Here is a 217,671-nt window from a genome sequence, read left to right as displayed (position 1 = left end):
TTCTGTTATTTCAACGCTTAATATCACAAGTAGAAGGTAAAAAAAACTTAATTTTCTAAAGAGTAGGTCGTTTATATTTTTTTATTTGGTCTTTTGGAAGGGACCACATACATAAATTCTCTTTTAAAATGTCCAAATGAAGCTAGACTTAATTTTTAAAAAATATGTTTCTTTTACCTCCTATTATCATCACATCCACGTCAAATTACAAGATAAAACATTGTACATGAAGACCAGGATATCCCTCTCGCTTCACACGTCTTACTCCTTAGATTTTTCTTATATATCCTCTTCATTAATTTTTTCTTGCAGCCCGTATTTCACCTTTATACTTTATTCTCATTCTCTATGCACACTCTTGATATTAAAAGAGATCAAGCTGTCAGATTGAACGAGGATAAACAGAGTCAAAAGCCAAAAGCAACGACATAAGGTTTTGTATGTAGTTTTGACAACATAAACAAAATATTGTAAAAAGAGCTTTATTTTTAAAAGTGGAACAAATTCTTTTATTCGACACAATTGGTTGGAGTTGATCTACTGAGCTCGTGCCAATACCACCGAGTCAAGTTGTGTTTGGTCCTATTGTGAACCACAATTTCGAGTGAACAGTACAATTATCCCATTCCCTTTCCATTGGTTTCATTAGAGGAATTTGGAGCCTATTTTTCGTTAGGGATGCATGACCTAAATTCCTCACCTCTCGCTTATTCTGTCCCTCGATCCTTTGCCCATCACCTATCATCTAAACTAAATAGAAAAACCGCAAAAAAATCAATCTTGGCTCCGGTCAGTTCCCCGTTTCAATCGCATTCATCCTTCAGTTTTATTAATTATTCGAAAAATTCAAGATGACGATCGCTTGATATCGTTTTTTTCTGTAGATCCAAGGGGGCAGGATTCCGATCCGATCTTCATAAGCGTATGTAAATGTATAGCTATGAGCATTTATGTTTTTCATGATCGTAATTTTCTGGTTCCGTTGCTTAGAATCGATGATTTTGTTTTCTATCTTCTAGAGAATCTTTATTTCTGAAAGTAGTTCTACGCTTGTGTTTTTGAAGGCTGGGGGCGAAGGTTAAAGATCGTCTTTTCCTGTTTGCCTTCCTCGTCTGTGTATTCCTCAACTTGATGATGCAGGGAAAGGAGGGGGTTGATCGCAGCGTCTTGTGAGTCCTGTCCTTTCCTAACATTGCAGAATTACTGCATTAGAAGACTGATCTAGGCAACTGCTAGACCTTGGACATTGGAATAAGGTTCTTGCTCAGACACCCAAACTACTGCTATTTGTTGCCCGGTTCTCTGCCTTTTAATTTTTTTGATTAGGTTGATTAGAATCCTGGAGGACAATTCTTGTTTATTATATAGCTGAATCTTTAGGTCAGTCTTCATATGTTCGGGCAATTGCCATATTATTTTGAGTAAATTTACAATGAAGGGTTTTTCTTTATAGGAATCAATGACTGCATTGATGTGATTAAATTACAAAAGGGGTTCCTATCAGTGGATTACAAAAGATTTCCCAATTGGTCTTTAGTTAAACTGTAGTTACAAAAAGGGGTGATCAATTTACACCAACTAAGAGATAAGAGAGTTACAGAAGCGATAGAAGCAATTCTAGTCTTGTTCCTTATCTGTAAAGACAGAGTTCTGCTCAAGCCAAGTAGACCAAAGGAAAACTCAAATCAAATTTACAAATGAAGTTTGAAATATACTTTCTACTTTAGTTATTTTTCATGATATTGAAGTATCATAATTCATAAATCAGTCATCTGTGTGCGCACCAATGATAATACTGATAATTGAAGGTCCTGAAGCATATCTAAATTATGTTGATAAGTTTTACTGCTCTTATTTCCTTGGCCCTTTATTTTGGTTAATTGATGTAAGCACTTCATCTGTTTGAACATTTTCCTTTTTGTTCGACACTCATCTGTTTCAGGCACGGTACACTCTTTGATGTGTTCAAGTAACCTATGAAAAACATAATTGAAATTAACTAAATTTTGAGCGAGAAGTTATCTACAGGCCGGAGATCACCTTGGGCGATTTCTAAACATGGACGCCAAAGAGGCTGCTCTTACTGAAAACCCACGGCGTCCTTCTAACTGTTGCAATCCTGTCAAACAGCTTGGACCTATCTCCCTAGAACATGTGCTCCTAGCATTGCGTGAGTCCAAGGAGGAGAGGGATCTTCGGATCCGTAGTCTTTTTAGTTTCTTTGATGCTGCCAACCTTGGACATCTTGACTATGCTCAGATAGAAGCTGGATTATTGGCTCTACAAATACCTGCTGAGTACAAGTATGCTAAGGATCTGTTGAAGGTCTGTGATGCCAATAGAGATGGCAGGGTAGACTACAATGAATTTCGCCGCTACATGGATGATAAGGAACTAGAGCTCTACCGAATTTTTCAAGCGATTGATGTTGAACACAATGGATGTATTCTTCCAGAAGAGTTATGGGATGCTCTTGTTAAGGCTGGTATACTATACCCTTCCCTGCCTCATTTCTATTTCAGCCAGTCCTTTGTGTTCAATCACATTTGATTTAGAATACTCATTACTGCAGTTTCATATTATTTTATCAACACATTTTATACGACTTAAAATTAGTTTGTATACTTTTGAATTTTCCGTGAATAGTTTCATTAAACAATATTTTTTCTGAGAATTAGAACACCAAAATCAGTCTTCAGACACTGCAGTATGTTGCTAGCTATTTGCTTCTTATGTTGTATGCCATTCGTAAGAATTCGTCAATGTCTGTTATAGCACATTGCAATTTCAGTTTGAATTCCAATTCTTTGTGGAGTTTTAGTTTTTGATAATGACTGGTCGATTGATTCTTAATATGTAACCACACTTATTTTTGATATTTACCTTGGTTAATGAAACACAATACATGAACTATTTTATTTTAAATGATGGGCAGTACGGTGCATGAATTGAACCGTATCTCCACTAATACTTTGTTTAGTTATTAGTAAATTCGATTTCTTGATCTATTTAGAATTAATTTCATTATTTAATTCACACCATTTAAATTTATTTTCTATCCATTTTATTTGGTTCATTATGTCACACATCTTGTCGTCTTATGTGCCTGGCAGTTTTAATTTTTTAGGTATAGAAATTGACGACGAGGAACTTGCACGTTTTGTGGAGCATGTTGATAAAGATAATAATGGAATCATAACTTTTGAAGAGTGGAGGGACTTTCTTCTATTTTATCCACATGAAGCTACCATTGAAAACATATATCATCACTGGGAAAGGGTATGCCTTGTAGATATTGGAGAACAGGCTGTAATTCCAGAAGGCATCAGCAAGTATGTCCATCCTTTCAGGTACTTCATTGCTGGAGGTATAGCAGGAGCGGCTTCTCGTACTGCAACAGCTCCTCTAGATCGACTTAAAGTGGCTTTGCAAGTACAGACAACTCGAGCATGGGTTATACCAGCTATAAAGAAGATATGGAAGGAAGATCGTCTTTTGGGATTTTTCCGAGGTAACGGGCTAAATGTTGTAAAGGTTGCACCTGAAAGTGCCATCAAATTCTATACTTATGAGATGTTAAAGGGCATGATTGCGAATGGTGAAGACAAGCATGACATTGGAACTGCTGGGAGACTATTTTCTGGTGGTATTGCTGGTGCGGTTGCTCAAACCGCTATCTATCCTTTGGATCTCCTGAAAACTCGGCTGCAGACTTTTTCTTGTGAAGGCGAAAAGGTTCCGAGGCTAGGAAAACTTACAAAAGACATATGGGTTCACGAGGGACCTCGGGTCTTCTATAAAGGTCTTGTACCTTCCCTTCTTGGCATTATCCCTTATGCTGGCATTGACCTTGCTGCCTATGAGACCTTGAAAGATGTATCAAAAACATATATTCTTCACGACTCTGGTGCGTGATTTATTCATTTCTTCTTTTGTTTTTATATTCTTCAATCATAAACATATTGTTCTTAGCTCGATTTTTCACTTACCTGTTTCTCATTATTGTAAGATCCTGGACCTCTCACTCAACTGGCATGTGGAACAATCTCCGGAGCTCTTGGAGCCACATGTGTTTACCCATTGCAAGTTATTCGGACGAGGTATGGATGGACGGACGGGGCTGGTCTGCCTTTGATTTTACCTATTTCTTTGTCTAGTGAAATCAAGGTAAATAGTATTTGTGATCCTTGTTTTGATCGAGATAAATTGGCATTGTTTTTCAGAATGCAAGCCCAAAGTTCAAACAGAGGAGCTGCTTATCAGGGAATGTCAGATGTATTTAGGCAGACACTGAAGCATGAAGGATATGGTGGTTTCTACAAAGGTTTATTGCCCAACTTACTTAAAGTTGTGCCTGCTGCAAGTATTACATATTTAGTTTACGAAAGGATGAAAAAATGGCTGGAACTTGATTAGGCAAGTCGGTGTATACATGAAATGGTATTATGGTTAGAGGATATTGACGAAAAAGATTAGTACCCAAAAAAGGAAAAAGAAAAAAAGGAAAAAAAAAGGAAACAAAAAGAGAGAGAGAGAGAGAGAAGAAATCATAGTTGGCAGATGCCAATTTGCTGATTGAGAATTCGAGGTACATTATTTGTGGTCAGGAGATGTAACCTCCAGAATTTTTTAAACTACGAGTAATAATGGGAAGTGATTGGTGCTACGATTGTTGTAGCTTGCAAACGACTAATAGTTCATATATTGGCAAAATAATTTTCCACCCCTCTGTTCACTTGTGATTGAAAAATACTTACTACTGATGCTTCGTTCATTTTTGTGCCATCTCACTAGATTGTTCAATATAGTGTGACTTGATGCAAAATTCATCTTCGTCTATCTCACTAAATTGTTCAATAGCAAAATTACATTCTTCTTGTATATTTCTTTAAATTATTATGTTGCACGTCCAATTAGAGTGAGATGCATGGATGTATTTGAGTACTGTTTTTTTTTTTTTTTGGGATTTGGAGATCATTGATGTACTCTCGACTAATAGTCATACAATTAGAATTAGGGTTTATTCATCTTCAAGGGAATTCAAGATAACAATCAGCCACAAGACTGATTTCTTTGAGTTGTTCTAAAGGGCGATTCAATAAGTTTGAGTTTATTAGTGTTGTAATTTTCTAATGATTTCAGTTACATAAACTTACTATGTCAACTAAAATAAAATAAAACGTATATTACTAATTTAAAAGATTGATGGGAGGTTTAAATATACTCACGCACGTTTGAATGAAACATGGATCACAACCTAGGAATTGCTCTTAAGAGGTTTTGAAATCAATTTTTAAGTACGAAAATTGTGATGGTGGAAGATTAAAATTCATACCTTACATGTCAATTACTATTGTCAAGTTCTCCGTCGACAATCTTTTTGGGGAGTTGTCTTTGCCTTTTAAGTTCTTGTCTTTTTCCTTTTTAGTGAAATATATCCATTCGTTTTATATAAAAACTATTGAACTAAGAGCACATGTACTGTCCGTGATCATTGATCACATATCAAAATGTATTGGTATTGTTGGAATACAGTGTATGCCTTCTTCAATTGGGCAAAACAAAAATGTATTGAATTTCGATTTTATGGTTCTGGTTGAACTAGCGAAAGGAAAAATGACATTTGTGGGACTTTAATGACTGCCTTGAATTGGTTATTATAGTCAATGATTATCATTTAATCTTGAAAGCGCCAGACCAGTTATTATAGTCAGGAGATCTAATAGTTCATGCAATATGAGTTATAAAATACGTGTTTGGGTATAATGATCCATTATTGCTAAAATACTAAACCAATTACCTAAGTATTGTCATTGTTCTCGTTCGAATGAGAAAAAAAAAAACAATAATAACAAAATTATATCTTTCAAGAACTACACATCCAATGGGACTCAAACTCATGGTCGCTCATTTAGAAGTTAAACACCTTATCCGTTAAGCCATGGGCACTATTTGTTGATAGACAACTTTAATACATTATTTAAATTTTTATTTACCTCATTGCAATAGAAGGTGAATTGAATATGTAAACTCACAAAGTGACGCTCCATCAAGACTAGATTAGGGATGGGAGTAAGTTACATTACTTTTGTGATATTTAGCTTGTAATGAGTTTTTTCCTTCGACCCCTTCGAACTCATCCTCTTATTCTCCTATGTCCCATTTTTTTTCTACTAATCGAATGTATCTTTGAATTTGAATTGTCCATTTCTTAACATCTTGAACTTACACTTTGCAAACTTAACTATCTATATAAATCCAAATAAAGTGGAAGATAGAAAGGTTATTAGTCATAACATATAGCATTATGTAATATCAATTATGGAATATGGAAAAGTTACATTATGACGCTAATAACATAGAGCATTACTAATATCAGTCATGGAATTAAAACCCTATTTTTAATAAGGAGATTAAAAGTTAATTAAGTGTAACTTCTAACTTGCGTGAAAATGACTACAAACATTAAATTTACGTGAATAACAAAATTGTCACTAAACCAAAACTAAAAAATAACTATAATGAAATGAAAAACGGGACTAAAAAGTTTATCTACTCCCATCCTTCTATACATACGTTGTAGATTATAGATTATGTAAGTCTGGATATCGAGTTTTATGATTTTGGATAAATTTGATTTTGGATCTTAGTTTTTAACTACCCCACTTTGAAGTGTTTTTAAATATTTTCCAAAAATGAAAAAAAAAAAAAAAACTATACAATAATAATCAATTTTGAATAAATTAGAAGTAAAAAGAGCTGATGGCCGGTTGGTTGTATAAATACAAGAAAACGAATGGATAAGAAAGAAAGAGGGCGCTAAGACTCTCTCTCTCTTCTTCTTCTTCTTCTTCTTCTCTCTGCCATAGCAATGTCAGTCACAGCTCTAACTCCTTCAACTTCAATCCCTCACCTCCGATCTTCTCTTCTTCCTTTTTCCAGATTCCGTCCTCTTCTCATCTTTTCCTCTCCCCCCTTCTCCTCAAAACCCCATCTCTCTCGCAGAATTCGCCATTGCATTCGCGCTTCTTCAAATGGAGCTGTAGCTGCCGCTGACCAGCCAGAAACAGCTTCCTATGGTCGACAGTACTTCCCTCTTGCTGCAGTTGTTGGCCAAGTAATACAATCGATATATTCCCTTCGAATAGTTTAATTGTTTGGATTTGTAGCATTGCTGTTTGTTTTCGTTGTGATTGATTGATTGTTGTGGCTATCGTGGATTATTCTATAGGATGCTATTAAAACTGCTCTTTTGCTTGGAGCTATTGACCGGGAAATTGGCGGCATTGCCATTTCGGGAAAGAGAGGAACGGCCAAGACAGTTATGGCTCGTGGATTACACGCGGTCTTGCCACCTATTGAAGTGGTTGTTGGGTCAATTTCGAATGCTGATCCATCATGTCCAGAAGAGTAAGATTCTTGAGTGTTCAGTAGTGATCAGTTCACATTACCTTTTCGGTTGAGAATTTTTGTTCCGCACCCGATAGGCAATACCGTAGATGTTAGTGAGGGTGGAATGACATGGGATATGAAATTTAAAAGATTCATTAATTTTCATGGCGATCCCATTTCACCTTTTTTCGCTTTTTCGACCTTGGAATTCTCTATCTTGTGAACCCAAGTTTCGGCTTCTTTCTCCTAGCTTTCTGTTGAGATCAATAGAGCAGGTATGAATGCCGTTATACCGAGAGCGTGAGACTGGACAATCATGTGGGTGTTCATTGTCTTCTAAACATGGACATAATCTGCTAATTCATGAGTTCTCTTGCGAAGAGTTAGCCGACGATTTTAAAGAGATATAACATCCTAATATGCTTTTGGTCTTTATTTCTTGAATGAAAGAAGTCTGCCTATAATTCAATTTTAATTTAATTTATTATAACGACGATTTTTCCACTGAAAAAAAAATTATAGATGGGAGGACGGGCTTGCTGATCGTGTTGAATATGACTCTGCTGGTAACATCAAAACCCAGATTGTTAAGACCCCTTTTATTCAGGTACGTACCAAGACGCTTGGTATCTCATATAGAGCTAATTTTTCATTGCTTAATGAAGCAAGTTTGATATGGCTGCAGATTCCACTTGGGGTTACAGAGGACAGGCTCATTGGATCCGTTGATGTTGAAGAATCCGTAAAGACTGGAACGACTGTGTTCCAGCCTGGTCTTCTTGCCGAAGCTCATAGAGGAGTTTTGTACGTTGATGAAATCAATCTTTTGGACGAGGGTATTAGTAACTTGCTGCTTAATGTATTGACCGAAGGTGTCAATATTGTTGAAAGAGAAGGAATCAGTTTTAGGCATCCATGCAAACCACTTTTAATTGCTACCTATAACCCAGAAGAGGGCGCTGTTCGTGAACACTTGCTTGACAGAATTGCACTTAATTTGAGGTATAGTCGATATTTTTCCAGTGAAGCGAATCATATATTCATTTCTCCTTCTCATTCGACTATGACAAACTTCTTATGCAGTGCAGATCTACCTATGAGTTTTGAAGATCGTGTTGCAGCTGTAGGAATTGCTACACAATTTCAAGAACAGAGTAAGGAAGTTCTGAAAATGGTCGAGGATGAAATAGAGTTCGCGAAAACTCAGGTAATGTGCCATGGCATAGATGGTTAAATTAAAGGATATGCTCCCTAATGATTAACTCTTGCAAGATATAGTTCACTAACTTCCTGGATATTAAAGGTGAAATCTCTCGAGTTCTCTATTTTCTGCCTTTGTCACTGTCTTGGATTCATATTGATACAGAGGAAGGATGAACCCCCCGAATCTTTAACTACAAACCTTGTTTTGGAAAATGGCGTTGCTTAGTTAATATTAAATATATACTCAAACTCATAAGCTTGACAGTCGATGGTTCTTTTATCGTAAAAAAAAGCACAATTGTTATAACGTCTTTACATTTATTTATTTTTATTTTTTATGAATTAAATATTGTGCAAAACAGTTATTTAATCTTTAACAATAATAGGTAAAGATTGAAACGCCTTTATATGCAGATAATTTTGTCAAGAGAATATTTGAAAGATGTTACAATCGGCCGGGAGCAATTAAAGTACCTTGTCTTGGAAGCTATTCGAGGTGGTTGCCAGGTTCTTACCAATTCTTGCCTCTAGATTTCAAGTCTCAACGGGCTTCGTACTCATTATTGACTCTGTATTTCATCATCTGTTGATTACACCCGTGCATTTGAAGATTTTAGTAAGGATTTTCTTTGATGGGAGACAACTATCTTTCTCAGCTATTCCCATTTAGGCTTTAGATTGGAAACAAGATGGGGTTGGAATGAGCTATTTGCTCTGTTTTCATATTCAGTGCAATATTCTTCGACTACTTTTTTCTGCTGCTTGTGTTGTTCACGAGGAAACACTGAGGAAACAAAATAAAACGCAAAATATATAGTGGTAGTTGAGTAATTTAGACAGAAGGTCGTGGCTTTACAGTTTACTTGCTTCACATCTTGATTATCCAATATATGACTTGTGGAATCAGGGACACAGAGCTGAGCTATATGCAGCACGTGTTGCAAAGTGCCTGGCTGCTCTTGAGGGGAGGGAAAAAGTCTACGCCGATGACCTGAAAAAAGCTGTAAGCTGATATATTGTCGTCTTTACTTCATTGCTACTTTCTTACCACGTTGGCTGCATGACTGGAAAGATACGTTTTTCTTACCATGGTCGTGATTTACAAATTCTAGAGTGTTATTCATGATTGAAAATTGTTTTCCTTTATTTTCGCTAAAAATTCATAGGTTGTTCTCTGCTGGCTTCTTTGAGGGGGAATTTTGTCAGGTATAGGATTTAGTTAATTGTTCCAAAGAAACAATGGTACTGATTGTCTCATATCATTATCCAGTACAATTTTTTTTAAATGGTTAACCAATTATAAATGTTCTGTTTTTCTATGTGCTGTTAAGTACATTAGGTGAAAAAACTTCTTTTTCTCAATTATTGTGGTATTATGTATTACGCTATATTTCAGTTTGGCAGCACCATATATGCTTTCCGTTCTGACATATTACACACCATAGGTTGAACTAGTCATTCTACCTCGTTCAACAATCAATGAAAATCCACCAGATCAGCAAAATCAACAGCCTCCGCCACCTCCACCACCTCCACAAAATCAAGAATCTGGGGAAGAGGAGAATGAAGAGGAAGAAGAACAAGAGGTTTTGTACATCCATCAGAATTCCACTTTGATGTAGAATGATTGTCAATGTTTTTCTTCCCGCATTTAGCTGATTCAGATGTTTCCCCTGGAACTTTTCAATTGTTGCATCGTGTTTCACTTTTGAATTGCTTTGTTTCCTTATTCAACAATAACTCAAAAATTCATTTCATAATCAGGAAGACGATGATAAAGAGAATGAACAGCAGGAGCAATTACCTGAAGAATTCATTTTTGATGCTGAAGGAGGTTTGGTAGATGAGAAACTTCTTTTCTTTGCTCAACAAGCACAAAGACGCAGAGGCAAGGCTGGGCGGGCAAAAAATGTTATCTTTTCGGAGGACAGAGGACGTTATATTAAACCAATGCTTCCAAAGGTTAGCCAACTTCCTTACCCTTTCATTCGAGATATGTGAATTTAATTTTGGCGTTGAAGCATACTTCTCTATTGAGCATCGTTTTGCAGGGGCCTGTTAAGAGGCTAGCAGTTGATGCAACCCTTAGAGCAGCTGCTCCATATCAAAAGTTGCGAAAGGCAAAAGATGTTCAAAATAACAGGAAAGTTTTTGTCGAGAAGAGTGACATGAGAGCAAAGCGAATGGCTAGGAAAGCAGGAGCATTGGTAAACAAACTTCAGTTTTTTAATCACTTTGTTAAATAGATTTTAAAATAAGTATCATATAAGAAATTTGAGACATAGAATGAGTGGAAATGAAATGATAGTTGCAGTTTGTTCTTTGCTCATCATTGGAATGCTAATAACGTCTAGCATATCTTGATTTGGCTGTACTCGGAAGTTTTCTACTTTAATTTTAATCCTTAATGGAGGTACTGAATTTCAGAACCTTGAGAGTTGTAGACCTAACTCAAAATATTTGGTCATGTTTGATAAGCATTTGAGTTCTAAAATCTAGGCTTATTAACACTACTACTAAATTTCTTTGTTTTGTTATTCACTTTCTACCCATGTTTTAAAATCTTCAGCAATTTTGAAAATTAAAAAAAAGTAGTTTTATGAAGCTATAAGAAAGGGGAAAACCATAGGAAATGAAATTGGGAGGAAACAAGAATGAATTTCAAAAGCAAAATACAAAAAGTAGAATTTTCATCAAACGAAGTTTTAGGTTCTTTATTTTTATTTTGTTCACCGAACTACTTCCCAATTTTATTATTTTAAATTTATTTAAGTGTCCCAGTCGATTTTAAATTATGATTGTGGCTATTTGGTTACCTGTGGCAGGTAATATTTGTAGTTGATGCCAGTGGGAGCATGGCATTGAATCGTATGCAAAATGCAAAAGGTGCAGCACTCAAGTTACTGGCAGAAAGCTATACAAGCAGGGATCAGGTAACATAAAGATCACAACATTATGCACTCTCAAGGTTTACATGGCTCCAGATATTTGCATTGACACAACATCAAAGTTTTTCCTTGCGAAGATTGTAGCTGCAATAGCATGGTTGTTGTCTAGACTTTGCCATAAAGTGTGCCTAAGATTTAGTATGGAAAAAATAATTTAGTCTATCATTCATCCTATATCTAGAAGTGTGCTTATTAGAATACAATTTCATATTTTGATTCTATTATGGTGGGGAGGTTGCATTGGGAAAATTAGTGCCTAACTTGTTTAACAGTTGATCATAATTGGAAGTAAGGATTTGAACTGTAATATTGGGGAAGAAAGTTAACTGATCATCAAGAAGCGTGAGAACCCCTGTTTTCTTTTCTTTACTTAGTGAGATGAAAATCCATAAAGAGATACTTTATATTTAAATTTTGTAAGGACCTTCTGCCAATGTACTTATGACATTTAAAGGAAAAAAATGTGGCAGTTAAAGCGTCTCTGAGTGGCTGGGAGACTTTCTTATTCCATATCTAGTGAATGCTTCCTTTTATACAATTACGAATCGTCAGGTGATTTATCTTATACTACATCAAATATCTCCAAAATGCTCGAGTGATTCCTGTGGAGAAAATGGGGAAAATTGTTTACCATGTACTTGGTAGAGATGATTAGTTTCTTCCACATTTCCTTCCCCAAATTACTATTGTTCGTACTACTTTACCATATGTTTATTTATATATTTCTCATAGGAGTCTCTAATTTCACCCTATACTTAATAGAAACCTGAATTCCATTTTTGTAATTGTTTAAGCAACTATGGTCGAGACTTTTAGTTGGTTGTTGTTCTTGTTTTTTGATTATTTTTTATTTTTAACTTTAATTGTTATTTGGCTTTGTAGTAATTTGTGCTTTTATATCTAAAAATCACAGGTTTCTATCATTCCTTTCCGTGGAGATTGTGCCGAAGTTCTTCTGCCTCCTTCGAGATCTATTGCAATGGCGAGAAAACGCCTCGAAAGACTTCCTTGTGGTGGAGGATCTCCCCTGGCTCATGGTCTTACCACAGTCAGTATTCTTTACTATCTCAAAGATTTTCATCCTCAAAACAATGCTATTACTGCATTCATCCCCCGGGCGAGATCTAGTATTCAAATTTTCAACCATCTTAAAAGTTAGACATTAGGCCGGTCCCCCTTCGCCTGAAGATGATATTACTGATCTCTATGTGGACTAAAAAACTGGGACTCTGAAAAGGAAACGATAGTAGAAGTAAAGTATTATAGGTCTTCTCCTTTCTAAAACGTTCAGGGCTGTATTAACTCTTTTTCACTTGCAAGCACGAGACCCATTTACTGCGCCAAATTCCCTGCTGTGATTGTAATGGTAGCAAATTAAATACATCTGTCCTAAATTGGTTTTTGATCCACTTTTCAGGCTGTCAGGGTTGGATTAAATGCTGAGAAAAGTGGCGATGTAGGAAGAGTGATGATTGTCGCAATTACTGATGGCAGAGCCAACATATCACTAAAAAAATCCACTGATCCTGAAGCGGCAGCTGCTGCTGATGCTCCTAAACCTTCAGCACAAGAATTGAAGGTAAATACAAGTGCTTTACCCTCTTACATTTTTCTTCTGACACACTTCGTCTGCTGCAGATTTATGTGAAGTTAAAAATCCTTACATTATCCATTTCTAAGTGCATATTCGGAAGTGATTTTAAAACCTTACATTATTCATCTCTAAGCACACGTTGGAGAGTGATTTCAAAAGGGTTAAAACCACTTTTGCCATATTCAAGATCACTTCGAAACATGTATTTAGTTACTAAAATTAATTTTCATTATCATAAAAGATGATTTTGAATCAATCCTCTTAACGTGAAATGGTCATTCTTGTGTAGGATGAGATTCTTGAAGTGGCTGGGAAAATATACAAATCAGGAATGTCTCTCCTCGTCATTGATACCGAAAATAAGTTCGTGTCAACTGGTTTCGCCAAGGAGATTGCTAGAGTAGCTCAAGGTTTGTTCCATTTTCATATATAAGGTTGTTCATACTTTAGAGCTAAGCTACAATTGTCAGAACATCTTACACAACATTCCATTCTTTGCAGGAAAATACTATTACTTACCTAATGCCTCAGATGCTGTCATCTCTGCTGCGACAAAGGACGCCCTTTCGGCATTAAAGAGCTCCTAAAATGACTGCATTGGTTGGTTTCTTGTTCACTAATTTTGTTGACACGAAAACAGGTTTCTCCCTGCAGTGTAAAAAATACTTATTTTTTGGCAATGTTGTAAAAGGGCAGATCTTTTTGTTAGGGAATCCACTCCATTTAAATGTTGTATTTCAAGGGTTATTTCAATCAATGAGTGAAAGAGCCACCTGCTTCTTCTAATGATAGCTTTTATATATTTGATAAATGAACACAATTAAATGACGCGAATTGTAAATATAATAATCAAATTTAAAATATTATCTTATATAAAATAGTGCAAGAAGTACTATATAGCACAATAATTTTTTTCTTCAGATATAGCAAAGTTTAAATCAAGTTTTCTCGTAGATCGTATTACTAGTTGGAGTTTATTACTAGTAGAGTTTATTCATTAATAGATGTTTATTAGTAATAAAATTTACCATCAATAGGTTTTGCTATGCTTACATATATTTTAAAATGTTTTACACATTTTAGTGTTTGTTACCTAAAAAAGGTAGAAGGCAATGTTATTGTTACTATCCATTTCTAGCAATAGGGCATTTTGCCTATTAAGTTTCAAAATTTATTTTTAAGTTCTTGCATTTTTTTAAAAAAACCTAAACAAGATACTAACTTCAAACCCGATAATACAAGCTCTTAACTGTACTTAAATAATTAGATTTGTATTCAAACTCTTCGCAACTTTTAAAATATAACATAATAAACTAAAATATTTACGAAAAAAAAATAGAACAAAGTTTTAGAAGCCTATCAATATGTATTATATATATATATATATATATATATATATATATTTCACAGCTTTGTCAATTTACGGTAATTCATTAAAAAAAAAAAAGTTAATATTGACCAAAAAAAAGGGACGAATTTAATTTTAGATTATTTGGTATTATTATTATCATTATTATTTTAAGTTTAGGTTCCGCCGAGAGCTCACTACCGAAGGACGCGCCAAGCAGCAACAAAATATATTAACAACTTCTTTCTTAAAAAAAAAAAAAGAAAAAGAATTTTATCCAATTTCTCCAACGTTTCTCTTTTCGATTTTCAAATTCTACTTCCCGCGTTTTCGCCTTGCAATTCCAAAGATTGAACGAAATTCCTGGTAAATTTGGTTCATACAAGCTTTCTAAATTGATAATGTTTTCATTTCCTTTCAGATTTCGCCGATTGGAGTTCGATAACCTTTCTCAAACTAAAATTTCTACTCGTTTTGCAGCTTTTGGGATCGCAAACACTTGTTCCTTGCAGTTTCTTCGTTCTCAGATTTCCCTGGGAAGCCAAATCAACTCGTAAGTAATTATTGTTTTCATCTGAATTTTGAAATTTAGGGTTTCCCAGAATGCCATTTTTGCTACTGACTGTATTTGTTGATTTGGATTTCATTTAAGTGATTCTGATTTATTTTTTTTAATGAAACAACTTGTTGGCAGATGGAGGCTCTTTATAAGAAGCTCTACGACAAGTACACTAAACTTAAGGTGTGTGGTCGTTTTTATTTTATTGATTGATTGAGTTTCAGCAGATTGTGAAGGATTTTCCTTGCTTCTTGTTTTGTATGGATTTGTAATGGTTTTTATGTAGAATGGAATGATATTGTTCTTATCCGTAAGGTAAGTATAATATTCAATTGGTTGAAGTTGGATCTGATTTAGGGGACTTAATTTCTTCATTTTAAAGTGTTTTACTCGTGAATCTGTAAAATTATCTTCTTGTTGGTCCTCAAAACTTCCATTACCGTTCTTGATTATTTAATATTTATTGTGGTTGCATATCTTTTACAGACAAAAAAAATGTCAGACTTTGATCAGCTCAATAAAGATCAAGAAGCAAAATTTTTGAATTATGTATCTGGTATGGGCAATTACCATTTCCTTTCCCTATTAATTTATCATTTTCCTTTGCACCATGTGTGATGCCAGAGGTTTAAGATGAAAGGATTGTGCTTTGGTTTATATTATTTAGTTGTTTACCTTCTTGGCTTACGCCTCAGTCGGTATTTTCTTGCTCCTTTCAGCTGCAGAGGAGTTGATTCAACATTTAAAAAGTGAAAATGATAAATTGCGTCTCCAGGTTAATGAATTGAGAGATGAAATGGCTTCGACTAGGTATGCCTTTGAAAATACCGGTAACTTGTTCTTGAGTCTTTATCATTATCTTTTGTGTTCCTTTGTTCCTGAAATATTTTTAGTTGAACCGATCTGGGAACTTATATTGCCTGCTTGACTTGATGGTCATGGGCTAATTCGGTGTGCTAGTGTGGTTGCAGGTCCAGCATGGATGCAAAATGTGCTGATTATCAAAAGCTATTAATGGAAGAGAATCAAAGAAGTACGAATCTCAAATTTTCTCTAACTCAGATTGATCTACATGTCTGCGTCTTTAGATTCAGCCCATTTTAGTGAAAAAAGTTCATCTTGAACAGTCCACAAAGCTGGCTTTCCAGCAGGAGAAAATCCAAAATTTCCATGCCTTGGGTCTTGGGTTTGCATGCAGATAATAACTTTAAAGTTGAAACTAGTACTTTGGTTCTAAATTATTGCAACATTGTAAAATGAAATTTTTTTGTTTCCAAGACACTAGAGTCTGAATTTTGTTTTTATTAGTGAAAGGGAATATTCAAATTCTTGTTGAGTATTCACTTAGTTCACTATTTATGTTTTGTAATTGGTGGCATTGGCCAAGGGTTTAGTTGGGTGGTTTAACATCTGTAAGCTATAACCAGACTTCACAAAAAGTTAAATTACAAATCATCTTGTTTAAAATAAAAAATTTGAGATCTATTTCATGAATTGTCGAGGGTTTAGATGTCTTCCATTATGATTGAAACTCATGTGAATTCCATCTTCCAATTCATCTTCCTTAAATACTGTTGCTGGGGTCCCACTAGAGCTTGATATCCTGGATCACTAACAATAAGTCTATACTCTATCTGACAAGCATCCATGTGCCGATTGCCCTAATCAATTCTTCATATGGGTTTGATCCAATCCAGATAGTACTCTTTCTGAAGAAGTTGAGAAGCTTCAGAAACTTCAGCAGGAGGGAAATTTTGGTGGTTTTACCAACGGAATAAGCAAGGAACTACACACGCCTAGTGGCTCCCAATCTGTATTTGGAGTAGTTTCAAAAGGCACATCTGGAGGAACTACAAGAAGAAAGCGTTCCAGAGATACTACTCAAGTCACCGATGATGCTACTCAAGTCACCGATGAAGTCAGAGTAGTTAATGCAAGTGCTCAAGCTGAGCCCACGCAAAGGCAATCAACAAGTGAACTACCTGAGAAAGCTGCATTCAGCGAGGTTGGTAACATGCAGCTGTTATATCTTATAAATGATTATATTTTTTTAGTAAATACTTTTGGTTTTCTTCTATCTGATATTTTCAACGCAATGCTACAGGGTTGCTCCGGAAGCAAAGGTTGGTATTTGTATATATGTAAAGATAGCATTATGTTGGCATGATGGTGTTGCTGTAGTCTAATCCTCGAATTGTTTATAGATGGCAGATTAAATGACTGTGTTTCTACCAACTGCCCCTACCAATGCCTTGTAGAGCACATGATGGGCATGGAAGTATCAACCACCAATGGAAATGAAGGAATATGTATATCAGCATTTCATAAATCAAGTGGTAACTTGAAAACTAGATATGTCGTTTTATAGTTTTAGATTATACCATTTGGAATCTTTTAGTTGCATCTATCTGTTTGATTAATCAATTATTTCCATTGCTAATCTTTGCCGTTAAAGTTCAAGTAAATGTTTTGCTTTATTTATTTTCGTAGAAAGATTCATTATTTTGTGGGGTCTGGTTGCCATCTTGTCATCTTCCTTTGTCAGCATCCAAATAGGAATTAGAGGTTCTATTGTTTCTATCTCTTAGATTGTTATGAGAATTGAATTTTGAAGAATATTTAAATTTGTGATGTCACTTTATATTAAGCATGACCGAGACTTCGGCCAGTGTAGCTCTTACGTTTAGGAAATTTGGGAACAAACTATTAGGAAATATTGGTGACAGTTTACTCATTATTCTTTATGGTCATATCAGGTTACTCATTCAGCCTTACGTGGGTAAATAAATTAGCTGGAGAAACAGAAATCCTGTATCGCGTCTTATCTCTGGGTACGTTCGAGAGGGTAGCACCAGAATGGATGAAGGAGGAGGCCATTATATTCAGCACGAGTATGTGCCCGACTTTCTTTGAGAAGGTAACAAGAGTCATCAAGCTGCACTGCTGATAAAAAAAGCATGTCTAGTGCTTTCTAATCCCAATTAGGCTTTCAAGTTAGTTTTCTCATTGCTAAATGAACTCGAACAGTGAGCAAGCTATCAAAAACTGCTTGCTTGATTATTTTGCAAATTCATGTACAAAATGCCTCCGGAAATACCCCTTTGGTAACTTAATATCTTTGGCCTCTTTTCTACTTCTATTTTCTAGAATGGAATTGTGAGGTTGAATTGTGTGGGTATTTAGCAATGAGTGATGTAAATGGTTCAGGTTGTCAATGCATTAACCAAGAAGAAGAAGAAAGACTCTTAAATTTTCAATTGACCCAAAAGCTCAAGTTTAAGTCGATGGGCAAAAGTAAATATAATATTATATCATTTAACACTCCTCTTCACTTATGAGTTTGAGATATAAAAAAGTTTCAACAACTGAAAATTAATATTTATTGGGGAGAAAATAGTGAATACTAGAACGCCTAGACCATCTATTCCGATATCATGTTTAATCACCAATTGACTAAAAAACTTAAACTTAAACCAATAGATGAAGGTAAATTTAATATTCTATCGCCTCACAGATAGAACAAATGGTTTCTCTTATATTCTATTACCTTATAGATATGACAAGCGATTTCTATTCAATTTTTCTTATCGTAGAGATTTGTCCTTTAACCATTTTAAATTTTGAAGTTTTGAGTTTACTATAAAAGAAGAAAGTGAAGAACCTTGGAGGGAGAGTCCAACAATAATAATAATATGTTAGATTGATATCTTTGGTAGGGCTCTCTGCCTCTAAAGGAGAGGAAAACAAAAGCATCTTTGATGATTTCACTGTTAAAACAGAATGATTATGAAGGTGGTGGCTTTGCTTTGCTTTGCTTCCCCTTTTTATGTGCTTTTCACTCTACAACTACAACTAAACTCTTATTTTCATGAATTCTTCTTTTTACAAGAGGGTTTTTTTCTAAATTAATTTTAATATTTTGTTTCCTTATTCTTTTTCGGTGAAACAAACTTAGTAGACAATTTGAGTATACTCAATTGGTTAAAACATTATCGTTTAGTTTGTAAAACACTATCCCGTGTTGATAAAAAGAAAATAACCATAATAGAGTAGTATTTTGTAATTGTTATACATAAAGCTTCGTTTAGTAATATTTTGATTTTTTCTTTTTCGAAAATTAAGGATAACACTTATTCAATCACTAAATTTCTTACTTTATTATTATCTACTTTCAACTAATATTTTCTAAAACGTCAAAGTTGAAAAACTAAGAAAAAAATCTCTTTATTTAAGAAAAAAAAAAGAGAAAACCATGCACAAAATTGTAAAAAAAAAAATAATTTTCTAAAAATGAAAAAAAAATTATGAAAAAGAAGTCAAATGTCTATCCTATAAAACTTAAATTGTTACTTGTCTTCTTAACTTTGATTATATAACATCCACGCTACTTGTTAATACTTGTTAGCTTCGTTATAGTTCGTCCAACTAATCAAGATATATATCATCATCAACTAATTAAAATATAAGATTTTTGAAGCTCTACTACACAAAATAAATCATTACTTCTTTTAAAAAGGATACTTATGAAAACTCATAGAGTGTTTATAGTCTACATATATAAGCAAATCAAGTGTTCACTTCATAGAGAAACACTATGTACATTACAAATCTAAGTGAAATATAATATCCTGAAAAATATTAAATAATATATTAAAAAAAGCGTCTAAAAAGAATAATTAATAAGAAAATTACTATCAATAACAGAAAATAAAAATAAAAATATATACAAAAATATAACAAAATTTTTTAGATTCAACCCAACACTAATAAACTTTTATCATTTTCTATCGATAGACATGATCGTTGAATTTGAAAATTTTTATATTTTATAAATATTTTGGCGAAAAAAATATCAACAATCAATAGTTTTTAGTGTCAATTTATTATTATTATTATTTGGTTGAAAAAAGGGGTGGCGTTAAAGCAATGACCAAAAGTAGCCGTTGGGAATTCAAAAAGCAAACCTAATTGGAATCTTCGCCTTCTCCGTAACGTTCACTAAAATTTTTGAATATTTATCCTTTCATATCAAATCCCTAATTTCTTCATCTCTTTCCTTCGCTTCAATTCCCCAAATTTCCTCTCTCCCCTCTCTAACAACATCTCTTTGATTCTTCTTTGGGGGGAGAATTGCTTCCATCTTCTTCAACAATCTTCGTATCTACTTCGGATCAAAGAGATAATGGCGGCCATCAACCGGTACACAGACAACACAGCCCCGGCTAACCCGGTTGTTTCTCCAGCCAAGCAATCCTTGCCGCCTGCCAAAACCGCCGACTCTCAATCTGTTCTCAAGAGGTATGAACCTCTCCCCATCTTCTCTATCGCTGCGGATCCACCGCTTATCGCATCTGATTTCTGCTTTATGTGGTCTTGGGGCTTTGTTGAACTTTAAGCTGGATGAGGTTGTTCTAGAGTTCCGGATCTTGTGATCTTTTACAATCTGAACTGATTTTTTATATTGATTGTTTGATGGTTTTTCTTAATGATCTTTTTAGGGTTTTAGCGGTAATTTGAAGAAAATAGTAAAGAATCAATCTTACTGGGAACTCTGTTTGTTTTCGACCAACTAACAATTTTCTTGTTATTTTCGTTGTATTTTCTTCTTGCTCAGGTTGCAGTCTGAATTAATGGCATTAATGGTAAGACTTGCTTCCATCTGATTTGTCGGACTGGTAATTCTTGAAGTAGTTGGAAATGTGATTATTTAAAACTCCATTTTTTACAATATTGCAGATGAGTGGAGACTCTGGGATCTCAGCTTTTCCCGAGGAAGATAACATTTTTTGTTGGAAAGGGACAATAACTGGAAGCAAAGAGACAGTGTTTGAAGGAACAGAGTACAGGTTATCATTTTCATTCCCTAATGATTACCCTTTTAAGCCTCCAAAGGTCAAGTTTGAGACTGGCTGCTTTCACCCAAATGTGGATGTTTATGGCAATATTTGCTTGGATATACTTCAGGTAATCTTCAGCTCCGGATGAAATCTTCAATATTGAAATGTAACTTCTCTGATTTTCTTAGCATTACAGCAACCTAAAGTGAGAAATGTATTATTTCTTGTAGGATAAATGGTCATCAGCATATGATGTGAGAACTATACTTCTATCAATTCAGAGTCTGCTCGGAGGTAATAGTTCTTTTATGAATTCATCTTTAAAGCACAAGTTTTTCCCCCATAAAAGTACTTGGTCTTTGAATTATGAAAGTTCTCCAACTATTTATGGGATAACTCTGGCAAAACAAACTTGGTAGAGAACTTGAATATATAACTTTGTTGATTAAAACATTATCTATCTTTTAAAGTTTAGAAACAATAGTTCCATCTATTGCGACTTGGATGGTCATATTTCGACCTGAATCCTTTTTTATATGGAGTTGAATATAGAATGTGCAATAATAAGCCTTTGCCATTTATTTGCAGAACCGAACATAAGTTCACCTCTAAACACTCAGGCAGCCCAATTGTGGAGTAATCAAGAAGGTGGGGTTTCTATTATTTTTCTTTCCTCATTAAATTTGTGTTTCTATGTTATGAAAGTTGGCTCACTCCATATATCTATGTTTGTTTGTAGAATACCGGAAAATGGTGGAGAAATTGTACAAGCCTCCAACAGCAGCTTAGCTTTGTTTTTTTAGACTGACTAGGATTTGTATCTCTCTTTTTGCGCTAGAGAGAGAGAGAGAGAGGAGACTTTCTACTGATTTTTTCTTTCTTCTTTCTTTCAGTTTATGATATTCCATTTCTTTTACTCAGCTTGTGATGTGTTGCAAGATATATGTTGTGTCTACTGTTATATGTGGAAATTTCAAGTCAAAAGCTGTAATATTTGTTTGGTTCTCATTTCAAAGTTTCCTCTTACCCTCCCATGCGCTCTTTATGAAGTTACTTGAAACAAAAATGATGCTAAAAGTTCACAATCATTTTTCTCCCATTTGTTGTGTAAAAGGATTATTATTGCAATTTATTGCCCAGGGCTCAATTTCCATGAAATTCACCCATTAATTTAACAAATGAGGAGTTTTTATGTTCAACTTCCCACTGTTCAGAAACCCACGTTAAAAAGATCGTGAATAATCCCATAAAATAGATGAATAACTTCTTACGTTATATAGATAGGATCAAATTAACAAAAATTGACATAGGATCGTTGCACTTAAAATATGAATGTTGTAATTTTTAGCTTTTAACTCATGGTGTAAGATCAATCATTTTAGTGGAAAATCAATTTTAAACCTAAACTTAATGCACTAAGATTATTGACAAATTCCAACCAAAAACCAGATCTAAATGTAGTTTTTCCACCATAAATTTCACTTTTTAAGAGCTTGGATAATAATTTCAACCCAAAATGTGCTTAACTCGATTAGTATAAAATGTTTATTTACAAAGAGATCTATGAATCAAATCATACACTACTAACACATCCACCCTTAATGTCCAAAAACAAACTACCCTTAGACTTTAATGTACTAAAAATGTGTGTTTGTTGGAAAATACTACATCTCTTAAGTTAGGACTCAAAAGGCCGTTTCTTAATTTCAAGCACAACATAAACCAAAATATAGCAAAATATTACAATCTATTTATAATAGAATGCAATAGATTAAGAAATTTTCGTTTATGACACAAATAGACATATATAATCGTGAACTTGAAAGATGGTAATATTTTACCATATTTATAAATATTTTTAAAGGTTCGAAAGCAAATCTCTTACCTTAGTTTCTAACGATGACATGATCGCATGCACAACTAGAAAGGGGAAAAAGACCACTCATCTATTTTATGGTATCTTTGCATTATTATTCTAGTAGCTGATAATTGAGAGAAGCTTAGAGGAAAAGTAATTGTTTACAAGACCTTGAACTTACTTATTGATTGTACTGTGGACCGACCAACGTCTTTGCCAACTATGAAAATATTCTCTGCTGATGCAACAATAGAAGGGAAAAAAAGTTAAATATATATGATATGATTAAGTTAAGACTCACATCATAAATGGTGAGATGTATCCAGAATACCAACTCCTTCAATTCCAAAAGCTGACCATGAAGTTGCCCATTTAGCTTACAAATAATAGCAAGAACAAGAAGATATTGACAATTCCAAGTATCAAATAATACAAACCCCTTTCACTTCTCTTTTCTTTTTCTTTTCTTTTCTTTTCTTTTCTTTTATACAGAGAGGAGACATCACATTCACATTCTGAGGGAAATGAATTTCTCTAACTTTACAGGATCTCTATATGTATATATATAATATATAATTATATATATATATATATATATATATATATATATATATATATATTCATATATAATTGGATGAATGTGATGCAGCTACAAGTGCTGCTCCAATGCCAGATCCATCTTCAGTTACCTTTAGAATTACATTTTTGGCAATTTCTTCTCCCAATATCTCAACCATAGCTTCATGCAAGTACTCTCTGAACATTGTGTAATTCGTATATAATCCTCCCTCGACAGCCACCACTGTTCTTTTCATATTCACATCACTTCTACTTCTTGTTCCGGTAACTCCTCCTGTTCCATCTCTTCCCATCTTTTTTAGGATACCCAGAATCCCAGCAGCCACCAACCGAGCAGCTCGACGTGTCACCACATCACATATTCTTACGACAAGTTTTCGAGTTTTTAGAGAGACTTCGGGGATCTGAAAGACCAGATGATGCACAAGGAGAGAAGTGTTAGTTGTGGTCTAAATTTTTTATCAAGTTGGAAAAGAAATGAGGAATGTTAATGAATAGGAATTGTCTAATTTTATAGATTTTCTACCCCGAGGGTGTCCTTCAAGATCCTTGCTACATCTCTTAAGTCGAGAGACCCGTCTTCGTGCATCTCAGCCATTAGAGGTGTTCTGAACACATAAATGTAGTCAGTAACTAGTATAGATTAAACCTGTTTTGAATCAAATTGTAAATGGAATGATTCACATGTAATTGAAATTCACTGCCAATTGATTATTTTCCAGAAAGGACAAAGACATAGATTCAATAAATAGACACGAGAGAAAGAGAACATACGTCAACACAAATGGCATTGACAACCTGGATGAACCTAACCCAAAAATATCAGATTCTTGCGACATTCGAAGAATCACTCTTCTCACAATGTCACCCAAGTACATTCCCGATATCATCTTCTCAAAACCCTGCACAAGACTCGCACAAAGGTACAAATTAGTAGCCGTAAACCGTAAGGTTACAAAATGCTGGAAAAAGGGAAAACTAAGAGGTACCTGATCATTCGGATTGGAGCTGTCACAATCCAAATCAATATCATAGGAAGTTCTAGGTAAGTGGGAGGACCAAAAATTTCCCCACTCCATGTTCACAACCTGATCAAGAAAATACCTTAGACAATTATATAAAATTAAAAAGATGACTAAAGATGACAGCCTCCTACCATGAATCCAGAAGTTGTAAGAAGTCCTTGACACTTGATAATAGCATCTGTTCGCTCCAAATAACAGGCATTGGTACCGGTTCCAATTATCACTGCAGCAACAGTGTCAGCATCGTGATAATGTCCAAGAGCTAACGTTCCCACAGTGTCATTTATCTGCTTCAAAATTAAACTCACTCATAGTTTTCAACATATGTAATGTTACTACATTAACAAACCAACTTACAATCCAAAATGAAAAGGAGTCGCATGCTAACATGGTTTATGGCCTAACATGCCCGTGGATACATGTGTCTGTGAAAACGAGCTCACCTATTAAATCTGAAATATAAACCACTATATCAATTCCCGGTCTACTATCAACAAATTCGTAGAATTCCTCTTAGTTTTCAGTTCCTTGTGTTATTGTATCATCTGTGTCCCTGTGATATAGTGCATGTGATAAAGAAAAAAGATAGTAAAGCACGTGGTACACAACTGAGAACCTAGAAACCTAAGCCATGAGATTGAAGCCATAAAGATCTTAGGAACTACATCTTATTGTGGCTGTCGTGCTTCTTCAGTCAATCCTACACACAACACAATCATACCAGCAAAACATACAAAATGTGAAAAATTTGCAAACCAATATCAGCACGCAATTAAGTTTCTGCAGTATGCTTCAAGAAAAACTAACGGAACTAAAAAATGAAGACAGTTCTAGCTCATAACTACCTTCCATTAGTACAATTTTTTTGATTGTGATGACTAAAAATGAAAACTTACAAGTGCCGTGACTCTTATATTGAGACCTTTGCTTGTCATTGCTTGTTCCAAGCACTCAGCAACATCTTTCCCAACCTGAGAAATATAGCACGTTTAGTAAATCACATAACTAAACAGATTTCCTAATTTATAAACAAATCACACCTCTCACTATTTTTTGAAAACATAGAATATGATTGAGAATTTAGTACAAAGCCATTACACTGAACACGAATCAGATTCAATTGATTGATGTGAAGATCCTAAGAAAAAATGCAATGCATGCTTAAACATCAATAACACAAACAATAGCGCTAACACCCCATCAGCCCACCCTGCCCAACGGACAATTTTTACTAGAACTCCCACTCCTCACTGGCTTCCCAGAGCCTAGAACTACGTAGACATCATCCAACTAACCATGTCTCCAATGGAAAATCCTTTCGTCCACTTAATTAACACGCCAGATGAAATGGAATTTTGTTTAGTGGGAAAAGAGAATGTAAAACCAAGGTCCCTTTTCCCACCTAGAAGAACCTCAGAATCATTTCCTTTATCAATAAATTCCTTCAACGACGAAGCAATAAAATCAAATAGATCCTGCAATAAAGTAAAGTTTGGTGTTAATGATATAGACAAACTTAACAGAGCTTAAATAAACCACACGCTGGTACAACATCAAGGGAAAATAGTTACATTGCCTGTGCTGGTCATTAAATGTTGGGGAACAGGAAGCCGCTCGACATCATGCTCAAGGATCGACGATCTATTACCTTGTAATTGAATACTCAATACCCTGAAATTTGTACCCCCTAGATCAAGGGCATAGTGGGTCCCCATTTCATTCCTAATGTGAAGAGTATCATCAACATAAGTGCTTATACAATCGTCAAAAACACTCATTTCATGAGAACTACAGTCTACAGGTTCAGCTTCAAGTCATATACCGTGAAAACATAAATGCATAGACCAAAATTTAAAATAGTTAAAACAAAGCCAAAAAGGGAACTGTAGCTCAATAGTAACAGTGCTATGACCAAGCTGCAAAATAGGCATTCTAAACTAAATGCAAAATCGTTTTAGCGAGTGTTTAGAGAGTAGATGAGAAAACCATTTAACAAGCACATGTTTAAATGATACCTAACAAGACAAAATTGTGCACACATCATAAAATCGAATGGACAGAAACGAAATATGACCCACAGGGGGCGAAGTAACAGTGAACAGGAAAACCAATTTGGTGAAGTCCAACATTTACAGAGAGATGCCGAAACTTTAGATGATCATGTGATGACACAAACGGGGAAAAATTGGAAGTTAACGAGAGCCCGGAGGAGCAAGGAGAAAATGCTGAAGATTTGATAGAGATTGAGAAAGAAACAGAAAACCTATCAGCCAAGCCACAAGGACTCCTACGTAACAATGAGGAAATGAAATTAGGGAAATTTCATGGTATCTATCGCATGGAATCGATTAATAAATCATCACCAAAGAACCATAAACTAAAAGACTTAACTACTCTTGAACAATATTCTGACGATAACAGTAGACTGGCCTCACCGATCAATAACAAGCAATCCAAAACACTATAAAACCGACGGAATAGAAGATTACCCGTCAGGGAGATTATCAACGTAGGTAAGAAGCATTTTGAGCTTGGAACCTCCTTCCGAAGCCAAACCAGCGTGCATCTCCACAGCCATAGCGTCGACCACCTGCTTCAGCCTCCCCACAGAAGTTTCACAAGCTTCCTCCAGCTCTTTCAAAACCCTAACTACTCTCCTCCATTTCCCTCTATTCTGCACTCTCCGACCAACCACCCCCGCCGCTACTATACACGCCACCACTGCGACACTCACAGCCACTCCCACCACTACTCTCCCCATTTCCCTCTTCGATCACTAACTCCGTACAAGAACTTCACCACAACATCTTCTCCTATTACTCATTCCAACGAAGCAACACCGTCGAAACATGCACTCCGTTTTCGATTCACTCACTCCACCCTCCAGTAAACTCCTCGCCGCAATAACCTCTTTAAAATCACGTCTCAACGCTTTTCCAACTCCGGCGCCCGCAAGAGGACCTCTCCCAGTACCTCCGACCGCCGACGGCCACCGACGTGAAAACAAACGGAGAAGGTTGTTTTGTTTAACGAAACTCCGACAACAAGACCGGAGGAGAGGACTTTGCAAATTGCAAGAAGAAAAAGTATGGGAAAGCGAATGGTCAAATTACTTATAGACTGATAGCGAAAGGACCAATTTGACCCTCAAAATCTCTTCAAATTAATACTAATTTTGCATTTTACAACAAAATTCCGCGGCGATTTTTCACCGTGCCCTTTCTTTTCTTTTTCTTTTTTCTTTTTTAAAAATATATATATTGTTTTGTTTTATATTTTTTGCCGACTTTTTTCTTTTTTTGCATTTTTCATTTTTCCTTTCTTATCTTTCTTCCCATCCATTTTGAGCCTTTCCACTCAAAATGCCCCTATTTTTCAATTTAATTGCAACTCTGCCACTCGTCCTTCTGGAATGTTGCTGGCCCCTTTATTATTTCAATTTCACAATTCCACACCTACCTTTTATTTCGATTTTTTTTTTAAATTAAGTAAATATTATTAAGACCTAAAATTCAATTTTCCAATAAGAAAAAGATAAGACCTCTTCTCTCTCCTTTCTTCCATCACAACCCAAAAGAGATGTGGTTGAATAGTTCGACCATTACTTCAATCCATTGATACAACTCTTAAGGAAGACAAAGGCAATAGAAAAAGTTCAAATAAGATTGTTTCGTTCGGATTAAAGAGGTCTAAAGGATCTGTTCGGAGGAGTTTTCATATTCGATTTGATTCACTAAAGAAAAGATTCCACTAGGTGCCAAGGGTATGAATGATATGAATTATCGATTTTGTATGCAGGATTTTTCGTAAATTTTTAGTTATTTTCTTATTATAGGTCTACAGTAGGTTAGTCATTATACAATCTAGTAACAAGTATTTATCTTCTAATTATGAAATGGTAAATTTAGGAAATTTTATCAAAGTATAATATTTGACAAAATATTTAGAAAAATCAAGTGTAATAAAATTTGTTTTTTAATAATTTTGTTATATGAAATTTAACGACCTCTATATTTATTGTATTATTAATATTTAAAAATCATTTGAATAAAGCATAATAACTACTTCCCTTATTAATAATTAACCGTTGATAATTACCCTCTTAATTTTTCAATTAAATTTATGTAAGCTTTATAATTTGAGCTTGTTGAAATTTTTACGACTAAAGTAAGTTTGAGGATGGAGTTAATGAGAATCTAATTTTAACACTATGTAAAAGTTTGAGGACATGGTTTTTATCATTAAAAAATTGATAATGTGATTGTAACGTGCCGTTTTTATAATTTGATTAAAATATTTTAGATGCGTTTAAATTTCTATTTATGTTTTAGACAAATTCTATATACTTTAAAAAATAATTGGTTCTACTATATAAAATTTTGTGAGATTTTATATTTTTATTATGTTTTTCTATTTCTTCATATATTATGATATATATATATATATATATATATAATAACATTTCATAAAAATTACAAATATAGTAAAATCTATGATTGATATATTCTCATGGTTTGACAGTGATTAGCTATAATTGCCAATGTTTACAATAATTACTATACATTCTCTTTTAAAACTATGGATTAAAATACAAGAATAAAATCAATACTCAATTTATAACACACTACAACGGTTTAATATAAACTATTAACTGCTATCTATCATGATACATATCATAATCTATTTTGATATTTCATGAATAGATTGTGATATTTTATGATATTTGTAAATATTTTAAGAAATTTTTGCTTATTTAAAATAAATTTTCCAAAAACTAACCTAACAAAATAAAAATGAAAATATAGATGAAAGATGGTAGCAAATAATAATAATGAAGATATAATTGAGGGATTAATAAAGAAAAGTCAAAGGACGAAATTTGACGTAAAGTGGAAAAAGGGTAGGGGGAGGGGCAAAAAGGGAAAGAGCTGTTGGGAGGGGAGGAAAATGGGAATAGAGAAAGTAGAGGGGAGGAAAATGGGAAAAGAGGAGGATGATGATGATGTGATGAGCGGCGACGGTAGCTGCGTATTTGGAGGATACGACGCCGTACCGCCAGCTGTTTCACGCTAATGACCAGCTGTGCGTGGCAGAAAAAGCAACCAATTCTGTACTGCGCTCTAACCCTTCTTCCCTTTTCCAACTCCAAGATTTCCCATTTTAATTTCTTTGTTTTTTTTCTTTTTTCTTTTCTTCTGACAAAATAATAATAATAATAATAATAATAATAATAATACATTTGTAAATTAAATATAGTATTAATTATTATTATTTATTCCATAATTATTATATTAATATTCCACGTTCCCTCTAATTTACGTGACTCGCTCCGCTGTCTTGCACTCACAACCAATTGAATGTAACGAAGCTCAAGTTGATATTTTTTTTAATCACGTTTAAAATTACTAATCTTTCGCATTTACTATTGCTTTTTACTTTTTTTTTTTTAACTCTAACAGTAAATATAGCAATAAAGAAAAGAATGAAAAAAAAACTACATTTTTAGTCTCTAAGTTTTGATGAATATGTGTTTTTTGTCGATATAAACCCATTTAATCCTCGATTTTTCTAGATGTATCTTTTTAATCCATAAGTTTTAAAAATAGGTTTATAAATAACTTAAATATTTTAAAATAATTATATGATATTTAAAATTTAAAAAAAAATAGTTTGAGAGTGAATATGGGTTTTTAGAAGTTATTTTTCTAATATAAAATGTTGTGTAATTATTTAAACTAAAAAGATAAAGTTATTTGAGGAACTTTTTAAATTTATTTTAAAAAATCTATGGACTAAAAATGTATGTTTTGAATATTTGATGAACAAATGAGTTTATTTTTATAAATTTTGGGAGTAAAAGGGTATATTTTTAAAATTTAGGGACCAAACGCATATATTCATCAAAACGTATAGACTAAAAAGGTAGTTTTCTCTAAAGAAAATAGTAAATGTGATAGATTCTTAATTTGTACTATTTTATTGTCGAAAATTTTCATTTGTTATAGTTTTTACTATTTTATATTTGTTGTTTTTTTTTATTCTTTGTTACAATGTTTACTATTTTCTTCTTAAACCAAAATAATTCATACCTCGAACACATACTACTATAATACAAACTAAAGTAATTTACAACGAAAAAAACTATTGCAATCTAATTATAACAATTCAAAACTATAATAACACATTATTTATCTTTTTATTTTTTCAATTAGTATTTTCACTATAAATATTAAAAATAAACTCACGTATTATGTTTCTTTATATAAAAAAAAATATTATAATTATTTAATCAAATTCAATAAAAAAATATACATAAATTTACTAAATTTAAAATTTATTAAACATACAATAACTAAAATTAAACATAAAAAAAAACGATCATGAACAAGTTTCTAGATATAAATAAAATCAACACCTTCTCCACCTATTTTTTTCTCCCTCTCCTCCCTAAATTAATTGATATATATATATATATATATATAACAAAAATTTGAGGTGGCATTCGCTACCCCACAATTGCATGTTTAAATTTAAAATTTCTACCTAATTTCTTCTAATTATTTTATTTTGATATATAAGAAGATGCTTTCTATTAATATTTTTATTTTTATTTTATGTATTTTTTTCATTGGAAAAACTGCAATTATTTTGCCTTTTTTTGTTGCTTTTTCTTTTTACTTAAATTTTCTACTATAGTATAGTTTTATTTTTGTTTACTATTCATAACAATTTTTATGTTAACTAATAATGAGTTGTTTGTTTTTATAATTAAGTTTTGTATTGAAAATATTTCTCCAATGGTGCAAGACAAGACAAATAAATAGATAAATAAGAGGAAAATTACCGTAAGTGATAAAACGATTCAAAATATTTAAAATTGTAACAAAATATAGATAGAATTGTAACAAAATATAGATAGAAAGTAAAATTGTGTAACAAAATATAGATAGAAAGTAAACCCTAAACCCTAAACCCTAAACCCTAAAATTGTAACAAAATATAGATAGAAAGTAAAATTTTGTTATATTTGTAAATAAGTTAACTCATTTTGTTACACCTCAAGACATCTTAAATAAATAAAAAAAATTATAATTTTCCTTTGAAAAATATAATAAAAAAATCAATTAAATTAAGTCAACCGTAATCTCAATAACAACTTAAAATAATCATATTTTCGTTTAAAATAGTATAATATTGCGACTTTAATTATAGCTATGTTAACAACCTAACAAAATTCTATCCACCAAAATTAATATAGTTTAACTAAGATAAAATTTGTCCTGTCACCTTTGAATAACAATAGTTATAATTATATTGTAAACGTTTATTATACGTATGTGTACTGAATCTTATATTTCTACTTTTAAATCGAGGGATGAGGATCGAACATTCAATATCTAGAGACAAACATCATATGACTTTGTAGACTCGAGAAAATCTAAAAATACATATATCTATAATTTATAAAAAAAAATGCAAAACAAATGTGATATATGAGAATTTGAAATGAAAGAAGAAAATATTGAGTTGGCAAACGAATCCCAGCCGTCCATATTTGAGAATAAAGGATCGTACGGTGGGCTTTTGGAGCTGATTAGTTTTGGTTGAGTTGACTGTCTCCCAACTAAAATTATGATTTTAAAATGTAACCGTTTTAGGAAAACGTTTTTTTGTTTTTGTTTTTTGTTTTCTTCCCCATTTTACTATTCAATTGCTAAATAAATAAGTCAAACTATTATGTAAATAATAACAACAACAATTATGGGTTTTTTTTAAAAAAATAAGTTTGAAAATCTCTCAAATAATTTTGTAACTTTATTTTAAATAATTAATGATATTTTAAATTAAAAAAATAATTTTGAAAATCACATTATCTCTAATTTTAATCAAATAAAAGTGCTTCTAAATTTATTTTTAAATACTCGGGACTAAAAATATACATTTGGAAAACTCTTAGGCCAAATGAGTTCGTTATTGTAAATCGAACTAAGAAGGAAAATTCTTGTAATTGATAAAAGTTATTTTCAAATGTATAGCAAAATGAATAAAAATATTTATTAATATAGCAAAATATTATCGATAAATACCGATTATCATCTATCTTTTATTGATAAACTGTAAAATTTTGTTATGTTTGTTAATACTTTTCATTAATTTTGACATTTAAAATAATACTTTTTTAATCTCATTCCATATTTTTCATTGAAGTTTCACATATTTCGCTCTCGAGCTTGACCTAATGTGAATTTTACTTATTTTCTACCATAAAAACTATCGTTTTTCTAAAATATATAATAAAGAAGAAAGAACGAACGTTTAGAGATAGCAAAAAGAATCATATTGTTGCTTCTAAAGTGACGATGACTCTACGTAATAATAAATATTTTAAACTTTATATCCACATAAACAATTTTAATCTTACCATACAATTAAAATATATCATTAACATAGGAAACCATAACGGAAACTTCTATAATTAATTACTACATTATTTAGAGCATCCTCATTTAGGTATTGAAACACGATTTAAACTAAGATATATATTCTTCCTTGATATCATTTGGCCGGACACTGATACTCATACCATTGTACATGACACACTTTGAAGTTTTGAACATACTATGATTTGTGAGCAAATGTCACTGTCAAATAAACCACTATGATATATGTATGTGTATTTATATATTAGCTAATTTTACATGTTTTATGATATTGTCATTATAATTATTATTATTATCTTCCATAGTAGTTTGATATATATATTTTTTTAAATAATGGAGCAAGTGAACATTTGATTCTATACTTCAATTGAGATACACCGTTGACCAAACAAAGATACTCGATGCAATATCCAATAACCACTAATGATTTTCTATTAGTTGTAATTAATGATTTTTGGGAACATAATTCCAATAATATTAATATCGCAATTATGAAAATAAACATTCATTTTTAAAAAATCTAAAAAGTAACAAACAAGATAGTTTGTACTCATCAAATATGTTATAAGATGCAAACTCACTTTTTCGAATGTGATTAAACGAGATGAAAAAGATAAAACTATAAACTTTTTTTTTTTCCCTTTTTACTAATACATAATAATTTACTATACGATAGTTTAGACTTTTAACTTCTCAATCAATGATGCGTATGTTTCAACAAACTCAATTATGGTCTTACAACGTAGAAAAACAAAAAGGAGTTTGAAAGGAGATTATTTTTCGATTGATATATATATATATATATATATAATTTATAAAGGAGCATCTCTCACCAATCAAAGTGCTAAAACCTTTGGTCAAAAGAGAGAGAGATGTGTGTGGCTGCTTTTTTATTCTAATAATATGCTTTTGTGTTTTCTTCTTTTTTTTTTTTTGTTTCCTCACAAAGCTTGTGGTCGGTGGCTAATTCCCATCCTTCACATAAATCTTTTTACTTTTTTGGTCTCTAATGTGGTAGCCTAAATCAACGTTTTTACGCTTGGTCGGGGAGCTGTTTAGTTTGCTTGCTAGTGTTGTAAGGACAATGAACTCTCTAAATATCTCTGTATTGAAAACACACTATCATGACTTTGTTTTTTGTTTCACTTTTTCAAAATGTCACATATCAATGAAGATAGTTGTCCTTACTTAATATACGTGTGGCCATGTTCTTAGCTAACTAATGTGAGACTTTGATTGCAATGTTTCTAATAAGTGTAACATTTTGTGGCCAATTGCTTGTGTTGTTGTTTATAAAGGCTTATCTAGGGGTACGTCTTATTTGATTTTTTTCGATTGAAATGTGATGCTTTTTGGGATGCAAAGTAGTTGGATATGGTGATATGCTATTGGACAATGTTTTATGAATATAAAAGTAATTGAGAATTGTTATGAACAACTTTGAAAATAAAACTATTTACAAAATATATCAAAATTTTCAAATGGACTATGGAATGTTTGATGACTTTTACTATATTTTATAAATAGTTTTAATATATTTCTATCGATAAAAACACTCTTATAATAATTTAGAATTTTTCTGTTTTAAAATTATTAAACTTATAAACATCAATTTTTCATCCACCAATTTCATTTTTCAATATTTAATATATAAAATAGTTTTTTCTGGATTATTGAGAGCATGAAAATTATAATTATAAAAGATACATAAACAAAAATTGCAAAATTTTAGAAACCTAAAAGACAAAAAGTTAGTTAGAATGGGAATATTTGATTTGGGAAAAAAAGAGCAAATATTTCTATTGAATAATTTTCTTTCAACATATAAATCAAAAGATAAAATCTTCCCTCATTATCTCCTTAAACTTTTTAGTTAACAAACCGATACACATGAAATCAAGAGATATAATACGTTTAAACGATAGAATTACAAACAAACTAACTCAAATTTATATCTTTTTGTAATATTGTTTTTTTTCTTCTCAAAGTGGACAGACCAATTGTATAATTTCGAAGATTGATAATACAAAACTCGATACTTGTTGAACTATTGTTTATTTTATAATAAACAAATATTAGTTATGAGAAAACCAACGATCTTCCTAAATTTTGTTTGTGATTATAGACATTTGGGTATTTGTAAGGATGGGAGAAATGACTAAAATGTAGATAATAAGAGTTTTTTTTATAAAAAAATAAAAAATAATATAAATTCATTAATACGAGGTGGATTGAGTCAAATCGAGGAGACTAGTTTTTATTAGAACAAACCTTTTCTTTGGAGTAGGAGTTGCATTGGTTGGTCGGAGTTGAATTTTTTAATAAACTATCACTGAACTTGTTGATTTAGTAAATGTTCCAATCGACTCTAACCATGAAAGAGTTCAAACTGATCGTTGTTATTCCAGTGATTAGTCGAATTAAGCATTTGAAAATATTTAAACATATTGTTTGTTTAAAAAAATTATAACAAACTGTCAAAATGGAAAAAGCCCACAAGTCAATAATAAAAAAATATGTTTAGATTTAACTGCACAATCATTTATATTCAACTAGATCGTTTATGTCTTGCTACCTAATTCTAAATTTGTACATGACCGTTTAATTTGGCTTGTGTTTTGAACTCCAACAATTTTTTTTCAACATCTTTTATATTTGTGGTACATAATTTTGAAGCAAATAACACCTTGAAAAAAAAAAGCAATACAATTTACTATTGATTTTAAAAAAAAATTATTTCAAAAAAAGTATAAAAGAAAAATGACAGAAGAAGGAAATAAAGACGAGAAGAAAGACGATGAAAAAAAGGACAAATATGAAATATTTTTTTAAAAAATTGCCAATTTCACGGCTTTTTGATTTTGTTACACGTGTCGTAAATATTTGATATTTATGAAAATTTATCTTATAAAATCTCTTTATTTTCAATCGATCACCTAAAATTTGGTCAGTTAACTTAGTTTTTCGATTTATTTCGGAGAAATAAAAGAAACGTGTCATTGAAATTTAAAAAGAAATTAAAAAAAAAATAAAAAGGAAAAATAAAATAAAAGGGGGTTATAATAATTAAGCCACTTTTGGACAGTCAATAGGGACCCCACACAAACATAGAGGGTGAATCTTACCAAATTCTATTCCTTTGTGACTTCAATTAAATGGTTTTGTTTGAAATTTTATTTGACCTCTTTTTTTTTTCTCTTTCCCCCCTTCACTTCACCCAAAAGTCCAGCTGTCACCTTGTGGGTTTGTGATCTTTCCCACGTGACAATTCACACTTCTTCCCCCTTCGGTACACGTCGGATATTTTTTTGTTGCTTTCACCAATCAATATATTAATTACATTAATATCAATGTTGATTTTTCCTAATCATCTTCATATATATATATATACACAAAAGTTGTGTTGTTTTCTTATTTTATTAAGTAGGATTCAATTATGTAAAATTGGAGTAACATGGAGTTTGATTTTCTTGGGTTTAGCCCTTAAATATTGTATTTAATTTTATAAACGTCACTTTGGAATTTTAAAGATTAAATATAGATTATAATTTAATATTTAAGAGGAGAGATTTGCTTTCAAAACATATGTATTAAATTGAAGATAGTTATTTCATATATTTAATAGTAAATACGATTGTTTTTGGTTTTGAAAATTGAGTTTATAAATATTAATTTAGTTGTTTTGCTATCTTTTTCTTTTTTAAGCATTTTAAAAAAACAAAGTTAAAGTAAAAAAAAAAAACCAATAAAAAAAGTTGTTAACTACCTCCTTTGAATTATTGGTTATTTTAGTACAAGTTGGTTTGAGAGATTTGAATGTGAACCCTTCTCAGTACTGAGAGTGAGCATAATAGATCGAAAAATCGAGTCGATCGACACAAACTAAAGTTGGTCAGTTGAAAAACGAGAGGGTCAGTCGGGATCGATTCTGGAAAGTTTCAAGTCATGCAAGAATTTCCAAAAAGTATTTTTAAGCGTTAAACCGACCTGACATAAACCGCTCGACCCTTACTTTATCGATGTAGAGGTTGGTTTGACACTTTACTAAACCGACTATAATGGATTCGAGAAAAAATTGACTTCGATCGACTGATAATTACCCCTACTCAATACATGTTAATCGAGCTAAACTTTCTACCCCTATTTAAAAATAAAGTCGGTCTTTAAGTATAAAAAAAAATAAAAAACTCAAAACTTTGTTTTAAAATTTGGCCAAAAATTGAATTACTTTTACTATAGAAAAATGAAAATCATAAAAAGGGATAGAGAACAAAAATAATTTTTTTATTTAAAAAATCATAGAGTAAAATAGTGTGTATTTATTTTCCAAATTAAAATCAATTGGTAACAAAACTTCATTGGTTGAAATAAACACGAAAGTAAACTTATGGTCAATTTGTTGCCACGTCATCATCAACGATAAAACTGATAATGGGATTAGAGATAACTTTGTCTGAAGCAAAGGACTCGCCGGTGCAGAGAGACACAGCGGCAAATAATGGCGGGAGCTTTCTTCCGTTTGAAAACCCTCTCTCCCATGGCCATGGCCAACGCCGACATTCAACTCCCGCTTCAACTCCCTCAGAATGTTCGCAATTCGAGGGTTTTGGTACTCGGAGGCACCGGCCGGGTCGGAGCATCCACTGCCATTGCTCTCTCAAAATTCTGTCCAGACCTTCAGATCGTGATCGGTGGTCGTAACAGGTGATTCTTACTTTTTTTTTTTTTTTTTTTTTTTTGAATACGGCTAGTTTTACTTCTTCGTAGACATGTTTGGATAATGAATTTGAAGTCGAAACTATCCGGTATTTCCTCGTGTAGAACTTTGTTTTTACAAACCGAAACTGTTTTTTTACTGATTTTTGGTGGATAACGAAGAGATTTTTTCTAATCTGACATTCAGAATGATTTAAGATGCGTACTGTGATAGGGAAAAGGGTGAAGCTATGGTCGGGACACTCGGGAGAAATTCTCGGTTTGTGGAAGTTGATGTTGGTAATGTAGATATGTTGGAGGCTGCTTTGAGTGGTATACTGATTCTTTTGATTAATATACGATTTCAGCGTTAGTCTTTTGGATCAATTTCGTTTCGTATGTGAAATATTTCCATGTTTTAGAATCTTTTTTGTGTCCTTTTCATTTTCCTCATTTCGATGAAGATTCAAATTAGAAACTTAAGCAGTCAAATTACGATCAATTTAATGGTTTAATTTTCTCAAAGATAAAGTTGAATTCAACCCACAAGGAAATAATATCATACATAAAGTTTACCTTCAAGGCTACGAAAAGAGTAGTGTGAAATACAAGATATCGCGGTTCAAGGATTTTTTCTTTCTTTCAAATTTTGAATAGCGCTATCTTTGCCTTTTTTTTATCATTATTATTATGAATACTCTCTTAATTCAGTTGCCTATTTATGGAAGTTCCAACACACATGGACAGTCCTGCACCTGTTGACGGCCTTCTATTTTTTTTGTTTACACTACACAGTTAATGCCTTTTTTTAAAGTTTCAGCTCTGAATCTCTGACAAATAACATGGTATTTGTCTCTTGATGTCGTGTATTATTAATTTCACGACCTTTTTTTTACTGCAAAGACTGTCAAGTGTCAACCGATCTTTGGTGGTTCTGACTTCTGATGTGCCTTTGAAAATATTTTGGTTTATTTACAACAGGATTGGTAAAATGGCATACCCATCAATTCATCATCCCTTTACTTATTTTTTATTTTCTTAATAAATGATCTTTTTATGGTCTAAGAATATTAAGAATGAAGGTATTCTTTAGTTGCAGATACCTTGATTTATGATGTCTGCCTGGATCAAAACACGTGAAAACCTTGCACCTTAAACCAAAGGTGTTTTAATGTCTAACATTTTTGCTACCAAGGGAGCTTAACTGAAATCTGTAACTGTCATTACAGACGTGGATCTTGTAGTTCATACGGCTGGACCTTTCCAGCAGACAGAGAAGTGCACTGTACTTGAAGCTTCCATAAATACCAAGGAAAGAGCTGCATTTGCATTAAAGATCTCTCTTATATATGACCGTATATTGACGAGTCTCTTTGTCTCCTCTGCAGACAGCCTATGTTGATGTCTGTGACGATACAAAGTATTCACAAAAAGCAAAATCTTTCAAGAATAAAGCTATCGATGCAAACATTCCAGCTATTACAACTGCTGGCATTTACCCTGGAGTGAGCAATGGTACATAATATCCATGTTCTTATCATGCACTCCGCACTCGGATGTGGATAGTTCCTATTAGTGATGATGCTTAATCCCTTAAATGTAATACAGTGTTTATCTATTTCTTTGGCCCTGAAAGTTATGTAGCACAGATATTTTGTAAACAATGGGCCAGTGGTTATAGGTTGAAGTTTAAGGTTCAATGGGAAGTAAAGGCAATATATTCAAGTCAATATTTTCGTCTAACTGATAAGTCTTTTCTGTTGTACCATGCCAGTAATGGCATCAGAGCTTGTACGTGCTGTGAGAGATGAAAGCAAGGGTGAGCCCGAGAGGCTAAGGTGAAATCCCTTATACCACGTGACTGATCAATAAGCCTCATGACTAAGCATAAAGCATACTTTTTCTCATCAATTATAATTCAATATTGTATTGGTGCATAAAATGGTAAACCAATTCCCAGTGCCGACGAGGGAATAAGAAATTTATAATCTTTATTCACAGATCTACGGATTTCTTTTGAGGAGTTTCCTTAGCTTCAAGATTTTGTGTGAAAATGGAAGAGAACCATATCAAAAGATCCCGGATTTGAATGCCTTCAGATGTTTTATATTATTATCATTATCAGATACCTGTTTCATTTTAAACTTGTTATGGAGGCAGGGAAGGATATACTTTATATCCATTTTGGTCCATTTCAATTCTGTAGTATTTTTGAAGCAGAACCGTGCCATACATACTGTTTTGCATGATTTGTTTTGGAGATGTTGTAATTAATGTTTACATTTACACTCTTAATGTCATCTTTCTTTGCAAGTTCATTTCAGAAAAGGTTTCAGTTAAAACTAGAGAACTTTGAAGTTGTTCATATAACTAAATATAAAAATTGACGCGGTGCTCTTTCTTCTGCAACTAAATGTAAATTCTTGTCTCAGATTCTACTACTACACTGCAGGCACTGGTGGTGCTGGCCCAACTATATTAGCTACCAGTTTCTTACTTCTGGGAGAGGAGGTGGTCGCTTATAATAAAGGTCAGTATCAACTGAAACTTGTGTGTCTGTTTGTGTAATACGTCAATTCTGCATCGTTTCTGAGTGGCGACTGATGCACTGCACATGACCTTGGAATCAGGGGAAAAGCTCAAACTAAAACCTTATAGCGGAATGCTCAACATTGACTTTGGAAAAGGAATTGGGAAAAGAGATGTATTTCTGCTGTAAGTTCATTCTATGTAGCAAAGCTATTGATCATGCAATACTTCACAAGTATGTAGTGATTTACTTTTAACCAATCATAGGAAAGCTCTTGGACAGACCTACGTGCTTTTACAGTTCAAACTGTGTATATCATACAACAATCATAGGAATCCATTATCTAAAGTTCTAAACTAAGCTGATGGTTTCAAGTTGTGGTTAAGAGAATATTTTGATATCCCTCCATTCCTTTCATCAACTTTAAGGATTGCAGTTTTTGCTCTCGTTTGGTGATAACATGCAATTGACGCCACTTGTGGGAAAATTTTGACTTCTTTGCTTTGAAAGGTGTAAGCTGCATCTTGAGTAAATGTATGTTTATTTCAGGAACTTGCCAGAAGTAAGAACTGCTCATGAAATCCTGGGAGTGCCAACAGTCAGTGCTCGTTTTGGAACTGCACCATTTTTTTGGAATTGGGGAATGTTGGCCTTGACCAATCTTCTTCCGTTGGTGCGAGTTGAATGCTATGTTTTTATCATTAACTAGTCAAATTAGCTCTTACAAATTTTATGTCAAGGGAACTCTTTCCTGAAACCATATAATGGCCGCTAAATAACTTTATTTAACTTACTTTGCGTTTAGATGTGATTTTCTATCAACACTGATTTTGAAGAAACTTCTTACTCTGCCTTGCAGTTGATGGATACCATCGTGCAAGATATTGGAAAGTTTTCTATATAAAATTATCAAGAACCAAAATAACATACAACTTACCTCTCCAATCAAACATCACGTACAATGAACAAGGGCTCCTATACCAATAGAAGATTGACTGATTGATGCAGGAATATTTTAGAGATAGAAGCAAAGTTCAAAATTTGGTTCAACTATTCGATCCTTTTGTTCGAGCATTTGATGGTCTTGCTGGAGAACGTGTATCCATGAGGGTGAGACACAAAATTTCTTATGAAGTTTGAATCTGTATAAAAAGTTTCCTAATGCTTGCTTTCTTATGTAGGTTGATTTGGAATGTTCTAATGGGCGAAACACTGTGGGTATTTTCAGTCATCGGAGGCTCTCCCAGTAAGAGTTCTCCCTCTCCTCCCTTCTTAAGAGCTGTTCTCAATCAACTTCCAGTTATATATTATGCAATATTAACTCCTTATGTTCTTCAAATCTTGAGTCATATTTGAATTCTTTCAGATCAGTGGGATATTCAACTGCTGCATTTGCACTTGCTGTTCTTGAGGGAAACACACAACCTGGAGTTTGGTTCCCCGAAGAGGTATTGTATCTGAAATATTTACCCCGAAAGTTTGTCATTGGCTTTAAATTTAATCGCATCTCTATATAGCCCGAAGGAATAGCAATTGAGGCGAGGGAAGTTCTTCTAAGCCGTGCTGCCCAAGGGACGATCAATTTTGTAATGAACAAGTACGATGATCTAACCGATTCCAATGAGTATACATGTACATATTGATTAGTACTTCCGCTTTTCGGATTATCATAATCATCTATTTTAATCTCAACAGGCCTCCATGGATGGTTGAAACAGAGCCTAAAGAACTTGGTTTAGGAATATATGTCTGACATTCCCCCACAACACCGAATCTTTCATTTGTCGACTTCCTGGTGTTGTTGCACCCAATTGATGGTGTCATCTCTACCTAAAAGTGAGTTTGCGACAGCATTTTACTATGGTACAAAGTTGAGCACTTTCCAAAATTCTCAAAGTGTTTGGCATAAAAGGTTTTTTTAAGTTAAAATAAATTGAAAATAAATATGGAGTGCTTAAAAGATTTAACCAATGGGTCGTTAAGTACATTTTTTTCAAAAGTCCTTTCAAATTCTTTAATGGGTCAACTTGGCTTCATCGATTCGATGATTTGGTTTTATTTTACCAGGTACTGGAAGTAGCTTTTTGTCTGATTTTGACTAGATCAGGCTACTTTGTGGATAGCTGATGACGAGGAGGAAATTCATGTAATTTATTTAAGTGTATAATTTCCGTGGGACAACAAACTAGAAATTGAATGAAACTTTTGCGATACATTGTATGCTTTGTTTTAGAAATTAAAGCGAATCTCCATTTTTTCCTTTCTTCTAAGAATGTGGAACTTTGTTTCAAGAAAATGAGGAGTGAAGCTTCATTTTTATATGTTATGAAAGCATGTTTGAGAAAAGAGATAACGTTATAAAGCTATAAGTAATAAGGGACAACAATAATATTATATCTTATAACTCGGTATAAAAGTATGATGATAAGTCTTACCCCCATATAGTACATTTTGAACAAAAAGGGTACTGGTAGACTTGCAAATGCTAACGTGCGAGATGACCATATTTAATAAAAATATTTGAAAAGATAAAAAGACAATGTAAGGTGTCGGAGCAGTCATGCGGCCATGGACAACACATACAAACATGACTGTGACACACCACATCTCGACTCAAAACACACAAAGTTATTATATATTTATATATCTATCTATTAAAAAATAAATCCAACATAACCTAACCGAGAAATATAATATAAAAAATTACAATAATATTATCAAATATTTTGTAGCATCTGTGAGAGCTCTTTCAAGGGACTTACAAAAATAGATAGAACTGCAGTTAAAAGCTCAACGTGGAACTAACTATTTAAAAAGCTCTTTCTGGATGGGGAAAATAAAACTTGCACTTACTGATAATACAACATCAATAACCTTAAACAATGAGTCAATATCTAAATTATGTTTCAAAAGTCATAATTACCTTTGTAACCTATGTTTCCGAACTTAATCAAACACACAAAATCTAAATTGGCATTCATAAAACTTCATTCCAAAAAGCCATTTACAAAATGAAGTATTCATGTCCAAATGTGTTCACAGTCAGGCTATATGTTCTATTTTTCTATTTTTTTGTTCCATAATACATCACTCTTTAAAAAAGAATAAAATAAGAACCACATACACTCCTTCATCAACATGAAGATATGGAGTGTGTACTTTGTTACCCACAGATCGAAATTCGATAACGAGAGTAAAAAAAAGAAGAGAGTACATCAAAACACTCGAAAACGGTATGCAGAAATGGTAATTACCACATTGTTGAAGGTCTATCAGTCATTCTTCTTTCATGTGTTAGCATCTTGTTAGAGACTCAGGCGGCTGCCATTAGTAGATGTTGTAAGTTGTAACACAGTTGATAATTCATCTCTTCTGTATGTACATGGCACAATGAACTTGAACAACTACACACTTCTCTCTCATGAGATCCCCAAAAAAGATGGGGAGAAAATATTGTTCAAAGGAAAAGGAAAAACTTTGAAAAACTTCAAATTATCATCATTCTTTTTGTTTTGTTTTAAAATGTTGCGTTCCCTCATGTTCTTTTTGTCTTCCTTTTTCTTTTTTCACTCTATAATCAAATCTATGACTCTCTGTCTCAATCATATGAACAAGCTACAAGGATGGAAATGAAGAACTGGAACACATTCATTTTACTTCCTTTTATGGCATTAAGGTTGGTGAGTTTAAGGATCAGACCTCCACCTCTTTTGCAAGATTTAGCCCTCAGGATTCCTCAGGAACCAATTGTCAACTTTTGGTCAGTTTCACTATGAGGAGTCAAACTGCTGCTGGATTTCTTGATTGAATGATTAATTAATTGATGAGCCCATAGCGTAAGACCTCATTTGAATGCTTGAATTTGATCATGACGTGTTGGTATAGAGTTCTTACGAATACCTAGTTGATCGAGGAAATTCTGATCCTCGAGCACCATACGATCTCCATAGATCTCGCCACTGAGGCCGAACACTATTTCGTTCAAATTGATGACTTTGATGAACATCTGTATGTGATCGGGGGGTGCTGCTTCCATTGCGTTTCTTCTGAGCAGTCCTCATCTCTTCTTCTGCATCGTATCGTGAGCGCTGAAAAAAACATATTATTTTAACCTATAAGGTAATTATCTATAAGCAGCAACATTCTAAACTGGCAAAGCATTGGTCGAATGCCGAGACGCTCCAAATGCAGCTGGGGTGTCCGTTACTTTATTATTATTTCTTTTCTTTCCAACACATCAGGACACTCCCAAGACACACCTAGGACACGACAGCGACATACCAAGACACTCCATATGCAAATTTCTCTTTTTAAAAAAGTAGTGAAACACGATCCACTAACGAAAACCCATTTAAGGGGAATTTTAAGCCGATTAAAATTAACTATTCGACCCAATCTTTTCAAAATTCTAGAGTTTTTGCACACTTTCTCCACACAAACACACTTTAGCCTCAAGAGTTAACCCACAATCTGCCTTCCTAAAAAGAACCAGTATGCTACCCAATTCTTTCTAACTCCATTGACGACTGGAACTTCAACTTCAACCCACGACCACCGACGACTTATATGACTTCTCTTACTGTTTTTCTTTCCCTTCTCATTTCTATCTATTTCCTTCTGCTTTTGTCGTTCTTTTTTTTTTTTTCCATTCATGCTTTTTTCTTACTTTGGTTAAATATGCGTGTGTATTTCACAATATGTCAAATTATTCACATATATATTTATTTTTGTAAAAAAAAGTAAAATAACATGTTCCCACGTGATGTGTTCTATTGTTTTGGAAATTGCTACATGTTGGTGTCATGTCGTATTCGTGTCGATGTCCATGCTTCTTAGGTTATAATCATATAATAAATATATTGAGCTATTAAACTAGAACTTAAAAAGAGAAGAAGAAAAAAAATCATTGACGTATGAAATTTCGATTCAAAAGTTGGAGAACTCTTCCAATTGACCAGAAGATATGAAAGGATTCTTTAAGGTACCTTGAGAGGATCTGAGAGTACTGCATATGCCTCTCCAATCATTTTAAAAAGTTTATCAGCATCCTTGTGGACTCCTCCAGCTATATCCTTCCATAGCACATTATCTCCATTGTCTGCTCTAGCCAAGGACTGACCGGCCTAAACAAATGAATAACCAATACTAAGTATACCTACAAAACAAATAAGCATATCAACAAAGCATAAAAAAAATCAAACCTTGTCTGGATGGTATCTGAGAGCAGCTTTCCTGTATGCCTTCTTAATTTCAGCTGAAGATGCAGATGGATCAACTCCCCTGCCATCAAAGTTAAATTACTAGTGATTCTCATAACCTGAAATGCCTCTCTCAAATTTCTCATCCTACCAAAAAACTTCATGGCCAAACCTTTGGTATCAATAAAACTAATACTTTTGTGGAGGTTGGTAGGTGGACATCCCTTTTAAATGGGGAAATGAAATAGCCTAAACCACCCACAAACAACAATTAAGGTTCCTCTAACGTTTTGAGCAGAACCATTGTCCTGAACGAATGAAGTTGTCAATTACAAACTGCATAGAGCAGGCAACTAAACAAATAAAGGATATTGAACTAGTGCTAGTTCGTCCATGGAAGTTCACAATGTGGGTTCTTCTTAGACTCTTCGTGTCATGACATAATCACTGGGAGATTATACATTCTAGTTGACACTTGGAATGACTTGAATGACACTAGAATTCTAATCCGGAAAGAGGGGAAAGGAAAAACATGAATAGGTACTTATAAGAAGCATGATCTTCATCACAACATCAATCAAAAACTCCGATGGAAGGGGAAAGGGGTCTCTTTGTTTCATTAGTATTTGAATATTTGTATTGAGTTATAAATTTACAACCATTGCATCGATCGAATAAATAAATTATTAACACTAGAAATTTGTTTAAAAATCTAATAGATGGTATATCATTCCACATACTAAAAAACTAGATCACTATTTACTGCCAAATGCAACATCTCAAAGAAAGGCAGCTATATTACTTAACAGATTTTTTAAATGATGGGTGATACTTACAGAATAAGGTACATGTCCAATGGAATTTCCTTTCTTGATTCTTCTTCAACTTCTGCAAGCCGGAGACGAGTTTGTCTTAAATCATTTGTACTGGTACTTGATCTATCAGAAGTAGCATATTGATAGGTCTTCTCTAATTCCTTTGAGAAAAGTGATACAAGCTTTTGGAGATCATTAGCTGCTTGACCATAGTCTCTAATCATTTCATACAAAGTGGCCCGTCTAGAAATTGCCTGTGAATATAAAAGCTAAATTAGAACATGTTAAGATTTATGTTAGTGTTCATCTATAGTGCCACTCTAATTTTTCTTTGAGAAACAGAAGAAGAACTAGAGGATTTTTTTTCTCAAAATTATATTTAGATATTTCTAAAATAATGTGATATTGCCTTTAATGTTAAATTTGAAAACAGTAGGAATTCTGTTTTTATACAGAAGGTAACCATATCACTAAACACAAGAATGTAATGATAGCCAGCCAGATAATATATCCAACATTGAACATTCTTAAGAAAAAAAAAGAAAGTACAGACTAAATTCGAACATTTTTTTAGTTTAGTTTGGTATTTATGAATCCTTGCCATTCCAAGGACTATTGTCAAACTAAATTCAACCCGTTCTAAATACCAAGCAGAATTTTATTTCAATCAAACATCTTTACGCACCACCTAGATAAGTTTTGACAGTGCGGCTCCTAGTATTTTTAAAAACCAACAATGAAAGAAAGAAATGATTACTTTGAAATACTCTTCATCAAGGGCTATGGCAAGACTACAATCGGCAATGGCATCAATAACTTGGCCCTGAGCTTTGTATGCAGCAGCCCGATTGCAGAAACAAACAGCTGTGAAAGGACGTGACTCGACGTTGCATGACAAAGCAGCTGTATAATGCTCAACAGCTTCGGCATACCTCCCCTGCTGAAATGCTTCATTCCCAGCAGCCTGTAGTCATTTAAGGGGAAAGAAAGACCATGGAGATAAGGTGTCCCCTCAACTAAATTGAAATGGAATATTTACAGTGATTAGTTGTAATATTAACCCAAAAGCCTAAGCTAATGAGTGAAGGAAAATTTAGTACTAAATCACTAACCCCTCACTCACCTGTGAGCTTGAAATACGTAGAAAACCCAACAAGTAAAGGTCAATATTAATTGGGAAGAAAATAACATCGAAGGAGTTTAAACGTAAGACCTCTTAGATTACCTACTCTGATAACATGTTAAATCACTTCTTGACCTAAAAACTTAAGTTGATGGGTGAAAACAAATTTAATATTATATCATCTTAGATATTTGATTCTGCCTAGTAAAACTTCAAATTCACCATAATCATCTCCTCTTTTTACATGCATTTCCAATTAGACACGATAGTAAACATACAATTTGTAATTCACAAATGGTGAAGAGTTTAAATTTCAATAGAATATGGCCCTCTAAAAATTCGAAGGATCAATGAGATGAAAAAATGATAAATGAATATGATCAAGTTATGGCCGATAGAATAGAGGAGCCTCCAAGCCACAGACAAAGATTTGAAAGAGTAAAGCACATATAGAAAACCCTAAGGTTACCTTGTGACGAAGAAGCTCCTTCATGGTAGTGGCTAGTGGTATTGATGACTCCAAAAACTTTCTTCCAGTCCTGGAACTTAAAATTGTCAAACTGAGGAAGTCCCACAATTCTACTTTTTGAAAGGGAAAAAAATCTTTTTCCTCTCTAATTTGTCATCTTGTAAATTTACATTTTTATCCATTTCCCAGCTGAAAAGAAGAGATTTGAATTCTAGTATAGTAATATGATGAAGCATAACAAATTACCCGATCATCGCAGATGCTCTCGCCTCTTGCATTTCTAAAGAAGCCAGACCCTCCTCAAGTTTTCCCAGAAGGAAGTAGGACTTGAGTGTCAAGCGGCATCGCCAAATCCTAAAGTAAAACTTCTTTGAGATTTCAGAATCATCCAGATTAGAGGTCTGACTGCCAATATCTTCTGAAGGAGAATTTTTTTCAGCAGAATCTAAAGTCTGCTCACAAAACTGAATCACCTCCTCATATCTTCGAAGCTGCATTTTTTTTAGTTTGGGATAAAAAAACAAAAAAGAGTCATGCTGCATGAAGATTAGAGCCTCTCGGATGAAAATGAAAGTTGGGTTTACTTGGAGTAAAATCTCATATAATCTACCAAAAGAGAACACAGGGGAAAGGAAAAAGAGAGAGAGAACAACAACAATAACAATAGGGGAGTGCAACAAACCACAAAAAGTGCCTCTGCTTTCATTTCATGTAATTTTTCTGAGCATGAGCTTATCACCAAGGCCTCAGAAATTAATTCCAGAGCACTTTGCATATCACCGGATGTGCTTCTTAGCTGAAGTTCAGCTAAACGTTTCATGAATTCAGACACTTTCTGCAAGCCAGAAGAAACAATAAGTCTTGGACATACAGAAACCTTAGGTCACACCCATTAAAAGTGAATAATCAACTAAAACTAAAACCTAATTTAATTTTTTTGAAAAAAACCATATGCATCTACCTCAACAAGCTTGTCTCTTATCATAAGTAACAAAAAGATTGAAAATATTGTGGACATTCAAGTTAATTCATGGTTCCGATGAAAAGTAGGAAAATTTGGGTGTAACAATGCATGAACTTTTTTCAAGAAATGAACTAGTACTCAAATGTTTCAACGTCTAAATGATTGAAGGAAAAAGTAACGACAAAGCCCACCAAACCAATATTCGTTAGCTAAAGAGTATTGGCACAAGAGTAGGGTATATGTAAATTTATGAATAAGAAGTAAAATATTCATTGTTTTTTTTATATAAGAAACTGTAGACTGTGTTGAGAGAGACCATGCAAAAAAATAAGAAGATGAGATATTCCAATAAGACCTAATAGTGACAAAAGGGAAGCCCAATTGGTCACAATATGTATAAGGTCACAGTTTCCAAAAATAAGGGACTGAGAGGACTGAGAACACAAGGCAATTTCCCCAGATTGCTAGTTCAAAATTAGTGCTTTTGTAGTTTTGACAGGCTTTAATATGTATTTCTACCGTTAAGTTTTTACTTTTCGTCTTTGCTTCTATCTTACGTAGGTAAATTATATTGTTATTTTGGGTGTTTACTTTGGTCTTTTTATGACCTTAGTATTGTTCTTGTTTTTTGGATATGATGAGGGTGCTATGGAGATGTCAACCTAGTTGAGATGTTCGAGTGCACCTACTGATCCTCTCTCCCCCCCATTTCTAGACTTCTCTATTATTCTCATTGTATATCTCTCTTGTAGTTTGAGTTTATTATTAATAATATAGAAGCTTGTCTCCTTAAAAGAAAAAAAAAAGAGTAAATTTGAGTTCCAATACTCTTCATGGCTAGAATATTCATTGCTTTTATAATCATTGTACAAACTATAACTTCCAATAAACATGTATATACACGTCAGGAGGAACAGAATGCCAAAAAGATATCATATCCTAGAAAGAACTTTGTTACCTGAGCATTTTGCAAACCGTCAGATGCTTCAACTACAATTTTTCGGTCCACACAGATATCATTTCCAGGCTGCAGGCATCTCTTGAAATATTGTATTGCATTGTCAACTTCCCCAAGGCCAAGGTAACAGCTAATTTATGAGATAGTACTTTAGTGATACGTTATAACATAATTTTCAAGATCTACTTCAATTCATAGTTCCAATCATAAGATCTACTATAGAGAATGTGTACGCCAACCAAGCACAACCAGAATATGCTATTATAAAAGGTTCTGATATTTACAAAGAGAATCACTAACAAATCATTCCTGGTACGACCCTAACATATGACAATAGGAGAAACAAAATTATTCTTTTTATATGCTAATATTTGCAAGTATGTGTAGCTTCCTATGTCGTTCTAATGGTAAAAAAGGCAAACTGTAAACTCAAACGCATTTTAAGGTTAAGTGTTAAAATCTTAAGGCCACCTACTCATGATGTTAAATAAAAGTTCTCCGATGCTAAATATTATAAGCTCTGACAATTCACTTTTATCTTTTGGAGATGAAAACCCAACCATTGAAAAAATGAAAGAATATACAAAGACATCCAAAAACACTAAGTCCAAAAAAGGGTACAACCCTGGTCCTAACACACTTTCTTTAAGATTCTATCATGATATCACCACAAAAAGGCACTAATCAAGCAAAATATAATCTAATAAATAATTAGAAAAAGTGTTTGCCACCGACCCCCAAAGAAAAACATATTAACACACTTTCTTTAAGATTCTACATACATGCATCGGACATACAGTTAAAAAAATGCTTAAGCAACTAACTACCGAGAATGAAAACATTTCTTTAACGTCAGACAAAGAAGCCTTAAAGAGTTATGGATGTGCGTATGTGTGTATCAAACTCAGAATAAGACAGAAAGACAATAAAGAAACAGCGAGGCCTTACTTTGCAGCTCTAAGGTACACTTTATAAAAGCCAGGATCTATAGCAGCAGCCATTGTACAGTCACTGATTGCGTCTCTCAATCTTCCAAGAGACATTCTAGTTGCTGCACGATTGCTATAGCAAAGCATCAAAGCCCTGAGACAGCTTCTAGACGATTCATCTCTTGAAATACAATTCACCCCTTGAGTGTAATGATCCTCGGCTTTGGATAAATCACCACTTGCATATGCCTGGTTGCCTCTGCAACATGTTAGGCAAATAAAAGAGAGAAAAATTTGAAGCTGGCGATGCCAAAGTAAAAGACAACACCTAATTGAACTGAAAATTCCAAGGACACACCTATTATGATACCTACGACAAGAAAAAATTATAAGCACCAAAACACTAACCTCAATCTCCACTTTTCACAAGCCTCCTGGGCAGCAACTGTTGCTGCCATAGTAGAAACAGGCTCTTGCTTCATCTCCGGGCCTTTGTTCACCCAAGAGCCAACTCCATATTTTTGCTGAGCCATAGATGAATCTCCTTTCTGACTTTTCTGAGACGATATCGGTGATGAATTCCCAGAAAATGTTACGAATTGCGCAGAAGAAGATGACAATGGAACCTCAATGCCAATTGTTGGCGACATATGAGAATCTTGACCAACTTTTCCCCAACTTTTCTTTTTAAATTGGCGTTTGGATGCAGATGATTGACCTTGAGCAGCAGAAGAGGCAGCAAATATAAAGTTCGACCTGGATGCATCCTCTGAATTTGAAGCAAAACTGAATTGCTTCCTGCCATCGCTATCCTGCCTCTCCAATTTCAAACTTGAACTGGCTTCTGTTTCTTCTGAAATAGCAGCTAGATCACCACTTAAATCCAACTCCTCATTTGCAGATTTGTAGCTTTCAGTATCTGCACCTGAAACAGATTCGTCCACAGGCCCTTCAGCACCCAGGTTTGTATTAGAATGGTAAAGGGAGCCATCATCTCCCTCTACTTCAGTTGCACTCAAACCAGGTTCACTTATATTTAAGCTTTCTGTAGCGTTAAGCAGATCTTCATCTATAACATCATTTAAAACCTCAGGTACTGACTCATCAAATTCAACGGAGTTGTGGTCAAGAACCAGTGATTCATTGGATGTCACAGAATTTTCAGGAGAGATTGGATCACTAGCTAAAGTTTCCTGATATGGCGAAGCATCCATTGGTGAATATGGTTCAGACGCTTTGTCTCTCTCCAGAGGATCCCTGTCCCTTGAAACAAAGTCCCGAGTCTCCTGATCAATGTGCAACTGTACCGTGGTCGGATTATATCTTCCACTCCTACTCTTTGGTCCAAATTCTCTAGTTGGATCCCGCTGTGCATTGAATTGAAATTTTTGAGTCATACCAGCAGAAAAAATGTATGGATTGACATCTGATGTTTCACATTCTACAAAAGATGATCCAGGATTTTCTTGTTTAGTTGTAGAGCGAAAGTAATATGTTTCTTTGTTTCTATTTGTATCTGTCGCTTGAAATGTACTACCAACAGCATTAAATTGTTTATCACTATGAAAAATTGAAGAAGGCATAGCCACATTATTTTGATCATTACCATCCTTTTGTGCATACGTGGGAAACTGATTAACTCCCATGTTCTTACACTCTTGCAACTTCTGAGTTTTCATGTCTGTAGCCAATGGTTGATTAGGATTTCGATCTAAATAACTAAAATTTTGCATTTCTGTCGTCTCTGTAATTCCTCCAGATGAAGGTGTCCTTTTATCTAGTTTCATCTCCTCCATCTTTCTTGACAGGAAAATATCCTTTTGCTCAACAAAATTACCACTAGTCTGAGTTCTTTCAGAGACAAATTTTTCCTTGTGGGTGTTGATATTTGTTGAGTTCGATGTGTCCTTTATGTTCAAACCTTTTATCTTCTCAGGAAGAGAATCTGCTGAGCTTCCAATAGCAAAGTTTGTAACACCCTTACCCTTGTCCAATCCAAACATATCCACACCATCAGCTTTAAATGCAGCACTACCAATACCACGATGGCCACTATCTTCAATGTTCAAATGCTCCAACTTGTTGGGGAGTTCAGAAACTATAGGATTATCAATATTACTGTTCCACAAACCAACTTTAGCCTGTTCATTTGATCTCAACCTCGAACTTTCATTTCTAGTTTTCTCAACTGGTACAGCATTACCTTGCCCTTCTTCAATGTTCAATTTCCTCATGTCATCCGGAAGCTTAGATTCAATGGCTTCTTTGCCTCCTTTATCAAAAACATCGGTTTTACTCGTCCTCCTATTACCTCCCTTAAAGACGAATTTCCCATCTCTAGCAATCCCAACCTCATCCACACTTTCGATGTTCAGTTTCTTCATTCCATCAAAAACTTCTCTCTCTGACATCTCTAAATTCGAGCTGGTGGTGCTCCTATTTTCTCCAAATACAAATGGCTGATTCCCAATCCCACCCGATTTACCGGAGACAGAATCCTGGCCAAACGGGACTGCAAATGAATATCCGGCAAACGGACGAAATGTTTCCGGCACCGTCGCAGACCTCAAATCCTGAGAACTCGTTTGTCTCCTCACCTTCGTCATCCTCGGCCTCGTAAGACCAGACTTCGATCGAGGACCCGATGGGGTAACGTAATTAAGTTTGGAATACCCATCAAAAGAATTCGAAGACCCAGAAGCATTATCGTGAAAACTTGATGAATTCATGTCGTCTGGGGCAGCAAGGTTTTGAGAAACTCAAAGAAATTGAAGAATCATAAATCTGGGAAGTCGGAAATGGGTCTGAGGATTTAGAAGCTCAAGAACATGGGTTTTCGTTTAAAAGCTTGTGGCCGCCCATCAATGGCAGACCGATTGAAACCCAATGCAGAAAGAAGAAGGATCATATCGAAATCAGGCAAAGTATATAAATGGAAAGTGGGAAGAGCAATTTGAGGTGGGAGTTATTTCCTTGGGTTGGAAGGCAAAAATCAAAAGGAAAAGAGATTTGTTTGGATTTTCAACAGTTTAATCACAGGTATGAATTTCATAAAGCCAAAAGGAAAAATGAAAAACAAAAAAAGTTGATTGCTTTATTTTTCTTTGCCTCTGTTTTTGATCTTCTAATGGTGCTTTCAATATCATGTGTTGTGTTTGTAGCTTCTTCTTCTTCAATCCCTTCATTTGGGTTTTTCTTTTTCTTTTTTCTTTTTTCTTTCTTTCTTTTTTTATAAATTAATTAATCTATTTTGAAAATTTTATTTTTCATATTATTGGGTTTGGGAGTTGGGTCCATCTTCTTCCTTTGCTCTTATCACAATTATCAATTCAAGAAGAAGAAGAAGAAGAAAAAAAAGTTTTCTTTGGGTTTCTTAAAATACTTCCTACAACATGACAAGTTGACTCTCTACCTTATACTATTTCAAATTTTTATTCTTTTAAATCTTTCATATACTATACTTCGAACGTAGTTTTCGACCAGATTTTATATTGAATAATATATGGATAAGAGAATCGAACCTTTGACTTTGTATTTAATACTACAAATACTGTGTTAGTTAAGCTAATTTCATTTGATATTGTCATCAAAAACATATTAGCATATGTATATACTGAGAATCGAGAGGTTCTAAGTTCAAATTCATTCATTTCTAACTTGTACTTCAAATTCTTTACGTATTTATTTCATTTTTAATAAATGAAATCATAATTAACATTTAACATGTCTACTTGATTAGGAGTTAATTAGAAGGAAAAGAAAAACATTGTCTTGGTGCAATCTCTTAATATGTGCCATAGTATTATTATCTCGTGATAATTATGTTTGGATGTTAACTAACAAAAATAAACAAATACAAACTCATAATACTTGAAATCCAAAAGGTATTTATTTGTAATAAATGAAGTTTGTCTATTGAGTAAATAATATAACGACCTCAACTATACAAACAAGAACAACTAAGTTTAACGGTAAACTATCTCTTAAGTGAATCTAGAACAACGTTAATATAAACGTAAAACATTTATAGGATCGTTATTTGTCCTTCTTCTTGATATAATCTTTATAATTATATTATAAAGTTGAATTTTAAAGTCCAATTTAATGATTGAGGGTGGTGAAAAGTCCATGGTTGGTGACTAGTGCATATACATATATGTAATTAATATGAAATGAGTTTACATCACATATATACAATATACAATAATACATATATAGTATGTATAATATAAGATAAGAAAACCCCATATGGTCAAGATATGATTGAAAAGGAATAACCATATGGAGTATTAAATAGTATTGAAAAGCACAATATTGTTCTTATTGTAGTGTGTGGGGGCCAAAAAAGGTTCAATTTTTAAACACAAAAACCATTTGGTATATAAACTTTAATTGATATTATTAAGAGTTTGGGACATTTTGTTGTCCTAAAAAAATGTTTTGGTAAGAAAAAACATTCACCCCAAGACAAATATGTTGTTGTGTGGTTAGTTGGTATAATTTTAAATGGTAATTGAAAAAAAAAAAAAGCAAGTAGAAAGATATTGTCTAAAAAAATAAAAGGTTAGTGAAGAAAATGAGAAAATGAAATTAGTTTATTATAAAATAAGTCGTCACAAATTTGAGAGTACAGAGACTAAATTATTATTAACTAAAACTTAAGGACTAAATTGTTATTTTCGTGAAAGTTTTAAAGATCAAAAATATTTTTTTAACCTAGTTTTAGTTTGAAATATTTAATCAATTCTCGAAGAATTTGTTTATGAATTAGTAAATAACTTTTCTTAAAATACTAATCATTCTGCTGGAAAAAAAAAAACCAGCTAAGCTAAAACATATTTAAACTTAATTACAATATTTAAATTAACATAACGACAACAAAATTCACTTACATTTTAGTTATGAACTATTAACACTTATTCCTAATTCTAACTCACTCCAACACGGACAAAAAATGCACGGGAAAAGGCATAAATTTAGCAAATTCAACATAAGATTTTTACCATTTATTCAAAATTAAAATTGGGTTTAACTAAAATTTGCTTACCTAAATCTAAAATGTTTTTTTTATATAAAAAGTAATTATATTTTGATATACATATTTGAAAATTACACTGCTATAAATACTAATTTAGAAAACTCCAAATCAACCTTATTTTATCTCATACCCAAATTTAGTAGTGAGCATAATAAATCAAAAAACCCAAAATCGTCTTAACTGAAGATAGTCGATTGAAGATAAAGAAAATTTTGGTTGGAGTTAGGTTTGGAAAAAATCCAAACTGACAACATTTTTTAAAAAACTCAAAGACTCAAACCTATGTAAACCAACTAATCAATTAACCAATAGTCGTTTTTACTTTTTCAGGATCAGAATCAGTTCGTTGTTCTTCCTATATTATTGCAAGGAAATAAAGAGACATGAATAAATTAATTTAGATTTTTATTAATAATTAAAATAACATGTGGTAGAGACATTCAAGTCTTTGGTCATTAATTACACAATTCCTAGGATTCCCTTGTCTGTTTCTCCAATGTTTCATTGTATTCCTTTCTCAAGCTCTTGTATTTTCCACATAACCCCTTAAAAACTTCCATTCCTTTCTTTGAAAACTTCCCATCATCCTTCTTCTTCTCTAAACAAACCTTTTTACCTTCGATCTTCCTCTTCATTTCTTCCATCTTCTTCGTCTTCTCCTCGAGCTCCCTTTCTAGAGTTCTCAATTCCGAAGGTGTGGCCTCGAACTCTATGTACACAAATATTTCAATCATTCGCTAACGATGATGGATCAACCTAAAAGTTCATTAAAAAAAAATCGAACGAACCTGATGGATCAATTTTTGAATTGTGTGGATCCATTCCTAAGTGGAAAAATAAGTAAACTTTAGATAGCATAATTGTTAGAATAAATTAGGCAGTATTGGTGTTAAAGTATATAATTAGGAATGAAAAACTATATTATATATCATATCAATGAATAAAATAGAGTAATAATATTATTGGGCTCGGCCCATAATGTTTCTTATGGGACTAAATAGGAACGGCCCAATTTGATTCCTGAGGGGACCCAATATCGGTCGGGTCACATGACATGTCTCGCACGTGTCAGATTTTTATTACTACAAGCAATAATCATACACTTGGACAAAGAAAATTAAAGGCATCGTCTACGTCAATTATCGTCGAGTTGATAAAATTAAGTGTTCGTTAATTTATTTGATAAATTATAAAGGTGTGTGAACCACTTAATCTATAAATTGATGTCAAACAAAATTCATTTTAACGGTAACTGTTCTTTAAGTTTGCACATTTATCGAAAAACTTTGTCTTCTCCTCATATTTACTGTATTTACTTTTGTCGAGTAATTTTACTTCCAACTCTAAACATAAACTTCCTAATTTTCAACATACTAACTCAACTTAGTGCCTAAACACCTCCTAAGTTTCAGTCATAAACAAACCTCACTCGATCCAATACCAATTTCTAAACATAGACTATTTCCTTAAACTTGCACTTTGAGTTTAAAGCTAATACTTCTTAAACACACATAAACGTTTCTCTAGCAATGATTGTACATTTATCGAATAATTTAAGTATCTTACAAACTCTCGACCTCAAACATAAACTTCACAACTCAACTTAGCGTCTAACCATCCCTTAAATTTCAATCATACATACAACAAATCTCACTCAACGATCTTTCACCAAATTTTAAACTTAAAACGTTTCCTCTTACTATTTACTATTTACTGCAAACACCCCCTAAATTTTAATGGTATAGTAAAAGAAGTCACTAACATAAAGATAGATTGATAGTAATAAAAAGTATACAATTAATGGGACAACAAGATTAACTAAATTGAGAGGTTAATAACCCAAACTCACCTTTTGATTTTTTTTTTGTTCTCACCTTCACCCTCCCAAGCAAGCAAAGGGAGGAGGAGGAGGAGGAGGAGGAGAAGGGAGAGAGTGTGTGTTTGATCTCTTGGGGTTTGTTGAGTGTGAGAATAAGGGTATTAGAGAAGATGGGGGGTTTTTATGAATTAAAGAGAGAGGGTTTTCCTGATGAGGAAATGAAAATGAAGGGCTAAGATTTAAAGGAATGGAAATGTTTGGGGGTAATGAAGGGTTTATGATGGGAATCATGACTGTCTCAGTTTGTCTCATAGGGGGTTGAGAAATGTAGCATTGAATCATTCCCACTGCCATCTCTATATGTTTTTACTCTCTTGACTTTGTTAGTTTTTTGGGCATGTAAGGCATCTGGAAATACTCCATTATTATTACTGTCCACTTCCCTCCCCCCCCCCCCCCCCCATTCTTGGCCAAATTTCAATATCAAACCGTAACGTACGACGAGTCGTTGTAATTACATCCTTAAACTTTTAATAACGGTTGGACTCTCGAACTTGTAAACATGTTAAAATTGGACTCACAGACGATAAAAAAATAATTTTGAATTATCAAACTTCTATAATCGCTATAGTTTATATAATTATATAAGTTTGATAGTCTAATTTTAAAATTTGGATAAATTTAAGGGGTTGGTTTTTAATTTTAAAAGTTTAAAGGTATAATTGTAACTACTACTATGTTTCAGGGTTTGTTTTGTTATTATTATTATTTTTAATATCATTTTATTCATTTATTTGATTTTAGTCTTTATATTTTCTGCTCAATTTTAGTTTTAGTGCTTTTTTTTAATAAATTTTAAATTTTATTCAATAATAAAAGTATTTTTCACGTGTGGTTTGAAAAAAAAAATCATTGTGACTATTTTCTTATTTAAAAAAATTATATTAAAAAGATTTTAATAGATAGTAACTTTTTCTAAAAAAAAAGTCAATGTAGTATGAACAAATTTAGAATCTATCAAAACTACATATTCTAAAATTATATATAAATATATAATTTATTAATTCTTAGCTTTGAGATTTCGAGAAATATATGTATCTCGTTCGTATAATTTTAAAATATAACTTTCTACCTTTAATGTATTTTTAAAAGTTCAGCATTTAACTATCAAATCGAACATAATGAACGTAACTCAAGAGATATGATTTTTAATATACTTTTAAATCATAAAAATTGAAAAAAAAGAGAGAGAATATATTCGGTTTATCTCTACATTTTGGATATAATTATTGTTTGATATTTAGATTTCAAAATGTTTCAATTTTAGGAAACATTTGGATCGAGAAGAATTATGTAAAATTATAACAATCATATCTTACTGTAGTAAATACTACTTAGATTTTTCCTACAATAAACATTATTTTACAACCGACAATTTGTTACAGTAATTTGTCATTTTTATAATTTTATATCCACAAATTTCCTTTTATCATTTGCTAGACTATTCCTGTTTTCTTCTCAAACTAAAATAGTTTACATTCCGCACACTTATTATTATAATTCAAATTAAAATAATTTATACTTCAAATACAAATTATTATAATATATGACTATAATAACTCGTTCCTTATTCGAAACTAACCAAAAAGTTTATTTTTTTCACAAAAAGTATATTTAGTTAAGCACATTGTTAGAATATAATTGTAATCTTTTCTTATGTTGAGAACATATTCTTGGAAGACAGGTGCTGAATCAAAGCCCATGGGCCCAACAAATTTCCCAAAAGCACTTTAGGATAGATTCCTTTTTGTCATATTGGGAACATCGTCCAAATTTATTGATTCAACTCTTATATGAAAATGTTTACTACACCAAAATTTGTTTTGAATATGTTTTATAATCATTTATAAAAAAAAAAGGGATAAAAATAATTTTAACGAATCGATGTCTAGAGTGATACATGTAAAGAGCATAAAGTTGAGGAGACTTGATTTTTCCGGAATCTATACTAAATATAATTGTCGTTGTGAAATATTTACGTTAGTTTTTTTATATTACTTGTCAGTTTAATTACTATTTTTATTTCAATCACATGATAATAAGTCGGAGAACATTTTAAGATGCAATCATATATTGGTAAATAGCAAATAACATGCATTTTCTTTTAAGTTATAATGAAAAACTTGGCTATTAGATTATACCTAGGTCTAGCTTTTATTTAGTCTCGAATTTTTCAAACGTTTATCGTTGTTTTTTTAGTTTAGTTTATAAATTTCAAAATATTAAAATTTTGTTGTGAGAATATGAGTTTTGTTTCAATTTTAGTCACTAGATTTCAAATTTTTACACTTAACTTTGATTTTTTCACCAAATATTATTAGTTATGATACTCGATGATAATGCTTATTAGTTAACTTAAAAGATGTATAATTAATTTTCATTATTTTTCTTAATTATTAAAATCAAGTATTTAAAAGTGAATATTTAGTAAAAAAAATCGAGGTCGAAAGTCTAAATCTTGATATATTGAAACAAAACTTAAATTTTAAACGATTAAATTAGAATACTTAACTATTAAGAGTTTAACTAATGTCTTTGTCTTTATAAATACAAATTTCATTTTTACGAGTTCCATTCATTTAAAACATGTAGGGAAAATGTCAAAGGTGTTTTAAACTTAGGCAAAATACACGCGTTTTCAAATATAGCAAAAAAAAAAAAAAAGTCGAAACTATTTGCAAAATATAGCAAAATCACTAAATTCTCTTTTCTTGCTATATTGCGTAAATAATTTAAATTTGGCTATTTATAACAATTCTTTTGTCCATTATTTTAAAAAATATTAAGTACCATGTCAAATAAAAACGATATATATGTATATTCTATTGGAGATCAACCTTCGTATATCTCACCGAACGGTTTTTAAGAGAATAAGAATTTGAACCTCCAATCTATAAAAAGTTAAAATAAACATAAATCGACCTGTTACGATAACGTTATAAAATTTATTCATTATTGAGGTTTTTCTATTTATATATATATATATATATATATATATATATATATATATATATATATATATATATATATATATATATATATATATATATATGAAATGTAGTGATAAAATAAGAAGAATGTGGAAAATTACTCTAACGGGGAATCCGACGTAACCATAGTGCTATATCAAATCAAATCATAAAACAACGCAGGACTTTCCAAAGTTTTGGGAACCCCGTCCTAATGTTGTCCACTTGAATTCAAATTCATAGTCCTATCTTTTTTTTTTTTTTGTCTTCTTTTTCCAAATTTTTAATATATATACTTTTTTAATTTAGTTGAAATCATATGATAAATATCTTTCATATTGGAGTAGTTAAAAAGACTTAATTCACAAAAATTAAAATAAAAGATTCAAACGGTATTAAGCATTCCACTGTTGAGTTGTGCTACATAGCCATTTTGATAATCAAGATGACTTTGTTTTAAAATGATAGAAAAAACACATTGAAATTGAGGACTCTTAGGCTTATGGTAAAATTGTCCTTATTTGAGAGTTAGTTCAAATATTCAGATTTAGTCTGATAAAACTTAAATTTGGTTCTTGTTGCAAGTTTGGTTGTTAAAAAATATTACAAGAATGCTAATTGATATTTAGAAGAAAAATGGTTTTGTGTTGGGAGACCAATTAATGATTTGGAATGTAAGATTATCCTTACTGAAGTTATCGCTTGTAGGTGCTTCTTTGAAGGTCCTCATTGTTAAGTCTTATTCTCTATTTTCCTTTTATCATTGAATATGATTTTCTAAACGACATCCATGAGTTCAACTTCAAAATCTTTGATCTATCAAACATAAAAAATACAGTGGAAACAATACTCAAACCACAAGGTGAGTTAGGGAGTTTCTTTGAAATGATACAAAGTCACTAATCGTTCGACTCATCTTCTTGCTAGGGTAGTGATTGCTTTCCCTTTTGACCAACTTTTGAGGAATAAACAGTATGTCAAAATTGTAATCATTATTGAGGAAAGGTATGAAAATGTCGAACTAATGAATTGTTGTGAAGAGGAGCGTGAGAGACGGAACTATCATGCACATTGAGGAGGATCAAATTGTGGTGACAAATTTGTACTATCACCGCCAACATATTTTATTTCCCACTTTCATTTCTTTGGCATTCTAAAATTATCAAAATGGGACGAGAAAAGTTAACTTTACTTATGCTCTAAAACGCACATGTCATTTTTAACAATTATTTAAACGATTCTTTTCTTTTCGATGAATAAACTAGAGGAAGAAACAATTTTAATACAATAATTATAAGAACGAAAAATGTAATTGGTAGGAACCATTTTGGTAACTTAAGAAACATTCTCGTTTTTCTTGTAACTTCAGCACATGAAAAGCAAAGGGTTGGGTGCAGCGGTGAAACCTAACACTTTCTCTCGTTGTTTTTAATACCGATTTTCAAGACTTTGACTGTCCTTAAAGCGCGTAAATGACACGGACGAATTGCGCGCGTGAAAATATAAATATATATTTTTTTAATAAGAAAATAATAATAAATAAAAAAAAATATATAAAAAGGTCAGTTTTATATTTAAAAGAAAAACCCAAATGGCTTCTTCTGCGGCTCTGCCATTTGAGTTCTAAAGTTCTAAGTTCCGCCGCCCACCTACTCCGCTTTACCGTTTGGAACTAAAACCTCCGCTGCCGCCGATCGCCGTGAAGATTGAGATTGAGAGAGAGAGAGATTGATCGCGATGGCTTTTGCTGCTTTCACTAACCTGTCTTCTTTCTCTCTCTCTAACTTCAATCAGAATCGTTCATTTCAGTCATCGCCATCACATTTGCTTCAATTGCGAATCTCCGCTTCTCCAGTTTTCAACTCATCTTCCACCAGTATCAAGGCCAATGGTCTTTCTCTCACTTGTCGAAATGACCGTCGCGATCTCAGTAACCGTCGAGAGCTGTTTTTAGTGTCTTCATTTGGTGGTGGTGGTGGTGGTGGAGCTGATGGCGGTGACTTTTCTTCGCGTGGTGGAGGAGGTGGCGGCGGAGATGATCATGGTGATCAAGGGGATTCTGGTAATGCTGGTGATAAGAATAAGGCGGAGGCGCTTTTGGTGTTGGCTGAGGCTGGCTGGTCACTGGAATGTCTACCGAAGGATTTGGCAGTGGCGATCGAGGCCGGTCGAATCCCTGGATCGGTGGTTACGAAGTTCTTGGAGCTTCAGAAGTCTGCTCTTATGCGATGGCTGATGCAGTTTGGTGGATTCAAGGAGCGCTTGTTGGCGGATGATTTGTTTCTGGCGAAGGTTGCGATGGAATGCGGCGTTGGAGTCTTCACTAAGGTTTTCTTTTCACTCACTTTCATTTCCGGATCAGTAAATATGCCTTGTATTATCTCTAGGGATCTCCTGGTTTCTTTTATTGCATTTCTTTTGTTCTTCGCCTTTACTGATTACTAAAGAAAAATTTCCCCAACTTTTTTCAATTACTTTCCCACTCATCTGCCCATTTTCCAATTTGAATTGCAAGATAATTTACTTATCACTGTGATCTGTGATTTGAAATGATATTTTTGTTGGGGATTTCTAATTTTTAGCGAAATTTCGTCAGTATTACTGCCGTTTCTCTGTTTTGCATGCATACTTGCATTAATCGATATCATCGAAGGACACGAGCCCTTTTCTTTTGTCTGATCATTTCCTTGCATGCGTTTTGTTTTTAGCTTATTGTCAATATTTCCCCACCTTCTGCTTCCCTGTCCCTTGCATATTGATTGTCGTAATTTATTGTGCAGACTGCTGCAGAGTATGAACGCCGAAGAGAAAAGTTCTTTGACGAGCTCGAGATTGTTTTTGCTGATGTGGTATAATTCTGTTGTTCTTCCATTCTCATCAGATTTTTATACGTTCCACTTGTCTATGTCTGAGTGATAGCACTAGAGTACTCGCTTTTGAGATATACGTTTGTCTTCTATAAGATCATATCATCCTTTTCCCCTTAAAAGAAATTATGAAGATTCATCGAACATTTCGTAATGGTTAGCTGCTCAATAATTCATTAAAGGGAAAATAATACATTTTTCCTTCCCACATGCACCTAACCATTTAAAAGTGGAAGTCTCCCTGTGCTAGACACGGTATTGAATGATTGTTGGCGTCAAGGAGTTGAGGATCCAATAACTAGAACTGTGTTCTTCATATGTCCGGGCTAAAAATTTGTGTTGGCATTCCAAACAGTTTGACGAGCTATCACTGCCTAGTATCTGTCTATTGTGGTTGGGTGAAGATGGTAAGGTGACGCACGAGATTGAAATAATAAAGCAATCAATCTGATGCGTTGATTAAATTCATAGATTATGTATAAGCTGGTAAAGGCAGAGACGCTTTCATAGAGATCGGAAAATGAATGTGTGCTGATGTCTTGTTAAATACTCTGAATAAAATGCTCGATCGGGTATTTGGCTTAGACAAGTGTGACTAGTTAATACTTGTGGTATTTGCAGTTTTCATTTGTCCGTTAGCAGTGGTATTCTCTTTCAGAACTATTGAATATGCTCATTCTTTTTTTGACGAGAAAGATGGCATTTTAATATATATTAACCGGTACATATTTTTTTAGGTTATGGCCATCATTGCAGATTTCATGCTTGTTTATCTTCCTGCTCCGACTGTTTCTCTCCGACCACCACTTTCAGTGAATGCCGGAGCAATTACAAAGTTCTTCCATGGATGTCCTGATAATGCTTTCCAGGTCTGTCATTCTTATGGAATACTTAGATTTTTGCTGAACATTTCTTTTTAGGATCAAGGACTAAATAACTCTTCTGTTTTAGGTTGCTCTCTCTGGAACTTCGTACTCATTATTACAGAGATTTGGTTCAATAGCGGTATGCGAACTTTTAATCAAATTTGTGTTCTTTTATATACTTTAAGACGAATGCAAAATCAACTTATTTATGTTTTTGGTGGATAATTTTGCAGCGTAATGGAGCTAAGCTTTTTGCAGTGGGCACCACTTCATCACTGGTATGTTCTCATATACTTCCCCTGGAAATTCTGAAATTCTTACCGTCTTTTGTATGACATTTAAGTCATCTTTTGTGACCTCTTTTGCTTCTGAGAGCCATCTGTCACTAGAAAAAAAAATGATGCAGTTGGCACCACTTCATCACTGGTATGTTGTCAAAAATGTTCCATTGTCTTGCCACCTGTCACCATCAAAATTCTAAAATTTGGTTCAGTGTCTTTGATTTAGACGATAGGCTCGGGGGCCCACTTCTCCCGCTCCTAAGATATTTTATTCTTGTTATTATTAGTAGTATTATTATTTTGCATTACACTTGTAAGGCAGTTCTATGAAGATTGGGTGTGGACACTCTAACAAAATTTTGAACGGTGAACCATTGGGTCTTATCGTAGTGACACTCGAAATCAATCCCGTCAACTGAGTCCTATGTTAGCTCATGTACAGAAAAAGTTAAAGTATCGCTTTATAGCCCTAACATTAACCTCCAGATCTCTTTTGAGATTCTTGTTTCTATAGCTGCGACGTACTAAGGTGTTTGACTTTCGAAAACAAATTGCACAAACTAATTTATCATGCCTCTGTTTAGGTTGGTACAGCTGTTACAAACGCATTAATCAATGCAAGGAAGGCTATTGACAAGAATGGTGCAGCTGAAGTCGAAAATGTGCCCATACTTTCCACCAGTGTTGGCTATGGTGTCTACATGGCTGTCTCCAGCAATCTCAGGTATCGGTTTCCTCCAGTTATAAACTTGTTGTCTGTCTTAGCCCAACTCTGCCTTGCATATTCTTTTGAAATTTCACGTCTTGATTCTTTTCTAAATTTTGTGTTATGGCGTTATTTTTCTTGTATACCCTAAAAAGTATGCTAGCTTTCTGCATCATGATTGTTATCATTTGATATAGTGGGGATTGGGTTCTAAAGGACAGCTGGAAAAAATATGTTCATTGGACTTGAATTTAGATAGTGATGTGGGTCGCTAGTTCTGTCTGGGAGAGGTATGATAATAGAAACTGACCTATCTATTGAGATTTTCAAGACTTGTCGAAAGGGGAATTTCAGTTTTTAATCAGAGTGGCTATGAATCTCTACGTCCTCCAATAAACTAAAGAACCTTTTTTATTGGGCATGTAAATGTAAGGATCATGCTGTGTGGAACAAGCAGTCTGAGTGCTTGGTGCCTAATAAACTGCACAAATATTATACTCTAATGTTTTCCAGAAGTAAAGACTTATTGCAGTCTTGGACGTGTTTGGTATTCATTTAACTTTGAAATAGCAGGTTTTATGCTTGGTCTTGAAAGCTTTTGAAAAATAGGTTACCGTGTACAATATTGTCAATTTATTAAATGGTTTGAAGTATGATGGCAGTGATGCGCGCCTGCTTGGATCTGATTCCATTTCAGAGCTTTTCTTTTAACAAAGATATGTTTCGTTATGTGTAGGTATCAAGTTCTGGCTGGTGTTATTGAACAACGTATTTTGGAACCCATGTTACACCAACACAAGCTCTTGCTGAGTGCAATCTGCTTTGCTGTTAGGACAGGCAACACATTCCTTGGCTCACTCTTGTAAGATTTTCGCCCCTTCTTACAAACCATCATCTTTCGCTTTTCCCCTTTTCTACGCAAAGTTGGTTCCTTTATTTTTGTTTTGAAAAACATGATCACTTGCTTAACTTTCTCTATCACAACTCACTGACATTGTACAAACAAACTTGGTTTGGCAGGTGGGTGGACTATGCCCGTTTGATAGGAGTTCAGTAGTGAATGCTAATATTCCGTAGGTTTGGTTTTAATCATCAAGTTCAAATGAACGTGAGGAAGGTTCCATTTTACAATTTATGTTCAATTGGCGTTTTCTTTAATCTCTTCTTTTGGTTTAATTATATTTCACTCTCTGGCATTTTTATTTTTGGTTTTCCTTTCTTCTCTTCCACTATTTGATGTGTTGTGTAATGTAGGGTAGCCGGACAGAGATAGGAATAACAAAGGAAATGCAGTTTACTTTGTTTGAGTTTAAAGATAATTTTGATAAAGCTTCAATGAATATATATGGAGCTATGAAAGTAAATTATCAAATAAAATTTGTTTGTTTTGTTTGCTTTTATAATATGATTATTTGAGTTTGAGTTTGGTTTTTTTTTTTCCTTCTAGAAAAATGTAGTATTGGAAGCAATAACTAACAACTAACAAGTAGTTTTCTCTTTCCTTTCTTTTGTCCTATTGCCAAAAGGTGTTTTTTCTGTTTATTTGTTTTACCTTGCATGGAAATGCACTTGAAAAAAAATTCCTTCCATCACATATTAAAAATCAAAATATTTACAAAATATAACAAAATTTTAGATTAACTTTTATCGGTCTGTAGGTTGATAAAAGTTCATTCGCATATCTAAGGCACTGTTTGGTTTCTTATCCATATTTGGTTTTATGTTTTAAAAAACAAAGAATAGAATAAAAATAATGAATATTTGTTTGGTAGTTGAAAAAGGAAATATGTTTTGAAAACAAAACCCAAATTCGATTGAGTAATATTATTGAAAGGTACTTTTCAGTATGTTGGTATATATTGATTCACTTCTGTTGCTGTCAAAATTTAACATATAAACAATGCCAAAATGAAGGAAAAAAAAATATTTGCTTATCAATAGCGGTATTTGAAATTGAAAATTGGAGCATTTTCAAATATAGCAAAAATGAAATAAAATATTTACAAAATATAGTAAATATAAGATATACTATTGATAGTTTGATTAATAGATAGAATTTGAAATGTTGCTATATAAAATTTTTTAATTATGAACGACAAGAGTGAAAATTATAATAAATAATTTCATAAATACAGCAATTTAAAATAGATGACAGTCTCTATTTGTCGTTTGAGTTGTAATAACAACAATGAACAAAACAACAGTTTTTATCGCCATCTCTCTGTATTTGTATTTTTTCCCTTTCCTATCAATTGGGTAATTTAAACTCCTTCAATGCTACTATAGTATGAAAGAAAGTTGTCATCCCACTCACTTCAATTGATTGGGGAATTGAGACCTTCTTGAGAAGACAATGAATAAAGAGGTTGATGATGTCTCTTGGAAGGGAACTGTGGGACTTTAGATTTTCTAATAGCCAAGGATGGCTTACCGATACGTCGTAAAGTTTGCTTCGTGTAGAGTGTTTGAAGAAAAGGTGAGATTTTCTCCTTCAATTTGAGTATGACAATAAAGAGGAACCTGCTAGTGACTAGAATGATTAACACAGCTCCTAAATCCAACCACTTGGAGTGATGAGCTTGATATCCTAGCAACATTTCAAGGATCACTTCTCCTTTTATTTTTAGACCTCCTTGTAGACCCGAATCGATTTCCAACCCTATCAAATCGTTCTTGTATGCGCCCTGCATTCGAATCAAACACAAACCCTGAATCTTATGTTTAGACATTATTTTCTCCCAACAAATAACTTTTTTCAATCCTATTTATGGAAAGAATCTACATCATCAAGTTGGTCTTTTTCTTTTTTTCCAAACTAAAAGTACCTGTAGACCCCAGGCGCCAAAGTTAATATATGACATTGGGTAACGCCAAAACACCTTAGGAAGATCTGGTACAAACCTAAAGTAACCAGAAGTCATCATCATGATTCCCTGCAAAACTCACTTTGTATTAAATCTCTGTTAAAAGATATTTGATGTCCTAAGTCCCCTATCAAGTTATGTCTTTAAGAAAGAATAGAAAGGTAAGTTTGAGTTGTTAGCATGGAGGTTTAAGAAATTTTGTTTCAAGTGTTTATGGAAAAGGGGAAGGGTAAAAGTACAATTATTGATCTTACAATGTAACCAGCTCCAATGATGACACCCATCAAAAAGTTGGGAACTAATGAAGCAATGATCATCATGATGCTTTCTACAACTGCGATGGAGCTCAGAAGGTCAAGGGAGATGAAAACGTAACGAGAGAACTCGCTTTCGAATTTGACCATGTAGAATACTATAGTTGCGGAAGCAACAGACATGAAAGCTAAGAATGGGAATGAAGATAGAAAATGTGATAACGTGTATACAGCAATCCCATAGTGCCCGTTTAGCCTTTCCTTGTGAAACACCTGTTTTACAAGGGATATATTCAAATATCATAACAATGAAATCTAGAACCATTTCTATAAAACATTCCTTCAGTTTGCATCAGTATCCAATTTAAAAGTTCTCACAAATTCAATATGCACGGGTGGGCCAATTGAGCCTATCAGTTATTCACTATTTTATATTAAGCTTTGAGAGGCTAACATGCTCTATGTTATTCATGTGACTTAAAGATGGGGCAGTTGGTTATTAAATGGGTTCAATAAGATGTACCTCTCAAGAGACTTGAGCAAATTTGGGAACTACTTTACATGCAAGTTAAAATCTAATCGAAAGGCTGTTAAGTTTTGGTTGGAGTAATCTACCTTCATTTCTTCAATGAACGATGGAAAGCCTCCAATCGCCATGAAAGTCATAAATCCAGATATAAATGCTGCACAAGATGCCCTTGCAAAGACATCGGAATAGCTTGTACCGACATTTGTGAATATCGTGCCCACACATATGGATAAGAGTATGTAGATAATAATTCTTATCCAGTAATAGCCTAAATCTCTGGACATGTTCACCGTTGATCTTCTAGTCAAAGTTGAGAGTTGCTTCCACCATGTAGTTTGGTTTCCACATTTCTTAGTTGGTATAGAAAATCCTTTCTGCACAAAAACTGTTACTAGTAAGTTCAATGTTGAAATAATATCAGTCCTTCCTGGATCTAAACTGTTTACCTAGCATTACGTTCATGAAAAGTTAATATAGTGCAGGCTTACCATTTCTGATATCTCTCTCATCCTAATTTTCACTTTGGCCTCATGCTCTGAGCATTTGTATTTCCCTACTAGTCTTGCTTTCATCTCTGCTGTTGAAAACTTCGATAAAGGGTCTATAGGTTTTTGGTTTTCCTTAAGTAATAGAAACAGAAAATGGTAAACACGAAAGCTTAACAATATGACAACAGAAAGCATCGAGTATTATTAGTGGGCAGTGGGATTTTACGAGAGTTAGATTTGAGGATCTAATTTTTATGCTGCTGTAGGAAGTATACAGGTTCATCAACCTATGAAAGTAAAACTGTTTATAAGTAGTTAGTAGTTTGGCTGCACTTACTCTTTGAGAACTCATTAAAGTCATATTGACTTCATCAAAGTCTGAATTAATGCAGCGAAGGAAGTGATCGGAAGGATTTCTTTGCCTTGGACATGGAAATCCTGCTTCTGCAAAGAACTGCAAAATCAGAAATAAATCTTCACATGAGATCGATTTCCCACTTGAATTCTGCTCTAAAGTAAGATGAAAGGGATCTTGAAATTTGGAAAAGAAAAAAAAAACTCAGATATAGAAGCATACTTGTGGAAACACACATCTCCATCAAGTTAATTTTATCTTTACCTCAGCTGCCATTTTTGATTCTCCAAAGTAAACAGCTTGGCCTCCTGAAAGTAGAAAAAGATCATCAAACAGAGCAAAAACCTCGCTACTCGGCTGGTGAATCGAAGAGATAACAGTTCTTCCATCATGAGCAATACTCCGAAGTGCTTGAATAACAAAGAAAGCAGCAGCACTGTCAAGGCCACTAGTTGGTTCATCAAGGAACAAGAGGCTTGGTCTGGTCAGGATTTCCATTGCAATGCCCAATCTTTTCTTCTCTCCCCCACTAATGCCTCTTAAATGCCAGTTTCCAACAATCCCATCAGCACACTCTTGTAGACCCATTTCCAATAATGCTCCTTCCACAATATCATTTACTTCTTCTTTGGTCATAGAACTTGGAAGCCTCAAGTTGGCTGAATACGCTATAGTTTCTCTCACTGTTAGAGTCCCCAACATTGTATCCTCTTGGGTCACATAGGCCTGAAATTTTGGAGGAAATTAGAAGAGAAATTAACTATAAGAGTGGAGTGTGATGTCTTAACATAGTAATCATTGAGATAAGAAAAATCAGGAGTTGAGACAATGAACATTCTCTGTTTGAAATCCGTTTCAAGTAAATATAGCAATCAAAAGGCTAATATTGGTTGATGATCTACATGCTAAAACTGACCACGATGCCGTAATCTAGCCTTCTCTTCTTCCCATTAAGAAGAATATTTCCCGTCAAGACTGCATTTTGTGCCAGCCGACCTGCAGAAGCAAACTCAAAGAGAATGATCAGCAGTATGTCTCTAAGCTTAAGCTTTTACTGCCAATCTTAATATCTAGCAGAAAACCATAAATAAAATCGCCATGGCCTGAATAATAACAATTATAAGTACCCGTTTGTGAAAATGTAAGAGACTTAATTAGAGGTATAATAGAAGTATTAGTAGAGTATTAGTACGATTATTAGAAGAGGCATATTAGTAATTAGACTGTTCGTTGGTTAGGATTTTAGTTATAAATGGAGGAAGAGCGTGAAGAATTATGAGAGACTCAAACCCTCTCAAAATGCTAATGATTAACTAGTTACTTGTTCTTATGATATTATTACATATTTTCAATATATTTATGTATAGTTCTATCTTTTAGTGCTCTTTGTGTGTTCTTGTGTTCTTGGGTATTTCCTGATCAGGTGGTATCCTATCAGAAAATTATAATCAAATTTCCATATAATATCTTATGGGTAAAGTATCACATAGATCTCCTTTCGTTACACCTTAAAGGATCGGACTGAATCATTGTTGCGAATATGAAAAAATTTTCTTGTACAATCTCTACATTATTGTTTGCTATAAAAAAAACAAAAGAATAATGTGAGGCCATAAAATAAATCTTTCATTTAATGAAATGAAAGGAAAGGAACATGTATTATGATAGTACTAGAAATTTTCTCAAGAGGTATGAGTTGGACCACCCACGACACCGATTGGTAGGTGTCAAGTTTGGTTCAACCATGCGAGATTGAAAAAATTTCTAGTATTATAGTAGTATGAAATCTTTTCATACTACCTCAATTTATTACTTGACATAAAAGAAGCATTTGAAAATAGTGTAGGACCTATGAAATAAAATAATATATAGTCTAACGTGTCAAATACTTGATGTATATGTATTACTATAGTACTAGAAAATTTTCGATTAGAGTGCATTGGTTTTTTCTAAGCATTTAATGTCTGAAGATAATCAGGCACATTTATTTCATTACCGAAATGAGCCACAGTGCATTGAATAAATTACTCAAATTATGGAAAAGGTAGGCACATAAGTGAATGTAGCTTTGGGCTAAAGAAACAAAAGGGTGGCCAAATATTAAATATTCTTGTAATGCCACGCGTTGAAGCTTTAACTACCCTTGGGGCCCTGGGTTCAAATGACTTTGTTGATTAACAATTTCTTTGCTTTGTAATCAATGGTTTAAAAACATTCTAGATTCTTGTCAAAAGGTTAAGATTTTTTCTTAAAAATGCGTCGTTTTTTTTTTAAAAAAAAGAATTGGTTAAAATGCATATGAAACAGAAAGCAAAAGTAGGAAAAGAAAAGTTTTTAGCAACCAGTTAATTTTAACTTTTTTCTTCTAACACACAAATGAAAACAAAATAGTTATTAAATGGGATTTATGTTTTCTAGATTGCAGAGGGATTGTTTTGGTTGAACAAATCAAAACTTTATAAATGGCCGTTCTTATTTCTAAATCATGATATAAATTTCAAAGGTAGTCAGATTGATTTCTGAGAAAAACAGCCAAGCCGGGTGGCTCCACAAGCAGCGTAAGCAGAAGGGGAAGAACATGAAAAAACAGAAAACATAGAGAAAGAAAGAAAGAGACAGAGAGTGAGGATGAGAAAGAACCTGCTAATGAGTCAAGAAGAGTTGATTTCCCAGAACCAGAAGGACCCATAATGGCCATGATTCTACCAGGTTCAGCATAGCCATTGAGACCATCAAGCAGGAGCCTTTTACTTTGTCCATTCCAAAGATTTGGAACCATAACACTCAGATTTTCCCAAACCAAATACATAGAATCAGCAATGGCAGCCTGCCCATACTTACTTGTTCTTTCTTCTGATCTCTCTGTAACCTCCACTGAGCTTCTCCCATTTGCCCTCTCCTCCTCAATCTCCATGAATCTCTGTCACACTTGCCACACCCTCCTTATCTCCAGCCAACAGCCTTTCTGTTTCTCTCTTAATATTTATCACAACCAGCAGCATTTATAGTGTGTTGTGTTGTTCTTCTTGATCTTTAGCTATGTGTGTGCTCACTGCAACTGAAGATCTTAGAAGCAGTTGAAAACAATTTAAAGTATTTATGAAGGGCTCTTAATTAGCCCCTCCCTTACTGAAAAGGAACGTTGGCAAATTTTACTGTGTTTGGTCACATCACAAGAAGTACTAGATGAAATACTCAATATTATTTACAAGCACTTCACTCAAGAACATTACTCTTAAATATCATCAAATGCTAAACACAACATTAGTATACAAAATCTTTTATTTAGAAACAGAAATATCAGAAAAACCCTCAAACTTATTGTCGCTCAGTCTATTATTGTAAAACCGTAGATTTGTTATACAAGTATGGAGAACATATCAGGAAAGGAAAGTCCAAACTGTAAGAGACATAAATGCGCATGTGCTTCAACATTGAATTCTCTTGGAATACTTAAGTACAACTTCATTCAATCAGGACTGTTAATTGTTCTAAAATATCATTACAGTATATTTAAGAACACATAATCAAATATGCTTTATTCAGTGTATATGCACTAATTGTCTACCTAACTGCATATATAGTTATGGTAATAAAGAGTTCGATATGACCAAGTAATATTTCAAGTTTTAAATGTTACATATCCATCTTTCTTTTTGCTTCCTCTGCTATCAATTTTGATACAACCTGTAGAAGGAAGACAGATGGAGAAAACATCAAAATGAGATGTCAAATGTCACAAGGAAGGCCTGTGTGTGTGTTCTATATTTATTTTTCCTTTCTTTTGTTCATGCAAATCGTGGAACCTAATCTAGTATATTCGAGATGTTATCTACTCTCTCTAACTGACAAAGTGGTAAAGTGGGTGAGAGTTAATAGCAAGGGACATGTATTTAAAGAGTTAAAATTTCATTGGACAGATAAGCTATGGGAGGAAAATTTCTAATATTACAGTATACTCCTTTTCTTGAATTTTGTTTTCTTACACACTTTTTTTTAATGGTAGTAGACCCACACTATTTCTAAAAGCATGTTGGCAAACAATAAACTGAGGTAATATGAAAAGTTTTTCATACAGATGATACTAGATATTTTCTGAGAGTTAGGAGTACAAGTTGAAAAAGGAAGAGAGTTGAGTAAATATCCCACCAAACCTAACCAGAAATGCAGATTTAGGAAAGCTTGAATAGTGAAAGAGTTTCTAACATTTACGAGACAATTATGCAATTGGACAAAAGTTCTTCAACTATAAGTCTATTTGGAGACGTGAATTTAGAGTTCAAATCACAACTCATTTATGTACTGCCAACTGCATATCTACCATTTCTAATGTTCCATTTATCTAATTTCATAAACATAATGACAAACAATTGTTAAACAGGAAGATTCGAACCCATTCCTTCTCTGTAAGAAAAAGTTCCATTTACTTTTAGGGCATTAGGAAACAGAAGGTTTAGCTAGTTCACAGTTGGAGGCCTCGATCTATTCCTTCCATCTTCATGGTGTTGCTATTTTGTGAAAAACTTGCAATAAGTCGGCAAAACGATGAAGAAAAACACAAGAACGCAACACACAGCAGGGCTTCTCAGATTAGGAAAACACTGGAGTCAATGTATCAAGGAGAAAAATCCCGTGGTTATTGACACACCTATATCTCAATTGAACTGTGCTCAGTTTGGTTTTTTTTCTCGCTTTAAGTGCGTGCTTGCTTTGGTTGAATTGGGTCCTAAAGAATTTGGCAGGCTGATGTCAAAAGTACTGGTTTATGGAGGGCTTTATTTTTTCTTAAAAAGTTAGCCCACAAAGGAAGGTGCAGTTTCGTAGATAAAAATACGAACGTAAGACAACAGAAACAGAAAGGTGTGTACCTAACAATCATAAAGCTTATTTATAGTACGTGAAATTCTGATAGTTCTCCAAATCTCCTTTCTTTAGATGAGCCCGATGCAAATTTCAATTCTACACACCAGTTAAATTGTTATACAGATTGTCAGAGGCAAGCTTAGGCATTCAAAGCTGAAGAAAAAAATGGATTATATAAGTTCAACCAATAAAAAAAAATTATTACAAAGTGTGGGCAATGTAAATTGTATTGTATGTAATCAACCTCAACGAAGAAAAATGTCTAAACAAAACTTCTCAACATTTGAAGAAATTCAATTGAAATATTTACCATCTATATCCTTTTTTTCCCCTTTCCTTGACACATGGATCTGCAGCTACCTACATACCTCTTATAAGTTACATTGTTATAGGTACAAGTTGTCCAAGTTATTGTTCTTGGCTCTTCTAGTTGAGAGGAGAGTTGAGGCCCTCTTGTGAAGAAAGTGAGTGAAGAGGTTGGTGCCTCTTAGAGGAAATAGAAGGTATTGTTCGGAAGGAAGGCCTTCTCTGGAGATGTTGCAGAGTTTTCTTTGCAAAGATTGTCTGCAGCATTGGTGAAGCTCTTTCTTTGAGTTTCAAGACAAGAAAGAAGAGAACTCGATACAGAAGAATGAGGAGCATGACAGCCGCTAAGTCCCACCACTTGGAATGGTTTATTGGAATCCCATACATGTTAGTGATTACATACTCGCCACTCAACCTTGGCATTCCAGGTATCATTGGGTCGAACTCGAGCCCGATCAAGTCATTTTTGTATGCACCCTGCATAATGAATATTAATAGTCCATTAAATAATAATTGAACCATCCGATTTTCATCATGACACGGAAGCTACGAGTGGCTGGACATATAAAATTTCCAAGTATTTCAGTTGTACATTCTTTTCTATATCAATGAGGTCAAAAGTATCCTCCAATGGATATGGATTTGAAAAGCATTGCAAGATGATACCTGTAGTGCCCAAGAGCCATAACTGAGATATGAGATTGGATACCGCCAAAATGGCTTTGGAAGGTCAGGCAACAATCTGAAGAAGCCAGAGGTCATCATCATTATGCCCTGGAGGAAAAGGGGAAACATGCAAGTTATACATTGGAAATGCAAAACATAAAATATGAAAAAGATACACAGGTTTTGGCCTCTGATCAACAAGGTTTATTGAGTTCTTACAATGATTCCAGCGCCTGTTATAATTCCCATTAGGAAGTTTGGAACCAATGAAGCCACAACCATCATCAACCCTTCTATTACAGAAATGCAGCCAAAGATATTGAGGCAGAAGAATAGGTAGCGGGAGAACTCCGGCCGATATTTCACCATGTAGAAGGTGATGGTGCCAGAAACAACTGAGATCGAAACCAAGAACGGGAAAGAAGAGATAAAGTTTGATAATATAAACACTGTAACTCCATAGTAACCATTGAGCCTTTCTCTGTAAAACATCTGCAGAAAAACAAAAAATCGTCAAGGCCAAGCTTGAGGGAACTCTTGAAAGAAAAGCTTTCTTTTCCAGTGTCAGATGTTTTACCTTCATTTCCTCAATGAAAGATGGAAAGCCACCAATAGTCATAAATGTCATGAAGCCAGTTATAAATGCACCACAGGCTCCTCGGGCAAAGATTGCAGTGTAACTTGTTCCAACATTAAAGTAGATGGTACCAACACATAAGGAGACTATCACATAGATAATTATCCTTAGCCAATAATACCCCACGTCCCTACACATATTCACGAATGATCGACGGGTCAATGTCGAGAGCTGCTTGAACCAACTAGCTTTGTCTCCTTTTTCATTCTCAACTTCAAGTCCCTCCTGGAAAACATGAAACTGTTCATACAATTTGTTCCAAAATTGCTTGTTCATACAATTCATGCAACTTCAAACGCCTACAACTTCTAATAAGGTGATATTATTATGTGCCGTAAATAGCTTGAGAACTTAAGGCAACGGAATCATGCTTACAATGGTGGATATTTCTCGAATTCTTGCCTTCACCCTACTTGCATACTTTGAGCTCCTATATTTTTCAACAAGCATCGACTTGATTTGAGCTGTTGCCAAATTTATGAAAGGGTCTGATGATTCTGGGATGTCCTGCAAATTCAATGTCGTAAATAGAGGCACATATGAAAGAACCATACAACAGAAAATGGAAATTCGATCCACCAGTACCCCATTGGACTCATTTACAATTCAAAACTTCTTCTTACTCGAATTCTTAGAGACCCTTTGAGTGTCGCCGTAACGATATCGAAATCCGAATTTATACAACGAAGAAAGTGATCAGATGGATTCCTTCTACTTGGACACGGAAAATTAGCTTCAGCAAAAAACTACAGAAACAGATAAACCAACCCAAAATTACAAGTGAGCAAAAGATCAAATAGTTGGAAGGCAAAAACCCTGCAAGTTTGCATACCTGTACAGCCATTTTGGCTTCCCCAAAATAAACAGCCTCACCACCAGAGAGCAAAAAAAGATCATCAAAGAGAGCAAAAACCTCACTACTCGGTTGGTGAATTGAAGAAACAACGGTCCGCCCATCACGAGCAACATTCCTAAGAGTTTGAATCACAAAGAAAGCCGAAGCACTATCAAGACCACTGGTGGGTTCATCAAGAAAAAGCAAACGAGGGCGTGTAAGGATTTCAACTGCAACACTCAATCTCTTCTTTTCCCCACCACTAATTCCTCGAAGATGCCAGTTCCCAATCAACCGATCGGCGCAATCTTGAAGACCCATTTCCAAAATCGTTGCATCAACAATGCTGTCAAGTTCATCCTTGGTCATAGAATTCGGAAGCCGCAGTTGAGCTGAGTAGCTTATGGTTTCTCTTACCGTTAGAGTTCCCAATAGAATATCTTCTTGGGTTACGTAGGCCTGCAAATTTGGAAGCAAAATTTCAGCTCATACATACAAATATGTAATAGTTTGATCTTCAAGATCAGAAAATTTGAAAGAGAGAAAGAGTACTTACAACATCGCCATACCCGAGCTTCCTCTTCTTCCCATTGAATAAGATAGTTCCAGTCATTACCACATTCTTGGAGAGTCTCCCTGTTTCGACATGCATTCAAAATTCCCATCATTGATCATAGTTAATTCTTTGTTTACGAAATCTTCAATGGCCATTAGTAAGAAAGATATTCATTCATGTTGGAAGAACACCTTCTTCTAAATTTCCCAATGTTCTATTATTGGTTGCATGGCTAAATAAAGCTCAAAACTTTCATTTTGCTAACGTTAAAGAGAGACTCTTGCAAAAGGGACATCTCCCCTATTACAAAATAATTACAACCTCAACACCATATTCATAGTTACCATTTCTTTAATCAACAATCATCCGATCAGTGATTGAAAATAGTGCATTCTAGGCGATAGAGTAGCTTATACTTAAAATTAGTTTGTATTGATCTTTTAAAATTGGATTACGGCTAGTATTAGGTCATTTGGATTGGAATCTCTAAAGGTAAGAAATTTGACCTTCTAATCTTATTGAAAGTATATATCTCATCGGTTAAGATATATTCATATTGGTAAGTAAAAGTTTCGTATTTTTAAGTACAATGAAGGTTTAAGGATTTGAACCTAAATCCTATGGAAATGAGTACTATAGATTCAAATTATCTTTGAGTTGTCTTCTTTGGAAGACAAAGTGTTTTTTCGATTAGATTCTATCTTCAAGCCGGTTTCTTTCATTACGAAGGAGGGATCTATCTTGTAATTTCTAAAAGATGGTAATTGGAGAATGGAATCGTCGGGTTGATAATACTATAGTATAATTAGATCATGTTTAAGAAAGGATTTTCACTATATAAAATTTCAAGATAAATACATTAGCTAACATGAAATCTTAATTGCCAAAATGAGCTCAACAAAACAATAACCGACATGACATAAACATTAAACTAAAAAAACAAAGAGAACGGTTAATTTATAAATATTTTCTTTTTACAATTACACAATAAACATTAAATTAAATCTTCTTAAATAACAAATATACAAATTTAAACAAAGATTCATTTACTCTAACAACATTCCTGATTAACTAATATTCTAATCAATAATAATAAAAATATCCATCAAAACCGATTAAATAATATGTCCAAAACCTATATTAAAAATTAATCGACATCTCTTACATTTTTTTTTTCTCAAGTTCTTAATTTTTTTAATCTACAAAAAAGATCCATCAACATAAATCTACAAAAGGATATATAATTATAAATCCAACAACTCTATTATAGGAAATAATTACGAGACCAAATAAATAGAAGTAAATGTCAAAAGATCAAAATGGTATATATATTATTATTATTATTTTGTAAAAATCTCGTAAAACTAAAAATAATAATAATAATAATAATAATAATAAAAATCATTAAATTTTGAAGAAAAAAAATACATTTAATGGTTATTGTTGAAATCATTTAATAATAGTCGGCGGGGACCTCCTCAACCCATATTGTTAATATTAATACTTCAATACAATACATTAAAAAAGAAATACAACAAATTTAATTTTGCAAAAAGGAAAATAAAATAAAAAGAAAAATATTTAATGAAACTGAGAAGAACAATAAATATTTCCAACAAAGAAGTAGAGGATGAAAAAGAAAGAATTGCCAATCTCAAAAACAGGGAAAGTACAATCCAATCCCCGCTTAGAATATCTTATTATCATATCCAAACAAACTTTGAAAAACAGAAACATTTCTTTATATAATAAGAAAAATACTTAATTATATGTTTTTCTTCTTCTTCTTCTTCTTCTTCTTCTTTTTTCTTCTCATGCTTAAGCATGTAATGAGAATGTGATGTTGTTTGTGTTTTCATAAACATTCTAAGTTGGATTTCATACCCTTGCATATTGTAAAAATGATCAAATGATCAGAATATATCTGAGAAAAAAAGGAAGGTTGGTGGTTGGAATATTTTACAAGGCAAAAAAAAAATGAGGTGAGAAAGAAAGAGAGAGACCTGCGAGAGTATCAAGAAGGGTGGATTTTCCGGAGCCGGAAGGGCCCATGATGGCCATAATCCGGCCGGGTTCGGCGTAGCCACGGAGGCCGTTAAGGAGCCTTTTAGTGGGGCCGTCGGTAAAGTTAGGAAGCACCACTGTGAGATCCTCCCACACGAGGTAAGTGCCTCGCTCTTCGCCGCGTCGCAACCCGTCAGTACCACCGCCGGCATGAGTATGGCTTCCTCCGGCGGGCTCAATTTCCATGGAGGACAGTAATGGCAAAAGTGGTAGAAGAAGTAGGAGAATAGGAATGGAGGGTTGAGGTTTTGGGGAGAGAGAGAAAAGAGAGGGAACATATAGAAAAGGGAAAATATTGTGGAGATGGAGAAGATTATTATCAAATGGGTTATTAAGAAATATTATTGTTGATATGTAATATAGATTGGGGAGTTGTTTTTGATTTTGATTTATTGATTTTTATGATTGGATATTCAAAATGAAGGTGGCACAACCAACTTAAGAAACTATAAATGCTGCCACAAATGGAGGTGCATACCAAATTAATGAAGAAAGAGAGGGGGGTTGAGTTTGATTGTCATGTGAGAATGGGTGGTGAGTTGGGATATTTAATGAAGGTTTTTCTTTTCTTTTCTTTTTCTTCTTTTAAATTTCTTATGTTTACATTTTGAATGAATTGTTTTGGTCAAAAATAGTGTGTGTTGTGTGTTATGTGTGTGGGAGGTGAGATGACTTTCAAATGTCACACTAAAACCAAAACAAAGAAAAGAAATAATAACACACTTGCACACACTTCTTGCCCCCCAAAGGACAAAATTGGTTTACGTTACATATTTGTTTTTTCAGTACAACAATTATGGAATGAAAGATGGAGCCTTTCACTTAGACGTGAGTTTAATAGATTGAAAAGACAAGTTGACGAATATTAGAGAATAAGAGGGATCGGTCGGTATCGGTTTAGAAAAAATCTAAATTGGTAATTGTTTACGGGTATTTTAAAGAATAAAATTGCCTGACAGATTGACAAAAACCAACCGACCGGTTGAAACTTCTACTCCTCCACAATCGAGGCCAATTAAAATATTTACTAAACAAACTATAGTAGGTTTAGTGATTGTTCGGTCAGAAAACAGATTCTGACTGACTATTGCACAACTCTACTTCCACCTTTAGAAATATAAGTTATGCTAATTATAACCACTTAGTTTAGCTTACGTTGGCTATCGAGAAATATAGAGTTTAATCTTTATGAATTTAAAAGTTAGGTTAAATTTGAAAGTAAGAATTTATTGTTTATGATTTGATTAAAAAAAATTAGTTATATAGTTTAAAGAAAGTTAGAATTTACTGTTTATTCATGATTAGTCTCTACGTAGATATCATCTTTTAGAATCTTATAAAACCATATGGACCGTAAGGTTTTATCAAAACCATATAAACTAAAATTTAATTTTTTTTTTCTAAATCATAGGAATGAAATTTGTGATTTAACTATATAGATTAATTAGTTCTAACATGGTTTCGTAAAACCTCATAATTAAGTAGTCTATGTTGACTTGATCATATCTTTGGTAACATATCCTTTGAAGGTCTTACGAAATTATAAACACTAAATTTTAATTAATTATAAACTATGAACTAAAATTTAGCTTTCTATGCAATCTAACAAAAAAAAAAAAAAGTTTAAATATTTTAAGTTTAGTTCATAAACTATGGAAAAGGTGGGATAACATGTTTTTTTTTTATACATAAAAATCAAGAAAAATCGTAAAAAATGACAAAGTAGACAAAATATTTACACTTTAGGGTGAAAAAGTGTAATGTGATTTTGTTCTTTACTAGTTGTTTGTGTGTAGATAGTATTTCTTTTATTATTATTTTTAAAAAATTCCACAAGTCGAAGTAAATTTTTAAATTTAAGAGGTCTTTGGAAAGTTACAAGATACACCAGAAAGGTTAGAGATCTATTAGATATTATTAATAATCTATCAGACACAAATTACTTAGAGCTCGCAGATTTAATTTGTAGTTTAACTAACATTCCTACTAAAAAAAATTGTAAAACCTTACCCCTAATTAATCGCGATCAAGTTAAAATGGATATAGCTTAATTATTATAACATTCATATTACAAATCTTAAAGTTAAATGTTCGATTTTTCTACCTCATATATTATCTAAAAAGAAAATCAAACATCAAATTCTTCTAAACATCGACGGATTTAGTATACAAACCACTCTCAAATTTATGCTATTTATAATATGTATATATATAAGATATGGATTAGATTAATCTTTATATTATTGCATTTCCTTTTTGTTTTTTTGGGTATGCATATGGATTGAAAATTGCAAGTCATTTTCATATTGTTGGTTATGTTTAAAAACCATTCTACCAAGTGAAACTTTAGTACCCAAAATAATTGTGTTGTTTTTATCATCATCATTATTGCAATAGTAATTGTTGGGATCTACATATTTTTCATGTAGTCTACAAACATATTTGACCACAAAATAAGAGTTTGAAAGACTTGAAATAGCTTATTGTTCAATCCAAGGAATTCTTAAATTCACTAGAGGCCCTACAAGCTACTGTTTTGAAAGATAAAAATAGCAAAACCTTATATCATGATCCCATGACTAAAACAATTCATTAGATCATCGAATAATTCATCAAACCTATACGATATTAAGAGGAGACATGTAGGAAAAGACAAGTCTCAAAATGAAAATGTCAACGTTTTTGGATATGGATTGTCTAATCGATCTAGTGAATATATATCAACTGGAGAATAATTGAGCTAGATTCAGATTGTCGCTCTGTAACCTTAAGTGTCAAAAGTAACATTCCTAACATTACATAGGAGGTGTTTGAGGATCAATTGATAGATAGTTTTATTCAACCACACCCTAAATAAAAAAAAAAAGTAATTTCCAAAAGAAAGACGATACGACTTTACTTCTCATGTTTTTTTTAGCTAAATTAGTTGTATACTATACTAACTTAAGTATTCGTGAGCAATAACTTCGACATCAAAATAATGTGAAAATTTTAGCTTAAAGTATCTCAAGCCTACAATAAAGAAAAACGAGATCAAACCCACACGAGATCCACAATGAAGTCAAACATCACGATCGAGTGCAACCCTATCGAAAATGTTAAGAAACAAACATAACCTTAATCTTTAATTTAGGGGAAAAAAGAGTTTTTTTTTTTTTTTGTCTTAATAAACTAAAACAATAAATTATTTATTGGAGGAAAAATCATTCAATTATTATTATTATTATTATTATTATTATTATTATTTTGCAATAATTATCCTTCAACATCAAAAAAGGTTTTTCTTTTCCCTAATTCTTTACATCATACAATTATGATTAATGTGAGTGGTTACTAGTTGAGCCATCTAAACATTTCCCAATACTCTTAGTTGAATTATTATTTGTCCCACCTATTTTATTTTACAATATGAAATTAGTTAGGGATTAGAATCTTATTTAATTAATAATAGTTTTGCTACCAATCATATACTCACAAAATATAAGAAATTTAATCAAAATTTTTAAATATAGAGTTTTTTTTTTAATAAAAAAATTTGTATTCATTTTTCTAATTTTAAAATTATATAAATAAAAGTATTACCTAATTTATTTATTTATTTTCAAGAAAGAGACCCAAAAATTAAATTCTATCAATACAATTTTCCTATGGTGTGTTGTTTTCTTATGTATCATATTCTCATTTCCCATCTCTTTTGCTTTCTTAACTTTTTGGGAAAACATAAATGTTTGAATGCTACTAATCTCTTTTCCATTTCATATATTTCAAGCAAACGTTTCTATCATTGTTTCCCTGTATCCAATCTTTCTAGTGTATAATTTAAAATATATTTTACATATACTTTTTATTTACATAAGGCATGATCCATATTTTATGGTAAATTATAGGGAAACTTACATAAATTTAACAAAACATCAAACTATTTACGGTTCGTATAACAAACTCTATAAAGTTAGTCATTTTTAAAATATTTCAGGTTTCCCCTTCTATCTTTCTTTTGCAATTCGTTTTTCTCCTCCTCCTATTTCTATGATCGTCTTCCTCTTGCGATTTCGTCTTACTTTTTCTTTTTTTTGCAATTTCTTTCCATCATCTTTCTTATTTTTCAATTCTTTATTTATGTCGTTTAATCTTTTCATCGCTTTTCTTCTTTTTTTCTTTTTTTTTTTCACTTTTCCATGTCTTTCTAAATAGTGTATAAAGAATCTTGAAAAAAAATAATTTAGATTGCAGTAGCCAAATGTAAAATATCGTATAAAAAAAATAAACAATCGTGTAAAAAAATAAAAGATCGTGTAGAAAAAAATTTATTTAAATTGGAGTAGCTAAATGTAAACAAATCGTGCAAAAAAGTAAACGATCGTGTAAAAAAAATAAAAGATTGTGTATAAAGAATCTTAAAAAAAATTATTTAGATTGAAGTAGTCAAATGTAAACGATCGTTTAAAAAAAAAAGTAAACTATCGTGTAAAAAATTAAAAGATCGTGTATAAAGAATCTTGAAAAAAATCATTTGAATTAGAGTAGTCAAATGTAACGATCGTGTAAAAAAAGTAAATGATCATGTAAAAAATTCTAAACGATCATGTACCAAATTTTGAAAAATAAAATCATTTAGATTTGGGTCCCCAAATCTACCAAACTTAAACGTAACCAAATTAAACGATCCTGTAACAAAATTAAACGATGAAATTGAAAAGATAAATTGTAGTCATATCTAAACGACGCGTATAAATTGTAGCAATATCTAAACGATTGCGTATCAAACAATAACCAAATCTAAACGATCGCAAATATATTACGTGCACGTTATTGACGGTGTGGTTGTTGAGACATTTTTGGTATTTTACACGATGGACCTCTATGCTTTTTTCGTTTTTAGAATTGTTTTATCGAATGTAAATATTTTGTCGTTTTTTTATATTTTTGAAAAGATCCTAAATTATAATATATTTTTTAAAGAGAAATTATTAAATATATAGTTTGAATAAGTCATCAATTGCTTCTTTTAAGTACATAACATATTTTTCCTTTAATGAATGTGATTATCATTTATTAATTAAGTCATTATAACAAACTAAGATGTTAATGCCAAAAATAAACATAACTTAACTCATAAGTATAAAATTTGTACAATCAACCCTTAATGTCAGATATTCGACTCCTTCCTTTTATATAGTGATACAGTGATAGTTGCAGATATAACAATTATATTCAAAATAATCAAGTATAAAGCATCATTTTAAAAAGAATTTGCAAATATAGCAAAATCTGTCAAAATCTATTAATGATAAGAGTATATCACTAATAAACCATGTAACAAATGTTGGTATATCACAACTGATAAAATTATAAGAGTCTATCAGCAGTAGAAGTCTATCATTGATAAATTTTGTTATATTTGAATTTTTTTAAAATCTTGTTACATATTTAATAATTATTATAAAAATTGCTACTCTTGTAATTATTCTTTTATACATCATTAGTAAAAATTAAACTAATTGAATGATACAATTTCGACAATATGTTAACAAACGTCACTCTCGTAGCAAAGGGTTAGACATTAAGAGGGATGGAGCGTATGATATAATATATAACATATAGATAAAATTAGTGTGACAATAGAGGATGGAAGTATTAATGTGGTTGACAATAATTTAAACTTTCCAACCATATCAACATTTATTATTCATAAGAAAAAAGAAGCCAAATGAAAATCCTCAAACTTAGGGATGTGGCCAATGTTTGGAAAATGTGGAAGCCACGTAGCTAAATTGGAAAAGAAAAAATTGAGTTAAGTGGGTCCATTTTTAGGCACTATATATATACACATACATATATATATATATATATATATATATATATATATATATATATAGATACATATATATATATATATAGATACATATATATATATATATATATATATAGATACATATATATATATATATATAGATAGATACATATATATATATATATATACATACATATATATATATATATGAATATGACCTACTAATTGTACCCTTTCTTTTAAGTTCTAATAATATAATGGGTTCTTCAACACCTTTGTCTTTGTTTGTTATATGAATAATATCATTGAGAAATAAATATATATATATAGAGAGAGAGAATTTGGTATATCGAATATGATAGAAATTTTGAGTCCAAAACGAATTTACGTTATCTTTTTAAGACAATTTTATTCATTCTAGTGCCTGAATTTCACTAACAATTGTTTTCGGCCTTCTCAAGAAAGCAGTACCTTATCCGCTAGATCCAACGAACTATATTTTGTGAAAATAAATCAAATTTGATCAAATTTACAAAAAATAGAGAAATGTTTTGCGAGAAGAAAATGATTTTTAAAAAAATTTCTCTAAAGTAATTTGAAAAATATGCATGGTCGTTTGAATAGTTGTTTATGAAACAATGCAACTTTACCTGAATAATCACGTACTATTTACTTTCAATAATTTTTTCTTTTGGAATTTTCTTTGATTTGAAAAGATGTTTTTCTTTTAACGTATGAGTTTGAACTCTCGTTCGTGATATATATATAGTTTAAAATTTTCCGTGTCTCCCTTTTTTTTTTTTTATTACTAGCTTGAAAATTATTTGTTATTATAAGAAAGTTAAAAGATATTTTTAGTATAAACTAATAATTTAATCTACAAACTGTAGCGGGTAATGATTTAGTTCACATACTTTTAAATTTATAACAATTTAATCATTATACTTTACAATTTATAATGATTTAGTATCTATCGTGAAATATTATATGATCTAATAAAAAAAATTACACTTATAGAGTCTAGAAAATCAAATTTATTGCAAAATTTTAATACTAAGTGGTTAGGCGTTAGTAATAAAAGCTAAACTTAATTTTTCATGAAATCCATTAGATTAAATCACAACAAATCCTAAGATGAAAAAACTAAGTCGTTACAAATTTAAAAATACAAGACTAAATCATTATCGACTAATAAAATCATATGTCTTTTGTAAAAAATCAACAATCGACATCGAACACAACTAGCAAAAATTGTGAACCAAATTTACGATAAAATGTTTGATGTTCGAATCTCTTAAGCTTGGATGAGTTTGGTATAAACTTAATAATATCGGCGGGTCATTCTTAACCATATTCCTAGTTAACTTTAGTCACACCATGTTTTAATTAAGTTAGTTCCAAAATTTTGAAACGTAATTTTAAATTCGTGATTTGACTTTTAATTCATTTTTAAAAAATCAGTAATCGTTTTATAAATTGTTGGGAACCAATTACGATGATTTTAATTATGTTTTTGACTTTATGAAATAAAGTAAATACTATTTTTTTTGCTCATTTTTGCTATATTTAAAAATTGTCTCTTCATAATCAACATACGATTGTTTTTTAAAAAATAATTTTATAAAATAAAATGAGTAATAAATAGGTAAAACTTTCCTTCAAGGTATAAAGATCAATTCCCCTCGACCTATTAAACAAACCAACAACAACCAACCCAAAAACTAGACCAAAATCACCTCTTCCTCGGTCACCAATAAAAAAAACCATCATCATAGTAACTTAATAATTTTGTAGCTTGCATCATTTATATCCATGAACTATACCTATCCAAAATGATGAGTTTTCTTCCTAGACATGAAATTCTCGAGCAATCTTGAGACCTAGTCCAACTGAGATTTTCTGAGATTAGAAGAAAAAAAAGGAAGTATTGAGGGATCTCGAGCATCTCGGTGCCGAGTTTGGCTGAGATTGAAGGTAGAGAAGTAAAGTAAGGGTTCTCGGGGCTATCGAGCAATCTCGAGACCTAGTCTGATCGAGATTGGAAGAAAAGGAAGTATTGAGAGATCTCAAGCAATCCTAGAGCCGAGTTTGATTGAGATTGAAAGCAAAGAAGGAAAGTAAAGGATTCTCGAGACTATCTTGGACTGTATTTGGTCGAGACTGAAGAGTTTTCATGATTAATTTTACAAATAAGATACAAAAACAATTTATTCCCATATACATTTCCATACACAACCAAATAGAGTCATCCTTAATTATCGGTAATCTTATTCTCTAACTTATCATTTCGATGCATCTCTAATTTCCGACGATCTTATTACCATCTCGATTCTCTCCCATCAAAGAAAGCCCAGCAAGAGTGAAAATCAAACCATACGTTATTTGGGCTTTTAAAACATTCTCTTAGTTGGCCTAATGGGCCGTAAGGGGCCCATTATCTGCTCGTTCTTCTTTCTCCTTCAACTCTGAGATTATTGTATCCATTGGGTAAGTTTTAAGAGATGAGTTCGATCAGATCGTTGATTCCCAGAGAAGAAGCAGTTGGTCGGCGGCAAGGGTTTTTCTTCGTCGTTCTCAGCTTCTCATTCCTTCTAATATTTCTCTATGCTGCCGTTATTTCCAAGCTTCTTCCACCTTCAAACAACGCCTTCTTATCTGCTATTCAGAACGACTGGTAAAAATTGTTTTGGTATACCCGTGTTTCTTTTAATTGATTTCTTTGTTGTGTCTAGTCTAGTCCATAATTAGGGTTCTTTGTGTTGTTATTCTGGAAAAATAGAAGATTGTATTTAAGTGTTAGTGTTAGTTTCTGTTTTTTTACTTGAATTCTGGATTTGATCTTGATTTGGAGAGGGGAAAAGAATTGGGTGCCGAATTAAGATCAAAGCAAATCTGATTAGTTGATCAATGTGAAGGATGAGAAAAAACAGGGTCGAATAGAATAAAAATCGTTCTGTTTTCTCACCATTTCTGCTCATGGTTTTCACAATTCCTCTGTTCGACATTTGAATTTTTATCTAATTTCCAAAAACAAAAGCAAGTTTTTGTAGGCAACAAAACATGGAAACCAATATAGTTTCAGAAACCAAAAACCAAATACAAAATGGTTGTAAAATGGGACCTAGTAATCAGTTTCTCTTAGAGATGCTGTGGTGGTTAATGGAAATAACTCATGACTCAACTGTTTTGATATTCAAACAGCCATAATAATATATATGGATGACAAAAGGCTGCCATCCATACTAGAGAATGAACGAGAATGAGTATGTATACGTCTGAATACTAGCTTGCCTATGAAGCAAACCAAATTCTCGTTCCACATTTTTATGAAAACTGGTTTAGTGTTGGTGCCTTTGATCTCTTGAAAAGATCAAGTCTAAGTAAACTAATATGGTAACTTGTTTCTTACACTAGTATTAATCAACAATGACCTTTATTTGTAATGCGTTTCTTCTTTCTTATTAGGTATTACTGTCTCCTTGTGCCCTTGACATTACCTATCCTTTACGTTGCCGTTTATTTCCATTGGTTGAGTATGAAACTATTCAAGCATGCTTGATCATATCGTCGTATGAAGATGAAGGTTTCGAGCTAGTTGAGCATCTAAATCTTGGGAAGATTCAACCACCTTCCATGTCTGGTTGAACAACGATGTGATGCGTTTGGAATTTTCAGTACCTAAGGCAATAGAGGATGTACAGGTGAATTACCGGAGACATATGATGATCATGCCGAGCGAATTCCACATCGGCAGAGTGTCTTGGGGTGATTTTTGTAGAGGCTTTTGTTATGAAATATTCATCCATAGTGGTTGAATGGTATGGATATATCATTAACTAAGGTCAGTGTCTTCGAAGCCAATCTAGGGAAAACGAAAACCAGCTTGGCTTATACATATGCACAATTCTTGAGTCTTGAGAATTGCTTGATTCTACTTTCAGTAGTTGTTTGATCAAAAGTGGCGTGGGGGAGAATTGTTGCACGAGTCTACCTTTGCCAAATTCTAAATTTACAATATTAATGTCAATTTTATTGTTTTTAATTTATAAAAAAATCAATTTTATTGTTTTTAATTTATAAAAAAGTCACCCACAGGTATTGCACTTTATTGTTTTTACACGTGCAATGCACGGGTATTTTTTTTAAAGTTATTGATAAACTACTTGCTATTATTACTTTTAAGAAAATGTTAGTTTAAAATTATTATCTATTGAATTTACAATTGCATTATACGAAAAGATCGCATATTCGATTTGAGATTTTCATTATATCCATTTACAATGGTCAAATCAATGTTAATAAAGCATGTTAGAAAATTGTATTTAATTTAGTGAAGGTTTAGTTTAATTAATTTCACTATTTTCACTTAATTTGAAATAGAAATGATACTCAATTGTAATTGAAGAGTGCAATTGAAGAGTTGCACTCTTCGATGAAGACATCCTATATAATTTTTCATGATTAAAGTATAAGCCATCTCTCTTGACTATAATGTTATGTTTAAATTTTTTAAAATAAAATTTGAAATAATTATTTAATTTAAATGATCAAAGTAATATTTAGGAAAATTTTCATAAATGTAACGAACTACTAAAATATTTACCGTCCGTCAAATAAAACTTAAAATTAGTCATTTTTTAAATATTTCAAGTTTCTCTTCCATCATTCTTCTTCACTCTGATTTTTTTTTTTATATCTTTCCGTTGTGATTTTTTTTCATCTTTCTTTTGCGATTTTTTTCATCTTTCTTCTTTTCCTTTTTTACGTTGTTTAGATTTGGTATTTCTTTCCATTGTCTTTCTTCTTTTTCTCTTTTTTATTTTTTTTTCTTTCGCTGCATGACTCGTCTTTTTTAAGTTGTTTAGATTAGGGTAACCAAATCTAAAAGATTGTATAAAAAAATTTTTTTAAAAAAAATAGTTTAAACGATCGTGTAACCAAATTAAACAATATAATTGAAAAAAATAAATCGTTTAGATTTGGATCAAATCTAAACGATCGTCTATCAAATATATTACTACGCGCGTTACCAAATATATTACGCGCGTTGTTAACATGACATTTTTGGTATTTTCCATAGTGTGAGATTTTTTCATTTTTAAAATTGTTCTATACAATGTAAATATTTTGCCACTTTGTCATATTTTTGAAAAGACACCTAACATTTACATTAATATTTATTAAATTTTAGAATAAATCTAAGAAATAGTACCTTATATAAATTATATCTAAGGAAAATCGTTATGAATCATAAAAAGATGAAACAATTTACAAAGTATATCAAAAAAATCTAAATGGTACAATGAGTTTGATAAATTTTGTTATATTTGGTAAATAGTTTCAATATTTTGCTGTTTTTTGAAAATGTCTTATTATTCAAACCTTTATGTATTAGAAAAAAAACGGTACACGTGCATCATCACACGTGGTAAAAGCAATAAGTTAACTTAAAATGTATGGCTTGTTGTTTGCAATTGCAATATTAATGAGGGAATTAAACTCTAAACTAACATAAATGTAAAGATTAAGTTAATTAACTATAGAAATTAAAAGTAATATATATATATATATATATATATATATATATATATATATATATATATATATATATATATATTCAATCAAAGGTTTCATCTATATTGGTGTGTTGCTTAATTTTAAGGGTGAAGAACTATTCATGTTTGTGTGAGAATTTTTTTTTAACAAATGAAGTTTGTTAAAGGGAGTGTGAGAGAATGGATCCTCCAATATTTAAGCCATGAAAAGCTAATCACAATACATGTGCTTTTAACTTCAACCGTTGACTCATTTTTCATAAATTTAGTTAATTAATAATATTTGAGAGAGAATTTCAATTACAATAATTTTCACCTTTATAAATAGAGTTTGATGAATCAAAATTTAAAACACACCAATCATTCCTAAGCAAGGAATTTGATAAGAAAACAAAGTAGAAAAGAGGAAAACAAATGGGATTGATATCAAATTTTGTGGCATTATTGCCAGTGTTGTTATTGTTGGTGTCTAATTCTAAAGCTCAATCCGCTGCTGGTGTTTTTGATATCACAAAATACGGTGCCAAACCTAATGCAGATATAACTGCGGTACGAGTACTTGCATTAGTTGGATGAGCGATTTTAATTTATACGAATTAATATATTTTAGTTATCAAATGAAATGACTTAATTTACAGGCTTTGGCAAGTGCATGGAAGGAGGCATGTGCATCGACCACACCAAGTAAAGTTTTGATTCCAAAAGGAACTTATGGATTAAGTCAATCCAACCTTAAAGGCCCTTGTAAAAGTTCTATTGAACTCCAACTCGAAGGGACAGTACAAGCTTCGGCTGACGTAAAAGGAGATGGGTTACTCCTTTTGGAATATGTCGATCAATTGACAGTGTCAGGTACTGGAGTTGTGGATGGTCAAGGAAAAACAGCTTGGGGAAAGAATGATTGTCATTTAAAGAAAATATGCACCAAGCTTCCCATGGTAATTACATGTTTTAATCACAACATGTTTATGTTATTAGCCTAATATCTTATGTATAATTTAACCAATACATATTTTCTCGATCATCAAACACGTTTTAACTCAAGGATTTTTTTTTGTTTGTTTAAAATGATCAGAATTTGAAGTTCAATTTCGTCACGAATTCAATAGTGAAGGACATAACGTCATTGGATAGCAAGAATTATCATTTTAATCTTTTGGCTTGCAAGAATCTTACCTTTGACCATGTGACAATTACTGCACCGGGGAATAGTCCCAACACTGATGGAATTCACGTGGGTGATTCAGAACAAATTAACATTCTCAATACCAATATCGCAACCGGAGATGATTGTATATCTGTGGGATCTTCCAACAAACAAATAGTTATTAGTGATGTTACTTGCGGACCAGGACATGGAATTAGCATAGGAAGTTTGGGAAAATATACCAACGAAAAAGAACTAGTGGGAGTGACGGTGAAAAAATGCAAATTGACCGGTACTACAAACGGTGTTAGGATCAAAACATGGCCAGATTCTGCCGTCGCATTCCCAGCCTCTGACATGCATTTTGAAGATATAGAAATGGTTAATGTCAGCAATCCTGTCCTCATAGACCAAGAATATTGTCCATGGAACCAATGCAACCGAAAGGTATGTACTAAAATTAGGTCTTCTTATTTTTGAACTTATTACTTAACTCAAAAGACATTACTTTTTAAGAGTGCAATAATAATATTGTTGAGTTACGTATTTTTATTGTGTTTTCTTTGTTGTTCAGGTTCCATCTAAAATTAAGATCAGCAAAGTAAGCTTCAAGAATATAAGAGGCACATCTGCGACTCCAGTTGCAGTTAAACTTGTTTGCAGTCAAAGTAATCCATGTGAGGGAGTGGAAGTTGCTGATATTGACCTCACTTATAGTGGAAGTGAAGGTCCAATTAAGTCTCAGTGTGCAAATGTGAAACCCGTCATTTCAGGGAAACAAAATCCTCCAATCTGTGCTGAACCCGCACCGGCTGGTGGTCCATCTTCCGATTGAAGTTTTGTCGATGTGACAAATGTTTCAAACCATTTGAACTATCCTTTAATTTTAATAGGATATTTTTGTTCTGCCCTGAAAAAATTCATTGGGACAAGTTTGATTACATACATTTTGTGATTATAGGCATGCTCTCAATAATTGTATTATTACGATTGTTTGAAGAGAAATAATAATTGTATTTTCTTAAGTACAAAGCACCAATGCAATTTCTCTACAAAATTTTATTTGTATTTTCCTTTTTTCGCTACCACAACTATATAAACAGACATACATGTAGAGTTATTGTAAATGACAAAATGGTTGAAAATAACTACATAAGATAGCAGATTTCAGATTCTATTAATGATATGATTGGTAGAAGTGATCACTATCAATCAATATTATTGATAGATTTAAAATTTTGCTATATATATAATTTCTTCACAACCCTCTATAGTATAACCTAATTAAAAGTAAAAGAGAGAAATTAAAAAAGATCGTTTTGCTTTGGTTAAAATCATATATTTGTTTTCTTGAGCTATTTACAATTATATATTATGTTTTGATTTTTATACTTCCAAGTTTTGTATTTTTAGACTTGGAATTTTCATACATAGAGGGTGTTTCGGGGAAGAAAAGGAATAAGAGGAGAAAAGATTATACAAAAGGGAGGATTACGAAAAGAAAACGATTTTGTTAATCTTTGTTTGGGCGAAGTAATAAGTGGGAGGATCGTAAGAGGATTATAATAATTCTCTCTAAAAAATTTTATTATTATTTTTTAAATTTGTACAAATGTATTTTTTTGAAGAAAAATTGTATTGTTAACACAATACACAAATATTCATTTTTTTACTGAAATTTGGAATTTTTATCGGAACACATGTTCCATTAGATTTCATAAATACGATGTCAATTTTGAACGTTTCGTATGCAAGCTTTCTCTGCCAAAAAATTAATTGTACGTGTGAAAGAAATTACATCTATTTTCTTTAAATTGATGTTGTAAGTGCATCGAGAAATTGCGTATCGTTAACAATCTATTAAAAAAAATTACGAACAATACAATAGCATTGAAACGGAATGAAATATGTGAAATAAATGTTTTTTTCGAATGCAATTAAACGGTGAACTCTATTTTAAATAATAATAATAATAATAATAATAATAATAATAAATTTATTAATTTAAAATTATTTTAAATATTAGCTAAAATAAATTTCTGACCATAAATCCTCCGTCTTTACTTCAAACAATTCCCACGGTACAAAATTTCCATAGAAAATCTTTTTTCATCTCTCAGTCTTTGCTCATTTTAATAAATCTCTTGTGTGTGGGAAAGTTTATTTTGAAGCTTTTAATCAATTCCAATGGCAGATGATGAAACACCATCTTCCTCAATAAGCACTTCGAAGAGTGTGAAAGATTTTTTTGGTGAAATACCCGATGAGGCCGAAGGGGTATCGTTAACACAATCGATGAAGAAGATGGAGATTTAGTAAGGGTTGGGAGGGAGTGCATGAGGGGAAATCGGAGAGTGGGGAATGGTTGTAGAGATTTGAAGGGAAATTGAGAGGTAAGAAGGAGATAGCACACGAATTGAGAGGAAAGAGAGGGATTGAGAGGAAATAAGAGAAGGATTGAGATGAAGAAAGAGAAGGTTTAAGAAGGAATGAGGGAGGATTAAATGCTATTCATTTAAAATTACATTAATTACTTTTAAGAAAATGTTAATTTAATTACTATCTTCTCTCGTTTACAATATAATTTACGTTGGTATTATACAAAAAGAAATGTCTTTGATTTGAGGTTTTCATTATACCCATTTACATTAATTATAATCGTCTAATCGATGCTGATAAATAAAGTGATCATAAATTGAGGTTGTTACAAAATTGTATTTAATTTAACGAATGTTTAATTTAAACAACTTCACTATTTTCACTTCATTTGAAATAGAAACGTAACTAAATTGTAATTGAAGTGGTACACTCTCGAGCGAAGACATCCTATATAATTTTTCATGACTAAAGTATAAGCCATCTCTCTTGACTATAATGTTATCTCTAATTTTTATAAAATAATTATTTAATTTAAATTTATCAAAATAATATTTACATTAATCTTTATTAAATTTTAGAATAAATCTAACGAAAAGTATCTTATCTAAACTATGCAACGAAAATTGTTCGAGAGACATTTAGAATATATATATATATATATATATATATATATATATATATATATATATAAAGTTAAATGGTGTCGTCACGTACCTGAGACGATGCGGAGCGGCCAACGTCCTTGAAAAGGGTTTAATTTTAAAAATGAAAAAAGGGGAGTCGCCACAAATCCTTTTGTACGGTGTGATTGGACACCGAAATAAAGTAAATCATTTTAAATAAAGTAAAAACACTACGAAAAAATTAAAGTTGAGTTTAGGAGTCATTTATGTACGAGGAAGGTGTTAGCACCTGTTCTAGAAAACGGTGGTCAAATTTAATGTCTTGAATAAAATTCATTTTTTTTAAAGAACTATGTCTTATTTCATTACTCACCACTCCAATATTTGGAGCAATGATCCCATAAAATGAGTGAGATACACCATTAATTAGACTATATCGAGAAATTATTACTATTTCTCAAATTGTATCATAGGCTAGTCTTCGGATAAAGTTTTTTTTTAAACATTAGTTAAATTTATTTTCTCTTGGGATCAAATCTTAGACTCCCAAAGATATTAATCCCTCATCTCAAAAATCTAAAAATAACGGACTCCTGGAAATTTCTAGATTCCATTGTAGGATTTTTTTTACGAAAGTCGGCGTGGGTTATTATAAAAAAAAAAGTAGATTAGGAAACCTTATGAAATATATATTTAATTTTGAGTTTAAAAGAAATAACTTTAAAGCAACAAAAAATTCTAAATGGTTTAGAGAGAAAATTTTAAAAAAGATTTCAAAATTATATGCAATTATGGTTAAAAGTATTTTAAGACTTTCAAGAAATTTTTAATGAAAGTCAAATAGAAATAACAAATATACCACACAATAAATTAGACAAATAATTTAGGATATCAATGCATGCATATTCTAAATATAACGATAGTAAATGAAAATAGGTTAAAAGAAAAGGAAAAGAAAAATACATAATAATGGTAAATAAAATATGAGAAAAAAGAAGAAAGAAAAAAAAAGAAAAAATAAATAAATAATGAATAATAATAATAATAATTAAAAATAAAATAAAACTGAATAAACAAATAAATAGAAATTAAATATAACAATAATAATAATACACACTTTTTCCTTATATCTTTTTCTTTCTCCCTATTTTTAGAGAGAAGAAGAAAAGGTTATATATATATATATATAAAGGAAATTTTACTTATACATTTTTATTTTTCTTTCTCTATACATTTGAATAAGAGAAAAAGAAAAAAAAAAAAAACAATCCTTAATGAAATTGCTTAATGTATGAGGTGCGGATGATTGAGAGTAAATCCCTACCTCAGCCTCCAACTAAGTCTTTCTTTGGGATTAGGTTTATGATAAAAAAAAGACATAATTAAATAAAAATAAAATAAAAACAATAAAATGAAAAAGACTTAACAACCCACATTTTATAGAGAAATAGGTTTCGTCAAAAAATTTGAGATTCTTTCTAAACACTTTTTTTTCCTAGAGAATTTCTCTAAAACAATTTTTTCTCCGTTTTTCCAAATGAAAAGGACCCTATTTATAGACAGGAAGTGTGCCACAAATTAGGAAATTTTAATAGAAAAATTTAATAAGTATAAAATCAAATTAGATATTATGTAATTTTATTAATTTTTTTCTAAAATAGTAAAAATATGATATTGAAAGATTTTGTTCAAAATAAATTTATTTTCTTTTTTCTTAAAGTGATAAAGATAAATCAAAATATAGTATTAAATTTTTTTTGTATAAAATAAATTACTTTGTTTTTCCTAATATGATAAATTGAAAGAGATTTTGTATAAATAAATTAATTTTTTTTTCCTAAATTGATAAAAATAAGTCAAAATTGATTTGATTGTTTTTTTTAATAATAGATATTCTCATTAATGGTTTTATTTTCCCTTTTAATAAACAATTTAAAAAAACATAAGGTTTTATATTATTAAAAAAAGATTTTACCCTTTTTTTTTTCTTTGAAAAAAAACACAAATGAAATCTTAGCCAAAATTACAATTACTGTATATTTTAAAGAATAAAATGTATGATTAAATTAGATGGCTACAAATGGTACAATGAGTTTATTGATTTTGCTATATTATATTTGGTAAATAGTTTCATTATTTTGCTATTGTTTTAAAAATGTCTTATTACTCAAACTTTTATATATTTAAAAAATAAAAGACGTTGCACGTAAAACACTAGTTAACTTAAAATGTATGACATGATGTTCAATCGCAATATAAATGAGAGAATTAAACTCTAAACTAACGTACATTTTTTTCAATCAAAGATTTCATCTATCTTTCGAATATTTGTGTTGATGTATGTTGCTTACACTATACCTAATTTTACAGGATGAAGAACTATTGATGTTAGTGTGAGAAAAAAATTTAAGGAATGAATTTTGTTAAAATGAGTGTGAGAGAATGGGTCGTCCAATGTTTAAGCCATGGAAAGCTAATCATAGCACACATGCATTAGACTTCAACCACTCACTCATTTTTGACACATTTAGTTAATTTATAACATTTGAGAGAGAATTTCAATTCCAATAATTTTCTCCTTTATAAATAGAGGTCAATGAATCAAAATTTAAAACATTCCAATCATTTCTAAGCTAGGAATTTGATCCAAAAAAAAGTAGAAAGACGAAAAAGAATGGGATTGATATCAAATTTTGTGGCATTATTGCCGATGTTGTTATTGTTGGTGTCTAATTCTAAAGCTCAATCCGCTGCTGGTGTTTTTGATATCACAAAATACGGTGCCAAACCTAATGCAGATATAACTGCGGTACGAGTACTTGCATTAGTTGGATGAGCGATTTTAATTTATACGAATTAATATATTTTAGTTATCAAATGAAATGACTTAATTTACAGGCTTTGGCAAGTGCATGGAAGGAGGCATGTGCATCGACCACACCAAGTAAAGTTTTGATTCCAAAAGGAACTTACGGATTAAGTCAATCCAACCTTAAAGGTCCTTGTAAAAGTTCTATTGAACTCCAACTCGAAGGGACAGTACAAGCTTCGGCTGACGTAAAAGGAGATGGGTTACTCCTTTTGGAATATGTCGATCAATTGACAGTGTCAGGTACTGGAGTTGTGGATGGTCAAGGAAAAACAGCTTGGGGAAAGAATGATTGTCATTTAAAGAAAATATGCACCAAGCTTCCCATGGTAATTGCATGTTTTAATCACAACATGTTTATGTTTTTAGCCTAATATCTTATGTATAATTTAACCAATAGATATTTTCTCGATCATCAAACACGTTTTAACTCAAGGATTTTTTTTTGTTTGTGTAAAATGATCAGAATTTGAAGTTCAATTTCGTCACGAATTCAATAGTGAAGGACATAACGTCATTGGATAGCAAGAATTATCATTTTAATCTTTTGGCTTGCAAGAATCTTACCTTTGACCATGTGACAATTACTGCACCGGGGAATAGTCCCAACACTGATGGAATTCACGTGGGTGATTCAGAACAAATTAACATTCTCAATACCAATATCGCAACCGGAGATGATTGTATATCTGTGGGATCATCCAACAAACAAATAGTTATTAGTGAGGTTACTTGCGGACCAGGACATGGAATTAGCATAGGAAGTTTGGGAAAATATACCAACGAAAAAGAACTCATGGGAGTGACGGTGAAAAAATGCAAATTGACCGGTACTACAAATGGTGTTAGGATCAAAACATGGCCAGATTCTGCCGTCGCATTCCCAGCCTCTGACATGCATTTTGAAGATATAGAAATGGTTAATGTCAGCAACCCTGTCCTCATAGACCAAGAATACTGTCCATGGAACCAATGCAATCGAAAGGTATGTACTAAAGTTTGACCTCCTTATTTTTGAACTTATTACTTAACTCAAAAGACATTAATTTTTAAGAGTGCAATAATAATATTGTTGAGTTACGTATTTTTATTGTGTTTTCTTTGTTATTCAGGTTCCATCAAAAATTAAGATCAGCAAAGTAAGCTTCAAGAATATAAGAGGCACATCTGCGACTCCGGTTGCAGTTAAACTTGTTTGCAGTCAAAGTAATCCATGTGAGGGAGTGGAAGTTGCTGATATTGATCTCACTTATAGTGGAAGTGAAGGTCCAATTAAGTCTCAGTGTGCAAATGTGAAACCCGTCATTTCAGGGAAACAAAATCCTCCAATCTGTGCTGAACTCGCACCAGCTGGTGGTCCATCTTCCGATTGAAGTTTTGTCGATGTGACAAATGTTTCAGACCATTTGAACTATCCTTTAATTTTAATAGCATATTTTTGTTCTACCCTGAAAAAATTCATTGGACAAGTTTGATTACATACATTTTGAGATTATAGGCATGCTCTCAGTAATTGTATTATTACGATTATTTGAAGAGAAATAATAATTGTATTTTCTTAAGTACAAAGCACCAATGTAATTTTTCTACATAATTTTATTTGTATTTTCTTTCTTTTGCTACCACAATTATATATACACACATACATATAGAATTATTATATAGAATTATTGTATATAATAAAACTGTTGAAAATAACTACATAAGATGACAAATAGGATAGATATTGATATAAATAATCACTGTTATCAGTGTTATATATATATATATATATATATATATATAATTTCTTCACATCCTGCCACAGTATAACCTAACTAAAAGTAAAAAAGAAAAAAATTGTTTTGCATTGGTTTAAATCTTATATTTGTTTTCTTGAGCTATTTACAATTATATATTCAGTTTTGATTTGAGTAATTATAATATGTAGCAATTTTTAGAATAATTATTAAGTATGTAGCAATATTTTAAAAAAAATTGCAAATATAGCAAAGTTTATCAGTGATAGACTTCTATCGTTGATGGACTATTATGGTTTATCAATGATAGACTAACATTTGCTACATGGTCTATCAGTGATAGACTCCTATCATTGATAGATTTTGACATATTTTGCTATATTTGCAATTTTTTTAAAATGTTGCTACTACTACTAGACTTAAAATTGAACTTTGAATTTATATGTGATTGAACTTTGAATTTATATGTGATTGATTGTACAATCTCTAACTCTCTAAATATCCGGTCAAAGTAAATTTATCTTGAGAACATTGTAGCTTGTTCTAAATATTTGACTTGTATTACAAAGGTTACTAGATCATAATTTCTTTGTATTAGAGAAATCTTCACTAACAAAAAGAAAAGAAAAAGAAATGCTAATGTACTAATAGACTTTTATCAACCTAGACCTGTATCAGTTTTTATCATTGATTAATAGTATCAATGATAAACTTCTATTAGTTTTGACTACCAGCCTCTATCAATAATAGATACCGATAAGACATCTACCTTATCCATGTATTAGAGTTGTATCAATTTCTACCGGTGTTTATTTGGACGTTAAGAAACGTAAACTTTTTTGCTATATTTTGTAAATAGTTTGTCTATTTTTTTTTAATATATATTTAAAAGATTCCCTTTGTATTAAGCCATGAGAACTTAATATATTAAGCCATGAGAACTTAATATATTAAGCCATGATAAAACTAAAAGCAAGAAAGCAGTACAGAATACTTTTTTCGAGTTGATAGAGGGCCTTCTAAAGAAAAATGAAAATAGAGGGCAATATGACATGAAGAATTTTATTACACTTAACTAATAGAAAATCATAGAAGTCATCGAGTAAAGCTTCAATTCCAAGGCCTCACACAAAGCACTTACTTTTTTACCTAAATCATTTTCTGTCAGAAAATTCAAACAATTTCATGGCTCTCAAGATACCTAAAAGTTTAGAAGTTGATAAAATTCTTTTCCTTCAAGCTCTCAACAGTTTCCTTCAGGCTTTCTACTAAGGGAATGAATTGAATGCCCAAGTTCTTTGCTTTCTCAACTGAGACTTGATACACGGGTGTAAACGGTTTGTCATCGGCACACCTACAGTCGAAAATATTATACTGATTAGCTTCAAATCAAGAATCGATACATGGAGTTTCTTCAAGTTGAAATCATGAAGTTGCCTGTGGAATTGTTTGTGCAAAATAATTGTAGATTGAAGGTTTATAATTTCCAAAACGTTTCATTCTGTCCTAAGTTTAAAAAAACAATCTACAACAGACTTATAAACGACTAAGGGCGATTTTTTATGCTTTTTCATGCAAGAAGAAACAGTTGACAACATTCATACAGTTTTTAAAACATCCATGAAATTTCAAAGCCTCCCTCCATTATATACTTCATTCAATCAAGAGTGCGATATGCCTTCTCTAACTATTACGAATAACCAAAGTAGTTGTGAACCTACTGTTGTGATGTGACATTGTTGGGTCTGCCGATAATGTTAAATTGATTCTTTCTGTAAAGAAACTTAAGAATAAATGCTATGGTAGGAATCAAAACCAAAGCGAAGGAAGCTATAAAGAAATGAAGTTTACAAATTAAATAAGATCAAGAAACATTGACATGGAAGGAGGGCTTATATAGTTTTAAAAGATCATCGTCAAGAAAAGATCATGGTCGAGTAAGACTTACTTGTCTGGAAGTTGAAGTGAAGGGTAGAGATCATGCAATATCTTGACAATTCCTGAATAGTGAATCACGCTTTCAACCAGACAGTATCTTCCATTGGCTGATGGAACCTCATAAGCTAGAATGTGTGCATTAGCAACATCTTTGACATTAACCCATCCAAATGTGGAATTTGGAAATGTTTGTGCTCCTGCATAATCCATTGTTCTAAATTAAATATCAAGCATTAAGCACCAAGAAGAATTAATTTTAAATTCTATGACAAGTTGCGAGCATATACTTCAAAATAACTAAACAAATACCGGATATTAAGTTCAAAATAGCTTCGGCACTAGTATTCAGTGTTGGCTGCAATAATGGACCAATAACCATAGCCGGGTTTATTGTAACCATATCTATTCCCTTTTCTCTTACAAAATTCCAGGCTGCCTCCTCGGCTAAAGTTTTGGAGAGCACATACCAAAGCTGAAATCCAGAGAAATGGAGGATAAAGTTTATTTCTTTGATATCATAACTGAACAAGCTCTAGGGGATTGAGAATGCATATTGTAGCTTGAAGTCGATTATGGGGATACTTGTTATCTATGTACATGATCTAAAAATTGAATATGCATATCCAACCATCTTAAAATACTTTTTCATGTTTCATTGTCTTCAATCCATACCATTTTATTAGTTTGTGAAACATATCATTCATCAAATTTCCTGAAAATGACCCCGGCTCTTTTTATTCATCAAGGAGATAATCCTAAGACTAAAAGACACTCAAAATTCCACACTTTACCATCTACTTTACGATCTAGACAGTTACAAGAAAACAGTAAATTAGATGGTAATGAATGTAATTTTTTCATTGCTCAAATTAGATGATTTTCAAATGACATCACAGTAGAAGATGAGGGTCACTGCACAAGAAAGGCGACAGTTTTCGAATTTTATTAGCAAGTCTATTTATGTCGCTATGTTCAGTCCTACTCTCATTTAAAATGAAATAAATGGATACCTTCAGTTCCTTACAAATCTCAGGGTTAGAAAACCAAGTTTCATCAATTACTGTATCAGGATTGCGAGGCTGTCCATTATAAGCAACAGCAGCCATAGAAGATGTCAAGACAACTCGCTTGACAGATGACGATTTTGCTACTGACTTTAGAACGTTCAGTGTCCCTTTCAATGCAGGATCAATAAGTTCAGCCTGAAAAGAATATCTTATCAAAAGACTAAAATGAAATTTTCATCATGGAACATCTCATGATAACAAATGAGCAGCAAAACTAAAATATAATTTTAACTTGAGCACGCTAAAGCGAGTGGTCCCATGAACTAAAAATGAGTTAAATAAGATAGCTCCCAGAACCAGAAATCAACCAGAGTAACAGAATAATACATTGACATTATACCACCGAACACTAACAGGAATCAAGATCCGAAATATATTGAAATATATTGATAACCCAAGCCAAGCACTAAATCATTCAAGAACTGTCTGGCCATCCCTTTATTTATTACCAAATATACAAACTAACTCCCTAACTAATTAGCCTTATGCACTTACTAATGCCATACGAGTATTCCCAATATAACCCTTACTAGTACTCTGACATGCATCCAAGCTTTCTTGCTACTATAATGAATAATACATCCAAGATATCTTGCTTTTTAATATATGATCAATCCACCACAAGAGGTTTCATCAACGAACCTGAGGATCTGAAACATTATGGAAAAAGGGAGAAGCAGTATGAAAAACCCCTTGACAACCCTCAATAGCAGAATCAAAGGAACCTTCTTCTAGGAGATTGGCTTTAAAGAGATGAAGTCTCTCAGCAGCTCCATCCAGTGAAAGCAAATGGGCAGTTTTGATTGGATCAGCTATGGGAAAAAAGACAAACCGATCAAGAAACTAATCGCCAAAGAGAAGGAAAATTTTGCTACAAAACTAAATACTCCCAATTGGGGTTGTCAATTTTCATATGCATTCATTTCGGAAGAGGAATATTTGATTAAAGAAACTAAAATGAAGAGAAATTAAAGAAGCCGATCAAGAAAGTAATCGCCAAAGAGAAGGAAATTTTGCTATAAAATTCAACATTGCCTAGTGGGGTTGTCTATTTTCACAAGCATTCATTTGGGAAGAGGAATATTTTGATTGAAAGAAGTAAAATTAAACAAACCTGGATTTCGAACACTGGCTTTGACGATGTAACCTCGTTGGAGAAGGAATTTAACAATCCAAGAAGCTATGTATCCAGAGCCACCAGTGACGCACACAGTCTTCGCTGCTTCGCCGCTCATTTTCTTCGACCTCCCTTGATTGATTTGGTTTCACAATTTCTCTGTGTTTACAAATTTATAAGAATGGTGGAGTCATGATTTTAGTTTTCTTCTAATTTTATCACAAAATTCCAATTCTAGGTGTTCGTTCCAATTTTCGACCTATTCAAACCAGTGAAACAAAATATTTACGAAATATTATTAAAATATTATGAATAGATTATAGTAAATTTTTTTAAAATATTCAAATGATTAGAGTAGGTTAAGATAGACCATTATTATTATTTCCCAATAATCGGTACGTTAGGCAAGACTGGATAGTTATCTATTTTAGTCTTATAAAATTTTATTATATTTATAAATATTGTAATTTAAAATAATTTATACTTGTTTAAAGCTTAATTGTTAGATTTTCGATTTGTTTCATTTAAGAATGATAGTAAGAAAACAAAATATTTACCTGAATCAAAAATCCATTCATGCAATTTTTCATTTTTTATCGTTCTCATTTTTTAAGGAAAAGTGCAGCCATGGTAGTCTTTTGGGAATATGATATAGCAAATAAAACATTATTTTATAATTTTGCATAATATGAAAATTTTATCTTTAAAATATAATTCAACTTAAATTTATTATTATTTCTAAACTACCATTCAATAGTTTATTTCTTTTCTCTTTGATTATCTTTTATGTTTTTTCGTATTTTTTAAGACGGAAAAACAATTTGTTTCTTCGCTAACATACGTATTTCTTCTCCCAGTTTTAAAGTTTTAATAATCCTTTTTTATCAGGGTAAAAAGATTTGTTTTCCCTAGTTCTTCTTCATTGATACATTACAATAGGGATTTGAAATTAGTAAGGAAGTTTTCATCATCTTCTTTTTTTTTGTACTTCTTCTTTGTAAATTGCTCCTATGAAGATTTTTTAAGTTCTATTTATTGTTTTGTTTTTTTTTCCTTGGTTTTATAGTTGGTGTAATAGATTATGCATCCATGAATTTTTCTCTATAATCTTGATTTTAGGATATTAATAATACATTAATTGCAAGATGAAATATAATGATTCTCGATCAGAGTAATTTAACTTCGACGTGTATGTTTGAGCTGAATCTAATTTCAAATGATTTTGTTTTATTTTTCTACATTGGTTCTGTTCTTGTTTTACTTTGTATATCAGTGTTGTGATGTACTTATTTTATATGTAATATAGTTGGCTGATATACTTACTATATGTTTTTCATTTTTCCAAAATTTTTGCACTTTATTGTAGTTATGGTTAAGCTTGCAATAATTGCTTTTCATAGTAGTCCACGGGATGAGCAACAATGTTCTGTGGATTAGAAAATAAATTGTGTTTTGGTTGATCGAGTGATGTCGTTTGATTCTTTTGTGAACTTGATACGTACTACAATTCACATTGGCATTTGAATCTATTATTATCAACTTAATGTAGAAATGGACTTTATTTCCAAGGTTCTCTACAGCATTAACCCATTTAAGTAAATTGAAAACGATTCATTCAATCAAGTTGATCATGTATCCAAATCAATGCATCATCAACATGATATCAAATGTATTAAACAAATAATATATGTTGAAGTGTACAAGCGAAGTATAGTAAGTGTATCAACAGAATCTCAAGTGTATTTAATCAATCAAGTATATCAGCAAAGCATAATAAGTATATAAAAAAAACACATCAAGTGTATCAACAACATATCAAGTAACGGATGAAAAAATTTAGAATTTTAAAGGGAAGATTTTAAATATAGCAAAATAATCAAAATATTTATAAATATAACAAAATATCACCCTTTATTTGCGATAGATCTATATCACAATAAGCACATATAATAATTCATGTGATCTTTAGAAAATAGATGACATCACAATAAGCACATATAATAATTCATGTGATCTTTAGAAAATAGATGACGATCTTTTCATATATTTGTAAATATTTTCAATAATTTGTCATTTAAAATAATTTATCTTAATGTGTATATATATATATATATATATATATATAATCATACTATGACTTATGTGAAATTGATTAAGTTTAATTAAATTTTAATTAGTCCAAATGGGATCAATCTCTTTGGATTAAAATATTGGAATATATAGTAAAGACAAGAAATCAAAAAGATGACCCGGCGGCTTCGTTAAGTTCTTAATTAGCAATAAATTATTTGTTTTCACAAACAACCAATTTTAGAAATGAAAAAGTTTCTTGTGTGCCCCAGTGAGTTATGCCACTTGTGATGATAGTAAGGGGGAAAGATATAAACGAAAAATGTTCAACACCAAACATTGTCCAATTTGTCATTGTTAATCAAATTGTTTTCCTATATTATTAATTAGACAAACTTTTGATTTTTTGATGGAGTAATTTTCAATTCTTAATTATAGGAGTTTAACGTTGGAGTTTTTTTCAAAAATAGAACAAAGTTCGAAAATATTTATACTTGTATAGAATAATTTTGAAAAATGAAAAACTCATAAGCTCACAACGTGAAATAATAAAAATACTCTCACAATTAATAGGTCACACATGGGTGAAAAAAACGATTTTGTATTTAATCTAAACGATCTTGTACCAAAGATAAATGATCTATTAGTGATAGTGGTCTATCTCTATCTATCTGTGATAGACAACTGATCATTTAGATATTAGTATACGATCGTTTAGATCATGTACCAATAACGTTTAGATCTTCGACTAAGAAAAAAAAAAAAGAAAATGAGAGATAAAGAATAAGGAAGAAATTATGGTCGAGTAAATGAAGAAATTGATAAATATTTACATAAATAATCATAATATTGTAAAACGAAGAAGAACTAATAATATGAAGAAATTAGGGGCATTATTCAATGACAAACTTTAAATTTATGAAAATATCGTGGGTTCTTTTATGTTGTTACTGAAGCCATAAATATTCTACTGTTTTATTATATTTATAAAAATTAACATTTTAACATTTTTAACCGCCCCTTAATTCTTGGATTTCATTTTTTATATTTATGTAAAATTATTGTACAAGTATTAAAATATTTACTAATATAACAAAAATTTTAGATGATATCAATAACAGTAAATATTGTATACTTCTATTAATTACATTTAATTGCATTGATAGAAATTTATTGCGATTGATTTTAAAATTTTATTATATTTTATGAATATTTTAGTAGCTCATTCAAGAGCATACCGATCCAAAAAGAAAGACAGAAGAAAGACAGGGTCGATCCCTGGAGCATATGCATACCGATCCGGCTTACCTTTGACAATGTAATGTCTCACTAATGGAATTTCTGGGTAAAGAGAAAAGACAAATTGCTTTTATTTTTTTTATTTTTTTTCACTTTTCTATAACTATATAAAAAGATCATTGACAAAAATGATTCTTTTTTTTTTAAGATTATGGTTTATTCTCATTGTTAATTGTATGTTTACACACTAATGAATTTTAATTCTATCAATCATAATGCATTAGCAAAAACACCATAAATAACGATAATACTCTAATTATATCAATTAGGTTCAATCATGAAGCTTCAATTCATATATCAGAAGTTCAAATGCTCATGTAATTAAGTACTTATGACAACATTTACCGTAAAAGAAACTTTAAAGACTTTGCATAAAGCATTTTCTTTTCCACAATGAAAAGATCGAGTAGTCCTTCTTTCACACATTAAAGATAAAATAGCTTATGATCACAATATTAAGATCGAGTAACGATTGATCGGCGAAATTTTATGAGAGACTGTTGAGGCTTAAAAACTTATAAAGTTCTTTTCTTTCAAACTCTCAACTGTTTCCTTCAAACTATCCTCTAGAGGAATGAAATCAATGCCTAAGCTCTTTGCTTTCTCTGTTGAGACTTGATATGCCAATACAAATAGCTTCTCATCAGCAGCCCTGCATAAAGTTTTTTTTTTTTTTTTTTTGGTCCAATTTAGAATAATGCTTTTATCTTGTTGGTAAAAGGATAGATGAGATCAGGAAGGAATACTTACTTTTGTGGAAGTTGAATTGAAGGGTAGAGTTGATGTAAAATTTTAACCATTTCTGAATAGTGAAGAGCTCTCTCAACCAAACAATATCTTCCATTGGCTGTTGGAATCTCATATGCTTCAATGTGTGCATTTGCAACATCTTTCACATTAACCCAACCAAATGCTGAATTTGGAAATGTTTCTCCTCCTGCATCATATATATATATATATATATATATATATATTATAACCCTCATCATTTCATTTCATTTCGTTTCGTAATTACCTATATATTTTATAAACTTTTTTGTAAATCAATTCCAAACTCACTCTACTAAGTTTATGTAACAAAAACTAAATGGTTTTACCAGAAATTAAGTTGAGAATGGCTTGAGCACTGGTATTTAGTGTTGGTTGCAATAATGGACCAATAACCATGGCAGGGTTTATAGTAACCAAATCGATTCCCTTTTCTTTCACAAAATTCCATGCAGCTTCCTCAGCTAAAGTCTTGGAGAGGCTATACCAAATCTGATATTAAATAAAAACAATAATTATTTATTTAGTAGAGATCGAACATTTTAGTGTTGAACTAAGCTAGCTCGTTTGGAAGATATATGAATACCTCTTGGTCTCTGCACATATCAGGATCAGAAAACCAAGATTCATCAACAATTGTTTGGGGAGTTTGAGGCTTTGTATTATAAGAAACAGCAGCCATGGAAGATGTTAACACAACCCTCTTCACGGATGAAGCTTTTGCAACTGAATTTAGAACATTTAATGTTCCCTTCAATGCTGGTTCGATAAGTTCAGCCTGAAAAGAAAACACAGATCAGACTAAATTCTAACTTTTAGAATCATAATTATTATTAGAACTGATAAAATTATAGCTTTCTATATATCCGTCCAGAATTTAGAGTAATTGGAAATGATTAAACCTGAGGATCTGAAACAGAATGAAAAAAGGGAGAAGCAGTATGAAAAACTCCTTGGCAACCCTCAATGGCAGAATCAAATGAACCTTCCTCAAGCAAATTTGCTTTGAACAAATGAAGTCTCTCATCAGCTCCATCCAATGCTACCAAATGGGCAGCTTTTATTGGATCATCTAATACCAACAAAATCCAAACACCGTTAGAAAACTAAGCTCGTAAACATTACGATCCTTCAATTGAATAAAAGAAAATATTGAATCCAAAAATTGATAAAACTGCTCTCAAACTTATAGAATATCTACCATTTCTACAATCCATTGTTTTAATGAAAATAACCACTTCCATTAAGAAAAAAAAAATGAAACAATATACAAACATACAAAAAAAACCAAAAGGGACTCCACGATAGTTTAGAGGTGGTTTTAACTAAAAAGAAAAAACATTATTTTAACCTAAGAAAACAAGAAATAGAAACGTTGTCAAACGGGATTTAAGTAAATCGATGAGAAACGAGCTGATACGAACCGGGATCTCGAACACTGGCTCTAACAGTGTAGCCTCGTTGGAGAAGGAATTTAACAATCCAAGAGGCTATGTATCCTGAGCCACCAGTAACACACACTGTCTTGGCTGCTAATTCGCTCATTATTCTCTCTTCTCTTCTATTCTTCTTCAATTATAATTACTTGAGCTGCTGCTAATTTTTATACTAAACTCTAGTCCCATTTTTTATTAAAAAAAAATTAAAAGAACCTATTTAATTATTTTAACATTATTGTTAGTTCATATTAAATTCAGTTGGCCAAAAGTTTTTTCACTTAATTTTTAAATCTTTGCATGATTGATCATCTGCTATAATTTGATTCTTGATCAATAATCTCTTATACTACATACGTTTTTTTTTTTTTATAGTAAACACAACAAATGAAAAGAGGGCCCGGCGGCTTTGTTAAGTTCTTTAATTAGCAATAAATTATTTGTTTTCACCAACAACCTATTTTAAAATTGAAAAAGTTTCTTGTGCCCACAACTTGTAATGATAGTAAGGGGGAAAGATATATATATACATATATGAAAAGAGATGCTCAATACCTAACATGTTCCATTTATCGTTAAGAAAATCACTAGCAACTTCTCCGCTATGTCTTTGTTTGAATTAACTTGCATAATCAATTACGCTTGTGAATCAAATCTTCCAAATCCTCGTAATATCTCATTTTATATAATAAACAATCTAAGGGAAAAAGAAGAGTTAGAAAAGTTGCGAATGTGAAGATTCTGTTGACGAGAGCTCTATAACTCAATAAAAATATTAGAAAAATGAGATTTAAACCTAAGTCTAGAGAGACTTGGGAGACCAATTTCCTACTCGATCAATTAATGATATTGATGTGCAAAGTGAGTTAAAGGGAGGATTTGAGTTCTCCTGAGTTTACACTAAATCCGTCGGTGAGTTAAATATGTCAATACATAGAATTTACCTTGGCTGGTAAAATTAAGATAATGATAAAAAAAATGAATGATTATAATGGGATTTTGCCCTATTCCTAACTTATTCTTTGATGGGGTTAAATTTCTACGGATGTAGCCTAAATATATAGGTTAAATTATATATATATATATATATATATATATATCTTCTTTTTTTCTAATTTTATGAGATTCAATTTGTTGAATGTGAGATGGTACATATTTATTTTTAATGGTAAATATTTGGTTTGTTTTTTTCTTTTTCATATAAATTTCTGTTTATTTTTATTTGTTATTGTCATTGTTATATGATTTTTTACATGATTTATGTCTCTCTTCTTTTTCATTCTTATGTTTTTATATTGTTCGAGTTTTGAAATATAATTACGGTGTTTATATGAAATATAATTATAACATTTATTAAGTTACATAATATGTACATCATGTCATGATATATGTTTTGTGTACTTTCTCATACAATAATGTTTTGAATAAAACTTGGTATATTATGAAGATCCAATAACATACTAGGTAATAAAATCAATTGTTAACGAATGTAATATATTTGTTCTACATACTGTATATGGGGTGGGAGGTTTGAACTCAAGACCTTTTGTCTTTAAGAAGATACAGATGTCAGAGCTTAACTCATATTGCATGTACAAGCAATTCTTTTTAACTATGCTTGGATTGATAGTTATTATGATTTTCGAAACACAATTACTCTTTGGAAAACTAGGCGTGTTCAAATAACCCGAACAACTCGAACTATCCAACCCAAATTGTAAGGATTGGATTGGGTCGGGTTGAATATTTTAAGTGTTTTCTCTTATTAACTTAAAATACTCAAATTTGTCTACATATTTATTACAAATTTCATAATAATATGCATGAATTTTAATATTTATAAGTTATATATATTATATATTGCAAATTTACATGTCATAATGAATGGGTTAAATGGGTTGGAAAGACCTCCACCAAATAAAAACACTATGTACTAGGAAAAAAAATAACAAGATGAAATTCGATATAATCATACAAAACAATTTCTCTCTTTCAAATCTTATAGTGAGTTTGGATTGATTTCTAAAGTGTTTAATTTTTAAAATAATTCATTTTAAGATAAATTGAGGTATTTGACATTAATTTAAAATAATTTTAAGAAAAATGAGATTATAAAATAAATCATTATAGAGAAAACATATTAATCAAATTTTAGAATAAATGTTTTTTTTATGTTTAACCAGGAATTCCTTCCAAATATATATTTTTCTTCTTTTTTTATTCTTTTTAGTATCTATTTTTCACTCCGTCATTCTTTTTGTTTTTTTAATATTTTGAATATTTTTTAATGTGTGTTCATATACATACAAATATAGAGATTTACAAATGTTTCTCTCTCAACCAAATCTACTTCACCTTAACTTTTGTGAAAGATATCATGAGAACGTCAATGAAGAACATGATCGTTCGATTCGTGAAACGAAGATGAATGAAGATCGTGATCGAATTGCACATCTTCTTGTCTAGTTGATATTATATTGTCTGGAAAAAATTATTTATCTTATTTATATTTTATTGTTGGAAATCAATTGTTTTTCTTTGTGGTTATGTATTTACATTTCAAGATATTTGTGTTTTTAAAATTGAATTTTTGAAAAAAAATTAATACAAAAAAATGAAATTAATGTTTAGTTTCAAGTAACTAAAATATTAATAAATTCAAGATAACGTGCGATTAATTTTAAAAATATATTTCTGAAAAAAAAAAAGATTCAAAATATGTATATTTCTTTATGAAATTAATTCATAATGTTTACTAGTCTTTTATGGCAATTTGATCTAAGCATAAACATTGTTAGTATAAGATAAATCAAACAAAATATAAACATTTACAAAGTAGTCAAATCGAACATGTAAGTGTTTAGATGTTAAACTCATTTTATAAAATATATATATATATATATATATATATATATATATATATATATATATATATATATATATATATATATATATATATATATATATATATTTTTTAAAATAAATATTTTTTTCAATAGTCAATCCAAACAGACCCTTAATTTCTTAATAATAAAGAAAATTTACAGAGTTAGCACATCCAAACTTAAAATATCTAACTAAAAGACAATCTGAAACCATAAAGGCATACTCTTTTGTAGTGCTTATTTCATTATTTTCTTCAAGCCCATGCATGTGGAGCAAGGAGTGACTTATTGCAATCTTGGTTTATTATAATTGAGTTATAATAGTTTGTATTTAAAGCGTAAATTATTTTAGCTAAAGTTATAATTATACATATTTTGAGGTGTAAACTATTTTAATTTAAAAACGATAAACACTATAGCAAAGAATAAAAAATGAGAATTTTTCATGAATAATAAAAAAAATACAAACTATTTACACTTCAAAGCAAAAAAAAAATAACTAAAGAACAAAAACTCATTACATTTGGTTTTACGAAAAAAAATTATAGAAGTAAAACAGTAAAAACCAGAGCAAAATGAGTATTTTGCAATAATGTTTATTATAACTGATTTGTAACTTTTAAATAGTATTTACCACGTCAAAGAATTATTATTATAATCTTAGATAATTCTTACTCGAAGCACAGTATTAGAGTCGATTACTGTCTATTGACTATTGATATTGATAAAATCTAAAATTTTATTGTATTTTGTAAATATTTGAACCGTTTTATCAGTTAAAATAAATTTCTTATTTAGTTTAGAAATAATAAAATTTTTTGAATTTTGGTCATATTAAAAAATGGAGGGAGTAACCGTTGGAGTACATACAATGTAAGTTGGAGTAAAGATATGGATATTTCCGTTATTTGCCCTATCTATAAATACCTATTTTAACTTAAAATATTAGGTTTCCTTAAACAGCCTCATCAACGTATATTTACAAATTCGGGAAAACAAACAAACCAAAATGCATCCAAAAAAAGTAAAAGAAGAACACTTCAAATTCACTTATGAAGATGGTTCCCGATTTCTCGAAAAGGTAATCGCTGAATTTTCTCAATCGTTTTGATTTGCGTATGAAGTTTTTGTTGTTGTTGTTGTTGTTCTTGTTGTAATTCATCAATGGAGATCTCTCTCCGTCTGCTTCGAACATCCCTTGCATGGAGAACTAGATTATGATTCTTCTTCTCCTTCACTCGGCAAATCAACACATGCTTCTCCATTTCATCTGGTGGTGAAACTGAACCTTGTCCCTTCTTCTTCACTTTGCTTTCATGCGCCATTGCCTTCTCTTTCCATTCTTCAACCTACCACCACAATCGTGATTTTGAATTCAATCGTCAATTAGATGCTAAGGTAACTGAAATTGAACTTTTGAATATTAGGTTTAAGATTGATTATGGTAATGTAGTTTTATAGAAGAAATTTTATGTTCTTACGGAGGATTGAAGAGATTGGATTTGTGATTCGGATTCTAGGGCTTGATCTTTCCAAAACTCACGAGAAACCTGTAATTCTTCCATTTCTTCCCTTACTTGATTCAACATCTCTTGCATTTGTGACCATTGATCTTTTTCAGCTTTAACTTGCTCTGTGATTCTTCGAATAATCGCCTTGCAATGCCCTGAGCATTGATTTTGTTCTTGTAATGTTGAGTCCTGAACGATTAAAGAACGCAATGATTAAAGATTAGAGATTTTAATTCAATTCAAATTAGGTTAATTTAGATCACTCGAGAAGAGAAATTTTACCAGATTCGCTAGAGTGGCGGTGCGGACGGAGCTGGTGGCTGGAGTGGAAAGCATAGACCTACATTCCTCCCTCATTCTCTCTAACAAAGTTCCCTTAGACAGATCCTCCATTTTTCTCTTCAAAACATCCACCTGAACATTCTTCAAAGTTTTAAACAATAGTTGATTAGATTGATACCATTAACAATTAGGATCACAAAACAGATAATTAGATTAAACCATTCTCCTCACATTGAATTTGCCATTTGATATGAAGCTTTCTTGATCTCTACAAGTCTTCTTCGTTTCTATAACTTTCAGTTCATCAGTATCCTCTCCAATTTTCTCAAGCTTTTTCTGTAGCAATGACGCTTGTTTGTCAAAATTACTACTCTTCTTAAGTTCTATTTGTTTATCTCTCGATCCTCTTCGCAACCTCTCGAGTTTCTGAGCCAAATGGTTGATCTCATCCTCCAATACCATCTTCGTGTCCTTGCCTTCATATATCTTGTTTCTCCCCTGCAACAGACTAGTTTTCAGAATATGATTCTGTCTCACAAAATCCCAATACCCAAGTACAAAAACATTACTTCCTATGTTAGAGTTCAAATTAATCGTTTTCCCTTTGAGAATTTTTGAGTTCCATTAAAAACAGAGAACTGAAATTGAGGGAAAAAAAAGATAAATACTCACAGAAACAAGAGCTTGAACAGCCGATTTCAGAGTCCTTTCCATTCGACTCTTCATCTTCTCCAATTTCTTGTTAGTAATCTCTCTTTCCATCCTCAACAGATTACACTCCGCCCTCAACATTTCCGCCTGAAACCGCCACTTCTCTTCCGCGGCCGCAGCACCTACCCCATAACCTCCCCTCTCTCTCTCACCATCCATCAAAACAACCGGAAAACCCTCCTTCAAAAACTCCCGTTCCTGACCAAACAACGCCTCGAGCTTCCCTCTCCCATCTGAAGTGGGTTTTGTTGGTAAACTCTTGGACGGCCGCCGCCGCATCCTTGGCCTCCTTGGAAAGTGGAGAATCCTCGGAGTCGGCGGCGCCGGTTGTGGGTACTGCCATTTAGGCCTTCTAGTAGCCATCACTGTCGCCAATGATGACATTGGAATCAAATGAAAATGAAAAAGAAATGGACCTAAAAACCAAAAAAAAACCCTCTTTGGATTTTGAAAACGAAAAACCAGAGAGAGAAATAAGAAGAACAAAACTAGAAAAAAGACAGAGAGAAAGCTGGAGAAAAATCGAATTGGGAGAGAAGCTAAGCTTAGGCGTGCAACCTCGTGAAATGTAAGAGTCCAGAGATTTCAAATGAAAGCTGTTGTGAATTGTAATGTGTGTTTCTTTCTCTTTCTTTTTTTTTTTTCTTCTTCTTTTTTTTGTGCATGAGCTTAATTTATTTCCTTGGAGAATGAGTTAAGATTTAAAGAATGAGACCTTGATTTCTCCATTAATGGAGGATAGAGATGAAGAAAGAAGGATTCGGATTTTGGGTAAAATGTTTGCAAAAACCAAATACCAATAACTAATAAATAATAAAGTCAGCACAAACCACAACACACACACCTTTGCTTCAATTTAAACTTAAACAAACAATAATGTGTGTGTTTTATTTAAATTATTTTAATGCACAACGGTCAAATCCTTACTAATTAATTAATTGTTTTATTGAACTTCCCCTGCTTTATTTTTAGTTCTTCAAGTCCCAACATGCCACTTTTAAATGTTGTTATGTTTCAAGTCCTATAATTTACTCGAGAAACCACTCTTTTTCTTAATGCTTACTTTTTTCTTTATTATTTACTATTTAAACATAACCCAAGTATATTTCAAAACTTAACCATCTATCTTATTTTGTGTGCATTTGTTTATATAAATGATTATTAATCAACTAGTTTATGCTTTTAATATTGTGCTAATTTGAACACGATTTTAAATACATATTTTTGATTGAGTGAAAAGTTTGAATCTCTTCATTCATTCTCATAGATTGAAATGGTATCACAATCATACTAAAGTTTGAAAATAACTTCGGTTTGTGTCTATCCTATCAAAACTTATGAATGAAATAAATTATCCAAAAATATACATTCACGTCAAAAATTTTAATTATTAAAAAAATAGTTCTAAGAATGGAATAAATAAACAATGGTATAAAGTAGGGTAAGTAAATAAGTATTTGAATGTTTGAACTAATAAACTAGGGATTTTTTTTTTATAAAAAAATAAAATAGGATTTTGAAAAGAAAAGGAAATATTAAAAATATTTAAAATGTTAGGGAAAGGGAAACAATAGTGAGAACAGTCACAGTTAACAAGGTATTTGTGTCAGCCAAAATTCATATAATTATATATGATTGGTGGTGGATATTTACACAATAAAAATATTGGTACGTGCCGTTTAAGGGAATTGTTTGTTGGAGCTTTTGGACTTTCTCTTCTAAGAAAATAGATTCCTTAATTTTTTTTTAAAAAAAATTATTCAAATTCCCTTTTTTATGGGGTTTAAACTTCAACTGACAAAATGAACAAATCTCACAAATATATTTACATTATTCTTCTTGACAGAGTGTGACACAATATTAGATTTGATTTGCATGAAAAAGAAAAATTAGAATTAGACACTTCTAACTATTTCATTTCATTATATACTTAAATCATGCTTTGTCCCTATTCTATTTAAAAACTTCATTTTTTTTCTTGTGTCAAAACTCCTAACAATAAGTATCAAGGTTTATTTTTTAAAAATATTTTCAAATATAATTAAAAAAAATTGAAACTATTTTAAAAAATAATAGAAGCTATCAAATTTGCTGTAGTCTATTTAAGTATATTTTTTTTCTATAGCTAAAAATAGTTCCAATTTTTTGCTATTTATAACAATTATTTTTTCTTTAATAAATGAAGTATAAAATATCGAAAATTATTGTAAATAACAAAATTATTAAAAGTATTTCACATTTTATTGATGATAGACACTAACAAATATTTATATTTCGTAAACATTAGGTGTCTATTAATAACATTAATAAACAAGGAGTCTCTATCATTATCACTTGTTGTTTAGTAGTGTTTATCATTATCATTGATAGACATTGATATTTTTTAAATATGTTGGTTCATTTTGAGTGTCTAATCAATATCACTAATAGACATTGATAAATTGAGAGAAGTTTATCATTAATAGGCATTGATAAATTATTGATAAGTTGAGAGAAGTTTATCACTAATAGGCATTGATAGATTATTGATAAATTGAGAGAAGCTTATCACTAATAGGCATTGATAAATTGAGAGAAGTTTATCACTAATATATATGAAATTTTGCTATATTTTAATCTATTTTGTTATATTTGAAAATCCCTGTGTTTTTTTCTTTGTTGCTGCTTTTTGAAATTGCTTAAAGATTAAGGATTATTGAGGTTAATAATCAACGTGTAGACTATACTATACATAATATCAATACGATTTTGAACTTTGGTTTTTTAATCTTTTATAAAATTGTAAGTGGCTCTAATTTAATATTTACTTGGACTTGCAATTTGGTCACGCAATTTCATGTATTTTTACCGTTGTAAAATGTACCATGCATTATTATTATTATTAGGATTGTTTCAAAAGGAACAACTATACTACATATTATCTTAATTTAATTTACATCTAAAACTCAACTCCCTTTGCAAGGACATTTCTCGACTTGCCCCAAGACCAAGTAATTGTTATTTGAGAAATGGGCTAAATCTTTGTTTATATATTTCTTAAACTTATACATGTTGTTTTTTAATTAAATCAAAAGATTCGGGGCACAAGACCTATATCTTATTACATTATGATATTGGTTTGATATTGTTATTTTGAACCATAAATAATAGAATATATATATATATGTGTGTGTAGTTTTTATTAGTCAAGTTCAAATGCAATTTAAAACAAAATAAGAAAAGTTAAACTTGGGCTATATTTGAACCAAAAAAAAAAAAAAACTAATTTCTGTCAGTACTTTTTAAAATTACGTATTCAATTATTCTTTGGAGTGAAATTTCTTTGAATGATTTGAATTCCATTCAAAACACCCAACGCCAGTAGTTAAAATGTTATCTTTATTTTTTTATACTTCAATTTATTTATTTGTTGTCATGTAATTACATTCGCTAATCACTACCCTAAATTAAAATGTCTATTTTGATTTACATCTATTTTCAATTAAAGTCTTATATAATAAAATTGACTACTTCTAGAAAAATACATGTATTTTTTTAAAAAAAATACATGCATTTAGTTTGAGTTTGATGAATAAGATTTTAAAATAGTTAGTGTAATTTATTTATTTTTTAAAATAATGATATGATATTTAGAATTAAAGACAATTCTACATAGAACATACAATAATTTAATTTTTAAAAACTAAAATCATTAAAAGAGAAAAGAAGAAGAAAAGAAACAGAACTCTTTAAACTATATTTAAAAATTGTAAGGACTAAAAGGAAAAAAAAAATAGCTTTTATAAATAAAATACACATAATCCTAAAAATTCGAAGGTAAAAAATTTATCCAATAAAATTGAAAAAAATTGAAAAGAGAGTTGAATGAAAAAGGGTGTGAAAAGTAGTAAATAGTGGAGTGGCAGTGTAGACAGTGTAGACTGAGTAGAGAGCGCTTCAAACCAACAAACTCACACGAATGATGTGACCGCTCTTCAACTTCATCTCCAATTGTCCACGTCACCCTCCCCCCTCTCTAACTCACACCATCACTTTCCTCGCATTATCTTAGTGTCCTGTCTATTGTAGTTCCATCCCTAAATTAGTATAAACCATATGAATAATTTGGTGTGACGAATCTCTCGTTTGAAGATCATTTATTTTCTCCGTTTTTATGATTGAATGATCACTTATTTCTCCGTTTTTATGATTGAATGAAGTGATTTTTTAACTTATCATGTCTCTAGTTATTTATAACATTAACAATATCGCAAATATTTTTTTTAGATTTGATTTAAACTAGATTTAAGATTTATGGTAAACATATAAACTAAAATTGGACTCATTAAAGTAACATTTTAACAATGAATATACAAATCATTAGGTTAGATTTAAGACATATATGAATTTATGCCTTGAAACTCTAAATTTATATATATATATAATTATTGTATAATTATTGTGTGATCAACTTATATTTTTATCAATTAAATTTAAAATTTTGATAGGTGAATCAATTTAAACCTATCAATTAGGTTTTCTTTTGTAAATCATCTTTACATTAATTATAATCATTCATTTTATTAATACACTTAAAAAGAAGTCTACGCATAGGAAATTGATGTGTGTATGATTTTAAAAGGTAATATTAAGATATGAAATAAATTGATTCACTTATGACAATTTTAAAATTTAATTATTATTGATTATAATATTTTGAATTTAAATCGATATAACTCCTCATTGCTTTAATTGATATGCATATTTAAACAGTAGGGAATAAATGTATTTTCCCTTTAGATTGAATTTCTACCATCTCATCTCCCTTCACGAGTAATTTCACTATTACTTTAATTTTGTCTTATCCACATACATACATACATACATATATATATATATATATATTTCAAAATTTCAATGCTCAACCACTCGTAGTTTTGTATTTGACTTGTTTTGTCCCAATCTTAATAATGTTATAATAGTACCTGCAATGCAAGAAGTCAGCTCCCCCTTACAAAAGTTAAAACAGTAACAATAAAAAATAAATAAGTTGATTTGTTTGGCTTTATTATCTTTTTGTTTCTTTAGAGAGAAATAAAATAAAAAAGCTATTGAAAAGATTTAAAAAATATAGTAGAATTTCAAATTCTATTCGTGATAAACACTACAACTTCTATTCATGTTATCACTATTATTGATAGATTTAAAATTTTGTCACATCTTTATTAGAAAATGTCCTCTAAATAAACGATAAATAAGTTAGTCAAGGAGGTTCAAATCGTCCCCTCACTTTCATTATAAAATTGTAAAAGTACTATCTTTATGTTGGTGAATCCAATTATTCATATTAATTTTTAAGAGATTATTTTAAATAACAAAACTTCTTAAAATATTTACAAATATAACAAAATATCAAATTTTATGTATGTTATCTTGGTCTATCGTGAATTATCATGGATAGATTGTAAAATTTTGTTACATTTTGTAAATATTTTTATTCATTTTTATTATATTTGAAAATTGTATTTTAGAACAAAAATAAAAGAGAATTGTTGTAAATGAAAAAAACTATTGGAAATATTTACGAAATATAGCAAAATTTCAAATTCTATCAATAATAAATACCGATATTTCTATCTATGTATGTTAATATCACTAATAGATTGATAGATCTAAAATTTTGCTATACTTTTATTTGAAAAGACGCCAAAAATAAGTCATAGTAAGTTAGTCGGGAGGTTTAAATAGTCCACTTGGTTTCATTAAAAAGTTGTGAAAGTACTATCTTTATGTTAGCGTGTATGTATTAACTGTTTAATCCAATTTTTCATATTAATTTTTTTAGAGATTATTTTAAATAACAAAACTTCTTAAGATTTTTATAAATATAGTAAAATATCTCAATATATCTGTGTCAATCATGATGATATGTTATCTTGGTCTATTGTGAATTATCATAGATTTTTGTTCATTTTCGTTATATTTGAAAATGGTTCTTAATTTTTTTGGTATGGTGAAGTCATTTCTAAGTAAAATAATTTTATTAAGAAATGTTTAGATTCTTCCAAATAAAATGAAGCGAAAACAAAACTAAATCACCAACAAATGGTTTAGGTTAAGGGAATGGGATATTGCCCCTCTTCTTAGACACGGCCTAGGACTTGCTATGGTCGACCAATCCAAGCGGAACATATCGTGAGGTGGGAAGTTTGGCTCGGGTAGCCCATTTATTAAAAGATAATGCAAATTTCCTAAAATGTAAAGCGAGTAGTTGTAATTGGTAACATTTTTAAAGTTAATAGTCTAACGTAGAGTAACATTTTGAAAAGAATAACTAATATTATCTTATTAGTAGTAGACTCATATAATTGATATTGTTCATCCTCGATATGTTTTCGAAGCCCTATCTAAATTTAGCTACGTTTGTATTTCTTTTATATCGTATTATATTTGCTAATACTTTCCATTTGGGTGCTGTATTTTTAACTACAATTGATTTTTTTTTTTTTTTTTTTGAAATAAAATAGGATATTAAAAAGTTAGAATAATAAATAGAGGGGGAACAGTGAGGAAAGGAGTGCATGAAATGTGATTGGTTAGTGGAGCATCAGGCCCAAGTTAAGTGGCTCGGAAATCAAGGCCCAAAATAAGGGGATTTGAGGCCCAATTGAATTTGGATATCACAATTTCAAAATTTGAAAATATTTGGATAAATTGGTAATTGTGAAAGCACAACCAAGTCCCTGCCACCAATCAGAACATATAAACAGTCTTTATACTACAAAGTACATTACCCTTTTTCTTAATCATAATATTTAATTTTAAATAACATAAAGATTTAAAATATCATTTCATATTTCTTTAATAATAATAATAATAATAATAATAATAATAATTAAATAAAAAAAAAAAGCACAAAAGAACTAACCCTTTGGACTATATTTAATTTAAGACTTACCGTTCATGAATTAGGGTTGAATATTTGAAGTTAAGATTAATGCATACTCATTTGATTCAACATTTTTAGCATAACTAAACGAAAAATTAATTGATTTCAATATATAGTATGAAACTATAAAACTAAATACTTTCCGTTACAAAAAAGGGTCATTATATATATAACAACCATGTCCAAAATATTAGCAAATATAGGACAATAAAAGAATTCACAGATATAACAAAATTTAGATATAATTACCAAAACCTATCAATGATAATCTATATTGTTAGTAAAAGTCTATGAGTGATAAAATCTATCGATAATAGATTTTGCTATTTTGCAATTTTTTTAAAATATTGTCAAAATAGTAATTTAAACCCTAAATTTGGGGTTGTATCGATTTAAACCTCAAACTAATAGTTATATCAAATTAGTCCGTGAACTTTGATAAGTGTATCAATCTAAACTCTCCAATTAAGAGAGTGGAAGAAGAACAAGGAAAACCCGAAGAAAAAGCAAAGAAAAAAAAAAGTAAACCCTCATTTATTTTTATTTGGATACATTTATGAGAATTAAAGATTTAAATTGTTATATTTATGAAAGTTTAAGGTTTAAATCGATACAATTTTCAAGGTCTAATTTGATATAACTATTAATTTAAGGTTTAAGTTGAGACGACCCAAAGTTTGGAGTTTGAAATGATATAATTATTAGTTTTGGATTTAAATTGATATGAAAAGTTAAAGTTCAGGGTTGAAGCTGATTTTTACCCAAAACTTTACTATTATCCTAAAACTCTTAGGCGTGTTTGGCCCTTAGGCTTAGAGGAATGGAGTGAGCACGTGTCATGGATTAAGCAAAAGGGAGATTATGGTCATTTCACTCCCTACCACACAGTGTACCACTTCCTGCCACATACTGTTCCATTCTCTTGATCGATGCATCTCAGGACAATTGAAAATTTTAGGAAGAATCTCAAGGTTGATCTCAATCGAGATTGACCCTGACAAAAACAAAATTTTTAGTGGTCCCGAAATGCACTCAACCAAGAGAATGAAACAGTGTGTGACACGGAGTAAAATAACCCTAATCCTCTTTTGCTTGATCCATGCCCCAAACGTGGAGCGGCAAGTCTGCACCCCAAACACATACTATAATAGTCTCTCAAAGACATTATTATAATATCTAGACTATTATGAATCATTTTTCGTCCCATATGCCCCGATATCAAGTGTAATTATTCTTTCATACATTTAGATTGTGTTTTGTGAATGTGATGTAAAGGAAAAGTTTGTAAAGGCATAGAGATAAAGCAAGAAGACGTGGCAAGAAAATAGTGGTTAGAAAAGATGTGTTGAGATAAGGAAATGGATGATGTCTTCAATGGAAAGAATCAACATGAACCTTCAATCACTTCACTTCCTCCCACACTCCCAAACATAAACTACATCCTATTTCTCCTTCACCCAATTCCTCAACTTATCAACAATCTCTCTAACCCCAATTTCTCAAATTTCCTAAATATGGCTTCCATGGCTATGACAGCTTCCTTCCTCCCCACCACCGCCACCAAACAACCCTCCGCCACCCCCCGTAGAGCCCTTATTGTTGCCAAAGCATCCACCTCTAACGAAACCTCCAATGTCAACTTGGAGGTCAAGAATGTGAAGGTAGAGAGCAGGCAAGGGCGGCGGGAGTTGGTGGCGGCTGCTGTCACAGTAGCTGCGGCAACCTTGGCGAAGGCGGCGATGGCGGATGAGCCGGCACGTGGGTCTCCTGAAGCCAAGCAGAAGTATGCTCCAATCTGTGTCACAATGCCTACTGCCCGTATTTGCCGCAAGTGATTTTGAAGAGATGTATTTTTTTTCTCTGTTGTCTTTCTTCTTCTTGTCTATTAAAACCCTTCCATTTGGTTTCAGACTTTGGAGTTTGATTGTAAAATCTGTAAAACAAAGCTATGAATTGCCATGAATCTCTCTTCATGTCCTTTTTTCTTGTTTTTGCCTTTCTCAGTCTCAAAGTTCATTCAAGTATTCTTTTTTTCTTCTTCACATTTTATCAATGTTGATGATCATAACACTATACAAACACCACATTTGATAATAACTCATTCAAAGTAGTTGCAAGTTTGAATTTTCACATGATCATTACGAATATATTATACTCATGATCGTTTCATATATAAATTGTAGATTAAAAAAAATAGTTTAATCAAACAAGTGAATCAACACGTACGAATCTTTATCATCGTCTCAATTCAGAAATTTCTCTCTACATGAAATGAATTCTTTTGTGGTCTTTTGATTTCGTGTACATCATCGAGAAGTGTTTCAAAATCAAAGCGACGATTGGACGAAATAAGGAACTTTATCTCTCTCTGTCTCTACAAGAATATGAAGTTAGAACTCATCATCATTCAGGGAGGTTGGCAAGAAGTCCCAGAAAGAGTTCTCTCTGTCTACTTCTACAAATAGAAGGCCAGTAAATTCCCATCAGCTCTACTTTTGCATACAGCTTCTTCAAAAACACAAGCAAAGCTCTAAAAATACAGTTGGAAAGAAGATGTTCACATTGTTCACACACTTGAGACCTTGATCCTGATCCAATGGTTTTCACTTGAAATAGATATCAAATGATAATAATATTAATAATTATAGGCCATTGATCATATAGCTCTTAAACCATAAATGAATAGAAGATACCCAACATAAATATATTTGTATACTCCAATTTTTTGCTTTCTTCAAATATCAGTTGAATCATTTCATCTTTTGGAAGGTTCATCTACCTTAACTAGTAAGTTTCAATGATCCTTCTCTGAACAACTTCAAGCTTAGGCTGTTGAATCTTTCCCGTGAATATTGCCTCGACGCTTTTCTCCAATCCGTTCCTGCCTTCATCATGGCTGCAAACTCTTCATAGCTTATGCGTCCATCCTACAAAAGCAGAATAGAAGGGTTGGAAGAACTGGTCTATAAGTTTCCACATTTATTTCAAATCGACCTCTACGGCCAAGCAGGAACTAGAACTATGAAGCATATCTAAGCAGACCACAATGCCCAACCTTATCTGTGTCAACATCGTGCATAATGGCACTGACGACATCCTCGCTATTTGTTTCTTCATCGTCTAGCAACACAGCTCGAAGCTCTTCAATTTCAATGAAACCACTCTGATTTTGATCAAAGAATGCAAAAGCTTTATGAAGGTGCTCGTCATTTGCCATCCTTTTGAGGTGGATTGAAACTGCAACAAACTCTCCGTAGTTTAGAGCTCCATCATCCTGAACACCAGCCTGTTAAAAGCAAAATTTGAGTCGGTAATTGTGTCTAAAAGTTTGATTACTACTACACAAGACAGACGCCACAAATCCAAGTATCTAATTGTTTGTGGTTCTTTTTTTGTTTTCTTTTTCGAGAACGTTGGCTTCAATATCTACATTTATCGGAAAAAAAAAAAAAAACTAAACAAGTCCAAGAAAGAAGGAAAGGAAGATTGCAAATTTTGCCTCAAGGGTACGAAAGTACAATGTAATGGTACGTACTGCTTCTATCAGTATCTGAAGATCTGCTTCTGGAATTTGTTGTCCAAGTTTTTGCAATCCACTTCTCAGCTCCTCGAGATTTATCTTCCCTCTCTTCTCAACGTCCATCATATCAAATGCCTCCTTTATGCCAGCTACTTCCTCAACCGACAAATGCTCGGCGATCACCTAAGGAAAATAATCAAATGAAATGTCATCTATAACTCAGACAATCTATTCTATAAAACACCCCAAATGACTTTTGTGATTACCCTCAAGGCCCGTTTCTTGAGCTTGTTCATCACAGAAAATTGCTTGAGTCTTGCTTTTACCGTCTCGCCTAATGGAACATTTGGAGCCTTCTTAGCATTCTGTAACCACGGATGGTCTGCACAAAGTGATGTCTCAGGTATTGTGTGAAAGTTCTAAACAAGACCCAGAAGTCGGAATGATGCATGTGAAATCAGTGGACAGTAGACAATGATACCTAGAACTTCTTGAGCAGTAAGGCGTCGCTTGGGATCAGGATTAAGCATTTTTCTTACAAGATCTTTTGCATTTTCGGAGACTCTTGGCCATGGGTCTCTCCTAAAATCAATAACCGAGCGAATAATCGCCTGTGCTACACCCTGTTCAGTTTCTACATGAAAATTGAAACGCAACTTATGAGGAGGAAATCTGAAAAAGGAACTACAGAAGTTACACTTAATGTCCTACTTGTGCGAAAGATTCAATCCAGAAGCAAAGAGAACTTATTTTTCAATCAGATGGTGTATAAGGATTCACTGTTCTTACCAGATATGACCATTACAATTTTTTTTAATTAAAAAAAAAGGGGTTTAAAGACATGAACTGCCTGTAGGGAACAAAAATTCAAACCTGCCCAAAATGGTGGAATGCCACAGAGTAAAATATAGAGGATAACCCCGGCGCTCCAAACGTCAACTTCTGGACCATAATTCCTTTTCAGAACCTCTGGGGCCATGTAATAAGGACTGCCTACTATTTCATTGAATACATCACCTAATCCAATTGAAACATTAATGCATTGTAGGTTTTTTTTAGGACATGAACATAATGATAACATTATTCTCACACAATTGAATACAAGCCGCAATACCTGGTTTAAAAGTGATAGACAGTCCAAAATCAATTGCCTTCAATGGGGATGATTCCTTTTTGTTTGCAAAAAGAAAATTCTCTGGTTTGAGATCACGATGCATCACTCCATGTTTATGACAAGCCTATGACATTAAATGCATGTAAATAAACAACATTACTCCTTGAGAACAAAAATGTTAAAATCATACGGCAAAAACAATCAATATAAAAATGCAAATAGATTAAGACATGTTCTAACTTCTACTAAACTAAACTTACAAAAAAGATAAAACACTGCCATGTTTAAAAGTTAACCAACAATTTCTTTTCACCTGAACAACTTCAACAATTGTCCGCATAACAACAGCCGCTGCACGCTCTGTGTAATGCCCCCTAGCAACAATTCGGTCAAACAACTCTCCACCCTCGCACAGTTCCATCACAATGTGAACTGCCTGATCATCCTCATAAGTATCCTTCAGCATAACAACATTCGGATGATTGGGCAAATGCTTCATGATTTGAACCTCTCTTCGCACATCCTCAATATCGACAGAAGTCCTAAGTTTCTTCTTTGATATAGATTTACAAGCAAACTTTTCACCTGTATTTGTATCTGTGCATAAATATGTTACACCAAATTCGCCTCTACCAAGCTCCCGACCAAGATCATAATGAGCCGAAATGTTATGACCAGTTGGATCACTCAGCACCTGAAGCTTATTACCATGACCATTCACATTTTTCTCGACATCTTTAGCAGAAAACGGATTGGTCTTCTTGTTTTTACCTTTAGGCTTAGCTGAAGGCGTGCTAGGAGTAGCACAACAATTACCCATGAGCAATATCGAAAAACGTCAAAATGCTCCAACCTTTTGAGAGATTTCAAAACCCATCAAGCAAATATGACGAGGGTCAGAAACATAGATGCAAAATAGAAACTAAGATCTAAAGCTTTTTTCATAAACAACACCAACCCAGATGAGAATCTGACATATATAATAAAAAAGACGATTTCTTCTAAACAAAAATCCAAAAATTGCATAAAATATCACAAATTTTCAGAGAATAAAACAGCCACCCTACTCAAAGGTATTCTAAAATAAACTAAAAAAAAAAAAAGAGAGAGATGCCCATTCAATGTTCATAACAATGCACATGACCCAGAATTCTTTTTCCCTCATCGAGAGATTAAAATACCATAAAAACAAAAACCCACCTCGGATTTTGAGTTGAAATTGAGGAATCACAGCAACATTGCGAAGAACAGCTGGAAAAGTTGGACGAGAGGAGAATTGGGAGGCTTAGAATAAAAAATCTTGAAGGAGAAAGATGAATCTCAAGAATGCAGAAGGGGATCTGATTGATGGAGTTCCAGAAACTGTTTCTTTCTCCTCCACAAATGAAAATTTTCTTCCTCCCCTCCTGGATTCAACCAAGACGGAAGACAAACGAGACCCTCCTCCCTCACCCTCTCCCTCTTTTTCAATCCACGAGGTCCATTTTTTCTTTTCCCAATTTAATTTTAAGAAATTATTACAATAATCATTGCATTTTAAGAAAATCGTATCTGTCGGATTTACAAGTCAAATAAACGACTCATTATCCAATACCATTCACAAAAAAAGTCAATTTAAAAATCTTATTTTAGAGTGTAATCTACGGTATAATTTGAGAATGTCCTTGTATTTTTATGGTTAGCTTTTATGTTGCCATTGGCTACTAATTAAATTATAACGATAGGACTATTACACTACAACCACTTAATTTGTTTAATTTAATTGAAATTATTCCAAGTTCAATCCAATAATCAAAATACCCTTCCAAGTTGAGTGTGAAGAATGTACCTTCTATCTTAAAAAGGTGCGAGCCAAATTAAAAATGTTCCAAATTTGTACTTTTATTTAATTGATTTGAAAATGGCTTCTGTACTATAATTGAGAATTCGTGTATTCCAATTCTAAAAGTTGAATTTTTCTTGATAACATAACAATTTATGGACTTTCTAAAAACATTACTGCTCTCAATGATAAGAAGGTACATAAGAACCTTCTTCGTAACTTATTCTACCTTAAAGTTAGAATCTTTAGTACATAAGTCGACAAGCTATGCTTTCTTTGGCATACCATCAATATAATACTCTGTAAACAAAGTAATCTCGATCACTTTTTCTTGATGTATACAATTTAGATAACCATAGTTGAAGTTCTGTAATATCATAATTAAATATTTTAACTAAGAAGTGAGGGGGATATGGACATAGATGAAAGTGGAAGCTGCTGTAGAACTGATGGCTGAGTGGATTCTTTTTCAAAGTCAGAACTGATAGAACTTGGTAATGGACCATCAATGGAAGGCTTTATGACAGTATAAAACAGCACATTGTAGAAAATGGAGAAGATGAAGAGGACAACAGCTGAATTTGCTAAAAGAGTCCCTGGAATCTCTGTCATTTCTCCTCTCATTTGGCTTCTTGGAAGATTCATATCTTGAACAACTGCAAAAGTTTTTCAAAACCAAAAATCTCAATACTAGGTAGTGATAGAGGTTTCTTCTATATAATACAAAGTTCAGTCCAGTTTTCAACCAAAGTTACACAACAACAAATTTTAGTTCAGACTTTGAATTCAAAAGTTGAGGGGTTACCTTTCTTCTTGGGAGAAGAGACTTGTTTCTTGGAGAAAGATTGAAGCTGTTGATCAAGCTCTTGAAGGGCTTGCCTAGCCTTATCTGGGTCAACCTCAAACTGTTGAGAATCTGACTCCCTTGCACACAAAATGGAAAAATGAGAAGCAGAATAATGAAATGGGTGAAATTTCCTTATCTTCAAAACACCATCAGAGCATTTCTTGGTGGCTATAAATGGCGGCCTCTGGTTTTGATTGAAGAAAGACTGAAGGGAAAGCATCTGGAAGCTGCTAATTACACTACCACATGAAATTGCTTCAGGATAATGATAAGTCATCACCTAGAAGAAGCAGCGTGTTTGGCAACCAGTATTGGCATAATCTAATCCGGAATATGGTTGTCCTCACTGCCACTTGGGATAATAATAGTCCTTCATATTAAACATCTAATAAGACAAGTCAACAGAAACATTCAATGGCTATTTAAAAATCAAATCTCTTTTAATAAAATATCGGCAAAATATGTTTGGGAGAATAATTATTGATAAAGAAACTATTTTTCTATTATTATCCCCAATCCCCACCAACATGGCCTTTCGGCCTACCATGGAATCAAAAGAGCATTAAAAAATAATTTGGGGATCACAAAGGAAAAGAAAACAAGATGCTATGCTTGACTTTATTTCATTCACAGTTTTCAAAGTGAAATCAGTGTCCTTTCACTTCCAGAAGTAGTAATACGCAGTTCCAAGGTTTAGCCCTTCACAAAACAAATCAAGCATAATGGAAGCTGTAATCAAATAAGCATCTCAAATTGTGTCCAAGCATTTGGTACAAACAAAAGCTCAATTATTCTAGTCAGAAACCTTGAATAAGCATCATCAAGTTTCCAGTGGATGCTGACATCAGGATCCATATAATAGCAAGAATTATTTGGTACCTGGAGAACTTTTTATGAAATTAGCAACCAAAGTATGGATCAAAGTTCACGACACATTCACAAGTACATAACAGATAAGCATTCCCATTGAACAAAGTTGTTTGGAAATTGAGAAGAACAGCGTTTGAAATCTATGAAGTCTGTTCTATACACAAGTTAAAAATGGGGGAGGTTGATGGAATAAAGCATCCAAGGACTTAACTAGAACTAAGGTCCAAATGGCCAACTTATATTATCTCCTTTACGATTAAGGAACAAGCACCAGAACAAAGCCAAGAATGATTTGCCGCCCAGCAGAGAACTGCCAGGGAATGTAGCCCCAAGAGAGGCAGCCCATATTTATGCAACCTCAGGAGGTTCACTTGATGGCAAGACGCCTCTGAGCAGCCTGATTTTCTGAGATACTTCGCTGCTGTCCCGAGCAGTCTCCATCATCGCCTCTCTCACCAGATCGCAAACCATAGGAAGAAGCTTGGAAGCTACTGTAATTATGAAATTGGCTACTTCCATTCACATAACTTCGAGCTTCATATGCCTCATGCAACTGGGTCCTTGCTTCTTGTTGGCCATTGGAAGAATTCCAGGTTTCGGCCAAGGCACAGTGCGCTGCTTCAGAACCAGATGAACCAGCAGAGTGCGATGAGATAGCTTGACCAGAACCGGAGTCCTTATCCTTCATAGTAGAACCCAAGGAATTAGTTTCATTTTTCTTGGCAAATCGTCCTCCACTACCCCTTGCCCGTCTCATGGCATGCTGGTGACGAGATTCATGCAGATATGGCTGCATAACACAACACAAACTAAATATTAGAGGAACTTCAGAAACATGCATACCCGGATATAAGCTACAGCAAAAGAAATGTTCAAATGGAGGGAAAAAAAGGTGAGTATGAACAGTCATCACTCACACATACAGAAACAATAACCTGCTCAATGACCATCCAACGCTCAACGACATTTGATTTTCAAATCTAACCATGTCCAATCCATACATATATATAACAGTATGCAGAAACTACTGAGTCAACCAAGCCATCTTCATCTCAAATGGTAATGAATTAGCTATAAAAAGAACTATATACGGCAAGAAGAAATCATGAAATTGTGAAAGACCAGCTTTGACTCGGTATAACTCAACTTGAATTAATGTGAGTCGACCACACATGGTCACCCCAATATTCCAGGTGAAATGTAAATGAAGGCTCAGAAGTCATATTTAAAACGTAAATGCTTTGATCCCAACTCAGTTGTGATTTTACCTTCAGTTGAACCTCTGGTCTTACATAACCATAATCACAATGCAATATTATGCCCTCTCTTTGAATTTTTCTATAAGTTTTGTAAGGTCTTCAAACAACGACTTGGCAATTCATATAGGTGTGTGTTATTTGGTACCTAACCACATTCATTTTAGCACTCAACAATCGTCGCAGCAAGTTTAAGCTAGAATACTTGGGTTACTTCCCACTTGCGCAGAATCTGATTATGATAATAAAGCAAACCTTTTCAATGTGGGTAGCTGGAATATTAATCATTTTGGCAATAATTATATCCTGAGCATTCAAAATATTCAAGGTAGAATAGGTAAATAAATCAAGTATATCCCCAGAAAAATTACTGATGATACCTATGCTAAAAAAGCCTAGGTGAGTACATCCACCCACTGTCAAGCACAACAAAATAATTTTTTAGTCACCCTTCACTCACATGTTTATGGTAATTAAACAATAGAAAACTACCCAGGTGAGAATTTTATAAGGTACCTAATGAAATTTGAACCATAGGGAAAAATGAGCTTCATTAAAAGTGCAATACAATTAAAAAGCATTGCTAGATTTCCAGCTACTTTAACATGTATAAGAGACAAGTTGTAGTAGATGAAAGGCAATCTTCTGAATATCAGTCGTACCTTTCTAACTTTAATTAGTTTGTTCTCAACCTCTGCTTTAGCACGTGCTTGTCTTCGCCTTAGAATCCCTTGATATTGTTTGGCATTCACAAAAACAGGCTCCTGTGTCACCTCAAGGGGCAACGCCATTCTAGCATGTGGCATCCCAAGAAAAGGAGGGTAACCCTACCATACGAAGGACTTGTCAAGTGCAAGCTTTAATTCTTACATATAAGAAAAAAGTGGTAAGATTGCACAATGACCCCAGACATTGTGGCCAATAAATAAATAATTCCAGGCCAAGATATTGCAACTATCAGACTACAACCTCTTCCAAGAAATTGGAAATTTTCAGTCAGTTCGCTGATAACACTCATACAGTCATGTGTTATTTTAATTGAAATAGTTTGAGAAAGTGAAAATCTGAAAAAGGAACAACATCGAAAGTTCATGAATACTTGTAAAGGTAAAGCAATAGGAAAGAAAAAAAAAAGCAAGAGTACCATCAAAATTACCGATGGCTAGTATACACCAAAAAAGTTGGTGTATACGGTGCAAAAATTATAAGAAACATATACATATCTATATGTACCATCTCAATATCTCATCACCTGATCTTTTATGATTTTAACCTACATACCGGTTGATGCCCATAGGCAGCCATCACTCCTGCGTAATAAGGATCCTGATATGGGTTTGATGCACATGCCTGAAAAAGATTAAAATAAGCTCGTAATCCCACCAATGTTTTTCAATATTCAAAAACTGGACTCCAAGAGTCAGAAGGATGTTTTTTTCTTAAAAAATAGTAATAATAATCAACCAGACTTGCAAATTGAACTCACAATAGAGTGGCCTACAAGTTCAAGCTGAGGAGGCTGCGTGATACATCCACTATGCACTATAGGTGCAGCAGAAACAGCATGCTGACAGTTGTTCTGTACTTGCCCATAACTTGCTGGTGAATTTGACAATAATATGGTTGTTAACATTCCAATGAGACTATATTGTCATTGTCCTCAAATGTATAATAATTCCCATTCATAACCAAAGAGGCTAAAAACAATAAGTGCATTTCTTTGACCTATAACACAATTTAGCAAGCAACACCACCAAGTTGAGGTTCATACCATGTGAATCTTTTGTGGTGTCATCATCATCATCTTCATTTAAATCATCATTTGACATTGACTGACCATCATTAGATTCTGAAGCACCATTGGTGCATTCCAGTGATGTTGAATTGGACACATTTCCTCCGGCTGCTGGCGGGGAGATATGATTGTACCCAATACTACGCCACCAAGGTTCCGAATAACTACTAGTCTGCTGCATATTTGGTGGTTCAGATTCTGGTTGATTCACACTTTTAGACTTTGACTGCATACCTTCTTAAGAAATACATATGTTAGATAAGACATAAGAATGGAATCGACTAGAATACACAGACAATGCAAAACAACTGTTGGTCAAACGGAGAAGAGGCCATCAGTCTATGATGGAAGCACTGAAAAGAAGGCATCGAAAGGAAAAGAAGAAGAATTAAACATTGTTCATTTTGAAAACCTTAAAAATCGCCTTTGTCCAATATTCTATTCTGAAGAGAGGAAAATAGTTTGATTCCTCAGGTTTAAAATAACATGTGTGAGCGAACAAAAAGAAAAAGAGCATTCAATAGCCAGCTGAAGCTAAAATGGTCTGAGATGAGAGTGGAGGCAATAGTTTTCTGTCAGATTAGAGGGTGGGTTAGACTTCACTATCAAGGAAACTGCGAGAAAATACAGGGAGAGGCTAGGAGATGATCAGAAAGAAAAGCTTAGCCTCAAGCAACAGCAAGTGCCATCCTTAAGTCAATTAACTATGTTTTTCATTTCCTTCCAATTATGATCAGAGAACCTTTCCCATGTCATACTTTGACTGTTTCCAATCCTTGTGCAGAGCATTGCTCAATCATCGCTTGCATGAGGCTTATCACTTCATTGGATGTAAAATGCTCTACAACTTTAATTTCTTCGGGTCTTTTAAGCTAAGCTGGTAAACTTATTCAGATATTCATCAATTGAATTCAAGATCAAAGGTAGAAAACAAATCAGTTTCTACTTTGTGCTTGCAGAATGTTGGAATTGTATCACAACTTGGAACTCCTACAGTTTCAATTTTGAAGACACAGAAGAGCAGCATAATGCTTAATTCAAAGCATAAACCAATTCCCGCAATGTTGAGTTGAGCTCTATTTATTTCCATGCATAAAATTTCAAAACAACTTCTGTTATCTACATCCACGGTCATATCTTATTATTTTGGTGCTCCATCTCTCTCCATGCTAGACTAGAAACTATCAAAGGCGACCCTTTTGTATGACTCTTCCAACCGCAACTCAAGACATATAAACAATGAAAGGGGAATAAGTTGCAGGAAAATATTGATGAATCCACCTAAACGCTCCAGCCATATATCAAATCATAGTTTAGTATCTTGGATTAAATAAGTTCTCTTAGGCATCTAAGCTGAGCATACCAATGATCTACATGCAAGGGAAGAGGTAACTAATACCGTTCCATAAAAAACGTTCACTTCGATATTTGACGACTGACAATCCATCCTAAATTCAACCATTAAGGACTGCACGAATCATAATCCCCACATGCAAACAACAAACAGAACCCAATACCCAAAAAGTGGGATAGATTCCAATTCGAAGAAGCAAAACAGAACACGAAGGAGCAAATTCAGTCTTTAAAAGAAAAAAACAGCAAAAATCAACAAACTTGCAACTTCTAAATTCCCATCAAGATCCCAATTCCACCCGATTCTCAAAACAAACAAACCCCACCAAGCGAAATTCTCCACTCTAGTAATCCAAAATCCTACCCGCTTGAATCAATAAACTCAAACAAACACGACTCCATGCAAGAAATAACAACACTAAAAAAAAATAAACAAAACCCAAAAGAAAAAGAACTGAATTGGGAAAACCCTAGAGTAATATTGAGAGATGAGAAGAAAAAAGAAGCCATAATCAAGTCAGAGAAAAGAGATGGATAAACTAACTTGGAGGGAAAATTCAGGAAATCCGAAGCCCTAGATTCAGGAAACAAAACAAACCCGCTGCTGAGAGAATCAGGGAAAAAAAAAGAAAGAGTTGAAGAGTCAATTCCGTGGTTGAGCGATTGTCATACTGAGAGATAGAGAGAGAGAGAGAGAGAGAGCATAGTAATTTGGAGTAGTAAAGCAAAGAGCCTTTTGGGAACTCAAATTCAAGAGCTGAGCTACGGCTACTGTTCCCTTCACCTCCACCCCACTACCCACCGCGGGACCCGACTTGAGTTTCAACTACCGGGAACCGACTGTTCCGGGAGATGCAAAGGTTTGGAAATTGGATAGAGAAGGAAAAGAGTGAAGAGGGTAAAGCAGGTTGCCAGTAGAAGAAGTGGGGAAATGTCACGGCGGGGTGAGGTTAAGAACTTAAGGAATAGATAAAAAAAAGAGGGAAATTGGGATAAAAATATTATATAAAATTTGACCCCACGTGACACGCACTTGACGAGCAAAGTCCGGGAAACGCTTGGTGGCTCCAAAGTGGGGACCGCATCTTTAAAGTAGCGACAGCAGAGCATGCCACGTATCCCCCCCATGTCTTTTTAAATGCATCTTTTCTCTTTTCAACCATTTCTTCTTTCTTCATATCTCTTTCATCTCTCTTTATTATATCATCTCCCCCTCCCCCCCCCCCCCCCCCCAAATTTTATCTTTTCATTTTTCATTCATGCCATTATTGAAACCTTAACCTACAACCAAGTTCTTCATAATAGAGATGAGCATCCGTTACTCGTTCGTTAACAATTCAATTCATTCGTGAGAATTGGAGGAAACTTCAGTATTACTACTAAGCATAATAATAAAATTTCTCTTTATAGTTAGCCTTCCAAACCTACTAAAAAAAAAAGCCTATGGTCGAAAAAACCTATGGTCGAAAGACAAGAGATCTATTTCTAGAAAAGAAACAAAGCACAAGGCTAAAACCAAGAAGGAACTACTCCTCCAACTTCAGTACTAAAACCAACTTTAAGGTGAGCATCAGTCAATCAAAGTCGATTTTCCAACCAAACAGACATTAAACCTACGATTATTGGTTTAGTGAATGTTTCAACTGACCTTAACTACGAAGGAGTACAATCCGATAACTATTGGTCGATCGATCGGTCGGTTAAGTCATTGAATTTTTTTTTTTAAAATGTTGCATCCAAACCGACATCAACCAAACCTCTCCTTGTCTTCAACTGAACTAACAATGAAAAAACTAAACAAGAGAAGCATCTTGTTCATCATCAAAGGAATGAAGAGAAATAAAATGAACCAACAAACAAAATTCTCTCTCCAATAGAGTAGACCTAACCTAAAGTTCTCTCTACAACAAAAAATTTAATGGATTATCCCTTCAACATGTTAAAAAGAATTTGATATTTGTATCGTTGAACTGAGGAGGTACATTTTATATCATATAAGTTAAAAGCTAAGTAAATTAAATCTTTTTTTTTTGACTTTCCACTTGGCTATACACATTACATGACTTATGAGATTTCTAATTATAATAATGTATAACCTAAATTAAAACATTCAATAATGGGTATAGATGGTGATTAGTTGGAAAAAAGAACTAATTATTAGTTACGTTGTACTAACTAAGATTATTAGTAATTGGATGTAAGGCAGATGGCATCAATTGAGTGGCTCAAAGTTTATTGGGGTTGAGATAAGCATCCATTGGTGTACCTAAAATTCATGATTGGGAACTGCTCTAGCAAGTCCCTAAATGCCTCAAACAATATCATATCATGCTTAATTATTATATTGGGACTAATATAATCCATAGCCCACCTAATTTGATTGATTCTTTTTTGTTGGTTCTTTTGACTCCCCATAAATTTGATGTTTTGTTATTGTAACTCGTAATCGGAAACGAAAAGAATTTACTTTTAAATTCATTTGCTTGGATGTTATTTACTATATCATGATTTGTTTAGTACAATAAATATGAGTGGAAGAATTGAACCTTCGACGACTCTTAAGGAGGAAGATTGTGTCAATTACTACAATATTGTCTTCGACTTTGTTCTACCTTTTATGTATACAATAAGAAAAAGTTACTATATAATATATCGAACTTATCTTTATAATTTTGTTCAGTAATTAACATTGCTATTTTGAAAGTTTTATTGTTTAATACTCGATTTCTTTTGTAGGATTAACTTAACAATTTTCTTTCAAATTTGAATTTATTACGTTTTATCTATAAACTTTTAAATTGTCTATATATATTATAAAAAGCATACACACAAAATTACGCGGGTTCTTGTTATATTGCTTTGTTACCTTAAATTCACTGACCTAATATTTAATGGGGCATTTGCAAAAATAGCAAAAAAATTTATGATAATAGAACACATATCTCTACATTTTCTAAATTCCAAAAGTAGCAGATTTAAAAGCAGATCGCCCTAATAGCATCTGATATTCCTTTAATAACTATTTGATAGTCATTTGGTATATCTAATTACTTGTCATATTTGCAATATGCAAAATAGGTACTATAGACTGTTGTTTTTCTAAATTTTTTTTGTCATCGAGTGTAATTTCTCATATTTAGTTATCTCTAATTTACATCACTTGAAAACTATACTCATATTTTTCTTTAAATAAACTTGCATTAAGAATTAACCAAAATATAATAGGGTCATTACATCCACTATTACAAGCCTACTTAGCCAAATTATGGACCAAGAGAGCTAAGAAGAAGATGTAATGTGGGCCGCACATTCTACTGGGCCAGGCCCAATTGAAATGTAAGCTTTCAAGGGCTTTTATAAGGCCCAGGCCCAACTCTTCTTTTCTCCCTTTCTTTTTTGTTTCCTATAGTTTTGACAGTTCATACTTTGATATACTAACCAGTTGTCTTTATTTCCTTTCTTTTTCTTAAAGAAAGAAAACTTCCCTTAATTTGAATATGGCTGATAAAAGGAAGAAAATTTGAGGGAAAGGAAATAAAGAAATTTGAGTCAAAGAAAGGAAGATGATCAATTTATTAATTTTCACACTACTTTTTGATCTTTTAAAGAAAGAAGTGCATTAAAAGAAAAATAAACATTACATGAATAGCAATTTTGTGAATACCATCCAACACCCAACTAGCAATACGACCTTTCAACAACCTTATTTGATCAGATTGATTGATATGATAAAAAGATCGAATCTTCTTCAAAGAAGTTTTTTTTCGTCCTACTAGACCAATCTAATATCTCAAAGACTATATGATTCAATGACCAACTGAAAAAGAGAAAAACACGAAAGAATCGATCTTAATTATCCCTCTTCAATCATTCACAACTCAAACACACAAGAGATTAGAAACCCCTAGATATCACTTTACATAACCATAATAACATTCCTTGTTTAATCTCCCGAAACTCAACCAAAACTTTTCAACCCACCCAACATCATCAACATTACAAATAACATATCAAATACACATTCATGCATGCAATAACAAACTTAATCTTTTGGGTTTAACCATCATTAATTCAAACATCATTTTCCTATAAAAACTAAAGCTTTTGAAGGATGAATTAACTACTTTACTTGGTAAATAGAAAGAAAAAAAAAAGATTAAAATTTTGGATTTAATTATGAGTTTAAGTATACATGGAAATGGGAGTGAGAAAGTGGGATTATTGTAAGAGAAAAGGAGAAGGGTAAAAATGATTAAGATGGTCAAAAGAAAGGAAAAGCAAATAGGAAATTATAAGGTATAATTTATTATAAGGGGAATCCAATTGATTCATATTTCTCCCATTTGTCATTCCATCAATATCCATCATAATCAAAAGTTTTGGGGGAGCAAAGAGTTGGACTCTCCCATATTGCTTTGCTTTCTGCAAAAACCAAAGCCCCAAACAAAAGTTACACAAAAAGCTGGCAAAGATTTTTCTACACAAAACCCTAAAAGCTGCCATTCATGTTTCTAACACGACTGCTCTTATTCCATTCCTCGAACAACATTCAATCCAACTTAAACGACATTTCATATATTGACCATGACAGTATGACTCAACTTATAAAAGTGTTGTCGGTGTTTTTTTCTATAAGTGCAGTAGATTTATTTGGAGTTTCACCACTGTTCTATATGTCAATTGTTTGAAGTATTAACAATGTTGTAGATAGAAGTTTAACGTTCGAATCTCAAGAACTTTCATATCGATAATTAAGAGGTTGTTTGGTTAAATACTAACTAAGACAAATCTTCTAAATATAACGTCTTTGTATAATAAACGGAGGTAAGAGATAATTTTTGAACTTCTAATTTTAAAATGAGACAGATATTCTTGTCGATTATCATCAAGCAATGCTCGTTTTGACATATTCGAAAGTATTTCATTTTATTTTTTTACTTTTGTCTATTTATAAATAATATATATAAGACTTGTTGTTTAAAATAATTAATAATAATTTTTCAATTAATCTAATATATTACACATCAAACTAAATATAACTCAACTAACATTCATTTGACGTAGTTATTAATTTTGAGAATAAAGGGTTTCATTTCGATTAAATAATCAAAATAAAAAAAAAAACTATTTAAATAAGATTTGATTGAAGTTATTTAGACTAAAAAAAAAGGAAAAGGAAGATCTTAAATTTCTTTCCCTAAAAATATCCCTTTGGAACATCCTCGGATTCTTCAAAAGTTCAAATATGATCATATATATATATATATATATATATATATATATATTATAAATTGATTAACAAGATTACTATGAAACATTAAAGTATAAAGTACAAACATAATCCAATAATTTCCTCGGAATAAAACAAAACAAAACAAAAGAAAAACCATCAAATCCATTCGACCTAAATGTTTTATAAGATTCCCTCATATTGCTAGTGTTATAGATTTTGTTTTCCTTTTTTTGGCCACTTAAATTGTTGTGTTCATGTCCACAATACTTTCATTAAATACTAATTAAAAAAAATGAGTTTAAAATAGGAATTTTGAGAGTTTTAAAGGCTAAAAAAATGGGAAAATTCAAATTCCCCAAATAGACTCTCTTTTTTTTTTCTTCAAATTTAATATTGCAAAATTCAACTAAATCTCTTTGATAACTAGTTGTAGTACATGAAAATAAAATAAATAAATAGCAAAAAAAAATTATTATTTTTTATTTTAATTTTAACCTTTTATAATTTACTTACGAATCTATAAATTTTTATGTTTTGTTAACCGTTTTATTCATGTATTAAAATCAAAATATAAATATAAATGAAATAATAAAAAAAAGACTATATATTTGATAATCGTCATTTAAGTCTTTTTTTGACGATCATTTGATTTTTTTCTTTAATTACCAAATAAGATCTTAATTTTTTTATTTTAAAAATTAAAATTAAACAATACTATTCCCAACTTTTTTTTTTTGTCATTTTAAAATATAAAATCAAAATTTTAGAAAAAAATTCAAGTGATTATTACAAAAAGAAAGCCACAACATAATAAGGGTATGATATATATAGATATTTATTAGTAAATATTACATGTGATATCATAAGAAGATCATAAGAACCAAATAAAATTTAATTAATATGATAAAATATATAAAACTAAAATAAAAAATATAATAAGAAGAATTAATCTAATTAGCTTATAATTAAATTATATAACATTACACTAAAGAAAAAAATTATAATTATAAAACGTACGAGAAACTTAGCTTTTGAAAAAGATGGTATGATTAAAGAAAGAGTTTGGGATGGCCAACTACTCTCTCTAATCTAATTATAATGTCTCCATTATGGTTATTATTAATGAAAAAATATTGCAAAAAGAGATGCATAGATTAATTAAAGGCTCAAACTCACAATTTACCTAACTTAATTAATTAATTAGTTAATTATTGTCCAATAATAATAATCTATATCTTATCCTACCAATTAATATATATTAGACTTTGGTTAGGTTAAACACAAAGGCATTTCCCAATGCAATCACATGTGCATATATTCTTAGGAGTTTTATGGATAAATAAAATAAGTTTGGTATATATATAATTGGTTTTTGCAACAATTTATTATTAATGAGTAGTTAATTAATATTAATATTATTATTATTATTTTGTATGGTTGGCCCCTAGGAAGCTGCTTAGATTCATTTAAAAGAAATTATATGTAGATTCACTTCACATGGTTGCAAAACAAATGTATGAACTAAAAAAGGGACACTCCATATGATTTATATTTGTTTCTTTGTTTAATATGGGTCATATATATTGACTCCTACCATTGTTCAAATTGTTATATATTCATTTTGACTTTGTATATATATGACATGATTGATATGTGTGAGGATGAAAGTATCAATATTTGACCTACCACTACTGCCATTTATGTATTTTGGTTCGAAATTTTTTCTCTGTTTTCGATGTAAAATCTTGACTCTTTAAAACTATAATAAATATAAGCGAGAATTTTACCTTTTTAGTTTCTCGTTTTAAAGAATATGTGTGTTTGATCCATGAGTTTTAAAAAAAAAAGTACTTTTTGGTCTTTAGATTCATAAGAATAGACGTCTTTAGTGTTCGAGTTAATTTTCAAATTGTACGTACTTTTTTAGTTTTGGGTATTTGAAAATAGGTTTAAAACGATCATTTACGCAAGATAATTATAAAAAATAAACCCGAACATAACTAGCTCACTCGTTTACTATCAGTTTCGAGGTTGACTTTTGATCCACCACACCAAAACAAGTATTTGTGTGAAAGAGAAGATAAAGGTTATGTGTTATTGTAGATGAAATTAAAAGAGAGGAAACACATCAATTTAAAAGACCTCTTCTTCATCAAACAAAGACTGTCCTTTACTCATTTCTTTATATTCCTTAAAGCTCCAACAGATTTGATATATTCAAAGTCATTTCTCAACTCTATATGTATGCTTTATTAATAATAGTAATAACAATAACAATAATAACATCTCTTTGTAATTCTATAATGTCTTTGAGATTCTAAAAGATTGTGCCACAAACACATGTGGGGCTTCCATAGTTTCATCAATTTATTTTCTTTTGTTTGTTTGTTTGTTTTTTTTTTTTTTTCTCCCTCTCTCTCTCTTTTTTTAAAATGAAAAAATGAAGGAAAGAAAAAACAAAATTTGAAAAGAAAAGAGAAAAAAGAAATGATGAGATTCCATTTGGTAAAACATTATATATTTTTCTTTTGAGACAGTGATTCGGAAGCCGCACGAGTTGGTTTCATTGGATTCTCTCTACATTGTGTTTGTTTTGGATGAGGTTAGTTTCTCACTTCAGACAAAGTCATATGTAACCAAAGAAAAAAAAACTATAATAATAATAATAATAATAATTATCATATCTAAAGAAATAATAATAATAAATGTTTTTGTTTTTAAATTTTGTTTTGAATTAAGCAGCAAAAGGAAATTATTACAATTTTATCTTTTAATCTCACTTAATTACTATGATTCTTTTGATTACATTATTCATCATTCTCCAATAATTTATCATAATTACTTTTAATCTAATCATTTATATATTTCGTAATTACATTTTATCTAGAAACAAGGTGAAAAAAAATTAGACTAAACAATATACATAAGCATCTCACTAGATAAGACAAAAAAAAATCACTTTCAGGATAACTAATCCTCTGTCAAACAATACGAACATGAGATAATGAAATAATACATAGCTTTCTGCCTCTATCCTTAATCTCCTCAATGAAAAAGATAGACTTCAAAAAGATCAACATCATTCAGTAGATTAATGACCTTCGGGCAGATTCTACCATAATATTTGAAATCAATAATTATGTAATTTTGAATCACTTTTAAAATTATTTGCCTTGTAACTAAAATATATACCAAAAGTATATACTGAACTTTTTCAATCAAGTATTTTCTTTTTCTTTTGGAGAAAAAAAGACGAACTTTTTCTTTTTATGTTTAATTGTTAAAACTAAGTAGTTGAAAATTTGAATTTTTTTTATTAGGGGGAAATTATATATTTTTGCTAAAAAGTAATGGAATTTAATATATATTAAAGAAACCATTACTTATAAACATTGTTTAAAATATCTATCGAAATCTCTCGACATGCCTGAAATTTTGGTAATGAGAGCATTTCGGTTTTTACAAAATTTTTGACTAATATTTAAGTGAAATAACACTTTTAGACTACATGACATTTTGTCGTTTTGTTTACATTAACACTCGTCAAAGTTACAAAATTCTCTAAATTTTTTTCTCTCTTTTCTCGTTATTGATTTTTTCCTTCTCTCCAATCGTTTCACCCCATAACCTAATTTTATTCTTTCCATACTCATTGTCAATCATAAAAAACATTGCAAAAATGTCGTCTCTAACCATTAGAACATTGATCACAACATAAATAAGATTCAGTAGGATAATAGAACAAAAACGTACGAGAGAGAGAAAATCACAAATAAGTAAGAGATAAGCTATGTGAGAGAAAACAAAAGTAGGAACAAGATATTCATCAACCTGTTACGATTTCGTTTAGGTTATTTCACACAAATAAAGAGTAAAAAAGAAAACATGTTAAAAAGAACTTCAAATTTGTTGAAAAGTGCAACATTTCAATTCATGTTTCTTTCCAATTATTACACACCAATATCTATACAATTTTGAGAAAAAAACATGTATATTTGTGTGGATATAATATACTCCCTTCTTTTACAATATGAAGACATAGATTTCAAAATAATTACATAAACAAACAAAAACCCAAAATTTTCATTTTTGAAAAAAAGATTTTAAAATTAGAAGAAAAAAAAAGAAAGAAAGAAAAGGAAAGGCCACGTGGAAAATGGAAGAAAAATTATAGAAAGTGTGTGAACAAGTGGAAATGTATGGAGGAAAGGGAAACAGAGTGCTTGTTTCTTAAAACGACGCCGTTTCACTTTCTCCTCCTCCTCCTCATCATCATCTCCTTCATCTTCTTCTTGGAATCTGCTCCCACCAATAAACTGTCATAAAACCCTAAAGTCTGAAGCTTTCGAAACGAAAATGGCAGCCACCATTGACCCATTTCCATTACACTTCAAAATAAAGTAACCCATCAATTACAATCAAAAATTATCACGAGGGAAACTTTCTGGGACGACGACAAATAAACTAACCCTACAACAATACAATATACAATACACTGTTCAAATTCCCAAAATCAAAATTATATTATAATATTAATATTACACAGCAAACCTAATTTCAAAATCTCACACCAAAAGAAAATACAAACTTATTCAAACTAATATCTAACAAAAAGAAGAAAAAAGAAAGAAAAAGAAAAAGGATGAGAAAAATGAACAACTTGGATGATTGATTCATTCATATGTCTGTAAAAATTTGTATAAACACACGATTTTTTTTTTTTTTTCATTTTTGAGCTTCAGACTGAAATGTCCGGCACCGGCAAGGCAACAAAGAAGAAGAGTTCTAATTCTGGAGGGGCAAAAAAGGCAATGGGTGATCGTCGGAATGAGCAATCGGAAACGGCTCTAGGTTTCTTCGGCGCCGGTGGACACGTCAGAATCTCTGGGATTCTATGTCTCTCTGCTTTTGGAGTACTGCAACCGCCGTCGGAACACTCGTCGCCAAATTCCACGATGTCGTTTTGCGTGACGGCGGCTGGAATCTCCGTCTTCTGCAGCGGTTGTTTCTTGTTCGTCGTTTTCTTGATTTTCTTCGTTAGCTTCAAGTTGGGTAAACTTCTTCTCGTTCTCGTAGCCACTCTTGCTCCTGAAGGCGCCATTTTTGAAGGAAAACAGAGGAATTTGAGTAAGAAGAAAAAACAGAGGGGTTTAAGCGAGAAGATTTAAGCTTTAGAAAGGATTCGTTCTAAAAAGAAAAGGGTTTGAGAGAATTTGGGAAGATAACCATTAAAGAGAAGGATTGAAGTTGAAAAACCCACAAAACCCTAGAGAGAGAGAGAGAGGAACAGAGTGAAAGAGGGATTGGCATTTCCCTGCCCATCTTGAGCTGATTATAAGCAGGGGTAGGCTGCCCGCTGCCCGAGGTAGTAATCAGTGAGAGAGAGAAAGGAGGGAGATAGAGTTCAAATTTTTAGGCAACTCTTCTTGGGATTAATGCTAATTTTTGATGAGTTTAATTTAGGGCAGGTGGCTGCCCCCTGCCCGCTGCCCGTATGAGAATCAATTTCACAAACTCACAAACTTTTTTAATATTAACTATTTCTTGCTATAATCGAAGTAAATTAAGATAGAAGTAAAGATATTAATATGTGTACTTTGTAGAATCTGTTTTTGATGATATTTTGGCTATGAGGATATTTAGTTATGAATTTAATATAAATGTGGTGGAGTTTGTAATTGATGAGGTGTAGTACTAATTAGTTATTTATGAAGATTCCTTTAATTTGTTTCTTTAAAGTTTGGCATAATTATAGAAACTTCTCATAATTATATTAAAAAAATAAAAGGAAATTCTCATGATCATACTATATATTATATGCTTATAATGTAGGCTCTTCAATTAGTTCTCGAATGATAAAGAAAAGGGTTCTTATGATGAGAAAAGTTTTTGAAACTAAAAGATTGAATGAATCAATTTGGTATATATGATTGATTTGATTTGTTATACAAAATGTATGAATTGAGAATATTCTGGCCTTTCTTGTATCATGTATGTTTGGTTCATTATAATTAAAAGGCAATTGGTTTTTCTGTTTTTCTTTAAATTCTTATTTTCTAAGAAAAAAAAAATACTTCCCTTGATGAGTAGTTTTTAGGTACGGTTACTGACAAAAAGAAAATGTTAGGTTGCTTGTCGAATCGAAGATGAAATAAAAATGAAATTATAAAAAGTGAATAAATAGAAATTACATAAACAAAATGGGTTTAATATGACAATTCGAAACGCTCAATCTAAACATAAATTTAAATTGAAATTACGTTCTAATTCGATTACGAAACATTTTGTAATTAGGCTGTGGTTTAATAATTTTAATTTTATGTACCCCACCACAATGTATTTACAACAAACAGTCAAATTGCTAATAATGAAAAATGACAACACAAAATATTTTATTTGACATGAAGAGTTATTCTTTTAATACAACATTTTATTTAAAATTTATATTAATCCACGTTCCCATGTCCTTTTCCTTTACCAAATTCATCTTTTCAACTTTATCCTAAGAAAATCTGTCTAGGTTTCAGTTTTGAAAAAAACATTTCAATTGTTGCCTACACATACAGTTTCCAATTTTCAATCTTTCTTCCCCACCCTTCAACTTTAATTTAAAGAAGAAAATGTCAGACAGAGGTTATGAGAATCCAACTGGTAAATTTTGAAAATTTTGTGGGAGGAAATACTATAAGGCTTGAGATATTTTAAGCATCAGCACAGAGAAATGGTTAATACATCATTTAGAGAGGCCTACTAAACCAAATTCTTTTCACAAATTCATGCAGTCGAGAGCGAAACGAGCTGCTCGACTGGCAAATAATGGTCCTGGAAAGTACAGAGAATGTATGGTTACCATAAGCACACAAAACAAACTTAGCTCTCCTATTCACTTCTAACTCCATAAATCTCATTGCTCCAAAAGCAAAACAACATATTAATTGAAGAAGAACAGTGAATAGAATTATAGCTGGTGTCACCGTCCTCTAGAGATTGCTTCGTCCAATTCTTCATGTGATGATGGGAACAACTCGATGTAGCGGCTACCTAGTGTCATTCTATCCTTGGACATGGCTGCTTTTGAGTCTTGTTCGTTTGAGAATTCGACAAATGCTTCCCCACTTGGTCTCCCCTCTGAATTCAGTGTTAAATGAATAGAGTCTTCTGATAAGTTGAAACCTTTGAAGAAATCCAGTATGTCATCTTTGCCTGCAGAATATGGCAGTCCTCTCAGGCGTAATACACCGGTGTGTTCAGCAGAGTCTTTCACCTCATCGTTTAACTTGGACCTTGGGGCACTTCTTCTTGGTGACCCACCCCGGGCATCAAAAACTTCATTTGCTACAGCCTTGTAGTATTCTTGTCGATTACTCCTGAAAATCTCAACATATCTTCTCCCCATGTTTTGCCTATTCCTCTGAAGGGCAAAATCAACCTGGAGAGGATAACCCAAGACACAAAAACCTTCCCCTGTGAATTTTCCATTCTTGTGGACGAAAAGAATGTCGACTATGTCCAGACCATGAAAGAACTCAACAACATCAGTTTCCATGCAATCGAAAGGCAAACCCCGTAGTCTGACAACAGGAAATGGTGGTGGCTGATTAACATACGCATAGGGACTTGTATTATACATAAACCCAGAACCCGGAGAAGTCCCATAATAAGAAGATCCCTGATCGACTATCCTTTGACGCTTTGCACCCATTTCACGACCATCACCACCATCAGCATATGAACTTCAGTCCAAACAGAAACAAGAAATCCACAAAAAAACAGGAACCTTGTCAATATCCCATCCTGGGAGAGAATAATATTATTTTGAAATTCAAACAAAAGCATTTCTCAAATTAATTGCTCCGGTAACGAACAGATGGCTCCTATACACATCTAGTGTTTTCTTGGCTACAAAAATATTGATCTGCAATTTCAAGTTTCCCATATTAAACAAACGTGGGAAACTTCACTGTTTCCCAAACACAGAAGATATCTATGTGTATAAATATATATACATAAATACATACATACGTATATATAAGGCAGACACTTCTAAATCAACTGCAAAGATGCATTGCCAAACACCAATATCCTCAGGTATTCCACAACCACCAACCCCGACAAAGGACTACATTAAACTTCACCATAGTCATGGACAAGAGCAGATAAATTGACGCACAGATTATTTCATCCTCTTTTGCAGAGGCTAATAAAGAGAGTGAGGGTTTCTCCAGAGGTTAGATAAAAAATTGAAGCATAGGAAGAGATGATTCTGCATATTACTGGAGACTAAAAGAAGGGGGATGCAATCTTGCGAGCAACTCCTAAAAGGTGTTTAGTACAACTCTCCTAAAAGGTACCAATCTTGTGAACATATCTGTCCAGACCCCAAATTTCTTCTTCCTAGCAGATTGGCCAGTGTCCTGCAAGAGTTCTCAAACGTTTAGGAGTTCCTCATCCTTGAGATGTCTTCAGTATTAAATTAAAAGTTTCACTCTCCAATCCTGATAGTCAGCTCTCTTACTACATTTGTTCTTCATAGTAAAATAGTATAGTGTTATGGCCGTATGAGATTAACCAGCGAGAAAGGTCTCAATGAGAGGGTTTGGGATGAGCAATTTTAGATCAAATTCTCTCTCCATTTTCAGCTTTGAAATCCTCCAGAAGATTAAGCATCAAGTGCTCGAATTTTATCAAGGGGAGACAAGTCATTCATTTGAGCATCATATTTACAGGAAACAACCTTGAGAGAGAGCGAGTTTGTCCATTTGAGAATCTCTACGACCACTTAAAAACAAGGGCCAGAATCCAGATTATGATTGATTACATTGCCAATACTAACCCCTACAGGAAGATCATGAATGTTACAAATTGACACAAGGTGGCAGCCTGTTGACATGGAATCATCAAGGCAGTAGAAAGAGGAATTTCAAAGAGAGGTGTATGTTGAAATTCTAGGTAAAACATATTGAATAAGAGTTAATTTGGGCCCCTAGGAGAGTTCGCTACTCCTCTTGCTATTGTCCACCTGAGTGACCTCCGCAGGGTAGGGCATAGGACAAAAATTTCAGTAAACTGAGAGTCTTGCCCTCTTGAAGCTTTAATTCTACCCAAAGATTTTGCATTAAACAATTGAAAAGTTCAGGCCAAAGTCCTTTTTCTCCAATAGCATATTGATTCAATAAATTTCAATCAACCAATTAAAGTTTTATTCTTAGCAAACAATTGATACACTGTTCCTAACACTTTTCGTTCAGTGGTGACTCTCTTCCTCCAAATAATTTCTGCTTCTAGTATATACTAGAGTTTCAATTTTAACCTTCTTTGGTGGTTGAACTAATTTGGCCGTCTTGTCTGTTCCTCATTTTCCTATCTATCACAGATTCGCAAAGGGAATCAAGCGTCTTCTTCCCATTTAAAACATTCTCGTGTACTATAAAGACAGTAAACATTAAAACCCAAGAGTTACCAACACCAATAGTTAATTGATGAGAATCCAACAAATCAATTTTCTAAATCATACAAACATGCCCACTAATCATCCTGAGGACTCACAAAAACAAAAAACAAAAAACAAAAAAACAAAAAACAAGAAATTTTCAAGTTAAAACCTCGGTCTTATTCTTATTTCCTAGTTGAATCATGCACCATATTTAAATTGTTTCTCCCCATCCTATTATGGAAAGCTTGCAGAAAGATATAAAAACCCAAAAACAAAGCAAACTCCACCAGAACAACATTCACCCATACGATCACACCCACAAAAAATCCCAATCCGAGAAAAGAAAGAAATAAATTCTTGAAGTGAAAGATGAGGAAACCGATAATTGTTCGTAAGAATAATCAGTAAATAATAACAACTTAGAATTCCCAATTAGTCAAAGTATTACATGAAAAATATAAAGCAAAAAAAAAAAAAAAAAAGAGAACCCAGAGCCCAAAATCGACGTCAAATTGTGAGAATTAACGGGGAACGAAACAGAGCAAGAAGAAAAAGATGAGAATAGAGATCGGGGAAAGTTACCCTCGGTAGAACATGTTCATGCTGATAGGGGATAACCCAGTTGGTTGTTGTTGTTGAAAGGGTCGCAGCTTCAGTTGGATTGTGAAATCTGAATCGAAATTCCAAAATCCAAATATGGTGAAGGAAGAAAGGAAGAAAGGAAGTAAGGAAGGAAAAGGAACTGAAAGAGACCTCCGGTTAAGCCTCAATGGACCCCTACCCTTCCGATTTCATTCCGGGCTGGCCCATGAATTTTGAGGAAGAAGCTCAACAACAAATACCAAACAGGAACAAATCCACTTTCAACAATTTATTAGGGTTTCCTTTCCATTGTTACCTCTAATTTTCCATAAATTTTTTCCTTTCAATTTTAACTTAAAATCGATAATAGTATGTATTAGTGATCGAGAGATTCAAGGTTTCAATCTATTTACTTATATTATACTATATTTGAAAACTATAAACAATAATGTTAACAACATTTGTAGTTTTTACATTGATGATGACGAGTTACTATTTATTCTAATTGTTCGAAAACATGTAGAGATGATAAAAAAAACCCACTAACCCAACCAACGTGGATTACCATAATTGAGTTATATTTTTTTGTTTTGGATTTGAATGGGTTGCAAAATTTTAGAAAAATATATATTTCATTGGATTTCGAATTATATGCTTCAGTAATCAAATCAACTTGACCCGATTATTATTATTATTATTATATGTACACATTGGTTACTATATATCCACGATTACTTTTGAAGACAAACATTTTGACTTCATATAGAATATTTGTTGTTTGTTTGATTATAAATTTTTAAAAAATTGTTTTAACATATTTAGCTCGTTTATTTAAATATAACATTTTTTTCACTTCAAATATTCAACTTTTAGTGGAAAAGAAAAGAATGAAAAATAGTCTTAATTATGAATTGAGTTGGATTGGATTGACCCTCGCACGTAGAAGCGACAATAGTTCAACTTTTAATAACTCGAGAATTTCAAATTGGTTCATAATTTGTCTCCAACACGATCCAACCCAACTTATGTACATCCATAATAACATGTGGGGTGAGAGATTCAAATCGTTAATTTCTTCTTCTTAGTTGAATTATTAACTACATAGGAGTACGAAAAATATAAGTACATTGTTGCTCCAAAGCTTTGTTTGCAAGGAAAATAAGAAATGTAATGTGAATTACTTATTAGCATGAATGAATGATACGTTCCCACTATTTTTAGCCAAAGATTTCATGTCATCGACAACAACAAAGAAAATGCTACTTTGAAAAAAGTCCCATTTACCAAACCATTCGATTCATAAACAACATGACAATTCAATAATATTCATTCGTCAAAACAAAACCCATTAACCAACAAATAAAACTCCATTAATAAATGGTTTCGGTTTCTCTCTCTATGTAAGGTAATACACAAAATAACCAATACTATAGATTTAACAAAATTCAATTGAACTCTCCGAATTACATAAGTCTATCAACAATAATCTACACCTAATAAATCTTTCTATACTTAAAAAAGAATTATTTTAAAATGTTATTACGTTATCAACTAGAGTTATGAACGAGAATCGCCGTAACAAAACGGAAAAACTGAAAAATGGGCTAAAGGCCCACGTGAAAATTGGGCCCATGGATCAAAGATGGCAGGGTCAATTCATTGTGACATGGCATGCTACTTGGCCCATACAGACGGAGTTGGGTCTGCCACGTGTGGTCAGTCACACGAATTTTTTTATTCACGTGAGTTTTCATTTCCACGTGGAAATGATTGACGGTAAGATTTTTGGTTATACAAAATTCCTAAATTCCTTTCGTTAAAGGTATTCACACTCATTTTATTACTATATATATATATAACAAAATACTTACGACTCGTATAACAAAATTGAAAAGTTTATGAATCCGACAATTCTTTTATAAATATTTCAAATTTTTCATTGTTGTTTTTGAATTTCGTATGACTCTAATTTCTTTCTTCTTCCTTTCCTTCTCCTGCGAATTTTCTTTTGTATATATCTTTTTTGAAATCATGGTTATGGTTGTATAATCATTATTTATTTATTTATTTATTTTCACATCTTCAAATTTTCTACTTGCCGTCTCTACTCTCTCATATACCTTCTCTTCCATATCTAATAATTGTGTTTCGAAGCTCAATGATCTTCGTTTAAGATTGTGCATCAAATGTAAAAGATATTGATATACAATTTTGAACAAAAATTATTTAGCTCTTAGTACACGATCGCATACAAAAAATAAACGATATTAATACAATATTTTATACCAAATATGAAAGATCTTGGTTCACCATCGTAGTGAACCAAGATCGTTTAACTCTTGGTACATGGTCGTGTACCAATATCTAAATGATTTTGGTTCACGATTGTTTAAAAGAAGAATTATATGTGTTCTTGTTGTCGATGTTGATACTACCTACACGATCGTATATCATTCTACGAATTACACACGCGTGGTAGTCGATCATTTTTAGTACTTCTCATTGTGGGTCTATAGACATTTTTCATTTTTAAAATTGTTTTATACAGTATAAATACTTGGTCGATTTATTATATTTTTAAATGACATTAATATTTTTCTACAATTTAGATTCAAATAATATAAATGAGAAAGAAATTGGTGCGTAAAGATGCGAGTGGGGGAGGGGGAGGGGGAGGGAGGTGAGGAAAGAAAAACGTAAAAGATGCACAAAAACATTCTACATTTCAACGTGGCTAGGAATCCGCCAGATTCCACGCTAACCGCCCACCCCGAATGCTCTAGATTTCCTGTTTTTCTACCATCATTTTCTTTTTCATCTCTTCATTTTTCTTTTTAGATATCCAAATTTCTTTTCTTCTCTTCCCAACAAAATCCAACCTAACTTAATTAGTAATTTGAGGATCTTTCGATTTTCAACGTAAACGAATACTGGTTATAAGATATATATCATGATTAGAACATGGAGGTCTATCCTACTAAATTATTCCATTAGTTTATTATTATTATTATTATAAATTTATTTTGCGATGAAATTTGATATTTGGTGTGCAATAATTAAAGTAGAAGAAAAGTAATGTTAAGCAGTAAAATATATATATTTTTTAATTTAAAAATGGAAAAAAACAACCATAATTGGTTTTGAGAGTTGGGGAATATTGCATGGACGATTTAAGACCTCAGAAAAATGTTTGGTTTACGTTGGCAGTTGACATGCATATTTCTTACCAAAGAAAAAAAGGAAATTAACGACAAACTTCCAACAATATGAAACCTTCTTTCATCCTCTTTTCTTGTACAATTCTAAATTGAATTCTCAAAGTTTGAGTTTCTCACGATAGTTGAATCTTTGACCCAATCTCCTATTCTCTCCCACTTTTCCTTTATATTCATTTCATTCTCTTTCAATTCCTTTATTCCCACTCCATAAGTTCTCTCTCTCAACGGTTGGCTTTGTGATCTTGGAATCTTTTTTTTTCCAAAATGGTGGGAGCTTTGTTTGTTGTTGGTGCACCTGTGATCGACTCCCCGCCGCCGTGTTTTTCTTTCGACTCGTCGCCGGTTACCAATATGAGTCTTAGAAGTGGTGGGGATTTGGTTTTGCAAAGGAAATCTAAGACTAAGAGTTATTCAACCGTGTCTAAATCGGTGGATTTGAGAAGTTCGTTTGTTAATTTTGGTGACGAATGGCAGCTCTCGGCCGGTGGTTGCCGTCAGAGTCGGAGGAACCAACGAAGGAATCGGAGGCTTGTTATCGTCAATGAATTTGCAGGGCAGTATGAGGATAGTTTTGATGATGTGAAAATGGTAGGGATATTATATCACTTTCTTCTTCCATGCAAAATGCTTTGATCCGTTTTCTAATCATTTGATTTTCGGTTTAATTTCCACAAACAAAAAACAAAAAGCCACCAAACGGCATGAATTGTTATCAAATACTTGTCTCTTCTCCTGCTTCCTTAATGATCAATGTTCTTTGCATAAAAAGGGAAGAAAAAACTATTTTAAGCTTACCAGAGGCTTTCTATTTGCAGCAAATACAGAATTATTTCACATACAAAGCTGTGAAGACAGTTTTGAATCAGCTTTATGAGATGAACCCAACACAGTACAGATGGTTTTATAAGTAAGTGAAGCCTTTCACTTTTAGTTTTTAAGAACTCATTATGACTGCCAATGTAAATGCTTATTCTGTGGAAATCAAAATAGTGGTTCCAGAACATTATTTCATTTCCCCATCTAATCTTGCATTTCACCTTTTTCTACATCAACAGCTTTGTTGTAAATCACAAGCCTGGGGAAGGGAAGCGTTTCATTCGAACTCTTGTAAAGGTAATATACCAATTTCTAAAAGATTGTAAACCTAAACCTAAACATAACTCACTTGATTAAGACACAGTATCATCAACCAGCACATTAGGGGTTCAAATCCCCTATACATTCACATGCTGAACTCAAAAGGGAGGGAAAAAGAAGTCGAAAGAGTCTATTTGAATTACATGAAGGGTATGTAAATGATTGAGTACTGAAACAAATTGGATGATTACCAGGAGAAGCAAGATTTGGCTGAGAGGGTGATGATAACAAGGCTTCATCTCTATAACAAATGGGTTAAGGTAAGAACAAACTTGGTATTTTGAGGGTTATTATTATTATTATTATTATTATATTGAATTGTGATTTGGTATTGTTGCATAGAAATGTGATCATGCTGAAATATACAAAGAGATATCTGATGAGAACTTGGAGTTGATGCGAGAGAGGCTAATGGAGACTGTGATATGGCCTTCCGACGACTAGAGCTTTTAGGAGATTGGCAGACTAGGAGTTAGAAGATTTTTTTATCTTATTTATTTCCTTTAGTGTCGACCAATCTGGCCATGTTCCTAATTAGTTGTATTCACATTCATATTATTTTCCACCAACTAATAAGAATTCTTACATCCACTACTACAAAAAAAATTCAATGTAAATACTTTCAACATGTTATACCATGTTAAAAGTATCAATCTCATTGAATATGTTCCTATAAACAAATGGCACTTTGGATATTAGTCCAACCGTTTCATATCTGTTGTACTTGCAGTAACCAAACCTCACAAGATATCCCATTGTGTGCTAATCTAGGTATGATTCTATCGGTTTAGGCCTAAACCTTTGACTAAAAGGTCATAGGTTCGAAAATCATGAATCCCATATGTTGTTGAACTCAAATATAATAATATTTCACATTCTGTGTCAACACCTTTCCACTTGAAAGAGTTATAATTTATCAATTTCTAAAGCAAAATCATGCAGGTGACATTTACTATCTTCAAGAGAACTTTATGTAGATCCACATCCACCACCATCATGAAGATGATAAAGGTGGTAATCTTTAGTAAAAGTTGTTGGTCCATGGTTGCTGATTTAGAACTTTTTCCTTAAAATAACATGAGGAATACATATTTGAAATGGACGTCATATATCTGATCATAATTTGTACTAGAAAGTAGAATGGTTTGTTTATACATGATAAACCAAACGCACTCACATATTTGGAAGGATAATGAGAAAAAGGATAGTTGCAAATTTAGTAATTATATTCAAAATAATTAAGTATATAGCAACATTTTAAAAAAATTGCAAATATAACAAAATCTGTCAAAATCTATCAACGATAGGAGTCTATCATCGATAGACCATGTAGTAAATGTTGGTCAATCATTGATAAACCATAAGAGTCTATCAACGATGGAAGTATATCACCGGTAAACTTTGCTATTTGCAACTTTTTTAAAATATTGCTACATACTTGATAATTATTCTAAAAATTGCTACCTATTATAATTATCCATGAGAAGACCAGTACAAAGTATACGTACCAATTCGGTTCTCAGAGGAATCTATCGGGCAAGAACAGAGAATATCGATCTCTTGGAAGAAGTGGATCTCTTGTAAGATATATCGGGCAAGAACAGAGAATATCGATCTGGGTTTCATCCCTTTCATTTTATAATTCTCTCACAAAGCACATCTCGATTCAGTATTGAATAGCTGGATTGAATTATGAGCATTTAATGCAAGGAGTGAACTTTGAGGTAATTTTTTTTCGAGAAAAGCTCTTTTCATAACACACACAAAATCACGTCTGGCTGGATGACAGAAAAATCCTTAATTTCAGCCCATATCTTGAATCAATGATGTCAAAGAATTCAAATTTTCGTAAATTTTTTCTGATTGAGGGTGTAATACATCAGTAGCAGTGAAATAGTGAACCTGATTGCCAATTACAATCCAGCTAGTTCCTGGAGGCTTTCCTAGACCTCTTTCTCGAAGCCACTTTCTTATCTGTACAACTTCTGACCAAAGGCCTGCTGCTGCATAAATATTGGAAAGCAAAATAAAATTGCCTGGATTGCTTGGTTCTAATTCAACAAGCTTTCCAAAGATGGTCTCCAATAGCTTTTTATTGCTTTTAATCTGCCATGAACTCAGCAAAGCTCTCCAAATTGATGCATCAGGTTCAATGGGCATTGTGTTGATGAAAGCTATAGCTTCAGAAAAATGGCCCCCACGACCAAGCAGATCGACCATACAACCATAGTGAGTAAGTTGAGGAGCAAGACCAAAATCCCGCACCATCGAATGGAAGAGTAGCAAACCTGTCTCAGTCAAACCAGAATGGCTGCAGGCAGATAAAACAGATGCAAAAGATACATTGTTAGGCTTGAAACCATCATCCAACATCTGAGCAAATGCTAGAGTGGCATCGCGTCCGCGACCGTGCATTCCATATCCTGTTATCATGGCATTCCATGAGACAATATTTCTTGTCTGCAGGGTGCGAAAAATCTGTTCTGCATATTGCATTTTACCGCATCGTGCATACATAGTTATAAAAGCATTTGCCAGAGAAGCATCCATTTCAAGAGATTCTTCCCTTCTGGTTGCGTAAGCATGCAAGCACTGTCCTAGTGGTAGATGAGCAAGCTGTGTACAAGACGTGAGGATGTTTATGATTGTCACAGAGTTCGGCTCCAGCTCAGAAATCATATGGTTAAAAAGTAATAGAGCTTTCCCTGCATTGTCATTCTTTATATAACTTAAAATTAGGGAATTCCATGAGATTAAATCTCTTTGAGGACATCTAGTAAACATATCTATAGCTGCTCTTTCATCACCACAATTGATGTACATTTCAGTAAGTGAAGTGTTCAAAGAAGTATTTATTTCGAGACCATTTTTTATTGCAAAACCATGGATCGATCTCCCAAACACTAAATCATTTCCATCTTTACACAATGCGAGGAGAGAAATTATCGTGTAAGAATTAAACTTGATTTCTGATTCACACATCATAAAAAAGAGTTCAAATGCTTTTGCTCGAAACATACTCTGAGCAAGTGCTGATATCATTGTGTTCCATGAGATGACATCCAAACCTCTCGTCTTTTCAAAAACATTCTGTGCGGCATTTATTTGATTGTGCTTGACATACATGCTTAACAACGCATTGCCCAGAAATGCATCTAGTTCTATTCCACTTTTCATGGCATGAGCATGTAAGCCTCTACCCCATAGTGAACCATCATTTAGATCATTGCATAAAGATAACATAATCACAATGGTTCTAACATCTTCTTTTATGCGTTCCAACCGCATTTTAATAAACAAAGCTATAGCTTCAGCATGAAATCCAAAACCAATGTAACAAGATATCATGGAATTCCATAAAGCAGCATCAGAGGTGGGAACAGCATTGAATAACACACATGATGATTCCAAACTTCCGTTATCACTATACATATTCAATAGTGCATTTAATACAAACACGTCATTAATCAAATTGAACTTGATAGCCAACTGGTGCAGTTGCATGCCTAATCGGAGACATCCGTATTCTGCACATGCTTGAATTACCACCAACATGGTAACAGCATCAAACTTTATACCTTCTATCAGCATACTACTAAAAAGCTTCAAAGCTTTTGTGTAATCTCCAACATTAAGAAATCCGGTTATTATTGCATTCCAACTCACTATATTTCTCACCACCATCAAGCTAAAAACACGGTGCGAAAGTACTGCATCAAATCTCAAATAAAATCCTACCAAAGCAGTACCAACGTATGCATCCATATCAAACAACCCATTTCTCAAACAATAACCATGAATCTCTTGTCCTAATCTCAACTCCAACATCTCGCCACATGCCAAAAGCAGAGCCACAACAGTACGAGAATTGGGTGTGAGACCAGCCTTTTTCATCTCCACAAACAACAAAACTGCTTCTTTATAACACAAACACCCCACATATCCAGAAATCAAAGCATTCCACGACACCAAATCTCTTTCAGGCATTTCAACGAACACCTTGCTGGCCTCTGCAACAAGCCCACATTTACAATAGAAATCGACCAAAGCAGTCCCAACCCGAACATCATTGATCAAATCTGAACCCCTAATACAAGAATGAATTCTTACCCCTTTATCAATGGCGTTGAGCCTCCCACAAGCCTTTAAAACAAGAGGCATTGTCGCAGAATCGGGTGTAATGCCAAGAGATTCCATCTGGGTATATGTAGACAGAATGGCATGGTCATTCTTAAGCTTGGTATGATGCTTTATGATTGAGTTCCAATCCTTTGAGACATTGATCAAATGGGTTTGTTTAGGAGTTGAAGAGAGTCCGTGATAGCTTAGATTGACTGCAATTTCCATTGACAAAGACCCAACAACATTTGGCGGGTGAAGGAGAAAAGAAGTTAAACGGATAGAGTAATGGATTAACCGATCGCAGCTTTTGACTCGAAAGTTGACCCTTCAACCGTTAGAGATGGGAAATTATTTAATTATTTAATTAAAAGTTAAATTACAATTTCAATTACCTTTTAATTTTGCATTATTATAAGTTTTGAGAATTTAGAAATATCATGTTTTTTTTTTTTCTATATTTTTGTATTTTATATAATAGGTCTATAATATATTTGAAAGGACAAAATTTATGTGATAAAAATATCAACCAATTAATTTAAAACATTACAACTTACTCACAAGATTTCAATCTTCACCTTTTGTTTGAATTCTTTTTTTAAACATTAATTAAAAATATAGAAAATGAAAAAAAAAAAAAAATAGAACATTTCACGAAATATTTACATTTAAAAATCAATCGTAATAAATTTTGTCTTTTAGTAGTTTTGTTCTATGAAACTAAATAGTTAGTCACTTCTTCTATTTTTTAAAAAACTCTTAAAAATATAGTTGATGGTTTATTTTTTTTTTCCCTTTCTCTATTTAATAAGTTACACTACCATTTATAAACACTTTTAAACTTTTGAGGTATGTCATGTAATCTATAAAATTTTATAAATCTTAGAGTTAAATTAGGAGCGAGCATAATAACCAAAAAATCAAGCCGACCGACTAAACTAAAGTCAGTTGGTCAAGAAACCGTCAATATCAGAAAGTTTCAAATCGAAATTTTCATAAATTATTTATAAAGGTTAAACCAACCGACCAACCTTTACTCACTTATGTTGAGGTCGGTTTGAACATTTACTAAAGTGACTATGGTCGGTTCGAGTCGGTTTTGTCAAAAAATCCAATCGACCGACGATCATCCCAATTCAATAATTGTTTTAAGTAGTCCGAAAATAGTTCTAAAATTCTATAAGAATCAAAAAAACAACTCCAATTTCTCTTTGGGTTGCCATCTATTTTATAATAATTAATTCAGAACAATTTTTTTAGAAAAAGTCATTTGAATCTAATATAATTTAATTCTTCTGATACGAGGGAACAAAATCCTTTAATAAATATGATTATTCATTCGAGAACAATAAAATATAACCATTTACAAACAGCTGCTCACGCTTACAAGACCTTTGAAGTAATAATTTCAAAGTAAAAGGATTGCATATAACAAACTTAACATAAAGTTGTAAACTATATTTATTGTTATTACACGGATCTTATTCTCAACATTGTCATTTACAAGCTACAAAACACTCGATACATCTTCTATTTTCTTGTTGTATACATGCTGCGTTTCTTTACTGTACATACAATGATATGAAAGGTATTTTCTTGGACATTAATGGAGAATTTGTAAAAGAAACATCACCAAACAGCTTATCAATGTAATACGAACAACTCGAAAAACTCGAACCTAGTTCCGAAGGAAATACCAAGGGCCTGTTCCAGTGCCTATCCTGTTAAGGAATGCAGGTACAATTAAAAAACGTTAGCCTTTCTAGTGATGTCGTAAAGTGTTATATTGTCAAGGATGCTAGCTGATTTTGGAGTGTTCATTATCAAACATTGGATGGGATGAGATCTGTTAGATGAGAAAGGAAATTTTAAGTGTACCTCCCGAATCCAGCTAGTGTTCGTAGGCTCATGTAGATGGTTAAGGCAACCCAGATACCGATAAATCCTTTAGTTGAGGAAAGAATGAACAAACAGAAAATGCTGATAATTGCCACCAGAACCTGGAGAAAGAATATTGAGTTTGAAAGGTTGGATGATGATTCTCTCTTTTGGCCCAAATAGTTTATATGTTTCACTAATTATATGTAATCTTGTTCATTTTTTGCCTGAGTTACTATTCATGTCGTCGTTGGATTCCAGCCCCGCCTAATGAATATTGAGGATGGAAATTCTTAAGAGAGCAAGGGGCCTGTAGACTCACCATGGAGTAAGCTGAGTATGCAAAATCAGAAGCTCCAAAGTTGATGCCATCAAAAACAAATGCCAAGGCGTTGATTGGTTGAGTTGCGGCAACAAACTGCATTAAGTAAAAGATAAATTTGTTTCGGTTTCAGTTCAATATTGAAGTGAGCAGTTTTTTCTATAGTTTGCTTTAGCAGGTAGACAAGATGCCATACTGGTATTCCTATGCCAATAAAGCGGAGGACGTCGACGTCACTTGTAAATAACTTTGCTCCAAAAGTCATTCCGACTCCAAGGAAGACTGAAAGCATCAGTCCGAGAAACAAACCCAGCTGCAGTATAGTTTACTATGTAATATTAGAGAAAATGCCTTTACTATAAGTGATTAGATATGTAAAAAAGATTATTAAGAACCTGTAATACTCGTGATGCTGCAGCTGTTGCCTTATCATGGTCGTTTTGGGCAAAGGCAGTTGCTAGTATCGCCTGAAGAACATTACAACCAGTAAACTTGAGAGCAAGTTTATTAAAATGAAAAGGAACTTGGGAACATGAAAAGCCTGTAATTCCGAATCATTTGCTAGTAAGAACCAAATGCAAACCTGCCCAGCAACAGCCAGTCCATCGGCAAGCAAAGATGTTGTCAACCAAACCTGCAAACAGACCTGAAATGCAGCCATTGAAGTTGATCCCTGACGTGCAGCCAATGATGCAGCAAGCGTCACACAGAACGTCACAGCAATGACTCTCATTAATAATAGAAAACCTGTAGAAAAATGGACATTGTTTACTATAAGATACCATACTTTTAGATTGAAGATGTCATAGTATAATTCTAAAAGTTAATTTCAGCTAATAAAGTGGAAGCAATGGTATTTATCATAGTCCACCATTATTTTCCTTTGGCATTGGGACTCCCAGATAATTGTTAGAGGTGAATCGTAATAAAACAGAATTCAGATTTTACATTTTCAACTAGTCTCTTTTTTTCCCTGTTAAGCATAGATGATAGATCTATACAGAGAGGTAATCTGATGGCACAATCTTTTGTGGCTAAGATATCGATTGTAATTATTTACAATCTGATTCACATGAGACAAGAAACTTGCGATTTTCTAGTACGTGACACAAATCTCACACTCACCATTTTTCAGAAACCGACTAAATTGCAGATGTTTGATACTAGGAGGTAAGAGATCAACTTGTCCCATTAATCTCCAAAAAAGTATCAGTGCAATTAGATATCTACAAAATAAAAGGTAAATGTAAGAACAATATCCAAAAATCATGTAACAGCATATAAATAAAACTTACTGCGATATAACATGTGCAATGGCCGCACCACTAACGCCTAAACGAAAAATGAATATGAATATTGGATCTAGAATAATGTTTGTTGCATCTCCTGCCACTGAAGAACAAGGTGGAAAATGTGAACACAGTTAGTTCAAGGGTTTCAAAAGAAAAGGTGGTTTAGAAAACCCATTCACTTTTTGCTTGCGGTAGGTAAACAGAAGCAGAAATTAGGATTCGTATTCGTGTTTACCAGTTGCATATAGAGGTGTTTTTGTGTCCTTAAATCCACGAAAGACCCCTTGGATGGCTAAGGATAGAAGAACTGCCGGGGCACCGAGTGACCTTAGGGTCAAGTATTGCTGAGCAGGAGTCATCATCAGTGAATCCTACATTCATGTTATGCAGCTAAAATCATAAGTTTTAAGGCATTAATTTAAACAGCAGAGAAACATTCTGAGTATTTTACAACAAGGAACACTTACAGACTTAACTCCCATAAAGTTTAATAGAGGTCTTGCCCCAGAAATCAAGAAGATGGCTTGTATGAGGCCAAGAACACCACCAATAACCAAAGCCGATGAGGCTGATGGGATATATCTTCTTCCATTCTCAACTTTACCATTTTCAAATGTCGTATCTAATGGTTTTCTTGAATGATGTGCATCTTCACCTTTCCCTATCAATTATAATAAATGAAATCACATGAGGTCTAGGACTAAGAAGAAAATACTTTCATGAATTTTGATCTTCAAAATAGGGGAAGGTTGAATAGTGATGAGGGAAAAGGAAAGCATACCATTCTGTGGGATCATCGAACTTTTTTCATCATTTGTAAAGAAACCTGTCTCCGTATCGTTATTATCCTCTGCTTCAATAGAAACACTTCCAATAGTGTCTTCCTCAGCAACAAAAGATGTGGTGACACTTACAAGAGGAAAAATCGCAATTCTTGAAACTTGATTAAATAAAGCAATAGCAACCCCAACAGCGGCAAGCTCCACAGAACCTGTGATCATGATGTAGCAATATGAACATACTACAAAGTTAAAAAGAAAACAATGGAGACACTATACAAAGCAAACTAAAACTGTACAAGGGAATAAGAGAAATTAGGAGACACCTTCCTCCTAAAAGGTGTTCTTGGAAACTTTAAGAGAAAAGCAGAGTTACCTATCTGGCCAATGAATGCCGTGTCAACCAGAGAAGCTACAGGATCAGCTGCCAAAGCTAGTGCAGCAGGCAAAGCAATCCGCGCTATTTCCCGACCAAGTTCATCCAACTTAAAAACATGTCTGTTCACAAAAAAAGAAAAAAAAAACACGATTGAAAAGAAGGGTCCTTATCAACACATTAAGATCACAATCCAGGAACCCGAAAGCTAAAATACGGTCCCCCATTTGATATGCCGTTAGAAAGCCTAGTGAACAATCCGGCAAAACAGGGGGGGAGAGAAAAAGAAAAGTTCAGCAGCTTCTTTACCTAGCATCCTTGAAGAAAATACGAATAGGTGTTTTTGTTTTATCCCAAGCTGGGTAAGGATCATCTTCCTCAGACATGATCGAGAAGGCCATTCACTGAACTGTTTATAAAATAATCAAGTTGCTATGTTCTTAAATAGCCCAAATGAGGATGAAAAATAGTTCAGAATTGATTCCCTGAATCTGCAGAATGAACACAAACGTCGTTACTTCAATTGCTTCAAAACTCAACACAGAGAATTGAAGTGGAGAAGGAAAAACTCAAAATTTGCTGGCTGAATGATCACATATATAATAATGAAACAAAACCCATTTCTTTTACCGCTTCTGTCAAGCAAGTCGGACACAGGAAAAGTAACTCCAAGAAAAAGACGCTAAAATAACTTTTACCCCCAAAAAGCAACTCTAAGGAATTGGGCCAGGGATTCCATATTCAAAAGCCAAAACCATTCAAATCATAAGACTAAAACTTCCTAATTCGTAGACTTCACGACAAACCGTTCACCAAGAATAAATTTCAAACCAAAGTCTAAACGGAAGAAATTTCCCAAAAGGTTCAAACAATGCCACAAAGACATTTCAAGTTTCGGATACCTCAACTCCAACGGCGTGGAGAAAAAAAACCCACTTCAAAATTCGAAGGGTAGAAGAAAAAGGAGAAGAGGGTCTCTTTCTTTGAACCCAAGTTTCGATTTGGAGAAGAACTACATACAGAAAACTGTGATGATCATGGCGTTTGAGATACTGGAAAAATCGGAGAAATGGAGTTGATTTGGAGACTCGGGTGCAGAGAAGAAGATTGTTGGCCTTGGCCAGATGACGAAGAGAAGCAATTGAAAGTGAGGCATCTTCTAGGGAAGAATTGACTCGGCCACTCAATTCACATGCTTTGTGGACATTGCCATTGGCGGGCAAAAGCCGAGCGGCAAACAGAAGGGGCCTCGTCGTCTTTTCCTATAAGAAAAAGAAGGGCGGCCAGGGTTAGTTACGTAATTTTACTTTTTGTACTTTGGAATAATTTCCTCGCATTTAATAATAAAATAAATGGAATGTGAAATATATTTTGTTTGGAATTTGGAATTTTATTGGAATTTGCCTACAAAAAAGAATTCCTCCTTTTTAATAAAATTTTAGTAAAGTAGGTTTATATTTAAATGTAGTAAAAGTAATATTCTTTTTAGGAAAAATAAGATTATCTATAACTCTAATAATATTTTCTTTTATAATAAATACTATTTAAACAATATTTCAAAACTCTCGAATTACTTACTATTTGGTGCTGGTTTTACTGTGACATTCATCATTTTTATTATTTGTCGTAGAATTTACTGTTTTTTTTATCAAGCTAAAATAATCTAATCTGAACATTAAATATATATTATTATAATTCAATTTTTAATTTTGAACTTTATAAATACTAAAATTTAGGAAAAAAACTGACAATTGGGTTATGCGAATTGCCAACCGAATCAATCCGAAAATATGGATCGAATTAAAAATGTCTCATAACCTAACCCGTTTATACCCATAACTAAGTGTACAGTGGTATAGATACGAAGCATTATTTTATAAATAAACATAAATAAAAAATGTATTTAAAAAGGAAAGGCTCAAATATCAATGAAATTTGGGTCTCAAATTTGACAAAAATTTAGGACAAGACACGTGTCAAATAAGTTTTGCTGTTTGGGACAAGTGACCGAACCACATTCAAAGTTGGGAAAAGATAGCACTCTGCATTGAGAATTGGTTCGATGTAGAAAGACTACAATACCCCTACATTTAGTCCAATTGCAGAATATTTTTACTCATTTTCAAAATTTTGAAATTATTTTTTATATTAGACAAAATCAATAAATCTTTTTTTGTAGAAAAAGAAAATGTTTTCTTATTACCATCTTAACCTTTTTTTTTCTTTCTTTCTTTCTCAATTTTATTTTCATTGCTATTTTAGAGAATTCATCGATACTATTATTAAACATAGTGGAAAAAAAATGATATGATTCTAAGTAGAGATTCGTCATTTTTTTTTCACGCAATAGGAAACGTATCAATCTAATATATATTCTCAAGCACCAATATTATTAGTTAGACTCAATATAGTAATAGATTTTATTTTCGATTTTTAGTTTTCGTGAATTTAATTTAACTTTTCATAATTATTTTTTACAATAATTTGTATATTCTTGAGTAAGAATAAAGACAAGACGTGATTTAATTTTTTAAATATTTGATAAAAAAGTAAATAACAAAACAAACAAAATTAATAATGAAGGCGGAATATTACTTGTAAACTTAGAGATAGAAATGACGTTGATAGTGTTAATTTTGAAACACTAAACAAAATTTACCTAATGACTCTAAATGTGAAGGAATAATTTAATATCGAGTAAGAATTATGCAAACATTTGACTAGGTGTCGAAAATTTTAAATTTAACTATTTGAAATGACCTTAAATAGTTAATTCGATGAGTTTACGTAAAAGTCAAAATTGCTAAAATATTTATAAAATATAACAAAATTTCATATTCAATCAATTATCAATGATAAATATTGATAAACTTCTATTACTATCTATTAAATGTCTATCAGTATCTATTAATATTATTGATATAATTCAGATATAACATGAAATTTTACGTAAATATTTTAATTTTGTTATATGGTAAATCGTTTTGTCTTTACGAAGGATGCTTTTAGAAATTTCTAAATTACATAAAAAAGTTTGTAAAAGTTGGTCAAGAAGGTTGAAAATATAATGGTGTTGGTGATAGATAATGCATGGTGGTGCTTTTTGAGTGGCCAATCAAACTCAAATGTCTTAAAGCAAATATGAATCATCAATATAATATTGACACACCAAAATTAATGTATCATTATTATAATTATGCCATCAATATTTGCAACTTCAATTAAGTATAGTTTTATAACAATTTTTGTCACAATTGTAAAAGATTCACTTTCTTGACTGTATTTTAAATTATTGTACTATAAATATTTTAGTGCAAATTCTTTAATTCTAATACTAAAACATAGTTTAGTGAATACTAATTTCGATTTGAAGCTGAAATCACATCGAATCGGAAAATGCAAAAAACAAAAAAAAAAAATCTCATATGAAATCGAACTAAACCGTTCATCTATGTTAAGGGATGTTCACAGTTCGATTTGCGATTCGGTTCAATTTTCAACTGTTTTTTGAACACTTCTATTAATTGTGATGCATATCTCATCTTTAACTTAACAAAAACTGAAAACGTGAATTAAATTAGGTTCTTGTTTGTCATAAACAATTAGTTATTATGACGAATGCTTCATCCAACTCAATAAAATTAAAGCGTGAATTTCTATTTAAAATGCGTGATATAGAAATGAAAGCAACAGGTATATAGCTTTTGGAAAATTTAACAAATAGGATTGAAAATAGCATAAGGGTGTGTTTAGACAAGAAATGTTAGTAACAAGACTCGTCCTCTCTTTTTTTTTTTAACATAAAGTTTTAAATGTTTTTTTTACTTGTAAGTGTTCAGGTTAGTTTATGCACACTTCGACTAACTTTCACGAGATAACATGTATGATCCTACAAAATTTAGGTGTCAAGAAAACTGGTAAGAAATCAATTCTTAGATGAGTGGATACCATAGATTGGATTCGTGATTTCTTTTTCATTTGTTGTTAAGTATTTCAACTTTACTTTAAATTGTTTGAATAAAATAAAGTTGCTTTTCACATATTCATAACTCTTTGTTAGACATAGAAAATTGAGTATTCAATTATTGTTATGAATGCATTTATTAGGTGATTTTCTACTATATCTTAAAAAGTGAAAGGGAGATCTTTGCACATGTTGGATTGTTTTAAATTTGGGTAATTAAAGTTTGTGTTAATTATTATATGATTTCATACAAAAGTAGCTCTTCCATGACCACAAACACAACCTCAAAATTCTCACCAAATACTCTTGACAAAAATGAAATTGGACATTATTTTCTATTATGAGAAATTTTAGTCAAGGATTAAAATGTTAACATCGAAATTTCAGTTTCACACAACTAAACTACGAATATTGTTATTAAAATGAGTATAACTTGCTAACATAGTGTTTGTACCATCAACATCGAGGTCAGATATTTGATTTCTCACCCTACACATTAATCTGATACCTTTCCAAAAGATATGTGTTTGAGTGTATTTGTATGCATGTGTTTTACGATAACCCATAAAAGATATTTGAGATATCAATGGATATTCAGTATCGAATTTTAACCCTAGTTTTTCAAATATATATCGATATAGTTTTTCAAATATATATCGATATGTCGGCAGCTGTTTTCATCCTCGATTTTAGCCCTCGTTCATATGCGATTCTTCAACTCTTGTAGGTAGTTTCTTTGTGTGGGAATCTTCAACCATCACTTGGTATTTTCAAGTTTCATCCTACTTAGTTGATTCATGATGAAGCTTAATTATCTTTATCTATCTTCTTGAACAATTAATTAATTTTTATTGACATCCCTTCTATTTTTAAGTTTCAACCATAATTTTGTGAAGATGAAAGCTTAATTATCTTCCTCTCTTAATTGACATTTAAATGTTGTAGGGTCAGGTAAATTGTCCCGTGACATTAGTCAAGGTACACATAAGTTGACTTCAATACTCACATATATTAAGAAAAATCTTCCTCTTATAAAATAATTAATTAATTTTCATCAAAAGAACTATAGATACCTCTCTAGTGGATCATCAATTTAAATATCTTCTAAAAAATCTAAAGAAGATTTGAATTGGTATTATTGCATTATTCCTATACCATAATAATTTATCGGTTAGAAACTTAAAAGTACCATACATATATGTATAGTATGATACTTGTTCAAATTTACTTTATATACTCACAATTGCTCAATTTCAGTTCTACGTACTTTCCATGATTTTATATCTAGTCCCTCAAAATTAATTTTTTACTAAAAATAATTAAATAACCATAATAATTTTCCTACAATAAAAGATAGGATGAATATGCATTCGCCCATTTATGGTAAATGTGCTAATAGATAATAATAAAATTTATTGAAAATATATAGATTAAAATTAGCCACAACCGAGTATAAACATGAGAGCAAAAATGTACTATAACCTAAATTGGGATGGAGGGACTCAAATATTTGACATCTTGATTAATGATACATGTTAACGTGAGTTTACTCGTTTAAATAATCTATAACCTAAATTGGGATGGAGGGACTCAAATATTTGACATCTTGATCAATGATACATGTTAACGTGAGTTTACTCGTTTAAATAATTGATGTAACTTAAATGGTAACCTACTTTACTCTTATAACTGAACAACAAAATAGTATGTAACATAAAATTAAAAAGGAAAACATTTTGAAGCTTTTAAAGAATTGATATAAACTCAAAGTGTATACGTTAACATTTAATTATTATTTTACACCAAAGTTGAGAATGCACTAAGAAACCATAAAGTTTTGTCCACATCATCTTTATCCGATTCCAATTTGGAGGGTTATGTTATGGTCCACCTCATTTTCCAATTCCAAAACGCAACTTCTTCATTCATTTCTTTTTTTTTCTTTTTTTATGTGGTACGAAATGCTTCCATTTCATAAAAGTGATGATAACACTGTCTGTTTTGGTCGTTTAGACATAAAAGTTATCTCATTATTTTGTTAAAGAGGTGATGAAATCTTACCAAAAAAAACTAAAATATCCCTTATTTTAAAGTTTAGGGACTAAAACATATGTTTTTAGAAGTTTAAGAACCAAAATAGAATAAGTTAGGAAGGTTAGAAACTAAAATAAGATTTAAGTCGTGGAACTTCTCCGGCCTAACATTTTTCTCTTTCTTGCCTCTTGCCTGTTTATCTCAATTATCTCTATCTTTCAAATGAAAGGTTGAGAAAGAAAGTCAGAAGATTTACCAAGTAGAATTCATGGACAAAATAGGGATGGGTAGCTACCAACATCAACCTCCATTGCCATTCCTTTAGAACAAGTTAAAATAAGCATCCTTACGCTCCATCCGAGCAAGTTTTCAGAGCTTCTTACCCTTTCGATTCTGCGCGGTGGGGGGGAGGAAGGGGAATGGGAATGATTACGTAATCAAATATGTCAGAAATTGCAAGTAATGAATCAGGGAATCAAAATTTCTGGTAACATGTAAACTTTTATCATGAGTAACATCTTCCTGTTGTTTTCAGATTACAATCTCGTTGATGTGAAAATAATAGATATGAGAACAAAAAAGAGAAACTACAACAAAATGCCTCAAAGGCCTAGGAAGAAAATTGCACCTTGAGGCATTAACAAATTCAGGTTGGTTTAATGTTGGTTTTTAGATTCAGTTGCTTCACCATAAACCAATGGCCTTCCACCAAATTCCTCCAACACCGAGCCAGATAATGATGTTAACGACAGATACGAGGAACCCGTAGCCCCACCATTGAGCAAGAGGAACATAGTTGGCACCATAGAAAACAGGTGCTGAGCCGATTCCGTAGTGGGTTAGGCCACCCATCAGATTAGATAAGAAGGAAAGTACAATTGCTCCAAAGTAGGGGGGAGTCCCCAAAGCACTAGCAACAGATAAGAAGGCTGTAAACATCGCGCCTATATGAGCAGCTCCACTTGCAAAGAAGTAATGAGAGTAGAAATAGAGAAGAACTAAAATGCCGAATGAGAGCTGCCAGGAAAGACCTAGACCGCCAACAAACTGCGGAAAGAACGCATTTTTGTGAGTTGTTAGGAGAGGAACTCATACAAAGTAGCACAGTAATAAACATCGATTGCCAATTGTAACAGCAGCATTCAGAATGAACGATTTTAGTAATATAACAATGTGCAAAGATTAGAATCCGAGATTCATATGCAAGATCTGGCTAGTTTTATACAGTATTGATTAATACAGCCAATCTTGAAGGAGCCACCGAGCAGATGTTGGAGCTCGGCTATGGAAAGTTAGTTGATGATATTAGACTTCATTACCTCAGGAAGCTATTTGCAGCATGCATAATGTGCTAGCAGATTCAAAAGTAAACAACTTATGCCCCATTCAATAATCATTTAATTTTAGTTTTTGGCTTTGGAAGGTTAAGCCTATAAATATTATGTCAACCTATAAATTTCCCTTTATGTTATTTACTTTCTAAAAATGTTTTCAGAATCCAATCTAATTTCGAAAATTAGGAAAGTAAATTTTAAAAATTTCTTTTCGGAATTTGGGTAAGAATTCAAAACATAAAAAGGGAATGGGAGAGAAGCAAGAATAACTATTAAAAACATAAAACTCAAATCAAACTCTCTATCAAACAAGGCCTTCTCAAATCAAACCCTCTATCAAACAAGGCCTATGAGATTTTCTTTCCAAATTCATTTCTTTGCGGATTTTCTTTAGGGAAGGAAGAAGGAAGCACAGGTTCTGACAAATATCACTGACAGTGAAAGGGAATCAATCTACGGGCACAATGTCTTGGACTGCGTAGGATACCATTTATGTTAATTCATCAGATGCGTGGAGTTTCTAGTTTTTGTAATGTCCCACCCCCCTACAGGCTCAATTAGAAACAATTCTTCAAGTGGTACCTACTTACTCAAAATGGCCCCCTAGGTAAAGAGAGTAATTTTCCAGATAGGAAAAGGATGACGAAAAGAGATTGCTTTACTGTTTTTGTTTTGTTTTCTTTTTTTGTTTTCTTTTCTGGTGGCCAAAGAGAACAATCAAATTTGCAATCAACAGGCCAAAGGCCTTGAAATGCACATAAAGATATCTTAGAGTAAGTTTGGGGTGAATTTTGATCCTAGTACTTTTTTTCTGGTACCTTTTAGAAAAATGCAAATTAATATTGGGCTCTTAGGTACTCCTAGAATGATGAAAGAAACCTTTGGCTGTCTAGATGCATCTAAGAAGCAGTTTTAATTACAATTATAAGCATTTTCCCTAGTGTAAGTGTCATGCTAAACGTGCTTCTAAACTCCTAATCATGCATCCATACACTCGTATTCTCAGATTATCAATCTCCCGAGGAAGGCCAAGTGTATGTGAAAAAAAAGAATTTACGACAAACCTTCACAACAGTTTGGCTGAACCAGGAGATGAGACCATATTTGTTGAGATACCCTGCCATTGCAATGAGTGCAGCAAACCACGTTAGAGTGTCCCAGGCAACAGCTTCTCCCAAGCACTCTTTCCATGTCACAACCCCGGTCACAAGAAGAACAGACAATCCCAAAATGGCAGCAGTAACAGCATCCACATTAAGAACCCCTCCAAAAACCCAAAGACCCACCTGATCCAAAGAATAAGGAAGGCAGCTGTTAATATGTCCACTGTGCAACTTAGATCAATATAACATTGAGAACTAGGCAACTCACATTGAGAGCTCCACAAAGAAACAAATTTTGTACACTAAACAATGACAAAACTCATTAAAAGCTTCAGCACTAGAGTTTCCAACATCTCGACAATGAGAAAAGCATGAGAGAGTAACACAATTTCAACTGACTAATCAGCAATCCACATTAAGAGAACCACAAAGTAACAAAGTCTATATTCTATAATACATGTTTCAGCAGAATTGATAGTGTTATAGATTTCAAGATGAGTAGCTTTCAGGTAGCTATTACGATGAAGCAAATGTAAAAGCAAAACATTAATTAGTCATAGTCTTAGAGTAGAACAAGAGCCAAATAGCTGCTTAAGGAATAGGAAATGAAGTTCCTAAAATTCAATCAATTCAAAAGGCAAAAGGCAAAAGTTTCGAACTGTTAAGAGGAAAAGAAAAGTAGGGACAGGGTCATATAGATGTTCATTACCGTTAGAAGTAGAGTTCCAGCCATTATAATCTCATTCTTGGTCATTGGCCCCATCTTTTCCAATTTCTCTCTGGCAAGCTTTGGTGCATCTGGGCTGCTCTTCACCGTGGGCGGATAAACTACATACAAAAGCAATGGCACCACAATCAAGGAGATCAATCCTGGAACAATGGCTGCTTTAGCCCAGTCAGTCCATCCAATTGTCTGTTTAATTGTGTTATACGTTAGAGTCGCACTCAGGGGATTAGCAGCCATGGCTGTCAAGAACATAGATGATGAAATCACCGAAGTTTGAAAGCAAGTGAGCATCAACCAAGCTCCCAACCTATTCTCCGTCCCATCACCAACATTGCTACCACAAGCAACACAGAGGGATTTTACCAGTGGAAGGAATATCCCTCCTGCTCTAGCTGATACCGAAGGAATTGCCGGCGCCAATAAGGCCTCGCTAAATACTAAACTATACCCTAACCCTAAGGACGAACTACCGAATAGAGAAACAAATTGATAAGCAATTCGATTACCAAGTCCGGTCTTAATGAACCCTCGAGCAAAGAAGAAGGCAAGAGCTATGAGCCATGGAATGGGATCGCCAAACGCAGAGAATGCAGCAGAGAAAGTTAGGGTTTTAGTCAGAACAGAGGCACCAAGTCCCAGCAAGGCAACAGCACCAAGAGGCAAGGGCTGAGTAATAATCCCAACGATAGTAGCGAGGAAAATCGCAAGCAATTGCCACGCGTTTCGAGAAACACCAGACGGCACCGGAACAAACCATAGAATGATACCCGTAGCAATCGATGCAATCAGTGGCTTAATCGCCGCACCTTGCCATGGCTGAGGAGCTGGAGCCGGAACTGCAGCAGCAGCAGCAGAGGAAGAAGAAGAAGACGCCCGGACAGTAAAACCACCGAGATTCGGACCAGAACTTCCGAAATTTAGAGCTGGTTTAACGAATTTAGCTTCATGGGATAGAGCAGACGGAATGCGGAACCTAGTTCTAACACCGCTACCGAAAATGGCGGATTTGGGAATACTGGGACGGAGAGATGAGCAACGAATTCGAGCATTAGATTCAGAATTCGGAAGACGCGACCGGAGAGAAGGGAGATACGAGGAAGTAAGCGCCAGAGACGCCATTAACCGGTCGCTGATCTAAAAAACGACGGCAACAACGGTGAAAAAAGAAGATTCCGATGAGCCGTCGAGATTAAAGAAAGCGAAAACCGACTAGTGGACAGAAATCCGACGGCGGATATTGCGATTGAAGAACAACGATTCGACCGAAGATGAAAAAAAAGAAAAAAAAAAGTGAAAAGTCAGCTTCGAAGGTTCCGCCGGAGTTGGTTAATGCGGCGGAGTTTTCGAACAAGGGAGATCGAACCACGTGGTGAATCTAAATAGAATCAATGGGATGACATGGACAAGAGACTCAGCCAATGAGAGAGACGGAAGTCCACGTGGCAGTAGGTAAGTGGTGGATGGTTCTTTCAGGAATGAGGATCTGATCTGACATGTGAGGTCAGAAAGGGAAGGGATGGGAAAATGACGGAGTTGCCCTTACGATAGTGAAATGTAAAGGCACGTGCACCACCCGTGGTAGGGGAAATAAGATTGAGAAGGAGGAGAAACGGTGGAATTAAATTATTATTAAAAATTAAGTGGGTGAATTGAGCAAAAAAAGGGAAAGGGAAAGTGGGTGTAATGACTCAACGGAGTAGCGAAGGGGCGTGAGGCGCGTGACTATCTTCTAAGGGTCCAGCTGTCGCTTTCTGCCAGCTAAGCCAAGAATGTCCAATCTGATTCTAATCAACGGAACCGCATCTCATTCTATAAATGTATATATAATATAACCTTATTGACATTAAATGACTCTCTAAATTTTGACAAAATCTTACTCTCTTGTTCTTAAGAAAAAAAAAAAGGGAAATAGAGAAGGTATTAATAATACTATATAGTACATAATTGAGATAATTAAATATTATAGTTTTATACTTTTCCAAATAGTCATTACCATAAAAAAGTCGCTTTGGCCGAGTGGTTAAGGCGTGTGCCTGCTAAGTGCATGGGGTTTCCCCGCGAGAGTTCGAACCTCTCAGGCGACGTTTAATTTTTTAATCTTTTGTTTCCAATATTAAATTTTCTCCCGAATTGTAAACGATTCTTCGGGCCCATTGGGCCGGAAACCACAGCCCAGTTTCAGTTGCTGCTCTAATCCAACCCAAATGCAATTAAGCCCATGTTCGATAGATTCTTCAATAATTTGTTTCTTTTTTTTTTTTTGGGATTAGGAATACAAGGTTTATATGAATTGAGTTATGTTGAACTAAGAATTAGAGAAGTAGTAATTGAGTGGCTAACAAGGCAATTTAATTGTATAATGTTGTGATTTTGTAAGAAATAAATAATATTTAATTACATTTTACAATGTTATTTTATAAGTACAATGAGACGACTGGGACCTAAATCATATATGTTTTTATTGTTAATTTATATTTTATGCTAGTTTAGCTAAACTCACTTTGATATAATTAAACATATTTTAAACTTCAAACTATATACTTTGTAAATAATTTTATCATTTTATCCTTTATATTATAATGTATGTTTGTGGAAATTATATCCACGTGTTATTGTTTTTGACAATTATTCTATTTAGCTTAACTTTTCAAGTGTTTCATTTTGAAAAACGACGTTTAAGTATTCGACAACTACTGAAAATAACTTTTGAGACACTTACAAATTTATTATATATATTGTAAGTCTTTTTTTAGATATGACTATTCAAATCGAAGTAGTATAGACAGGGTTTGAATAAACACCTCCTGTTATATGAAACATTAATATTTAACCATGGAAATAACAAAACATATATGGGGTAAATAGAATAGATTGAAATTTTGGCTTATTAGTATTCCCATATCTAACTATTATGCATACATATATATATAACTTTTTTACGATGTGAAAAATGCACTATATATTGGGTTAGTGGATTAGTTATTTATGTTGGAGGCCTTTTTTTAAAAAAAAAAAATTTAAAAGAACAATAAATATAAAACCCTAAGCAAAAGAGAATAATGTAAAATTGGGTTCTAATTTCTTCCCCAATCACTCTATATCCAACTAATCCAAGACATGATCAAGTGTGTACTTTGTTTGTTCTTCAAGTAATCAAAATGATCTTTAGGGTGGTTTTGTATTTTTCTAGATTAAATAATTCATAGGCACACATGTTAGTCATGGACTTAGCCCTTCAAAGTCCTAAAGAAAATGATTGGAGAAAAAAAAGAGACATTCTTCTTTATCAATTCATTCAAGTGGAAAAAAACAAAGAGTATGTCATCACTCTCTTTTTAATTATGTCTACCCCTATGAGCTATTGTTTTTGTGTAAAATATTTCAATTGGGTCATTTTCTAAGCTTAATTAGCTTTTGATGAGAGAATTTGGGGAAGATGCAATCATCTCTCACATTTACTCTCTCTGTGTGTGTGTCACCCTATATATATTATAGTTAGTTTTGTCTTTTATGTTTATATGTATCATTTAATCCTTTTTAAGTTATTGTATTTCTTTTATTCTCTTCTTTTTTTCAAATTTAATTTTTTTTCTAATAACTGTTTAAAATATTTATAAATATAGTAAAGTAAATAACGTTTACCTTCGTTAGACTGTGATATAATACTATTTGTGTCATAATAGACACAAATAGTCTATCATGGGATTGTCATGAATAGAATGTGATATATTTTTTTGTTATATTTATAAATATTTTGGTTCAGTTTATCATATTTGAAAACAACCTTTTTTTTTACTAAGCGTAGTAGATTTTTGTTCTTTAGTGGTTTTTTCTATGAATGTGACAATTTTTTATTATTATTATTATTTAAAAAATTATTATTATTTATTATTTTCTAGACGACGAATCATTCTCCTAAATATACATAGATACACACACATATATACATGGTATACATACATATATACGTGGGTGTATATATAAGCATTATCATACGAAGTAGCTTTAAAAATATCTATTGATTTATAGAAAGATTTCACTTTTTTTTTTCTTTTTCGTGTAATGATCCTTCCTTGCAATGCTAAAATTTTTTCCTTTTGAATATAGTAAAATGTCAAATTATCGAGAATATAATAGTTCAATTTTGTAGATCACACTAGCTTGCAATGCTAAACTTTTTTCCTTTTGAATATAATAAAACGTCAAATTATCGAGAATAGTTCAATTTTGTAGATCACACTAGTGGAGCTAATGTCAAATTGCATCTTTCAATATTCACGTACCAACCCAAAATTAAAAATTGAACTTTTAAAACCCTAAAGATGAAATTGAATAAAATGACAATCTATACATACATACATAGATATATATATATATATATATATATATATATATATATATATGTACTTCATACGCACACACAATATCCCAAAGTGTGATTACTTTTATTTAAGGTAAAACTTAAAAGAAAGAGAGAGATAGAGATAGTGTGTTACATAATGGGGATTTAGAATTGAAACCAAGCATGTGCATAACTAATCTCTAATTGACATAATTAGTTATGAAAATAATGGAAAAGTCACAACCAAAAAAGACCAAAAAGGTTTTAGAGATTAAAAAAAGAATGATAAAAGATCTCTACTACTTGTTTAATTCCCCTTAGTGGAAGAGAGGATATTCAAACATCTCTCAACTTAGTTATCATTATAACCCATTCATCCTAACAAATAATCATTTAACAACCTCCATTTTACCCTCCGTTCAATCTAAACAGCTTATTACACTTGTAAATATAATTCAATTCACATAAATTACATTTTCACGCATTCCCTCTAATCTAAAAGATTAGAAATTTTTGAATCTTCACTCAACATATCATTTAACGAGAAAATAATTACAGCATAATCAACGAACAATACGTGCATCCTATACATCAATCTTTAGAACAATCATCGTGAAGAAGAAAACTTTATAATTCTTTAATATTTTAACCCAATTACTTTCACTCACTTACTACACACAATCTATCATTGTCATATATGATCTTATCAACAATAATATTAAGAAAAAAGAGAGAGAATAACAAACTTCCATTAATTTCACCAACTAAAGACATATATTCATATATCCTTTTTTTGTACATGCATGTTTACAAATAATAATAAACTACATATACACTGTGTATGCAATAATATTGTTAATTTCTCTTTCTTTCTTTCTTTCTCTAGCTTAAAGCATAGCCCTCTTTAATGGAGTGCCTTCCAAGGGTCTTCAATGTTCATACCACAACCCTAGACTCCTTTTTTTTTTATATTACTTCACATTATATATGAACAGCTTTTCAAAATTAAAAAAATAAAAAGAAGAAGAAGAAGAAGAAGAAGAAAGTTTATATATAGAAAGGCAAAGAAAATGAAGAGATCTAGAAAAGATAGAGATGTGAAGAATAATCTAGCCAAACCCTAAATATATCCCTGTGAAAGTGTTAATATACATCTCGAAAAATTATCTAAAATGACCGTCTTGATATATTTCGTCTATTTTCTTCGAGGATAAAATTATCCGTCGTCGATATTATTGTGTTGTGGTCTTTTCGAATAATTTCTGAATTTACTATTGGACTTGAAAATTGAGACATGGGAAAGAAGGAACATCTTTCATCAAATCGTCCAAGTCCCATTCCCCAATTGAAAATTCCTCATGAAGAAAATTATTTGCTCCAACCCCACCACCATTAATGTTGTTATCAGTCTTTGGATTATTATTGTTGCTAAAATTATTATGATTAGCAAGGCAGTTGATGTTGTTAATTAAGTAATTACTATGGTTAGCTTCTTTAACTATGGTTTCATTTTTTAAGCTTCTCTCGACGACAGTGGTGGCAGTGACGGTGGTGGTGTTGTTAACACTCTGCAAAAGAGGGAGATTACTAAAGAAACTCTCGTGATCTTCATGGAAAAAACTTGGTTCGACCCCGGTGAAGGTCGAGGTGGTGGTGGAGAAGAATGGTCCACTGTGGGCGGAGATGAAAGGGAAAGGATCGAGACCGATAATAGGATCCGAAGCATAGATGGGGAACTCATCCATTAAGCCTTGTGATTGTTGTTGTTGGTCTTGAGTCGATAAGAGGCCACCAAAAAGGTTAGGTTTTGAGTCTGTAGAGGGGGAGCCGGTGGAGCTGGTGTTTGGTGATGGTGTTGAGGACAAATTCTTGAGCCTCTTTTTAATGGTGGAGTTCCAAAAGTTCTTGATTTCGTTATCGGTTCTTCCCGGTAATCGTGCGGCAATTTGAGACCATCTGTATTCACATAGTCACGTACAAGTATATTAATACACATTCTGTGCATTAGAGAAATAATGCAGTTGACTCTTTATAACAATCATGGTTGTTAAATTTGTTGACACATACTTCATATGTATGTATATAATAAACTCATCTACTACCTAGTTACATTCTGATATATATAATTGACTTCTTCAAACCTAATATCATAATGCAACTTCATTATAACTCATAGTCTGTCTTGTTTCTATTGGTCTAATAGAAAGTATAGTGTAAAATGAAGTTGGAAATATCTCTATAATTATAAATATATATATAATGGGTAATGTGACATGGACATGATCATTTATCACTATCAAATGTAAACTGATTTTACACTCTAGCTCATTTTCTTTTAATCAAACTCTCTCCTTTTTACCAACATATTAAGTTTTTATATTTAATTACCCAAAATAAGCTATTGCCAACTTTAACTAACAATTTACCAAACAAACCTGTTTCCAAGAAGAGAATGCAAATGTATGATAAGGTGTTCTTCTTGGGGAGAGAAAGCTCCACGTTTGAGATCAGGGCGTAAGTAATTGATCCAACGTAGACGACAGCTCTTACCGCAACGTTGAAGACCTGCATTACGAGCAACATCGCTCCAACAGCCTTGGCCATTGTTAAGCATATAGCTCATCAACTTATCATCTTCTTCAGGAGACCAGAGTCCTTTCCGGAGCTTCGTTGTCGTCATGCCACTGCTCGCACCCGTTGTCTCTGGCTTCCTCATTGTAGTAATAAATTGAACTAACAAAGAGAGATGATCAGAAGGCAGAAGAAGAAGAAGAAGAAAGAATATAGATTTTGAATTTGTGGGAAAATATGTTGTTGTTGTTGGAACTGGGTTGATGTGGATCTGTGTGGAATTTATAAAGAAGGGGTGAAAAAAAAGAAATGAAAAAGGGAGATGGAGTATGAAAGATAAAATTATGATGATGGTGATGGTTGTGGGGTTTGCTTACAATATTGGGAAGAGAGAGAGAAAAGGAGAAGGTTGTTGATGGGTCTTTTGGTAGAAACGGTTTGGAGGGGGACCTTATATTAAATTTAATTCAAATATATTAATTAAAGTTGGAGAGAGAGATAAACGGTGTCGTCTTGTCTTTGACTCTAGACTCTCTAGACCCTCCTTTTTTTCATCTTTAATTTATTCTTATTTCTAATTACAGTAAAATAATCCAAAAATATAGTAAAATATTACAATCTTTTACATGTATTTTTTATAGCTACAAATACATATAGATCGTGATATTTTTCTATATATATATATATTTTTTTTTAAAAAAAAAAAAAATTTATCATTAAAAATTTAAAATTAGATAATTATAATGAATAACAATTTTAGAAATAATAATTAAATATATATCAACACTTTACAAAAATTACAAATATAACAAATTCTATCAGCGATAAGTTGATAGACTCTTATGAATAATCGGTGATACACCAATATTTACAAACATAGTCTATCGGTAATAAACTCTATATAGTTATCTATTTGCAATTTTTTTAAAAAACGTTACTATATACTTAATTATTTTGAATCTAATTGTTTATATTTACACTATCCCAAAATAATTTTTCTTTTATTAAACTCCCGCAACTCTAAACTTTAGAGTTGGTAGCATTATAAAAATCCTATTTCTTTAGAGGTTGTATCATTTAAACTTAAAAATAATAATTGTATCGATTTAAACTCTGAATTTTCACTGTACCTATCCACACCCTAATTGAACCCTTTCATAATTAAACATATCCATACCCTAATTATTTTAAATCAATACTTTTGTTAGATTGATATATAATTAATTGTTGTGTGTTATTTGAAATAATTTAGAGGTTAAATTGAAAAATGATATTTCTTCACTCACAAGGTAATCATCATCCATGAAACTGAAAAAAAAAATGTTTAATGTGAGAAAGAGAGAGAGAGAGAGAGAGAGAGAGAGAGAGAAAGAGAGGGTTTTGTTTTCCAACGAAGCCAAGATATTTGCTTCCATTTCACATAACCTAATATTTCTCTCTCTTCCCACACGTGTAGTTTAAGATATATACTTCCCTTTTTCCTTTTTACTTTCTTTCTTTTTCTTAATTATATATAAAGGTTAAAATTATATGAATTCTTTCCCTATTTTTTCATTTTTAATAATAATGGTAATTACTTTAAGTTTATAAATAAGACTAAATTACTATTACGTGATTTAAATTCGAAACTTTCAGGTTTGTATCAATTTAAATATCAAACTAATAGTTGTATTAACTTAAACAGATTTAAATTATAAACTTTCATAAATGTACCATTTTAAACCCTAAACTTTTATAACAAAGTCTAATGGTTGTTGAATGAGTGATAAAAACATATGACTAATAGAATTTGTTATATTTGTAATTTTTTTTTAAAAAATGTTACATACGTACTTAATTATTATCTCTAAAAGTGCGATCGCGGTTACCGTTACTCTAATTTTTATAGGATAGTTTTTAAAACTTTGAAACTAGGGTTAGTAATGTAGGTAGGTTTATGATCTTTTAATTTCATGTTCGATAGATTTGTGAAACTTTTCTTTTAAAAAAATTGTTAAATAGATGAAACCTCTTATTTTTAGTTTCATATGTTCGATAGATTAGACGTAATGTGGTGAAATGCTTTGGTCATTTTGTTTAATCCAACTCATTAATATGAATAATCTCCATTTTACATTTCTCCAAACATCCCTTAGTTGTTGGATTTGCAAATGATTAATTCTAACTTTCATTAATCTCTCAATCCCCTTTCTTTCTACTATGTGTACGTAACCCATTCGGACATTAAAAATTTCGTTAAAATGACTATAACTCAATTAATTAATATTCTAAATTTTATACTTTGATTCTTTTGGCTCTAAGTTTTAATTACGGTTATTAAACGAAAATATTTAAAAGTCCGTACTTTACTATTTTATTGTTAATGTTCTTTTTCTTTAACATCAAGTGATTTTTGGGTAAAATTTTAAAGAATTATTATTACCATTATTTTTTGGAACGATGAGGTGGGTAAGTTTTTCGTTAAAGTAAGATTGTTTCAAGAGACATTTTTACATATAACAAAATTTCAATTTTACATATATATATATGTTTTTCACACTCACTTGATAAAGTATATGTGTCCTTTTTTCCAAAAAAAAATGATGTAAATGAAAAAACTAATTTTCATGTGTAATTCAATATAAGTACATTAATGGTATAATTCATATTAAATATATATCAGTTGTATGATACTATGATTAAAAAAAAGAAATATTTTCAAAATAGAGCAAAACTTTAGATTCTATCTTATTATATAAAAGAAAAATAACATATTTTTAATCATACCTAAAATTGTTTGCTATTAGTGAACTATTATTGATTTATTTAACATATTTACAAATATGGAAAATAATTAGTTAGGTAACTACTATAAGTTTTCTATATATATTTTTTTTTAAAAGGCTAATTATATTATCAGCATGATGGGTTGATATGAATCACAATCAAGAATTAGGAATTTGAATATCAAATTAATTGTAATGTAATTAACAAAGACACTTATTTTTATTGGAAAGAAAAAGACATATTTTTAGGAGTCCAAAAAGGCGTACGGAGAATTTGAAAATTTTGACATCAAAGAATGGAAAATTGTGTTTGAAGTTACTATTTATTGTATATATATATATATATATATAAGTTAATTATTATTTATTTTGCCTTAGAAATTAGGTTTTCCTTTTAACGTATTTTACATGCAATCAACCTAAAAAGTCGAAAATGGGCTAAAACTAAACAAGAGAATGCTTCAATAATCTTCTAATTTTTGTTTTTAAGTCTTAGTTTTCTAAATGGATATTATCGCAAAGGACACAACTATTGAAGATATTTACAAAATATAGTAAAATTTCTTATTCTATTGATGATAAATACTGATAATCGAATCCATCTTATTTAGTATAGGACACTCTAGTCTGATTTAGAAAGCTGAAACTAGAAAAATCCTTTTGTGCGGTATTCAAATTGTGTGTACTAAGGAAGGAGTTTCCTGTGGAACTCCAACTCATATGGACACTTTCGAAAGAACTTATCAGTATGATTCCTACTCGATAATTCAGTAGAGCTTCCTATGATCGAGCTTCTCTCCCTTAGATTAATATGGCTTAGGATCAGAGTTATTAACACCTATATTCAATCGTCTGATACCCTTTGATAAGAGTATGGCCAAATGGGAGTATTTTTTTCGATCTCGAGAAGTAGCAAAATGCTCCACTTGCAAAGTCTCATCCATCAAGATCTTTTGGAAGCAACATATCCATTTAGTGAGTGAGAAGTTTAAGAAGAAAATAAAATCAAGAGTCATTCTAAGAATCAGTTATACGGGTGTCTCACAGTCTTCCTTATGTGCCAATTAGAATATGCTTTGAATTGTTTTATAAATATTTTGGTTCATTTGGTTGTATTTGAAATTATTTTTAATATAAAATAACTATTAGTTGTTATATATATATATATATATAATATTCATTTTCGAACATAGTACAAAACAAAATAGAGTTTTGTTAATCATTTAACAAAAAACGAAAATATCTCTTCAAATAAATTTTTGAAAAGAAACAATAGAAAATAATTTAAAAAACCATTTGTAACGTTACATTCATTTCACACAGGGTTAAAGAATTACCACATCAATAATCTATAATATACAACGAATACAAAAGACACTATAATAATGTTGTCTATTGTTTTTTACTAATATCTTTTAAACTATATTGTCTTATACTGAATTAGACGTGACAATTTGAATAATGTAAGTATCGTCTTTTTTAAGTCTGATAAACATAATGGATGTTGATATGATATGTTGGTTCAAAATATAGCTATTCACACGTCCAACTAGTATGTATATTTTTGTGTAAAGGTACAATCCAAGTACAACTAATTAAGATAGGTTATACATCTTCTTAAGGATGTTTAATTTATAGGTTTGTGAAAATATAGAAAATAGGGGTATAGATATATAAGACAGTTCTCCGATCAAAAGAAATATAATTTATGTTACGTATAATGATCCTTTCATAATATAATGACTCATTTTTTGTTGTCGTGTTTAGAATTGATTTTCGAACGTTAATTGTCCACAAATATATTCTCAAGGCTCAGGTTCAGGCTCAGTATTGACTATAAAATTTTGAATTATCAATTTAATTTAACTTCATATACTGTGACATAAATTTATTTACCATATAATTATTTTAAATTATATTCTTTTTCTTTATTTTTTTTCTTCAAAACGAGGAAATTAAATCAGAAATATTGATTTCAAACAAACAGACAATATATTTATATTATAAAAAATAGTCAAAAATAAAACATTCGATAAAATATTTACACTTTATATAAAAATCAAGTATAATGATTTATGTTTTTTAATGGTTTTATTATATGGAAGGTAAAAAAAGTCCTATATTATTATAGTTAAAAAATCAGTAATTAATTTCTTAGTAAAACAAACAATATCAATTTCAAGTTAGATTGCTGCAATTTTTGTGAATGAAAATTAAAGTACAAGTGAGAATTTTTATCCATATTTATTCATGAAACTCTAATATATAATAACCCTTTAATCCCTTAATGTTGAAACCCTAATTAAAGAGATTTTTTGTTTCTATAAAAGGAAAATCAATATAATAATTAATGTACCTAACCTAATAATAATTTTCGTTCTCTAAACTCAAACCCTTTGTTCTCTTGACTCTTGTGGGGGGGTTTTTTGGAATTGGAAACTTGCTAAATTCTGCTTTAATTACCCTATCACTAATCATCTATTCAACTTTGTTAATTAGTACATAATTGCATGAGAATCTTGAGATGGAAATGGAATATATTCTAACTTTAGAAATGATTATATCAAGATTTGTGTATGAAAAAGAGTATATTAAAAAGGTTAAATATGCTTAAATCAAAAGATCGCCGCCTTACCATTAGCTTATGCTCGAAATGAACAACAAACACATACTTCATTTGCCAAAAAAGAACTTCTCTCTAATTGTAACTACGAAAAAGTACACAATGGTCCGGCCGAGAATCACTTAAGATAAAATGAAGAAATCACATTCCTTTAATTAGCGGAAGAAATTAGAAGCTTTAGAAGGAACACCAAAACCTAATTCACTAATAATATTAGAATATCTTTATATACGTTTTTTTAGATCGAGTCTTTTTATATATCAGACGAGTTTAATTTTTCGTTTTTTGTCAATTGATTTTGAAATGCTAACTACATGTGAATTTGAGAGCTGATACATCCAAAGAAGTAAATGATTTATGGATGTCGGCTACGATAACTCCCGAAAATATACTTAATGATTTTTTTCAAAAGAAATTAAACTATTTACACTCTATAAAAAACTACTAAAAAATTAAAATTTATTAAATCAAGGTAAATATTTTATCAATTTTTTTATTTACACAAATTGTTCGTACTTTTAAACCATATTTATATAATTAGAGATTTCGTTGTACAAATATATGATTTAGTATACCATTATTTTTATCTACAACTTGCTTTGTTTGTACAATTATAGTTGGTAATTAATTAACGTGAATATCGTTATGATTAAAACAAAAAAAAATGTAATTACATCAATGAAAAAATTATGAATTTTTTTTAAATATAACAAAATGAATCAAAATATAGCAAAAATTTAAACTCTATCAGTGTCCATTAGTATATATTAGTGACATTAACTAATAAAATCTAAAATTTTGTTATATTTGTAAATATTTACTCTACATATTTCTTGGTCCTCCGCCGGTACGTGTGGATTCAAAGGTACAAGAAGAGGGACACCATTTGCCGCCCAAACCGCAACAGGAAATGCTATTCGGGCAGTAGTGGATCAAGGGATGCAACGAGCCGAAGTTATGATAAAGGGTCCCGGTCTCGGAAGAGATGCAGCATTAAGAGCTATTCGGAGAAGCGGTATACTATTAAGTTTCATACGGGATGTAACCCCTATGCCACATAATGGATGTAGGCCCCCTAAAAAACGACGTGTGTAAAAATAAACATTGAAGATAAATTTCAAGAGAAATAAATAATTCAATAATTTTATCAAAAAATATTACTATGGTTCGAGAGAAAATCAGAGTATCGACTCGGACATTTTTTAAATTCCAAAACCAAAAGAAAAAGAAAAAAAAAAAGCCAAAGTCAAAGGAGAAAAAGAAAAGAAAAAAAGTGGTAAATTATGTGTATGATAGTATTTGCATTATTTGGCATTGATATTTTTGACATTATCATTACCCAATATTTCAAATGCCCACATTGCAATATCTCCAATGGGGCCAAATGAATTATACATACAAGACAAAGAGAAAAGAAAAAGAAAAATCAATCCCAAAATTTTCTTATCCTTTTAAGAAAAAGAAAAAATCGTCGATGTGGCACGTCGAGATTCGCGGTCGAATATTATTGGCTTTGAAATTAAAAAAGAAACAAATAGTTCAAAATCATAATGATGTAAATACCAATATGAGTCGTAGTAGTGATTAATGTTGGAGAAAGAAATTATTTGGTTTATGACAATATTATCTTTGCTTATTGACTCAAAATTAATTATCATCATTAATTAACAGTAATCAAAAGCGAGTTTAGCCCAATTTTTAATCAAATATGATATTTAGTGTTTAATTGGGCCATGTCGGCAGTATTAAATGCATAATTTAATTTGTTTCAATCCCTCCTTACATAAAAAAAAATCTTATATTATAATTAATATGAAGTTTAATTTAATTAATTTCTCTCCAATTAAATTTTAAAAAATTAATTTTATGATCAAAATCTTTGTTGCTTTTGGTCTAACGTTAAATAGTGACCATGTCGGCAGTTAGAGAAAATAATAATAATAATAATTCAAATCAATAGAAATTTTTAAGGAAACTTTGGTTAATCATTTCATTTCTGTCAACCACTTTTTGTGTTAACAAAAATCTCCCCCTTGTAGTTGCTTAGAAATAAGGCTTTCTCTTTCTTCTTTCTTCACGAGCGTTGGGAGAATATCGTTCTAGAAATATTAACGAGAAGTAGTGATAAATTTTAACGCGTTCTAGATTTGGCCCACGTAACTATCTGTCGTCTCATTAGTTAATATTTCTGTTAAGATAATGTTAATTAATTGTCTCGAAGAAAAATGTAACGACTTGACTTTTTAAGATCTAATCTCGAATTATGATGAGGTACGAATTTATATATAAAGACTTTTAGGGTTTCTTTTTCCTTATTGGCTAAGAAGATAGCAAGTAATTTGTTAAGGTTTCTAAATTTTAATGTGACATACTTATTGTTATATAATTGAAAGGCTCCTTTCTAGGGTTCATAGTGATAAAATTCAAAAGTGTGTATATATGTTGCTATTGTACTTACTGTCCAACATTTTTTTTTTAGTGGATGTAAAAGTATAAATATGTGTGGACAAAATCAAGAATGTGATTTTTTCCAAATAATAATAAATATAAATATAAATATTCTAGAATATGATTATCAATAAAAAAAAATAATTGAAATCGATACAAGAATAAATAATTGTGAGTATAGCACGAAAAGTTAGTAAAATACTAAAACAAAAAATAAACCATGTGTTTCGACGTTTTCTTTTCTTATCGAATCTTTTAAATTAAGAGATATCGTAACTAATAACAACTATGATTAATATATGTTATTAGTTGTTATCGGTTATTATCATTGACTGTCAATGATAACTTTATGTTTGCTCCAATTACAAGTGATTCTTTCCGATCTTCTCAAATTAAAAATATATATCATGAATAGCAGCTATCAATGATAGCAAATGACAGTTTCTATTATTGATATCATGAATCAATGATAACTTCTATCGATGATAGTTAATAAATGCCAATTTTATATAAATTTTTTTACTAGTTTAATATTTATAATTTTTTATAAATATTTTATCCTTATGCTATGTTTTTAGATTATTTTCTAAATCATTCTATTTAGTGTAATTTTTCTTAAAATTAAGAATATTTTAAAAAACAATACAAAATACAAGTGTTTGACATTACATTACATTACATTGGAGTAAGATCACCTTTTTTTAAAAAAATCTTCCTATCCCACAGAAGAAGAAAGAAGAACAAATGGTAATCAATGTTGCTCATATTGGTTGTCAATTCTTTTCGTATTGTGTTTTTCTAATTAAAATGAGTGTAACTCAACTAACATGTATTATATATTTGATGGTCAAGATGTTTGTGGTTTGAATTTTCTCATTTTCTAATATAAAGAGATAGATTTTTTTTTTCTTTCTTTTTATCACATGTTAAAACTTAGATATATATTCAATATACTTGTTTAAATTCAAGGATAATTATAATGAACAATAATTTTATGAATAATAATTAAGTATATAACAATATTTTAAGAAAAATACGAATAAAGCAAAGTTTATTAGAAATAGATTTGGACAGATTTTACTATATTTGGGGTTAAAAAAATTTATTACCCACTCTCACATATCGTTGAATTCAAAGGAAAACAAAAAGTATACTAGCCTTGTGAATAATAATTACTTCCACGTGAGCAAGATCACATCGGTTTGCTTACGAGAATGTCAAGCAATAATGCATGATCGTAACTTGCAAGACTTAGCGCATAGCAAATGAGTCCTTAATAGTGAATATTATTAAAAATGATAAACTAAAGATAAATAATTATAATTATTGATGTCAACATAAATATAACTTAACTACCACAAACATATATTATCAATATCAACCTTAAGGTTTGTGAGTTTCAATCGGTTGAAGATATCGAATCTGCTTCTTTATAAATTGAATTTGATGATTAGGATTATAATTGTGAGCTTCCTATTTGTTCTTAGAAATTATGATAATAAAGTGGCTCATAATTTAATTGAAAATTTACTTTTTTTTAATCCTCAAATTTTAAAACTAAAAGAGTAATTTTTTTCAAACTTAATTGTTCATAACCTCTAATCTCATATCCTATTTTTCTTGGAACCATAATTTTTCTACCAAGGTTGTTGGATGGGAAGAATGTTGATCGAGAATAAATGAGTATTTCCAATATCTCTACCATGTATATGTATGTACGTATGTTTGTCCCATTGTAGAATGAGATTGGTCGTTAACTGGTTGGAGTCAGTTTTTCAACCAAATTGCCATCAAATCGATTGTTGTCATTTTAATAAATATTCAAATCGATTCCGATTATGAAGGAGTTGCAAGATCGGTTGATCAGTGATTTTGTATCAACTTAAGCCTTTGAAATTTTAAAAAAATATTGTTAGTTTATAATTTTTCCTAACTGAAATCGATCAAACTTCTCCTTATCTTTGACCAACCACCTTCGATTTTTCGATCTATCATGCTCAATCCTAGAATATACAAACATAATACACAAAGAAATTTAAGAATTTGAATTATGGAGGACCATTTGTAGACTATTGAAAACTTTTGAGCATTCTTTCATTGGAAGATATAGACCTAACCACCCACCCTAATCTCTATTTTTCTTTTTCAATAAAATAAATGTTAAATTGATGCACAAGTTTTATATTATTTCTAATTGTGGATGGGATTGGGCCTTTCTCAAAAAAGGGCTCTTCAATAGTGATTTTAGGGTACACAACAAACGGGCTGACCCAATCTTACCTTAAACAAAGCTTTACCCATTCTAAATAATATTTAAAACTTTGTAAAACATAATTGCTTAATTAAAGCACCACACACCCACCGACATATCTCAAACTACCTTGATCGTCAATCTATCGGAGTTGGTTTTTTTACAAATCAATCTTAAATCGATCATAGTGGGTTTGGTAAAGTGTCAAACTAACATCGTCGTCGATGCGTAAGAGTCAATCGGTCAGTGGTTTTTGTCGTATTGGTTGGATTAGTTTAACCCTTAAAAATATTTTTGTGGAAATTCTCGATTTGGAACTTTTTGAAATCGATCCCTCTCGTTTTTAGATCGACCGACTCAGTTTTTTGATCCATCATACTCATCTTAGTCTAGATGAGGCATATTCTTTTGATTAAAACTTCAAAAGTTTAAATTTATTGTCTAAAAAAAGAGAGGATATGCAGAACAAAGAAAAGACTTAGATATAATGTTAAATTATCCTTTTTATCGTTTTATGTTTAGTGTTTGAATTTTAATCTTCGACTCAGTTTTTTGATCCATCATACTCATCTTAGTCTAGATGAGGCATATTCTTTTGATTAAAACTTCAAAAGTTTAAATTTATTGTCTAAAAAAAGAGAGGATATGCAGAACAAAGAAAAGACTTAGATATAATGTTAAATTATCCTTTTTATCGTTTTATGTTTAGTGTTTGAATTTTAATCTTCCTAATTTCAATCACATTTAAATTTATTCACTAACTCAAATTGATTAAACAATAAATATTAATTAGGGAAGTGAATAATGATTTAAGAATTTATTGTAAAAATTTTAAGGAATGAGTAAAAAATTATTATAATATTTTGAGAAAATGTGTAACGAAATTAAATTGGATAATATGTTTTTCGCCTAACGGGTTCGTCTTCCGTCCGGAGATGCGACGGCGGTGGATTGAATGATGCTGAGACTGAGAGTGAATCCCGCCGTGTGGTGCTCTGTTCCGATTTCGCATTTCACCTCTCTTCCCCTTTCACCCTCGATTCTCAGACCTCTCCTCCGCCCCCACAACCCTCGTCTCTTCTTCACCCGATTCTCCGCTTCCTCTGCCGTGCAGCATAATACCTCCCAATCTTCTTTACCCAAACCCCTCTCCGATGCCGACTTCCTCCCTTTCCTCTCATGTTCGATGCCTACTTATCCCCTCAAAGTCGCCGTTCTTCTCAGCGGCGGCGTCGATAGTAGCGTCGCACTCCGCCTTCTCCACGCTGCTGGCCACTCCTGCACTGCCTTCTACCTCAAAATCTGGTTCCAGGTCTGTTATGTTATATGGTTCTTGTGTTTTCTTGCAAATTATGGTAGCTGATATAGTGAATGCTGGTGCAATTGTGAGCAATCAAATGGGCATTTTCAGCTCGAAGGAAATATAGCCTTTTCGTGTGAACGCACTTTAATGGGTTCTGTTTTCGTAGGAAGACTTCGAGAATTTTTGGTCAGAATGTCCATGGGACGATGATTTGAAGTATGCTAAAGCTGTTTGTGATCAGGTTTGTTACTATTTTAGCTTATAAATCCATCTAAACTTGCAAAGGTTAATTTTTCCAACGAATTTTCAAATGAAATAAAGGATTTGTTGGGAAAATTAAACATTATTCAAGATACCCACAAGTAATGTCTTTCTTCTGTAGTTTGTGCTCAAGAGAGATCTTTGAGCTGAAAATGTTATGTAAATTGGTTTTCAGATTGATGTACCGTTGGAAGTAGTTCATTTGACAGAGGAATATTGGAGGAACGTGGTAAGTGCATTTACAACTACAATTTTATCCTATAACTTTGTTGGATGTGTTAACGATATATTAATACATCCAATCAATTTACTTGTAGCTGTTCCAGCTGACCATCTTTCTCATTCATTCTTTTCTAGTAGCACAAACTGGTATTCGGTTCTCATTTATGTCTACTGAATACTGTCTATTTTATGCTTTTAGGTTTCTTATATAATTGAAGAATATCGATGTGGCCGTACTCCAAACCCCGATGTCCTTTGTAACACAAGAATAAAGTTTGGTATGTTCATTAGATGGACATTGGTTATATCGTTAAGCTTTCTATTAATGTTTATGATTTCTTTTGTATTAATCTAATATATGGCAAGCCCTGCTTTTTCCAGGAGCATTCATGGATGCGATAAGCAATATGGAGTTCGATTATGTTGCTTCAGGGCATTATGCGAATGTTATTCACCCATCTGCGGATCAAATGGATAAACCTTCTGTTTTAGAACTGTCCAAGGATATGGTATCTGGGAACGATTGCACAGACCTTTCTTTTAATCTAACCTGTCCATTAGGGAGTATCGGTTATTCCTTGCTTAACTTTAATATTTTGTGGTAGGGAAAGGGATCATAGTGAGATTTGGTCTTTCATTAGATTTCATGTGTCTCTTTGAGCTTTGATTTCAAAGTCCTTTTTTAATCATTCAATAGGTGGTATCTTTCTCAGTTGGTCCCCCTTTCTTTAGTTGGGGTGTTTTCTGTGGGTTGTTTTTTTTGTATGCCCTTGTATTCTTGTGATTTCTCATAAAAAAATTGTAGTTGATTGTTTTTGTAACCCTTTAGGTAGGACACTGTTTTGCTATTTTCATGACTTTTTTCTATATTCTACACTACACATGGCAGTCAGTAACGCCTATAGTAATTTAACTTGAAGTTTCATGTATAAAGTCAGTGGAATAGATATGACTAATATTGCATTATACGGCCACTATTTGTTGCAATCCTTCAGGAAACAACATCATTAATAAGCTTTATGATTTATATATCGCTTACCTAGTTCAAGGTTTATCATCAAACACATTTATCCCTTCCTTGTTCCTTCTTGCTCTAAAATAAAGATTTCTTATTTTACTTGATTATTATTGTTCTTAGGTCAAGGATCAAACGTATTTTCTATCACATCTCTCGCAGAATCAACTTAAACGGCTTTTGTTCCCTCTCGGTTGTATTCCAAAGGTTTGTTCAAGCTAATTTTATAGTATTTATTATGATGTATTTTTTTGAGGTATCTCTTATGTTTCAGACTTCAGGGTGTATTCCGAGATGTTCAAGTTCAACTATTGTAAATTTGTACAATTTGGTACTGGCCTTCTAAGCTTTGTACAGACATTAACACCTAGTGGCTAACATTGGTTGCATTCAGTTGAGAAATTTATGTATTTAATAAAAGCTAAAAACTGTATTACAGACTTTCGCAAGCCAAATGATGTAGATAACATTTTAGAGATTTGTGGATGTTATATTGCAGTTTGAACCTATTTAGTTTTTACTATTCTCGTGTGCAAAACTTATATAAGTGCCTCAATTTATTAGTTCATATCATGCCAACTCCAATCCCAACTAGCTATATTCTTTCAACTTATGCTCTATCTTTTTTGAAGGAATAAGGAATACTTGTGTGCTTGTTATCTTGTTAATATGTTTTTCTAGGGTTGTGACTTCAGCAATATTTTTCTTCTCTCAGCCTTATATTCCCTCAACAATCATCTGCAGGATGAGGTTCGCAAGCTTGCTGCAAAATTCAACCTACCAAACAAAGACAGAAAGGATTCACAAGGAATATGTTTCCTTGGGAAGGTACTTTGGATGTGGTGATTCATACATTTTTTTTTTTGTTTGTTTGTCTTTTTTCACGGGAGGCTAATGACTTTCTCAAAATTCATTGGTCAATGCTGATCTATTTCTAATATTTTGGTGTTGCTACTTTATATTTTAGAATATTCTTTACTACTTTTTAGAACAATTTATAGTAACATAGGCTGGCTTAATGGATTTAGTACAAGATTTGCCAACTCTTGTTGAAATTTTCTGATGGCTATACTTTTCCTGAGCAAGTGTTTTATTTCCTTATTCCTCATGACAGCAACAATTTTCATTCATCCTGTTTCTGAAGATGGGTCTCCTGTTTAAGGTATCTTGTGGTAGAATTCATGTAGAACCTGTTTCTTTGATGTGTAGATAAAATTTAGTGAATTTGTTGCAAGACATATTGGGGAGGATGAAGGTGTGATATTAGAGGCAGAGTCGGGAGATTTCCTTGGCAAACATCGAGGATTTTGGTTCTACACGATGGGCCAACGCCAAGGTCTAAGACTTCCTGGAGGACCTTGGTATGCCTTCTCAGTTTCTTTTCTTTAAGAATAAATTTGATGATCTCTAGCTGTTGTATGGCCATTTTACCAAAACTTCAAGAACATCTTCAACTCTATTTGGTGCAGAGATTTGAGCATTCCGATGTGCCAGTTTAGTTTTTAGTGACCGATTACATTGGGATTATTTCCAATCTGATGCTTCACAAGCTCACATTCTTTACTTACGTCTCTTGCTGAGCTAACAATGACGATTTCAGTTTTTTTGCCTTCGTCTAATGCAGGTATGTCGTGGAAAAAGATATAAAGAACAATGTAGTATTTGTGTCGAGAAACTATTTCTCATTTGACAAAAGAAGGCGGGTGTTTCGTGTTGGATCTCTAAAATGGCTTAGTGGTATGCCTCCAGACCAATTTACTGGGCTTCAATGTAAGGTATAGTTTCAGCTTCCATCTCCCATATTTCTTGTTAGTTTCACTACTTCAAGTTGGCCTGGCCATAACGATTTACCATAAAAGGAAAATTTCTTAACTTTTTTACAAACCTTTCCAGAGAACCCATCAGTTTATTCCTGCAAGTTTGTGTTGGAAGTTTGACAAGCATGCTTGGCAATATTGATAATCCGGAAATGTTGACTATTATATAGAAAAGTAATTTATCTTCCATGATTATTTAATAGAACAAGCATCTCGATATCATCGATTTTTCTTTCAAACAAAGGATTTAAGTTTAGAATTCAATTTTATCTGTTAAGGGACTTTTTTTGGGGGCCTTTCTCTTTGAGAGGGGAAAATGTATTAAGATTAAGTAGATCTAGAAATGTTATGGGGAGGCTTTGTCTGCTATATCCCGCCCATTTGCTTTGAGATTGTGTAATTGGACTCGAGTTCTCATCTGTCATTTCCAGTTCATTGTTTCATAATTTTATTCTATTTCTAGGTCCGACATGGCCCGGGTTTCTATAGTTGCAATTTGACAATGGAACACAATGAGGATGGTCATGAAGATGTTGCAGTCGTCCACCTAAGCGAAGACGACCAAGGCCTCGCAGCAGGCCAGTTTGCCGCCTTTTATAAGGGAAGGAGCTGCATTGGGTCAGGTGTGATTTTAGAATCATGGGATGATCAAGGGTTTCCTGTATGTCAAAAGGCTATTGAAAATGCACAAATGGAAGATAAATCGAAACTTGGCAAACCAATAAAGATAAAAGTGAAACCAGACAGTGGTATGAACGAATCTAAAGCCAAAGATGATACAAAAATACAAGACGAGTCAAGGAACGAAGAAGCCACTGTGGTTGAGCAAATGAGAAAAGTATCTCCAGATGAAGCAATGGCCACAACCCCTATGAAATGGCTTGGAAGCCTTAGGAAGAAGTTGCTGCAGATATTTTAGGAGAAGTATATTTTGAGTGGACTATCACATAATTGCATGTTTGTAATGGAGCATATATCATGGATAAAATAGTTAAGATGTAAGAACTTTTAAAATTAGAGGTCTAAATTGAAATCACGAGGTTTACCGATCTGTAAGTATAATTAGTGTAATCGTAATGAGATTTCATTGACGGATGTAATATGTAAACAACAAATGTAATCTAACGAGGTTTACTAATTTGATAAAATATAAGGGGTAGAAAAGTAATTTAACAAGTTAAGCTTTGTTGGCTTGTCCAATTTTCCAAACATAAAATTAAGGAGGTTTACTTTTGCTAATTTTCGATAATTTTACGTTACTTATTAAAATTCGGAGTGTACTAAAAAGCTAATTATTTGAAAAGGGGTCTAAAATTCCAAAATAAAACTAAGGTCAAAATTTAAAATTATACTAAAACCCATTGCCACGGCCAGCGGATAAAGATAAACCTTTCAGTTTTGCTATAACCACCAAACGTTCTTCTTCCCAACTTCTCGGCGCCAGTCCGGAGCTCCGGCCATGACAGCTTTGAAGCTCTGGTACACTTCAACTCTCTTTTCTTTCACTCCATCTAAATCTCTCTCTAGACCTTCTTCACTTGCTTCCACTCCTTCATTTTCTTCCTTTTTCCCTCTTCCACCTTCTTCACTTTCCTCGTCGAACTTGTTCGGTTGCTTCAAATCTTCCTCGCTCTCGTTTCGAACGCTTTGTGAATGCACTGCGGTTACTGGTGATACTGGATTACCTGAAAATTATGTAGATGCTGAAGGAGAGGATCCGGGAGAATTAGATGACGAATTTGGCGATGAGGATTACACCATTGATGTCGAGGCTTTCGAAGAAGAAGCTAAAGATGTTCTTCGAGAGTATTCTAGCTCTTTATCTCGCGAACTAAGACTAGGTGGGTGTTCAAGTATTCTCACTGTTGTTTTTTTTTCTCTTGCATGAGTTACATATCTGTAATCGTAAACGAGAAATTTGCTAATGCATTTGTTAGGTGGACTGTCAATTTGGTATAGGTTATGGTCAGATTACCTAAATTCCGTAATTTGGTCACGTTTCAATATGTGATTATTGCTGACTCCGTTCATTTTTCTGGTCTTCTTAGATGATGAATTGACTGAACAATCAGAAACTGGCCGGAAGAAGAAGAAGCGTAAGACTACACCTAGAAATGTTGTAAGTTTCCAATATCGATCTTGAGTTCATCGGGGGCTATGTTATGCTGATATCATTGTATGTTTATGCTGTGAAATAGTTTGGATTATAGAATTACTTTAACTAACTGAAAGTGTATAAGTAAAAAGAAAAATATGACCTCCATTTGTTTTTTGTTAAAAAGGAAATTATATTTATTTTCTCACAATTTCTTTATGATCTGGTTAATCTTTTTTGAGGAAACATTTGAATTATTAGTCAAATTTCAATCATAAAAACAAGTTCTTAAAAACTGTTATTTTAGAAGTTTTGATAACATAGGAAAAAAACTCATGGGTGGAAGTAATCTTTAGAAGCAATTTTCAAAATTAAAATAACCAAACATGGCCTAAGTTACCTTATAGCAAAATTCTCAAGTAAATTTCAGTTAAAATATGATTCTAATTTGATGGGTGGGGGGGGGGGGGGGGGGGTGGAAACCATAGTTCGCTTGAGGATTTGGAGATCATTTGTGTTAGTGATCGAGAACAGTTTATAAAAAATTTAAATGCTAAAATTCATTGAATGGTTGTAACCTGTTAGTTGCCAATTTCATTACCATATCAGTGACCATGCCCTTTTCTTGTCTAGAAATTTATTAAGTATGCAATTCTATTTATTTTTTGTTTTCTTGTATTCTTGAAACAATCCTTGTGCAAATTTATTGGGAGGTTCTGTTATTGCAAAACACGGGAGAACGGAACTAACTTATTCAATGGTGGGCTTATTTCCTATGCCACTATGTAAATGTTCTTTCTCCTACTCATGTAATCTTATTTTCAGATCCCAGACCATCTTCTTCCAAAAGTGGCAATTGTTGGAAGGCCAAATGTTGGTAAATCTGCAATGTTTAATAGACTTGTTGGGGTAATAATCTTTTTTCTTGATAGTCCTATAGCCCTTTGTACTATTCAGTTCTCTGGAAATGAGATTTAAAGCTTCCAGTACTACTATTACTCAGACAATATTGTTCCTTCTAAATTAGTCTTTCTGTTGGTACCCTAGGGGAACAGGGCTATTGTTGTGGATGAACCTGGTGTTACTAGGGATCGGTTATATGGTAGATCCTTTTGGGGGGACAATGAATTTATGGTTGTGGATACAGGAGGGGTTCTTTCTGTCTCGAAAACACAAAATGATGTTATGGAGGAATTGGCTATCTCGACAACCATAGGCATGGATGGAATTCCCCTTGCTTCCAGAGAAGCAGCTGTTGCAAGGATGCCGTCAATGATTGAGAGGCAAGCCACAGCAGCTGTGGAAGAAGCATCTGTTGTCATATTTCTTGTGGATGGCCAGGTAGTCTCAATTTATGATTATAAAAGTGTACATCCTTTATGTTTATTCTCCTAGCTTTATTATTCAATATGTTGGAGCATAAGATATTTTATCAAAATTCAATTAGAAATTGTTTTGGACAAAGGATACTTGCACATAATTTTTTTTTTTTTTGAATTTTGCTCTCTGATAAAACTGGCATTGTGTCTTCTTATTGCAATATTGATTGGATACTTATCAAGTTAAAGTATGGAGTTTTTGTTTTATGTCATCAATGATGTGTATGTGTTATCTGAACAAAATATACGGATAGATTTACTTCCTCTTCATTTCCATTATTTGATTTCATTTTCTGTTGCTAAATACTACTAGTAGTCTGATTAAGAACAAAAATACTCTTACCAGGCAGGTCTAACTGCAGCTGATGAAGAAATTGCTGATTGGCTCCGTAGAAACTACTCAGATAAATTTACAATGCTTGCAGTTAATAAGTGTGAGTCTCCACGTAAAGGATTGATGCAGGCATCAGAGTTTTGGTCTTTGGGGTATGTTGTTATTGATGATTTTCCTTTAAATTTAAGTTTTATTTGCTGTATGCAGTTCAAAAGTTAACAATGTCCTTCATATTCCTTCGTTTCAACTCATACTCTTGCCATTTAGTAACAGATATTATTGAATTAAAAGTCTACTTAAGTTAAGTTAGAATTTTTGGGAGTGTGAGGACATGGTTGTTTCTGTTAGGAGACTACTTGTCAAGTTTGCACTTTGCACTCCCGGACCCCACAAATTCTAATAGAATTGGCTTTGATCATTTGATCCACTAACAGGTTTACACCTCTTCCCGTATCTGCTCTATCTGGAACTGGGACTGGAGAGCTTCTTGATCTTCTATGTTCCAGGCTACAAAAAGTTGAGGTGAGGTTTGAATGCTTTAACTTGTGTGTCTTTACTAGTAGATATGGTCGTAGTCTAATCAACCTTACCTTTTGGTCGATCAAGTTCCTGCTTAGTTGGTGTTCCCACTTGTTTGAGTATCTACAGTTGCCAACTTTGAAACACTATCTTTTGGTCTTCCATTTATTTATTTGAAATATACCTATTGAAAGCAATTAACAACAACCCGAGACTTACGTGGAAACCCGAGAACCGGGAGAAAAACCACGATACTTTTGTTTTTATTATTTTTCTTATGAGCTAAATACAATAGGTATAAAGGGAGAATAAATAGAGTACAATAGGAATAAGAAAGGAAAAGATCTAGGGTATATTTAGGAAATAAAATCTTATATTTTATTCTTTCTAAAAGTACTCTAGGGTAAAACCCTACTAATTCTAACACTCCCCCTCAAGTTGGGAGTTAAATATCAATGAGTCCCAACTTGCTAACGCAAAGGTTGAAGTGTGGTCTGAGAAGCCCCTTGGTAAGAACATCAGCAATCTGTTGGCTTGAAGGAATGTACGGAATGCATATGCTTCCACTGTCAAGTCTTTCTTTGATGAAATGCCGATCAATCTCAACATGTTTAGTTCTATCATGTTGAACTGGGTTGTTAGCAATACTAATAGCGGCTTTATTATCACAAAAAAGCTTCAATGGTGTCTCACATTCCTGATTAAGATCTTACAAGGCTTTCTGGAGCCAAATTTCCTCACATATTCCCAGACTCATAGCTCTGTATTCAGCCTCAGCACTGCTCCTGGCCACAACACTTTGCTTCTTACTCTTCCAAGTTACAAGATTGCCCCAAACAAAGGTACAATAACCGGAGGTAGACTTTTTATCAATAACAGATCCTGCCCAATCTGAGTCAGTATATGCCTCAATGGTCTTTCTATTTGTTTTTCTAAACATCAACCCTTTACCAGGTGTATTTTTCAAGTATCTCAGGATTCTGTTAACAGCTTCCATATGTTTCTCATAGGGAGCCTGCATAAACTGGCTGACAACACTCACAGCAAAGGAAATATCAGGACGAGTATGGGATAAGTAAATTAATTTACCTACAAGGCGCTGATATTGTTCTTTATCAACTGGAACTTAATCATCAGAGTTTCCTAGTTTACAGTTGAATTCAATAGGAGTATCAGCAGGACGACATCCCAACATACCTGCTCGGTTAGCAAATCAAGGGTGTATTTTCTCTGAGACACGGAAATACCTTCTTTTGATCTAGCCACCTCCATTCCAAGGAAATATTTCAGATTTCCCAAATCTTTGATTTCAAATTCATCACCCATTCTCTGCTTTAGTTGACTAATTTCTGTTTGATCATCTCTAGTCAAAACAATGTCATCTACATACACTATTAGAATAGCAATCTTTCCTGTCTTGGAAGCCTTTGTAAATAAAGTATGGTCAGAGTGCCCTTGACTGTACCATTGGGACTTGACAAAGGTAGTGAATCTGTCAAACCATGCTCTCGGAGACTGTTTCAGACCATATAGAGATTTTTGGAGTTTACACACCTGCTGACCAAATTGGGCTTCAAATCCTGGTGGGGGGCTCATGTAGACTTCCTCCACAAGGTCTCCATTCAAAAAAGCATTCTTAACATCCAGCTGGTATAGAGGCCAATCTTTGTTCACAGCAACAGATAGCAGGACTCTAACAGTATTCAATTTAGCAACTGGAGAAAAAGTTTCTGAATAGTCAATACCATAGGTTTGAGTGAATTCCTTTGCCACTAATCTTGCCTTGTGTCTATCAAGTGTACCATCTGCTTTGTATTTGAGAGAGAATACCCATTTGCATCCTACAATTTTATGTCCCTTGGGTAGAGCACAGATCTCCCAAGTTCTATTCTTTTCGAGAGCCTTCATCTCTTCCATAACAACATTCTTCCATTTAGGACACTCTAGAGCAGTGTATATATTTTTCGGTATTATGGTAGAGTCAAGGCTTGCTGTAAATGCTCTAAACTGTGGAGAGAGATTATCATAGGAAACATAGTTGCAAATGGGATGTTTAGTGCATGATCTGGTACCTTTTCTCAATGCAATTGGAATGTCAAGAGAGGGATCATACTCATCAAATTTCCTTGTAAGACCCTGTTCAACTTCATCGTTACTGGTTTCTATTCTAACCTTAGTCTCATCATCACGGTTCTTTTCTTCCATATTTTCAAGAACAGCAACATCAGACTTGTCATTCTCACTCATTGTATTATTAGTACAAGGTTTTGTAGGGTTTTCCATACCTTGGTCTCGAGGAGGTTCGAAATCTTGGACTGGAGCCGGCGGTTGACTAGTAGGGGACCCAACTTCCTTTCTGAGATTCCTCCTATAATATGTTTTCCAGGGAACTTGGTTTGTGGGTAAGATTATGGGATGAGGATCAATGTCAGACACGGTAATAGGAGTAGGTTCAACAAATTCAAAGATGCTGTTAGACTCTTCACTCACATTCTCCCTCTGAAGATGGCTAACGGGAAAGTAGGGTCGGTTTTCACAGAAAGTAACATCCATAGTGACAAAGTATTTCCTAGACGGCGGGTGAAAACATTTATAACCGCGTTGGTGAAGGGGATACCCAACAAACACACAGGCCTGAGCCCGAGGGGTAAATTTGGTCTGATTAGGGCCGAAATTATGGACATAGGCGGTGCACCCAAACACACGAAGAGGAACCTCAGAAACAAGACGAGTAGAGGGGTAAGACTCCTTAAGACAATCTAAGGGAGTCTGAAGGTGGAGGATACAAGAAGGCATTCTATTGATTAAGTGAGCGGCTGTAAGAATAGCATCTCCCCACAGGTATGATGGAAGGGAAGTGGAAAGCATAAGTGAACGGGCTACTTCCACAAGGTGTCGGTTTTTTCGTTCGGCCACTCCATTTTGTTGAGGAGTGTAGGCACATGAGGTTTGGTGAACAATCCCCTTGGAGGCTAGAAATTCACTAAGGTTATGGTTTTGGAATTCCCGATCATTATCACTTCGAAGAATTGCAATTTTTGTATGAAATTGTGTTTTGATAGTATGATAGAAGTTTTGGAAAATGGATGGAACCTCGGATTTATCTATGATAAGGTAGACCTAGGTAAGACGGGTATGGTCATCAATGAAAGTTACATACCTTTTGGTCTTTCATCTCACATGAATGTCATTCAGATTGGAACTATCTTAAACACCTGTCAATTTTTGTCCCTGTTAAAATGCTTTAGACACTGTAGCATAAGAAGTATATCTCCAGGTTATCAAATCTGAAAGGTTTTATATCCATATTTACATATCAAACAAAATTTTCTACCAAAGTGAGCTTAACTCAACAGTAATTGGGATGTACTCCCTCCATTGAGGTCGTGTGTGTTATCTACCATTTCGGTAGTTGTTGTACTAAAAGAGAGAACAAAAGAAAAAAATTTCTTGATCAGAATAACAATCAACATCGATACATCCATGCATTTGCATCTCTGTTTCTTAACATCTTCCTGTTCTGTTGCATTAACATTAATATATGGTGTTGCTATCAGAGTTCCGAGGATCTTCATGAAGAAGAAGATTACGTTCCAGCTGTAGCAATTGTTGGTCGACCTAATGTTGGTAAAAGTAGTATTTTGAATGCTTTGGTCGGAGAGGACAGAACAATTGTCAGCCCAATCAGTGGAACTACTCGTGATGCTATTGATACTGAATTTACAGGGCAAGATGGTCAGGTTTGAGATGCTGCAACTCTACTCTTCTCCTTATAAGGCATAAGATGTGTCCAGTATGTGAGATCTCAAAAACTTAAAAGTGTGCTTTTTGGTTCTTTTTTTGAAACGGAGATTAATAATAGAAACTCAAAGTAAAAGAGAGATATACAATAAGCAAATGAAGAAGCCTAAAGAGCAAAAAGCAGGCTGGATCAGGACATGCACCCGGGCTGGGAAGCTTTAATTTTAGTGCCCGCTCTTAACTTCATAGTTCTTAGAAGCTTCAATTTTAGTGCCCGTTCTTTCATAAATCTAATCTTGATTGGTTCTAATGCTAAATTGTGATCATTCTTACAGAAATTTCGATTAATTGACACTGCTGGAATTAGAAGAAGGGCTGCTGTAGCATCATCTGGTAGCATGACTGAGTCTCTTTCTGTCAATCGAGCATTTCGTGCTATTCGTCGTTCTGATGTGGTGGCTCTTGTCATAGAAGCTCTGGCTTGTATCACTGAACAGGTAGTTCTCGAGGCTCTTTATTGAAACATATTTTATGATAGTATGACTGATACCCAGTGAGTATTCTTACATTTCATTCTTTTAAGCTTCTGTAGGACAACTTCTATTCAAATGAAACCGCTGTGGGGCATTACATTATTTTGTATTCTTGCGTTCTAGCTAAATGGCATCGATGGTTAAATTTTAATTTCACCTCAAATTTAAGCTTGAAATCATTGCAAGGAATGTGATATTAAAATGCTTAGAAACAATAGATTTATATTATGGAGGTACTGAATTGGATTCAGGTTCTGTTTAATCACATTCTGATTTCCTCCTCTTAGTTTTACTTATTTGAGGAGACCTAGTAATAGAGTAAAAAGGGAATGCAAGGACCTTTAGAGGAGTGAGTTGGTAAGGACTGACCTGGATCATCAGAGAATTTCTAAACCACCTATTTGCTTTTGTACTTAAGCTAGGAAGAAGAAAGATAAGGATAGCAAGGACGGGTTAATTTTGTTGTAAGAGGGTTGCTATACACTAATGCAGAGGTAGGACAGTCATATATGGTACATCCAGAAAATGTTAAATGGAAGGTTATTAGGATTTGTTAGCTTTAGGACAGAAAACAAGAGGGGAGAGCGAGGCTGGTGTGTCTAGATTGTATATCTAGTAATTTGTGTATTATCCGGAGTTAATAGACTGTTCTTGAACAGAATGTTAATAGCCTCGTTAAGCATCATTTTGTTTTCCTCGAAGAGCTTCATTGGGGCTCTGTTAATTCTACGTTCAAAAGCAATGATTTGCTCTTCTCGTTTTTGCTGGATATTGTATATTTATTAACTTCTTTATCATTTTTGCCTTTTCCTTCGATTCTGCTTTAATTGTTTACTGATTATACAATCATCATATTACACCTGAATGCTGTAGGATTGCAAAATAGCCGAAAGAATTGAGAAAGAAGGAAAAGGTTGCCTGATAGTTGTCAACAAGTGGGATACTATCCCGAATAAAAACCAGCAGACAGCAATGTATTATGAGCAAGATGTTAGGGAGAAGCTACGTTGTCTTGATTGGGCACCTATTGTATACTCTACGGCAATAGCAGGTCACAGTGTCGACAAGTATGTTCTAACACGACTCTCGTGTTATTCATACTAGTGACTTTTTTCAAATTGTGCCTACATGCACATAAGACGCTAAAAGGAAATATAATTTATAGACTTATGGTCATTCTTTTTCATGTCGGGTTCAGGATTATAACTGCTGCCAGTGCAGTTGAAAAGGAAAGATCTAGAAGGCTTACTACTTCCATACTAAATCAAGTAGTACAGGAAGCGTTAGCTTTTAAGGCACCACCAAGGACCAGGGGTGGCAAAAGAGGACGTGTTTACTACTGTACGCAGGTATTCATTATGAAAGCCATTCCCTTTATTGGGTCGTCGATGTACAAATTTTGGTTTAGGATGAAGCTTGAAAATTTGTTTTGTTTGTTTGACAATTGGCAACACTTTCTTCCATTTTAAAGGCAGCACGTTGTTGGTTGAACTTTAAGGCACTTAAATTTATCAAGTAATCTCGTTAATTTGGTTTGTGTTATACTACTTTGTCCTCTGCAGGCTGCTATAAGGCCACCCACGTTTGTTTTCTTTGTCAATGATGCAAAGCTTTTCCCTGAGACATATCGGCGGTATATGGAGAAGCAACTGCGTGCCAATGCAGGTTTTCCTGGAACACCAATTCGGCTTCTTTGGCGAAGTAGAAGAAAAATGGAGAAGGGTGAAGGTAAAAATTACTTGATGCGGTAAAATAATCCTAAATACCTGAGTAACTAAATTTATTTTTTTCCTATTGGTTACAGCTAAAGGTACAACAAAGACACAAGTTAGTCTAACACAACGAGATAGAGAAGTTTCTTTCGCTGTGTGAGTAGATGGGTAAAGATACAAGTTCTTTGTTCCTCCTTGCAAGAGTGACTTTAGAGTTGGGGGGAGTGATTTTGAAGTGATTAAATTCACTTTTCTTTTAAGTTTAAAACCACTTCAAACAAACACAAAACCAATTTAAATGTTTAATTCCACTGGTTTAAATAAATTTTAAAAAGATTTAAAGCATGTTTTAAAGTGGTTTTAAAAATGATAAAAGTGATTTAAACCATTTTAAAATCACTCTCACTCATGCTCTTGTTGGAAAGAAAGATAAAAGAAGGAAATCCAAAACAATTAAATCAGATGCTGAAAAGTCGCTGTCTAGGCTGTGTAAACCTGAAGCAGGAAGGACAAACAATTCAATCGTGGTCGTTGATGAGCAAATATGTCAAGTCAATCGATTATGGTAAATTTTTTTCCCTATTACTTTTGAAAGCTTTCATTTTATCAATTTAGTGATTCAGTGTCATAGTTCAAAGGAAAATAGGTTCATATTTCTAAATTTGGATATATGGATGTAAATTTCCTTCCCATTGCACGGTAGTTATTTCAAGTTTTTAGCCACTGGAAAAAGCTGCTCGAGAAGTAAATGAATGAACTGTAAATGTATCAATGGAAGTGAAACTATGTGTCGGACGTATTGGGATAAACATGGGAGAAATAACTCCTTATCTTACAAACATTGTAAAGATTCCTTCTATTTGAAAAAAGTTTAGACCAAATGTCAACTTCGGCTTGGCTACCAGTATAATTGTAATAAGTAGCAATTTTAAGGATAATAATTAACTGTAGAACAACATTTTTCGAAATATAGCAAATTTTATAAGTGGTAGATTTTTATACTTATGGAGAGACCATATTAATATACTTGCTTTATTTGCAAATTTTATTAAGATGTTCTTATATTTGGAATGATCCTTACACTATATTATTTAGATAAATTTATGGATTCGTACTTTCATTTTTCAAAATCAATCGGATATTTAAAAGGTTGTTATATTTTCATTGTGGAATTCATTGATGGGTTATATATATATATATATATATTTGAATTTAATTGACTTTGATATCATAGACACGAGGCTTGATTCAAATCAATTGCCAATGAGTTGGTATCTTAGTACGATGGAAAGATTTCTCTTTATCTTTTGAACGTGACAGTGGTCTCAACGAGGCAAATGTGACAAAATTGGTGGTTGTTAGTCACGCTAGTTCATTGATAATATTTGTCATAAGCTTACAACTTGCAACTTAGTTTTGTGATCAAATAATGTGTTGTCCTCTTCACTCCCATCTCTTTCCATTTCATTGAATGACTCATTTTTATAGATGGAGGAGACATTGTTGTTTATTACTTTATGTCCCAATTAATTTGTTGATCTTTAATGAAAGAAAAAAATAATTGAACAATTTAACTACAGAAAGTTGGAAAAGCATCTCTCAGATAGCTCGTGAATGATGTCTATGGTTTTGCTCATTTCTTGTCTTTAATAATATAATAATTATATGCCTTAAACCCTAAATGAATTAAAGTATCAAAATCTATTTTTACGACGGATTGTCATATATAAGGATAGTGATCTGTCTTGGGTTAGTTTTGGTCTATCAAAGACATATTGTGATATTTTGTTATATTTGTAAGTATTTTCACAAATTCTAAATAAATTTCTTTATTACAATTTTAAAATATTGACTAACGAGTAGGGTTGTTGTTAAAGTATATAGCAACACGGATTGAAATCTTCTCGAGGTATTAAATGAGCGTATTAACTTTCTAGAATTATGTAAGCTAAAGAAGAAATTCAAAAATATCCTAGATTTTTAGGATATAATTCTTTTAGATAAGGATAAGAGAAATGTCTAGAATTATCTAAATAAATATCTAAAATAGGTAGAATTCTAGATAAGTCTTTTAGCTTGAGCTCTAAGGAATTTATGCTTATAAATAGGAGGTGTGATCTCAATTGTGAACCAAACAAATCAAAGCGAGTGAGAAAGTATAGAGAGTAAGGAACTTTGATTGAAATTGAGTGAATGTACACTTAAAAAATGTCAATTATTTGTAAAGTTTTTTAATAAAACTCTATTTCTTCCAAGTGAGCGTCTCTTTCTTTAGTATCAATTTTTTCGTTCGTTGTTTCCATTGAAATTAGATTGAAAAATGATACTAACAAATACATCTTCAAGAATTAATTAATTGTGCATTATGATAAACTACAAGAAATTAATCATATTCTTAATTCTATGGTACATCTTACAAACAATTTAGTTCACACTACCATTTTACTTCATATGAATATTATTGTTATTATGAATCAAATTAATAGAGAATTACAATTTTTTTTTTTTTAATTATAGAGAATTATGATATTCAAATGAATAATTCTTTTTTTTTTTCTTTTTCAAAATAAAAAATCATTGGTAGGTAAAAGAGCAAAAAAATATTGAAGGACCTTTTGATTCACTTTTAATTATTGAGAAACCAATCACTCTGTTATAGCAATAAATTCGAACCATCTTCTTTAGAACAATAATATAGAAAAAAGATTTAAAAGAAAATGTGAATAAATGTGAACCATATAATTTTATTGCCACGTGAAACTAACAAATGTTTAAGCCTACATCCTAATGTACAATTCCTCTTTGATATCAATATTTTAAAGTTTTAAAGTTGAGTTCTTCACCACACATGTTGTTGGTATATAATATACTTGGAGTCCGTGGCAGATTAAACCGAAAGGAGGTTGACAGACAGAGTAACTACTAAGCTAACTATAAGTATTAAAAGTTATCTGAGGCTCCGTAAGGCGCGAGGCGAAGCGACTGATCAGTCGTGCAAATTGATACAATGAAGAAAGAAAGTGAAAATGGAATAAAGGTTAGTTTATTATATAAAGACAATAAAATTGAGAGGGGGCTCGAGCCTCTCTAGGTCTATATTAAATCCGTCGATTCTTGAAGTGTAAACAAGTAGAGTTGGTTTGGTTTTTTGGACCAACTTGAAATCCAAATAAAATCCTCAAAATTCGGATAGGTTGGATTTGGTTGAATTGTTGAGTTATTTGTTTTTTTTTTCTTTTCTTTTTTTACAAATATTATTTATTAGCTTAAAATACTTGAATTTGTCTGCAACACATTTTAATAACTAAAATTTTATAAAATCCAAATAAGACTGAAATGTTAAATATCAAGATTCAATATATCTATTACAAACTAAAAGAAACTTCGTAATAATATATATAAATTATAATGTTTATAAGTTGTAATATATATTTTAGTAAAATTAGAAATTCGAGTTGAGTTGGGTCAGTCCGAATTTTTAAAAATCTTGAACTATAATTGTTGTATCAATTTAGACCTTGAATTAATAGTTATAGCAATCTAAATCGTGAACTAAAATTTTATAAGTGTGTCAGTTTAAACCTCGAACTTACATGATTATATTAATTTAAATTGTCCATTATGTTTTATTTAAATTTAATTATGAAATTTGAGAGTTCAAATTGATATATTTATATAAGCTCGAGATATAATTAACACGTTTGTGTAAGTTCAAAGTTTATTTAAATACAAGTATGAAAGTTGAGAATTCTGTTTTTTTTTTTTTTTTTTTGTTTTAAATGTCTAATTTTCGTCTCTATATTTTTTATAAACTTTGTTCTTACTTATTGTTAGTTGATTCTTGACTTTTCTTTTTTTTTAAAAAAAGCTTTCGGTTGTCTATTACCATTTTCATTATGGATTTTGAAAATGTATAGATATTATATTTCTTTGTACGAATATAATGATCATTGTTTATCTAACTTTGAGAGATTTCATTTAATAATGAAAATATGAAGAGAAAATTCCACGATTGAAAGTATAAAGGTATTTCGAGACACCCAACTAAAAATTGGTAAAGTGAGCGTACAACTATTTTATAACCTAAATCAAACCTAATAAATATTCTTTCAAAACATTTTTTTTTAAGGACGGATAATTTTATACTCTAAATACTAATCATAATAACTAACTTAACGTCTCATATATGAACATAAAAATAATAGATAAAACAGTAAAGATTTGGAGACCCTACTTTAGAATAGTAACAACTATTGTAAACTATTGGAGCCCATATTCTTCTTCTTCTCGCTTACTTGGACCCTTATCCCTTTTTCTTCCTTCTCATTGGATTTCCGAGTCGTCCCAAATGAAATTTGATTCAACTTTTAAATTTTTCAATTTCATAATATATATATATATACATACATACATACATACATACATGCTAGTCTCATCGTATGGTCAAGTTATCGTAAGAACCCTAAGAAGCACATACAGTGGTCTTGATATTGATCAATACTCACTCTATCTACCATCAAGATTGACTCCGACCTTTCTCTTATAAACTACTTGTTTTCTTGTATTGGTTATTTTTCCTCCCATTTTTTATAGAATGGTTTGATAGAACGATTATCATCTAAATGAAATTTAATTAAGTGAATAGATTGATACGTTTATTAGTTTAAAAGTTTGGGAAGATTACTTTTTTAGTTTTTAGGTTTTGATGAATATGTGCCTTGTGATCGCTAAGTTTTAAAAGTAGACATCTTTAGTCCCCATGTTTATAAGAATAAACTCATTTAATCCTCGAATTTTCCAAATGTACCTTTTTAGTCCTTAAGTTTTTAAAAATAGGTTTAGAAGGTCTCAAATAGCCTTATATTTTTATTTTAAATAATTATATGATATTTTAAATTAGAAGATAATAACTTCTAAAAACGATCATATCCTCTCTAAAACTATATTTTTTTATTTTAAATAATCATATAATTATTTTTTAAAAACTAAACATAAAATACTTTTAAGGCCTTATAAATCAATTTTTAAAAAAGTTTATTCAGAAACTGAAAATGTACATTTTGAAAACTCGAGAACCAATAAATGAGTCTATTGTTATAAATCTGGGAATTACTAAAAATGTCCATTTTTAAAACTCGGGACCAAAAACACATATTCATTAAAACTTGAGAACTAAAGAGGTAGTTTTCCCTCTCAAGTTTATTTATTATTATTGTTGTTGTCGTCGTTGTGGTTACAACCTCCAAATTTTCGAGATATAAATTGATATTTCTTTTTTTTAAGGAAAAAAAAAACCCTAAACAATAAGTGAGAAACAATGCATTAATGTTATGTATTGAATAAGATGTATTATTCAAAGCTTGGTATAGTTGGATTTGTCTTTCCAATAATGCAACTAACTACCCTTAAAAGGAGAGGTGTATGGAATGTTGTATCAATATCAATATCAATATCAATCTCTCCATTTTTAATTTAATGTTTAAGCCCCATCACTTCTCTCTTTAATTTCTACAATATACACAAATTTCATCTATCAAATTATTATAATTCAACCCATACTTTTCCCTTTTTTAAATTCAAAATTATCTAACTCCACACTTGTCGTTTATAACTCTTTTAAAGATAATAATCGAATCCAACGTTTAAAAAAAATTGTAAATATAATATAGCAAAATCTAATGTGAGAAATTAATTTCTATTGTCGATAACTTGTTATGGTCCATACTTTAACAAATTTTGCTATTTGGGATTTTGTTTTTAATCTAATTGATATATTTGCAACTCTATTACTAAAAAACACTATTTGTTCTAAATTTTTAATGAAAATTGCAATTTAGTTTTTGAGTTTTATTTGGTAATAATGTGCTTGTTCATATATACTTTTAAATTGATAACAATAATTTAGTCGTTAATTCTTAATTAGTTATAAGAACTTTACAAATTATAACGATTTAGATCGATTTATCTATCGAAAATAAAATTTATTTATACATTATAAACAAGTTAGGTCTTTACGTAATAAAAATTGACACTCAATTTTAATACAAAAAATTCTATTAATTTTCTTTGATGAAATTTAACCAAATATTAAAAAACATTTGTATTTAAATCAAAGGAGATTTGTACAAATTTGACAAAATGTTTATAAAATATAGTAAAATTTTAAGTTATATCAAAGATTAGACATCGATAGACAGTCATATTAATAGACTAATAGAAATCTTTCAAAGTCCGACATTAATATAATCTAAAATTTTGTTATATGTCAGTAAATATTTTAGTTTATTTTATTATTTTTAATAATGTCCCAAATTAAATATTTATTTTTATCGGAAATTTGGTTAGTTGAGATCTAATTGAGCATTTAATCTGCCCTACGGACTAGATAAGTCCTCAATTATGAACATCAAAGCTAATACATAACAAACACTTTAATACCCCAACCTAACTAATATTATAAAGTTGATTAAAATATGTGTGACCATACAACTACAACTATAAATAAATCAAACAGTTGAAACATATTTATTAATTACTAAGTAATTTGTAGCCTTCAACCTTTCATTTGTATTGTACTTCCAATTTGGGAGTCTTAGGAGTATAAATAGAGAATTGAAACAAAAGTTTGATGCAAAAAGAAAGAAAGAAGATTGAAAGCTTTTCTTTTAGGGGCATATATATATATATATATATATATATATATATATATATATATATATATACTAATAATATATTATGGAGAATTTGGAGGTGAAGTTAGAGGAAACAAGAGAATATTACAAAAGTGGAAAAACAAAGGAAGCATCTTGGAGATTTTCACAACTTAAAGGTTTACACAAATTTCTTAACCAAAATCAACAACAAATTTACAATGCCCTTTTCCAAGATTTGGGGAAACACCATGTTGAAGCTTTTAGAGATGAGGTAATTTACTTTCTTTCTATGTTTGTTTTTTCTCTCTAATTTAATGCCTCGATTACTTTTGAGTTTTTCTTTTTGTAGATCGGTAATCTACAAATGTCCCTCAATTTTGCTTTGGAGAATTTGAAACGTTGGATGTCCCCCAAAAAGGTAATGTTGTGTTTTTTAGAAATGGAGACGATTATTAGTGGAGAATTACGTAAATTTGTTTGTCCATTAATAGGCGAAGTTGCCGGCGATTGCTGTGTTGAATTCAGCAGAAGTGGTTCCCGAGCCTTTGGGGGTTGTTCTTGTGATCTCATCTTGGAACTTTCCGTTTGGTGAGTGGGAATTTGATTGGTTTTGAATTTAATTGTTTCTCATCTTGAGGATTTAACTCTGGTTATGGGAAAATGGTTGGGTGGGGAGAAGGGTTGTCGTTGGAGCCATTGATAGGGGCAATAGCAGCTGGAAATTGTGTGTTTTTGAAGACGTCGGAGTTTTCTCCGGCGAGTTCAGCTTTTCTGGCGAAAGTGATCGGAGATTATGTTGATAAGAAAGCAGTGAGAGTGGTTGAAGGAGGGGCGGCGACCGGAGAGCGGCTGCTGCAGCTGCGGTGGGAGAAGATTTTCTTTACAGGTGAGGAGTAATTTAATGGCTGTTGGTTGGTGGGTTGTTGTTATTATTTAATTATTTATTGTGGTGGGGTTTTTCTTTTCTTTCTTTCTTTTAAAAAGATTTATAATTTGTTGAGATGAATTTTGATTTTGGATTGGGAATGTAAAAACAAATTATGAAGGAAGTGAAAGAGTGGGGCGGATTGTTATGGCGGCCGCCGTGAAATACCTAACGCCGGTGACTTTGGAGCTCGGAGGGAAATGCCCCGCCATTGTCGACTCACTTTCATGTTCATGGGATATTGAGGTTTGTTTCCTTTTCCATATTCCTTTATATTGATGAATACTAACTACTAAGATAAAGACAACACTTTAGAAATTTCATAATTTTCTTTCAACATATAATAATAATAATAATAATAATAATAATAATAATAATAATAATAATAATAATAATAATAATAATAATAATAATAATAATAATAATAATAATAATAATAATAATAAAATCTCAAAATCCATCCTAGAATATTCTATTGATTTTATTGTATCGAAAATGTCCTTTGATATTATTATTTTAATGGTGATTGTTTTGATTAGTAAAATCGTTGGTTATTGATAAGAAGGATGGATATCTATGAGCGTCTGTTGTTGATAGAAATCGAAATAGTATTGTATTTATAAATAATTTGACTTATTTTGATATATTTAAAAATATCCATTTTTTTAAAATTATACACTTTTTATGTAGGAACGTTTGCAAAAATAGCAACAAAAAAAAAATGATAAAAGAGTCAACGTCACTTCATTTTCTAAATTACAAAAGTAGCAAATTTAAAAGTAAATATCCATCTGATAGCCCTTTGATAGTTCTCTGATAGGTGTCTGATATATCTAATTTACTTGTTATATTTGCAATATGTAAAAAAAATAGGTGTTATAGGCTTTTTTTTTCTAAAAATTTTTTGTCATCCGATGTAATTTTCCTTTTATATATATATATATATTTGTAGAGTTGGTAATACACGCATTATGACATGCTAAGAGTTTGATTTGTGTGCACTTTTAAGATATATTATGTAACAATTTACTTATAAGATAAGATTTTATTCGACTCGAGTTGAACACCAAACATTTATAGGATTTAAAAGAAACTTGAGATGTAAATTTTGCTTAAAATGGATGATTTTTAAAAGAGTTTATTCAATGGTTAAATTGAATATCAATTAAATTAAAGTTTTTGAAAACTTTTATATTATTTATAATGCATATGTAGAAGAGCAATTCATTCAAGAAGGATTGAGAAAGAAGCAAAAGAATAGAGAGCTAAAATGTGTGGATGTGGTTGAGGGTATTAATTAGGAACTACTTTCATCTCTCACATTGCCATGGCCATAAATCATAATTATAAACTTCAAACAACCTAAGTTTGGATATTAATGACTCAATACTATATTTTATATCCATCTTAAAAAAATACAAAACTAAAATAAGAAAAAAATAACTCAATACTCGAGTTAAATGTTTCATAACTTGAGTTATCCATTAATTTCTAAACCCTAAATTCTTCACCGTAATAATTACTAACTAAACCATATATTTTGAACACCACCAAAGTTGATCACATCACAATTCAATTATTATCAAATTATTGTGTTAATCTCGATGATGTTAGAAAGTTTAAATATTCCGTCCCATGTTACACTCAAAAAGTAGTAATAATAACAACAATAATAATATATTTTATGAATGATCCATTCTAAACTAAATAAGAAAAATATGAAAACATGTTCCTGATAATTATATTATCGTAGTCTATACGATAATGCATGGATAGTTTGCTTTTATTTTCAAATATATTATGGTGTGCCAGATATTTATAAAATATAACGAAATTTTAGATTATATAAGATATATAGATGCTGACAGATTTAATGTCCACAAGTACAGTGATAAAAGTCAAGAAGTCTAACTTTTTTTTTTCATTTACAATAATTTTTCTCATTTTATTCATAAAATTGATATCTTTTATTTACTCTTAATTTAATCTCTCTGCTCCGTAAACAAATAATTCAAAATTATTCATACAATTGATATTTTTTTTTTGAGAAATTACATAAAATATTTACAAATAATAGAAAAATCAAGTAATAAATTTTGTCGGTTTAAAGACTTTGTTTTATAAAACGTAAATAGTCGGTCAAATTTTTCTATTTTTGAAAAAACATTTTTTTTTTACATTAATTTTGAGTTTCATTTATTTTCAAAATTAATATAATGCCGAAAAGTTGCATTGGGAATAATTTGATTTTCCCGCTACGCTCTTCTTTTACTTTGCAATATTTAGAAACAAATTAGGGTATAAATCTTCTTCGATTTTTGACTTGCAAGTCTACTGCTCAACGGATCGTTGTCGGAAAATTTGGAGCCTGCGCCGGTCAAGCTTGCATAGCAATTGATTATATCCTTGTTGAACACAAATTTATATCCACCTTGGTACCATTTCTCTGATTAATCGCTCGATCTTTCCCTTATAAATTTCATGAATCATGTGTTGGAAATGGCATAATGTTCGTTCTAATTTATAGGTCGAATTGCTGAAGAAGTACATCAAGAAATTCTTCGATAAAGGTTCGAACCAAGCGAAAAACATGGCGAGAATCGTAAACAAACAAAACTTTTTGAGATTGAAGAATATGGTGGATGAACCTGCTGTCCAAGCTACAATCATTTATGGAGGATCCATGGACGAGGACAAATTGTAAGTGATTAAACGGACATGTGACTTCCTTTCATTTGAAACTCTGGAGTCGAGTTAATCAACTTTTTTTTTGGGGAACAGTAAACTAACTTGCTATAGTTTAGCAAAACGAAGATGATATAGTTCTTAAATATAGTGCTAACAATTTTCACTATTCAAGGTATTTTTGTTGGCTTGTCTAATTAAAAATGTGTGAATTTTGTTTTCTGTCCCAATTTCTGTACCAATGTTTTTACTTCATTGGAAGAAACATCAAGATTCTTATTAAAAATACAAAACCGAAAACCAGTCCTACAAACTACTTTTTTTAGACAACGTAGCATAGAAATTTGGGATGAACCTAGAGTACTAGAGTTTGGAGAGGTAATTTTCATAAAACCAAAGTCAAAAAGCTATATGACTACCAAATGGCCCAAATGTATCAGCTTTATTTAAAAATAAAAATCAGAAACATAAGTTATTTATTTTAACTAAACTTACATAACTAGATAAATTGTTTATAATTTAAAAGTTGAAAATGAGCATAGACATTTTGGGATGAATAATGTCCCCCCCCCCCCCCCCCCCCCAAAAAAAAAAAAAAAAGAAAAAAAAAAACTATATTGAACTTCTATCTTGATGCAGGTTCGTTGAGCCGACTATTCTGTTGAACCCACCAAACGATGCAGAAATTATGAGAGAAGAAATCTTTGGACCAATCCTTCCCATAATTGGAGTGAGTTTTACCTTTCTCATTTGTAGCTGTATACTTATATGCCTTCTGTTAATAGAATGGTCCCACACGTGTATTTCTCTATATTAACAAATTGATTAAGATATTGGTTAAGATTCTTTCCTTTAAAAAATTGCTTCAATTGGTTAGGATGTTTTCTCATTTATTTCCTAAGGAAGTTGTTGGATGCCGGTGAATATCATGTATAAATAACCAAGCACAGTAAGGGGGATTTTCGTCATACCCTTTGTTAGTTATTCTAGTAAGTAACAATAGTGATTAATTCAATCTTCTATCCTGAGCAAACTAATCTTCTATCCTGAGCAAACTGGGTTACCAAATGTATTTGTGATTAATTCAATCTTCTATCCTGAGCAAACTGTATATCACTAAAACCGTTCATATTTCACCTTCATTTTGGTCGATTACAAAAAGTGGATGAATCGTGTATTCATTGTTCACTTTCTTTCTTGGTAGATGGATAAGATTGAAGACAGTATAGATTTCATCAATTCAAGGCCTAAGCCTCTTGCCATTTATGCCTTCACAAAAGACAAAGCTTTCCAAAGAAGACTCGTCTCAGAAACTACGTCCGGCAGCTTGACATTTAATGATGCAATTATTCAGGTTCGTACTTCATCACTTTCCCGTTAACTTTTTCAAATCCCATTTCCATTGTAACACAACCATTTAGTCAAGTTTGAGCTTAAATAGTAATTTGAATCTGAAGTAATATGGTCTCTGTTTAGATTATGTACCATCATTACCCTTTTAGAAAACTTGCATTTACCTCGATGTGTATTTGGTTTGCAAAAGTATGCATTCTGTAAGATGCTTAGAAGCTTAATTTTTTACAAGCAGGTAGGTTTAGGTGTAGAAAATTAATGGATTAAAATTAACAAACCAATAGAAAAATTTTAAGGTTGACCTCATAACTTGAGGCCATAGTCTCATTTGGAGAAAACGACTTACATTTTAAGCTGCTGCTAGCCTAATGCTGCTGCTGCTTCAAAAAGGCTTCTTGTCATGTTTGTTGTGAATTCAGTATGCAGTGGATACACTCCCGTTTGGAGGGGTTGGTGAAAGTGGGATTGGCAGATACCATGGAAAATTCTCATTCGACACCTTTAGTCATGAAAAGGCAGTTGTGAAAAGGAGCTTCTTGATCGACTTCTGGTTCAGATATCCGCCCTGGAACAATCACAAGCTTGAGCTGCTTAGACATGCTTATAATTTTAACTATTTTCAGTTAGTTCTCACTGTTTTGGGTCTGAAAAGGTCTTAATCACTAGAAGATTCCTCCCTTAGCTTCTTTTCAAATCTTCGTTCTCGTTCTACTCTTACAAATAAACAATCTCTACTTTTGTAGTGACAAAAATGTATCAAATTTCAACGAGGTCAATCCCATCTTAATTCTTGTCATTTATCATTTCTTTCTTAAATGTTACATGGGGGCGGGGCACCACTTTAAATCCAGCCAGTATGATCCCAACTGTAAAAATTCAATCCTCTTTGTCATCTTTGTTTATTTATTTCAAGAATTTCCTATTAGATGAACAAAGCATTAATGATTTTTAGTTCAGGATTGACATCCTATCCGTCTGCAGATGCTATATTGAACCAAATATGAACAACATTAGGTCCAATCTTTGATCATTATGTAGTAGACGTTACCGATTCGAAACAAAACTCCTTTGAGAAGTTTTATAAGCAGGGTAATTATTGGTTCTTCCATTAAATTATTGATTTTAACTCTCTTTCTTTTTAGTATAACAATTGGAGTGGAGTCAGCATTATTGGAATGCTGAGCTAAATTCACCTTGGCTAATTTTAACTCTTAATCTTCTTTCAAATTAAAATTCAAACAAAAAAGAAAATTCATTGTAACTTCAAGCCTTCTGATCTCTGGTTAGAAAAATACCTTTAGCCTATGATATAATCTCCCAACTACCACAGCACGTGACTTTATTGTATTAATGAACAATTTATTTCATAGATGAAACATACATGGCACTGGCGTTAGGGACCTAAATAAGGACAAAGCCAAATGTTCCAAGGCCGAAATTGTATCTTAACTTTTTATATATATAAATTCAAACTTTCTATTAAAATACATTTGATTTAAGAAGTAGATTATCTGAATGGCCAAAAGAATTATATAGAGCATTGTGAGATAATTTTTTTCAACAAGTTTCCACGTGAAGGTTATCTTATTGAGTGATGTCACAGTATAACCGACAATGGATAAACATATATACTTTTAAAGAATCCTTAATCATGTCTTTGATGATTTGAACGTTGGAATGAAAATATCATAGAACTATTAGATCGTTTAAGTGGATAGGTTAGGACTTAAAACACTAGATCAACAACTATCAATGAAGATAATTGGAAATGAGGGACTGATTGATTGTTTTTAGTCCAAGGGTATTTTTGTAATTTACTGTACTTTAGTTTTATTTCCTTATTTGTTAGGGCTTAGTGTAGCCTATATATATATATTCTTCCTTGTATTCTTTTGATTATTAGAAAATAATAAGAGCAGCTTCTATTATAGATTTTTCTCCATGTACTATGGTCTTACACCTATACTTTGTGTTAGTCTTCTTTTCAATAAAAATTATATTGTAAAAGTTTTATAACCAGTCTTCCATCAAGATACCAACAAACTCGAAAGAATAGGTTTAGAATATATTCGATTTTTATCAACATTTTTCTTAACTGTATATAAATATAAAGTTGTTGTTTCTCCGTCTTTCAAATATTGTTTTTAAAAAAATAATTTTCTCTATTTAGCACACTTTTGTTGAACTGAATTTGCTTCAAACTCACCAACAAAACCAACGGTAAGTTTAGCCTTTGGATTTGGATTGATGAGAGAGCTTACAAATCTATTTCATAACCTGAACATTAAAATGCATCAATCCCATCATCATAAGTTAGACATCAATGCATAAATTAAATACAACAATCAATAGAAATCAAATCTTTAGCATCCGGATCTTGGATGCCAAAAGATAATACAACTCTTTCGGA

The 217,671-nt window shown here is 32.2% G+C and overlaps 29 protein-coding genes, 1 long non-coding RNA gene and 1 other non-coding gene across 53 annotated transcripts; 15 read left to right on the top strand and 16 right to left on the bottom strand.

Annotated features, from left to right (window-relative positions):
• Positions 1 to 644: 644 nt before the first annotated feature.
• LOC103491484 (calcium-dependent mitochondrial ATP-magnesium/phosphate carrier protein 2-like) lies at positions 645 to 4,723 on the top strand. 9 transcript variants are annotated; one of them, XM_051085108.1, is made up of 7 exons: positions 645 to 789; positions 885 to 922; positions 1,065 to 1,256; positions 2,029 to 2,485; positions 3,128 to 3,907; positions 4,010 to 4,100; positions 4,224 to 4,723. In XM_051085108.1, exons 4-7 carry the CDS (start codon positions 2,059 to 2,061, stop codon positions 4,414 to 4,416), a joined length of 1,491 nt encoding a protein of 496 aa, XP_050941065.1. In that variant the 5' UTR covers positions 645 to 789; positions 885 to 922; positions 1,065 to 1,256; positions 2,029 to 2,058; the 3' UTR covers positions 4,417 to 4,723. The 9 variants fall into 9 exon arrangements, with proteins under 9 accessions (XP_050941065.1, XP_050941066.1, XP_008449678.2 ...); XM_051085109.1 differs by having other exon boundaries at positions 2,019 to 2,485; XM_008451456.3 differs by having other exon boundaries at positions 1,943 to 2,485.
• A 2,072-nt stretch (positions 4,724 to 6,795) lies between these two features.
• Positions 6,796 to 13,923, top strand: LOC103491485 (magnesium-chelatase subunit ChlD, chloroplastic). The gene is made up of 15 exons (XM_008451463.3): positions 6,796 to 7,117; positions 7,232 to 7,410; positions 7,915 to 7,999; positions 8,078 to 8,394; positions 8,476 to 8,599; positions 9,010 to 9,102; positions 9,503 to 9,598; positions 10,041 to 10,181; positions 10,360 to 10,557; positions 10,647 to 10,802; positions 11,421 to 11,528; positions 12,457 to 12,591; positions 12,961 to 13,122; positions 13,427 to 13,547; positions 13,639 to 13,923. Exons 1-15 carry the CDS (start codon positions 6,872 to 6,874, stop codon positions 13,722 to 13,724), a joined length of 2,247 nt encoding a protein of 748 aa, XP_008449685.2. The 5' UTR covers positions 6,796 to 6,871; the 3' UTR covers positions 13,725 to 13,923.
• Positions 13,924 to 14,670: 747 nt separating this feature from the next.
• On the top strand, positions 14,671 to 18,157 carry LOC103491486 (uncharacterized). Of its 2 annotated transcripts, none has more exons than XM_008451465.3 (10): positions 14,671 to 14,851; positions 14,966 to 15,038; positions 15,180 to 15,227; positions 15,531 to 15,600; positions 15,764 to 15,854; positions 16,016 to 16,077; positions 16,742 to 17,049; positions 17,149 to 17,167; positions 17,249 to 17,380; positions 17,801 to 18,157. In XM_008451465.3, exons 3-10 carry the CDS (start codon positions 15,180 to 15,182, stop codon positions 17,989 to 17,991), a joined length of 921 nt encoding a protein of 306 aa, XP_008449687.2. In that variant the 5' UTR covers positions 14,671 to 14,851; positions 14,966 to 15,038; the 3' UTR covers positions 17,992 to 18,157. The 2 variants fall into 2 exon arrangements, with proteins under 2 accessions (XP_008449687.2, XP_050941060.1); XM_051085103.1 differs by having other exon boundaries at positions 14,679 to 14,851; positions 17,249 to 17,377.
• A 1,831-nt stretch (positions 18,158 to 19,988) lies between these two features.
• On the top strand, positions 19,989 to 23,240 carry LOC103491487 (ubiquitin-conjugating enzyme E2 20). 2 transcript variants are annotated; one of them, XR_007821109.1, is made up of 7 exons: positions 20,078 to 20,342; positions 20,659 to 20,686; positions 20,781 to 21,008; positions 21,112 to 21,175; positions 21,470 to 21,529; positions 21,621 to 21,735; positions 23,230 to 23,240. XR_007821109.1 is itself a non-coding variant. In XM_008451466.2 (6 exons), exons 1-6 carry the CDS (start codon positions 20,227 to 20,229, stop codon positions 21,668 to 21,670), a joined length of 546 nt encoding a protein of 181 aa, XP_008449688.1. In that variant the 5' UTR covers positions 19,989 to 20,226; the 3' UTR covers positions 21,671 to 21,889. The 2 variants fall into 2 exon arrangements, 1 of the variants encoding a protein (XP_008449688.1); XM_008451466.2 differs by lacking the exon at positions 23,230 to 23,240 and having other exon boundaries at positions 19,989 to 20,342; positions 21,621 to 21,889.
• LOC103491488 (hexokinase-3) lies at positions 23,059 to 27,436 on the bottom strand. Its single transcript, XM_008451468.3, has 9 exons — positions 26,833 to 27,436; positions 25,915 to 26,065; positions 25,639 to 25,818; positions 25,240 to 25,314; positions 24,475 to 24,630; positions 24,308 to 24,406; positions 24,093 to 24,220; positions 23,845 to 23,926; positions 23,059 to 23,722 (listed from the first exon to the last, which is right to left on the bottom strand). Exons 1-9 carry the CDS (start codon positions 27,102 to 27,104, stop codon positions 23,360 to 23,362), a joined length of 1,506 nt encoding a protein of 501 aa, XP_008449690.2. The 5' UTR covers positions 27,105 to 27,436; the 3' UTR covers positions 23,059 to 23,359.
• Positions 27,437 to 37,133: 9,697 nt separating this feature from the next.
• Positions 37,134 to 42,272, top strand: LOC103491489 (uncharacterized). Of its 2 annotated transcripts, none has more exons than XM_008451469.3 (14): positions 37,134 to 37,488; positions 37,715 to 37,812; positions 38,709 to 38,791; positions 38,868 to 38,994; positions 39,254 to 39,317; positions 39,912 to 40,009; positions 40,110 to 40,194; positions 40,559 to 40,682; positions 41,018 to 41,119; positions 41,191 to 41,255; positions 41,376 to 41,457; positions 41,527 to 41,606; positions 41,705 to 41,845; positions 42,077 to 42,272. In XM_008451469.3, exons 1-13 carry the CDS (start codon positions 37,283 to 37,285, stop codon positions 41,760 to 41,762), a joined length of 1,272 nt encoding a protein of 423 aa, XP_008449691.1. In that variant the 5' UTR covers positions 37,134 to 37,282; the 3' UTR covers positions 41,763 to 41,845; positions 42,077 to 42,272. The 2 variants fall into 2 exon arrangements, with proteins under 2 accessions (XP_008449691.1, XP_050941059.1); XM_051085102.1 differs by having other exon boundaries at positions 37,355 to 37,488; positions 37,688 to 37,812.
• Positions 42,273 to 42,975: 703 nt separating this feature from the next.
• LOC103491490 (uncharacterized) lies at positions 42,976 to 53,686 on the bottom strand. Its single transcript, XM_008451470.3, has 11 exons — positions 50,874 to 53,686; positions 50,485 to 50,724; positions 49,537 to 49,666; positions 48,297 to 48,449; positions 47,861 to 48,105; positions 47,615 to 47,684; positions 46,780 to 46,986; positions 46,044 to 46,276; positions 45,211 to 45,289; positions 44,995 to 45,132; positions 42,976 to 44,097 (listed from the first exon to the last, which is right to left on the bottom strand). The coding sequence occupies exons 1-11, from the start codon at positions 53,192 to 53,194 to the stop codon at positions 43,900 to 43,902; spliced, it is 4,014 nt and encodes a 1,337-aa protein (XP_008449692.2). The 5' UTR covers positions 53,195 to 53,686; the 3' UTR covers positions 42,976 to 43,899.
• Positions 53,687 to 55,883: 2,197 nt separating this feature from the next.
• On the bottom strand, positions 55,884 to 56,501 carry LOC103491491 (uncharacterized). Its single transcript, XM_051085101.1, has 2 exons — positions 56,292 to 56,501; positions 55,884 to 56,212 (listed from the first exon to the last, which is right to left on the bottom strand). Exons 1-2 carry the CDS (start codon positions 56,359 to 56,361, stop codon positions 55,974 to 55,976), a joined length of 309 nt encoding a protein of 102 aa, XP_050941058.1. The 5' UTR covers positions 56,362 to 56,501; the 3' UTR covers positions 55,884 to 55,973.
• A 5,436-nt stretch (positions 56,502 to 61,937) lies between these two features.
• On the top strand, positions 61,938 to 66,474 carry LOC103491492 (protein RETICULATA-RELATED 4, chloroplastic-like). The gene is made up of 8 exons (XM_008451471.3): positions 61,938 to 62,679; positions 63,132 to 63,200; positions 63,956 to 64,087; positions 64,170 to 64,223; positions 64,318 to 64,362; positions 64,950 to 65,089; positions 65,808 to 65,933; positions 66,092 to 66,474. The coding sequence occupies exons 1-8, from the start codon at positions 62,089 to 62,091 to the stop codon at positions 66,126 to 66,128; spliced, it is 1,194 nt and encodes a 397-aa protein (XP_008449693.2). The 5' UTR covers positions 61,938 to 62,088; the 3' UTR covers positions 66,129 to 66,474.
• Positions 66,475 to 67,118: 644 nt separating this feature from the next.
• On the bottom strand, positions 67,119 to 74,558 carry LOC103491494 (ABC transporter G family member 15-like). The gene is made up of 10 exons (XM_008451472.3): positions 74,430 to 74,558; positions 72,202 to 73,248; positions 70,478 to 70,557; positions 69,826 to 70,287; positions 69,544 to 69,660; positions 69,207 to 69,338; positions 68,805 to 69,092; positions 68,190 to 68,462; positions 67,897 to 68,004; positions 67,119 to 67,755 (listed from the first exon to the last, which is right to left on the bottom strand). The coding sequence occupies exons 2-10, from the start codon at positions 72,473 to 72,475 to the stop codon at positions 67,387 to 67,389; spliced, it is 2,103 nt and encodes a 700-aa protein (XP_008449694.2). The 5' UTR covers positions 72,476 to 73,248; positions 74,430 to 74,558; the 3' UTR covers positions 67,119 to 67,386.
• A 20-nt stretch (positions 74,559 to 74,578) lies between these two features.
• LOC103491495 (ABC transporter G family member 15-like) lies at positions 74,579 to 79,882 on the bottom strand. The gene is made up of 9 exons (XM_008451473.3): positions 79,428 to 79,882; positions 77,425 to 77,504; positions 76,866 to 77,327; positions 76,657 to 76,779; positions 76,409 to 76,540; positions 75,974 to 76,258; positions 75,616 to 75,888; positions 75,397 to 75,504; positions 74,579 to 75,207 (listed from the first exon to the last, which is right to left on the bottom strand). Exons 1-9 carry the CDS (start codon positions 79,672 to 79,674, stop codon positions 74,851 to 74,853), a joined length of 2,067 nt encoding a protein of 688 aa, XP_008449695.2. The 5' UTR covers positions 79,675 to 79,882; the 3' UTR covers positions 74,579 to 74,850.
• Positions 79,883 to 87,743: 7,861 nt separating this feature from the next.
• LOC103491496 (uncharacterized) lies at positions 87,744 to 89,355 on the top strand. The gene is made up of 2 exons (XR_538072.3): positions 87,744 to 87,956; positions 88,748 to 89,355. It is a non-coding gene; the product is annotated as an uncharacterized LOC103491496 (long non-coding RNA).
• Positions 89,356 to 91,193: 1,838 nt separating this feature from the next.
• Positions 91,194 to 99,449, top strand: LOC103491498 (exopolygalacturonase-like). 3 transcript variants are annotated; one of them, XM_051085100.1, is made up of 4 exons: positions 91,194 to 91,386; positions 91,476 to 91,775; positions 91,913 to 92,431; positions 92,559 to 93,009. In XM_051085100.1, the coding sequence occupies exons 1-4, from the start codon at positions 91,252 to 91,254 to the stop codon at positions 92,817 to 92,819; spliced, it is 1,215 nt and encodes a 404-aa protein (XP_050941057.1). In that variant the 5' UTR covers positions 91,194 to 91,251; the 3' UTR covers positions 92,820 to 93,009. The 3 variants fall into 3 exon arrangements, with proteins under 3 accessions (XP_050941057.1, XP_050941055.1, XP_050941056.1); XM_051085098.1 differs by lacking the exons at positions 91,476 to 91,775; positions 91,913 to 92,431; positions 92,559 to 93,009 and adding exons at positions 97,885 to 98,184; positions 98,322 to 98,840; positions 98,968 to 99,449 and having other exon boundaries at positions 91,202 to 91,386; XM_051085099.1 differs by lacking the exons at positions 91,194 to 91,386; positions 91,476 to 91,775; positions 91,913 to 92,431; positions 92,559 to 93,009 and adding exons at positions 97,564 to 97,795; positions 97,885 to 98,184; positions 98,322 to 98,840; positions 98,968 to 99,449.
• Positions 99,450 to 100,642: 1,193 nt separating this feature from the next.
• LOC103491499 (phenylacetaldehyde reductase-like) lies at positions 100,643 to 104,003 on the bottom strand. The gene is made up of 6 exons (XM_051085096.1): positions 103,714 to 104,003; positions 103,242 to 103,411; positions 102,543 to 102,734; positions 101,842 to 102,004; positions 101,543 to 101,729; positions 100,643 to 100,948 (listed from the first exon to the last, which is right to left on the bottom strand). Exons 1-6 carry the CDS (start codon positions 103,832 to 103,834, stop codon positions 100,804 to 100,806), a joined length of 978 nt encoding a protein of 325 aa, XP_050941053.1. The 5' UTR covers positions 103,835 to 104,003; the 3' UTR covers positions 100,643 to 100,803.
• Positions 104,004 to 107,350: 3,347 nt separating this feature from the next.
• LOC127149480 (phenylacetaldehyde reductase-like) lies at positions 107,351 to 109,591 on the bottom strand. The gene is made up of 6 exons (XM_051085097.1): positions 109,278 to 109,591; positions 108,756 to 108,925; positions 108,440 to 108,631; positions 108,183 to 108,345; positions 107,836 to 108,022; positions 107,351 to 107,737 (listed from the first exon to the last, which is right to left on the bottom strand). The coding sequence occupies exons 1-6, from the start codon at positions 109,396 to 109,398 to the stop codon at positions 107,593 to 107,595; spliced, it is 978 nt and encodes a 325-aa protein (XP_050941054.1). The 5' UTR covers positions 109,399 to 109,591; the 3' UTR covers positions 107,351 to 107,592.
• Positions 109,592 to 113,133: 3,542 nt separating this feature from the next.
• On the bottom strand, positions 113,134 to 115,066 carry LOC103491502 (uncharacterized). Its single transcript, XM_008451479.3, has 5 exons — positions 114,640 to 115,066; positions 114,199 to 114,465; positions 113,968 to 114,108; positions 113,656 to 113,874; positions 113,134 to 113,523 (listed from the first exon to the last, which is right to left on the bottom strand). Exons 1-5 carry the CDS (start codon positions 115,039 to 115,041, stop codon positions 113,221 to 113,223), a joined length of 1,332 nt encoding a protein of 443 aa, XP_008449701.2. The 5' UTR covers positions 115,042 to 115,066; the 3' UTR covers positions 113,134 to 113,220.
• Positions 115,067 to 122,857: 7,791 nt separating this feature from the next.
• Positions 122,858 to 123,584, top strand: LOC103491503 (photosystem II 5 kDa protein, chloroplastic). Its single transcript, XM_008451481.3, has one exon. It carries the CDS (start codon positions 122,965 to 122,967, stop codon positions 123,439 to 123,441), a length of 477 nt encoding a protein of 158 aa, XP_008449703.1. The 5' UTR covers positions 122,858 to 122,964; the 3' UTR covers positions 123,442 to 123,584.
• Positions 123,585 to 123,817: 233 nt separating this feature from the next.
• Positions 123,818 to 127,728, bottom strand: LOC103491504 (calcium-dependent protein kinase 8-like). 3 transcript variants are annotated; one of them, XM_017045293.2, is made up of 10 exons: positions 127,441 to 127,728; positions 126,554 to 127,093; positions 126,241 to 126,364; positions 126,000 to 126,143; positions 125,608 to 125,760; positions 125,393 to 125,508; positions 125,142 to 125,309; positions 124,662 to 124,892; positions 124,386 to 124,533; positions 123,818 to 124,212 (listed from the first exon to the last, which is right to left on the bottom strand). In XM_017045293.2, the coding sequence occupies exons 2-9, from the start codon at positions 127,058 to 127,060 to the stop codon at positions 124,387 to 124,389; spliced, it is 1,590 nt and encodes a 529-aa protein (XP_016900782.1). In that variant the 5' UTR covers positions 127,061 to 127,093; positions 127,441 to 127,728; the 3' UTR covers positions 123,818 to 124,212; position 124,386. The 3 variants fall into 3 exon arrangements, with proteins under 3 accessions (XP_016900782.1, XP_050941052.1, XP_016900783.1); XM_051085095.1 differs by having other exon boundaries at positions 123,818 to 124,194; XM_017045294.2 differs by having other exon boundaries at positions 123,818 to 124,061.
• A 587-nt stretch (positions 127,729 to 128,315) lies between these two features.
• Positions 128,316 to 129,834, bottom strand: LOC103491505 (uncharacterized). Its single transcript, XM_008451484.3, has 2 exons — positions 128,868 to 129,834; positions 128,316 to 128,718 (listed from the first exon to the last, which is right to left on the bottom strand). Exons 1-2 carry the CDS (start codon positions 129,184 to 129,186, stop codon positions 128,453 to 128,455), a joined length of 585 nt encoding a protein of 194 aa, XP_008449706.2. The 5' UTR covers positions 129,187 to 129,834; the 3' UTR covers positions 128,316 to 128,452.
• An 18-nt stretch (positions 129,835 to 129,852) lies between these two features.
• Positions 129,853 to 135,149, bottom strand: LOC103491506 (nuclear transcription factor Y subunit A-1-like). Of its 4 annotated transcripts, none has more exons than XM_008451487.3 (6): positions 134,728 to 135,149; positions 132,807 to 133,064; positions 132,522 to 132,634; positions 132,317 to 132,385; positions 131,698 to 131,862; positions 129,853 to 130,569 (listed from the first exon to the last, which is right to left on the bottom strand). In XM_008451487.3, exons 2-6 carry the CDS (start codon positions 133,060 to 133,062, stop codon positions 130,147 to 130,149), a joined length of 1,026 nt encoding a protein of 341 aa, XP_008449709.1. In that variant the 5' UTR covers positions 133,063 to 133,064; positions 134,728 to 135,149; the 3' UTR covers positions 129,853 to 130,146. The 4 variants fall into 4 exon arrangements, with proteins under 4 accessions (XP_008449709.1, XP_008449708.1, XP_016900766.1 ...); XM_008451486.3 differs by having other exon boundaries at positions 132,807 to 133,067; positions 134,728 to 135,111; XM_017045277.2 differs by having other exon boundaries at positions 132,537 to 132,634; positions 132,807 to 133,067; positions 134,728 to 135,101.
• Positions 135,150 to 143,776: 8,627 nt separating this feature from the next.
• Positions 143,777 to 144,718, top strand: LOC107991009 (uncharacterized). The gene has a single exon (XM_017045252.2). The coding sequence runs from the start codon at positions 144,165 to 144,167 to the stop codon at positions 144,582 to 144,584; it is 420 nt and encodes a 139-aa protein (XP_016900741.1). The 5' UTR covers positions 143,777 to 144,164; the 3' UTR covers positions 144,585 to 144,718.
• Positions 144,719 to 146,152: 1,434 nt separating this feature from the next.
• On the bottom strand, positions 146,153 to 149,687 carry LOC103491509 (uncharacterized). Its single transcript, XM_008451491.3, has 2 exons — positions 149,432 to 149,687; positions 146,153 to 147,149 (listed from the first exon to the last, which is right to left on the bottom strand). Exons 1-2 carry the CDS (start codon positions 149,449 to 149,451, stop codon positions 146,387 to 146,389), a joined length of 783 nt encoding a protein of 260 aa, XP_008449713.1. The 5' UTR covers positions 149,452 to 149,687; the 3' UTR covers positions 146,153 to 146,386.
• A 2,956-nt stretch (positions 149,688 to 152,643) lies between these two features.
• On the top strand, positions 152,644 to 154,672 carry LOC103491510 (chaperonin-like RbcX protein 2, chloroplastic). Its single transcript, XM_008451492.3, has 5 exons — positions 152,644 to 153,237; positions 153,465 to 153,556; positions 153,705 to 153,762; positions 153,981 to 154,046; positions 154,129 to 154,672. Exons 1-5 carry the CDS (start codon positions 152,914 to 152,916, stop codon positions 154,228 to 154,230), a joined length of 642 nt encoding a protein of 213 aa, XP_008449714.1. The 5' UTR covers positions 152,644 to 152,913; the 3' UTR covers positions 154,231 to 154,672.
• An 827-nt stretch (positions 154,673 to 155,499) lies between these two features.
• LOC103491511 (pentatricopeptide repeat-containing protein At3g57430, chloroplastic-like) lies at positions 155,500 to 158,095 on the bottom strand. Its single transcript, XM_017045233.2, has 2 exons — positions 157,897 to 158,095; positions 155,500 to 157,796 (listed from the first exon to the last, which is right to left on the bottom strand). The coding sequence occupies exon 2, from the start codon at positions 157,771 to 157,773 to the stop codon at positions 155,590 to 155,592; it is 2,184 nt and encodes a 727-aa protein (XP_016900722.1). The 5' UTR covers positions 157,774 to 157,796; positions 157,897 to 158,095; the 3' UTR covers positions 155,500 to 155,589.
• A 1,239-nt stretch (positions 158,096 to 159,334) lies between these two features.
• LOC103491512 (protein DETOXIFICATION 42) lies at positions 159,335 to 163,911 on the bottom strand. 3 transcript variants are annotated; one of them, XM_008451494.3, is made up of 14 exons: positions 163,455 to 163,911; positions 162,862 to 163,043; positions 162,553 to 162,674; positions 162,179 to 162,388; positions 161,865 to 162,058; positions 161,633 to 161,768; positions 161,401 to 161,497; positions 161,231 to 161,331; positions 160,689 to 160,852; positions 160,501 to 160,572; positions 160,302 to 160,418; positions 160,106 to 160,201; positions 159,784 to 159,905; positions 159,335 to 159,626 (listed from the first exon to the last, which is right to left on the bottom strand). In XM_008451494.3, exons 2-14 carry the CDS (start codon positions 162,951 to 162,953, stop codon positions 159,584 to 159,586), a joined length of 1,566 nt encoding a protein of 521 aa, XP_008449716.2. In that variant the 5' UTR covers positions 162,954 to 163,043; positions 163,455 to 163,911; the 3' UTR covers positions 159,335 to 159,583. The 3 variants fall into 3 exon arrangements, with proteins under 3 accessions (XP_008449716.2, XP_008449717.2, XP_050941049.1); XM_008451495.3 differs by having other exon boundaries at positions 163,573 to 163,911; XM_051085092.1 differs by lacking the exon at positions 163,455 to 163,911 and having other exon boundaries at positions 162,862 to 163,133.
• Positions 163,912 to 168,671: 4,760 nt separating this feature from the next.
• Positions 168,672 to 173,274, bottom strand: LOC103491513 (dicarboxylate transporter 1, chloroplastic). 2 transcript variants are annotated; one of them, XR_007821107.1, is made up of 4 exons: positions 171,697 to 173,077; positions 170,949 to 171,170; positions 169,179 to 169,597; positions 168,672 to 168,943 (listed from the first exon to the last, which is right to left on the bottom strand). XR_007821107.1 is itself a non-coding variant. In XM_008451496.3 (3 exons), exons 1-3 carry the CDS (start codon positions 172,831 to 172,833, stop codon positions 169,235 to 169,237), a joined length of 1,722 nt encoding a protein of 573 aa, XP_008449718.2. In that variant the 5' UTR covers positions 172,834 to 173,274; the 3' UTR covers positions 169,032 to 169,234. The 2 variants fall into 2 exon arrangements, 1 of the variants encoding a protein (XP_008449718.2); XM_008451496.3 differs by lacking the exon at positions 168,672 to 168,943 and having other exon boundaries at positions 169,032 to 169,597; positions 171,697 to 173,274.
• Positions 173,275 to 173,716: 442 nt separating this feature from the next.
• TRNAS-GCU (transfer RNA serine (anticodon GCU)) lies at positions 173,717 to 173,798 on the top strand. Its single transcript has one exon. It is a non-coding gene; the product is annotated as a tRNA-Ser (tRNA).
• A 2,994-nt stretch (positions 173,799 to 176,792) lies between these two features.
• On the bottom strand, positions 176,793 to 178,869 carry LOC103491515 (transcription factor MYB46). The gene is made up of 2 exons (XM_008451497.3): positions 178,492 to 178,869; positions 176,793 to 178,012 (listed from the first exon to the last, which is right to left on the bottom strand). Exons 1-2 carry the CDS (start codon positions 178,770 to 178,772, stop codon positions 177,328 to 177,330), a joined length of 966 nt encoding a protein of 321 aa, XP_008449719.2. The 5' UTR covers positions 178,773 to 178,869; the 3' UTR covers positions 176,793 to 177,327.
• Positions 178,870 to 189,580: 10,711 nt separating this feature from the next.
• On the top strand, positions 189,581 to 194,388 carry LOC103491516 (uncharacterized). 2 transcript variants are annotated; one of them, XM_051085091.1, is made up of 11 exons: positions 189,600 to 190,026; positions 190,184 to 190,258; positions 190,454 to 190,507; positions 190,700 to 190,778; positions 190,882 to 191,009; positions 191,639 to 191,722; positions 191,790 to 191,846; positions 192,260 to 192,343; positions 192,725 to 192,876; positions 193,140 to 193,290; positions 193,796 to 194,388. In XM_051085091.1, the coding sequence occupies exons 1-11, from the start codon at positions 189,670 to 189,672 to the stop codon at positions 194,249 to 194,251; spliced, it is 1,677 nt and encodes a 558-aa protein (XP_050941048.1). In that variant the 5' UTR covers positions 189,600 to 189,669; the 3' UTR covers positions 194,252 to 194,388. The 2 variants fall into 2 exon arrangements, with proteins under 2 accessions (XP_008449720.2, XP_050941048.1); XM_008451498.3 differs by lacking the exon at positions 191,790 to 191,846 and having other exon boundaries at positions 189,581 to 190,026.
• A 326-nt stretch (positions 194,389 to 194,714) lies between these two features.
• LOC103491517 (uncharacterized) lies at positions 194,715 to 204,526 on the top strand. The gene is made up of 12 exons (XM_008451499.2): positions 194,715 to 195,173; positions 195,381 to 195,451; positions 196,253 to 196,336; positions 196,475 to 196,768; positions 197,153 to 197,292; positions 197,575 to 197,662; positions 201,217 to 201,399; positions 201,736 to 201,897; positions 202,807 to 203,000; positions 203,132 to 203,282; positions 203,496 to 203,661; positions 203,738 to 204,526. Exons 1-12 carry the CDS (start codon positions 194,792 to 194,794, stop codon positions 203,803 to 203,805), a joined length of 1,983 nt encoding a protein of 660 aa, XP_008449721.2. The 5' UTR covers positions 194,715 to 194,791; the 3' UTR covers positions 203,806 to 204,526.
• A 5,634-nt stretch (positions 204,527 to 210,160) lies between these two features.
• On the top strand, positions 210,161 to 216,057 carry LOC103491518 (aldehyde dehydrogenase family 3 member F1-like). The gene is made up of 10 exons (XM_008451500.3): positions 210,161 to 210,569; positions 210,648 to 210,716; positions 210,790 to 210,886; positions 210,978 to 211,184; positions 211,345 to 211,469; positions 213,554 to 213,658; positions 213,751 to 213,923; positions 214,548 to 214,638; positions 215,113 to 215,262; positions 215,681 to 216,057. Exons 1-10 carry the CDS (start codon positions 210,381 to 210,383, stop codon positions 215,918 to 215,920), a joined length of 1,446 nt encoding a protein of 481 aa, XP_008449722.2. The 5' UTR covers positions 210,161 to 210,380; the 3' UTR covers positions 215,921 to 216,057.
• Positions 216,058 to 217,671: the final 1,614 nt, after the last annotated feature.

The sequence above is a fragment of the Cucumis melo genome, chromosome 5, assembly GCF_025177605.1.
Source record: "Cucumis melo cultivar AY chromosome 5, USDA_Cmelo_AY_1.0, whole genome shotgun sequence".
Lineage (NCBI taxonomy): Eukaryota > Viridiplantae > Streptophyta > Magnoliopsida > Cucurbitales > Cucurbitaceae > Cucumis > Cucumis melo.
The sequence above is the reverse complement of the archived record's forward strand: the minus strand, read 5'-3'. Positions and strand labels throughout refer to the sequence as shown.

Bases quoted from the DNA above. Each gene is read 5' to 3' on its own strand.
- LOC103491484 (XM_051085108.1), top strand. From the start codon at position 2,059: ATGGACGCCAAAGAGGCTGCTCTTACTGAAAACCCACGGCGTCCTTCT. The intron at 3,908-4,009 runs GTGCGTGATTTA...CATTATTGTAAG, and splicing joins ATATATTCTTCACGACTCTG to ATCCTGGACCTCTCACTCAA. The intron at 4,101-4,223 runs GTATGGATGGAC...ATTGTTTTTCAG, and splicing joins TTGCAAGTTATTCGGACGAG to AATGCAAGCCCAAAGTTCAA.
- LOC103491485 (XM_008451463.3), top strand. From the start codon at position 6,872: ATGTCAGTCACAGCTCTAACTCCTTCAACTTCAATCCCTCACCTCCGA. The intron at 7,118-7,231 runs GTAATACAATCG...ATTATTCTATAG, and splicing joins TTGCTGCAGTTGTTGGCCAA to GATGCTATTAAAACTGCTCT. The intron at 13,123-13,426 runs GTAAATACAAGT...ATTCTTGTGTAG, and splicing joins CTTCAGCACAAGAATTGAAG to GATGAGATTCTTGAAGTGGC.
- LOC103491486 (XM_008451465.3), top strand. From the start codon at position 15,180: ATGGAGGCTCTTTATAAGAAGCTCTACGACAAGTACACTAAACTTAAG. The intron at 15,228-15,530 runs GTGTGTGGTCGT...TATCTTTTACAG, and splicing joins ACAAGTACACTAAACTTAAG to ACAAAAAAAATGTCAGACTT. The intron at 17,381-17,800 runs GTAACTTGAAAA...TGGTCATATCAG, and splicing joins AGCATTTCATAAATCAAGTG to GTTACTCATTCAGCCTTACG.
- LOC103491487 (XM_008451466.2), top strand. From the start codon at position 20,227: ATGGCGGCCATCAACCGGTACACAGACAACACAGCCCCGGCTAACCCG. The intron at 20,343-20,658 runs GTATGAACCTCT...CTTCTTGCTCAG, and splicing joins TCTCAATCTGTTCTCAAGAG to GTTGCAGTCTGAATTAATGG. The intron at 20,687-20,780 runs GTAAGACTTGCT...ACAATATTGCAG, and splicing joins CTGAATTAATGGCATTAATG to ATGAGTGGAGACTCTGGGAT.
- LOC103491488 (XM_008451468.3), bottom strand. From the start codon at position 27,104: ATGGGGAGAGTAGTGGTGGGAGTGGCTGTGAGTGTCGCAGTGGTGGCG. The intron at 26,066-26,832 runs GTAATCTTCTAT...TCTTCACATTAG, and splicing joins GTTGATAATCTCCCTGACGG to GAATGAAATGGGGACCCACT. The intron at 24,221-24,307 runs GTACCTCTTAGT...AGTCTTGTGCAG, and splicing joins GCTCCAATCCGAATGATCAG to GGTTTTGAGAAGATGATATC.
- LOC103491489 (XM_008451469.3), top strand. From the start codon at position 37,283: ATGGCGGGAGCTTTCTTCCGTTTGAAAACCCTCTCTCCCATGGCCATG. The intron at 39,318-39,911 runs GTGAAATCCCTT...TTCTTGTCTCAG, and splicing joins GGTGAGCCCGAGAGGCTAAG to ATTCTACTACTACACTGCAG. The intron at 40,683-41,017 runs GTGCGAGTTGAA...TGATTGATGCAG, and splicing joins TGACCAATCTTCTTCCGTTG to GAATATTTTAGAGATAGAAG.
- LOC103491490 (XM_008451470.3), bottom strand. From the start codon at position 53,194: ATGAATTCATCAAGTTTTCACGATAATGCTTCTGGGTCTTCGAATTCT. The intron at 46,987-47,614 runs GTAACCTTAGGG...AAATGACTACAG, and splicing joins AGGAGCTTCTTCGTCACAAG to GCTGCTGGGAATGAAGCATT. The intron at 45,290-46,043 runs GTAAGTATCACC...CTTTGATGGCAG, and splicing joins TTGGACATGTACCTTATTCT to GGGAGTTGATCCATCTGCAT.
- LOC103491491 (XM_051085101.1), bottom strand. From the start codon at position 56,361: ATGCTATCTAAAGTTTACTTATTTTTCCACTTAGGAATGGATCCACAC. The intron at 56,213-56,291 runs GTTCGTTCGATT...TTGTGTACATAG, and splicing joins TTCAAAAATTGATCCATCAG to AGTTCGAGGCCACACCTTCG.
- LOC103491492 (XM_008451471.3), top strand. From the start codon at position 62,089: ATGGCTTTTGCTGCTTTCACTAACCTGTCTTCTTTCTCTCTCTCTAAC. The intron at 64,224-64,317 runs GTATGCGAACTT...ATAATTTTGCAG, and splicing joins AGAGATTTGGTTCAATAGCG to CGTAATGGAGCTAAGCTTTT. The intron at 64,363-64,949 runs GTATGTTCTCAT...GCCTCTGTTTAG, and splicing joins TGGGCACCACTTCATCACTG to GTTGGTACAGCTGTTACAAA.
- LOC103491494 (XM_008451472.3), bottom strand. From the start codon at position 72,475: ATGGAGATTGAGGAGGAGAGGGCAAATGGGAGAAGCTCAGTGGAGGTT. The intron at 69,661-69,825 runs GTAAAGATAAAA...CTGATTTTGCAG, and splicing joins AATCAAAAATGGCAGCTGAG to TTCTTTGCAGAAGCAGGATT. The intron at 68,005-68,189 runs GTAAGATCAATA...TGAGTTTTGCAG, and splicing joins TCATTGGAGCTGGTTACATT to GGAATCATGATGATGACTTC.
- LOC103491495 (XM_008451473.3), bottom strand. From the start codon at position 79,674: ATGGAAATTGAGCCCGCCGGAGGAAGCCATACTCATGCCGGCGGTGGT. The intron at 77,328-77,424 runs GTAAGTACTCTT...CCAAATTTGCAG, and splicing joins AGCTCGGGTATGGCGATGTT to GCCTACGTAACCCAAGAAGA. The intron at 75,889-75,973 runs GTAAAACATCTG...GTTTTTCTGCAG, and splicing joins CTTTCATTGAGGAAATGAAG to ATGTTTTACAGAGAAAGGCT.
- LOC103491498 (XM_051085098.1), top strand. From the start codon at position 91,252: ATGGGATTGATATCAAATTTTGTGGCATTATTGCCAGTGTTGTTATTG. The intron at 91,387-97,884 runs GTACGAGTACTT...CTTAATTTACAG, and splicing joins CTAATGCAGATATAACTGCG to GCTTTGGCAAGTGCATGGAA. The intron at 98,185-98,321 runs GTAATTGCATGT...TAAAATGATCAG, and splicing joins TATGCACCAAGCTTCCCATG to AATTTGAAGTTCAATTTCGT.
- LOC103491499 (XM_051085096.1), bottom strand. From the start codon at position 103,834: ATGAGCGGCGAAGCAGCGAAGACTGTGTGCGTCACTGGTGGCTCTGGA. The intron at 101,730-101,841 runs GTATTTGTTTAG...TGGATTATGCAG, and splicing joins TATTTTGAACTTAATATCCG to GAGCACAAACATTTCCAAAT. The intron at 100,949-101,542 runs GTAAGTCTTACT...TTTCGACTGTAG, and splicing joins TCACTTCAACTTCCAGACAA to GTGTGCCGATGACAAACCGT.
- LOC127149480 (XM_051085097.1), bottom strand. From the start codon at position 109,398: ATGAGCGAATTAGCAGCCAAGACAGTGTGTGTTACTGGTGGCTCAGGA. The intron at 108,023-108,182 runs GTAAAACCATTT...TATATGATGCAG, and splicing joins CATTCTCAACTTAATTTCTG to GAGGAGAAACATTTCCAAAT. The intron at 107,738-107,835 runs GTAAGTATTCCT...AACTTTATGCAG, and splicing joins TCAATTCAACTTCCACAAAA to GGCTGCTGATGAGAAGCTAT.
- LOC103491502 (XM_008451479.3), bottom strand. From the start codon at position 115,041: ATGGCTACTAGAAGGCCTAAATGGCAGTACCCACAACCGGCGCCGCCG. The intron at 114,109-114,198 runs GTGAGGAGAATG...AAAACTTTGAAG, and splicing joins TATCAAATGGCAAATTCAAT to AATGTTCAGGTGGATGTTTT. The intron at 113,875-113,967 runs GTAAAATTTCTC...TTAATCGTTCAG, and splicing joins CCGCCACTCTAGCGAATCTG to GACTCAACATTACAAGAACA.
- LOC103491503 (XM_008451481.3), top strand. From the start codon at position 122,965: ATGGATGATGTCTTCAATGGAAAGAATCAACATGAACCTTCAATCACT.
- LOC103491504 (XM_017045293.2), bottom strand. From the start codon at position 127,060: ATGGGTAATTGTTGTGCTACTCCTAGCACGCCTTCAGCTAAGCCTAAA. The intron at 126,365-126,553 runs GTGAAAAGAAAT...TTAATGTCATAG, and splicing joins CAATTGTTGAAGTTGTTCAG to GCTTGTCATAAACATGGAGT. The intron at 125,310-125,392 runs GTAATCACAAAA...TATTTTCCTTAG, and splicing joins TCAAGAAACGGGCCTTGAGG to GTGATCGCCGAGCATTTGTC.
- LOC103491505 (XM_008451484.3), bottom strand. From the start codon at position 129,186: ATGACTTATCATTATCCTGAAGCAATTTCATGTGGTAGTGTAATTAGC. The intron at 128,719-128,867 runs GTAACCCCTCAA...AAACTTTTGCAG, and splicing joins CTCTTCTCCCAAGAAGAAAG to TTGTTCAAGATATGAATCTT.
- LOC103491506 (XM_008451487.3), bottom strand. From the start codon at position 133,062: ATGCAGTCAAAGTCTAAAAGTGTGAATCAACCAGAATCTGAACCACCA. The intron at 132,635-132,806 runs GTATGAACCTCA...CAAATTCACCAG, and splicing joins CACCACAAAAGATTCACATG to CAAGTTATGGGCAAGTACAG. The intron at 132,386-132,521 runs GTGAGTTCAATT...AATCTTTTTCAG, and splicing joins AACTTGTAGGCCACTCTATT to GCATGTGCATCAAACCCATA.
- LOC107991009 (XM_017045252.2), top strand. From the start codon at position 144,165: ATGTCCGGCACCGGCAAGGCAACAAAGAAGAAGAGTTCTAATTCTGGA.
- LOC103491509 (XM_008451491.3), bottom strand. From the start codon at position 149,451: ATGAACATGTTCTACCGAGG. The intron at 147,150-149,431 runs GTAACTTTCCCC...TTTGGACTGAAG, and splicing joins ATGAACATGTTCTACCGAGG to TTCATATGCTGATGGTGGTG.
- LOC103491510 (XM_008451492.3), top strand. From the start codon at position 152,914: ATGGTGGGAGCTTTGTTTGTTGTTGGTGCACCTGTGATCGACTCCCCG. The intron at 153,763-153,980 runs GTAATATACCAA...GATGATTACCAG, and splicing joins TCATTCGAACTCTTGTAAAG to GAGAAGCAAGATTTGGCTGA. The intron at 154,047-154,128 runs GTAAGAACAAAC...ATTGTTGCATAG, and splicing joins TCTATAACAAATGGGTTAAG to AAATGTGATCATGCTGAAAT.
- LOC103491511 (XM_017045233.2), bottom strand. From the start codon at position 157,773: ATGCCTGAAAGAGATTTGGTGTCGTGGAATGCTTTGATTTCTGGATAT.
- LOC103491512 (XM_008451494.3), bottom strand. From the start codon at position 162,953: ATGGCCTTCTCGATCATGTCTGAGGAAGATGATCCTTACCCAGCTTGG. The intron at 162,059-162,178 runs GTATGCTTTCCT...TATAATTGATAG, and splicing joins TTCGATGATCCCACAGAATG to GGAAAGGTGAAGATGCACAT. The intron at 160,853-161,230 runs GTGAGTGTGAGA...ATTTTTCTACAG, and splicing joins TAGTCGGTTTCTGAAAAATG to GTTTTCTATTATTAATGAGA.
- LOC103491513 (XM_008451496.3), bottom strand. From the start codon at position 172,833: ATGGCGTCTCTGGCGCTTACTTCCTCGTATCTCCCTTCTCTCCGGTCG. The intron at 171,171-171,696 runs GTAATGAACATC...TCTTTGGATCAG, and splicing joins CTGGAACTCTACTTCTAACG to GTGGGTCTTTGGGTTTTTGG. The intron at 169,598-170,948 runs GTTTGTCGTAAA...TTCTTTCCGCAG, and splicing joins TCAGCCAAACTGTTGTGAAG to TTTGTTGGCGGTCTAGGTCT.
- LOC103491515 (XM_008451497.3), bottom strand. From the start codon at position 178,772: ATGAGGAAGCCAGAGACAACGGGTGCGAGCAGTGGCATGACGACAACG. The intron at 178,013-178,491 runs GTTTGTTTGGTA...ATGTGAATACAG, and splicing joins CATTCTCTTCTTGGAAACAG to ATGGTCTCAAATTGCCGCAC.
- LOC103491516 (XM_051085091.1), top strand. From the start codon at position 189,670: ATGATGCTGAGACTGAGAGTGAATCCCGCCGTGTGGTGCTCTGTTCCG. The intron at 192,877-193,139 runs GTATGCCTTCTC...CGTCTAATGCAG, and splicing joins AGACTTCCTGGAGGACCTTG to GTATGTCGTGGAAAAAGATA. The intron at 193,291-193,795 runs GTATAGTTTCAG...TTCTATTTCTAG, and splicing joins TTACTGGGCTTCAATGTAAG to GTCCGACATGGCCCGGGTTT.
- LOC103491517 (XM_008451499.2), top strand. From the start codon at position 194,792: ATGACAGCTTTGAAGCTCTGGTACACTTCAACTCTCTTTTCTTTCACT. The intron at 197,293-197,574 runs GTATGTTGTTAT...ATCCACTAACAG, and splicing joins TCAGAGTTTTGGTCTTTGGG to GTTTACACCTCTTCCCGTAT. The intron at 203,283-203,495 runs GTATTCATTATG...TGTCCTCTGCAG, and splicing joins GTGTTTACTACTGTACGCAG to GCTGCTATAAGGCCACCCAC.
- LOC103491518 (XM_008451500.3), top strand. From the start codon at position 210,381: ATGGAGAATTTGGAGGTGAAGTTAGAGGAAACAAGAGAATATTACAAA. The intron at 211,470-213,553 runs GTTTGTTTCCTT...TTGACTTGCAAG, and splicing joins CATGTTCATGGGATATTGAG to TCTACTGCTCAACGGATCGT. The intron at 214,639-215,112 runs GTGAGTTTTACC...CTTTCTTGGTAG, and splicing joins CAATCCTTCCCATAATTGGA to ATGGATAAGATTGAAGACAG.